This window comes from Pseudorca crassidens, chromosome 6 (assembly GCF_039906515.1).
Source record: "Pseudorca crassidens isolate mPseCra1 chromosome 6, mPseCra1.hap1, whole genome shotgun sequence".
NCBI lineage: Eukaryota > Metazoa > Chordata > Mammalia > Artiodactyla > Delphinidae > Pseudorca > Pseudorca crassidens.
Genome location: NC_090301.1, coordinates 23,796,461 through 24,084,818, shown reverse-complemented (window position 1 = coordinate 24,084,818; position 288,358 = coordinate 23,796,461). Strand labels below are relative to the sequence as shown.

The window sequence follows — 288,358 nt, the reverse complement described above, 5'->3', positions numbered from 1 at the left end:
CTCATTAAGATGACTTTTCTTTTCGTGCTGTAGAGCTAATATAATGATTGCTTAACAATGTGGTAGTGTTACTCTGCTTGGCTACTGTAACACTATACCAAAGACTGGATGATTTAAACAAGGGAAGTTTATTTTTCACAGTTCTCGAGACTGGGTAGTCCAAGCTCAAGGTGCTCACAGATTTGCTCCTGGTGAGAGCTCACTTCCTGGCTTGTGGATAGCTAACTTCTGGCAGTGTTCTCCTATGGCCTTTCCTCTGATGCAAGTTTCTGGAGAGAGCGAGAGAGAAAAGGGGGAGGGGGGAGATCTATCTTTCTCTTCTTACAAGAGCACTAATTTCATCATGAGGGCCTGACGCGCATGACCAAATCTAAACCTAATTATCTCCCAAAGGCCCCCACCTCCAACTATCATCGAATTGGGGGTTAGGGCTTCAATACCTGACATTCAGTCCAAAACAGTGGTTAAGAGGTTTGCAGTCAGCGTGACCTGGATTCAAATCTTGGTTGAGATAATTACTGGGTGCATTTAGGCAAATTACTCAACTTTTCTAAGCCTCAGTTTTTTAAATCTGTAAAATGGACCCTCAGCTACCTCACTGAAGTCCTACGGCAAATTCTGCCATCTCTATAGAGCAAATATTTAGATGGTAGCTGTCGTTATTATCTTTTAAATGCCTCCCTTTACCTTATGTAATCACTGAAAATATTTAGAGGAGTATTCTACTTATAATGATATATGGCAATTTTTATTTCTGACAATGCATTTTACATTTTAATACATATCTCCCCAGTGCAGAATAGCTTTATAGGTTCTTGAGCTCTTACTAAGCTGTCAATTTTCATATTATGTATGAAATGTATCAAGTATTATTTTACAATCATAAAATGAAAAGTATTAGATTGCAAAAATTTTACACTTCAATACTATAGCTTGCTTTTAATCTAATATGAATGTAGAAAGTAAATGTGTTCTGATAAATATGTACACATGTATATTTTATTTACATGAAGTACCTAGCTAAGTTCTAGGCATATAGTAGATGTTTAAGAAATGTTAACTTCCCTTCACCCCAATACCTACATAAAGTTTAACACAAGTTTTATATAGGAACCCATGACCAAAATGTTAGCATTTTAATTTTTTAAATGTTAGTTTCTATTTTAAACATTTTTTAATATTACCATTTTTTCATCTGCCTAACTTCCACAATTTCTAATGCAGGCAATAAGAGCTGTGAAAATTCTGTTGTCCAGACTGATCCCCTTAAATTGTTAATCATTGTTATGCCATTCTTTTGCTAAAATGTTCACTGCCAGATTCAGTCATTTATTAATTGAGCCAAAACTTATGAAGAGCCTGCTGTGTACCAGGCACTGCATTAAGCAATGGGTATATAGAGGTGAATAAGACAGGTAAGGTCTTTCCCCTGAAGCAAATTAAAGTCTAGTGAGGAATGACAGATAATAAGCAAACTTTAAGATTTTCAAGCATGCTAGAAAAAGCCAAAGAATAATGAACAAGGGTAGTATATTCCTTTCTATAGCTGGTCAGGGGAGGTCTCCTGGAGGTAGTACCATCTGAGCTGAAACCTGAAATTTGAAGTAACCAGCCAAGTAAAAAGCCAATGAAGAGCAATGCATTGAGAGGGGAAAGCAAACCCAAGGCCCCCAAGGCAGATAAGAGTTTAGCAACTTAAAAAACCAGTGAGTAGACCACTGCGAACATAACAAGTAAGTGAATCTGGAAGGAGATGATGGTGAAGTAGGCAGGGGCCAGATCAGATGATGTTATGCAGTACAAAGGAAAATGTTTAGATTTTATCCCGAATTCAATCAGAAGCCAAAGAAGGATTTTAAGGAGGGGAGTGACATAATTTTACTACATATGAAAATGACACACTTGGCAATTGTGAGCTGAATCCGCTGCAGAGGGGAACAAAAGTGAAGGCTAGGAGCCCAGGCTGGTGGCTATTTCCATAATCCAGGCTAGACGTAATGGTGGTTTAGATGAAGGTGGTGGTAGTAGAAAGAAGGAGTAAGGGAGAGATCAGACTCTTAGATTTTAAACTTGAGCACATGAGAAAAATTACTGGAGGGGGGAATCTCAGCACAGGGTTTGACAAGATGGGGAGTTTTCAGGAGTTCTGTTTTTGATATGTTAAACTTGACATGTTTATAATATACAAGTAGAAATGTCAAATGTTGTTGGCTATGGGTCAAGGATAAAGACATATATTTAGGAGCTGTTGGCATCTAGGTGGTATGTAAATTCACTGGGCTAGGAGAAAGTATAGCTAGAAAAGTAGGCACTTGATCAAGCTCCAACATTTAGAAGTCTCATAAGAAGGAAATAGGAAAGAAGAATAGAGACGGAGCACTCAGAAGTAGGAGAAAAAAACAACACAAGAATGTGTTGTTGAATAATATCAATTATTGCTAGTAATTCCTGTGCCAAATACTGTTTTAATTGCCTTAAAATAACTTAATCCTCATAATTTCAAGAGGTAGGTACTATTATTACCCCATTCTACAGGTACAAAAACCAAGGCACAGTGAGTTAACCAATTTGCCTGTTTACACAGCTCATAAGTGGCAGATCTCGGAGTCAAAGCTATCTAATTCCAAAGGCAATATTCTTAGTTAGGACCTGATATTAGCTCTCTAATTTGTAAATGAAAAGTTGCTTTTTTTTAATCCCCTTAAATACCAAATCTCCCTGAGACAAAATAAGATAACAGGAAAATATCCATTGGACTTGGAACATGGAGATAGATTGCTTCAATGGAGAAAACTTTTCAAGTGGAACATTGGTGATAGAAGACAGATGGGAGTTAACGAGTTAGCAGGAAGTAGGCAGTAGAAACCACAGTGTTAGATGGCTCTTGTGCAAAGTTCTGTTGCAGAATGAAACAAAGAAATGGGGCTGCAGCTAAAGAGGGATTTGGGACTCAAGGGAGGTGTGCTGGTTAGGTCATCTGAGAAGCAGACCATAATATGGAGATAGAAGTACAAGAGATTAATTGGGATAATGCCTTTCAAGGATAATGAAGAGGGAGCAGGAGTAGGCAGTGAAAGCCTTGAAATAATACAGAGGTTTGAGACCTGTGAAAGGAGAGGAGGAAGGGAAGGAGGATTAGGTCAGAACAGACTACTGTGCAGCTCTGAGAATGTCTCAGGGAGCTGTGTCAGAGATTGCCTGTAGAGGAGCCCTTCATGAGGCAGAATGGCCAGGATTTGGGAGCCTTGCCATGGTCAGTCATTGGCTAGGGTTATCTAGGAAAAACCTTGCCTTGGCTTAAATGCCACAGTGGATGCTAAAGGTGCTTAGCTCCTTGAAGCTGATCAGCAAGGCCTGTCTTAAGGCAGACCTGAGTGTTTGTCTCCAAAGCCATCCCAGGAGGGTTGTTTTGTATATTGGCTTTATACACTGATAAGAATCAAGGTAAAACAGAGAACACACTTACTTAAAATTCACAAAAGCTAGCACAGGACTTAACTTTGCCTCTAACACCATTTTAGGCAAAAAAATTTCCCATTTCCCATTAAGTGTTCATTTAATTGGTCCCAACAAAAGTATTATGTAAAAATCATTATCTTAGGAACTTATCTTATTGAATATCAAGTCTGGACACTTCAACTCCTACAACTCAATAGAATAAAAATCTCATTTTAAAAAACAGGCAAAGGACTTGAGTAGACATTTCTCCAAAGAGGACATAAATGGCCAACAGGTATATGAAAATGAGTTCAATATCACTAATCATCAGGGGCGTGCAAATCAAAACCACAATGAGGCATCACCTCATACCTGTTAGGATGGCTATTATCAAAAAATAAAAGATAAGTGTTGCTGAGGATATGGAGAAATTGTAACCCTTGTACACTGTTGGTGTACAAGAGTCAAGATGTAGAAACAAACTAAATGTCCATTAACAGATGAGTGGATAAAGAAAATTGTATGTGCATACCACAAGGAAAATTACTCAGCCTTAAAGAAGGAAATCAGGCCTTATGGGACAACACAGATGAACTCTGAGGATACAAAACAGGCCTCAACAAATTTAAGTGGGTGCTTAATTTTATCTAAAGAGCTCAGAACACTTGGTAAATGTCATTAAAACCGTTTTCTTACTGTTGAATATGTCTGTGAAATGGTGATATAAAGATACAATTGCAAAGTCTGAGTGATAAGGTACTAAGGTGAATTGTGTAAAAGATCACATGTTTAGTGACCTGAAAACTATATTTTTAAAAATCTAGAAACCCTTTTTGGTACTGAAATGATAAAGCAATCAACAAACATGAGTCAAAACTATTGGAAAACTTAACTATGCAAAACACTAGTCTTGTTGCCTTCTTAACTGGATACAAGGTCAACTGCATAGGTTGCAAAAACGTTAGGGATTCATGCTGTGTATGTTGTTTTCACTGGGCTGGAAGACTGAATGCCTTGATTGATGTTTTGAAAACACGCGCGTGCAGGCGCGCACGCGCGCACGCACACACACACACACTGCAAAATTTAAAAACCCTCACAGATTACCAAAAAACAGAAGATTTTTCTATACTAGATCAGAGTACATACTTTTTAAGTCAATACAGCACTTGTGGAACAATACTTTAATGTACTTTCCCTCAGAGTTAACAGGCTTCCTATTAGAAACAGAGTAATTCCTGAGATATCAGTTGCTTGGGGATTCTTGGTAAAATTACTCTAATAATCCGAGGCAGCATGAAGGCAATAATATAGTAGGCATATAAAAATATTCACAGCTACTCTCTGTTCCCTGGGAATTTAGATGGGTAATCCCACATGGTTAATAGTACTTGTTATGTATGGTTGAGAATGATTCCAAAACAATAGAAATCACCAAGGAATAATAAGAGGGAGTTAAAAATGAAGGGAACCTTGCCTTTCTGAAGAAAATAAAACTGCTGGCTATTTTGGCCAGTGGTTGCCAAGACCATGTCTTCTTCAAACCCACTTAGATGCTAATTTTGTTCAACAACAGACTATGGAAGAATTTAATTCATTCAACTACCTGTTTTGTAAAAAGACAGCAATGATCTCAGTGCAGACAACTGACTTCTTACTCTTGCTGGGCTGTAGATTGTTCAGCTACTCTAAGGCTATCTCTATGGGAATTACTATGAGTCGTTTTCACGGGGAGAGAGCAAGGATGAAAAATCCTGGAGTGTCATGGTTGCAGGCACATAACTGCTGCCCCCACACTCCTTAGAGAAAAACGACAGTGCACACAGCAGGAACAATATGTTCTCTCTACTGCTCTGTATTTGTGAGGGGATTTCCTTCCCGGAAGGGCAGGGTACTGGGCTTTATGTCAGCTCTAAGCAAGCCCATGAGGGCTTCCTTTACGTGAGGACTCAAGCAGTGAGATATAATAGGTCTCAGACTCATAAATTAGGAATAATAACTCTGCAGAGCAAAACTGACTTTGTGCACTCAGGCAATGGGATTAAGTTAATGCCACAAGCTCTACTCTTTGTGAAAGGTAAACTTCTGGCTGAAGAGAACAGCAATAATTATTCAAAATTCCTGAAGTAGGCCAACCATTTGTCCAGAGGGCAAAGAAATCCTGCTTAACTGGCTTCCACTCGAAACCAGTGTCAAGTTCCTAACCTTATGAACTCCCCAGAATGATATTAGGTGGCAAAGGAGGAGCCGTTCTCTTTAGCTTCTTTCTTCTTTTTCTCTCCTTTTCTAAAAATCAGAGCACGCAATGTGGTTATGTTTATATTGGCACGCACGTATTGTTTCTCAGAGGATTGTCATATTTGATAATGGACTCCCATCCTTTATAAGCTGGAAGATATTTTTCTTTCTTTCTTAAAATGATAGTGTTCCTTAAGGGAATTCTTTTCCTTCAAGTGGGTGGAGCTAGCAGATGAGCATGTACATTATTGTAGATGTACTGTCTCCCTTTAAGAAAACATTATTGTTAGTGATCTACTGCCTTTTTTTCTAAGTATTTTCTGAGTGGGGCTGGTGACAATTGGTCCAAGAACTGGAGAAAAGTGAGGAATGAGACGTGGCGGTCTAAAGTAGTGGCTCTTGGGGCTTCCCTGGTGGCGCAGTGGTTGAGAGTCTGCCTGCCGATGCAGGGGACACGGGTTCGTGCCCCAGTCCTGGAGGATCCCACATGCCGTGGAGCGACTGGGCCTGTGAGCCATGGCCGCTGGGCCTGTGCGTCCGGAGCCTGTGCTCCGCAATGGGAGAGGCCACAGCAGTGAGAGGCCTGTGTACCACAAAAAAAAAAAATAATAAATAAATAAATAAATATATATATATATATAAAGTAGTGGCTCTTAAAATGTGAGATGTCACAGATCTCCTTGAAAATCGGATAAAAATTAGGAAGGTACACTATTGGTTTCTATGCTCACAAAAAAAAAAGTTTCTATGCTCACAAAAATTTATATAGAATCTCAGGAATTTCAGAACCCTCCTGGCAGGCATCAATGAACTCTCAGCCCAAAGTTTATGAATATCAGCTGAGTCCTGTATAAAGAAGGGGTGGAAATGTTTACCCCTACCAAGTTGTAGAAGACTGTGAACACCCCACCATCCTTCAACTTAAGGCTGAAGTCTTTAGGTCATCCTAGTCAGCCCCACTGCTCTGAGCACTGCTATCAAGAAATACAGTTGGGTCATCATTGGCAATGACTGGATTCTTCATAAGTGCTGGATGTGAAACAAATGCTCTACCCTATCTTCCTCTAAATGTTGAGTTCTTAAAACTTTAACCACAAACAGTGTGTTGCAAAACTCACTTGGAGCACTCAGGAGTTCACTTATGAGAAGACACACATGGTTTCAGAACTGGCTCTAGCTGAGTGACTTTGTAGTTGCCTATATGAAATGATCCGTCCATTTTAGCTTTGATCTTAGGGAAAATAGCCACATCTTGATACATTCTTCATAATAAGCAGCTTGGATAATACTCCTACCTCTGAATTAAAGGTTAAAAGTATCTGGAGAAAGAACTAACCTTTTTCTTCTTGAGACATTCCCTCCAGGGCAGGCCGAAGGTGTACTAGCAAAGAAGGAAAGCTTATAATTTTTCTCTCCATAGTATCCTGAGCTGTCAATTCAGCAGCTTTCACAAGAACTAAACCTACTTTACAAAAAAAAAAAAAAAGGAGAGCTTGAAAGTGTTGTACCATTAGCTATTCTGATTCTAGTCCATGCCAGGAAGCAACGGTTCTTATACCATGTTCCATTTTTGATCTAATCCATTTCAACAGCCTGAAGTCTCAGCATGGTAATGCTGGGGGAATTCTTTGATGATAATTGGAAACTGCACTGCCTTGCCCCTTAAGTTATACAATCTGACTGTCACTAGGAGTGTCATTTGGGCTTTAAAGAGCCAGGGATAAGAAAAGTGGGCATCTGAAGTCTCCGTGGAAGGTACAGCAGCAAGTCAGAGTCTCTTGTGAAAGTTCTCCTGTTGGTTAGGTTGGGATATAGAAGGAAGATGTGTGTCCCTCCCCTGATATTTTAGAGCCTCAAGACAGCTCAGTATATCATCACTCAAATACCCAGACTGCACTACCTTTACTTTGGGGGCACACAGCCATGATATGGGATGAAAAGTCACACTACACAGCAGTTATTGATAACAGTTAAATATAACACCAGGCGTTAAAACCTGGTACCTTCTTGCCATGATAAAGATTGTAACAAGAACAGGAAATGGCACGGCACAAATCCGTTTTCATGATAATGATCTCATGAATGTAAAGATCATAGGAAATGGAACAAATGTAACCCATTCCATTACCACTTTCAAACGGTAACCTCCTTGTCCTAGTCACATGCCCTACTTATGGTCCTGATTAAATCACAAAGGAAATCAAAAGGCTGATTGTGACACCGGGGTAGCAACGCAGCCCCCATTTGTGTGTGTGCATATGTGTGTGTGCACACGTCTTTCCTTCTTTTGAACTCTGCTGCACTGTTACAGCTGATTCCCTAACTTTGACCTGAAGAAAGCAGGTCAGACACAGAAGGAACAAAGAAAACTAAAAACCAGGGAGTCAGCTGGGAATAGGCACTCTCCTTACCATCCTTTATCAAGATTAGGAAACCCTGACCTTCCCCTAAACAGAAGCTGTAAACAAAGAAGATGACTGGCTGCCTTTCTTCCTTCTAGCCCTCATAGCTCCTCAGCTTCTTAAGGAAAATGGAGCTTCTGTCTCATTATGTGTTCTCTTTGTCCTATCTAAAGAGGTTGCAACTTGATTAGGGCTCATCGAAAGTACAAAGAAAGGTCTCAGGAACACAAGGAAGCCAGAATTGGTTGAGGGCGATCAGGCCCATTCAGTGTTGCTGCTTCCATTCCTTCCTCTTTGACCTGGCCATGTTTCCCAGGAGGATCTGTTCTCCATGGAAAGCTCTTTAGGTAATGCAATGTGAAATCTATAATAAATCATCTCACCCCAAGATGACTGCTTCAGATATGAGGGGGTGTAGTGAGGAACGATGGCTGAGTTTGCCAAATAAATACTAGAGAAGATGAGAGCCAGATGGCCTGGAGTACTGTGCCCACACCCTTCCCCAACCAAATGTCACTCACTCCGCTCAGCTGGCTAGTAACTCCTTACATGGCATCCAAGTAGCTGCTTTATACATTTTCTTCCACTGGGGATTTGTCCAGGCAAGCAGGCCTGAATATGGTTTACATTTCAGGCATCCTGAATGTCTGTCCCTTCCAGATGATATCCCAGTTATCAAACGGCCCTGGTTGGTTAATGAGGAATGCAGTAGTGTTCCTTGCCCTGGTTATATGTCGCTTGTTAAGGGATGTTGGGAGATTCCCAGATGATTTCACATCTTAAGATAGCAATTGGTAACTGCCTTATCAGACATCATGCAAAAAATTTTCTGTGGGTGCAGCAGTTTCCTAAGTGTCCTATCTTGATTCCCAAAACTGATTACATTGGAATTATCTTTTCAAAGAAAAGGAAGCCCTAAGTTTCAAATGGTCTAAAATTTAAGAATGTTGTAAGCCCTGAAAAATAATCATTTGGGGACAGTACGGTGTCAGAAAAAGAATATATTGGAAAACTGCCTATGTAGTTTTGAATCTCTAATTCCTTCCTAGGAGGTATTAACTGATTGTATATGATTGTGGTGAGTCACAATAATGTGTCCTGTTTACTTAAAATCATTCTATAATACTCTATTAAAAAGTGATGTGATTGGAATAACTAGAATCTAGGTCAGTTTATTGAATAGGCTTCCATCCTCCAATTTTTTTTTAAATTTTATTTATTATTTTTGGCTATGTTGGGAGTTTCTCTAGTTGTGGCGAGTTGGGTCTTTGTTGCCTTGCGTGGCCTTCTCATTGTGCTGGCTTCTCTTGTTGCAGAGCACAGGCTGTAGATGCGTGCGCTTCAGTAGTTGTGGTGCATGGGCTCTAGGGCACAGGCTCAGTAGTTGTGGCGCACGGGCTTAGTTGCTCCGTAGCACGTAGGGTCTTCCCAGACCAGGGATAGAACCCGTGTCCCCTGCACTGACAGGTGGATTCTTAACCACTATGCCACCAGGGAAGTCCCCCCATTTTTTTTTTTTTTTTACTGTTTTTTTAAATTCTCTTTCACTATTCTATGGGAGACTTTGTGGTTGTTTACAAGGAGAACTGAAGTGATAGCAGGATGCGGAGGCAGATCTCACTAGCTGTATAGCCTGGGGATAATCCCTTGGTATTTCTGAGCCTCAGTTCTTTCATTGGTAAGATGAAGAAATGGGTCAACTTGGTACTGAAGGTCCCTTATATCTCTGAATTCAAAGAGACATTGGGTTTCTATGAAATTTAAACCAGTGACATACACATTCCCTGCATTTGTTGTTGATGTCGTTCTGTGAAGTTTCGATGAACATCACCTTGAGGAGGGTGTTATCTTCTCTTTCCATGAATTTTAAGTCTGTCGCCTATTTCTTGCCTATCATTCTTTATCTTTACCAGTGAGAGGTACTTTGTTGTTTCCAACAGTATTTGTCTCTTTGTTTCCACAGTATTTATTTTTAAGGAATAAAGACATGAGAATAGGAAACAAAATTATGAAGTGAGTTATATGCAAAGTTTGCAAGGCACAACATGGACCTATGATGGAGACAAGGAGGAGGAAGGGTTTTTTTAGTTAGGACACTGCATGTAAAATCTCCAAAGTAATGGAATTATATTTTAAAGAACTACGACTGACTAAATGAAGGAATGAGTTTGTATACATGAAGTTCTTGAGCTCTATTTGGTGAGAAGGAGACTTTTGACTTTTGCTAAACCCTCAGACCTCAGTTTTATTTTAAAAAAAAATTATCTGGATGTATAATTAGAAAGAGAATGTTAGAAGTAATTTTCCAAATCAGAAGTATGAGCCAGACCCAACTTTCCTACTATAGATTAATGCCATCATACATAACCCTGAAACATGCCTAACCAGAACTACTCAACTGGCAGAGCTGCCACTATCCTCTGCCATCCACTCTGTCCCATCACCCTCTTGGGTAACCCACGTCTGTTTCAAAGGCTTTCATGCTGTAGAACCAGAGATAAGAATTGTCTCAGGCTTGTGCAGACAATTAATCCTGACCACAGCAAGATGGCATTTCCCACCCCGGAAGTGGTATCCGCTGAAAAGGGAACTTTCTTTGATCTTATTCAGGGACTTCATGCCATTTGAAATTACCCCACTTGAGCATCCTATTTCCCAATTCCACAGTCATCTTGGTTGGCTGTTATTTGAACATTTGAGTTCACCTTACTTGAAATTACTTCACACCTAGGCTAACTTACCAGGGGTTCAAAGCACTCATCGTGTGGTGTGCAGAGGATATAGAGACGGCCTTGTGTGCAAAGACAAACTGGTAACAAGACGGCATCTGTCAGTAGCTTGTGACTAGCATGCCTCTCCGTGAATCAAGTGATATTTTCTAATAAGACTTTAGACTTGTGGTTTTATCCTAAGTTGGGCTCTGGTGCCAAGATGTCTATGGCCAAGCTAATAAACTGGTGATCAAGCAGATGTGACTTTGTTACCAAAGATTAGAAAGACTATGGAAAAAGTAAACCAAACACTACAAGTGATAATACTACTACCTAGTACAGAAGCAACAATAAAAGCAAACAAAAGAATACAGAAAAATGGGCTTCCCTGGTGACGTAGTGGTTGAGAGTCCGCCTGCCGATGCAGGGGACGCGGGTTCGTGCCCTGGTCTGGGAGGATCCCACATGCCGCGGAGCGGCTGGGCCCGTGAGCCATGGCCGCTGAGCCTGCGCGACCGGAGCCTGTGCTCCGCAGCGGGAGAGACCGCAACGGTGAGAGGCCCGTGTACCGCAAAAAAAAAAAAAAGAAGAAAGAATACAGAAAAACAATTCTTCCAAAGATTGCGTTTTCATTGCCCCCCTTGCCAATGCAGAGTGTCATATTCCTACACATCTGGTAATCCTTACCGGTCCTTTAGAAAGATGGGAGACAGAATTAATGAGGTAATTAGAGAGCTGTAGACAAATAAAAGAAGGCTAGTGTTTGAGATCTCAACTATAGATCTATGCACCTGGTTCTAGATCAACGTATGTTTTATTTATGAATCACCTAAAATATGTTTGAGAGTTTGTTGCTTATATCCATGCATTTGTGCTATGGAGAGGAGCCTAAGGTATGTGTTATACGGCAGTCTCTACACTTGAGATAATCTAATGAAAGAGGAGTCAAATACATGTGATCGTGTTCATGTGTTTGTATGTAACATATCTCTAAACTCACTTTAGGTAAGGAAAAGGGTGCACTGGTCAAGTTGGAACCAAGTGTGCAATGTTTCCTCTGAAAATGGCCCAAGGGCTTCATTTGCCTTTACTAAAATGAGAAAAGCTTATGAATAAAGTGGATTTTGAGCTGAGTATTGAAAGTTTAGAAATGAATGTAGATGAGAGTATGGCTAAAGGTTTATAGGCAGGTCATGAAGAAGCAAGTAGGAGAAACAGAAGTAGAGCAATAGCCAGGAATAATAATGGGAATGTTGACGGATGACCTCAAAACCCACTTCAGGCACTTAAGGGATTTTCAGAAAAGAACTATGTGATCCCAGCAATGGAAACCAAGACAGGAATAAAGACACAGACCTACTAGAGAATGGACTTGAGGTAGTAGCATTTAGATGAACATATCTGCAGGATAAAAGAGTCTTGAATATTAATGGTGGAGCAAGAAATGGTAGCTAAGACCAAAGATATTCAGAACCCAGATGAAAAATGCAACTAAAACAATATAGAATAACAAAATACAATACATAAAATAAACTGATATTATTAGGGAATTTGCTGGGGCCTGATATCCCTTAATTTTCTGGGAATAGGAAAAGACTGCTTAATTTTCTGGGAATAGGAAAAGAATTTCTAAAATTGTTAAGTGTAATTACCAAAAAAAAAAAAAAAAAGGGAAAAATCATCTACTCTAGCTATATGATCTTCTGCTGCTAGGGTTCAAAGCCTGGCTTAGTCTACTTAACTAAATGAAATGTTCTACCCTTCTTTTTCCTCTTCTCCCCTGCACCTTTGGAAATGGATTTTATGCTGATTTTGCATAAAGTATAACATAAAAATTTATTTGGAATATAATAATCTTGTCTGTTTCAAGAGGGATTTCAATTTCTTATAATGCCTTAAGTTTATTATTAAATATTTTGACAGGGATGAGTGGGGAGAGTATGGAAGAATAATGCTAAACAATTATTGGGTATCTTCAATTCTGGTTACTATGCAGTGGACTTTCCATATGTTTTCCTATATATTCAATTATTTTTCATTATAGTTATTTCAGTTCATATCTTTTTCTGTTTTACATAAACTTTACTGCACATTATATATAATATTGTTCATCAGCTTAATTATTTGATGGAAGGAATGATTTAGGGAAAAAACCAGTGTGAAGTAGCAGCCACATGAGAATGAAGGTCTTAAGTAAAATTAAGGAATTGAGGGTTTGGGGAACAAGTTTAAAATTAAGATATATAGTTAGATAGCTAGATAGCAATTTTACTTTAAAAAAGGAAGAGGAAGAAAAGGATCCAGGAAAGGCAGAGTCTCATTCTGTTAGAACTAGAAAGTTCTGGAGACATTCATGGTTGGACTTTAGGAGAAATACGAAGACAAAGAAGCTAATATTTTGCATTAGTTGCTATAGTTTTGAGGCATTACTGCAATAATTTTAATCTACTCCTGTTTCCATGGGGGCGATGAGCAAATTTTGTGGGTGATTAGGAATCTTGTGCAATATTAGCATAGATGCAAGATACTCTTAAGCAAGACTCATATTTCTGTACCTAATTGGAAAAGCTAGGCCTTTATCTTAAGATATCTTGACTGGGAGATTCATTAGTTATAAAAGAATTTTAACTTTGAATCCACAAACATGTATTGAGGAAATAGATGTTTAGGTCACTATGCACATTCCGAAAGGAGCATCATGTTGAAAGCCCTGAAGATGCATTTTCTTTAATATGTTTCCCATTAAGATTGAAGATAGTTACTCCAGAAGAGAAATGCCAATGCATTAATAGCACTATGTTCTTTTTGTGGGGTCTGTCTATATACATAGGATCAGATAAAACAGTAATTCCGAGTCACGTTAATCGGGTAAGAAATCTTTGCTGTCTTTCAAATAATAGAACCACTGCTGCCAAGCACTATTAGGTGTTGCAGCTGAAAAATATGTACTGAATATATAAACTTCTGCCAAATATTGCATTTTATTCTGTCTTAATAAGTAATAGAGTAAATTGGAATTTCTAAAATTGTTAAGTGTAATTACCAAAAAAAAAAAAGGGAAAAATCATCTACTCTAGCTATATGATCTTCTGGTATTGTATTACTATTTGTAGAGTAGGTTTTCTATGCTGCCATTTTATATAACAGAATGAATAATATGGTAAAAGGTGTGTAAGCAGGAAATTCCCCTAAGGGAAGGCTGCAGAGGGATAGGTGTTTACCAAAGTATTCTATATGTGTATAAGAATCAATGGGACAAAAATACAAGGAAACTTTGCAGTTATTTCCTGTAACATCAAATGATATACTGTGTTGAGAATTACAGGGCATATTTACAACAACCAATATAATTCAGCAAAAATAAATAGAAAACTTCTGAAAACTCCGATCAAGCATTATTAATGCTTAGCAGTTAGATGGACAGTCCTTTAAGTTTTTCTTTACTAAAATGCATCTTACCACCTTTTCCATGATATTTCCCATGGCACTTTCAAGTTTAACTGAGCTTAAATATACCAAATATAAGCATATAATTCATGATTTGGAAATGTAGAGAAACAGATGTTCACAATTTGTGGAGGGAATAGAGTATCACTTGGCATTTGAGAAATGTTCTCCTTCAGTATAGTTTCAAATCCATTACCTTGTTTGATTTTAACAACATTCCTATGATACAGTTAAATTTGGCCTTTAGAAGTATTCACATTTGACTGTAGAAAACGAGCTTGCTACCTGCCCAAGGAGAGTCATGGAATTTCTATTCAGACAACTCTATTGCCTTGGTGTTCTTTCCAATAAAGCTTGCTGCCTTTCAGGACTAGAAACAGGATGGACTTAACAAAAAGTTGGAAATGACCCTGAAAAGGAGGAATTATTTTTAAAAGAGAGACAGACAAGTGGCTTGCCACTTGTGAAGATTATGCAGTTTTATAATCCTTCAGGTTGGTTTGGTCAGCATTTGTAATCTAACCCCTTACTTATGCTTTGGAGAAATAACATTTCCTCTTACAGTATTTCTTATACATATTACATGCTTTCAAAACTGTTCTTTACCACACATCTCAAAGAGAAGCTTAAAAATATCTGAACTGCAATGGGTCATGATGCAAATTCCTACTGACCCCCATTCCTCATTCTTTTCCCCTAAAAGCACATTTTTTTTATCGCTTCCAACTTGGAGGTGTATAACATTTGACAAAACGAGGTGAGGTGACTCTATTTGTGATTATCTCCTGTTTCCTTCTTAGAAATATTGTCTATGTCTGCCATGACTTCTATGTGGCTGTGTCATGTGAACATATACCATCTTTTCTTAAAAAGTGATGGCCTTTATGCTAGTCAAGACAGATACTACTGTAAACTAGCCATTTTCTATGAAGCTAAAGTTCACTTTTGTTCTTATTTCTCTAGAGGAAAAAGACTTGTTTATTAATCAAAATTTAATCTAAAAGATTTGTGAGAAAGTGGTATGTCTTACCAATTTTTAAGAGATTTGTTCTATTTTTGGTTATGGGCACGTCAGCTCCTCTAGTGAGAGTTACAGTAAAATTTTCAGTTGGCAACACTTGTTAGTTGTTTATAAAATATCAACTCATTGTTTGAAGTTCTAAAAACTATTGCTTTTTACGTTGTTTAAAAAAAAAACAACAACAAATAACCCCAAGTTACTGCCTTACTGAATTTTTCTAAAATTTAAAGCAATCCAGACAAGTTAAAACTAAGCTAAACATAAACGAGTAAACTTTATAGTTGAGGTTCTAAACCTCCTTTCAAAATTGCTTCACGAGGGCTTCCCTGGTGGCACAGTGGTTGAGAGTCCTCCTGCCGATGCAGGGGACATGGGTTCGTGCCCCGGTCCGGGAAGGTCCCACATGCCACGGAGCGGCTAGGCCCGTGATGCATGGCTGTTGAGCCTGCGCGTCCGGAGCCTGTGCTCCGCAACGTGAGAGGCCACAACAGTGAGAGGCCCACATACTGCCAAAAAAAAAAAAAAAAAAATTGCTTCACATAGTAAGACTTTAAATACAGTTGGCCCTCCATATCCTTGGGCTCTGCATCCACGGATTCAACCGATAACAGCTCAAAAATATTCGGAAAAAAGAATCTAGAGAGTACCAACAAGCAAAACTTGAATTTGCTGTGTTCCAGCAACTATTTACAAAACATTTGCATGGTATTTACAACTACCTACATAGCATTTACATTGCATTAGGTATTATAACATATACGGGAGGATATGCCGTACGTTATATGCAAATACTATGCCATTTTATATAAGGGAATTGAGCATTGGATTTTGGTATTTGAGAGGGCTCCTGGAGCCAATACCCTGTGGCTACTGAGGGGTGACTGTACTTTAAGGATTAGTGGTGGTGATATTTTATATTTCTGTCACACCTCCAACATCATCTATTACAATTCTGGACAAATAATAGATGCTTTACAAATGTCTGATTGTTCAAAACAAATGCTTGTATCATCTGTCTCTTCCTTGCCCTTTTACTGATTTCAGCCAAAGCACACTGATAGGAAGTTATTTCAGTGTTTGTCAATTAGAACATTTAAAGATTAAACACTGAGTTTAATAGGGAAGGAGGATGCTAGACCTGGCCAATAGGAATAAGTGATTAATTCTGAAATAATGAAAGAGTGCAGGAGTAGCCGAAACAGTCAGTTTTATGCTTGCAAGGAAATGATGAGTGGGAAATTTGTGACACCTGACTAAAAATCAATGCTCGTGGAAGGTGATATAATAGCTTTAAGCTGGAAAAAAATAAGTACGGGGAAATCAAAGCTGACACGGTGAAACTGCACAGAAAGAAGTGGGTAGAATAATGACAATGTCAAGCAACTAATGGAGCTAATGAGGCATAACGCGATGGCACTAAAGATCTCATGTCCTCTAAAACAACTAGTTAATTTAGCTGACTAATTTCCTTACCTCTCCTACTAAATCTCTTAAGGACACCCTAGTGTGGTTCCCTTATATGATATTTTGTATCATTTCTCAGAATTTTCAAAACAATAATATTAGAAGGATACATTTCAAAAGAGGAAGTAAATGCTAAACATAAGCGTTTAACTTATTTATTAAAGTGGTGATTATCTAAATCCAAAACAAATCCCAAAGTTGTTTTTCTTTATGAGAGAACATGAAGGAAAGAGAAACGAAAGTAATATGTACACCTCCATTTTTTTCTGGCTCCAAGAGAAAAAAAGTTAAGATGAAATATTTGTGTTAAGAGAAGAAAGCTTAATACTAGATGTAAAAAGTCTATACTTATGCTACATTTACTTTATGTTAAATTATTCCCAATCTCCTGTTTGCTTCTAAGGAGACTAGTCAATAGCTTCCTGCACATTCCTCTGTCTTAGAAATAGTAAGAGAGGATTGTAGAAGTGGGCTAAAAGAGAACACTAATTAAAAGGGATTCCAGAGACATTTGGACTCAGCCGAGCAAACTCCTTAAAACTGTAGGAGAGATATTGTCTTCAAGGTAGCAGTCAGTGCCTTGCTCTGACTTAACTTGGCTGGGATAGGCTTCTCTGTTGGCGAGTGAAAGGGTCTCAAACAGCAAGAGATGTTTTATCTTGGTTAAGCTGATAATTTGTCCTACTTAAGCAAATGATGCAAATTTCCTTGCAAAGCTCATTGCTCATTAGCTCATAATTAGGGTAATAAATCTGTAATCACCAAACACATCCATGAAAACATCATAGTGCTGTAAAAGTGAAAGTGAGCTTATCCTGTCCTGAAGGAACTAGTAGAGAATTTGTGGAAACCTATTCAAATTCTGAATGCAAAGCTACATGAAATTGTTATAAATGTAACCCCTAGGAAGAAGAGAAGGAAACATTCTGGATGGTGTGAAATCACCTTAACAGTCCATGTGAAAACTGAAAGCTTTAATTGAATTTCTTAAAAATATTTTAGAATTATAAGTATTCTTTATGTTATGCATTATTTTTAAGTGGGTCTTTCACACACATTTTCATACACGAACATTTTTGCAAGTAAGCACTTACTCTGCTGCTGGTGGAAACCAGTGGCCTGAAGGTACCAAGCAATTAGTCAAAATTCACATAGTGAGTCAAAATATCAAGTCAAGAAAAAAGCCCAGTAGAGGACTCAGCAAAGCACAAAGCCCACACTCCACGCTTAATATACAGAATTCTGGGGTGGATGGATAACTTGAACTACTCCTGAGACAAGGGAGAATTGTGAAGGCACGAGAAATCAAGCAATGCTGCTTTCTTTTACGTTTAACAGAAAAATGCTAATTCTATGCTGGTTCCTTGTATACTTATAATACATCTTTCATTCTGCATTGCTTGCAAATTATTTACAACCGTCGGTTTGCAGTTTGTTTACAAATATGACCCCTCCTCCCTCAAAGCTCATATTAACTAATGTCAGTCTAGATCATGCCTGTACATGCTACGGATCTTCTGTTTACTTCTGAGCTCCACCCAACTTGTTCATTTTCCTCATCACTCAAGATTTAGAAAATGTTGATTCATGTCAGTACCATACCATGTAGACTGACTAAAACTAACTTCAGAATTAGGGTAGACGTGTCTTCTTTATAGAAGTACATGGAATTGCCCTCAGACTCCATGTGTTTGTCCTAATCCATGTGACACTTAAATTAACAGAACTGAATTTCTTTGTAGTTTATGTTACTACTGAGAATATGTTTCTTCTTGCTCAAAAAGTGGTATGTTGAGACCCTAAATTGTTCCAGTCTTAGCAGAGGAGAGGCAGGATGAATTTTCCCGTGGTCTATGTACTCCTCTGAAGGGGAAACGTTTCTTCAGCTATCCATTTGGATCTCTTTTAGGACTTTTAGCTAAGATGAAACTATTAGAAATTTAGAAATTAGAAATACATGTCCTTTATTTGAAAAGAAAAGACAACAAAAAAAGCCATATAAAGTGAATGTGACATCTATTTATATTTTATTCTTAGGAGGTAAGTTTCTGGAGACAAGACCACAGTGGAATCTTAGTGTATGCTAATAGGTAACCAGGAAGATGCTTATCATGTAACATTAGCTAAAAGACCAAATGTGCATGGTAGGCTCAAATATATTTTTATTTTGTATTTAACTCCTTAAAGGTCTTTAGTAGTCTGGCTGCAACTAAAAATATTTAGAATGATATACATAGGTATGAGAATTAAATCCAATCGTTGTGAATAAATCATATTGGAACTTAAATACTCCTCTAGGTTTTACCTTAAAAATTTAAATATTTCTTTTGCTCCCTTCCCCTTTAATTTATCAAAGACCTGCATATCCACTATCCTATCCCTATATGGGGTATTTAACACTAATTTACATTTCACCAATATATTCAAACTTTGCTCCTTGACCTTTTGGTGAAGTCAAAACTTGCTATAAAATATAAGACGTTCATCTACTGCCTAGAAGTCTCTCAGAAAAACTCCATTTAATTATCAGTTTTTCAAACTAGTAGAAGTACTCTGACATTTTCCAAAAAGCAGCTGCAAGCAGCATTTCTCCTGGCAGACCTACAGGCCCCATCCAGTGTAAGGGGCTTTAGTCCAGATCGTAGTCACCTCAACTAGAGTGTGAGGCACAACCAGTTTTTTCCAGAGCTAACATAAAGGAAGAGGGGAACTACCTTTAGATGCATTTAAATACTGAAGGCTGAATCATACAATAGAAACAAAAATAGAAAGGTGAGAGAAATGGTTGAGAATTTTTGTAGATTGCTAGCGGAAAAGAAAAGGATAACAGGAAGAAAGAAAAACAAAGGGCAAATACAGAAGACATCAGATATTCTGAAGCTTCTAACTTTAGCACTTCATCAACATTCCATTTTACCCTCTCCTGGAGAGACCAATTTTTCTTCTTGGTCCATCCTTCCCACGTCTCAGAAGAGCATCCCTGAATTCCAAGGCCACATTCTGACAATACTCGTCTCTCATCCCTGTGTGTTGTCAGCACTGCTGCTTGAACAAAATGAGGGGCTAAATCCTCCCATTCCCAAATATTCACCCCATCTCAAGTTTTTTTTCCCTATATTTTCCTATGATTTATTGTGTATCATAAAAGGAGTAGATCCTGGGTCTTTTTTTTTTTTTTTGGTACTAAATTTAGGTGTTTTACATTTATTGTGGGGAACCTGGACAATGAAGTAAAGAATAACCCCTTGGCTTCATGCAGATTCAATCAATGCCTCCTTTGGCTGCCTCTTTATTGTTATTTAAGACAGAAAATAGTAAATGCATGGAATCTTTTAGTTTATTAAACAAAAATAATTAAGTACACAAAACTTGTCTTTAGATGTCAACACCAATTCTGTCTTTTCTCCTTTTGGGATCTCCACTAGAAAACTCTCATCCCCCTCCTCCATTTACACATTTCTATGAGCTGAACTATCTGTGTTTCTTTCTTCAGGGGTATTTACATTTTAACCCTTGCATCTAATTCTGGAATGGAAAACTTTGTTCCTAAGACATTTCAGTTATTACACCATGTTTTTACCTAAGAGACAGGCTCTGAAAGTTAACTTCCCTCATTAAGTTTAAGATGGAGGAGGTGGTGGTGGTGAGTGATTTTTTGCTCTTATTCCATGTCCTCTTCTGCCCTGGAGGCCATGCAAGAGGCTGCAGCAATGGCAGCTGTTGCATACCATTTGCAGGAGACACAGATAATCGTGGAACTCGGAGCTGGGTTGAAATTCTTCTAGTCAAAACCAAGACATGGCAAATAAGCAGGTTTTATTCTGCTTCTAAACCAGGCCTCATGTCGCTTCTGTCCTTGTCATGGTGCCCATACTGCCCCATATACTGAGGTGGCTGGGATATGTAGAATATTCATGTGTCCTACAAGGCTGGTGAGACATAGTTCATAAGCTGGTGCAAGGCGGAGAATTGTCTGTTTTATTTAGACCAATTCAGGAAAAACTGTTTATAGTCCACTTAAAATTTCAACATAAGAATAGCTTCATTTGGTCTTTTGTGAGGGTACATATATTCACTCAAACTTAGATTACCCATTAAATGTCAGTGAAAAAAACTGGAACCACTTCTTATTTACTAACGTGTTAAGGATTGTCATAATACAGGACAGCATTCTAAACTGAATCCTAAACATAGGTCCTCTATCACTTGGAAAAGTCGGAAAGACTGAAAATCCGAGCCAGAAGTTGCTCATCACGGACCTGAAATCTAATCCTCTTTAGGTCATTCAAAAACCCAGAATAATTAATGTCAAAATTTCTATGAAGGAAGAATTAATTTCTTTGGTAGTGAGGACAGAGAGCCTCAAACTTGAGTCGTAAGAAAAGAGCAGGAATTGAGGATGTGAACCAAACACTTTTAACATGAGGGCAAATGTCATGATTATCTAATTCAACCTCCCAAATTTTACTGACAAGGAACCAGATCAATTACATAACTTTTCAAGGCATTTAGTGGGAGTCAGTCAACTTCGGTTTGATAACTGACTCCCTCATTTTTCACTTGTGGGACATTAAGTATGTAATTTTACCATAGTTTTCTGTCTACAGAATTGGGATGATTTGATAGTATTGCCTCATAAGGCTGTTGCAAGGAACAAATGGATCTGCTCATATATATACAGACCACCAAATCAGTATATGTAACCAGTCTGCACTCAATTATAAACTTTTCTCCATAACTCTCCTTTCACATGAGGGATTTTAATTTTTCCTCATAGCTTTCAGAATAATTTAAAGAATATAGAGAGATCTTCCATTTACACAAAACTTCTGGAAGAAATAGCATCCTTATGAATTTTAGAATTAAAATATAAAATATATTCAATTTTAGTTCTCATTTGAAATTTAAGTGGGTCTTTAACATGAACTTTGGCCAGACTTGAAAACATGTAACAATTCAACACGTCGGACAAGCATTTCAGGTCTGGCTAAGCCTTGAGGAATGGGAAAAAAGGGAGTGGAAGAGCCTCCCGCATTCAGAGGTAACACCTCCCCACCCTGCTTATAACTCAGACAGCTCTGTACTTTGAAGAGCAGAGGAATAAAAGGAAAAGATAAGAAAATTAAGACTTTCTTGCAGCTCTGTCTTTCTTAGAATTTCTCTTTCCATGAATGTCTTCCTTTCTCTTTCCAGCTCTCAGCCTATCATTCAAGTTCATGAAAATTTCCCAAGATACCCAGCCTACAGCCACCTCTTAGTCTCATAAACTTCTGATACTTATCATTCCATTAATTTGGGTATTAATCCCAAGCCACACTCTGATAACTCCTCTGCTGCTTTAATATTTCGCTATTACTTTTCTGGTGTTAATATTTTGTTTCCCAACTAGATTGTAAGTGACTTGAAGTTCCTGGAAGATATCTTTTTTTTTTTTTTTTTTAAATTGGTTGACCAAAGAAAGAAAAGGCAATGCAGAAAAAGAAAGTAAACACTGTAATTCAGAAGAATTTGCCAGAACAACTCAAATACCAGCTTTGCTCCACAAGCCCCACCTCAAAACTAAGCAGGACTGAAACAGCCAAAGCAAAGCCATAGCAAAGCTCAGTCAATATTTAGCTTGTATTGCGTATAGCAATAGATTGCTAACTAATCTTTTTGCCTTCAGTCTCTCCCGTCTAATCCATTCTTCACACGACTTCTTGAGTGATCTTACCTCTTACCTATGTTAGGCACTCAATAATCAGTTGTTTAACTGAATTTATTAAGCATATATTTTCTGCAAGGAAAAAATTACCTTGGTGGTTTGACCAACTGTATCAATGTTGTGCTGTAAGTGAAAAGACAAAACTTTGGCAATTTAAAGTGTAAGAAACTCAACTTAGAAAATAAGGTCTTGGTACAATGTATTCAGGTCCTTTCTAAATTCATAAGGACAGCTGCAAACTAGGGCCCATTTTTTGTTCACTGCTCTCTTAGCAACTATGGCAAAGTAATAACTCCTTAGCTACATCACTCTATACACAACATGCAATTTGACCATTAATGGTCTTACTGGAATAATACTGATGTTAGAAACCATAATTCAGGAAATCTTACACATTACATAGATTCATACATTCAATCAACAGGTAGATATTCAGTATCTACTACAATCCACACACCAAGACTGATAAAATTACCACACAGGTAAAACAAATACTGGGGTGTTATGAGAACCTTGTTTTATTTAACTATGACAAAATAAATGCATATAGGTAAGATCATACATTTTGAATCAGTAGGGCTGAAGCAGGAAACAGATGGCACATTCAAATTAAGAAAGCTTGAGAGAGTGTAATGTGAGCTTTCATGAGCTGGGTAGAAAGAAACTACAGGGCCAGTATCTGTTTGAAGGCAGGACTCTTCACAACCCTTGTCCTGAAGGAACGGTTGGGGGGAAGGGGTGGTGACAAGAACTGTAGACGGAATACTTGTGAGGAGGCAGCCGGGCAGAGCTGAAACCTTTGACACCCCACGGGGCTGGGGCCTGAGGTATACACACCCGCCCTCATTCTGGGCACTCCCCCCTATGCCTGTCTGAAGGTCAGAGAGCAAGGAGTCTCCCTGGTGGGGTCCACACGGTTCAGCCACCCAGGCCGCAGGGCAGTGCAGAGAACAGAGCACAGACCCAGAGATGATGTTATTCAGCACCCTTTAAAACTTTATCAGAAGTATGGATGCAGTCATTATGGGTTGGTTGAACAGCACCAAACCCTTAATGAATGAGTGATTTAAAGTAGTGCATTTTTAAAACAGCACAATAATATTCTACTGAGATCACTAAGGCAAGGTGTCAGAGCAGCTGTCATTACTGATACTTTTTATAGAAAATGGAAAATTAACAAAGCAAGAAGAAGAAAATCTATTCAAACTTGGTTTAGCTGTAGAGAACTACTAATTTCAACCATATATATTAATTGCTTACCATTTATGCCTAATTACCATGTAGGACAATAATGTGTATCATTACACATGTGTCATATTCATTTTACAATATTAACTTTGCAATGTTAACTTCACACAATTAGCTCAGTTTAAGTCTGGGCAGTTTTTGTAGTTTTTGACTCATGTAGGATGTTCTCTCTTTTAACTCAGAGAAAGTGATTTGCTTCATTGATACTCTGTCCAATCATATGGTCTCCAGAGACCCAGGAAATGAAAAAAAAATTGTAGCAGATCCTTTCAAGATAATATGACTTAATTTAATAGTGCTCAGAGCCAATCCAAAGCCCAGGATTGGGTTATCAACTCATTCCAGTCATGATATCATGAGCAGGGAAAAGCTCATGCCAGACCCTTTGTAACTCTTAAGTCATAAAACTCAGTATGCAGTGAACTGCCACTAGGAGGATCAAATGGGCAAGGGGTGTGCTATCTTTAGCAAGTATATCCTGGTCACTAAGACCACATTCCATTTTTGCACGTGAACTAATTCTTAACTGTAGCGTAAAACTGGAGACAAGATGACCTACCCTCCAACACCAATGATTAAGGTGATTATGATGTGTTAATACTACATATTTGCATTTTCAGTCATGATTCAGACATCTCATTACTGGGTTTGTGAGTTCATTCCAAGGATTTATCATAAAATTTTTCTTTGACCTTGATAAAGGGAGAATAGATTTAGTCCACAAAGTCTAGATCCTTTAAATTCTCAGAGAATGCCTGAAATATACTACAAGGTGTTCTGAAAAGGTTCAGTTTAACTATATCAAAAGCCATAATTCAGCAGTGGGTATAATACTATAATTAAAGTAGGTTCAAGGTACTATGTGGTATTCATTTAAAGGATTAATTTACTTTAAAGAGATGATCCTTTGATCCCAGTGAATAGTTGAGTTGCTTTGCCTCACATCTGGATGAGGATCTATACCCAGAAATGTAAAAGTGTGAGCATATGTTGGGGCATGGGCCGTATTTCACAGCCTTACAAAATACAAGAGTTTCAGCGATTCCACTCCTCCCTGGGGATTTATCTTCTAGGATCACAGGACCCTTCACAGTTACTGTCTCCTCATGTGTGGTAACAGGGGTGGATGGTTATATTAAGTCCCGCTATGCACCAAGAGAGAAAGCAACATGATGTGGGAAAAGGCCAATTGTTTGCATTTTCACGCCATCCTTGCCTGCTGATGTGTTATCTGACCTTTAGACACTTTGCCACCGTTGTACATAGAGGGCCGCTAAATTAACCACTTAAATGTCAACAGGAATGAATTGACCATCTGCGGTAAGCAAATGATGGAAATATGACAGCTGGGGATATTTTTTATGGGTTAAGAACACTTCCTACATAATCATATAGGAAGTATAGCTACCCTATATTGCTTGCCTCTTTTCTACTACATACTTAAATCCATCAGGATTTTAATTCTTTGATCAACCATGTGAGGTATACCATATACCTATACCCATTACGTAGATGAGGCAACAAGATGAATGGAAATAGAAATTTACCTATGGTCACAGAGCACATGTAAGAGGAGGAGCCTGGATTGAGACCAAGTCTGTCTCGTTCTAAAACTCATATCCTTCCCACTATTCGGTAAGTCTTAGCAATGCCTTTTAGCATTCCAGTTATGGTTGTTTTTTCTCCATGGAGATTTCCCAATTACCGTATACACAGAAACCCACAGCCTATCCCTGACTCTCCTCCCGTTCTCTGTTCCTTCTAAAACATCTGACTCAGAGTAACCTTCCTGAAGCAGCAAGATACTGAGACTAATGAAGCAGAAGTTACTATTATGTCATTTGGGACAACGACCTATGGGCTGTGGTCAGTAGATTACAGCCTGGAAAGGTCACATTTTGGGGGGTCAGAGGTGATGATTCATATGATATCTTCTTTTATCAAGATTAGTTTTAAGAAATGTCAGAATGTCCAGTCATCCAAGTTCTCTAAGAAATCTGCTGGTAAAATAATTGTTTTTTCTCAAAGTTTAAAAAAATCCACTAAGGTGTTCTATAACTCATCATTTTGGGAAGACTGTCAGGGGTTAACAATTACAGATTTCTCCTTCCCTAGGCTCACTCTGGCACCTGTGCCTTACATCCCATCCCTTCCAAATTCCTCAAGAAACTTGTTACCACATGTTTTGCCTTCATCTCTAGAATCTTCAGTTTCTGCTTCATTTCACATTTATTTTCTTCTGCCTTCATACTTCACCAAAAACTTTTAGTTTGCTCTGCTGTCCCCTCCAGCTACCATTACTCTCCTCGTCATTGCTGAGCTTTTTAAATAAGTGGTCTCAGTATGCCGCCATCATCTCTGCCTCATATAGCCTCCCTTCAGCTCCCACCCCACTACCCTTTCATGGACGTGCAGTGGTTTTTTTCTTTGCCAGATACATCAGACAGTCTTTATTCTTGGTATCTCTGTGTCACGTTAATTTAAACAGCTCACTCCTCCTTGAACCACTAGCTTCTTTCTTGGTTTCCTTTAGTCTCTTCCTACAAATTTCAGTAGCTTTTTCTCCCCTATTTTTCCTTTTGTATTTTTATTTACTTATTTTTCTATTTTAGGGTTTCTGTGTAGTGCTGATGTAATCTTTTTTATTAATCTTCGTTAGCAGCTTTATTGAGATATAATGGACATACAGTAAACAGAACATATTTAAAGTGTACAGCTTGATGTTTTGATATATTTATACACCCATGAAACCATCACTGCAAACAAGGTAACGAATATACCCATCACCCCAAAGTTTCTTCATGACCCTCTATATTCCACTCCTCTAACTGCCCCCCACTTCATCCCTAAGCAACCACTTATCTGGTTCCTGCCACTATATTTTTCATTTTCTAGAAGTTTTATAAATGGTATGATACAGTATTCACCCTCTTTTTTTGACCTGGCTTTTTTCAGTCAGCATAATGATTCTGAATTACTGTTGCACATATCAATAGTTCATTCTTTTTTATGGTTGACTTTGAATTCATTGTAAAAAATAGTATACTAGAATTGGTCCACTCATGTCAATTCTAACTACTCTTTGATGGACATGTGAATTATTTCCGGTTTTGGGTTATTACATAGAAATCTTCTATGAAAATGTATGTTCAGGTCTTCCTCTGAACATATGCTTTCAGTTCTATGGAGTAAAAAACTTAGAGTGAAATGCATAAATCATAGGTGGTATATTTACCTTTTAAAAAGCTGGTAAACGAATCTCCAAAGTGCTGTACAGTTTACATTCCCACCAGCAGTGTATGAGAGTGTAATTTCCTCTAAATCCTTCCTAACATTTAGTATGGTCCACATTTTAATTTCAGCTATTCTAATAGCTTTATTTCATTCTGTTGCTTTATTTGCTTGTTATTACAATATCAAAATGTCTTCATTACTGTAGCTTTATAATAAAATTTTAATATCTTCCTCACCTTATTTTTAAAATTCCCCAACTGTGGCTATTCCTGTTGGAACTGCCGCTGAACTTGAGCTTTCTCTCTAAACATGACTGGCCTTAGTGAATTCTGGAAACTTTCTCACAATTCCCATAGACACTTATTTTGCTAAAGGTGCTTTAAAAAAAAAAAAAAAAAAAAAAAAAAAGCAGAACCGCTAGCCCCAGCTTCTCCTTTTCCAAGCCTATAGCTCTGCCAATGTAAAGATGACTATAACTATACTTGGAAATCTCATTTCTTCAAGTTCTGAACTTTTCTGAAATTCTCATCTGACCCTCCCCATTAGTTCTCCCTTCCACTCCATTATGTCAGCACTACCACCATTCTCCTCTCTGTCTCTCAGACTTGAAACTTCATCTGTGACTTAGCTCTGTCCTACTTCCCCTAATCCAATAAATCACCATACCCTGGCCATTTTTTTCATTCAAAATAATTTTCATATAATGCTTCTTCTCTTTTCCCATTGTTCATTCATATTCTCACTTTTCTCATTCCTGAATGACTGAAAACCTAACAGACCATCCCATTTCCAGACTCTCCCTGCCCCAAGCCATTTTCTTGGATTTATCTTTCTAGAGTAAATTTGTTCTCAAGGCAAACCCCTTCCCAGAAGTTTTCCTTTCTAGCTTTGTTTTCTTCTAACTCTCTTTTAACTTGTTTCAGTCTAGCTGGTTTTTTACTTGCATTTACACGTGAAACTAGCTAGTTTTTAAACAAGTATTTTCTAAGTAGAACAGAATTTTAAGTAACATTTACTTAAAGACTTTGTGGAAAGTCTGTGAAATCCAGGAACCATCACAGAATTTGGTTCTCTGTCCTCTCTATTTAAATTATACCTTTAGAGTTTTCTATGAACCGAAAGGCATCCAATCATTTGAGATTGAATGATTTTATTTAAACTTGTCCCTTGTCCTATATTCATACAAGAGCCTACTATAGGTTAAAAGAACAACAAAAACAAAAATAGTCTAGAGTAAGTTCTCTCATGTCTCTAAGATACGAAGTAGACCAACTAGACTGGTGTTCTACAGTAAAGAGAACAAATTCCTGTGACTGTAGGTAACTAAAGGAGAATTTTCAGAAGTGACAGCTTACTAACTATCCCCTTTCTTCAATTAAAAGTTCAATGAGGGGCTTCCCTGGTGGCACAGTGGTTGAGAGTCCGCCTGCCGATGCAGGGGACGCGGGTTCGTGCCCCGGTCCGGGAAGATCCCACATGCCGCGGAGCGGCTGGGCCCGTGAGCCACGGCCGCTGAGCCTGCGCATCCGGAGCCTGTGCTCTGCAACGGGAGAGGCCACAGCAGTGAGAGGCCCGCGTACCGCAAAAAAAAAAAAAAAAAAAAAAAAAAAAAAAAACAAAGTTCAATGAATCTACTTAATTTCAACTTAGGTAAATGCCCAATTAATCTTTAGACTTGCCGGCCTAATTGAAAGTCATGGGCAGGTAACATTTGTCAAAATAGAAACAAACTATAAAAGTTTACTTGTGATATTTTGTAGAAGAGATAAGAAATAAAACATTTTCTAATAAGTATAATTGTTCAAGGGAAGTAATATTTGAAGATCAATTACTTGAGAATGGAAGAAAGATTAGAACCATATTTATACATACAGAAGGACATGAACTAGGAAATGTATCTTCTCCTGGTTTTCAAGAATGTGGTATCCTGAACATGGAATCATTAACATGATGAAAATGCCATAGTTAGGGTAAATATCATGGTTGGTTATTCTGGCATAAGATTATTAATTCTTTAAAGGCAGGTATTTATCTTTTCCCCATTAGCACCTGATAAAATGCCTTATACATAGTAAGCACATAAATATGTATTTAAAAATTGAGTTCAGTAATACTATTTTCCCAAAATTAATATCACTGACACAGTTAAACAACTGGCTTCAAAGGGTCAATTAGATTTTAATTTGCAGGAAGAAAATAAATGAAAAAAAGCAGTACAATTCCAGATTCAACTTTTTCTAAGCTAAGAAAATAAAATAGATGACCTGAATCAGAGCAGGGCACCGATGAGATAATTTTCTGATACATAATGTAGATTTATTTATAAATGCTGCTAAACAGTAAACATTAAGGAAAAAAAAATTAACGCAGCACATTGTATTAGTAGAAAGGCTTTTTTCCCCAAGGAGCGCAAGTTCTTTTGGAAACCTGCATGTTTTTAAGGATGTGCAAGTTCAGGTATATGCACTTGTGTGGGGTAAAGGTGTCATAATCAGAACACGGTGTTTAAAACCCAGGTGCCTGTGCACTCACACAGTTCAACTTCATTTCAAAGTCTAGGAGAATTGAGTTTCCTAGAATTCTCATGAGTAGAAGACAACTAGCTTATTTTTTTTTATCTTCCCACTTCATGTGTGAGGAATGAGCGGCAAAGAAGGGTAGTGGCACTGTTAACCTCACGCAGCAAGCTAGCCTGAGCATTGCCTGATTACCCAAGGTCTGTATTGCATTAACTTTCACCTGCTCAGGAAAGAGCAGGAAAGTGCAATGCTATGTTTGGATGAAAACACAGGAATCCAGGTAAGCCAAACCAAACAGCTTAGCCAAGAAGATGATTCAGCTTATTAGGACTTGGGCAGGCAAATGGGGGAAAAAAGGAGTGGGGGGAAGGGCGGACGCTCAGCTTTTCCTCAGCAAACCCAATCCCCTTCTCCCAAAAAATAACAGGAAACTTTAATTTTTTTTTTTTTTTTTTGGAAACTTTAATTTTTAGTAAAAGATGTATGTGATGATGCAAAGTAGGTAGAGCAACAGTTTGAAAAGAGACAGCAATAAATCAAATTTACATGTCGTACATGGAATGTGATTTCTGATAATTTTAGAAGGAGAATTTGAACATAGAAAGGTTTGAACAGACTTTAAAAGGCATGGAGAGGGAGGTAAGAGAGTGAACTTGTCCATTTAAGCATGTTTTTTCCCCAGTCCTTACTGCTCATCTGAAAACAAGAAGTAGAGCAGGTCAGGAAAGGGGTTATGGTTAACACTGCAAGATGAAAGATAAGCAGCCAGGCAGTTAGAAGCCAAAGCATTTTATCTAGAAGAGCAGGTCTGGCCTTGTTTCCATCTTGATAAGAATTTGATTGGAGAGCTTGTTTGTCTCTAGGCTAGGATGGGGTGGCAGGGCTGAAGAAAGGGGACAGGGAAGTTGGGGGCTTAGTTATGGAGCTGTGGCAAACCACTAATGTAGTGATAAGTCCTTCTTTTGTATTGTATGTCTACCTGAACTTTCAAATTGTTAGACTTGTCTGTTGAGATAACACGGCTGTGTTTCTTTCAAATGTGCAGACTTAAATATCCAGAGAATTTAAGTGACCTGAACAGGCTTATTATCCTAGTTTAAAATGTTAAAACAATGGCTAACTGGTTAAGCCACTGACTCAAAACTTGAAGGAAATGACATTGACTTTAACTCCTTTTAAATGGTATGTTTATCTTTTTTCTGAAGCATATGCACAACGTACACTGGATTACTTTTTAAAGTTATGTTCTTATTCCACTTCAAATCCTTTTCTTAAAAAAAGGAATACAATTATAGGACCTTCTACTTTCTGATGATATAACTGCTTCAGAAGTGGTTTTTTAAAATATAATTATTAAAATCAAAAACTTCTAGGGTCATCAAGTTCTGTTCTTGGTGTTCTTGGATAAGAGACATGGTTTCAGGTTTTCCTGGGGTTTTATTTACTATTACTTTAAGTATCTCAGTCTCTCATAGAACCAAGAAATCAAAAGTTCAAAATGAAATGAATTATTTTTTTAAAGTAGGCCTTTAAAATTATTTTAGCAGCTAATTGAAATGATTTTAATGTGGTGAATTTACTGCTCGTGCCATTAATTGCTCAAGTCGGGTTTATTGAATATGTCAGATGATTAGCAGAGGAGGAAGCATCCTAAGATGGATATAACCCATACATTTGCTGGGGTTTATAATCTATACTATCTGAGAGATCAAGTAGAACATTTGTAGCCCAAAAGGTTAGATCATAAATAAGTTTGTATAAATGACTGGTGGAAAGAAAGATCTTAAAACAACATATTCTTATCTTGGCTACTTTACACATTGTCTGGCACTTTGAGTCTTGTCTTCGCTGGTCCTGAGGCTGTCCCTATAGGTAAGTAGCTCTGGACACTGCCCTGACCACCAGGAAGAGTGTCCAGAACACCCTACGAAGAAAATTATCTTTCTAGAATGCTCCCAAATTAAAATTTTTCTTCTTTTACCTCTTGCCTTTGGCTATTCAGTAACGTTGTACTGGTACTGAAAGTCTGAGGCCAGAAGAAATTTAATGGTAATCGATAACAATTATGATAATATAATAATAATAATAGCATCCCTCATTTACGGGAAGCCTCCCAGGTGACGGGACTTTGTAAGACATTTTATATATGCTGTTTCTCCATTGGTTACAAATGTCTACCTACTAGGCCCTTACTCTATTTCCTTTCACAGACAAGTTTTGCCAAAAAAAATTATATATTTATTCTGTATCCTGACTTCCAGGATGCTTTTAATTTTTTTCTTATAAAACAATGCATGTGTATGTATATATACATATGCATATATATACAATTTAGAAATGTGTGCAAATTTAAAAGTGAAGTAAAACGCATAATCCAACTACCCAGCAATAAACACTTTGATATATATAGCTTTTTAGAAATTGTCCTATATACATATGTACACATTGTTTATTCATAAATGGAGTCATTGTATTCATTTGGTTTATAATTTTTTTCTAATAATAAACTATTAATGCCTTTCCGTAGTGTTCAATAGTTACCATTTTTCATGGTTGCGTGTTATCATAAAGCATGGATACTTTTTTAATCAATCTTACCATTAAATATTTTAATTTTTGTCTATATTAGTTTAACAAACACTCAATATAAATACTTTATAGTATTTATTCACTTAATTCTTGTAAGACTCAATTAGGCTGTAACAACCATTTCTGACAATGGTAATCCTTTTACTATTTTACAAATAAGGGAACTGAAACACAGAAAGGTTAAGTAAATGACCCAAGGTCACAGAACTAGTAAGTGGCAGATTTCAACTCAGGTTGTCTGGTTCTAGAATGAGTGCTCTTAACTACTGTGATATGGTTACTATCATAAATAATGCTGCAATGAATATCCTCTTTTTTTTTTTTTTTGAGAAAATCATTAGAATGAGAATGCTGGCTTTTCAAATGCATTGGCCATTGACCTTCAAAAAGTTGATACTTTTCTTTCCACAAGCTGTATATTTCCAGACCTTAGATAATACTGAGTGTTATAATTTAAAATTAAATCTCCTGCTGTTGTATTTCTCATTTCCCAATCCTCTTAATCTAGTGGACTTTTTTCAGTCATCTTTTAGCACTCTGTGGCATTGGGTAATTTTCCCTCATTCCCTTCTCATGCACCTCTTTCCTGCTTTGGTGTGATATCACCCTCTGCTACTCTCCTCTAACTTGTATTAACATTCCTTCTCTGTCTCCTTCACTGATACTTTTCTCTGACCTCTTTTTTAATTTTAGTGTTTCTTAGCTCTCCACTTGATTCTCTTCTCATGTTGCAGTCTCCCTGGGAAGTCTCATCCATCCCCATGACTTTAACAACAATTTAAATGCTAATGCCTCACTAACCTTTATCTCCTCCCAGACATTGCCCCTAAATTCTAGACTTATATATGTAACTATCTATTAGATATCTTCAGCAGGGATATTCTCCAGGCTTTAAAAAACAGAATATATTTAAAATTGAACTCAGTATTTCCCCCCTAAACCTGCTCTTCATCTTGTATTTACTATCTGAATTTGATGTTACCATCACACAACCAAACACCTAATGTGAGACTCACTCTAGGCTTGCACTACAGCATAGGGTAAGGATGAATAGCAATGATTTTGAATCAAGCAAATCTGGATTTAAACCTTACCTCTATGACTTAAAATCTGGATGACCCTGGAAAAGTTGTTTAAACTCTCTAAACTCCAGTTTTATTTTCTGTAAAATGAGGATAAAATTACCTACTCTGCAAGGCTATTGAGAAGATGAAATGGGATGGTGTATGTTACATATGTTCTTATTGGAGTTCCTGATATACTAAAACACTTAATAAAGAGTATTGCTATTTGAGGGATAATGTCTCACCTCTCACATCCAATTGGTTTCTAAATCCTGTTGTTTCTAACTCTGTAACTTCACTCCAACAATCCTTGCTCTTTACCATCACTGCTGACAATGCCTAGTTAGGATCTAGTCATCTCTACCTCAGTGATTGCAATTTTCTTTAACTCAGTGGTCCTCTCCATTTTTTCCTGACATCACACAGGGTGATATTCACATGCGTGATTCATTCCCTCAGTCATAGTCAGTGTCAAGTACAGTTCTAGAAGTTTAGGCTATAACTCTACTCCTTTCCTTCCCATGCCATGAGAAAACATACTAGAATAATAGTAAGAGTGGCACTATTAAAGAGGTTAATTTGAATCTGCTCCCATTTATTTCAGTCTGGTGCAAATTTGAGTACTATATTTTCAATAGCAAACTGCTTGCAGCACATATGTGTGCAACTACATCATGGTTGAAAGCTTTGTGTTAACCAGCTTCCTTTACCAGTTTTCTTACCCCACACTAATCCCATCCCCCTCAAGACTGTCAAAGTGAGCTAGTTTCTATTATGTAGATTTTACTACATGTTTTGCGTTTTCTGTGGTGTAAAATGCAACTCCCTTTGGTCTGGCACAAAAGGCCCCTCAGACCTGGCCCTTTTTAGCTTCTTCAGGCTTTTCTCTTTCTATACCTCACCTTGCATATGACTTTTGAAACAACAAAATAATGACATTCTCATCTCCCTTTCTTCATCCCCCCTCTCGGTCCTCATCCCACTGCAGTCTGCCTTAGGCTACAGGTGGTCCCTTGATTGTGCCCTTCATCCTGGGCACTCACGACCTGTGCACAACTGAGTATCTTCACTCAGCAGTAATGGACACTTGGAACACTCCCCTTCCTCCTGATTCTTTGGCTGCCCCTTTATTAATTGCATTTTTGGCTTTTTTTTTTTTCCTACCCATACTTCAATATTCTGCCCCCAGGACTCTTTCCTATGCAGTTTTCTTTTCTTTTCTGTTTTTCTGTTCTTTTTTTATATTCTACTATCTTTGGGAGATCCTCTACACTTCGTAGTTTCAACTACCATCTGTATGCAAATACCAACAAATCCTTTTTTGTTTTTTCCTCTTCTAAGCCTTACCTCTTTCCTGAACCCTATATACCCAATTGCTCATAGGACTTTACGACTTGATGGTCTTATAAGTGACATAATTATTCACAGTGTTTCCAGAAGGGACTTCATTATCCCCCTACCCTCCCAAACCAACCATTTTCTCATTCAAGTTGCACACTTCTATAAATGGAATCATTCACCCAGTTTCTAAGCCAGATATCTAGGAGAATCAGTACTTGACCTCTACAACTCTTTTGAACCCTACATTTCAACCAGTTATCATATCTTGATGATACCTCCCTAATACCTCTAAAACCCCACAACATATTTCCAAATCCACTGCTATGCCTTAATCCAGGCTGCCATCATCTCTTACTTAGATTAATTTATCTTTTTCCTTCAACTCTGCTGCTCACTAACCCATTATCCTCCACACTCAACCAGTTATTTTACCTCAATTCAAATCTGATAGTATAACCCTCAGGACTTAAAAGCCTTCAAGATAAGTTTCAAAGATTTAACATGATTGATATGGCTCTCCAAGACTTGGATCTGGCCCCTCCTTCCAGCCCAGACTACTTGCCATGTTCACTCTCATACCATACAGTCCAGCTATATTGAACTTTTTTCAGTTCCTCATGTGTTTTTTTTTTTTTTTTTTTTTGTCTCTGTTTTGCCTGCACGGCATACTCTCCTTATTCCTACTTCCTTCCTTTGCCTGGCTTTCTCCTACTTCAGAGCTCCTGTTCTCTAGGATTGATTGTCTTTCCACTGTAGATTTCTAAGGTCCCAGCATTTGCCATATCATTACATCACATTTCTTTACTAAAAATTTTCATCGCATATGACTGCTAATAAAGTAGATTCAAATTGGGGAACTATAAAAATGTTATCTACATACCTTAAATTATTTTTCAGCCTAATACTTTAAATGCACAATCACCACCAGCTTTTTGATGTAGGGCTATCACTTTTAATTTGGAGATGAGTACGTTGAATGAAAGCCATTGTCTTTCTTTACCACAGTGCACCATGTGTAAATTGTAGTTTCACTTTATTTAAAGTGCAGTGATAACTTAAAATAGGGTGAAAAGTTAAAGACATTGACCAACCAATCTGAATGTACAATTTTCTGGATTATTAAGACTTTTTTTCCTCAGTCTTTTCTGGTTTACATCCTTTACCTAATTTTGGTAGAAATGTTTTTAATGGTTCCCTTTTATTGAGTCTTTCCAAAATATTCAACTTAATTTTCAAAGAAACAACTCTTTCATTTTACAGTCTATATCACCAAATTATGCAACCAATGTTTAATTATATTACATGGTTACAATAATAAGCCAACTGTCGTAAATAGTTTGAGCATAAACACCGCTGATTCTTGGCAAGCATGCAACTCAACCAATGAGAGAAGTGTGTAGGCTTACTGGAGTGTAGCCTACTGTCTGAGAGCTTTCACTGAGCCCAGAATATTAATGAGTTTGTTTGCAAAGGCAATTGATAGTATTAGTTAGTTTGCCAAGTCAGTTAAGTGGAGGTCTGTTAAGAGTGCTCTGTTAACACAGTTGTCTCTCTTCCACATTGACTGTATGCACTGTGAGGACAGGAGAAGCATGCATGTCTTAGAAAGAAACCATCTCTTTTTTTTTCCACCATGATGTTCACCAACATGTGCTGGGCACACAATAAATATTTGCTGAAGAAATGAATATATTAATAAATAGGTGGAATACCTACTCTTCATAGCCTGTCTTTCCTCCAGAATAGCTCAAGTGTCAACATCTTAATTTATAGCCTGACTTCCCTGATTGATCTCTCTATCCTTCAAAGTAAAATGTGTAACTTCCCTCTTTGTCTCCACTGTATTCTAAACCTCTTTAAAATACTCTTACTAACATTTCATTTTGTTTCTATTTCCTTTTAATGTATTACAGATTTCTGGAAGTCAGGAAATTTTATTTTTATATCTTATGTTTAATATATAAATAGCACATGTAATATTTCTGAGAAAAATTAATAAATAAATGAATAAATAGCTCTACCATGTAGGTATACTTGTCACTGCTTTAGACGAAGAAACTGAGCCAGAAAGATTAAACAGTGTAAGCAATATTACAAAGCAAATAAATCTTGGGGTCTCCTTGGTCCATGGACCCCAAAGCTCATTCTCTCTTTCAACTCTATTATGTCTCCTTTAACCACCTAGTAAATTAAAACCTCTTCTAGGAATAGAAGTAAAGCATTTCCTGGTCTCGATCAATTTTTACTTTCCAGCTATCCGTGAATATTAATATTCTCTTTGCTTAATTTTTTTTATAGACTCATAGGTGAATAGCAAGGAGGAAGGGCAGATGATGAGTGCGCAGGAAAAACGATCCAAACCTGAGCAATGAGGTGGAGTATGTGGTCTGAATTAGAGGAATGTGGAAACTGAGGTGGGAAAGAGATTATATAAAGCAAACCAGACCCAAAGATATAGATTTGCCCTATGGCATTACTTATCCCATGGAATGAGAACATTTGTATAAATTATCCATGCCTCTGTTTCTCTCCATGGAGGATACTGTATTTCCCATATATGGTTTGGGAAGGTTTCCTGGAGTAGATTGATCCCAAGGGGGTATCTTGAATGACAGGAAAAAAGAAAATAGCTTCGTGTTTGGAACAAGGGATCTAATTTGCAGGCTGAAAAGCCAGTGTTATTGAAGGAGCTGACACAAATGAAAAAAGGCGAACCTGGATGATGAATAGAGTGAAGAAAGAGCCATTGCAATGTTGTAAGCAGTAGAGAATCTCTGCACACTCAAGGGAAGAAAGGAACAACATCTTTATATTAAGGATTTTCCTGAACCTCCAACTCCATACCACTGACTCTTGCATTCATCTCTGATTTTGTCCAGATCAGACTTGCCTAATGCTCATCTTAGTTCTTCAGACGTCATATCTAACGCAAAATCTCTTCGTTCTCAAACTCAAAGCTTCATATTTTAGAAAATTCAGACATAAAATCAATCCTCCAGTTTTCTAAACATTTATAACTGATTTACTTTCAGTATACTTAATAATGTAGCTGTTCAACAACTTTTTGTGTTTCACCACAAATTCTTTCATATAATCTGATTAAAACACATCCAGAATATACTACTACCTTTCCTACTCTACTCGTTTTCAGTTTTATTCAGCAAAGATATACATCCCTGTGGTCACTTTCTTCAATATCATTATCTTTGTAACATCATCTCATTTGTTTTTCTTTACTATTTATAAATTCTTAATCCACAAGCAAGGTGGGCGGGTCAAGTGGTCTCTCCCTTTCTACTTTTCGCTTCAATCACTTTTCCACACATTTACTTCCCCTAAAATCAAATCGGCTATCTTCACTGAAAATTAAAAGTACAGAATTATCTAAAATATAAAATATATTGAGATATATAATTATATTCATATTTGTATCCCTGGATTATCACAGGTTAACTCCATAGATTTAGGCAAGCCATTAAACTCTTAAGTCTCTCGTTACTCCAACTAGAAAATGGGGTGGACAGTAACATCTACGTCATATGATTCTTTTGAGGATGAAAAAAGAAAAACATGGAAATCACCACAGTGACTGTTACATAACTTAATAAAAGGTAGCTGTGGTCATTACTACAATACAGGATTATTTATACAATTGAGTTTAACTGTTAAGACAGATCAAAGATCTGCTACTGAGTCCTTGGAATGTGGCTAGTGAAATATGTCTAGTCCAAATCGAGATACACTGTAAATGTAAGATAAAAACTGGATTTCAAAGACCATGAAAAACGAAGGTAAAATATAAGATTTTTTATGCTAATATTAGGTATATTAGATATATTGGAATACAAAAACTATTAAATTTAATTTCACTTGCTTATTTTAAATGTGACTATTAGAAAAATTTTAAGTCACGTATGTAGTTTGTATTTGTGGCACATATTACATTTCTATCTCATAGCACCATGATACATAATAATCACAAACTCATGAGTGGGTTTAGTGTTACCTAGAAGTCCTGTCATAAACTTTCTATTTCAGATGAAATGTTGTCACCCATAATTAACTTTATTAATTTTTATAATATATATGTATAATAGAAGAGGCTCTCTCTTAAGATGATAGATTTTAAATAATCCATATATTATGATGTGAAATTCTTTCTATATTGTATTTGTAAAATGCCCTCCTACATAGCCGCGAAAATAATATTGGGCATCGTATATTTTATGTATCCAGTTAATTTATATCCGTGTGCATAGCTGAAGATTTGTATGATAATAAATGGGAAAACATAGTTAATTTTACTACAAAGCACGCAGGTTACCAGAAGACCAGTAACACATTGTGGTTAAAAAGTGGTTCCAGAGAAGCCTATGTAGGTAAAAGAGATTGTCTAAAAGCGCTGTCGGGCTACAGGGTTGTTCTATAACTGTACATCCTGCCTTAGTGTGACCTTGAACACCATCTGACTATGAAACCCCAGTTCCCAGTCATGTGATGAGTTGGTGGTGGAGAAAAAAGGCTTATGTAAATAGATTCACCAGAAGCCTCGTGGTGAGGACCCCTGTTTCTAGCTCTGTAAATTGAGACGAAACCTCTAGCTCAAAATAAGATGATAATGCATGGCACATTTAAATAACTGCAAACATACACCTATTTTTTTTACACATATATGCCACATCTATAAAAGAACAATTTTAAATGGTATTCTATTGCATACATCACAAAGAGAAACAAAAAACTGTTCAAACCTTCTTGAGAGAAGGAGACACATGACTGGACACCACCCACCACCCCAGCTGAGGTATATGGGGATTCACTCTCTGGCCAAGGGGCGGTCTGTGTCTGTGCCTGTTTGAGGTCTCTGGTTGTGCTCTGTGTTTATTTTAGACGCATTCAAATTCAGAGGAACTTAAAATTGAGGAAGCTTTCCCTTAAAATTCTTTTGTAACACAATTTCAACTTAGCTTTTTAGTTATCTTTCTGAGAACTTCCCAACAGAATTTTCAAAATCTCTCTTATTTATTTATTTTTTGGCTGCATTGGGTCTTCGTTGCTGTGCGCGGGCTTTCTCTATTTGTGGCGAGCAATGGCTACTACTCGTTGCGGTGCGCGGGCTTCTCTTGCTGCAGAGCATGGGCTCTAGGCACAAGGGCTTCAGTAGTTGTGGCACGTGGGCTCAGTAGTTGTGGCTCACGGGCTTAGTTGCTCTGCCACATGTGAGATATTCCCGGATCAGGGCTTGAACCCGTGTCCCCTGCATTGACAGGCACATTCTTAACCACTGTGCCACCAGGGAAGCCCCTCAAAATCTCTCTTAAATCCCACCTTTTCTATGAGGCTATTTCTGGCCCTAACACCTTCTCCTGGTACCTGTGTTTTGATTCTTGGTCACAACTTTTCTTTATAATCATTTCTGTACATCTCATTCCTTCTATTGTTTTATGCATTCCTTGATAAAACTCTTCTTGCACTTTACACTTTAATCCCTTGAGTTTAACTTTAAAGTTTGCTTTTTTGCTGTACACTCTCCCTAGATGATCTCATCCACTCTGTGATTTCATATTACCATATATATGTATGTGTCTATATATAGTATACATACCATATATTTTATATGTCATATTGTGTGAAATACCAGTATGACATCCAAGTGAAGTTTATGTGAACTTAAGCTCAGATCTCTCTCCTGATATTAACCTAGTATCTTCGATTTCCTACTAGACATCTCCATTTGGATGTCACACTGGTATTTCACACTCAACATGTTCAATATGTTCCTCCTCTTTCTACCCCTCAAATCTGTTTCTCCCCACTGTGATTTTGACATCAAAAAATGGCACCACTGTGTACTTACTTTTCTGACTCAGAAACTAGGGTATCATCCTCAATTTATCCTTCTTCTTCGCCACCTACATACAACAAATCACCAGTCCAGCACCTCTACCTTTTAAGTATCTTTGGAGTCTAAGCACATCTGTCCATTTCCAGACCACTCCCATAGCATCAGCCACCATGATCTTTTTCTAGGATTTACTGTAGCAACTTCTACTTCCTGTCTGGCATCCCTCCAACCTAGTCTCATACTGAAGCCCAAGCAATTTTGCAAATCTAACCATGTTACTCCCCAATAGAATCTTCATTGGTTCTTGTTTCCCTTGGTATAGATTCAAATTCCTTGAATTAAAAAAACAAAGCCCTAATATCTGACTCTACTTACTCACCTCTCCAGTTTTATCTCTTGCTATGTTTCTGTTCTCATCATACACTCCAGCCATATTGAGCATGCAATTTCCTGAAGGTAACCATTCATATTTATTCTCTTTCTGTCATCTCTTTGTGATTCTCCTTTGTCCTATTCCTCTTGTCCATCTGTCTGTTTCCTCTCTACCCTCCTCTCCAGGAGTTTGTAGATGTCTTCCCTCTGCATAGAACACACTTTCCATCTTCCTCTCTCAGTTTTCCACATTCATCAAATTTACTTCGATTTATCCTTCTGGACTCAGCTTAGATGTCAATTCTACCAGGATGTTTTTTCTTGCTCCAGTGCTAAATTAGGTTCCCCTTCTATTTATCTTCACAGCATTTTACTTTTACATTTATAGTAATGACTATCATGTTTTATTCCTAATTATTTGTTTTCTTCCTCAGTGTAAGATAATTTCTTTGAGTATACAGACTTTGTCATATTCAATATTATATCCTAAGCACCCAATCTGACACACTGGAAGTACTGAATAAAAGAATGAACTCCCTGTAGTACTTAGCAAAGTGGCTTGCCTGCAGTAGACATTCTAATCCCTTAAATTTTAGATGATTTTACTAGTGAATACTGTAACAGGAACCAAACATGCACAAAAAGAGGAGATGGTATAGAAAGGAAAGGGACAGAGCTTACGGTCTCCTCAAACTTTCAAAGTAGACTCAAAGTTAATTTTGGAAACAAAATCATCTGCACATTCTATCCTCTTAAAGCCTCATCCTACAGGCTAATTCTGTAGACATTTGCTTAAACTTCAAGGACTTAAAGTGACCTTGTCAAGAATCCCAGAATAAATAATGTTCACTGGGCCAGAATCCTAGAATGAAAGTGTGAATATGTTGCTTCATACTTGTTTTTTGTTCTTCTAGAGCTATTTACCAAGTAATTTCTTCAAGGTTCTCAAAAGAAAAAAAAACCTTTACATCTTCAAATAATTTACTCCCTTCACCTTGACAGAATCAGGTTTAAATCTAGATTTTAAAATGTGTACATGCTTTCATAACTGTATCTCCTAAATATTCTATGTTTAATATTAATAAAATGATCAAGGACTTAGACCCATATGTAGCCTAACTTTATACTTAGAGTAAAATATCAAAAGGCCTTGCTGTGTCATGAATTAGGTGTTACTCCATATAAATCAGGCCTGGGCTTCCCTGGTGGAGCAGTGGTTGAGAGCCCGCCTGCTGCTGCCGGGGACACGGGTTCGTGCCCTGGTCCGGGAAGATCCCACATGCCGCGGAGCGGCTGGCCGCTGAGCCTGCGCGTCCGGAGCCTGTGCTCCGCAACGGGAGGTGCCGCGACAGTGAGAGGCCCGCGTACCACACACACACACACACACACACACACACACACACACACACACACACACACACACACACACACACACACACACACACACACACACACACACACACACACACACACACACACACACAAAATCAGGCCTGTTTTGTACATAGTGATAAATGCAGTGGGGTAGGTCATTCACTCTTACTGTCATTCAGATGGCCAATGATATTGCTGTCCTTGTTTCTCCAAATTAGTTTTATTATGGAGTTCTGCCATAATAGCTGGACAAATGGGATGAATTTAGATCTCACAGACCAAAACAAATTTAGAAGCTAAAGCTCTTTTCCTTTTCCAGACTATTGCATTTGTAATTTACACAGGTTCAAAATAGTGAAAATAAGTCTTACTTAAAAATGAGAAAAGTAGAAAAAGTCTTTGCTTCTGAGAAATACAAGGGTTATTTATAACTCAGCCTCCAGAGAACTAAAGAACAAACAGCAGATGAATGGAACCCAGAAAGTTTACAAACTTAAAATGTAACAAGTGAACAAATTATACTAGTTGTACCTTAACCCTCTGCTGGTGTATTATAGGTGACACTGACTGTCCCAAAGCAGCAGCTGAGAGATCACCAATCCTGATGCTTGAATATGCTAGGTTACCATGGAACACTAGCATTACCCAAAGCTACTTATAAACCCCTATGTGGTGACTAATAATTGTAGTTGGGTTATACACACATGGGAAATGCGGCTGGCAAGGCATACGGACATTAATATGAGCCACATGATCACAGAAAAGAAAACACGTGCCCTCCATTTATCTTGGTCATTTGGGGAGGCTTTCTTTAAACTGGGATAATTGTGCCATGTTTTCTGAGTCACATACAGGAGTATAATATAACTGATCCAAGCATATCTAACATACTTCATCTTAAAAAAAAAACTACATCATTAAGATAATCTATATTGATAGAATGATATGTTAGCAAATTTTTACATGGCCTCAAAGTCACCACACAATATCAAGCTCTTCAGAGTTAAGTTTTCTATAGGTTAGAAACTATGCCCAGGATAAATTACTCTAAGAAGAGTTCAAAATATAGCACAAAGGAGAATGTTATTAACGCTGAAAAAGGTTATATTGAATATGGTGGCAGGTATCTCAAGAGGATGTTTAATAATTTTTAAAAAGCCCAAGCCACATTTTTATAATTAAGGCAGAGAGTGTTTTTCAGCATACTCTAGTTTAAATAGATAATATCGGTGTCTATTTTAGAGTTTCAATTTTAAAAAAGTGTAAGAGAGATAATAACATAGTGCTAATTCAAAAGAATTAGACAACAACTCATTTCATATCTCAAAGACCCAAGAAAGCTATTTAAATTCTTCTTGGCAAATAAAGTGCTGTTGTCCCTTTACCTGTGCCTGAAGCAGAGTTTTTCCCATGCTCATTATGTGATCAAGTGATCACATTCTTAGCTATAATCAGACTTGTCAAAACATTAAAGAAGAAAGCAGAAGACTCTGGGTTTATACTTGTAACTTGGAAAATATATTAGTGTAATACATTGGTATAGCCAAACTCTACTATTTGTTAGGATGACTACAAAGTAATTTGGCTAAGAGTTTGGAAAAACATGAGTCATTTGCTGTCCCAGTTTTTTTTTTTTCCTTGAGTGTTATCAAATGATAGTAATATATATACATGTCACAATCTGATGCAAATAAAACAAGAAGGGAGGTGGGGTGAGGTGGGGAGACAAAGGATAGAGTGTTTGAAGGCCAAAATATCAGGTTACTTACTTATACTGTAGAAGACAAGGGAACATGGTGGTAGGCGTAACTACAGCAACCATTCCTGAAGACTGGGGAACTTGTCAGGTCAAAGCCAAGAAATTCCAGATGGTTGTACATGTCTCAATCCTGAGGGTACACGATATCAGGTCGGATTTTATCATAAATATATCACTCACTTCATAATGGCTAGAGTTGGAACTGGAGTGAATCTTGGAAACTCCCTTAGGCTACAGAATTAACAAGGTGGTAAATTAGTAGATAGGTTTTAGCATCTAACAAGAATAAGCACAATATCTAGGCCACTTACAGAATTTGGAAGATACCATAAAGTGACAACTTATCATTGCAAACACTTGGATATCATGGCCAGTGCTTCCACTACAAATATCTTCATATTACTCATGACAAGTTAGCTCAAGAGTTTTAAATAGAAAGGAGTTGGAAAACAAGCGTAAATATTGGAAATTATATTCTGCAGTATGGAAAGAAAAGGAGTATGAGGATATGGATAGACTGATATGGATAGGCAAAGAATGCCATTAATTATGGAGGAAACTTGGTAAACAAAAGCCCACACTTATTTAAATCAAGCATGAAGGCAGTTTTCAGAAGACCATGTTTAGGATAATTTATCCATCTTTAAAATTTCTGCAGAAAAGTGTTAATTCCAGATTATTTTTGCCCTGCTACTTAATGCTGTTTCTTAGCCTTTCTGACTGTGTCAATGAGTTTATCTGGAACCATTCTGTTTAAAAATCACAATAAGCAAAACACTACTTATAAGGTATGACTGTTGAAACATTATTTTTTGTTATCACTACCTTATAATATTTGCTGTCTTTGTCCATTTGGGCTGATATAACAAAAGACCACACACTGAGTAGCTTATAGACAACAGAAATTTATTTCTCACAATTCTGGAGGCTGAAAGTCCAAGATCAAGGCACCAGTATGTTCGCATTCTGGTGAAGGTCCTCTTCCCGATTCATAGCTGGTGGCTTCTTGCTGTGTCCTCACATAGTGGAAGGCACTAGGGAGCTCTGTGAGGTCTCTTTTTTAAGGGAATTAATCCCATTCATGAGGGCTCCACTCTCATGACCTGATCACCTCCCAGAGACACCTCCTCCTAAGACCATCGAATTAACATTGCGATTTCACCATGTGAATTTTGGGTGGACACAAACATTCAGACTATAAATCTGTTATTCCCCTTTATTAGTGGGGCTTATCAATCAAATGCTGAATACACTTCTTTTGAAATGAAACACTGGACTAAGTATATATAGAATTAAGAGTCTAGTTTTAGCTTTTTCACTTATTGGGGGTGTTTATGAACAAAATCACAACAACCTGAACCTGTTATTAATAAAGTATCAGGTAGCCTACAATTTCCATGAGAACTTTGAGAGTAAATTAGATAAATCCAGTTAACAGCTGTGCTAATTTGTAAAGTCCTTGTAAAAAAGCATACTTAAAACTCATATTCTGGTTGCACTAAATTACTTATATTAAAAATGGCTGTATTTCAGATTAATCAGAATTGTGACAGGGTGAAGAAGAACAGATAGCAAATGGTGCAACCGGTTATGTTGAGAAGAGAGGGGAAAGAGAAAAGGTTGGTGCGGACACAGATGAGGAGGGCGGTGAGAAAGACGCTGGAAAGAGATGTAGATGAACTACATGACATCATGAGAAAAAACAGGGGAAGAAGGAAAAAAATAGGAAAGAAAATAAGGCCACTTACTCCCTAGACTGGGATATTCCGCTTCCAAGATACACATCCACTTTTATTGCTCTAATAGCCAAATGCCCTAGGTCTCCCCATCCCTACTTCTGAATGGGGAATGTTAGAAACTCCCCCATCATTTGCAAAAGTTGTGTGGGCCATAGTCTCTCAAGCTTTTATATCCACCAAACCAGAACCAATACGTGGGCCCAGCGCTTTGAGATAATAGGGACTTTATTCCCATTCCCTCTTAAATTCTCCTACTTCCCTATCAAGGGATTTCACAAAACCCTCCCAGTGGAGACAGCTGATTCTGATCCCAATCTCCATCAGCTGAGGTAAAATGACAATACTGCATGACTCTTGCCTCTTTAGGCATAGGCTTACCTAAGGCCCAGTAGTGCCCCACACATACACCCTTACCTTCATTTTTACCTTTGGTTTTTCCTGTGCATTTAAAAATCTTGCTTCTTTGCATATGTTCCAATGGGTCAGATGATCAGGTTCATGTAGCTCTTTTAAGGGCTTCTAGAACAACTCAACACTATATGTGCCTGACAACTCAACACTATATGTGCAGCAGCTGTTTTTACTGGTTTTTTTTTAATCTTTATTGGAGTATAATTGCTTTACAATGTTGTGTTAGTTTCTGCTATATAACAGAGTGAATCAGTTATACATATACATATATCCCCATATCCCCTCCTTCTTGCATCTCCCGCCCACCCTCCCTATCTCACTCCTCTAGGTGGTCACAAAGCACGGAGCTGATCTCCCTGTGCTACGTAGCTGCTTCCCACTAGCTATTTTACATTTGGTAGTGTATATACCAAATGTAATGTCAATGCTCTCTCACTTTGTCCCAGCTTACCCTTCCCCCTCCTTGTGTTTTGAGGGATTTGTCCTGTGCCTGACAAAACTTCAAGTTAGAAGTAGTTGGTCTGATCTAAGACATGTTTTGGGATTGTAGAGCAGCAGTAAGGACAAAAAGAAAAAAGCTAACATTTCTTTTTCTCAGATTGAGCATCTGTTTATTTTCTGGGATCTCCCTTTATTTTCCCCATTTTTATATGGAATTATGGGTACTTTATACTCTTTATCAATTCCTCCCCTCTGCCTGTTAGGCTAGTTTATGGAAGCACCTCCCTCAAGTTTTGTGCCAAACCAGAGAAGAGCAGCAAGATTCAGTTTTACCAGTTGTTATCCTTGTTGGTATCTCTAGTGAGAAGTTAAAAAAAAAAAAAAAAAAATCACATCGGGAACTGTTAGTAGGGCTATTAACGAAACATGAGGTTTTGTTGAATGTTTAATGGGTCCATCTTAGTACTCCCTAATAGCAAGAGGCAGAGTGGCAGAGTTGCTAAAATGCTAAAAATGAACTTCCTTCGCCAGGTGGCTCACACCCCAGGGAACCCTTGGGCTTGAGCATGTTGATAAAGTCTTACAGGCATATCAAGATTTCAATTATTTATCATTTCTCTGACTCTACTGTAATAGAGAAATCAAGAACATATGGCAGGCTTAAAAAATCTTTTTCATTTTGCTTCTGTCGATACTATAAGTCAGGAGAATTTGATATTTCTTGCTGATCTTGAAGGGATCCTTCATAAACTTAACACTTTTAAACCTTGCTACTTCATTTGTTTGCACTTTTCCCCCACAAGGTAGGTTAGTATTTTGGATTAAAGGCTGGTCAATGAAGTAACATTTCATTTGAATATGTGGCATTTTTCATTCTCTGTGGCATGTGGAAGTGAAATTATGGGGGAATGTGATAAATATTCATAAAATTCTAATACTTATGGATGAAGGAAAATTCTAACAGCCATCTCAAATGTGATGGTGGACTTTAACTTGGCATGGGGGGTAAAAGATAGCTAAAGCTCAATAAAATGAGTTTATAATCATATGTGTTCTTTTACGTTTCCAGTTATGGAGACATTTGTAACAACAAACCTTATGTTAAAACAAACCATATTTGTAAAATTTGAGGAGATTACGACTCACGTGGTGGTGGTATAACCTGAAGTGGTAGTATAACAGAAAACCCATTTTTGCCTATGTGATTGAACAATCTCTATGACTTAATCTAATCTTGGTCTGATTCCTAAGAAATGCTGGTTTCTAATATGGTGATTGACCATTACTTGGACGGCTTGTGTAATTTACTCTGTACTCTGGAGCAAGTCCCAACTTTCTTCCCTCATGTCTTACTTTTTTCTTCTATAAATAGGGGATAGGCTCTGACATACATACCTTTAAGATTCGTTTTAAGGGTAAAATAAGATATATATGAAAACTGCCTGAAGAGAAAAGAGAGGTCATCCTTAACAAAACATAGGTTACTTTGTTCTCTGCTTTGGTGGACTACATAGTAATGATGGAGGTTTCTGACCTCACATGTACCCAAATCTCTGGGTCAGAAAGCAAGACATGTATACACAATGGCAATGATAACTTAAGCCTGATATGATTCAATAGTTCAGTTTTCTGTATTTGAAAGATGTGTTTGTGTACAGAATTTTCGCCAGAAAGTTTTTATAGCAAACTTTTTATGTCAGAAGTTTATTTTATTGGTAAAATATTAAATAATATACAGAATTAAAAACTGCACTTACACTTCTGAGAAGAAATAAATCTTGGACAAATTATATGCTTGTTCCTGAGATTCCCTAAATTTATTCCAGTAGCTGTGCACTCAGACAGTACAAACCTTTATAATATAATCCTTTTCACAAAGTATTACAAAGTTTCTGCAGCTTCTTTAGTTGTACATACATACAGACACACACTCACACATGCATATACAACACTCATACACGTATACACAATACCCACATACATGCACAGAACATGTATGTGTGTGCATTAAAAACAAAGAAAATACAAGTCCCACATTTTAGTCTGCAGTGACAAAACTGTTAGTGGAGGTCTCCAAACTGGTATATAGCAGAGTGACTTGTCACACAGCTGCAAAGACTGTTTCAGTATTTCCGTAGTAAACCTCATTTTCTGAGGTATGGTATTCGAGCCTTAAAAGAACTACATTACACTGAGCAAACCTGACACACAAGGTCTGGAATTTTAATTTTACATATATATTTATATATATATATATATATATATATCTTTTTTAAACAATAGTTTTTATTTTCCCAAATTATTAGTTTGAAAAAAAATGAGGTTTACTGGTTTGACCTATTTTTTTTTCGCTTCTAAAACTTAAAATATCCTAGAAACTGTCAAGCAATTAGTTTTTAAAGTAGTCTAATTACCTTTGGTATTGTTAAAGAAAAAAAATCTAAAATGGCCAAGACATATACTGTACAAATGCAGTAACTGCCTTTAAAAGAAATGCCAAAGAAATGTTATCTTTTAAACGAAATATGTATTTACATTACAGCAGTTTTACTACAGGGACACAGGTATGTATAAAAAAAAGAAAATCAGAATACTACATATAAATATGTATGATATGAAAAATACCTCTTACTTAAGTTTGTATGAAAACAGGAGTGCTCCAAATATTTCTTAAAATTTTTCTCCAATAGGTGATAGGTAAGTGTTTAAAATTGAGCTAAGTGCTTTACTTTTATTTTAAAGTTCATTTCCAAAAGGAGAATAGAGAAATCAAAAAATACTAGGTTCTTAATTTAAAACACTGGGTAAGGGTCTAAGAAAAAAATTCAGTCTCTAAGAATTTCAACTTTAGGACACATTTCTCAGGCAAAAGATTACTAATTGCAAAGAAAATTTAGCCTAAATAGAGATACCATGAGATTAGACCAGTAGTTTCCACGTTCTCTAATCTTTTGACTGTGGAGTGTTTTTCTTTTTGCTTGTTGTGTCCTTTAACTAACATACCATAATTTTCAAGGGTTTCTTTTTGTCTTTAACTAAAGAAAGAAGGAGAAAAATAACCATAGGTTTTAAGACTTCAAGAAAAGTATTGCACTTGTACAGAAAGAAAAGAAAACATCTTTTAAACTACATAGCAGAAGCAATCATTCTGGGATTGCAAATAACACATGGTCTAAAAGGTCAACTATTAAGAGCAAAGGTGGAGCCTGGAGAGCCCACTCCAAACCTGGAATATTATTATAGTAATGTTAAAGCAATTTCTCCCAACTGGGAGATAGTTAAGACTTTTTGCTTCAGATTTTTAACATCTTTCTAAATTCTTGCAAAAAAATTGTTTAATCTCTCATAATACACATTTTAGGAAGAAAAGCGAATCAGAACACAAAATCCAGCAAAAAAGGAAGGCAAACATATCATGTTATTATGATTACATAATCTCTGAAGTCATATTTTAGATACCCAATATTTGAAAGTGAAAGTAACACAAGGGTTATATACCTTACTAGTTTTAATCCAACTACCTTTTTAAAAAAATTATAAAACTACACTTGAGTATAAAAAATATGTCAGCAGATTATACAGCCAACAAAAATCATACACAAAAAATTAAGACTTAAGAGACCTGTGAATTGGAAATAAGAGTTGACCTAATCCTCAAACTAGTAGGGGGAGAGAGAGGCAGAGATGTCCAGAGACAATGATGGAGGGAACGTGGACAGAGAAAAGAAAAGAGGTGGGGAGAGTAGACAAAATTTAAGAGATCACAAAGAACTTCACTACATAGAAGGGGAAGTGATTTATGTTAAAATCTGAGCGTGCTTGACAGTCAAAATGTTTTATCACAGTTTCAGAAATTGAACTACTTAAAAAAAAACAAACACAGAAGAATAAAACAACAAAAAACAAAACCCAGAGTCTTTCCCTTGTTACAGTGTATTCATTAAAAAAAAAAAAATCCATTTCCAGTAAATTAAGTAGAATCCTGATAAGTGCATAGTTGGGGATTCAGTGACCTCCACCCGTTCAAGAAGCTTTCCTTACTGTGTGTCACTTGAGGTAATTTGAAGGGCCCGATTAACTGCAAACTGGCTTATCTGTACCTATATGAAGTTTTATGCTGTACTTTATGTGGCTTAGCAGAGGGCCTCTAAATTTTATACTTTATTCACAATAAAAAGGACATCTTAGAAAACTAGTCATTCATGTACCACTCTCTGTATGGGATAAAGGTTAATTCACAACAAATTTATACAGAAAATATACAAATGCCATGTTACGGGAGAAAAACCCCATAAACAGAATTAGGAACTTATTTCTAAGAGTGTGTGTGAAAAATATCCACAAACTTACAGTACAGCAAGAGAAAACTGAAAGGCTAAAAATACAATGTTACATAAAAACCTTATGGAAATTCCAAAATTTTAGGTTTCTGCAATAAATGTAAAAATATTCAAGATGTCATTATTTGGCCTAGCAATACACTATGATAAAAAGAAACACTAGATTATCACAGCTTCTTGGTCATATGACATTTGCTTTGAATAACAAGCAGCTCATTTTTAAAAAAACTGTCATATTTTAACACATCCATTGCAAGTAATACACAACCATGGTAGGAAACCATTTGAGATTATGCTTTGGAGAACAGCAATGTGATATGACTGTTCAGTTTTGTTTTGTTCAAGGAGAATTAATTACCTGCTTCTCTACATCATTCCACAAAACATTAACAGGTTAGAAGACAGAAGTTCTAAGACTAGCAGAACACTAGTCTACAGGTGAAATTCCAAAACAATACTACATTTTATTGACCAAAAACTCCACTAATAAAGCCTTGTATGATATTAGAACTTATTCTTCCTTAAAAACAAAACAAAAACACATACCACAATGCAATTCACAGCTACAATTTCCCTCTACCTCATATTTTACCTGCATAATCTTGTAATGGTATTCAGAAATATTATCAAACTAAAAAGATATTAACATCTGGTTTCAAAGTTTCCTTTTACTTTAAGCAGATAAGCTGAAAGTCTCTGTATTGGAAATTCCTCTAACAGTTTTGACCTAGGAACGCAAAGAATTATATAGTAATCAATTTTAAGTGATTTTTAAAAATACATAATAAAAGTGTGGTAGAGCTACAACGGCTAACCAACACTCTCTCAATGCATTTTAAAAAGGCACCAATATAAATAAATTTTATAAGTATTTAATACATTAAATTCAGGATCTTAAGACCAGTTACTGTATATTTTCATTATTTTGCAGAAACTGGAGGTTTAAAAACATTTCTAAGATAACTTTCATATATACAGACTTTAATTTCACCCCCCCATTCTTCTTTACTTTTGCATTTGGGGAATTTTCTGTTTTAGAATAATTTTCACACAGATAGTACTTACTAAAATATATATAAAATATAACTAAAGATGACCACAAATGTAACTTATCCCTTTTTGTAAAATGAACAGTTCAAAGTTAAAAAATAATGTATCCAGTACCTCCTATAATCTAAGTTCTGTCTTGAAACCAGGAGCATATAGTTTTTTATTTGTATTTTTGCAGCCTTTTCTGTTCTTTTTCCACCATAAGGAATCACTTTAAAGATAACATTTGGGAAGTAAGTAAAACATCATTTTCATCTAAATGCCTTCACTGATGTAAGTTTTGTCAAACATTTATAAAATATCATAAAACTTCATGGTTCTGTGAGGTCTACAACTCAGACACAAAAACCATAAATCAAAACAATACCAAGCTCACTAAAACATTCTTGTCTTTCTCCATTTGTCAACAAGTAAAAGTTGAAAATTTTTCTGTATCTTCCTATTCAAAAGTAATTTGTGTTTCTTTCACTTTGGAGGTTATATCAAATCAACTTAAAGCCTTTTTTTTTTTGATTTGATTTGTTCTGTAAGTACACAGTAAAGCCTCACGGTTTGAGTCGAATAGTTGCAACTAGTCCTAAAGACACACTAGTAACTTTAATATTTCTCAGTACAATCTGGTAAAGTAAACCTACTAAGTTGCTCAGGTATTAACTATAATTTTAACTCTCTATAGGCTCTTGCAACACATCTGATCACTGTGCTTTTTTTCACGAATTTTCTTTAAAAGAATGTGTGTGTATGTGCACTATGATGCACGTATATAGCTGCTTGTATGTATGTAGGAGAGACAATCCCTACTTTTAGCCAAATCTGTATCCTAGTCTCTCGTTCTCCCATTTTGTCCCTCCAGAAAATTCTCAATGGCATGTTTCAACAACTCAAAATCTCTTCCAGTTTGCTTACTGGTCACTTTCACTATTTTAACAAGCCAGATTAGAATGGCTTTTTAAAAGTGATTGACCACTATCAGAGAGAGGTAACACCTTTCTCTAACAGGAGCTGGAGATAAAATTCTGGGCAAAATTAGGGCAAAGCAATGTGATGAATTTTTGCCAAACTGGAAAATACAGAAGCTAACCTATTTTCACGCCCCTCAAATAATCTGTAACGTGAAATCTCACCTAAATAAACTGGGCATATAACTGTTATGTAAAACTTGATTTATTTGGTGTCTGACTCTCATATCTATTTTTAGGTGCTACCACCTTGCATATTTCCTTTCATGAAGAAGCATGCAAATATAGCCATCCAGGGTTTCCCAGAAGCACTGTGTCCACAAAAATTCTGTCTAACCTACACATTCGAATTGATCTTGTCCTTATTTGTCCCTGCCATACCCTGAGCCATCTTTACCTCTTTTTGTTCCTTATATAAAGCTAAGAAAGTACAAGTACACACGTGTAGCAAATACACTCTCAAAAGTATTAAGTCCCTTCAATAAAAAAGATTCTCAGAAAGATGAAATCAGAAAAGGAGAGTGCATTAGTACTGTCCTCATGGGGGTACTATGGAACTCTGTAGGTCCACCTAAATTCAGTTTCATCCCAGGGCAGGTAGGTACATGATTGTTCATACACTGAAAATAAAAAATAGTAACCAGGAAAAAAATTCATAGATGATGCCAGCAGAAACTCACACATAACCAAAGTTATGAACATACTGACTGCCATCCAAATATTTCCTTGAATTGTAGTAAAACACAAAATCACTAGCCTTAAATTATTTCCCTTCCTCTAAAAGGAAAAAAAAATTAAATTCCAATTATTTATGAGGGGTTGGGCAGGTGGGTGAGGAAGTCTCAAAGACATGCTTCACCTTTGAACACACTGTATGTTCACGATGCAGTAATGTACCAAAGCATGCAGGAAAAGTGACAGTGGACGTTCTCTTTAAAACAGGTTGCATTTCTGTTTTGGTGCCTTCTCTCAGAGTTAAAGGAACAATTTGGACATTTCTCCAGAAATAATTACCACAGAGGGCTAGTAAAAGAGAGTTGCGTTGTAATCATTTTTGCCTAGCTCTAGCTGTGTCAGTGCTTAGAAGGTGCTTACATAAGCAGATGGTAAACTAGAAAACGAGTGAAGAACAGTACTGGGGCCAGATCTGCCTATCTGTCCACAGTTCTCTAGTCTTGCTAATTCTCACATCATTCTTGCATCATTAAGAAACACAGTTTCAGCATCCCATGTAATGACTTTTTTTTTTTTTTACAGCGGTTATCAGCTTAATGTAATTTTAGTATTCAGAAATGGTTATCAGATAATCCAGTCATGGTCAGGCCTGTCCTCCGTAAACACAAACAGTAAGTTCCCCCTCCAAGGGTGTCCCCCAAGATGAATTTAATCAGTTTCATTCAGTTCCTCCCCTCTAGTGCTGTTAGACTGCAAAGAAAAAGCAGAGGAGCACCCATATAAAAGAAATTAAAATCTGTACATGAAATATGGCAACGTATGTATGAATTGAAAGAAGAAAAATTCTGTAGTAAGGGATTGAGATTCATTTCTGACAAGAACTTATAAATAGTTGCATGTTTTTGAGACAGAAAAATGTGGACGTGGAGACTTAAGCTTGGAGGTTCAGTCACATTCTGGACTCCAAGAAAGGTAAAAATAAGTTTTGCTTTTCTGTCTTATCTATAGTTAATGTACCGGTTACAAAGACGTTCCCTTTTCCTTGTACCAAAAAGTGGTAAATATTATTATTGAAGAAATACTAGAATAAATAGCCCTAGTTCCGTAATCTTATGGGGTTCAAGTTACCACATTCAGGTCAAATTAGCAATTGCTCTGAGGAGATTTTGAAAGAAATAGCCTATGGCAAGATTTTTATAGACCTTCCACTAGAAGAGTAAAAGACGAACAGACTATGGACAAAACACTGGGTGGTCACAGCTTGAGAAAAACCAGTGAAAAGAGAAATACCAGAAAAGGGATTTCTGAGTGGATTTTTTTCCCCCCTACTGTTAGTCTAATTATATTTTTCTGCTGACTGGTTAACACTGATTAAATGCTGATAAAGTGACAATCGTAAGCATACTTTTAGAAACAGATACATATACTATGCTGCCATCACATTACAACTTTAAAAGAAAACTTCCCAAGCAAATTTAAGAAAAGCAGAGGTCCCTTCTGGAAACTACTGACTGCCTCTTAGCCGCTCTTAGACCATGTTATTCTGAAAACTAGATAAAAATACTATTCATTAAAGGTGTTAAAAGTAAGGCTGCCAGGGTGTCTATAAAATGCCAGTCATCAAAACTATGGAAAAACAGTGCTTACGTTTAGAAAAATAAGATCCTAGGACCTCACATGTATTTGTAGCTGTCCTTAACTACCTGTAGTTTAAAAATTTTGCTATATGGTACAGTGTACAACATACCGTATTATAAATTCCATAGGGGAAGTAAACATAGAACCCACAACAACAACTCATCCAAGGAGTTATCACTGAAAATAATGTGTTTGTGTTCCATGATCTCTAGAGGGAAGAAAAAAGTTTACATTTTGAAACAAATTCTTCTTTGAACAGTAAAATTACTTATCCCATTTTAAACTGTGAAAGTCCTACCCAGAAAACGCTAATCTTTCCTGCCTTCAATCATAATCCTGAACATCAGTGGCAAATTAGAATCCTTAGGTGTGAATCTTTACGAATCAAGTGATTATTTTTTTCTCAAAGCATGATATACCTTAACATCTATGCATGGCAGAAATGAACTGCTCTGTAATTCCCACAAAATAAACAAGCCAAGTTGTCAAGAAACAATATCCCATCCCTTCTCTCTTCTGTTTCTTCCTTCCTTATTGTAATTAGGCAGAGCAAATGACACTGCGTCCACAAAATAAGAATTAATGACAGTAATAATATTAAAAAAAAAAAAGGTATGTCAACATCTGAAGAAGGTGGGATTGTAAGTGCAGTATTTCTTCATGTGCAGTTCATTACTTCATAGGGGTCCCCTTTGGAATGAAAAGGCCTAGTGGAATGTGTGCTCCCCTCGAACAATGTGTGATGAAAACTCATAACGGTCCTGGCTTCTGTAGCCACAGATGTTGCATTCCAGTGGGTCCCGGTAGCCATGGCAACCCATGTGAATGGTGTACATGACATGGTCTAGGAAAAGGACTCGACAGTGCTCACACTTGAAGGCCCTAATCTGTTCTCCTTCTCCATTAAAGACCTTGTAGATGTCCTTCAGCGAGCCCTTAGGAGCCTTGGTGGTATCCAAAGCCTTGACATCCTCCTTCATGTAAGCTGGGCTTTGTTTCCTCTTGGGATTTAAGGCTGGGTTTCCTTGGTAGGACTGGTGGTCATCATGGCTGCTTTCTGAGTCAGTAGAATCTAGGCAGCTATTGCTGGGAGAGGCCTCTCTTTCCTGGGGTCGACTCTTTGGTCTGATGAGAGAGATAGGGCCATCCATGTTGTTTTCATGACTATCGGAGGTTTCCCTGCTAATGGGTCTTTCTATCCTATTTGGATGATAGACCTGAGAATAAGCTGAGCTTATAACTGGGGCCACCTCAGCGATTGTGCTTGGTGGGTGCTGCATCAGAGGGTGAAGGGCCTCAGCTCCAAGGTAGGTGATTGCATTGTTGATGGCTTGGTCCATCATATGAGACTGCATCAGCTCAGCCTCCTTCTCATATGTTAAGTTCATATCAAAGTGAATGTCTGGGTAGCTGAATCGCATGAGCTTTTCCCCTGAAAGACAGAGGGGGAGAAAAGTAAAAAAGAAAAAAAAGAACACAACAAAATAAGTGGTTGGACTAAAAATATAAAAGTACAAAGTTAACTCATCACTTCCATTTTCCATAATATGGTATCTCTTATTCTTTAGATCAAGTATTTAAGCTCTTTAATTCTGCTGAGACTCACAAATACTCTTCACCTACAAAAAGGATTAGTAATAAAAATTTCACAAGCCATTTGCACTTGTTCTAATGCCACCACGAAAATGCATCTAGCCTAAAAGTTATCATTGTGTGTTATCTTATTTTCATTCTCTATTAAAATGTCCACTTGTCTAGAGCTCAGCCACTATAGGAGAAAGAAGAAATACCAGGTGAAAGTAAGTCAGAGATTATACTTGTTTTTGCATACTTTAAACATCAGTGACCAAGCTTCAAAGATCATAAAAGCGAGAGTGATCTGGTTATAACACTTGTTATCTCACAATTGTGTAGGCTTAATTTGGTTGATATAGGTGCTATATTAGAGAAAGATTATAGATCCAATACATGTCATTATGGAAAATTTTAAAATGCCACAATTAAAGTACTGTTAAAAGCTGATATCGTCTGATAAACTGAATGAAATTTAGGGCTATATAAAAATAGAATATTTCCCAAAGCACTTACTTATAAACTTGGAAAATACTATGTTTCATTGTTTTGCTTCTTGAAATGGATAATTATTCATTTTTGCATCAACCCTTTCTTATTTAGACACATGTGCAATGGTGCTGGTATGTATGTATACCCATTGTTAGTTTTCTATACATTTTCTTGACTGAAGGATATTTGTAGTTTTCCCTTTAACATTTACTTCAACTAATTTAATTTTACTTCAGTATTTTACTTCAACATAATATCTAATATTAACTATAAAAGAGTCTGGTGCATGAAATAGTAGTTTAAATTTTTCTCCTTCAAATATTGCCAGCTTTGGACAGAATATTTTATCTTTGAAAACTTCTGCCACTAAAACAGTGGGTTCTCCTACTAATACTTAGTTACTTTGATAGGTAAATCTCACAGATAAATGCTTCTTTAAAATATATGTGAAGTTCTTAGAAACGTTTAGTATGCTGTTGTAGGTGCCTTACATGTGACGCTGATCCATAGAACTGCATTCTGGAAAAATACTTTCATGTGGCTAGTATTATTACAGGTTTGAAGAAATGTCCCCCAAATGAGATGAAGGTAATGGTCGGAGTAATGAAAATGGAAGAAAAAATATGATGAGTAATTATCTTGTAGCATACAATTAAGATATTGCAACGTCAAGAGTTTAAAAGTTAAGCTAGACAAACCTAATCTATATTCTCAAAGAGTGTACAGTTTAGAGGGAGTGACAACAATTTAGGGATCATTTATAATACAGTGTGATATGTGGTATGGGGTCAAATAAGAGGAATACATAACTCATAGTAAAAGAAAACTTCTTGAAGAAAGTGACATCAGAGAGAAGAATGTGATGACAAATATTAGCCAAGTAAAGGAATGGTGGGGGTTGGAGCAGCTGGTAGGAAGGCTCAGAGGCTAGAGGGCATGACACATTCTAGGGATTACTTACACTTTGCATATGGCTGCGAATGGAAATAGATGAGAAAGTTGGCATCAGATAATATAAGGCTCATTCAACAATTAAGGAGTTTGAATTTTATCCTGAGAGCAGTAAGAACTGAAAGGGTTAAACAGGGAAGTGACTTAACTAGATATTTATTTAGCAAGATGGTTTAGGAAGTTCTTGCTGTAGAGGTGTAGAGATCATGGTGGCTTCAACTAGTAGAGTGGCAGTGGAAATGGAGAAAATTCGATGGAATGGAGAGAATTTTAGAAAATGTTGCTAGAACTTGGTGATTATCTAGACACAGAGAATGAGAAAAAGAGGTTAAGTATGGAGCCCAGGTTTCTGGACTGGGGAACTTAATGGATAGCAATGGGATAGAAAAGATGGTGAATTCAGATTGGGGAATACTATGAGTAATAAGTCATGTCTAATAAGTACTGAGATATAGTCTCAAACTCAGGAGAGAGATCTGGGCTTGAGATATAGATATGAGAGTCATCAGTTGATTGAAAGTAACTTCTGAAGCCATGGGAATAGATGATATCACCCAGGCATAGGTAAAGTGTGAAAAAGAGAAGGTCAAAAATAGAACCTGGAAGAACATCAAGATTTTTATGCCTGCCCATAAATTAGGGCAAGTGGGATTTGAGCCCCATGCTTAGAGAGCCCTGGGCCGTGCTGCTCATGGAATAAGGAGCGTACAGGGACAAGGGAATGTGCTTACCTGGAGCTTACACCCTAGACCATACTCTGGGCACCCAGGACCCCAGAATTCCTTCTCCAAATGGCTGGGAGCTTGCACCAAGTGTCGCACAGTCCTCTTCATAGGGTCCATTGTCCTGAGTACCAACTGTGCTGCCGATATGTACACTCTTAGGCTTGAAGAATGGTCAATACACTACTCTTGTGTGCTGTGTTTGGGGTGCGATATGAAAAGAACTTGGATGTGCAGACTAAAGTCTACACATAGGTACATAAGACCCCTTTTTGCTACTGGAAAGAATCAGGAGTGGGTTTAAAAGAAGGGCCTGGCTGCAGGTCAGGGAGTGGTGGCTCGGCTCATGCCTCCAAGGTCTGATGTGGAACTCCACGGAATCTGAGAATTCTATATTTATTTGAACTCAGTCTTCCAGATTAGGAGGTTAGAACACAATAGTTTTTAAGCCTGATTGACAATATTAAAATATTTAGGCATATGAATTGAGGCCTCCATTACTACTGTTGTCCCATTTGCATAACTGTTGGGGTAAATCCATACAAAAGACTGAGAAGGAGTGGTCAGAGAAGCTGGAAGAAATGCAAGAGAGATCAATGTCATAGAAACCAAGGAAAGAGAGTGTTTCCAAAGGAACTAACTATTCAGCAGTGCAAATGCTCTCTAGGTTTAAGATGGTCTAAAAAGGTTCCTCTGGACTTGACACTCTGAAGCTCGTGGACACCTCAGTGAGAATAATTTCAGCAGAGCACAAGGAAGAAAACCAGGTTGTACAGACTGGGGAATGAGTAGAAAGAAAGAACTTATAGAAAGCAAGTATAGGGAACTCTTTCAACAACTACATCCTTGAAGAGAAGGAGAAAGTAGGCAGCTGGAAAGAGACCTGGGTTTGGGGTTAGATTTTTTTTTTTAATCATGAGAGTTTATCACATTGAATGCAAAAAGAAAAATGCCAATAGAAGGGAGAGGTTAAAAATATATGTGAGAGGGCTTCCCTGGTGGCGCAGTGGTTGAGAGTCCGCCTGCTGACGCAGGGGACACGGGTTCGTGCCCCGGTCTGGGAAGATCCCACATGCCACGGAGCGGCTGGGCCCGTGAGCCATGGCCACTGGGCCTGCGCATCTGGAGCCTGTGCTCCGCAACGGGAGAGGCCACAACAGTGAGAGGACTGCATACCGCAAAAAAAAAAAAAAAAAAAAAAAAAAAAAATATATATATATATATGTAAGAAAGGGGGGAAATAATAGTGTAAGTTATCTGGGGGCTGGGATAGGAGAATTCCAGAGTGCAAGAAGAGGAATTAATCAGAAGGAAGGATGCTTCCTTCATCAATGAAAGAAAGTATTCATGTGAATGCACGTGATCCTACAGGATTAGTGATATTATACTGAAATCATTTCAACTGATTTTATTTCCTATGAATCTAGATGTAATATCACCAAGGAGTGAGATACCATGTTTTGGGAGAGTAGAGAAAGGTCGAAATGCCCGAAGTGGCGAGTAGGAGAGAAAGCTATTCAGGGATGAATTAAAGGAAGGCTGCTATATAGTAGGGATGGGACAACCGGTATTTGAGATCAGTTACTCAAATTTTCTCTAAAATTACTAGCAGCTATGTAGATGTGGAAAAGAGGCTCAATTGGCTCCATTAGAGAGTGGGGTTTTACTAGGAGAAAGGTAGAAGGACAACAAGACAACAGAGTCATAGAATCTAAACTGAATAAGAAAAGAGAGGAGGAAACATATACAGAAAGTTCAAGGATCACTGGCCTGGAGGGCTTGATAAAATCAAAAAACAATATTTAACTGAGGGACATGATAAAAAGAAATTTACAGTAAGTGTGGAATGATGAAATTTCTCACTTCAAAAGACATCATAAAAACAGTTACTATGCAATTGTTTGTTATTCAGTTGACCCTTGAACAACATGGGTTTGAACTGCACTGGTCCACTTGTAGGAGGACTTTTTCACCAGTAAATACTGTTGAATCCATGGATGCAGAATAGTGGATATGGAGGAACTGTGTATAAGGAGGGCCAACTGTAAATTATATGCAACTTTTCTACTGTATGAGGGTCACCGCCCCTAACCCCTATGTTGTTCAAAGGTCAACTGTGTATTACCACTAGGATAGAATCCAAATAAAGAAAAAATACCATCAAATTCTAATAAAAATCTAATGTCCTTATTTTAGAATCAAAATGTACTTTAAAAAAACTACCCTTTTCTAAGGAATTTAATCAAATCGAGAGTAGCATCTCTAAGTCAAAGGAAACATGGAAATATTACAAAGAGGAGAACTAAGTAAATTCAGAAAATAGAATAGCAATAAATTTCATATTTTTCCAACTATACTAATCTCTAGTTGAGACATAGACATTTAATGGACAGCCATCAAATTAATTTTAAAAACAGATGAATGATATTTTTAAAAAGTTATTTATAAACAGGAAGAAAGAGACACAGAGAAATAAAAGTAACTTAGGGCCCAAGGCAGATCTGAGTATACTCTCAGAGGCTAGTTTTAAACTGACCTAGTATAAACTATGATCCTTGGGGCTACCCTTCAGCATTCCTTCAATGAACTTTGTCAGTTAATCTCTCCAGCTTGTCTTAAACTCATATTTTGGTGATTTGTTAGTTCTTTAATTTTAGATTGAAAAGAAATCTTCTCTAAGTGTTTATTGGAGTAGGACAATTGTATCACCCTTTCCTCCCTGAAATAACCAAAGAAAAGATTTTCTCTCAGTCACTACTCAACCCTCACAAGGTGTTCTATAATGCGTTTTGACACTAGAATGTGAGAATCTGTTTATTTTTATCTTTTCTAATTTTTACTCTATGTAAGTCTATAAGAATATATATTACATATATAGTGATAATTCTTTATATTGAATCTGTTATTCATTCATTTTTTTTAAAAAAACTAGATGCTTCTGTATCCTCAGAGATACTTTACAACTTACACTCAGAGTTGGCATCATTCTGTATACTGTATCAAAGAATATCTGAGGGCTTGGAAATGAAAAAGGAAAGTCTAACACATCACATTTAATCTTTTCAGTTCAAAACTGTAGGCTACATGAAAACAAAGATCAAAATATGAACTATAGATCCAAATATGAAACATCTTGAATGTAGGCTGCTGCATTATATATTTTAGTGCAGAATTAAAAAAAAAGATTTCTTCATTCTAGATTAAATACTAAAAGCATTAACATTGTGTAAAGAAAACAGCTTAAAAACCTGGCGCTAATGCAAATTTAAAAAGATTACAAAACTGGCTAGTAGGCTACATCATTTCCCTTAAGTATTGTTATTTGTTATTTCACTTTATATAATATTTCATTTTGAGAAAGTAATTGATTACTATCACTCTTTCCTTCATTTCTCTTTCTTAGGCCCATATGCCTAAGGGTGTGTAGTGTGTGTGTGTGTGTGTGTGTGTGTGTGTGTGTGTGTGTGTGTATAAATGCGGTACACACGGAGTGGCATAATGGAGTAAAGAGATGGGCATTTACTTCATGAACTGAAATACACCAATATATATTTCTAGCACATGGGGACATGCCTTTGCTCATTAAAATCAATTTTTACAGAAATAAAACCCTTTGTAATGCTTACCCACAAACTTTTGTGGAGTGGAGCTTTTACGTTTTCCCATATTCCCTGTGAGCTTCTCTATGACAGCAGGTCTCTCAAAAGGCACCAGAGAAATATTGTTGTCCATAATAGGCTCTTGTTCCTTACAATCTTCCATAGGAGGTACTATATAAAACCATACAAAAAATGTAATCTGATAATTTCTTCAACATTTAAAAAGATACAAAGCTGGAATTGCCATCTCAATATGTGTTATACAAACATAAGCTAGTATGCTTGAATAAAAGTTAAGTAGAAAGAATAACCTCTAGTGTTAAAGTATACTTTTAACACTAGTGTGTGTATACTCACACACACACACACACAGAGGATTTGTTTTTATCCGAGTCTCTCTCAGATCAATGACATAAACTGTTGCCACTATTGGTGGCCAACATGTTCTTCTTGTGTCTCATCTTAGTCCTCTGAAAGTGTTTTTAGCATTGATTAAAATCAATACTACTTTAAGACTGCACTGTTCTCAAGGCTTCTGGAGTTTATTTTTCTAAAACAATTTAAGTAAGTCAATTTGTTTTGGAGGAAACCTTACACAGACACACAGAAGAGCAGTATAATATTTAATCAGTTTTTTTTCACCCACGTATTTTCCTGTAACAGATTTTCTACTTGATGAGCTGAGTGAGCTGTGAGCCCTATTGGCAGTAGCTACATACCTGCACAAAGCAGTCTTCATGAAGGAGATCCAGTTCTAAACATGTCCATGCACAGTAAACGGTGACAGCTTTATGATTGTAATTTATTTTAAAAAGAGCTCTTCAGCAGGACAACATAATCCATTTCTAAACTGGCATATTTGCTTACTAAACTACTGCTCTAATTCATTTGACATAAACTCTCCAGTCTAAGTTGCTGTGGGCTAATATATTAATTCATAGATATTGACATTACATATTGACATTTATGGTGTAGACACAGAACTTATAAAAGTTGTTTTTGAATAAAAATACTGTCAAAGGACATTTAAGTAAAGATAGAGGAATATCAGAGACAGACCAGATCAGTTGATTAAAACCAATATTCACAGGAAGGACCATAACTTATTATTTCTTGATTACTGTTGCTTTCTCCAATCGTACTTGTGTCAGCACTGTTTGGAAATCTAAAGGTTTCATATCTTAGGATATCTTTACTTGTTCATCATGCACTGTAAAATGATTTATTCTGCTCCTTTCTTTTGTAAAGGGATAGCCCCACTGTGTGAAACACAATGTATTATCCTTTATAAGGGCAGACACTAAGAGTGAGAAAGCAAGAGATGAAAGTTAAGAAAATCCAGTGCACAATTCAGGTGACCTATTTAATAACCAATACAGGTTGCTGATTTTGAAGAAATGAAAAACGGCATCAGAAAATGTTTTTGTAATTCAAGCATGTTTAAAGACATCGATATTCAACCTAAGTTTTGGGTTAACCTAGTATAGCCAGGTGGATGGGCCAGAAAAATTCAATCTTCAATCTCTATTTTAATGGCAAGGGATTCTGTAATTACTGGATGTTAATTTGGGAAAAAATTCCAAGAGGAGACTTAGATACAAAGAAACACATAAGTCACTTTCTATACAGGTATAATTCATGATATACAACTGCAAAAAGATGTCCCCAGATATTACACACAACATCATGTCCTCTCTTAGCAACAAGTAAAATAAGAAAAAAAAAAAAAACTTAAAAAGAAAAGCAAAGAAAGAATGACCACAGAATTCAAATAAGGGGGGCCAGGAGGATGGAATGGCAGTGGTGATGTGGAGGGGGGCCATGCAATTAGATACAGATTATTGTCAAAATTTTAACTTTTGTTTTAGGTGTTGAATTCACGGGCACTTACTACATTATTAAAAAATAACTATATAACTGAAAAACTGGCCATGAATGGACCAAAGATGAAAATATGTCATGAGCCAAGATCCGAAACGAAAGAAGGAAAGAGAAAAAAGTTTGTTGTTGTCAATCTTGCTAAAAAACAGCAAAACTGGTTAATAGGGTTTGCCCCCAAATTGAATATACTAATTAGTTTTGAAATGAATAGTCTAAAACTTGGCAGTTTTGCTCTAAGTCTCACCTTGAATTTTCATATTTGCACACATTTAACACTCAAAACGAAACCTGGGTGTGGGAACTGTCCCACACCACCTCCACCTCAATTCAAGTGATTTGTCCCAAGTTCAATGAAGCTCATATGAACTGAAAACAATGACTTTGGCAGAGCTCTGATCTAACTTCTACTTCACAACCAACAGTCCTTTACATATCAAACATTAGTCTTGTTTCTACCATATCAGCAATAATAATAACAACAACAGACTCACCCTATGTGCTAAGTACTGTTTGAAGGCTTTCCATCTGATAATTTATTTAAGCTTTCAACAACCCACTGAGATAGGTACAATTACCATCTCTTTTATACAGATGGGGAAACAAAGACCCAAAGATGTAATTTTCTCAGCGTGCTTTTTTAAAAATTGAAGCATAGTTGATTTACAATGCGTTTTTTTTTTTTCAATTTTTTTTTACTGAAGTATTTTCTCAGTGTTTATATCTAGTTAACAGGGAATATACGAGTAGAACCCAGGTGCTGTGACTCCAGAGCCTGGGCTCTTAGCCACTATTTGAGTGTTGACTTTGTATAAACAAGTTTGAAATATTTTTAAGGTCTCCACTGAGAAAAGATCTGACACATTTTATATATTACATAACTAATCTAAATTATTTGCTTTCATGTGTCTGGGTGCAACTCATCAAAGTGCTTCTAGATATACATTGCTTGAAACACAAAACAAGTTGTCTAGTTAACTCAATAATGCATTAATCGCATTGTGAGACATTCAACTAGGCTAAGAAAATACCAATATGCAAACTCCACTTCTTAGAACAAACTTCATAACCAAATATCTTCCTTATTTTTGAAGTTATAACCATGATAAAAATATTTATCCTTGCATTATTTCATTATCTCACCACACTGATTAATCATAAGGATAGAACCATACAAGTGTTCCCAACATAGCTATTTTGCCAAACAATCCACTCAAATTTCAAATTCCAAGAAGACACAGTCTGAGGGACCTAGATTAGGTCACATGTCCACCCCCCACCAGAAGAGGGCAGGGCACCTAGACTGACAGTCCTGCCATGGCTTCAGCCGATTAGAGAGGACAGCTCTCTAAAGGAAAAGAGAAGTCTTGTTAACTGTAGGAGGATGAGGGCATGTATGACATGTATGACAGGCAAACAAAACAGATGTCTTCTATTTTGTCACAAACTTTCTCCATGTTGTAGAACATAAAAGAAGCTTTTACCTAAATTATATTCTTGACAACATTGGGCAGTGCCCACACTTGAAATCACTCTTTCCATTTTCCCATCCTCTGGTCTTACTCAGCTTCATTGCTCTTTTCTTCCCCTTCCTAATGTGTTCTTGGTCTTGTAGATGTCTTACTCTATGCTCTATATAAGGTTGTACCCATATAACCTTATAAAATCTCTTACTTTAGACTACTACCTATATAGTGATGGCTCCCACATCTTTATTGCCTACTGAGACTTCTCTCAAGAGCTCGAGATCTATATATTCAACTTCCTTCTAAATAGTTTCACTTGGCTGTCTCTCACAGGTGCCTAAAAGATAATGTGTTCAAAAACTGAAATCTGTATTTCCCTCCCCAAGCTTTCTCTTCTTTTCCTAATTTCCATCTCAGTGAATGACACTACCATCTACCTGGTCATCCATGCTAGACATGTTGGGCAAATCCTAGATTTCTTCCCTTTCACCCAGTCTTCTACCCCTCCTCCCTATCACCTCTCCTTATATATACGCATAGAGGTACTATGTGTCTTAGATTCTACATCTATAGTTGCTCTCAAATAACTTCTGCATATTGCCGGCTACTAAGTCCAACTCAACCAATCAGGAGACTGTTGCAATGGACTACTTGGCCCTATCTTGACTCTTCTGATCTATCTCCCACATTTCTAGCAATAAAATGTAAATGTAATAATACTTTTTAGGGTGAAGTACAAAATTCTTTGCTTAGCACAACAGGTCTTTGATGCCCTGTTCATTGCCTCTCTTTCAGGTCTTATCACCTTCCAATTTCTCTCGCCTTTACCAACTGGGCTCTAGTTATACATAAGTACTGGTAGGTCCTTAACCCACCATGCTCTTTTAGACTTCTGTTTCTTCACACATGCTGTTGTTCTCTCCACATGAAACACCCTTTTCCATTTATTCAGCTGGCTATTCTGCCTTTCAAAACCCCACTCAAAATTTTCCCTAGAAATTCCTCTTGGACACCCACTGTGATTTAGATATCTGTCCTCTGTGCTTATCATCTGATGCTTATCACTCAGTGCTGTAACTGTTGGTTTACTGGTCTATTTCTTCCAATAGCTGGTAAGTGACCTTAGGTAGGGACTGAATTTTATTTGACTCTGTGTCTTTAGTACCCTTTACGATGTGAGACAAATGTAATAGTCAATGGATGTTCACTAAACATCTTAATGAAGGAAATGTTGTCACCCATTGGAAATAGGTTGAACAAGCTTACTAGGAAGTTTATAGGTTCCCAATTGTCTCCATCCTTGCAATAAAGAAATTCCCTTTACCAAATAATTCAAAACATAAACATAAGAATATATATTCTTGCTTTAAAGTTGGCTGTCTTTCTGGGTCACACTTTCATTTTTGTCTTCAGGCAAGGAGGAAAAGCTAATTACATACTTTGCTTTTTAAAGCTTTTACTTGAAGCTGAGAAGACTTGAAAAATGAGCATAAAATAACTTTCAAATAAGATAATCTGCCATAAAACCCAATTCATCATTATCTTTATTTCCAAAACTACAAGTCATCAAGTTCCTCCTTTTCCATCAAACTTGAGGACTTTTGATTCTAACTTGTAAATATGTCTTCAGTGTTTCATCCTTTTCTCCTGCTGCTTCTCTTCATCTTTTCCTTGGCATTCTCAGGCCTAGTCTCTCCTCACACTCCAGTCAGGCATCTATCCTTTATTCTACATTGGTGACACTGTTCTTTAGAAGACAGGAATTTGATTACCCCAATGAAATTCAAACACTGGATTAGCATGTAAAGCTCTATCGTTGCATCACAGCCTACTGTTTTAGTCTCATTTCCTACCACCCCTTTAACTCCCAACTATGTTCTACATCTAGAAACTTGTTAATGTTCTTTTATACCTCCAAGTCTTAGCCTATGGAAACTTCTCTCCCTGGAATGTGTTTCTGTGAATCTATCAGATCTATGCAATTTTTCTCATCCTCGTGTATGGATCAAACACTTCATTTAAGAAGCTTTTCCAAAAACAAACAAAAAAACCCAAACAAACAAAAAAAGAAGCTTTTCCTTGACTTCTCCAATCAGTTAGGTCACTTCTGCATCTGTGCTTCTGGGGAAGTGTATATGCCTTTATTAGAGCGTTTGCTTCATTTTATTGATCTTTTATGTATTTCCTACCAGACTACAAATATAAGAACAAAATTGTATCCATTTGTCTTTATATTCCCAGAACATTCCTTAGAGCTTGGCACATAGCAAGCCCTCGATGTATGTTTCCTGAATGAAGTGAAAGAAAGTCTCTTTGACTTCAGATGCTTCCTCACTAGAAGGAGCCAACGTGGGAACATGTTTTGGGAAAGAAAGGTCTAGGAAATATAACAGTGTCAGATATGAAAAAGAAAGAATAGTAATTAATTTCAAAGAGCTAATGGGTGACCACAATAATGGCAACCCCCCTACCTACTCTGAAAGAAAAGACAGAATAACAGATACGATGTAACAGGATACTAAGAGAGGGAAGGTGTAAATATGAATTTCACTGTGGCTCTGTCAAAAACGAGTCACATGCCAAGCCATGTATGTGAGACAAGGTTAATGATGAACTGTAGTAGCATTTTATCCATATTGTCTCTCTTATGGCATTTATCGACTCCTACCTCATAGGGTCAATTCTCTATTAAGCATGTTAACAAAAGGAAGCAGAGATTAAGGATAATCTCAATTTATTATTAACACCACACCTAGAAAAAGTACAGCATGAAATAGTAGTAATATAAACTTATGTGGTTAAAACTCCATCCATTATTGAAGAACAAATATTTGGGTCTATAAATGATATCAAAACCTACCTGCCCCCTCCCGTGCACGCACACACTCCATCTTGGCTTTGTCCCCTGCTCTACCCAGTACCTGAGTGTCTTTCCCACTTTCCTCACTTCCAGTTTCAGAGCCATCTGTAAAGACCTTCGCCTGTCAATGGCTAAGCGATCTGGGGAATGGGGGTTGATGCTGAGGCTGTAGTTGTTTAGAAGTCTTTTTACCCCAAAATACACCTGTTGAAACTTTTTGGCACCACTTATTCTACAGCTGATTAATCTCTCAACAGATAGTTACATGTTGACTATAATTATTTATGTATGCCTTACCTCACTATAACAACATAAGGTCTTTTAGGAGAGATTCTATTTTTCGTATTCACATGTGTTTGCAACACAGTTTCATAAATAACTGTGAATGGAAAAATTAGTTAATAAAACTAATAATCCAGTCAAATGTCAAAATTGCAATGAGAGAATATTATACAGAAAAACTAGTAGTAGTGCCATACGGTGTCTTTGGAAAACTCTGGCATGCCCCATGCCTCCATCAGCTACCCTGCCTCAAGCCACCTCTAAAAGCAGCAATTTGAACAGAAACAATGTGCTCAGTAAGTAAATGAAACCTCAAATGCCTAAGTTAACACTGGTAAGTAACATAACTTTATAGGGGATGCAATATTTATTATTTCTTAATATTTAATGCCCTGAAATAGTAAAAAGAACTTTTTTTTTTTTTTTGTACATCCAATCACTTTTAATTCAAACCAAGCCTATGAGTGACAAACTCAGACATCACATATCTGGACCAGAGTTGTTGGACTCCTAGGTCCACCATTTTAACCTCGATGCTCTGGATCCTATACTACTGTCATAGGCCCCAGCAATGCAAGCTTGCAGTACCAAATTTACAAAGACTTAAAACATGGACAGGGTTTTTAAAATGTTAGTTGATAATAATAATATAAAAACAAATAGACTCAACTCACAACAATGATAGAATTAAATCTGATTCTTTAGATTATATAACCTATCCTCAATACAAAGAAATGCTTCAATTATTCAGGATAACAAAATAAAAGATTCCCAGTTCAACAACAAGTAATCATTAGCTGTCCAATAAACATAGTTCCACAGTACATACTATATAAAACAAACAAAAACCTCACAGATAATTCTTGAGCTGCCTATAAATACAAAACGAATATTTATATTTTAAAAGTGACTACAGGATTTCCCAACTGTACTATTTAATACTGGGCAAATCTTTTTTAAATGAAAGATATAAATGTATCAGTAAGTTAACATTTCTGTATATATTTGTATGAATAATAAAATCAATCAGTATAAAAATATAGTAGGACCAAAGAGATGCCCCAAATCTAAAGAATTAAAATTCATAACTCTCCTTAAAAAGGATGATTTACTAACATTAACTTTTTAGTTATAGATAATTACTAATTGATAAACCTTAGGGACTGCTTTCCTACCCGCTATTGTAGGAGATCAGGATGTTTTGTTTGGGTTTTTATTTTTGTGGAGGGAAGTGGCACCTAATTTTGGTCTAGATTGTTCCCCATACTTGTAGAAAGCTAAATCAGTAACTTCCAAGATAAATCACAAGACAGATTGGAGACATTTTCAATTATATCACTGATCACTTACCTAAGAGAAATGAAAATACACAAATGAACGATTACTTCTTTTAGAAAAACCTATAGACTTATGCGAAGCCATCTCAAACTCTTTGGTGCAGCCAATGTAAAAGAAGAGTAAAGAGTACCTTACTTTGGTGTATTCAAGGCCAGGTGCCATTATGATGGCAATTCAAACAAATGCTATCAGGAATAATTTGGGTGTATCACAAAAACTCAATATAGCTTGTTTGCAAAGTGTCCCAAAGCTCAACTCATTTAAAGTACTTAAGATAATCCCATACAAAGTGAATGTGACCTGAAATTGCTCTAAAATAGACTATAATGTTACCTTCATGCTGAAGGGTAGAGAGAACTATTTAACCCATAACAAATGACAAAAACAGTAGGGGAGAATGAAAATGGTGAATGCCATTGCTACCCACCATGGTGACTCATGACCTGCCCGGCAGCCTCCATGCTGACATTCTGGAGATAGTTGTGGCAGCGTTCCTTGTGCTCCTCCAGTGAACTGCGCTGCTTGTAGCTTCGTCCACAGTAGTTGCACTTGTGAGGTTTACCCACTGTGAAGAGAACTCAAGGTTAGTGTGCTGTCAAGTCTCATCCAAAGCAAAATTACCAGCTAACTTTTGATAGTCTGGAGGAAGCATTTATATGCTTTTCAGACTTAAATCTCTTCCTCCACCACACTCCCGTTGAGACAATTAAAGATAATAAACTTCTACCAAGATTAAAAGACAGCAAGAAAAGGCAGATCGTACCTTTGGTGATAGGGGAAATAATGAATCAAATCATGCTCTGACTGTACCCTAGATCATGAGAGGCTGATGATTGATCTTCAAATTATCTGACTCTTAACACTAACATTTACTCTTACACAGTTCTCTCAGCTCTGACTCATTCAAAAGACAAATCAGGAGTGTCCTAGATACAGGATGAGAATTATTTTTATTTATTGGGAGGGGGCTAAGCATAGAGAATTTTACTGAAGGAAACTAAAATCCAACAACTTGAAATGTCATTGTCTAATGAAAAGATTATTCATGGGTACCAAGAAGACTAGAAAGAATTCAGGTGATGAGAAAAAGCACAGATAAAGGCAGAGAGTTTCTCTTTTCTTTCCACCTTGGTAAGAACTATTCACACATGCAAAACTTTGCGGCAGATCAGCCTATTCTCCTACATCAGTCAGCACTGTTCTTATATTACCAAGAATTATTAACCTACTAGGTGCTTTGAGTCAGGATTATTAACAATAATCACCAAAGCCCTAACATATTTAGTTATACAACGATAGTGATACTTAATTACATATTTCACATTCAGGAAATGAATTATTTTCTAATAGCCACATCTCATTATACCTGGTAAAATACTTCAATGCTCACACTAAAAAAAAAAACTTTAAAAAATTAAAAGAAAAAAAACACATTTAGGGAAAGAGGTGTGTTTTAATGTAAGACTATTCACAAGGGTATCACAGAGCACTTTGATTCTTGGTGTTGAACGGATACAGAAAACCATAAAGCATCAGGTGGTCTGTTGCCAAAGCCCTCAGTTAAGCACATTGTGAATCAGGTCAGCTGCTCTCATTTGACTCCCTTAGGAATCATTTTGTTTTGCCTAGAGGACAAATAGACAACTCTTTTTCATGGTCAAAGATAGCATCCTCAACTCCAGGTCCCTTACAAACCCATGCTAGGATAATGGTCATAAATGAAATTGAAATACTTTAACAAGACAAGGTATTCACACCTGCATAAAGATTTCACTACATCGATTAAAAAACCCAAACAAACCTTTAGATTGTATTTGAGGTGCATATAAATTCAAATCAGTTATTTTGACAGTCACAATTTTTTTGTAAACCGTCTTAAAAAACAAAAGCTATCTAAGGCAGGATCAGTCATTTCTAAAAATACGAGGCAAAGTAACTTCTATTTTTCAGAACCAAGAATTTCTGGGAAGTAAAAACTAGGTAGCTTTTTATATTGTGAAGACTCTTACAGCATTGTGTGAGAGCATAAAAAATACAAGAAAATATTCTTTTAGTCAAAAATATTAATGTAAATAGTATAAATATATTTATATATAATTGCATTCCAAGATATGGGGCTACATATGACAAAAAGCCTTTTATGAATTTTCTCTCAACAAGTCTATTAAGCAGCTAATACTTGTTAAGCATATACATTGTAGTTAACAGCCCACTATAAACTAGTTCCATCATCTCTGTCTTCCCCTTCTTAAGTCCTGTTGCACTGTGTCCTGTGATACCTATGTTTTACTGTGAACATAATATCCTCCTATACTTCTTCCCCTTATTTCTCTAAGCAATTGACACCTTTTTAACTTAATTAAAATATAGTTCTTGTCCACTTCCCTTGGCTCACAACGCTCTATAAACTCCCAACTCCCCAGGTAAGGAAGAAAAGACAGGATACTTTCTACTCCCCTCATTTTAGAATTCAACCCCATCTGCTTTACTTCAGCCTCTCCCATTTTGTCATCTATTTGTTTAAAACGTCACTCTTCCTCTCTTCATCCCATCCTTGTTCTCTGTGAGTATAACAGATATTGGAGTAAATTGCTCTAAAAGTATAACCTCAATTTCCCCAAATCTTCATCTGTATTCTATTCCAGGAATCCACATACTGGGTGACATGCTGGACTCTGACATCTCATAACTATTCTATGTCCAAGAAATTTGCTCTGGAAGTGTTCCACCTTACCCTTCTACATGTCTCATTTAATACATCTTTACTGAAAGCCTACTAGGTACCAACACTGGGACAAGGCTGGAATGTAAAGTGGAGAGCAAATTCTCATGGTGCCTATCCTCATGCAACCAACAGTCTGTTGAGGAAGACAGACATTTAACAAATATACAAGCAATACATTACAAATTGTAAATTCTACAGAGCTAAAGAATGGTAAGCTAGTATAACATGGGGACCCCAATTTAGTGTGAGAAGGTTGGACAGGAAGGTCTACCTGAGGTATGAACATTTAGGCTGATAACTGAAGAAAAAGTAGAAGTTCGTCAGATAATGGGGATGTGGGGGAGGGTGGAGGAGAGACAGTGTTTCCGGGAACTGCCGTCATCTCTTTCTATTTACTCTCAAGTTCTTAGCTCCTTCGAATTCTAGATCATGCCCTTGCTACTCTTTGGAAAATTATTTTCAAGCATCATCAACAGTCCCTTCCAAATCCAATGGCTCTACTACCCCTACAAGACCATTTCCTGTCAGTTCTTTGATATTTCTTTTTTTCTTCCTCCAGTTTTATTGAGATATAATTGACATAAGCACTGTATAAGTTTAAAGGGTACAGTAGAATGATTTGACTTACATACATCATGAAATGATTACTACAGTAATTTTAATGGACATCTATTTTTCCTAAAAATCAAGGTCATGAAAATATTGTTTATATTTACTCCCTATATATGATGAGTTTAACTGTATAATAGGTATCAACTATATGAGTTAATATGTATAACATATGTATATATATTCACAGAAAAGGACCAGTCTTTTGCTACTTTTCTTTTTACAAATGTTATTATTTACACAGTCTCACTATCTGAAACACCTTCATTCTGCTACCCCTCCTCAAAGCTCCCTTAACTCCCCAGTGCCATCTTCTCCAGGCTCCGGGTCTCCATGATGTAGTACCTTCAACACAGGGACCTTCTATCGCCCTTCCCCTAATAAAGTTCTATATTGAGGGTTAAAAAAAAAAAAAATTAAAAAAAGTCATCGATAGTCTCTGAAGTGCTAAATCCGGTAGACTTTAATCAGTCCAAAATGTTCCTAATTCCTTGCCCCTATCAAACTTTCAGGAGTCTTGAATCTCCTGTTTTAGCTTCTGGGATCAGATTCTGCATCCTCACTCCCTGGCTTCTCAATCTTTTCCTACCTGGTAAATATATATGTACCTCCAGGTTTTGCTCTCAGTACAGTAGTCTCCCCCTTTTCCCTCTAGATTAAGCCCTCATTTCTATGAAATGTCCAAATCATGCCTGGAATAATTTCCCATGTTTGGAAGCTCCTATTTGTCACAAACATTTAAAAAGTGATCATGGTGAACCCAAGGACACAGTTTCCTCCCTCTGTGCTCTCACAGCGCTCTGTCCATATTCTGTTGATGCATTACTTACGATAATTGCATTGTAATTACCCATCTGATCTCTGTTTCCCTTGTCCTAAACAACGAGTTCTGTCATGAGGACAGAGGTCATGTTTTATTCAATTTGGAATTGATAGTGCTTACTGTAGTTATTAAACATAGGAGGTACTTAATATGTATTTGCTGAATGACTGTACTTCAACCTCATACTTCCAAATGCCTTTGGAGTATTGCGTTATGCATATTCCTCTGAAATCTAAAATCTAAAATTCAACATATCCAAAATTATCTTCCTCTACAAAACTACTTCTTTATTCTGACTGCTCTTTTGTGCGTTACCACTGTTTTAATAAACTAGACTCGTGATAAGGCAACCACTATTGTTGCCTCCTACCTCATTTCTCACATCCAAATAACTGCTCAAGTTTATCCCTCCTTCTCACTCCCAGAACCAATTTCCTAGTTCAAATGTTCATTACCATGAACCTGGGCAAGCTTAGTATACTTCAAACCAGGTGTTCTCTTCCCTTGTGTAATTATTTTACTCCTCTCCTCAACAACCTTCAATGACTTTTCACTTCTACTGAACAAAGTCCAAATCCCTGTACTTGGCATTCAGCATCCTACACTGTCTGGTCCCAAGGGATACATCCCATCTTCTACCCCAGGATTCAGCCAGGATTACCTTCCGCTTTTACACTTCTGAGTCTTAGTTCTTTCTGGAATGGCTTCACACAATTTCTGCCCCTTGAAATCCTACGCATCCTTCCAATCTCCCTAACCATGTTCCATCCAAAAGTGATCTTTCCTACTAAAGAACTGTAACTGTATTGGTCCTCACACTTAGGAAACTTGTAACATTCTGTCTCTTGAGTTATTTGTGAATACATCTGACCCATGAACAACTTGGGTTTGTACTGCATGGATCCACTTATAATGTGAATATTTTTCGACAAATACATACTACAGTACTGCATGATCTGCAGTTGGTTGAATCCACTAATGTGGAACCGTGGATGTGGAGGGCTGACTGTGAAGTTATATGTGGATTTTCCACTGCAAGGGAGGGGGTGTTGGTGCCCCTAACCCCTGTGTTGTTCAAGAATCAACTGTATGTATACATTCATTTTGATCTCCCATGTTAGATTATGAGCTTCTTGAGAGACTGAAATAATGTCTTATATATCTTTGTAACCTCAAAGAGTTTAGCATGGTGATTTGTTCACAGCAAGAACTAATAAGTGGTGTTTTCATGAATGACATCATTTCCTAACTCTTTAAATATTTTCCTTTCACTGGTTTTCCCTGAATCTTTTACAAACTTTAAAAGCAATGCATACATATAGAAAATTTTTTAATTCACCAAAAATTATTTATAATTATATCATTTAGAGATAAGTATCTTTAACATTTTTATCTCATGTATTTTTTCTATGCATGAAAAGATCTATTTTGTTATGAAATTGGGTCATTTTTTATGCTGTATTTTATAATCTGCTTATTTTACTGAACAATATATCTTGAAATTTCCCCATGATATAAAATAATAGTTTTGTTGCTGCTGTTAGGTAACAATTTTTTCCTGAATTCTAAAATTATGATATGCTGAATTAGTTTGCCTTAGCATTCTTAGTCCTTTTCTTATTTACTTTAATAATTATTTTTCTTTTTTACCATAGTTACTATGCCCATACTTGAAAAAGAAAAAATCAAATAGCCCTAAAGGGCACTTAATGAAATAGTCTTCCCCTCACCCCATGCGCATCTAAACATAATCTATTTCTCTGTCCTCTCTTTTTGGAATTTCTATTAGTTTGATGTTAGACCTTCCAGATTGAGTCTTGAAATTTTTTTCCCTCATATTAATTATCCTTTTACCCTGTTTACTTATAGAAAAATTCCTCACCTTTTTCTTTGAATCTTTCTGTGAAATATTTTCTGGTAAATATAAATTTCTCTGATCTCTTTCCTTTTTCTTAAAAATAGTATTCTGTTTTTTCATAGGTACAATAACATTTATCTGGGCATAATTTTTTCTTTTTAAAAAAGTTCTTTTTATATTGTCTTCTCTGGCTTTTTTTCTTTTTTACATTGGTGTCTGTATTGGAGGCTTTCCTTAAATGCCTGGTGCCTGAATATTTATTGTCCATTTATATTTAACAGTAAGGCACTAAAAAGCTAATTGGAAGTTCAGGAAACACAGGTGAGGTTTGTGAACTACTGGTGAACTACTGCAGAGTGACCAGGTAATGAAGCAACCTTTTCATTGTCAGACCCCCAAATATAAATATACATGTCTTTTCTCTAGGACCTCTCAATTCCCTTAGAAAAGATACCTCCAATTTCCAGCCCTGGGGGTATGGGGGAATATGAAGCTAGATATTAGTATTCCGGAAGTAAGGCAAGATACGGGGCCAGAAATCTAAATGTTCAGCTGTAGTCTTTTATATACTGTCCCTGCTTTAAGTCCTTTGTTTTCCCCCTACTCTCTACTTTTCCTGGAGTCTCTAAGCTAGAACCTTTCCAATTCAGTATCGCCAGAGAATAAATGTTATTTTCCTGTAGTTGGTTGGCTGTAGTGAGAGTGGTTCTGTGGCCTGTTTTGTATTCAGATTTTGAAATCCTTTTATATTCAATCCAGAATTTCATCCCTACCATCAACAGTCATGTTTCTTCCAAGTCCAGAGACTTTTCAGGATTCTCTAGGGCCAAATGGCTTTGCTACTCATCCTTTATTCCCTTCTATAATCACTATAAGTTCCCGAGTCTTCTGTTTTGGGAAGTCTATTACCACCCCTCCCTCTATCTTCTTTCCATCTTCCTCTTGCTGCTATTCTGTCCTTTCCCATTGTCTTTGATCTTAAAGCGTTTATACTTCTATAAACGTCTACTGCGATTTTAGTGTAGTTTTAAAGAGTAGAGACAGATGTAGCTTTTCATTTCATCATGTTTAGACAGCAACAGACAGCATCACTTTTAATGTTGGTATGCTATGGCTCTGGAAGGGTGTACCATAACTCTGTATTTAGATAAACAGGAGCATGACATGTTAGTAAAGATTAGCCACCAAAAAAGGAATCACATATTTGTAAGACAAGGGGAATTTGTGGAAATGTAAAACTAAATATTTCCTCTATTCTACTCTAATCTGCTAATACAACATTCCTACCTATATTCAAATATGTTTTAGTGTAACCATTTGCAGTGGTTCTCAAAATATGAGCTGCATGCCTCCTATGTTAGAATTACCTGGAGTGCTCTTAAAATGCAGATTTTTGGGCACCATGCTAGGGCCTAGAATTTCTGAGAGAGGTACTCTGATCTCCCCATGTTTAACAAGCCTGCCAGGTAGTTGCTTATGTACTGAAGTTGAAAAACAATGGTCTATAGAAGCTCATAAATCATCATGTTCTCTAAGTCTGGTATTGAGTTAAAATTTCTTATCAAAGTGAAGAATACTTTTCTTAACTCCACCATAATGATCTTAGTTATATTATTGAAGGAGTTAAAATTAATTTTCTTTTACAAGAAATGTTGGGACGAAAATCTGAAAAGCCTATGAGTGAAGTATCATTTATTATTGGTAAAAAATTTTTAAAAATATTTATTTTGGTATGGGAGTTTACTCCTGTATGTTGATAACATCTTTTGAGGACAGTGATCCACTTTAAACTTTACATCAATTCTACTTCAAACTGACCTGTGTGTCTGGATTTTAAAATTCAAGTGGATCAGAGTCAGTTTGGGGCCATCCCGACTGGTTAGGAGAAACCCTAGAAGTTACCCCTTGCTCCTGGGAGACCCCAGTGGGGTCCAAATGCTGGGTGAGCCCAACATGTCCACAGTAGGTTCCCGAGGATACAGACCCAAGCCTGGAGATAGTGTGTGAGATGCCACCCACAGCATCGCCATCTGGGAGAACAGGAGGGGAGAGAAGACTCTAACAATCTGCCATTACCCCAAAGAGGCCTCACTTAGCCGGAAGTTACCATTTTACCCTGGAATTGTGTGTTACAACTGGAAGAAAAGGAATAATGTTAATGGACCCGTTTACTTCCCAATTCTACTGATGGTGCAAACTTGAGCCACACATTACTTGAATTATATGGTCAAGAAAGGAGCCACAGTTTCACGAAACGCATGGGTTCATGTTTGTTTCATTAAAAATTTGGGCCGCACCAGAAAGACAAGATCCAGCCTCATCCACCAGAACACAGGCACTAGTCCCCTCCACCAGGAAGCCTACACAATCCACTGAACCAACCTTAGCCACGGGGGGCAGACATCAAAAACAACGGGAACTACGAACCTGCAGCCTACGAAAAGGAGACCCCAAACACAGTAAGTTAAGCAAAATGAGAAGACAGAAAAACACACAGCAGATGAAGGAGCAAGGTAAAAACACACCAGACCAAACAAATGAAGAGGAAATAGGAAGTCTGCCTGAAAAAGACTTCAGAGTAATGATAGTAAAGATGATCCAAAATCTAGGAAATAGAATGGAGAAAATACAAGAAGCGTTTAACAAGGAACTAGAAGAACTAAAGAGCAAACAAACAATGATGAACAACACAATAAATGAAATTAAAAATTCTCCAGAAGGAATCAATAGCAGAATAAATGAGGCAGAAGAAAGGATAAGTGACCTGGAAGATAAAGTAGTGGAAATAACTACTGCAGAGCAGATAAAGAAAAAAGAATGAAAAGAATTGAGGACAGTCTCAGAGACCTCTGGGACAACATTAAATGCACCAACATTCAAATTATAAGGATCCCAGAAAAAGAGAAAAAGAAAGGGACTGAGAAAATATTTGAAGAGATTATAGTTGAAAACTTCCCTAATATGGGAAAGGAAATAGCAAATCAAGTCCAGGAAGTGCAGAGTTTCCCATACAGGATAAATCCAAGGAGAAACACACCAAGACACATATTAATCAAACTATCAAAAATTAAATACAAAAAAAAAATACTAAAAGCAGCAAGAGTAAAAAAACAAATAACATGCAAGGGAGTCCCCATAAGGTTAACAGCTGATCAATCAGCAGAAACTCTGCAAGCCAGAAGGGAGGGGCAGGACATATGTAAAGTGATGAAAGGGAAAAACCTACAAACAAGCTTACTCTACCCAGCAAGGATCTCATTCAGATTCAATGGAAAAATTAAAACCTTTACAGAGAAGCAAAAAGTAAGAGAATTCAGCACCATCAAACCAGCTTTACAACAAATGCTAAAGGAACTTCTCTAGGCAGGAAACACAAGAGAAAGAAAAGACCTACAGTAACAAACCCAAAGCAATTAAGAAAAAGGTAATAGAAACATACATATTGATAACTACCTTAAATGGAAATGGATTAAATGCTCCCACCAAAAGATATAGACTGGCTGAATGGATACAAAAACAAGACCTGTATATATGCTGTCTACAAGAGACCCACTTCAGACTTAGGGACACATACAGACTGAAAGTGAGGGAATGGAAAAAGATATTCCATGAAAATGGAAAGCAAAAGAAAGCTGGAGTAGCAATTCTCATAACAGACAAAATAGACTTTAAAATAAAGACTATTACAAGAGACAAAGAAGGACACTACATAATGATCAAGGGATCAATCCAAGAAGAAGATATAACAATTGTAAATATTTATGCACCCAACATAGGAGCACCTTAATACATAAGGCAAATGCTAATAGCCATAAAAGGGAAACCAACAGTAACACAATCATAGTAGGGGACTTTAACACTCCACTTTCACCAATGGACAGATCATCCAAAATGAAAATAAATAAGGAAACACAAGCTTTAAATGACACATTAAACAAGATGGACTTAATTGATATTTATAGGACATTCCACGCAAAAACAGCAGAATATGCTTTCTTCTCAAGTGCTCATGGAACATACTCTAGGATAGATCATATCTTGGGTCACAAATCAAGCCTTGGTAAATTTAAGAAAACTGAAATCATATCAAGTATCTTTTCCGACCACAATGCTATGAGACTAGATATCAATTACAGGAAAAAATCTGTAAAAAATACAAACACATAGAGGCTAAGTAATACACTACTTAATAACCAAGAGATCACTGAAAAAATCAAAGAGGAAATCAAAAAACACCAAGAAACAAATGACAATGAAAACACGATGACCCAAAACCTATGGTATGCTGCAAAAGCAGTTCTAAGAGGGAAGTTTATAGCACTACGATCCTACCTCAAGAAACAAGGAACATCTCAAATAAACAACCTAACCTTACAACTAAAGCAATTAGATAAAGAAGAACAAAAAAACCCCGAAGTTAGCAGAAGGAAAGAAATCATAAAGATCAGATCAGAAATAAATGAAAAAGAAATGAAGGAAATGATAGATCAATAAAACTATAAGCTGTTTTTTTGAGAAGATAAACAAAATTGATAAACCATTAGCCAGACTCATCAAGAAAAAAATGGGAGAAGATGCAAATCAATACAGTTAGAAATGAAAAAGGAGAAGTAACAACTGACACTGCAGAAATCCGAAGGATCATGAGAGGTTACTACAAGCAACTGTATGCCAATAAAATGGACAACCTGGAAGAAATGGACACATTCTTAGAAAAGCCCAACCTTCCTAGACTGGACCAGGAGGAAATAGAAAATATACACAGACCAATCACAAGCACTGAAATTGAGACTGTGATCAAAAATCTTCCAACAAACAAAAGCCCAGGACCAGATGGATTCATAGGTGAATTCTAACATTTAGAGAAGAGCTAACACCTATCATTCTCAAACTCTTCCAGAGTACAGCAGAGGGAGGGACACTCCCAAACTCATTCAATGAGGCCACCATCACCCTGATACCAAAACCAGACAAAGATGTCACAAAAAAAGAAAACTACAGAACAATATCACTGATGAACATACATGCAAAAATCCTCAACAAAATACTAGCAAACAGAATCCAACAGCACATTAAAGGATCATACACCATGATCAAGTGGGGTTTATCCCAGGAATGCAAGGATTCTTCAATATATGCAAATCAATCAATGTGATAAGCCATATTAAAAAAATTGAAGGAGAAAAACCATATGACTATCTCAATAGATGCAGAAAAAGCTTTTGACAAAATTCAACACCCATTTATGATAAAACCCTCCAGAAAGTAGGCATAGAGGGAACTTACCTCAACATAATAAAGGACATATATGACCAATCCAAGCTAACATCGTTCTCAATGGTGAAAAACTGAAAACATTTCCTCTAAGATCAGGAACAAGACAAGGATGTCCCCTCTCACCACTATTATTCAACATAATTTTGGAAGTTTTAGCCACAGCAATCAGAGAAGAAAAAGAAATAAAAGGAATCCAAATTGGAAAAGAAGTAAAGCTGTCACTGTTTGCAGATGATATGATACTATACATAGAGAATCCTAAATATGCTACCAGAAAACTACTAGAGGTAATCAATGAATTTGGTGAAGTAGCAGGATAGAAAATTTATGCACAGAAATCTCTTGCATTCCTGCACACTAATGATGAAAAATCTGAAAGAGAAATTAAGGAAACATTCCCATTTTCCATTGCAACAAAAAGAATAAAATACCTCGGAATATGCCTACCTAAGGAGACTAAAAGACCTGCATGCAGAAAACTATAAGACACTGATAAAAGAAATTAAAGATTATACCAACAGATGGAGAGATATACCATGATCTTGGATTGGAAGAATCAACATTGCGAAAATGACTCTACTACGCAAAGCAATCTACAGATTCAATGCAATCCCTATCAAACTACCACTGGCATTTTTCACAGAACTAGAACAAAAAATTTCACAATTTGCATGGAAACACAAAAGAACCCGAATAGCCAAAGCAGTCTTGAGGAAGAAAAACGGAGCTGGAGGAATCAGGCTCCCTGACTTCAGACTATACTACAAAGCTACAGTGATCAAGACAGAATGGTACTGGCACAAAAACAGAAATGCAGATCAATGGAACAGGGTAGAAAGCCCAGAGATAAAGCGACGCACTTATGGTCACCTTATTTTTGATAAAGGAGGCAAGAATATACAATGGGGAAAAGACAGCTTCTTTATTAAGTGGTGCTGGGAAAACTGGACAGCTACATGTAAAAGAATGAAATTAGAACATTCCCTAACACCATACACAAAAATAAACCCCAAATGCTTTAAAGACCTAAATGTAAGGGCCAACACTATATGACTCTTAGAGGAAAACATAGGCAGAACACTCTGTGACATAAATCACAGCAAGTTCCTTTTTGACCCACCTCCTAGAGAAATGGAAATAAAATAAAAAATAAACAAATGGGACCTAATGAAACCTAAAAGCTTTTGCAAGCAAAGGAAACCGTAACAAGATGAAAAGACAGCCCTCAGAATGGGAGAGAATATTTGCAAAAGAAGCAACTGATAAAGGACTAATCTCCAAAATATGCAAGCAGCTCATACAGCTCAGTATCAGAAAAAAACAAACAACCCAATCCAAAAATGGGCAGAAAACCTAAATAGACATTTCTCCAAAGACGATATACAAATTGCCAATAAACACATGAAAGGATGCTCAATATCAGTAATCATTAGAGAAATGCAAATCAAAACTACAATGAGGTATCACCTCACACCAGTCAGAGTGGCCATCATCAAAAAATCTACAAACAATAAATGCTAGAGAGGATGTGGAGAAAAGGGAACTCTCTTGCACTGCTGTAGGAATGTAAAGTGATACAGCCACTATGGAGAACAGTATGGAGGTTCCTTAAAAGACTAAAAATAGAACTACCATATTACCCAGCCATCCCACTACTGGGCATATACCCTGAGAAAACCATAATTCATATACCACAATGTTCATTGCAGCTCTATTTACAATAGCCAGGAAATGGAAGCAACCTATCAGTGTCCACTGACATATGAATGCATAAAGAAGATGTGGCACATATACACAATGGAATATTACTCAGCCATAAAAAGAAAGGAAATTGATTTATTTGTAGTGAGGTGGTTGGACCTACAGTCTGTCACACAGAGTGAAGTAAGTCAGAAAGAGAAAAACAAATACCGTATGCTAACACATATATATGGAACCAAAAAAAAAAAAAAAGGTTCTGAAGACCCTAGGGTCAGGACAGGAATAAACACACAGACGTAGAGAATGGACTTGAGGAGACAGGGAGGAGGAAGGGTAAGCTGGGATGAAGTGAGAGTGTGGCATGCACATATATACACTACCAAATGTAAAATAGATAGCTAGTGGGAAGCAGCTGCATAGCAGAGGGAGATCAGCTTGGTGCTTTGTGACCACTAGAGGGGTGGGATAGGGAGGGTGGGAGGGAGATGCAAGAAGGAGGAGATATGGGGACATATCTGATTCATATTCATAACAAAGCTTATTCACTTTGTTATAAAGCAGAAACTAACACCGTTGTAAAGCAATTATACTCCAGTAAAGGTGTAAAAACAAAATTCAAGTGGAAAAACGTACATTGACCAATTTCTCTTACATTGCTGGTTGTGCTGTTGCAGTCTTTTAAGAGGGCTATATAGTGTTATTTCACATAAGAAAGGACAGCATGGAAATTAATCCTTTCCACTAGCAAAAGATAAATGGTTTGCCCGGGTGTTGATTGTGGGAGTCTATCTTTACCACTTCCCACAACACCACGTTAAAAGCCAACTGGAATATGTTGTCAGAACATAGCTAAAGCCTTTAAGTCATTTATTTTTCAACAAAATTACTTTGAGAACTCATGGGGAAAACGATAAAAGTAGAGGTTGGGAAGAGAGAACCATTTTAGAGTTGCCAATTTCCTTACTTGATAAGCTAAAGTAGGGTTCATTCACATGATCATAGCTTTACATAGGCACTTCCAACCGTCTTCCTCAAATATCTGTTGCCTCTGAAATCTGAGTTATAGTACATATAGATTTTTACTTTGTTAAATCAGTTTTATTGAGGTATAATTTACATTAAATAAAATCCACTCACTTTAAGTATATAATTCAAGGAATTCTGAAGTGTATATGGTTGTGTAACCACCATCACAATTACAATATTTTAATTTCCATCACCTTAAACCAAAGTTTGGGACTGACATGTACACACTGCTATATTTAAAAATAGATAACCAACAGGACCTACTGTAAAAAATAAATAGATAGATAAATAAATAGAAACTTGGAAAAACTGAAATGTATGAAGAATACAAATTAAAATCATCTGCAATAAACATTATTATAAATCTAAAAGAAGTAGGTCTTACTAATAGAGTTAGTCTTTAAATTGGGTAGTGTAAGTCATCCAATCTTGATTTTTCAAAATTATTTTGGCTATTTTAGGTGTTTTGTATTTCCAAAGAAATCTGCAATCAGTTTGTCAATTTCTATAAAAAAATCCTGCTAAGATATTGATTGGGATTGTATTGAATTGATAGGCTAAATTTCAGGAGAATTAACATCTTAACAATACTGAATTGTTCAAAATATGATCATACTATCTCCATTTACTTAGGTCTTCTTTAATATCTCTTGGCAGTGTTTTATAATATTTCTTGCACATAATTACATAAACCTAAGTATTTCACATTAAATTTATCTCTTTTTCATATATTTTGGATGCTATAATAAATGGCATTGCTTTCTAATTTTCAGTTTCCAATTGTCCATTGCTAGCATGTAGAAATAAACTTGATTTCTTTTTATTAACTTTGCATCTTACAACCTTAATGAAATCACACATTAATTTTAGTTGTTTGGTAAATTCCTTGTTATTTTCTATGCTATAGGTGATCATGTCACCTAAAACAAAACATAGTTTTATTTATTCATTTCCAATTTGTATTCTTTCCCTTGCCATACTGCATTGACAAGACTCCCAAGAAAAGAAGTACAGAGAGCATACATTCTTGCCTTGTTCCTACTCTTAAGGGTAAACTTTCATTCATTTATTGTTAGTGTGATGTTAGTTGAAAGTCTTTCAAGGATGGTTTTTATCCTGTTGATAAAGTACCTTTCTATTCTATTGCTGAGAATTGATAAACCCCACTTTGTCATGATATATTATCCTTTTTTATATATTTCTGGATTCTACTTGCTAAAATTTTGTTAAGGATTTTTGCATTTATGTTAAGGAGGGATATTGCTATACAGTTTTCTCATGTTATAATGTCTTTGGTTTTGGCATCAGGGTAATGCTGAACTCATACAATTAATTTGGAAGTATCACTCCCCCTTCTATTCTCTGGAAGAATTTTCTCCTTACATTATTTCTACCTTAAATGTTTGACAGAGTTTAAAAGTGAAGTCATCTGGCATTTTCTTTGTGGGAATGTTTTTAAATATTGGGTGGGCCAAAAAGTGCCTTTGGTTTTTTAAATAAAAATAAAAGACATTTTTCAATTTCACCAAGAACTTTATTGAACAATGTATTCACCCTTTTGTTCCACTACCTTCTGCCATTTTTCAGGCAACTTCATATTCCATCTTCCCAAAACTTTTTATTTTTTTGAGCAAAGAACTGTTTCAGGTGCCTTTTACAGTCTTCCAGGGAACTGACATTTTTTCCAGTAAGAGAAGTTTGTAAAGACCGAAATAAATGGAAATCCGAAGGTGCAATGCCTGGCGGATGAATCAGAACTTCCCAGCCAAGCTGTTAACAGTTTTTGCCTGGTCATTGAAGAAACATGCGGTCTTGCGTTACCCTGATGGAAGATTATATGTTTTCTATTGACTAATTCTGGACACTTTTCATTGAGTGCCACTTTCACTTGGTCTAATTGGGAGCAGTACTTGTTGGAATTTAATTGTTTGGTTTTCCAGAAGGAGCTCATAATAGAGGACTCCCTTCCAATCCCACCATATATACAACATCACCTTCTTTGGATGAAGACTGGCCTTTGGTGTGGTTGGTGGTGGTTCATTTCACTTGCCTCAGGATCCTTCCGGTCCACGTTGTTGTACAGTATACACTTTTCATTGTCCATCACAATTTGTTTTAAAACGGAACGATGTTTTCATTACGTTTAAGTAGAGAATTGCATGGGGAAATATGGTCAAGAAGGTTTTTTTCGCTTAACTTACATGGAACCCAGCAAAGCAATTCACATAACCAAACTGGTGCAAATTATTTTCAACGCTTGATTTGGATATTTTGAGTATGTCAGCTATTGCCCACGTGGTATAACGTTGATTGTTCTCAGTTAATGTCTCAATTTGATCGCTATCAACTTCAAATGATCTACTCGACCATGGAGCATTGTCCAAAGAGAAATCTCCAGCACGAAACTTCACAAACCACTTTTGACACATTTGATCAGTCACAGCACCTTCTCCATATACTGCACAAATCTTTTTGTGTGTTTCAGTTGTGTTTTTACCTTTCTTGAAATAATAAGGCATAATATGCCAAAAAGTTTGCTTTCTTCTTCCATCTTCAGTATTAAAATGGGTACATAAAAATTGACCAATTTTGATGTCTTTTTTTTAAATGCATGCTGTTATGACAGCTGTCACATACAATCTAACAAAACTGTTTCAAATAAAGTTAGAGACAACTAAGTGCTACTAGAGCCATCTTACGGAAAAAACCAAACGAACCTTTTGGCCCATCCAATATAATTTCAATTCCTGGAAAGAATATTAAGTTATTAAGAATATCTATTTCTTCTTGAGTGAGCTTCAATAATTTCTATGTTTCAAGAAATTTATTTCATCTGCTCGAATTTGTTTATTTCAAGTTTACTGACATAAACTTGTTCATAATATTTCCATATTGTATTTCCAATGGCTATAGGAGTTTTAGTGATGTATCATTTTCATTTCTGATGTTGGTAAATTGAATATTCACTCTTTGTACTGGTTGATCTTGGCTAGAGGCTTACGCATTTTATTAATCTCTTCACAGAATCAGCCTTTGATTTCATTGGTTTTTCTCTATTATTTGTCTGTTTTCTCTTTCATTATTATTTCCCTACTTTAGATACTCTAGATTTAATTTACTCCTCTCTCATAATCTCTTTAGAAGCAAGCTTAATTGGTTTGAGACCTTTCTTCTTTCCTAATACAAGCACTTAATTATATACGTTTTCCTCCAAGTACCACTTTCATTCTCATCATGTTCATGTTTCCTTTATATTCTTGAACATAAGGAACATATTTATTATAACTGTTTAATCAACCCTATCTGCTAATTCCACCATTTGATCATTTCCGGGTCTCTTTCTACCGACTGATTTTTCTACTGATTGTGGGTAATCCTTTCCACCTTCTCTGCATATCTGTTAATTTTTTAATAGGTGCTGGCTATTGTGAATTTTACATTAGTGGGTCCTAGATTTTGTTGCATTTCTTTGAAGTATGGGTTACTTGTTCTGCTACGCAGTTATATTACTTGGAATCAGTTCAATCCTTCTGGTATTTGCTTTTATGCTTTAAGGCAGATCCAGAGAACATTTTAATCTCAAGGCTTATTTAGCCCCAGTACTATAGCAATACCACTGAGGTCTTAACTCAATGCCCTGCATATGACAAAGTCTTTCTATACTGGTTTGTGAGAATGAACTCTTCCCAGCCCTAAATGAGCTCCAGGAATTGTTTGGCCTTCTGCTTTCTGGTGTTCTTTCTGCAGCTTCAGGTAGTTTCCTCATACATGTAAAGAGATCACTAACCAAAGAGTAAAGAAGGCCCTCTGAAAAACTTGAGGTTTTTCTGTGCAGTTTCCTCCTATCTGATACTCTGCCTTGCATATCCCTGGACTCTGATCTCTGTCTCCTCACAGTGAGACTGCCTGGCTCTGTTTGGGTTTGCTGTCCCTGCACTGTGGGCTGGAAACTGCTTCTAGGAAGTAAGCTGGGGTAATCATAGACCTCACTGCCTTTGTTCTCTTCTCTCAGGGATCTTGTCCTACAGTGCCTCTTGTTCAATGTCTAAAAGCCATCTAATATTTTGTCTGGTATTCTAGTTGTTCAAGGTGGGAGGGTAAATCTAGTCCCTAATACTTCATCATGATTGGAAGCAAAAGTTATGTTAGTAATTGGGTTAAATACCAAGAAATTAAATACCACTAACTTTGGAGGTTTTACTATCAATACAATTCAGGTAACTGAAATAAAGTTTCTTTTAAATATAATTCTAAGAATATTCATTATAATACCAAGAGTCCTAAAACACAGAAGATAGCTGTGTCAGTGTTCCCAAACACTCGAGAGTTAACAACTAGTCTCTTCTTTGGCATACTGTCCCTCATAAAAATCCTACACTAACCAAAAAAGGGAAGAATTATCAGTATAATCTGTCAGAGATATAGATAGAGACTACTGACCTGAACAATAAACTACAAATTGAAGATGCAGTAAAGAAAACTTGACAATCCTGACAACTATTCAATTACTAGAAAATTCTAGCAAATTTTTTTGTTTTCTCCATCTGTCATTATGAGGAATTAGAAATAAGAAATACCTGCACCTATACTTCTAAGAATCCCACATACCTACCCAGAAGTAAGAGCAAATCAAATAGCCATAAAGAATTGTGAAGTAGAAATGTTTACCATAAATTCATAGGGTGTTATGAAGTTATATAGCACAACCAGGACCTGTTCACTTATATTTTCTTGAAATATGTCACTTCAAGAGTTATCCTAGTGAAACCTATAAAACCAATTACAATAGCACTAATTCACGTGGTAAATGTTTTATTCTTTATATAGATATATGTTTGTTTGCACATACAGAAACACGCAAAGAAGTATTTATATACAGAAAATATATTTGTCATGACACATATAAAATCAGGAACAGAGCATTATGCATATATCACATTCATTTTTCCTTAATGAAATTAAATACACCCACTTTCCTATAAATATATAAATAAATGCACAAATTTGATATCTGATTTTCTTAGTGATTGCTTAAAGAATTATAAATTAATCTGAAGAAAGATTAGCCCTGAAATATGGCACAACTGTCATTATTTCTGTAATTATATTACTAATTGGGTTAAATACCAAGTTATACTTTATCTGAATTAGTGATTGGTTTTATTGTATCAACCCTGTACATAAAAAAATTCTAATATTCTTGATCCCTAGTGCTATATTGCTGCATCAAAGAAGGTTTTGCCAATTCATATTCAGACTAGTAGTATATAAGACAGCCATTTCACAATACTCTCAACAATGAGTACTCTCATTAAAATAATAAATTCTCCACTATTGTGCTAGGCCTGGTGACCCTCCAGTTGTAGCAAGGCACTCTGGGGACACAGAAGCACACTCTTGGGCAGGATATTTTAAAGCAAGATAAGCACAGGATATTTTAAAATTTGAGGGAAATAATAAAACTACACCCCTCAGGTGCCATGTGAACTACCTGCTCACAGTTTCAACATTACAACACAATACATTCCTTTAAATGATGTCATCTTTGTGAAGCTAGGTTTCAGCAGTTGCTGCAACACAAGGCAAGTACCTTGTGAAAATCAGTGTAGAACAGGAAATGAGAGGGACGGTGTCCAATCTGATTCCCGAGTTGGGGAAGTTGTGCAGTTCCCAACAGGGTGTACAATCCCATTAGTAAGTATGACTGTTTTAAGAATGAAATGAAAACATTTTTTGTATTTCAATTTAGGTATACTATTTTTCAAATGGCTATGAAGTGGTTGGGACAGAGATACTTAAGTCGTTTAGACTTGACTACTTAATAAATGAAACTGTTAGGTATATTTCTTTTAGGTCTAAAGGCACTGGAAAAACTTACTGAGACACCAAGGGCACTGTGAACCAAGAAAGTTTGGGAATCTCTGTGCTAAACAAAATATAATCATATTTCTTTTTATCTCTGTATCTATTAAGGCTAATAAACCTTTGACATCTCATAAATACTTAATTTATGGCTTTTTGATGTTTAGATGTTTTGAATTTTCATGGAGTTAAAACTGTTGGTAATTTTCCTCTTTGTGATTTATTTTACTGTTCTAAGTTTCAAAATTCTGCCTGATACAGAATTTCTGAGAAATATCTACATCTATTTTTTTCCCTAAATCTTTAGAAGTCTTAATGACTAGTTGTTGTTTTTTTTTTTTTTGATTAAGTAGAAAGAGTATTTTAGAAAGAAAACAAATTCTTACCTGAAAGTGAGCTATTTTTCAAACAGAACCTCTGTTATGCTAAATTATTTCAGTATAATTAGGTGTCTGTAAAAAATTATTACAGTAAAATAACTTTTATCTCTCTAGGCAGAGTTTATCAATGGCAAGGAAGGAGAATGTTAAATGTTCAAATATGTCTGTGAGCTAGGACAGTTAGGTGGATTTCAGAGAGAGTCACAATGTACATGAGCATACCAGGGTTCTTTTTGATGTTTAGATTCAATAACAAAACAAGCAAATAAAATCTGTTTAACCCAATGTTTTCCCCAAATTATTTTAAATATAAAAGTATTTTATAACAAGTATTAATTTCCTAAGTAACTATTTTTCTATGGATGTACACTGAAAAAACTGAACTATGATAATAAAATAGGTACACACTGCCAGCTTTAATGTACTTTACTGTTTGTTCTTTATAGGATTTGCTAAGTGTTCAGCAAGGCCATATAATACTTTTATCACTCATTTAACATACATTTATTGAGAGTCTTCAAGTGCAGTGGATACAAACCTGAACAAGACAGACATTAGCATTGAATTCACAGAGCTGACATTATTTTTTTTTTAGTTTTATTGTTTTGAATTTTATTTATTCTTTTATACAGCAGGTTCTTATTAGGTATCCATTTTATACATATTTTGTATACATGTCAATCCCAATCTCCAAATTCATCACACCACCACCCCCCCCCACCCCCCCGCCGCTTTGCCCCCTTGGTGTCCATATGTCTGTTGTCTACATCTGTGTCTCAATTTCTGCCCTGCAAACCAGTTCATCTGTACCATTTATCTAGGTTCCACATATATACGTTAATATATGATACTTGTTTTTCTCTGACTTACTTCACTCTATATGATAGACTCTACATCCATCCACATCTCTAATGACCCAATTTCATTCCATTTTATGGCTGAGTAATATTCCATTGTATATATGTACCACATCTTCTTTATCCATTCATCTGTCAATGGGCATTTAGGTTGCTTCCATAACCTGGCTATTGTAAACAGTGCTGCGATGAACATTGGGGTGCATGTGTCTTTTTGAATTATGGTTTTCTCTGGGTGTATGCCCAGTAGTGGGATTGCTGGGTCATATGGTAATTCTATTTTTAGTTTTTTAAGGAACCTCCATACTGTTCTCCATAGTGGCTGTATCAATTTACATTCCCACCAACAGTGCAAGAGGGTTCTCTCTTCTCCACACACTCTCCAGCATTTGTTGTTTGTAGATTTTCTGATGATGGCCATTCTGACTGGTGTGAGGTGATACCTCATTGTAGTTTTGATTTGCATTTCTCTAATAATTAGTGATGTTAAGCAGCTTTTCGTGTGCTTCTTGGCCATCTGTATGTCTTCTTTGGAGAAATATCTATTTAGATCTTCTGTCCATATTTGGATTGGGTTGTTTGTTTTTTTAATATTGAGCTGCATGAGATGTTTATATATTTTGGAGACTAAACCTTTGTCCGTTGATTTGTTTGCAAATACTGTCTCCCATTCTGAGGGTTGTCTTTTCGTCTTGTTTTGGTTTCTTTTGCTTTGCAAAAGCTTTTGTTTCATTAGGTCCCATTTGTTTATTTTTGTTTTTATTTCCAATACTCTAGGAGGTGGATCAAAAAAGATCTTGTTTTGATTTATGTCATAGAGTGTTCTTCCTATGTTTCCCTGTAAGAGTTTTATACTGTCCAATCTTACATGTAGGTCTCTAATCCATTTTGAGTTAATTTTTGTGTATGGTGTTAGGGAGTGTTGTAATTTCATTCTTTTACATGTAGCTGTACAGTTTTCCCAGCACCACTTATTGAAGAGACTGTCTTTTCTCCACTGTATATCCATGCCTCCTTTGTCATAGATTAGTTGACCATAGGTGTGTGGGTTTATCTCTGGGCTTTCTATCCTATTCCATTGATCTATATTTGTTTTTGTGCCAGTACCATAGTCTTGATTAATGTAGTTTTGTAATATAGTCTGAAGTCAGGGAGTCTGATTCCTCCAGCTCTGTTTTTTTCCCTCAAGACTGCTTTGGCTATTCAGGGTCTTTTGTGTCTCCATACAAATTTTAAGATTTTTTGTTCTAGTTCTGTAAAAAAATGCCATTGGTAATTTGATAGAGATTGCATTGACTCTGTAGATTGCTTTGGGTAGTATAGTCATTTTCACAATGTTGATTCTTCCAATCCAAGAACATGGTGTATCTCTCCATCTGTTTGTATCATCTTTAATTTTTTTCATCAGTGTCTTATAGTTTTCTGCACACAGATCTTTTGTCTCCCTAGGTAGCTTTATTCCTAGCTATTTTATTCTGTTTGTTGCAATGGTAAATGGGAGTGTTTCCTTAATTTCTCTTTCAGAGTTTTCATCATTAGTGTATAGGAATGCAAGAGATTTCTGTGCATTAATTTTGTATCCTGCAACTTTACCAAAATCATTGATTAGCTCTAGTCATTTTCTGGTGGCATCTTTATGATTCTCTATGTATAGTATATGTCATCTGCAAATGGTGACAGTTTTTCTTCTTCTTTTCTAATTTATATTCCTTTTATTTCTTTTTCTTCTCTGATTGCCATGGCTAGGACTTCCAAAACTATGTTGAATAATAGTGGCGAGAGTTGACATCCTTGTCTTGTTCCTGATCTTAGAGGAAATGCTTTCAGTTTTTCACCATTGAGAATGATGTTTGCTGTGGGTTTGTTGTATATGGCCTTTATTATGTTGAGGTAGGTCCCCTCTATGCCCACTTTCTGGAGAGGTTTTATCATAAATGGGTGTTGAATTTTGTCAAAAGCTTTTTCTGCATCTATTGAAAATGATCATATGGTTTTTATTCTTCAGTTTGTTAATATGGTATATCACATTGATTGATTTGCATATATTGAAGAATCCTTGCATCCCTGGGATAAATCGCACTTGATCATGGTTTATGATCCTTTTAATGTGTTGTTGGATTCTGTTTGCTAGTATGTTGTTGAGGAATTTTGCATCTATATTCATCAGTGATATTGGTCTGTAATTTTCTTTCTTTGTTGTATCTTTGTCTGGTTTTGGTATCAGGGTGATGGTGGCCTCACTGAATGAGTTTGGGAGTGTTCTTTCCTCTGCAGTGTTTTGGAAGAGTTTGGGAAGGTTGGGTGTTAGCTCTTCTCTAAATGTCTGATGGAATTCACCTGTGTAGCCCTCTGGTCCTGGACTTTTGTTTGTTGGAAGATTTTTAATCACAGTTTCAATTTCATTACTTGTGGTTGGTCTGTTCATATTTTCTATTTCTTCCTTGTTCAGTCTTGGAAGGTTATAACTTTCTAAGAATTTGTCCATTTCTTCCAGGTTGTCCATTTTATTGGCATAGAGTTGCTTGTAGTAGTCTCTTAGGATGCTTTGTATTTCTGTGGTGTCTGTTGTAACTTCTCCTTTTTCATTTCTAATTTTATTGATTTGAATCCTCCCCCTCTTTTTCTTAAAGAGTCTGGCTAATGGTTTATAAATTTTGTTTATCTTCTCAAAGAACCAGCTTTTCATTTTATTGATTTTTGCTAGTTTTCTTTGTTTCTATTTCATTTATTTCTGCTCTGAACTTTATGATTTCTTTCCTTCTACTAACTTTGGGTTTTGTTTGTTCTACTTTCTCTAGCTGCTTTAGGTGTAAGTTTAGATTGTTTATTTGAGATTTTTCTTGTTTCTTGAGGTAGACTTGTATAGCTATAAACTTCCCTCTTAGAATTGCTTTTGCTGCATCCCACAGGTTTTGGATCATCATGTTTTCATTGTAATTTTTCTCTAGGTATTTTTTTATTTCCTCTTTGATTTCTTCAGTGATCTCTTGATTATTTAGTAACGTATTGTTTAGCCTCCATGTGTTTGTGTTTTTTACGTGTTTTTCCTTGTAATTGATTTCTAATCTCATAGCATTGTGGTCGGAAAAGATGCTCGATATGATTTCAATTTTCTTAAATTTACTGAGGCTTGATTTGTGACCCAAGATGTGATCTATCCTGGAGAACGTTCCATGAGCACTTGAGAAGAAAGTGTAATCTGCTGTTTTTGGATGGCATGTCCTATAAATATTAATTAAATCTATCTGGTCTATTGTGTCATTTAAAGCTTGTGTTTCCTTATTAATTTTCTGTTTGGATGATCTTTCCATTGGTGTAAGTGAAGTGTTAAAGTCCTCCATTATTACTGTGTTACTGTCGATTTCCTCTTTTATAGCTGTTAGCAGTTGCCTTATGTATTGAGGTGCTCCTATGTTGGGTGCATAAATATTTACAATTGTTATATCTTCTTCGTGGATTGATCCCTTGATCATTATGTAGTGTCCTTCTTTGTCTCTTGTAATAGTCTTTATTTTAAAGTCTATTTTATCTGATATGAGTATTGCTACTCCAGCTTTCTTTTGCTTTCCATTTTCATGGAATATCTTTTTCCATTCCCTCACTTTCAGTTTGTATGTGTCCCTGGGTCTGAAGCGGGTCTCTCATAGTAGACAGCATATATATGGGTCTTGTTTTTGTATCCATTCAGAAAGCCTGTATCTTTTGGTTGGAGCATTTAATCCATTCACGTTTAAGGTAATTTTCGATATATATGTTCCTAATACCATTTTCTTAATTGTTATGGGTTTGTTTTTGTAGGTCCTTTTCTTCTCTTGTGTTTCCCACTTAGAGAAGTTCCTTTAACATTTGTTGTAGAGCCGGTTTGGTGGTACTGAATTCTCTTAGCTTTTGCTTGTCTCTAAAGCTTGTGATTTCTCTGTCAAATCTGAATGAGATCCTTGCGGTGTAGAGTAATCTTGGTTGTAGGTTCTTCCCTTTCATCACTTTAAATATATCATGCCACTCCCTTCTGGCTTGTAGAGTTTCTGCTGAGAAATCAGCTGTTAGCCTTATGGGAGTTCCCTTGTATGTTATTTGTCATTTTTCCCTTGTTGCTTTCCATAAATTTTCTTTGTCTTTAATTTTTGTCAATTTGATTACTATGTGTCTTGGTGTGTTTCTCCTTGAGTTTATCCTACCTGGGACTCTCTGTGCTTCCTGGACTTGGGTGGCTATTTCTTTTCCCATGTTAGCGAAGTTTTCAACTATAATCTCTTCAAATATTTTCTCAGGTCCTTTCTCTCTCTCTTCGCCTTCTGGGACCCCTGTAATGCAAATGTTGTTGCGTTTAATGTTGTCCCTGAGGTCTCTTATGCTGTCTTCAATTCTTTCCATTCTTTTTTCTTTATTCTGTTCCCCAGCAGTGAATTCCACCATTCTGTCTTCCAGGTCACTTATCCATTCTTCTGCCTCAATTATTCTGCTATTGATTCCTTCTAGTGTATTTTTCATTTCAGTTATTTTAGTGTTCATCTCTGTTTGTTTGTTCTTTAATTCTTCTAGGCATTTGTTCTTTAATTCTTCTAGGTCTTTGTTAAACATGTCTTGCATCTTCTCGATCTTTGCCTCCATTCTTTTTCCGAGGTCCTGGATCATCTTCACTGTCATTATTCTGAATTCTTTTTCTGGAAGGTTGCCTATCTCCAGTTCATTTAGTTGTTTTTCTGGGGTTTTGTCTTGTTCCTTCATCTGGTACATAGCCCTCTGCCTTTTCATGTTGTCTATCTTTCTGTGAATGTGGTTTTTGTTCCGGAGGCTGCATGACTGTAGTTCTTCTTGCTTCTGCTGTCTGCCCTCTGGTAGAGGTGGCTATATAATAGGCTTGTGTAAGTTTCCTGATGCGAGGGACTGCTGGTGGGTAGAGCTGGGTGTTGCTGTGGTGGGCAGAGCTCACTACAACTTTAATCCACTTGTCTGAAGATGGGTGGGGCTGGGTTCCCTCCCTGTTGGTTGTTTGGCCTGAGGTGACCGAACCAGGCTCTTTGGTGGGGCTAATGGTGGACTCTGGGAGGACTCACGCCAAGGAGTACTTTCCAGAACTTCTGCTGCCAGTGTCCTTGTCCTCATGGTGAGCCACAGCCACCCTCCACCTCTGAGGAGACTCTCCAACACTAGTAGGTAGGTCTGGTTCAGTCTCCTATGGGGGTCACTGCTCCTTCCCCTGGGTCCCGATGCGCACACTACTTTGTGTGTGTCCTCCAAGAGTGGAGTCTCTGTTTCCCCCAGTCCTGTGAAGTCCTACAATCAAATCCCACTAGGCTTCAAAGTCTGATTCTCTAGGAATTCCTCCTCCTGTTGCCAGACCACCCAGGTTTGGAAGCCTGATGTGGGGTCAGAACCTTCACTCCAGTGGGTGGACTTCTGTGGTATAAGTGTTCTCCAGTTTGTGAGTCACCCACCTAGCAGTTATGGGATTTGATTTTGTTGTGATCACACCCTTCCTACCATCTCATTGTGGCTTCTCCTTTGTCTTTGGATGTGGGGTATCTTTTTTGGTGAGTTCCAGTATCTTCCTGTCGATGATTGTTCAGCAGTTAGTTGTGATTCTGGTGCTCTCGCAAGAGAGAGTGAGCGTACGTCCTTCTACTCTGCCATCTTGAACCAGTCTCTGAGCTGACATTACTTAACCATTCAAATATTTCCATTTGCTTTATAATGTAGAATGATTAATTTTTGAATTAAATTAAAAACTTAGTATAAAGACACAAACACCAGGAAAAACAGTACATAAGTGTGGATGAGCATTTTAAATGAAAACTATCACAGACGATTGAAAGCAAAAGAATCTACTTTTTATTTTTAGCTCAGTGTGGAAAAAAATAGGCACAGTTGTAAAAAGAAGAAGTCTCATGCAAGATTACTTTCATAAGAATGTATATTGTTGACATCTACTTTTCTATCATTCTCTTTAAGTAACAAGTTTCACAAGATTTCTTCAACTGAACACCTGAAAAAAGGAAGCTAAATGCAACTGAATGAAATACACATTGTAAAATATTTTGGCAGTGTAACAATTATGCTTTCCAGGATCTTCTTTATCATAGAGAGTGTAATTATTTCTTCTTTCTATATTTGTCTATAAATTAATTACTTAAAAAACAAAGATGCTGAAATCTCAGAATTTTTGCAGCTGTTAAAAGTATATACAAGTCAGTTGTTTTTCATACCACAGATATTTACCAACTACCTCAAGTGTGGTATGTATAATCATAATAAACATAATATTCATAAACCATTGAACTTAGAGGTATGCCCACCTCTCTCATAGCAAATGTAACAATAATTATTTAACTGATTGATTGCTGAATATAAGAAAAGGAGTCACTGAAATTACAAATGTGAAAAAAATTTATAATACAGCAAGGAGATGGTGAAGTAGAAATCTAAGACACAAGACAAACAGATGTATTTGATACTGTTTCATTATTATAAATGTGCAAAATATTTATCATGGGGAATAAAAAGTATAAAGTCAAGGAAGAACTTTCTAGGCTTATAGAATAAATAAATTAATAATCCCATCACAGAAATTTTCCTTTTTGATATGATTTCTATTCTTGCTTTAAACTACTTTTCTCATCTGACTTTCCAATGTTATAATAACTCAGGGAAGTAAGCAAGGCTTTCAGATATTGTAACAATGCAAGTAAGAAAGAAATTTGGATATCAAAGGGGTCCAAGTAAATTGAAAGTAGATAATCTCTAATTTATGGAGTATTCACATAAGGTAAAGAATGATATATATACATATATCCATACTACGGTTTCATACTTAGTTTTCAAATAAGAGCCCTAACACTTACTGTCTATGTATGAACCCTAGGTTAAGTTAAATAAGGAACTATTTATACCTAACTCATAGGATTTTTGTGAGAAATATAAAAATATGCACATAGAAAACTTAACAAGGTACTTGACACAGTAAATTCTCAATAAATGGCAACTTTTTTCCTGCCTGTAGTAAATGCTCAATAAATGGCAACTTTTTTCCTGCCTGTAGCTTTCATCACCTAACACATTATATAGTTGACTTATTTATTACATTTACTGTTGGTTGCCTCTCTCTTTTCATTAAAATGTTAAGTTACATAGGGCAAGATCTTTTTTCTTCACTGCTGTATCTCAAGTGCTAGAAAAATGCCTGGCACATAGCTAAGAAATATGTGTTGAGTGAATAAATGTGGTTTCATTATTAGAGCTTTTTAAAGCTTCTTCACATAACACAAAGGATTTTCAACTGAAAGAGGCCATCGCTCATGTGTGTTATGTTTACTATCCAGGAGTGAGTAAAAAGAGCACTCTTGAGCTACATCTAATTTCACAAGAAAAAATCTAAATGTATATACACTGAAAAACATTAAAAATATGCATTAGCTGACTCTACAGAAATTAGAATAGGTCAGTGTTTTCTTCCCTTTTTTTTTTTTTTTTTTTTTTTGCGGTACGCGGGCCTCTCACTGTTGTGGCCTCTCCCGTTGCAGAGCACAGGCTCCGGACGCGCAGGCTCAGCAGCCATGGCTCACGGGTCCAGCCGCTCCACAGCATGTGGGATCTTCCCGGACTGGGGCACGAACCAGTGTCCCCTGCATCGGCAGGCGGACTCTCAACCACTGCGCCGCCAGGGAAGCCCTCCCTTTCCTTTTTATGGGGATTTTTTTTAGAACAAGTACATTATACCATAAGGCCCTCATCATTCAATTAATCAACAAGTACTTTTTGATCACCTATTATGTGCCGAGCACCATTCAGGGAGCTGGGAATACCTTAATAAATAAGGCAGAGGAGACAGACAGTCTCACAAACTTACATTCAGCTGGAGGGAGACAGGTAACATATGCATAAACAAACAAAAAAGATAACCACAGATTCTGGTTCAAGCTTTATAAGACTTTATGATAGAGACAGCAAGATAGAGAGGACCTAGGAGGATGCTTTAGATAGGGTGCTTATAGAAGGGCATTATCTCCAAGGAGATGACATTGAAGCAAATATCTGAAGGATAATGAAGCAACCATGTCAAGAACTGGGGAAAAAGCTGAAGGTAGAGACTTCTAGGATCATTAGTGCAAAATCCAAAAGGGTAGGGAAAAACTTAAGGAACCTCACATGGCAAAGAACACAGCATGAGGGGTAGAGTGGTATATGCTCAAACAGAAGAGGTGGGCAGAACTTCCGCTGGCCATGATTAACAGTTTAATTTTATTATAAGAACAATGGAAAGCCATTAAAAGATTTTAAGTAGAGGAATAGCATGATTTAAACTAGTTTTTAAAATAATGTTCTGGCTGCTATATGAAGAGCAGATTGGAAAATAGGAGTGTGGTAGCTGAGAGCATGGGCTCTGGAGTCAGGAAAAGCAGTTTATATCCCAGCTTTTCCTGAATATATTGGAAATTGTACGAAATATGCATATGTAGTTATAATGGTAAGATTTTGACTATATCATAGCATAATTTTGAAAAGCACTCTCACATAGATGAGTTATTCTATTCTTAGATTTATTTATTTTATTCTAAATTTTTATATGTCCTCAAGCATTATGGAACATTTTTGTTTATTTAAGCATGATATGTTTCTTTAGTTTCATTATGTCAAACACTTTTGTGTGCTTGTGTGTATGTTTAAAATCTAATCCAAATAATACATTGTTGGCAAAATATAAATTTAAAATATAAGGTAAAAGAACAATAACCTTAATAAGATAAAGCTTGACATAAGGACCATACACATAATATTCAAAACTATAGATTGTGGGGATATTAGCGTCTCTCTCTCTCTCTCTAATTTTGACTCTACTTATCTGTAAAATAAGGCATTTAAAATAGCGCTTGTCACAAAATAAGAGCCCGTTAAATGTTAGCCATTAACTTTAATTTTTACAATGGACTGACATTTATCATCTGCTAGGAAACACATATAACCACAACTGATCTCCAGTAATCTTAAAAAACTAACTTTCTAGTTAATGTAAGAATGTTCAACTGAAAGCATCCATAGATTCTTTCATTCATTCAATCGATACAGTATAAGGGATACAGATGCAAAGGAGAATATAGTAAGATCTTTTATTTTGAGATGCAGAATTTAGGATCTTTCGTTTTTATCTATATGCTTATTATATTTTTGTACAATTTAGAGAGAAACCACACTGACTGATGATTTATGATAAATTTTAATTATATCCTAAGTATATTTTATATGCTTATAATGAATGGTACTGGGTTTTATTTACCTCATTTGTATGGTTTTCTAACATTTGGGAGTTTTCTTACAAGATTGGCAAGACAGTACAGGCTGTGGATGAACAGGTTTCTTTGACTCACATGCACGGATCAAGTAGGAAAAATCAAAGGAGAGGGTGGAGGTTAGCTTACAAAAAAAAAAACCCTCAACAAAACAAAACAGAAAACAGTGTGATGTTCATTTTTGGACACTGGGTAAGTAAAGAAGTTGGCATGCTGCCCTCCTGTTTCTGCCATGGAGTTCCAAACATGCCAGGCCTGCAGACTCAGCACTGTGGAAAGGAAAATGTGAAACAGCCACAAGCTCAGGCTGTCCACAGTAACATCCAGGTAGGAGGCAAAACTGTACTACTCAACTTGTCTACAGAAAACTGAGAAGAATAAGAAATACGTCCATGGTTCCTGCTTATTTCTTTAGAACTCCTGAGAATAGAAAAAGGTAAGGAGGAAAGGTTCCAGAAGTAAACTAATCTGATTTGGTCTTTGAGCCAACGTGGAGAGCAACATCAGATGAGTATGTGTTAGAGAAGAAAGACTGCTTTTCCATTACTCCTTCTAGAAATAAGTGTCAAAAATTTAAAGAATCATGAATACCACTATTTGAAACAGATGAGACCGTATATGCTATTAAAAACTTAATTTCTTTTATAAGGCCCATATAAGGTAGAGTATATAATGATTATTTGTGTTCTACTGGGTAGAAATCACATGGATGGTCACAGCAGCTGGCCTGACTGAAAGTGGCTTTCCCTCCTGGTCAGCTTTCAATGGGCAGGGCCTTGCATGTGTGTTGTGTGTGTCTGAGTCAGGAATGAAGACACTAATCCCATCCCCTCTCTTCAGTGTTTATTGCAAAGCATACAGAGAGGCACCACGGGCATAAGTGTCAGGACTTGATAGGTGAAATCAGCACAGCACAGTTATGCAAATCACATGTGCAACTGACACTGCTTGTGTAATTATCAATGTAATCCTCCTCTATCTACCACCTCCAGGAAGGAAAGGAGGGGTGAAGGGTGGGCAAAGTTCACACTTGGGAGATCACCCAGAGAGTGGGCCAGGTGCCAGGTCTACAATCAGGTGAAAACAGTTCCTTCTCAAGGGAAGTCTGCAGGGCAAATTATACTACATTAAATGCACCATCACTGCTATGAATGAGCTACACTAAATTCAATTTCTGTAACCAGCATCATTTAATCCAATATGTCTATCATTATACTGGTCTATGGCTTAGTATTGTTTGAATGGATCTCTTTAGCAAATCTGTTAGAAAAGTCATGGTGATCTGGTTTTAAAATAATGTCAATATGGAAATAACTGATAATGATAATCTTTTAGCCACATACCTAATTTTCAGACATTTTAAACTCTTATTTCACAAAATAATCAGTACTATTAATATCCAAAGGTCTATAACCTATAGCAAATCCATGTTATAAAAAGATTTCATATGTAATAGAAACTTAAGGTACTTATTTATGTACTTTTTGTTTACCTCAGAAAAATAAAGCAAAGTAGTATTGAAGCAAACATTGAAGGATTAGGGGGAAAACAGCCTATGAGAAAAACAAAGAGTAGAAGGCAGAAGGAGAGACAAGAACAGGAAGATAACTTAAATGAAACAAGATGAAAAGGGTGTATTAGACAAGAAAGTTAGTGATTACAAATGCCACATGTGCTTTGAAGTACCTTTTAGTTTATGGAATTCCTGAACAGTCAATAATTTAAGGAAATGATGCGACAGTAGTAGTGAGTCCCTTAGTAAGAAATGACAGTAAATCTGAGGGCATATCATCCTCATGGCAAAGTAACAGACTGTCCCATATGAGAAGACTTAAAACTAGAGCATTTGACATGAACTTGTTTCTTTAACAGTATGGTTAAAGGTTAGCATTATCTCAAACCAAGTCAGATGCTCCTTTTCAACTTTATTTTCAAGAAATCTGAAGAGGAGGAAAAAACTATCTTTTCTTACCAGCTTCTCTAAGAGCATGTAGTTTATACCTTGAAAATGCCTGTTAGCTGGTTTAATAGTCCACTAAATGTGAACATCCAAATATATTCAAAAGCAGGGTGAGTCATAATATTCTATAGGTATATCTCATGATAGTTAAAGGAATAACTGAACAAAATATAAAATAGAGTTAAAAATAAAAGGCAAACTTTTGAGTTTGCAGCACTACACTACTGAACTGATACTGATTTTTTTAAAAAATTAGTATTAGGAAAACTAATACAAGTATTCCATATTTCTGAGCTATTTTTATGGATAAAATATAGTACATGGAATTATAGGGTCTTAAAAAAACAAAAAGACAGTCCTTATATAAAAGAACTAAAAATGTACAATGAGGCGGATGTTGTTTTAACAGATGGATATTATATGGTACATCTGGTCCAGTTGCTTTTTATAGGACAAAATAGCTTTAACTTGACAACCAGACATAAAGAAAAAACTTCTTAAGTGAAATTTGTCAAACATTGAATAGATTACAAAATCATGTTGTAAAAATTAACATAACTGAGGTGTTTGGAAATAAACTAGACATTTGCTCAGAATAATGTAGGCTTATTGATCCTAAGTCAAAAGACTATGAAACTGGAAGGTTTCTCAAATAGATATATTCTAGGGTTATATGCTATAGATATATCACATAAACTAATTTTAAAAAGTGTTTATTTTTAGGTGCTATATCCAAATAATTATATAATAAATACTGATTTAACTGAAAGCTAATAAGGTTTTCCTCTGACTTTTATAACAGGTCTTACTAAAAACACAAAGTAATTCTTATTTTCTTAAAATGAGATGAACAAAAAAAAATCAGAAAAAATTCCTACACTTATCTGCTTATTCAAGGATATTTTATTTATATATCTCTGAACAGTACCTTAATGTTATAATAAGTAATGTAAAAATACAGTAGTGTTAAGGAATACAAGAGACAGTGGATAAGTTTCCTTGGGACATAGGATTGTTCATTTTCAAGTGAAAAGATTCCATTTTTAAGCAAAGAATATTTTTTTGTAAGAATGTAAGTCCAGTACAATTCCATGGCCAAAACTGAATTTTACATATGGCATAAAAACATTTGAGACTGCGCAAGAGGCATTCTTACTTACTTTTTTCTCTTTACAATTTATACAAAGGAATGTATAATGCATATATATCACATGTTTCCATACATTAAAAATACATACTCTTCTATTGTGTTTTAAATATTTGGGCACTGCATTAGAGTATGTGAGAAATATACCTGAAGTGCTAATTAGGAAAAAATATGTAATTCTAGTTCCTCCTAGATTTAAAAAATAACAAGTATGCTAAGTATTGTTTTGATTAATAGGGGTTCAGGGCTTAATTGTAACACTATTTCCCCAGTGTACTGGCTATAATAAAGACAATTAAAAGGAGTAACACTTAACGTATGAAGCATACTAATCAAATTTCTAAGAATGAAAGGACTATAATCACTTGCTAAACTAAAAATCTGACAAAACTAATAAAACATTTTTTATAGCAGGAGCACTGATTCAGCACAAAAAACGGACATAAATACTATGTTATGTTATAAATTTACATAAAGGAAATTAGATGATTTGTGTGGTAAATCTCAGATTAATGGATAGAGTTTAAAATACAAACCAGTATCTTTTATTTTCCTACAACCTTATATATTAATATAAGGTTGGGATATGTTTATAAAGTGTAGTTTACTTTCTCAATGGACTAGAAATTTGACTGTGGTCTCCAGCTGATATATTGTTGATGATACAATTCTTTATTTCTCTCTCCTTTCCTTCTCGTCATTTAAATTTCACATGTAAAAGGATCTGGGTTTTTTTTTTTCCTTCCTCAGTCATTCTTTCTTTTTGAGTGTTCCAAAGAGGCAAAAGTAGAAAGAGGGTTGCAATTGCTAGATGTCTTAAATTTAGCCAACATACTGCAATAAAATAAAGCAATTCTAATGAAATATCCAGCATCAATATCAGCAGAATAGCTCTAACCCATAATACATGAAAATAGTTTTAAAAAAATTAAACACTGATGACTGTTGTACAAACAAAACTTAGATTGTATTATTTCACTTTTTTTTTCCTAAATGGACAATATTTCACAAATAGGATATAGCACTGCCATAACAAAAGTAAGAAAGGTTCTGATTTCTCCTGTTATTATCTTAAGAAGTTGGGAATAAAATCTAAGAGTTGTTGACAGGAATTATCTGCTATTGAAAAAAGATGATCATATTAATCTATTTCCAGAAATAATATTATACTGTTTAAAATTATTGTTAGAGGGCTTCCCTGGTGGCGCAGTGGTTGAGAGTCCGCCTGCCGATGCAGGGGATATGGGTTTGTGCCCTGGTCCGGGAAGATCCCACATGCCGTGGAGCGGCTGAGCCCATGAGCCATGGCCGCTGAGCCTGCGCGTCCAGAGCCTGTGCTCCGCAATGGGAGAGGCCACAACAGTGAGAGGGCCGCGTACCACAAAAAATAAATAAATTAAAAAAAAGAAAATTATTGTTAGAAAACAAACTTTTCCATAGCAAATACTGGCAAACACTACCAAAATATTTTTGCTCTTTAAGGAGCCCTGATTTATTAATTATTTATAAAATTGGGCATCCTTTCAAAATTAAAAAAATGTTATCAAGGACTGTAATCAAAATTTAAAACATGCAATCAAATGTGTGACTGCATCTTCCATCCCAGTGTGAAAAATATCATTCAAGTACTAAGTGGCAAAGGTGGGAGAGGGAAAAGTCAACATTGTTTCACACTTCTGCTGGCATTCAGCAACGCAGAGCTTTTTCAAAAATATTCTTTAAAAGGGAATGCATTTTAAATGAACAAACTATATCTGGAACTAGAAGTGCAAAATCAGAAACTGTCTATATCAAGGTTCTGAGATTTACGTTAGCAGATGGTAGCAGAGAAGTAATGTTGGTGCCATGAAGGTCATCTGAAAATCTTAAGACCTATTCCATTTTATGCAAGTCTGTTTTGAAAGTTAAAACAAACAATAGAAAACTAAAAAAAAAAAAAACTGGGGAGTGGGGACTACCCTTTTACTCTTTAAGGTTTGATCTTAGTGACTGATGGGCAGCAAAATCCCAGGAGAAAAGATAACAGATTGTTATTAGCATCACATAATGTGAACAGCTTAAGATTAAAAGATTAAATTAAGTGATCTGACAAAGTCACACAGCTAATTTGCAATGAGCCCATTCGAAAACCCATTTGTCTTGACCTCTTGACTTCCAGACAGTACTCTTTTTTGCTTTATCATTGAGTTAAAAGAGTTCAGCAAGACAGAGGATGCAATAAACATATGGGGCTGTATCATTTATTCCGTAGCATGTAGTACGGATTTAGGAGTTTGACTGTCTTGGTTTGAATTCAGGCTCCGCCCGTGTGACCTCTCTGTGCCTCAGTCTCCTCACCTGTAAACTAGGAATAATATTAGCGAGAGGCTTTCTGTCTCTCCATTCCCTTTGAAAAGCATACTGAAATTCTGGTGCTCCCAGGCCCTTCTTTGGTATGCCGACATAAACACTTCTAGCAGTTGAACTGGATACTCACGTTCAGTCAGTTATGATTCTAGCCAAACCTATTTATGCCAGCTGTACCTGTTATCATAATTAAGTAAATTATTCAAATATACATATTCCAATAAAATAAGTACAGAAAGAAAGTTCTTTCTATAAAAACTAATTTTACCCCTCTGGAAAAATTCAATAAAGGTGAGTTTAAAAAAACTACTAATGAATTGGAGGTAGGCAAAGGTAATCTTAAAAATTAATGAGAAAAATCTTTTTTTTTTTTTTTTTTTGCGGTACACGGGCCTCTCACTGTTGTGGCCTCTCCCATTGTGGAGCACAGGCTCCGAACGCACAGGCTCAGCGTCCATGGCTCATGGGCCCAGCCGCTCCGCAGCATGTGGGACCTTCCCGGACCGGGGCACGAACCCGTGTCCCCTGCATCGGCAGGCGGACTCTCAACCACTGAGCCACCAGGGCAGCCCAAGAAAAATCTTTAAAAACTTTAATAGAAGTCTGATTGCTTCACAAGGTCTTTAAGTTCTTAAAGAAACTGAAAATGGAATTAGAGATGATGTGATATGAGTGTGGTTTAGGCCAGGAAAATTACTTGGAATTCCATAACTAAATTCCTCACTGAAAGGAAAGGGCCTGGCCTTATATATATATATTAAAAAAAAAGATTAAATGCATATTTTATATTGGGTTGGCCAATAACATACATCTGACGGAAAAACCCGAACAAACTTTTGGCCACCCCAATGTTTATATTTTTAAATGTTAAGGACCTTTTTATGAAAAGAATTTCCCATATTGCTAGACGTACTGTTTTTAATTGATAAACTACCTGATTTTGCTCATGTCAGGTAAAGGAGTGTTAATTAAATGAATAATCCATAGGAAGTGCTTAGCACAGTGCCTCATGCCTATGGAGAGTTCAAGAAATGCCAGACATTACCTGTCAATAACCTAACTATTGGGGCTATGCAACCAAAATCAAGACACTACCCGGTGTCCTCTAGAGTATGCAAGAGAGTTCCAAATAGAAACTTTCAGCTTATATGGGATCTTACAAGGGAGGGAAGGAAGAAAGAAAGAAAGAAGGAAAGAAAGAGCGAGCTAGCATTTATTGAATGTATACTGTATTCCAGATATTTTTCTTAAACTGATTGATAGATATAAAATCTCACAGAAATATGTAAGTGCACATCAATACTGGGCTCATTGTTACCAACCTACTACATGGAAAATTTTCAAATCTAAAACACAGGAAGCAAAGATGCAGTATTAATACTGTAGAACACAATAGCTAACTAGATAAAATAAAACAATGAGCACTCATTACCCAAAGTAGGGGTTGGGATGGAAGAGAAGGAAGCAAGATACTTCATATTAATAATAGTATTTATAAAAAAACAGAAATTAGAATTAAAAATCATTACATTACACTTAATACCCTATACTAGTAAGTTTAAGCACTAGTTCTTAAATTTAATCAATCTGTGGCATATTTTCTTTCACCTCTACAGCCATTTTCACTCTGCTCTACTCCTGCAGAAAGCTAATTTCTATTGGCTTCATCAATAGGCTCCTTTTTCCTCTGGCTTCTGGTTATGCTCATTTAATGTAAGGCATCAGCAAGACAGGAGGGGTGGAAAGAGTGAGGCCAAGGTGTTTATTCCTCAGTCACAGGTTAGCAGGGGTACATTCCTCTACTGAAGGTCAGTTTCAAGACTGTCTCCTACATCTCCTAATTCCAGTGACCTCTTCAGACATGGGATTGCAACCATCCCCTGTTGGTTTTCTTTATGCCTACCCCTTCTCTTGTAAATATTAGTGCTTTCATGAATGTCTCCACATTTTCCCCATTTGAGTGTCTTACTGCTTTCCTATCAGGGCTCTGATTGATAGTTATTGGTAGCACGAGTGGCCCAAGGCCTCAGACAAAATGGCATTCTGGCATTGAGTTTCTCATGTTTGAATAGAATAGCATGGCCTCCTTATCAGGAAGTTAGTGAAATCCTGGTAATTCTAGACATGTGCTAGCAACATGATTATTCAAATTGTCACTGATGGTAGTATGAAGTGCAGATGCAAGGCAAAGCTTTAGGAGTTGTGGTCTTTACTTGCTGAAGGAACAATGGTGGTGTCTAATGTGAAGACTGTAGTGTTACATGGCTACTTCTGATGGCCTGAAGGATTATACAAAGGAGAAAGGACAAATCGAAGGTCCTGAATGCTCAAGTCAGAACAGCAGTAAAATATCAAAGTTCTCTGTTAGCTTTAAGAGAGTCCTTATTTACTTACGGCTCAGGGCAAATAAGGCTGAAGACCAACTCCAGAATCTGATTTGAAGGGTTATGAAATTGCCATATTAAATAAAATGGGCAAAGCCAATACCATTTGGTCTTGGTAACAGGGTAATGATAGGGAAAGAGTGAAACAAGGGTTGTTATGATCTAATCAAATACTGAGGTTCAGAATGTTGAACCCCTAAACCCTCCCGAACCATCCTTGCCAGAAGACACATTTGTCTTCACTCCCCACCATTCCATTTAAGGAAACCAACAGTCCCGTAAATCAGCCTTTCCATATAGTAAGAGGACTTCCAACTGCTTCAGCTGAGGCGGGAACCCAATCAGAGAATGGTGATTCTTTTCAGGACTCATTTCTGTTACCACTCATGGCCCTCCAGGCTCATACCAAGTTAGATATTAATATAGCCAAAATCGAGGGATATTTAGGAGGTGACAGCCTGTACACTGAAAGAATTGCAAAACTTTACCAATTTGTATCAGTAAGGAGTCCAGATAGCATGTAAGGAAATGGATTGATTCTAAGGGTTTTATACCAAGAAGATGAATTAAAATGCTAGCTCAGGCCAAATTTATCAATATAGGTGCATTCATCTGGAATTTGGGATTTAATATATTGCTTTGAGCAGGTGGGAGTGACTGGTTTATTGAATCCTTGATTGAATGATGGCTTACACAGTGAAAAGTTGAAAGGGCAGAATTTTCTTGGCACACCAAAGTAGAAGTCCAAAAGCTCAAGTAAGAATATTGGAAAAGGGCTTCCCTGGTGGCACAGTGGTTGAGAGTCTGCCTGCCGATGCAGGGGACATGGGTTCATGCCCTGGTCCGGGAAGATCCCACATGCCGCGAAGCGGCTGGGCCCATGAGCCATGGCCACTGAGCCTGCGCGTCCGGAGCCTGTGCTCCGCAACGGGAGAGGCCACGACAGTGAGAGGCCCGCGTACTGCAAAAAAAAAAAACAACAAAAACAAACAACAACAGAAAAAGAATATTGGAAAGGATCTATTATGAATGACCCCGTTCAGTCCTCCCCTAACCATACCCTTGGAAGGGCCTCACCAAAGAATTACATTGGTGAGGAAAGAACCAGTGTGTTTGGAAAGCTTCCTGGTAACTGTCTTCTCTAGCCTGGAGAGAACAATGATAGATGTTACCAACAGATCTGGGCTCCCTAATTTAAATGTATCCAATGTGATCTTCTGAGATGGCAGAGGCTTTGTGGTAGAAATTAATTTCAGGAAGTGCAGTTATCTTAATAAGCCACGGGGACGGGATAACAATGTGTTTTGCGCCACAGGGTTCTATGGAAATGGCTAATGGATTACAGATCCTCCAAGAATGAAAACGATGGTTAGACTGCCAAGCTGCTAACTATCTTACATGGACAGAAAAAGTCTAGGTCTTGTGGGCAAAAACCCAACTTTAGTCGCCGTAGTGGGGTTCATGATCTCTTATCCACTGCCCAGACCTAAGTCTATTCACATATCCAGAGTCACATAATTTTAGGTAGAGCCAGAGTCCCTTTCAGAAGGGCCCTGAAACCTGGCCACCGCTGTATGCTATGAATTTTCCTCTAAGCCATTCCAGAATCACCTGTGGCCATTTATGAGGGTGACTGTGAATTGGGAGAAGGAAAATACCAAATCCTTCTGCAGGTTATTAGACAATTGTATTAGATTAGCTCTGAATTGACATTAATCCCTGGAACCCAAAATACCACTGTGGCCTACCAGTCAAACTGGGAGCTTATGGAGGTCAAGATATATATGGAGACTTCACCCAAGTCCATCTTATAGTATCATAGGAATAAATGCATTTAGTAATGGGAAGAACCCTTACACTGGTTCCCTGACCCATGGCAGGAGGTCTATTATAAAAAGCCAAGAACAGTGCTGTCCAATGAAAATATGAAACACATATATAATTTAAACTTTTCTAATAGCCACATTTTAAACAGGTGGAATTAATTTTCGTAATATATTTAATAAATATAATTTCAACATGTGGCATTAACCATATGAAGGTACTTAACAGCCACATGTGACTAGTGGCTACCATATAGGAGATTGCAGCCCTAGAACTATCATTTCTTCCAAGATAATAAACTAAAACTGAAGGATGCTAGGGTGGTCACTCCTACTACATACCCGTTTAAGCTGTTTGTTAGGCTAATGCAAGACCTAGATGGTTCTATGGATGAATGACAGTTTAATCACATAATGCCAACTACAGAAGCAGTTCTAGTAGTAGTATCTCTGCTGGAGCATATTAACATAGTACCTGATACCATGTATGGAGCTACTGACTTAATTTCTTTTAAAAGTAATTCCTTATCAACAAAGATAATCAGAGGCAGTTTGTCTTCACAATGCAGGGTCAACATACTTTCACTATCTTACCTTAAGGCTAGGTCAACTCTTCTCTCTTTGTCATAATATAGTCCAAAGAAATCTTGTTCATCTTGACATCTCACATAACATCAAGCTGGAACATTACATTCATAGTATCATACTAATTGGATTTGGTGATGGGTCAGGAAGTAGTAAACACTTAAGATGCCTCAGTAAGACATATATTAGGGCATAGGAGATAATCTCTATGAAAAGTTGAGATTTGCAGGATTGGTGAAATTTTAGGGGCCTAGCGATGTAGGCATGTTGAAATAAGAGCCTCTGTAGTAAATGATAAGTTGTTGCACCTTGTACCTTTCATTATGAAGAAGGAGACAGAAAATGTGGTGTCCTCTTTGAATTTTAGAAGCAAGATATACCACGTTTGGGTGTTCTGCTCTGATGCATGTACTAGATAATCAACAAGGCTGCCAACATTGAGAGGGGACTGGGGCAAGAAATGAATCTGCAGTGTACCTCTGCTGTAGTGAAAGCTGCTATTTAGACCTTTGGTTCTAAGATCCAGAAATGTAATGATTTTTGGAAATATCTGTGGTAAGCAAAGATGGTGTATGACATCTGCCACTGAAGCATCAGAATGCAAATCCCTAGTGGAGTAAAGATATGTGATCTTCTCAGTAATGATTTGCCATTTGAAAAGCAGCTCTTAATTTGTTATTGGACTCTTGTTAAGACTGAGTATTAGGCCATGCGACTCCAAAAGACTACGTGGCCCAAACTAGACAAAATGAACTATGTGTTAATCCGATTCAACATATCATACAATAAGACGTGCACAAGAGCATTTCATTATTAAATGAAACTTGGATCACACAGGTTTGGGAAGCCCAAGTACACATCATGAGCAAGTAGCTCACGTGTTTCTTATACCTGCTACTACTGCTTCACAGTCTCTCACAATCTGGCCTCATGGGGTGTTCTCAATGACCAATTAATGTAGGATAAAACCACATGAACCCAGCTTGTAAATGGATTGTATGGTATTTAGTATTAGCTGCAACTACTGTGTTATAGGCCCAATGAAGGGGGCTGCCCCTGGAATATAGTAGTGAAAGATAACCCCCTAGCAGAATTTCAGATTGTACGGTTTGCATGGAAGAAGAGATAGCTGAGGTAATGATACATGGCATGGCCATATGGTCAAGGACTTGGAAGAACAAGACTGGAAGATTGGAGATTGAAGGTTTGGGAGAGTTATGCAGATGTGCCTCTCAGAATTGGTACAAAGTGTGACAACATGGTTACTACGTGAATTCCCTCTGGAGGGCTTCCATTGTGGAGAACCCTCTTAGTAATCTGGGCAAGATTATGTGATGGGTGACCCAAGCCAATAACACAATCTGTTTTATGGATGACAGATTCTTTATCTAGCTACCCTGGTGCTTGCTCAAGTGGCCCATGTACAAAGTGACAATGGGAACAAGGGTGGAAACTATGTATGGCTTCAACAACATAGATTTCCCCCTCTCTATGGCTGATTTAACTACCACAACTGCTGAGTTCACCACTTTCCAATGCTGAGACACTGATACAGCATTATTCTCCAAGGTGATCGACCAGTCAATTAATTAATGGCTGGCAGGTTACAATGAACTTCTTTCAACCTGAAGGAGGGAGAAATTTATTCTCATAGGAATTGATAGATATTTGGTATATAGATTTACCTCCCCTTCCTTCAGTACTTTTGGATGTGCCTCTACGCCTGGATTTAACAGAATGCCTTAACAATTATCATAGTATTCCTTAAAATATTGACTTTAACCAGGAAATTCTTTTCACGGCAAAGGAAATATAGAAATGGGCTCAAACCTATAGATTTCGCTGGCCATACCTCATGCCACGACATCCAGAATCATTTGGCCAAATAGAGTGGTGAAGTGGCCTACCAGTGGAGTGGTTCATGTATAGTTGCTAGCTGGGAGAAGTTTGGGTGTGTTCTATAGGATGTGATAAATGCCAAAAGTCATCTATCTCCTCCATTGCCAGAATGCATAAGTTTGAGAACAAAGAGGTTAAGGTAGTAGTGGACACAACACAAATACCTCAAATAACTCATTTAAGGGATTTTCACTTCCTGTGCTGAAATCTTGGGATTGGTGGTTTTGGAGATCTCAGTGCCCAAAGGAAGAATGTTTCCACCAGGGATCAGAGTTCTGTTACCATTGTGTTGGAAGCTGAGACTACTCCCTGGCTATTTGGGGCATTTTAAGCTGCTGAATTAACAGGAAGAGAAGTGGGCTATTGGCTGGTAATTTTTCCAGATTACCAAAATGATCTGGGATTGTTGTTATATGATATGGGCAAGGCCAACTATGTTTGAAACTCAGGAGATTTAGTGGGGCATCTCTAACAAAAACTTCTCCAATAATGCTGGTTATTGAAAAACTACAGTAATCCAAGGAAGGAAGGGCCACCAAATACTCAATGTTGTAGGAATTCAGGATCACCCATAAAGAACCCTGTCCAGACCAGGGGCTAAAAAGAGGGTGAAAGTAAGGGGAAGATGAAATTGGCAGTGGAAGAAGAAAGCCATATATATTGTGAAAAGCATTGGTGATGGTGAGTGTTGGAAGTAGGCCTGAACTGACTTCACCCCTTGATGATGCAGTAAGTGGATGATACCCCTCTCCCCCTCTCATCCCTCCATTAAACTCCCCTTATTAGCCAATTTGAGCATATCTGTTTATATATCTGCAAAAGTCATGACTTAGTATACCAAAGTGCAAAATCAGCATAATAGCAGTTAAAGGGACCATGTCTTTTTTTTTGAACCTCAAAGTAGAAATGTATTTATTTACAAAATTTACAGTTTCATAGAAACAGCTTTGCTTTATGCACATAAACTTTATAATTATATAGAACCATGTAAATTATAGGGTCCGGCCTTGCAAAGCCAGTGGAAGGGGCTTACTTTGGGTGACATCTTTCCCTCCCCTCATTCCACTAGCCACCAACCGGGAGCCCCTATATGGGCCATGCCTAATCTGCATAACGAAACCAATTGTAGCCGTCCAGCTTAGTCTAACACAAAAACCAAGGTGTCTTGACTTCTTAGACACTACCCACAGGGATAAATCTCTTGAAAGAACAAAAAGGAAATCAAGGAAACAAATTTAGATGACTGTCAAATGCCTTCCAGAGGTGTCAACAGGCAGTGAACCTTCTAAGAGCAATCTAGCAATCACCAGGCAAAATTACATGCATACACTAAACCGTGATAGTAAAAACACCACAGTTTTGTAAATTTTGTGACCAGTGGAAATAGATGTTTAAAGTTATATTTCTGCCTCAACTTCATCCTCATGAAAAGCTATGTTTTATATAATCCTTGGTCAACTGAATAATACTTTAATAAGCCAGAGTGCATGGCTACCTAAAGGAAATAACTGTCAGGTCTTAAAAATATCTTTCAATAAAGAATACTTTTTATAATAAAACAATACCACTTTAAGATATAATTTTCACAGCATAATTTTTAAATAAAATATAATGTGTGATAGTTGGAAATGAGTGAACTGCTTTAAGTCAGGGATGAATATAAAATATATACTTAAAACAGTTTAATATTTGCTTTAATTTCATTTTTCTGTAACAGCCCCAAATTTAAGAGTTAATGTCTAGAATAGTTTTACATTATTTCACATTCACGTTAAAAACTGTGTAAAGCCTTAAGGATTAACAGGAAACATGTAAAGAAAGATAGTATGAGCATTACCTCACAACCCACAGCACTCTCTAATATAATTTGTCAATGTAGATGAAGATATCACTTCCATCATATCTTCATATTAAAATTAAATTTTAATATGTCATTATGAACAGAAGGAGCATATAAAACTGGCTTGAAGAGTATTCTATATTAATGTTCCACCTTTAACTTCTTAGTTATGGCAATTCATGCTAAAGCCAAATGAAATTCATTCGGTATCTAATCATTCTTTTGCTTGTATGCACTATATTCTGGCATTTAAAATAAAATCAAACTTATTCTAGATTTTTAAATGATGATTTATGAAGCAGAGAAGAGTTTCAGAGAGCATCCAATGACTATAGTTTGAGAGTTAAAGAAACAAGGAGGGTTAAAATTAAACATAAAACACTCTCACCGCCAATTTTCTAATGAGCATAATATTTTCAAGTTTAAAAATAGTGATATTTGACTTCCCACTGAGGTCCCAGCCCAGGTACCATATCAGTCAGAATAATATCACAGCTTTCCTCTCCTCTATGGTAACAACAGCACGTAACGATGATATTTTACTAGATTTTCCGTTATTCTGGATTAACCATAATTACTGCATTAATAATTGTAAAATTTAAAAATCATAGAAAATTTATGTAACAGCTGTTTTCTTCAATGGCTTGAAACTCTTCAGTTGACAGTACTCCTTTCTGCCAAGTCTGTAAGCCTAAAAAAGAAGGGCCATATGCATCCTGCAAGATTTGTCAGTTATTCAGTGTACACAAATAAAAATACTGTCTAGCTCATTCCCAGCTACGCACCAAAGTTAGAAGTTACTTTGTGTTATGCTATAGCAGTCTCCTGAGTTCTCATATTTTACTTTCTACTCAAAGAGTTGGTGGCACTTACCAGAGTGGGTCCTGAGGTGTCCTGTGAGGGCGTCCCTCCTTCTACAGGCATAGCTACAGAAAGGACATTTGAACGGCTTCTCTCCAGAGTGTAACTTTATGTGTCTCAAAAGGTTGCCCTTCTGAGTAAAAGAAGCTCCACACTGGTTACAATGGAAGGGACGTTCACCTGCAGAAGGGGAAAGAGGTGGGGACGATCAAGTAGGTTACGTGCAAGTGACTAATTTGCTGTACAATGTTAACTACAGCCAGTTCTCTGTGCTGAGAATGTCCATCTCCCTCCTAAGTCTTCCAAACCTTTATCTTCCTAGAATTTGCTTTGCTAATACCAAAGTCCCAAACTTTAGGTCAAGTGCCGTTTCAGCTCTTCATGTAAATTTTACAGGATTCCTGTCATTGACTGCAAAGAGTAACAATCATAGCATTGACCACTGGTTGAACAACTAGGTGCCATCACTTTACTGACTTTACTGGTTGCTTTACATACAATATTTCAAACCTCACGATGGCATTACTAATTTGGTATTAATAATTTCAATTTACAAATGAAGGAATGGAAGTTCAAGTATCAAAGTTTCTGATTATAGTCACAGCTAATAGGTAATTGAGCTGATCATGACTCTTGGTCAATTTGACTACAAAATCTTGCTCTCTTTATTGTACCATGTTATCTCTTAAAATAAATCACAGAAACTTTGAGCTGAAAGGGACCTTTAGTCTAACTCTCCAATTTAGCTGATAATTTTGTTATCAGGGAGCCAAAGAGGTTCAATGAATGAACTAGGTTGCAAAGCTCATTACCACAAAATCTCAAAATATAGCCCAGGTCTCTGGATTCTCCTAGTTACTAACAATAAAACCTGTGGCAAAATTTCCTGATATAATCAGAGAAAATCAAAAGAAAATTATTCATCCAGACATTTCCTGTACATATATTCTCTGTTTCTTGTGAAAATCATTTATTTGATAGGAACCTTTTCTCCTACTACTCATATTGCCCTAAAATTGTTTAAGCCAGAATTATCTGCTGTCTGTTGCCATCAACTGGCTGTTGACAATGTTACTGAAGGTAAAAACGTAGTCTGATGAGGGAGTAAAATTGGCAAGTAGGATCATACGGATAACATCATTAAACCATGATGAAATACTCCCTTTAAACATGTCTATCTCTAAAGATAGACATAAAATATAAATTAATATATAAATAATACAAATATATTAAAACTCAACATTAGGATAAAAATTAAATGAAAAAACAATTCCCTTTTGGTTGAACTGGACCATTTCTGTACTTGAGGTTAGATAATGACTGTAATTTTAATAGTTTTCAAAAAATTTTACACTGAATTGTCATGTTTCATATCTTTAACTGAAACATTCATAATAATAGTGAATAATGAAACCACACTGTATTGGGGGGGCCTTTAAAATAATGCAAACTCAGTGATTCTTTTTATTAAAGAAAGCTAGGAGGCATAAATAAGATAAACTTTGGTCACCTTCTGGCAGCTACCACTGCACATTCTATCATATAGATTATAAAGCCCAAGGAAATTGAAAAACTGACAGATCAGGTGTGTCTTGAATTCTGTAGTTCTTGCTCATTTTGGAACTTAATGAGATATATACCAAAAAAGAGTAATCTGTGTGTGTGTAGCAAGGGTTAAGGTTTTTTTCTTAAGAAATTTGGAGAGGAAACTTAGGACCTAAGTTTACAAAAAGTCCTAAATTGATGGTTGAAAAAGAATTATTCATAATGTTAAAGTTACCTTAAGTTTTATCTAATTTAACTTGGTTGATTCATTTGGTAAAACTGACAAATCAATACTAAATACAGCTTAAAAAAGAGGCACAACCTAAAACCTCTCATATGATATCTTATAAAATAATCAAAGTTTAAAAATAAACCTAATTTTGGTAAATTTTTTTTTAATCTTACGCACACAGACACACACACATATACAACTTAATTCTTTTACTTGTTTCAATGGAACAGCAGTCTAAAACTTTAAAATCAGAATTTTCTTCTCCCCACCTGTGTCATGAAATTAGTAATAAAAAGGCAGGAGGATTTTATTAATGAAATTTTCTTACTCTCTAAAAAGTTAATAGCAAATGTAAATTACACATTTTACTAAAAACATTTGATTTTACTTTTGAAATCCATGTAGGGTTTCCCAGGCAATAACAAATTAGTACTCAATAACTTAAAAACAAATTAATATGGTGAACAAAAATATTTGAAATCATGTTTTGCCTTTGGAAAATACTCCTGTAGCATGCTAACTTTGATTTTCTTTAAGCCTCCTAAAATCTTTGAGCTGAAATATTTAAAAATTCCTAATTTAGGTTACTGAATTCATCATTCAGAATAATGCTAATCTAAAAAAATTATAATAAGGATCATTTAAAAAAAATAATTTTTAATTTACTTAATTGAGTTTTATGAGACTAATGACAGGGTAATTTAGTTGTTAGGTTACATTTATAAAATATTCCAGATATCCTCAAATATTTTTTAATAAGAATTACTTCTGAATTTATATGATCATCTTTAAAGGGGTAGGAGAAATGTCTAGTTATATCCAGAGACACTGCCGTGTTGCTGAGTGACTAAGTCTTAGTGTGAAGGCGTTTGCTAATTCTGTTCCCATGGCCATGGGAAGTAAAGAAAGAAGCATGATGAAGGTAATCAGTCATGTGCCCATTTTTGATAAGAGGAAAGGGACTATGATAATAATGCACTTTGATTTCAATCAGATGAAGCTTTAAGAAATACTGATTTTCCTGGCCTATTAATTTCAGAGGTATGTGTAAAATCTGATAACTAACTGAAAGGTACAGTTGACTACCCATAATGTCTATGTAACTTGAAACAACACATCTTGGCTATTTCTTTTATAATAATTTGTTTTTTCTTTAATAAATAGACTGAATCAATTGGTCCTTTTCAGGTTGGTTTAGACCTTGTCTAAAATATATATATATATATATATATTAATCACTTTCTTCAGATGTAAATAAAAGCAAATTTCAGGAGAAACCCACAAATTTACTAAATACATTAGTGACATTAAAGAGTAAGTCCAATTCAGAAACATCAAGTAGGCTATTGTATCTGTGATAACTAATCCTCCCATGGGTGGGCACCAAAGTCTGGATTAACAACTCTGGATCCAGGAGAACAATTAAGATGTAGTCACGTAGCCATGCTATTCTTTATTTCCATTCTCAATCTGTTTTTTTTTAAATCTTCTAATCTACTCAAGGACCGTTTTATTCACTGGGTGAAGTTATCTACCTATTATGGAATAAATTATATTTCAATATTTTATATACTTTCATAAACATATTTGTACATCTGTGTTTATTCAACTGAAATGCAAGTATACATGCATCAATTTGCTTTGGTGAATCAAAGACAGAGGGTGTGCCTGTGTTGCATGGAACAACCACCTACAAATATGAAAAATCCCAACCATGTGTAGAGAGGGCCTTAGAGCAAGAGAATGGCTCTACAAAGCTGCAATGGACAAAATATTATGCTGAAAATTTAGTTACAAAGATAACAGTACTCTACCCCAAAGAGATGCAAAATTAAGTATATTCTACATTTATAGTGTTTGTATCAATTTGTGTTTATGCATGAATTGATTTACTACCCCTATTTCTTTTCTTCTCCCTGTATTCCCAGTGAAGAGTGCCTGGAGTATCCGATGACAATATTACCTGATTACCTACTAAAGTAGCAATACCAAAGAAATAGCACCAAGCCATTAAAAAAGACGCTGGAATTGGCACTTTAGTAGAGTATGAAAGAGAAAGAAGAAGAAGTGAATTAGATATGATACTCCATGTCAGTTTAGTGAATGGGTGGTTATGTATCTTTTTCCACTATCAATTTTATATTAGACATTCCATGAGCTAAACGCTCATAGAAACAAGCATATGTTTCTCAAAGGCTTTTAAGGATTTAAGACAAAGTCTTTTATACTAGCAAGGTATAAATAGTTGGTGAGAGGGGGAAGTTCTAAAATGAAGACAGTTCATCAAATTAAGGAGAAAACATTTGGTTAATGACTATATTCTGACTATATATATATATTTTCCAATCTATAGAAATACAAGTAGACTTTCTATTCTCATATTGCTAAAATGGAGTTGAAAATGTCATGACCCACTCAGATGTATAAACTGGTCATCAGAAATACATATAAAAATGGCTAATTTAAAGACACATCATCACAATTTCACGGTTAACAATGTATGGCAGGTATCCCAAGCTCCTCTACGAATGGCTAGTAACTTTAAGAAAAACCTCCCAGATCTGAGGAAAGTGTAATAATTTTGCCAGTACTCTAATAAATATTTATTAACAATAAAAGTTCATAGAGTTCCAAGAGTACTTTAAATAGTTGTTCAGTCTATTTTCCTTGCCTTTACTAGCTGAGTGAATCCCATACTCCTAGGACTTGTGGAAATCTGTATAACTATTTAGAAACACTTTCCATGTTAGTTAGATGGTTTTCAACTCTACTAGAGTAAAAAATATGAAGTGGACAGTACAGTAGGTATGCAATTATTAACTGTGTTTACAAACCAACAATCCTCATGAAAATCACTGCAGTTACAGTAAAACATCAATTAACCTAAATTTTCAACAGAGTATATTCAGATTCTTTGAATATTCTTAACTCAGACCATAAAAGGTTTATTAAATATCTTACAAAATTTTTTAAAATATATTTTTCAGACTTATGAACACTATATGCAATTCAACTGAAAAGTCATTAGACTAATTTTGTTTAGTTTCTACATTGCTAGATGGGAGAAGTTAGACATCTGAGTGTTATCTTCCTCAATATAATCACTCTGAGATGATGAATACATCGTAACTTTGTGGAACTCTTCTTTTAGAACTGCAGTTGGAATTACTTCATGAGCATAGAAGAAAAGTAGCCTCACTACTTTACAGCCTTTTCCTTTTTTTCTTATCAAATATGGTACCAAGCTTGATCTTTTAATTTTTCCATGAGACATTTTTAAAAATTAAAAAAAAATTTTCATTAGTAATACAAATATTACTATAAACTTAAAAATATTTTAAAATCATGATGCTATTTAAAAAGGAAATTCAAAACAAAAAAGTAAAAATGTAACTGACTATATGGTTGGATAAGAGTGTAAGCCCTAAAGCTGATGATTTTGTTTAAGATAACACTGATTTTAATGTGTAATTTCTCACTATAATTAAAATATCAGCCTTATAGTAATACCTCATCATAAAATATTGATATATTGATATACCAAGCATAGAAAATTGGAACAAAACCACTCTGGACATCAGGAAACCTTGATCCTAGCCTCACAATTCCCTTAACCACATAAGGGATCATGGATAAATCACTTGACTGCTTTGGGCTTCAGTTTCTTGATGTGTAAATGAGAGGTTTGGACTAAGAAGACATCAATGTCCCTGGTATCTCTCATGTTTTAAGCATCTACTTATGAAATTGATTATCTAGAAGTCAATCTTTTAAATCAATGTCTTTACTGTGATTTCTCTCTCTTCCAAAAGAGTGTCATATTTTAAAACTCTGAGTGTATGAGTTATTACTATTTTGCTGTATAATACTACTCTGCATTATAGTTTAAGCTATCATTACCTTTAAATCGAATTTCATATAAATTTGAATTTTTCTGGGTCAATGATCTGCCTACCTTGCCACAATCTCATTTCTTGTGTTTTACATTAAAAAGAAATTTTAAAAAAATTTTACCAAAGGATTTGAAGAGGTTTAAATAAGGCCTGCTCACTGAGTTGGTTTTTCACATTACTCAAAGGTCTAAAAGTGTATATTAAATTAACCTGAGGTCTCTTTCCTCACCTGATTCTGTGATTTCACATTCCTACCACCCTTTGCTGTATTCTACCCTACGTATCTCCTTGCAGGAGTTATAGTTAAAAATTACAGGAAGATGGTGACATCCTGGAACTGGGGGAGATAAATATCTGCCTCCTACAGAGACCCATGGTAGGCAAAGATTGATTGGAAATTGTATTCCAAGAAGTTAACTAGACAAGATGAAAATGATCAACCCTTACATAAATGCATGAGTACCATGTTATAGCAAACTCTATTACCTGCCCATGGGTATGGTAAAATATGTATAGGAATACAAAAAGATCAAGTTACACAATGAAATTCTCCTATACCTTTTGAACCCTTATCATATTTTTGCTATATTAAGAACTGTGGAAACTGAATCCCAAACTTCTTTTTGATATGCTATTCAGATTTGAAGGCTGGAAGTCAAGACCCAGGCTACTCTCTGCTTTTCAGCAATCCAATACTAGCAGAATTCTGAAAAGGTAGTTTCACCATTGCCACCCCTGAATAAAAAGGAAAGAGAATAGATGTCAGGTAATATCAACATCAGATGTCACAGGCAGTCATCAGGTTATTCTTTCAGCTGCTTACCAGTGTGACTCCTTTTATGTACCATAAGCACATTGGGCCCAATGCAAACCATGCCACAGACGTCACATTTCAGTTTACCATTCGGAAGCCGGATTCCTCCCTCGCCTTGAAGCTCCTGGACTTTCCTGTTGTCTGCCACCTCGCTGCTTTCAATTAGGGGTTCTTCTAGGCTGCTACCCTCATCATGGCCCCTGATCTCGTCTTCGCGGCTCAGGGGTTTCCTGTCACACTCTTCGTCACTCTGCATTTCTAGCTTTACTGAATTTGCTGTAATTTAAAAAGAAGAAAGGAAGACATTTTAAATGCATGTTATGTGTTGTCACCTACATCTCTTTTCCACCCACTGCCATTCTATTAACATGGTTGAGAATGCTATACTAAGTAGAATATAGTCCATCCCCCATGCAATGTTAGTACATACTGTGTTCTATGATATTTCCGTGAAGCTCTGGCATGAAAGTGAAGATGGCTTAGGAAAGCTCAGTATCAACTGGTATTGTTATACTTTTGAGTTTGTCACTAAGGCTACTAGACTGAGGTAGGATTATGAAAAAGACAAGATTAGATACCACTTAACCCATTGAGCTACACCTCTTCTGAATGTAACAATCATTATATATACACTTCATAGTCTCTGTTTTCCATTAGGGTACTTGCATAAACCTGTTTTTTTTTTTCTTTAACATCTTTATTCGAGTATAATTGCTTTACAGCGTTGTGTTAGTTTCTGCTGTATAACAAAGTGAATCAGCTATCTGTATACATATATCCCCATATCCCCTCCCTCTTGCCTCTCCCTCCCACCCTCCCTATTCCACCCCTCTAGGTGGTCACAAAGCACTGAGCTGATCTCCCTGTGTGATGCAGCTGCTTCCCACTAGCTATCTATTTTACATTTGGTAGTGTATATATGTCAACGCTCCTCTCTCACTTCGTCCCAGCTTACCCTACCCCCTCTCTGTGTCCTCAAGTCCATTCTCTATGTCTGCGTCTTTATTCCTATCCTGTCCCTAGGTTCATCAGAACCATATTTTCTTTTTATTCTATCAAGAGAAACAACTCGGGATCTTAATCCAGCAAATAGCTTAGACGTATGAAGGCACACTGTCAAGGCAAATATCCTAAAATCAGACTAAACACATACATTCAGTTGAGAGCTGTATAAATGAAGGGCAGAATGCACAGACCTCACGTGCTCTTAAGCTACTCTTTTTTTTCCTATGTGAAAAAAGTTCTCTATGGAACATATTAGTCTGCAAATCAAAGTATTCCAACTTTAATCTATGCACACCAAAAAGCAGTGAATGACAGGAATGGCATAGCATGCATGCACGCACTTGTGACTGTTAAGAAATTCAATGCCTTCTGTTTGCTGTTTTTGGATCATCCCACAGAAAAGTTGGAATTTTGTTAGCACAGCCCTCATTATGGATTGCTGACAGAGTCCTTTCACAAGAGAAACAAGCTTTAAATGAATACCAGTTTTTTATCCAGTGATCTTGAAAATGCCTCCAGAAACCATATCAAAGTTACTAAGCAAAACAAATTATTTGGTATTTCTTGAACAGAGGAACTATTTTCATAAAAAGGAAGTAAGTTCTTTTTACTGCAATTGTTTTCTTAGAGAAACCACCCCTTCTGTGATTTGTTGTTAGTACTCATGATAGGTAGTATATATTATCAAAATGACTCTTCCCTTTCTCCCTCTTTGGAACTCCCCTGTGAACTACAGGCAGTGTGGTACAATGTGGGGATCACTGGATTTAGTCAGGAGAACTGGCTTTGACATTTACTGCAGTATAATCTTGAACTAAGTATTTAACCTCTGAATCTTATGTCTTTCATTTGTGGAGATGAATTCAGATTACAGAATAAAGTTTAAGCAGAATAGTTTAGCTATTAAGAGTGAAGATCCTAGCAGTGGCACTTAGTAAGCAGTGTCACCTTCTGCAAGTTACTTAAGTAAGTTCTCTATGTCCTCTACAACACTGGGACGATAACGGTACCCACTTCCTAGGGCAGATGTAAGCATTAAATGAGTAAATATAAAAAATGGGCTTACTATTATTTTTCTTTGGATATACAGTGCTCTTTTTATTCCATAAGGTTTTTGTAAAGATCAATTAACTTACAGCATGTAAACTATCCCAAGATCTGCAAAGGGATAGACAGTCTTCTTGCCTGATCTCTAATAAAATATCTACTCCCTTGAGTTTCACCCTATGTACAAATTAGGACTGCTTTACTGGGTTTTGAGAAGAGTAAAGACAATATTTTTCCATCTTAATATCCCCAGTATGCTACAGAAATCTGTGGCATATAGGAGGTATTTCAGGCAGTATTCCCTGAGGTATTTTACTTGATTTAGAATCTTCTTTCTTTAAGCTTTTTAAAAATATGTTTAAAGTATCCATTAACATAGCAACGAAAAATTAATCGTCATAAAGGATAAAAAGTGAAAATTAAGTCCTTTTCTACCCAAAGTTCACCCATTCTTCAGTTCTGGTCTCAAAAACAACCCCTATCCTTGTCTTCTCTTTAGAACTGTGTGTGTGTATATGTATGTGTGTACATGTGTGTATATATAGTCTCTCTTTTTACACAAATTGGACTGTACAATTTATCTGACTTTAACTTTCCTTTCTTCAATTAACATCTGTTCAATATTTTCCATACATAGGAATCTACACTGTTCTTTCTAATACCTGCATAAAATCGACTTTACAAATATAACTCATTCATCCAGGCTTTTAAGATTACTTCTTGTTTAGTGCTATTATAGACACTATTGTATAATACCACACAGAACTGTTAATCTGATAAACACTGGTTATTGTACTTCAGATTTTTAATATGAATTTTTTTATTGTGAATGAAGTTGGGCATCTTTTTCTATGTTTAAATGTGTGTGGTTTTTTTTTTTTGTAGAACTGCCTATCAAAGTTCTTTGCCCATTTTTCTACTAGGTTGTCAGCCTTTCTCACTGAATTTAAATGCTTGATATACTAAGGAACTTAGCGCTGTGATATGTTTTGCAAAAATTTCGGTTTATCTTTTTACTCTAGGGTATTTTTTGGCATGTATGCTAATTTTAAATTTTGAATTTTTAACATTTTCAATTATGGCTTCTGGATTCTGTGTCTTGCTTCAATAGATTTTTCCATATTCCAAGAAATTTTTCCATATTTTTTCGGAGAAGGAAAATTTTTCTAATTAATGTAAAATACTATTGGTTACCCTATGTAGTCCCACATTTCATCCACAATTGTCAGTCATTTAAAAGAAATATTAAGAAGAAAACAAATGAAAAGTATGACTTTATGCGGCATGACTTCATATACCAGCCTGTGAGCAAATTTTCCCACACATTTAAGTGATGTCCTAAAGATCACAAACTTTGCAGCAATGCCATCATTTACATTCCTGAACTAGTCAATATCTGATAAGCTACCTTTAATGAGTATAAGGTCTACTAAGATTTCATTTCGAGAACTGAAGAAATGTATACCTAAAAGAGTGGGTTTTGGGTCTGAAACTATAGGCCTCTTAAATTTCAAAACTACCAAATTATGAAGGATATGACTTGATATTACACTAAAGTATCATCTTTTCCCTAGTGAGAATATTATAATATGGACATCAAAACATAGTCTCAAACATGGGTAAATATGTCATTTAACAATGTATTGGATATTAAAATTATACTTAGAGTTTCTATCCACAGAAGAATATACTTGAAATGAATATCCAAAAAAAAAAAATGTTTATTAGCACTGAAATACAGAAAAAGTGGAAAATTATAGTCATCTTTTCTCTAACAATATTATACTCTAAGGAATTATATGTTTGCCATGTATGGATGTGTACACACTATTACTGTAGTAAACAGTATATTTATTGATATAGTAAATCAATAAAATGAAATACATTTTAATACATACATAGCATAGATTAAGTTTTGCATTAATATGATGGCCTATGTACAAACAAAATTCCATTCTAATTAATTTTTAACCCATCCTACTAAAATTAAGTTGAAATTCTAGGACAAAAAGTGATTACTTAAAGTGGTCTGAATTTTAACTGTTAAATAGAAAAAATTTCTCTACTCAAAGAACATAAAAGAAATTCTCCTATGATTTATTTTTACTGTTTAGGATGTTTCTAATTAACACAGAGCACCTAATATTTTAACTCATTAATGATTAAATTAAAATGTCTGGTAAATTTATACTCTATAATTTATATATTAATAAATGACTTATATCATAATTATTTGTAGTTACAATATATAAAGCTATTATAATTATTAATCATTGTATAATAATCATAGTACATAAGTTACCAAATCTTTGAATTTTAACTCCTCATATAATACTTCTTTTACAATTTGGTTAACAGAAAGGCATCCTCATAAATGGCTAATTTCTATGAAGATAAGAACTTGCTAGTGTGAGTGAAAAGAAATCTTGTTATTATAAATCTCAATACCAACAATTATTTTTCAAGCTTATTTTCTTGCTACGAAATGAAGAATGTAAAATTTAAACATATCTGTGGGAATTTACATATACTTTTATATACTGACAAGCAGTAACAGTTTAATAAAAACAATATTTTGTCAGAATGAATGATTAGCAACGAAAAGATGTGAAATAAGATTTTAATTGATCAATCTTTTCTTTGTTATTTGATATTGTAGTCACAAATAACTATAATATATAGATATTTGAATATTTTTAATAAATAAATATGCTTAACATAGGTATCTTTTTTTCTCAAAGGAGATGATATAGTTCACAGTTTAAAACAAAGAAAAGTCAAATTTTAAAGCATCAAGAAAAAGTTAATTGTTATAGTGATTTTTTTTTTTAGTAGACTTGGAGGTTTGTGAACATGGTTCAAGGATAACAACATTTAATCAAAAAGACTTTCATAATCAATTTTACATAGACAAAGCTTTGAATATATTTCATGTTAAAACATTCCACATATATATTTATGCAAAAAATTGCTTCATAATGCAAATATGTTTATGAATTAAAGCTTTATCCCCCTCTTCTTTATGCTTTCAAACTACTGTTTTTGAACTTTAGGATATAGTTTATAGATGCTATAAAAACGCATGGTGGGAGCTTCCCTGGTGGCGCAGTGGTTGGGGGTCTGCCGGCCGATGCAGGGGACACGGGTTCGTGCCCCGGTCCGGGAGGATCCCACGTGCCGCGGAGGGGCTGGGCCCGTGAGCCATGGCCTCTGGGCCTGCGCGTCCGGAGCCTGTGCTCCGCAGCGGGAGGGGCCGCGACAGTGAGAGGCCCGCGTACCGCAAAAAAAAAAAAAAAAAAAACCGCATGGTTTAATCACCTCCCATTTACATGTAATCATCCCAATGCTGAGAAGTAAAGAGACTCACACAAGAGCTCGTATAAATGACTCCCAGGCCAAACAAATTTCAATTGTAGAAGTTTCTTCAGTAACCATACTGTGCTCTCTACACTCAAAGCCTTCATAATTATCACTGTTTCGAGATACATAATACTGAGTGGATAAAGTTACACTAGACTTGCCTTAAATTCAGTAACATGGTATTAAATAAAAGGATAACTGAATAAGGGTATTTACACAGCTAAACATATATAGATGACTGTTTTTTTTTTTAAAAAAAAGGCAGAAAACCAAATGGGGAAAAAATTATGTTATTTTGTGAAGCTGTTAAAACAACATTATTTTGGTTGTCTATTTCATACTGAAATTTTCTTTACTACTCATTATACTTCGAAAATTAAAGACAATTCAAAACCCAAATGTATACCACTTAAAAATAAAATGGAAAATGAAATGTACAATGTTGTTACATACACTAATAGACCTCACAAAATAGATCTCACCCACCTCAACCAATAAGACACAAGGACCAAAATGGAATTCTCTCTAAAACTCATTGAACCAGCAAATATTTATTGCTTGCCTAATACTTTGCTAAAAGTGATTCATTATGAAGATTTAAGACTAAAAGCTGAAGAATATTTTTCACTTAAATAAGAAACCTATATTAGCAGGATGGTATATACCCAGGTCATGAAAGAGTTTATGAGTAAAAGTACAGGAAATATTTTACTAACCTGTAATTTGAATTTATTGAACAATACATAAATGTGAAGAAGCTTTTCCTTAGAAACTGGACATTTCCTATTTTTTACACCCTAACTTCACCAAATTACCCACTTATGCAAGGTGGCATATGATTTTGCAATGTCTGGCACCTGATGGCTTCAAATAATACAAAATTCTCAATTTTTAAAATTTGGGGGAAAAGATCATTTTTTACACATATGGTGAAGTATATCCAGTTAATTTTGAATTACCAAATTGAAGGAATAAATTCTATCCTCATCCTTAGAATGAGGTTTTCACAGATAATCCTATCTTTTTTAAAATGTCAAGTTTTGAAAAATCATAGTAACCAGAACCTAAAATATCATTATTAAAATATTTTTTAAAATCTAAATTAAACTTTATACAACTTAAAACTTTATTATTAGTATGAGTTGATTCTACTAATCCACGAACAGATTATTGAAATTCCCTAGCCAGGAAAATAATCCAAAGGGATTATGATTTATTTGCTGTATTTGAAAGGATATAATATTTATTGTGATTTATTCTGTTTAATTTCCAAATTATATTGTTCAACTCTTAATTTTTAAAGGAAGCAAAGACTACGGGAGTTAAATATTTCTTTCACAGGGCTAATAATAAAAGAGAGCTAAAATGCCATTCTTATCAAACTGGGAAAAAAAATCTCAGGTGTGATGTATAAGTGGACTTTCATATGCCTGGTTTCTGTTGTGTGAACATTCAAGAGGACACTTAAGAGGTGTTATTACTTATAAGCATTAATTTCTCCAGGGCTATGCCAGATACTTGAAACGGTGTTATACACACTAATTGAATCAATATGTCTATCTAATAATCTGTTGAAGTTGCTTCTGAGCTAATACAACTCTCTCTCATTTAAACTTTCAAAAAAGAAACACCAAACATGATTAAATCCATGTTAACAGCCCAGCAGCTGTTTAAATAATGTGTTGAAAAAACAAACTGCTTTCAAAACTCTGATGTAAAGCACAATTATTTACTAATGAACTTACAACCGTCTAAACAATGAAAGTAAAATCCTCACAACAAAAATTATATTAAGGTATGTGCAATCATTTTTCAACAAATTTCCTCAACAAAATTTCACACAATATAAAAACTTTGTTCCTTTTAACTGTGAGTAAATAAATGCATAAGTCTTGCAAAACAGCTGCCTCATAACATCCTTAAAGTATTCGTTTTAGAAAAGGTTGGACAAGTCTAGACACTGGTGTCAGTGAACTGCAGCTGAGCCATTTGTAGGTAGCATTCTGTCTGCACATCACATCACCTCATTTTCTCGTCCTCCCCCCACTCTCTCCTTTCCCCAATATAGTTAGACTATGTATTTCTTAAACCTAGTAGGGTAATAGATCAAGACAGTGCTGGTTTCTGAAATATGACTACTATTCTAAAAACAGTGTGGAAGAAAGTTACTCTGCACCTGATTGCAGGAAATCAGGGTCTTTACCTCCCTTTCTGCCACTTAACTAGTTCTGGGACCTTTTGGGAATTTTTTTTTATTTTGACTCAGCCACCTGCGTCACCTGAAATATGGGAAAAATAACACTTGATACTCCTGAAAACAGCAGGCTAGATAAAATAGTCTCTTTACACTAAGGGTTTAGAATCCTTTTAATAATAATAATAATAGAAAAATAACAACATTATAATTCTTCATGATTTAAAAAATTCATATTGTCTCATTTGATACTCAGAACCACAGTGGATTGTACGTAGGGCAAACGCAGATAAACAAATGGAGGCATGGTTGTTAAATAACCTTCCCAAGGATGCAAAGGTAGTAAATGTGAGCCTGATATCAACTCAAGATCTTCTGTCTCTTAGCTTCGCATCTTCCTATGACATGATACTGCCTCTCCAATTAAACAAGCAACTAATATTAGTATTATATTTAGGACAAATACCAGTCCTAGGCAAATAGATCTTTCAGATGTTGTAAAATTGTGTCCATCAGTTAAAGAGGATACCAGGAATTCAAGACCACATCAGTCAGATAAAATAAAAAGAAGTTTCCACAAACTGAACTACAGAATTAATACTTTCTAGCAAGTCTGGGATGCATATGCCCACTCAAAAGAACTACTTTCTAATTTTTAGATTTGTTTTGGTCTTAAGGCAGGGGTAGGTCCATGTAGTACAACTAATTCCTGAAGAATCTGCCAATATTCAATCATTTTCCTGATCCTTGCTTTTTCTATATTCCTTGTCATGCTATGACTTATCAGTGGTAGGTAAAGACAGCCATTTGAGAAAAAAATCAATATAATCAACTTTAATCTCTAAACCAACAGTTACGGAGGATGGCATTTTAGGACTTCCTTTGCCACATTTTGACAGTCTTGTGTCAATGTTTTTTACCAAGATAAATCATACCTATGAGTAGCTCATGCAGTATTTCATTTACATTTAAAGAGATCTTCACAACAAAATAAATACCAAAAAAGTATCCTCTCTACCTCCTTGGAAAAAAAAGTAAAACTAAGGAGCCTAGACATCTCACTCCCTAATGGTCTCCCACAGTGCATGCAACCATAAACAGCATGCCCATCATCAGACTACCCATCTTTATTGACCAGCACAGTGGCACCACTGTAGCCCAAGGGTGAAGTTTCTGTTTTCTGGCAGACAACTAGTTCATGAGATGTACAACGTGGAGAAAATAAGCCTAGTTTAAATAGAAATGCCACAGACAAACAACAGTCTATCCCTTTATCCATGCTTTAAATGAATGATTGCATTTGCCAAGTCCTAGAGATTCAATATGTGCCATGTCTTGCATATCCAACTCCTTTTTGTGCATTTTCGTGGGCAACACAGAGCTTCTTTAAGATTCCCCATGCCTTCTCACCTGGAACAATTTCAACAACTTTCTAGCTGGGTCTCTTTTCAGTTTTTTGCCACACTCTACTCCCCCAATTCATCGTATGTTCAGTTTTTAGATTAATTTTCCTAAAGCAGAGCTCATATTGCTCTTCTAAATGTCTTCCATGACTGCTCACTGCCTACAAATTAAATACAAAGGTACTGGTATGGACTTTAAGGACCACCACAGCATAGTTCCATCATTGCTCTTGGCCATATGTCCTATTAGTCCCTTAGTTATTCATACTTTTTCCAGTCATTTTCTAGTCATTCTTCCTGGAACTTATCCTATACATCTCTACTTATTCCCCCCCCCCCCGGCCCCTATTATTATTTTCTGGAATCTTTCCCCTACTTCTGTCAATATCAGCATACCTTCGAAGCTGACTTATCTTCCACCCTTTTTCATGAAGTGTTTCCTGAGCACAAAGACACATTACAGTGATTTCATTAGTATATTTGCCTTAACTCTATGCTCCCTATGGTGTGAGATTTTTGAAAAGAAATGCTGTCTTTATTCACAATTGTAAAACCATCTTCCCCTTACACGTACCAGGCATTCAATAAATGTTTGTTGAACTGCTGTTGCTGATTTACCTATCATACTTCTTTTTTAAGTTACATAGGCTATGCATAAATTAACCACAAGTGACAAATAATTATCATAGAATTAGGTTTTAAACACAAAACATCATCAACATAACATTAAACTGAAGGATCACTGTATAAAAGGAAAGACTTTCAGTGCATTACATGCATCACCTGATATTAATCATGACAGCTGCTCTGTGAAGTATACAATATTACCCTCATTTTACAGATGAGAAAACTAAAGCTCAGAATGGGTGAGGTAACATGTCCAAGTCACACATCTATTCAGAGCCAGATCTGAAATTAGAACCAAGAACTGATGACCAAATTCTTGCTATGTCCCCTATGTCACCAAAAGCAAAACAGTTACTAGTTACCAGTAAAGAAAAAAGGATGTCAGTATGTTAAAGAAGAGTAACTTTGAACCGATGTGTGCCATCTGACATTTTCTTTACTGCATGTTGAATACAGGTGTAGTAGTTTGCCAGCTTTGAGTAAAGAGAAATTTGTCTGAAAGCCTGTTTTGGAGGAAGACCAGCTTCCACTGCCAGATTTTCTGAGCATGGATTTTATTTCATATAGGAGCAATCTAGTTTGAACTGGTGTTTGGCAACCATCTGCTTAACATAACTGTGGGAGGTTTGTGAAGCAAATTACATTGTGAAATTCTCTCTTTAATAAGGGGAGTACAAAATTGTTAACCAAACTTCTGTAAGAAGTAAAATCGTTACTATAAAATCCAGCTGAGTGGGCATATTCCCGAAGGGACCCAAACATTAGATTGCCAGAGGTCACTGAGGACGTTTAAACCAGGTCAGAAGGCAGTGCTGCCGGCTCGCTAAAGAGAAAGAGATAAGAAATGGAGCAGGGTTTCTATTACGGAGCAAGGGCAACAGAGGGAAGAACCAAAGCCAGGCGATGCACTTCAACAGCTTTACTGAGCCTCTGAACTGAAGTGACAGAGGAACCCAACAGCTTTCCATACCCTGGGTTCAAATATCCCTGGTTGCCAAAATCTGGAACAAACATCAAGGCTACAGAAGTTCTTTCCCCGATGTTCTTCCATAAACCCTTCACTATTTGTGTGAAATAAAGAGAGTCAACATTTGGCCCCAAGATGCAGGATTGTTTGGTTAAAAATGTATAATCAAGAAAGCGTATCAAGTAGTAGCAAAAAAGAGAAAATTTGTAGTTGTGATTAAGAAAAATGAATCTAAACAACCACCCAGCAAATTTTATTTTCTGCAATGTAGCAGCGGCAATTTTTTTTGCAATGTTCATACCTGTTTCCTACCCCTAATGAATAGTCAGTCATATAGAATGCATTTGTTAAAAGGTAAAAAAAATAATTACAAAGCAACGTAGGAGGTACTAGGTGAATAATGGAAATGCTGGATTAGAATACCTGTGTTTAAGTACTTTACATATGTGGACATTAAGAAGTAATTTAACACGCCCCTGTTTCCTACCATGTAAACTGGGGATAATATCCTCTATATAAAAGTCATAAAATTGGGGAAGCATAGTCAGTTAGTGCAAGCAGTTAGAGCCTATGGCTAAGAGACTCAGTACCCTCGGGTTTAAGGCCAGGCCCTTTCATTTATTAGCCACATGACCTTAAGAAGACTCTCTCAGTCTCATTTTTCTCATCTATAAAATCAAGAAAATGATCACCTGTCTCCTAGGGCTGTTCTGAGTATTAAGTACAATTGTATATACAACACCCTTACAGCTATTTTACTTCTTATTAATAGAGCTACCATATGAAAGCATATCATAAAATGTAGGACATCAAACAAATGTAACTGGGGGGGGGGTGTATGTTTACTCCAGGGAAGCACGGGGATGACAGAGAAGGCTTCACGAAGTGGCATTTAAGATAGTACTTACAGGTTGGATATGCTTTATATAATAAAGAGAAGACAGATGGCACTCAAAAGGGGGGCGAGCATGAAGAGAAAAGAAAGATGCATGAATACATGTTGGTTTTGAGTGACACCGTTTTTTTCTGGAATGCATATATTCAATGGGTAACATAAATAGAAAATATTTTAAAATCAAAGTTTAAAATAGAGTAAGGCACAAGGGAATTAATGCTTGTAGGTAGTAATTTCAAAGATGAGTGCTGTCAACTTATTAACAGACTGTTTCAACAACCACAGTACAGAAGAGGGATCTCCTTAGAATTTATTCGTTCATCCATTCAAAATTACTTACTGAGCACCTGCTCTGTGCCAGGTACCACAACACAGCAGTGAATAGGACAGATATGGTCCCTGCTTTCATGGCACTTGTGAAATTTATGCATATATGTATCTATGTATGTATATGTATTTTTCTGCGTTTATATATGGGCAACCGTGCACAGTAAAATATTATGATGTGAAATACAATGACTTGAAAGCCCTTCCCCCAGCATATGCTACTACTATAAAATCTCAGTGCAAAATGCAGAGCATAAGTAATCAAGAAATACTCTCACAAGATCACTATTTCAAAAAGACAGCCTTTTCTGAATTGTAAGTAGTTACTTTAAGCAGTCATCGATCTGTGAAACAAAGTTTTGATTATTCAATGCGTTGTCTTTCTCCATTTCTAGAACATCCTTTAACCAGCTTTCTAAAGCTCATAGTTCAAGTATATGAAACATAATTAAAATGATGACATAGTTCTATGTATCATAGGAAGCAAATTAAACAGATATGTCTGATATCATTAAGGGGCATACAAATAGCTTGTCTTAGCTTGTAAAAGTAAGCTAATACACTTATTAGATGCAAAGGAGCCCCTTACTCATTTAAAAAATACTTTCTTTAAAATACTTGATATTTTCTAATCATATCATAAGTAGACTAAAACTTATACAAACTGAGTTTTATTTCTCCTTAAGTTATGATTTTGTGCTGATCTCACATCTCTGTCACCTGTAATTGGATGGGTTACCTTCTAAGAGACTTAGTTTCCTCATCTGTGAAACCTAGATAATGCTACTTATTTGTGCAGCTAAAATAATTAAAAGCCTACCTGCCTGAGGCCATGATTCTTGAGGTCCCTTCAGTCTGTGGTATATGTGATTCCAGGATACAAGCAAACTATACTTGAAATTTTATATAAAAAACGATTTGTGTAATCAGTAATAATAATCAGCTACTTAGTATCTAAATATAATTTTCTTTATACAAAAAATCATTGCCAAAACTGATGTCAAAGAACTTACCCCCAATGTTTTCTTTTAGGAATTTTACAGTTTGAGGTTTTAAATTTAAGTCTGTAATCCATTTTGAATGCATTTCTGTACAGGGAGTAAGACAGTGGTCCAGCTTCATTCTTTTGCATGTGGCTGTCCAGTTTTCCTTATTGAAGAGACTATCTTTGACCTACCTGTCTGTTCTTGGCTCCTCTGTTGTAAATTAACTGACCATATATGAATGGGCTTTTTTTTGGACTATTTTACTTTCATCTGTGTCTATTTTTATGTTAATATCATACTGTTTGGATCACTATAGCTTTGTAATATAGTTTGAAATCAGGAATTGTAATGTCTCCAACTTTGCTGTTCTTTCTCAAAGATTGCTTTAGCTATTCAGGGTCTTTTGTGGCTCAATACAAATTTTAGGATCTGTTTTCTCTTTCTGTGAAAAGTGTCATTGGAATTTTGATAGGGATTGAATTGAATCTGTAGAATCCTTTGGGTTGTATGAATATTTTAACAATATTATTCTTCCAATCCATGAACACAAAATATCTTTCCATTTATTTGTGTCTTCTTCAATTTCTTTCATCAGTGTTTTATAGTTTTCAGCGTACAGATCTTTCACCTCCTTGGTTAAATTTATTCCTAAGTATTTCCTTTTTCTGATGTTGTTATAAATGGTATTGTTTTCTTAACTTCTCTAATAGTTCATTGTTAGTGTATACAAATCCAACTGATTCTTATATACTGATTTTGTACCCTGCAACTTTACGAAATTTGTTTGTTAGTTCTAACAGTTTTTAGGTGAGTCTTTAGGGTGTTCTATATATAATATCATGTCATCTGCAAATAGAGACAATTTTACTTCTTTCTTTCTGATTTGGATGCCTTTTACTTCTTTCTCTGGCACAATAGCCAAGATATGGAAACAACTTAAGGTTTCAATGAATGAATGGATAAAGAAGACATGGAATATAAATACAACGGAATATTATTCAGCTATAATAAAGAAGAAAATCCTATGTTTGTGACAACATGGATGAACCTTGAGGGCTTTATGCTAAATGAAATAAGCCAGAAAGAGAACAACAAATACTGCATGGTATCACTTATATGTGGAATCTAAAATAAGTCAAACTCATAGAAATAGAGAGTAGAAATGTGTGTTGCCAGGGGCTGGAAGGAGGGGAAAATAGGGAAAGGTTAGTAAAAGGGTACAAACTTTCAGCTATAAGATAAATAAGGTCTGAGCATCTAATGTGTAACATAGTAACTATAGTTGATAACACCGTTTTGTTTAATTAAATTTTTCAAAGAGTGTAGAACTTAAATGTTCTCACACACTCACAGAATGATAAATATATGAGGCATGGACTGTTTATTAACTACATGGAAGGAATCCTTTCACAATGTATACATATATCAATTCATCACAATGTATACTTTAAATATCTTACAGTTTTGTCAATTATATTTCAATAAAGCTGAAAGAAATTCAGGAAGCTTTTAAAAATAAATAAATTTCTTTATACAAAATACGTTCCTAGGTTTGGGGTTCATACAAAAATCTTACTTTTAGATCACATATTTAAAACCTCTGGGTTTAAAACAGCATCCCTAAATCTACCCATTAATGAATTTCTGAAGGTCACAGGTAAGAGTATGTTGAAATGTGAATATACGTATTTATACATATACATAGTATATATACTGAAAACCTTGTTGGTATGTGTGCAGGATGTTCTTTATTCAGCAATAAATGTTAGCTACTTAAGCAGAAGATAGTGCAATGTGATGCGTGTGCCATCCCCATGTGTTTCCTTCAGGTGAATACTTGGCTGGCATCCAGAAGGGGAAAAAAAAGCAAAACAAACACAACATATTCAAAACTTTTAAAAAAAGAGTGCTACAACCTTCACAGAAAGCATGAGGTCCTTGATTCAAATAATGCTATAAAGACTCTTGAAATTTTCCTCTTTTCTACCGCGTCCCTGTCAGGATGTGAACCCTGCCATTATGTATGGCTTGCGGCTATTTGCAAGTTTCCTCCCCAACTGGGACTAAGGGGGAAATGTGTGACAGTAGGGATCGCCTCAGCACTTCACAGGGACTGTACAAGCACAGTGAGACCAGCTACCTTGGCTCCCTGTGACAACCGGCCACCAGGTTTCATAGGTTAAATTTCTGAAAGTAATACAAGTTGTTAGTTTTAGAAGCCTAGAGTTTTTCTTTGCTTGAAACATTACAAGGCATTTTACCTCTTTTCCACCTTCAAAATGGGTGAAATTATTTCAGGGGCACAAGATTACCCAAATCTATGATTTCTGTCACATGCATCTCACAGCTTACTGTCCTCTTCCACATTCCTAGTAGGCTGCCTCTGTGTAAGGCAGCACATGCTTACCAAAAGCACCTCATTCTGTGGAAGCTGTCAGCAATTACTGCGATGAACTTTAAATCTTTTTCCTCTAACTACTGGAGTATTCCAGAAATAATGACACAACTTCTCCCTGTTTTAAAATGTCAAGCTGACCACTCAGAAATTCAAGCTACGTTTCTCCAGGAAGGCCCAAATGATAAGACATTTTATGAGCCTTCCGTTTCATCTCCTGTTCCATTACTACGCTGCCTTAACACCTTCATGGTGTAGCAACACCTTCTGAGACAAGCTGAAACTCAAACAAACCACAAAAGCTGACACCTGAACAAAGTTAACAATATGTGCCTGGCAAGTATAAGTTATATATATATTTTTCCTTTCCTTGATCTGATACTATCATTTGAATTAATTTTATTTTCTTCCTTTAGTGCTATCTCTAACAGTTTGAATCTGTTGCATGATTAATTTAATTGTGCAATAATATTTAAAAATATATATACCCAGTATACTCTGTTATTTTCATGTATTTCAGGATCAAATGTATTTTTAAATGTCTGGTTCAACATTCACACTCAGAGAGAAAAAAAATCTCTCCAAAATTTGAACTACCTTCCTTGAACTCATGAAGCTTTAAACTCCCAGCTGACACCAGAATTAGAGATTTTCAAGGTTAATGGGAATGCAATAAAATCTTGATGTAGTTTTTCAGATAATATAGAAAGCATATGACTTATAATTTTAACTATGCTCAATTTTGGCAAAGAGAGGTACATTATTAAGTAAGAGATATATAAAGATCAAGTAAGGTTTAAATGGCATATCTTTAACCATACAAAGGAAACACAAATTAAGGTATAGGATCCTGATGAATAGCTTTTACAGACAATATACTTCTCTCTTCAGATATTAAAAATCTTGTTATTGCTGACATCTTATATAAAGTGTGTGTTTGGGAAGGCACTGGCTTGTATTCCAAGATCAGGGAATTCACGGGCTTTCCTGATGCTGCCTTCACATCATCCCTTTCCCATAAAAATAAATAAGCAAACCCCTTCATTCATTCAGTGCATATTTATAGAGTGCAATCTATACACTAGACACTGCTAAGTATTGGAGATACAAGGGCAAACAAGACAAGCATGGCTTATAATACGATTGAGACAGAGACGATCGCAACAATGTAGGTTGTCCTCTGAGAGGAACAGAGTGCCAGGGGAATACAGGTCTCAGTGACAAGATACAGAATTTGAGAGGAGGAAAAGGAAGACAGGAGAGCCAATGATGGTGTCCAGGTCGCTCAAAACATTACTACTGAAAAAGAAAAATACAAGGATCTCTAAGGTTAAATCTAGTTCCAGTGGCGCCATACGAATTCATTCATTATGTGGGCCAGTTTGAAATGGCTACTAGCAATGGAAGGAGTAGGTGAAAAGACAGGGAGAAGTACTAACATTTAGAGAAGGCCCATTTTGTTGCATGTCCTTCAACATTAGCCATTTAATTCTCAAACTTTGTGGTAGTTATTAGCTTCATTTTATAGAAAAGGAAGCTGACGATCAGGACCACATCATAAGGCTGAAAAATACTGTGTCTCTGAAACCAGCCAAATACCCTCATGATGTATTTCACTGGGTACAAAGGGAACCAAATGGGGGGAGGTACCCAACGTCCACAGATACAGGAACCAAATGGGGGAAAAAACCAACTTCCACAAATATGGGAATTCAAGGTTCATTCTCTATTGATACTGCCATCTTAAGACGTATTTTACTGAGTACTATACAGACACATGTTTGTTAGTAACTGACCTTAGAAGAGTACAGAATAAAGATATACAACACTAAGCAAAACACAAACTCATTTACTGAGTAACATGCATATGAATGAAATGCAACAAACATAAAAGTGCAAAGAATTTGCAGAGAAAAGAAACTGAATGCAATGAATGGGTCTAAGAATTGGAATTTTATGCCTGATTTTAAGGTGGCAAGAGTGTGAGTGTTCATTTACTCTGCAGGTATGTCTGGGTATAACTTTTCCACCAGGTACTCTGCTAAGCACTAAAGACAGAGTGACAAAATCAGAGATAGTCTTTGCCTTCATATTCTGCTCATATCAGGTGGAGGCAAAGGAAGACAGCAATCATTCAAGAGTTTGTTTGGAGGAAGGGAGTTAGTATAAAGGCAAAGAATTTGGAACAAGAAAGGCTCAGAGCAATTCACTAAAATTCCTGGAACTGAGGACTTGCAGCCCTACCATATACACCTTTATCAGAAATAACTTCACTTCATTACTGTTTTAATGATGTGAAGTTTTGTTTTCAGTATGTAAACAACTAACAAAGCAGAATATTTACCATTGAAAATATATATTTAAGTATCAGTTGGCAGGTCTCAATAATTCCTAGAGTTCCTTTACCACATATACAAACAAATTATCAAATTGCCTTTTCCCATTTCCCACCATGAAGGTAGCCCCACAATTTGAGCAAACCCTAAAAAACTAAAGCGCACACACACACACACACACACACACACACGATTTGAATGAAAACCTAAAATAAAACGTCTTCAACCCATTATACTAACCATCATTAGATACAAGATCGCTCTGACATGTAATAGAACATTTGGTCAAAAAGTAATAGCTGGGCTAAAATATCTACATGCTGATAAGAGTTGCAAGCTTTCACTATGCTGCCATATTATCAGTCTTAATGAAATTCACTTGTCAGTTCCATTCTGAAACAGTGAATTCTGGCCTTGCATGACAAGGGTAAAATTAAAATCTCTTTTCTTTTCCTAATCAAATCAGCTAAAAATGAAAAAGAAGAAACTCCTCTCACTAATTGGTCAAAAAAAGATTAGTTTTGAGATTCCTTTCCTTTGCTTTATTTCTGCTTCCACTGTTGAACTTTTCAAATAGTACCATCAGCTGCTTTTTTTAAAAAACTCACTCTGTTGCCAACAAGTATATTGAGTAAAACTAGCCAAAATATGTGGTACTATAAGGAATAATGGGGTAGATAGTCTAGAATTTACTTCTACACCAGCTGCAGGCTTTATTATCATTATCTTTTACTGGGTATTGAACCCATCCTATCGTGGAATATGTCACAAAGCAGCTCAATCTAAAACAGAGAAAGCAAAGAAACCTGTCTACTTATCTTGACTTTAATTACAAACTTCTATAAAACCTTAGTGAATTTCAGCACTCTTAAAAGTAAGCCTGATAAGAGAAGGGGTCATATTTATTTATCTTTTTATCCCTATTTACAGAGCACCTTTTCAAGCCTAGTGTATTAGACACATTAGACTTCATTTTCTCTTGTTATTATTTTGTGCTTTTGTTTAAGTGTTAAGCATGGCCACCCAATAAAAATTAAGTATGGCCTAGAAGATGATATGAAAATTCAACTCAAATGACACATGAACCTGATAAAGTCTAATGCAATTAGTCTAATGTAATTAGACTAAAAACGAATGTAGTTATTATGGTACTAGGTAATGATATACAATAAACCTACCACAGAACTAGAAGTAGATTCTACTCCTACTTGTTAGTGAGGGACTTCAGTGAGTAAAAATGAAGGTAAACATTTTGTATCTCAGTTTCCCAATGAGTCAATGGAAATAAACTAACTCCATATTTCCCACAGAAGAACTTTACAAAAGTCAAACAGAAAACACTTCCAGGGAAGTATTCTACAGATGTTTTCTCATAATCATAAAAATGTCTTACAGTTGTGGCAAGAGAATTATTCAATGCTTGATGGGCAAATTGATATAGAGCATATTACACCTCTGAAGGATGTACCTCTTGTACCACAAGAAAATCAGCAGAAAACCAACATACACGTTTACCTTTCCAAACTGCAAAGCTGATATTAAATACATAATATTCAAATCAGGAAACTGAGAACCACATTGACATCTAAAGAGCCAGACGTATGCACAAATTTATAAATAATGTAAGTTATTCAGAATGATGTGAAGAACTGTCTCTAAAACAAACAAAATCTAGAGGCTGAGAAAAAGTGAATTTTAATTACACTTATTAATCCCGAGAGTAGAGAAACACAACTATTTAATCCAGTTTCTATAATCATATTTCTCCAGTTCCGTAATTGTTTTTTAACATCCTCTCAAACTTAAAAAATAACAGTAATTTTCATAATTTTGTTGCAAATGTCCAGAGCACTGATCTAAATATCAGACTAATTAACAGTATAATAAAAGAGCAAAAAGTAAGAAAAAAAGAACTTTGATGAGGTAGATCAATCTCTTACTAAAAACATGAACAAAATAAGTAGTATTTGTTTCCCAAGCTTTCCCTTCACTAGTAACCTAATATAAAACTAAATACAAAGAAATAAAATTATTCTGACATGTTTATAAGTATTATATACAAATATTTATATCAAAGATTAAAGTCCAGACAGAACATTAGTTAGAATTTACAAAAACACAACAAAACTCTTAAATCCAATTGACTGGAGATGTTTACTTTTTTTTTTTTTTTAAGACTAACATAGCATTAATTACTGCATAGAAGTTATGGTTTAAATTTCACATGGAATCTAGACTCTGTGCTGTATTTCAATATTTACCAAGTTTTGCTAGAGTAATAATATATCAAATTTTCATAAATGATTCCAATTAGAAAGAAATCCTTTCCTTACATATTCTGTAAAAATTTTACTCATCAAGGTTTTTAGCATATTAATGTGGTAATATAGAAAATCATTATTACAATTTTATTTAAAGGTTCACAAAATGTACTCAGGCCAGAGAGACAGGCATGGATCCTCATCATAAAACAGCAGTGTGTTTTCTTAAAACTAACTTTTAGGGATTTCAGATCTGAACTATTTGTATACTTTTCTAGGAAACAATTCTAAAATGGCATACAAATTGTTTCTCAGCCATCTTCCATACTGATGCCCTATTATTAACATGATTGAGATAGTCTCACCTAAAGAGAAATGCTGAAATCCACTGCCTTATTTTGCTCAGTTTAAAAAGTTTTATTTTGTTCTTCTGGTTTAAAACAGCCTTATCAGTATTTTAATGTACGTTTAATTCCCATTCATTAACATTAAATATAAAATAGTAGATCTCACTGGGAAAAGTTTCCTAAAAGTTATGCCACGTATTAGTGAAATAATCCATTGGAACATGCTATATATGTTTATGTTCATTAGCAAAATGTTCATTTAAATACTTAAAATTAGCATATCAGCAGTAATATTTAAAATTAACCAAGAAATAAGTAAAAAGGCCACTCAGTAGAAAATAAATATCTTTTATGCCCTATGTGACTTCAAATGTAGGTAGATGTTCTGATAATGTCATTAGTAGAAGTTTATTATTTTTTTTAACATGACACCCAATTTGCTCTGGATTTCACCTAAATATATATTATTTATCAACTGCCATTTGAGAATCCTAGTACAAATACTGCTTTTCTGAGGTAGTATAAAAACCTTCTTTAAAAATGAAACTAGTATCCTCAAAGGAAATATTTGATTAATTTTTCATTAACTGATATATATTGACATAACCATTAGGTAGTTTATATTAAAAACTGTAAACATATTTTAATCATCCTCACTTGGGTAAAAAATACAGATAAGGGCTTCCCTGGTGGCGCAGTGGTTGAGAGTCCTCCTGCCGATGCAGGGGACATGGGTTCGTGCCCCGGGCCGGGAAGATCCCACATGCCGCGGAGCGGCTGGGCCCGTGAGCCATGGCCGCTGAGCCTGCGCATCCGGAGCCTGTGCTCCGCAACGGGAGAGGCCACAACAGTGAGAGGCCCGCGTACCGCAAAAAAAAAATACAGATAAAACGTTTTCATGTGACCTCTATCTTGGTATAATTCAAGCACTGAAATACAACCTGAAGAATATGGAAAGAAAATTTATGATCCTTCTTCACCTGGGATGAAAACTGTCAAATGACTCATGGGCATAAAATAATTAAAAGCAAACCCTAAATATACACCACCATCCAGGCACGGGACTTTACCAAATTTTGGTAAAAAACACAGCAAAAAGCAAAGGGGATGTGGCATCACAGCCATTCATATACATATATTAACCCACATAGAGACACAAAAACTATGTTTTTAAAATTGCTATTTGTAAAAAATAATACAGATTTTTTCCCCAAACCTTTTCTACAAATGAAAATATTAAAACTAAATTTTTATAAACAGGGAGAAAAAAATGAATTAAGCTTCAAAAAACCCTACTACAAAACTTACAAATCTGCCAGGGATGAAGGTTCAGTTGTATAGAAAAACCCATTTGCATATGTTCTATATGTTCCAAAACACAGAAACATGAAAGGGTTCCAACTATATAATGTCATTTCTAAAATAATATTAATAGAATTCCTAAATATAAGATATACATAAGACATAAATGAGACACAGAACTATTTGGAGACAGTGTGTATTAAGCATATAATGCTAATATGAAAATTAAATATGACAGCTTGCAATTTAGTTTCACTGACATAGCATCTACCAATCTATTCAGCACTTGTACACTACAGCCTTTTTTTTTTTTTTTTTTTGCAGTATGCGGACCTCTCACTGCTGTGGCCTCTCCTGTTGCAGAGTACAGGCTCCGGACGCGCAGGCTCAGCAGCCATGGCTCACAGGCCCAGCAGCTCCGCGGCACGTGGGATCTTCCTGAACCGGGGCACGAACCCGTGTCCCCTGTATCGGTAGGCAGAGTCTCAACCACTGCGCCACCAGGGAAGCCCCAGCCTTTTAATTAAATCAAATGAGATAATGTATGTGAAGTGCTTTTCAGCTCTAAAGACAAATGTATTAACTAGTTATTACAATTTTTGTAATTAAATATTTAATATATAATTGGGGAGAAATAGAATACTATCATTTCCTTTCCTCAATACTAAGGAATGGTTATTCATTTTCAAATGTTCAGAAAAATTTCTATATGTTATTTTAAATTAGGAAAAGCCTGAGATATGGCTCACTTCCACATCCAAATTCTACAATTCACTATAAAAAATCAAGTGTATGAATTTACAAAACCAGGAGGCATATAACTAAAATAAAAATCATTTCAAGGAAAATTCTGGTTACCTTAGACTAAAAGATGGTTACATATTGGCAGGAATTTACCAAAAGGACTGTGGAATATCTTTATGTAGGTTACTTAATAATGGTAGAAATATCCATCTTACATGATGTGAGATTCACCAAATCTGGTATAGAGAAGGCTTATTTTAATAACATCCTAGTGATATAATTCTCCATTTCCAGAATTCTAACACCAAATGAACACCAGAATGGAGGACTAATATGTATACTAATTTGTCATTTGTTTGTATTAGTAGTTCTTAAAAGGTACTCTTGAAAACCATAAGTGTTTCATATGCTAATTTGCAGTACTGCATTGTTAAAGTAAAATAATACTGGTCTTTTCCCATCACAAAAAGTCAATTTCTAGAACTTGCCAAATTTAAATTTTTTGTAAGAATTTATATTAAATCACTGTTACTACCTCCCTCTTAGAATACTGAATGCTGGCAAACAACAAAATGAATGAAAATAGCAAATGAATATGAATGACAAAAATGGAAAACAGTCTAACATCTTTAGTTTGTCAGTTTATTTTAACTAACCCTTGGGGTTCTAGTTGTGACTTTATTCTGTGTATTTATATTAAAAAAATCATGTTCACAGCTGGTTTGAGTGATGAAATTATATCTTTATTTCTCTTTGAAATCTAGATTTTGCTTTTGTTTTAAAATCTGTAACACCAGTGGGTTAGGTTAGGAGATCTTATATTCCTTTCCAGCTCTAAAGCTTTATGATCCTATTAGGGATCCCCCTGATAAATCTACATATTCTAATCCTCAAATCTTCAACTGTAAACAGATTACCCATGTGTCCTTTGAAAAGACAATTCATAAATACATGAACTTATGTTTAGTTATGTGGATTTTACAAGGGTAAAAAACAAACTGAAATTGTTAAGGAAATTTGAAAATATGCATAGCAATATTCTAATTTCTGTTTAAAATGTTTAAAGAAAAATACACAATTTTTTAAAAAGGGGGAATTTTCCCCCTTTATGTTACATTAGTTCTTTGGTCCATATAAAGAATTAAGTTATTTTCAGAAACAAAATCTGTCTTATACAGATTATGAGACTATTTTGTCTGTTTATATTGTAACGGAACTTATACTTAGTTCCATATAGTTCACAGAAATTTTCAAATCTGCCATCTCATTAGATCTCACACTACAATATGAGGTATAAATATTTCCAAAATACATAAAAAGAAACTGAATCCCGGGCTTCCCTGGTGGCACAGTGGTTGAGAGTCCGCCTGCCGATGCAGGGGACGTAGGTTCGTGCCCCGGTCCAGGAGGATTCCACATGCCGTGGAGTGGCTGGGCCCGTGAGCCATGGCCGCTGAGCCTGCGTGCCCGGAGCCTGTGCTCCGCAATGGGAGAGGCCACAGCAGTGAGAGGCCCGTGTACCACACACACACAAAAAAAGACACTGAATCCCACAAAATTCAATTGATTTTAGTAAAATCACAAAGTAAGTTGAAGATCCATGGCTTAAATTTTATTAGTTGTTTGTTTGTTTTTGATCCAAATACTGTGCTTTATCTTCCCTTTGAAAAGTAACGCCAGAAAGGAAATTTTACATTTTGGTGAAATAAAGTGAGTTGCTACCTACTTTTGACCATTAAGTCAATTATCTGCCTCATAAAAGTAAAAATTAATAAAGGAAACCTCAACTAAAATTAAAGTCAGGAAGACCTGCAGAGAGAGCTCTCAAGCCCTATCACTCATCATCAATTACCCCAACAGGAAGAGGTAGAATCCAAAGATCTCTTGCATCTCTAACAGGAAGGTGCCTCTACTTTACTTGCATCTCTAACAGGAAGGTGCCTCTACTACCCCAGCAGGAGGAAGGAAGATTTTCTTCTTGGCCAGTAACAAGCCCAACCAATGGAAAATGCCACAGCTCAGCCAATAAGAAACCATCACCACCCTGAACTCTTACTTTATCCCACGGAACTTAAATTTAGAACAGCCCCTGCCAAGTCCCTCTTTTCCTTATAAAAGCAAGCTCCCCTCCCTTGTTCTCCGGATTTCCTGTGGTCCACCACAGCTTCCATTTCTCAAGTTGCAATTCCTCTGGCCATTCTCAAAAAAAATTCATTTTGCTAGTGAGATAACTGGCTATCTTAAAGTTGACATTACTTGGTGTCAAAAGTGGGATGGGAAAGCAGTGACCACCCCCCACCCCACCCAAGGGATAATGATCCCCAAACTGAGCAAGGTATGCACATTGAGCCATCTGTGTTCATCGTTTGCATGAGTAAATGCCTACTTTCAGTTTGGTAAGTCTTCTCTTGGATTCCAAGCTCCACTCACTGCATTTTGAGCTCTCCAACTTTATTCAGGATTATGAAAGAGTTGGCCCTTGGTGTCAAGACTTCATCCTTGGTGAATATTGATTATTTTCCTTTCAAAAGCACACTAGTGCATTGGCACAGTTCCTCTTGGAATTGAGCTAGCTAGGAAGTTTCTTTTGTTCTTGGGAAAATTTGAGAAGTGGGATCCCAATCACCTGAATGCTCTAAGGGCAACCCTCCTTCAGGGGCCCTGGCCAAGTTTATGTTTGGCCAAGTTTATGTTTAAGAACTATGGGCCCTCCATGTGCACATTTTAGCTAAATGGAGCAACCTGACCAAGGGTAATCTAGAACACCATTGGCCATTATGGGGAACTTTTCACCTCACCAAACTTGGGTTTCTTAGGACTAAATTAGAAAGCCATGGTTCTTAAATAAAACAAACTAAAACGGAATCTCTATTTTAATTGCTGCCTGGAGGCTTCCAAACGTATCCAAGACCCCAAAATCACCTCTTAGAAAAATAGAATTTCTAAGTTAACCAAGACAAACAAACAATTGAAGGAAGACAAAATGGCTCCTGAGTCTTTCTTTTCCCTTCACCCATCTTCTTTGTCCCTGGGTAGGTGACAGCTACCTGTACTCAGGTTCTGCCCCTGGTGCCATATTCCTCTCTTCTCCTCTGCAAAAACTTCCCCCTTTAAAATCAAACCCTCTGAGAATTCAAGTTCTAAACCCCTAATTACTGTTTCTAAGTTAACTGGAGCAAAGAAACAACTAGAAGGAAAAATTTAAATAGCCATTGCCCTAAATTTTTGATAATAGACAAATATACTCCAAAATTCCTAGGAGAAAACTTGCTTCTTGTTACTGTCTCTTTGTTGAAGTTCCTTGATAAATCACTCACCTCATTCAAAATGGGGAAACTTTGTTTTAAGAAAGTCCACCTTAAAGAGCACCATTAAAGAGAAGTTTCCAAATCTCTCTGGAGACAATGAAATGCATTCTTTGATTTATATGCAGAAGTCTCTCAAGAAGACAAATTGGCTCCAAAAGTATCCTCTAAGGGGATACTTACAGTATGCAAAAAATAAAATCTTTAATTAAAAAAAAAACAAACTTTGGACAACTGAGCAAGTAACCTTAACTTAGTCCATCGGCCAGGAACACACTTTGGATCCGACTATTCTACTGAGTTTTATACCTGAGACAAGGCTAAAATTTAAAACAAAACTATAAGGTCTCTGGTCTGCATCTGTCTGTATTTTCATGTGTGTCTATATATATGTGTATATATGTGTTGTAGATGTGTGGTATTTTTTTCCCCTTTTCTGAATGGTACTTCTGAATGGTGCTGCTAGAATTAATTTGTAAAAGGACTCTATTTAACTACCTTAAAAATGAACACATGCCTTATATGAACTAAAATATAACAGAGACTGGCCCAAATGCTTTTTGTGTTTACATGATCTGGGATAAATTTTAGTAAGTGAAAGCTAGCTTAAGGCTGTTCGTTTAATTAACATGCATGTTTTCATTTAGAGTTATCCATGCTGAAAATGAAGACATTTAACTTTCATTCTACCTGAATTTATTGGTCAGATGAGTTCATGTTACGTCCATTACAAAATCTGTCAGCAAGAAAAATCACTTGGTGTGATAAAACTTTCATAAGTAATCTAAACATAATTGTTGAAAAGAAGAACATTAAGGGGATGCAAATGAGATAGTAGCTTCCCCAAATCTTTCTGGTAACCTAAAACCTTACAGTTTTGCTAACTTAAAATAACTGATGGTTAGTCATTAAATATCTAGATCATTTCCAAATAAGATAAAATACTGAAACATTACTAAAAATAGGTTCATCCACGTTTGGCTCCCTTTTCAAATAAACTATAGATATTTGGTTCTATTGGTAAACATGTTTTGTGTCACATTAGAAAATTTACTATGAGGAAAATATATATTTAGAAATTATGAAATGTATTCATAAAATTTGCCAGTAACAAACCATTCACAATTGTTTAAAGCTAGAAATAATAAGGGAAACAATTCTGTATGCAAAGAAAGCAGGATGTGTGTTTTTGGTAAGAAAAGATATAAAGAATGGAAATGCATCTTTTGTTGAGGGAAAAGAAAGTAATTTTGTTCTAAAGTGAGGCTGGTTGTTTCAGAATAGGAAAGAGAAAAACAAACAAACAAGCAAACAACAACAACAACAAAGACAGGACAAAGGCTAAATGAAAACAGTAAGTTGTAGAATGTTTGTGAAAAAGTAATCTTTAAAAAAGTAACTATTTGTGTGGTCAAGCTGGGTAAAACTGAATTATTACAAGAGGTTTAAAATTAAGAGGTTTAAAATACACTACTGATTTTATTAAAAGTAAAATGCAATTTTCTTTCATTTGCTAAAAGGACAAGGTTTACTGAACTTTTGGTCTGTGCCTGATAAGAGATTGTGAAAGGTTTTTCCTTCCTTACCTTGAAATATTTGCTTAGAAAACAAGATTTGTATTTTATCAAAATTATTTCCCATGCTTCACGATGTCTTAATCAGGTCTCTAATTATTTAAGAAATTTGAGTCTTCTCAATATTAAAAGAACTAAGTTTTGCTTACCACTATGTAATCTGTGTATTTGTCTTTGAAATCTTTTACTGTTACTTTGGTCATATAGATAATTAACTATGATTTCATAAGAATCTGAAATACTATTTGGTCATAGGTCCGAAATCTTTTGATATTTTTTGACAAAATTCCCAAAAATCAGATTCTAAATGAAGTCTTTTTGACCTTGAACTAACTTTGAGCTCTTCCAGAGGGCGCCTGAAAAATCTCAAAGGATTTGTCTCACCTGGTAAATTTCTAAACTAATCAGGCTTACTTGATATGCTAAATTACATGGGAAGCTTGTCAAATAAGAAGGAATACTAAACTTTTAACTTTGTATCTGTTAATTAACACATGTTAATATGTGTCTCAAAACTGCATGAAACTCCTGAAATTCTGCAATATCCTGATATGTGTTATCAAGTCGTAATTTTAACATGTATGTCACAGAAATAAGCAGATCCTCTTGTCAATTCCATTATAATGAACTCTCATCAGATCTTTAATAATGGGCATTTAAAATCTTTTTTTTTTTCATTTACAAACAGTTATGCTTTACTCTGATACTTTTGCAAATGTGTTTCCTCTTCAGAGAAATTCAGGAAAATACTTTGATAGGTACTCTAGAATACAGGGTTTTGTTACATTTAAGATCTTAATAACAAACTGGGTAAGAATTTCTTAAACTCTAACAGAAAACCAATTGCTTTAATGTTTTGTTTTCCAGATTTAAAGGGCTCCTTTTTCTCCTCTCCCTTAAGCTATCTATAACTTAGCGCAATTTGGTAAAATGTATCTTCACGACAAACGTTGAAGCATTAATCCTTTTCTCCCTCCATGATCCCTCAAAGGTTCTGAAACTCTTATTAAATGTTCTTGTTTTTCAGGACAGTATGTATTTGCATAGGTCCGATGGGAATCTGTTCCCCTGGTAACAGGATGCCTAATGCACCTGGTTTCTGCTTCCTGTGACACACGGCTGAAAAAAGGGGTATAGAATTCAATATTGTAAAGACCTAATTGCTTCTATTAAAAATAACCACACTTCAGTGGAACAATCCTGCTCACAGTGTATTCCCGGAAGATGAAGACCCCAAACACCACACTCTGCAACCTGGAGATTTGTTTACTGGAAAAGACACCTCCAAAAGGACTCTCTCCAGCTTTGCTGGAAGAGCCCCCTATCACGTACTGCTAACTAAGCCTTGTGCCACCAAACTCCAGAGAATGGATTCTTGGATTCACATATCACACCTAAAGTAAACACAAGACCCCAACTGGACCTGTACGTCAATTGATGACCTGAAAGTAAAGACTTCCAGGAACTGAAGCAGATGACACCTGACAGAGACAGCTTTCCCAAGATGTCTGGCCCAGGCCTGTAAATCTTTTCACCTCTGCTCGCTCTTGCTCCTTCTCCCTCTCTCTTGGCAAGACAATGCCCTTATTTGCATCTCTCAACCTATTGAGAAAGGGGGAACCCCTCCAATGGTTGGATCCATCATCAGAAACCTAGATCTGTCCAAGACAGTAATGATCCTATGAGTAATTCCCTGGAATTTTAAATGCCACTGTATGCTTGAATTGTTCCCCAGGCCCATTTTAGAAAGTGAGGGTACTAAGCCCACTAACCTCATTCCTCCCTTGCTTCAATCTAACCCAACCTTGGGATGGGAAAATAAGAGCTCTCAAATATCTACATAAAAACTCTGTGGAACGGCCAATGTAAATTGGGCCATTTGTAAGCTTGCTGACATACCCATATGTTTAGACAGCCTTTTGATATGTAATAATATAATGTCTGAGCCTTGGCTAAATGATGCTAATGTCTCTATACCAGTGAATGGGTCCAGAGACACTGTCAGTTTTGCAAACCTCCTGGCTACATCTTTAAATGTGGAGGTTTTGGTAATGGCCTTTATGCTTAGGCAACTCACTGCCTTGACAGCAGGAGGAAAAAAGGACAGTGTGCCTTGCTGTATTTATTGTCCTATTCTCTCTCCATAACAAAATAGAAACTTCCCACTGGTCCCTCTCATTAAACCTCTATAATCAAATCACCCTAAAGGAGAACTTCCAAGAAGTATATGTGGTTCTGTGTCTGCCACCATAGCTAGAGCTTTCTTTGCATAGATGGGAGTATGTGCCAATGGAATAAATGATCAGAAATCTCTCCCTAACATTAGGAAAGCTGGTCAGTTCCACAGCCAAAGCAGTTTTAGCTCAGCAAAGACTGTTTGACTCAATGGCTAAAATACTTTTGGATAATCATATAGTGCTTGATTATCTACTTGCTGAGCAAGAAAGTGTCTGTGTGATAGCCAACACCTCCTGTTGCACATGGATAAATGCCTCTTGAGAGGTAAAAACACAATAAAATTAGGAAACAAGCACATTGGCTACAATAAAGTTCACCTACCAATTCATGTTCTTTTGATCTATTTAGCTTGTTACCTTCAGATCTGGGCTCCTGGTTTAGAACCATCATGCAAACTACGTTTGCTATATTGTTTTTAATTCTGCTCTGCATACTTGTTAAGTTCTGTACCTGCTGTTTGATGAACCTTTGTAAAAATGACATACCTAATAAGGTGATGCTAGTTTAGCACTTTGAGATGATTCAACACTTATGACCTTGACGAAATATAGACTGGATAAGAAATGCCTCAGAGTTCTCCCAACTTGTTACTCAAATGTGGCCTCAAGCGGTTTCCAGTCCGTGTACATTACCTCCGATGTGGGACAGGACAAGCAGGAAAGGCTGTTTCTGGGACAAAGGGACAAACCACTAGATGTAGAGAACCTGACACTTGATCAGCAATGCTTTCAATAAAAGTTCTTGATCAAAAGGGGGAAATGTGAAAATAATAAAGGCAATCTCAACTAAAATTAGAGGAATACCTGTAGAGGGAGCTCTCATTCCCTACTACTTGTCATCAGTTACTCCAAACAGGAAGAGTTGTACCTTGTATCTCCAACAGGAAGGTGCCTCTACTTTACTACCCCAGCAGGAGGAAAGAAAATTTTCTTCTTGTCCAGAAACAAGCCCAGCCAATGGAAAATGCCATATCTCAGCCAATGAGAGGCCATCACCATGCTGAACTCTTGCTTTCCTCCAAAGAACTTTTATTTAGAACATGCCTCCAACTCCCCCGCCCACATTTCCTTATAAAGGCAAGCTCCCCTCCTTTGTTCTCTGCATTTGCCTATGGCCCACCATAGCTTGCATTTCCTGAACTGCAATTCCTATGGCTATTTCTGAATAAACTCATTTTTCTGGTGAGATAACTGGCTATCTTATGTTTTCAAAGTTGACATAAGCATGGGCCAGAGAGAAAACCCACCAAACAGAATGGGACTCTATTGTAATTTCCTGCTATACCAAGGTCATCCTTCTCTCCCATGTCAACCTCACAGCCAAACTGTATTCTCTAAGAGTTTTCTGTTTTCTGTATCCCAATCTATGAAGGACAGCAGCTGCATGGTGGGTACTAACTTATGAAATATCAGGTTGATAAAAAAGGACTAGTCCATCATCATGAGGTTAAGTCTATTGAAAAACTGAAACTATTGCATTTGTTGGTTTTTGTTTTCTTTGATTTCCTTTATTTGAAGGGTGAGGTGAAGGAATATCTATGAGCAACAGGCTCCATCCATAAACCTCCATCATAAATTTCTTGCACGTTACCAAGAGAGGATGTTCATACTGTCCCACCAATTGGGCAGGATATGTTTGCCAGTCCCACTAAAACTGTGTAAAATATGAGTGAAATAGCCAGAGTCTTTTTCCTTTGGCAGTTACTTCCATTTTCCCCCAAATACTAGGGCCTTTAAAGCACCTAATTAATGCGCATATGTTTATCCACTCTCCACTCTGATGTGCACTTTGTCCTTTCCACACACATCCTAAATGAACAAGATTCTGTATATGGTTTCCCATCACCTGCCCCAATCAAAATTCACCTATCATTGCTTCTATTCCCTGGAATCCTGCCAAAAGCTTTTACGAAACCAATTACCTAATCTGATAAACTGATGAGCTATTTCTAGCAAAAAAATTGATTAATACTTAAAAACCACTTGTGCCCCAATTTCACTTCCTATAACTTTCAACTAGAAAGTTCAAAGGAACAAAAGGAATAAAGATACTCTTAAGAGAGGAAAAAAGCACCAAGCTTCAGCTACTCTATACCCTGAAGTATCTATAAAGCGTAAGTATAAATATATCTGGTATGTTCAGTTCTGATGTGGTAACAGGTAAAGAAGAGTCTTTTTTGCTTACCCAGTAATTTACAAACATTTTATTAGTGAACTTCCAAAGAAGTTGAAGATTTACTTTAATTTGTGGAATAGCTGAAAAAAAGACTAACTATGAATTGATAACTATTGAAGCTAGGTGATGAATGCAAGAAGGTTCATTAAACATCTACTTCTCTATATATTCAAATTTTCCATATTAAAAGTAAAGAGAAAATAGGTAAGAAAATCAATCAGTTGATCAATCAGTCCAGGAGCAACAGTTATAAAAATACAGCAAGCAAATTTAATTCAGAAAGAATCTTGAAAATTGTTGTGATCAAAAAGAAGAAAACTTTAACAACGTATGACAATAAGAGATATGGGTAAAATACAAGTGATTAAAACTATATGTAAAATAAGTGAGAACTACTAAGTGTTTAGAAAATACTTTCAAATAATTTCTTAAATCTAGTAAAATTTCATAAACCTGATAAATACTTTTAAAAGCCCAACTTAATTAACTTTCAGAACAGTGACAAATCTAAGATAAAGTATCTGAGTTAGCCATGGTAAGAAATGGTTTGATGGTAATTTAACAAAAACTATATGCTGTATATCACTGACTCAAAATCCTAGCTAATTCTGACCACCTTGATAATTGCAACACACATGGGGGGAAAATAAGACCATTTACTAAGTTCTGTCTAGAATCCTAAATTTAATCGAAGATGGAATGTTTGGCATAGTCTTGACCTATTCTTAAATTAGTCCTAATCATTAAAAATCCCTTTTATAAAGCGTTTTTTTTTAGTGTTAGGCTGGATTTTTTAAATGTAAATTTATTAAAACTGATAAAAAGGAATTAGAGCTCTTATTCATTTGTCCAACATTTATTAAGTTAGGTAGAGTCGTAAGCCCAGAGACTAGAAAGATGAATGAGGCAGAACCACTGCCCACAAACTCAAGAGCAGACGTATCAGGCCTGGGAAAAGCATAAGAGGTAGTTCAGGAAGACTCACAACACAGTGTTATCCTAGCAATCAACAAACTGGAACATGGCCCAAAGGTACACTGAAATCAAGATATTAGCCAGAATAGAAGGAAAAAATAACAATTCTATGAGTGTATCATTATTAGATTCAATTCCACTCCAGTATCCATAATACCCATGAAGCAGATGCAAAGCAGGTGACTGGCAATGATCCCAAATGAAGTAGCAGAAGTCATTCATTCTTTTAAATATTTACTGAACTACAATGAGCTCAAAGTCTAGTAGAGACAGAAAGTCAACAAATAATGAGAATATGGTGTGATGATTGCAAATAGATGAGTGGACTTGGGTATAGAAGGAAGTGTAAAGGAAGGGATGACCAAGGAAGTGTGGGTGGGTTAAGGAAGGCTTCCCAAAGAATATGACAAAACTTCATCTTATAACATGAAGTCTGCCAAACTGTGGGAGGACACCCAGGCACAGGGAATAATGTGTATGAATGCAGTAGAGTACGGAAAAATGGAGTGCAAACAATTGGTGGTCTGCAACTAGCCATGGGGAAGGTGGGGTTTAAGGCCAAGAAAATCAAAACCCTGGAAGCAAACCACAAACTCAGGCCCTAAGGAACTGAGGTACCAAGGTCAGACCAGGACTAACAAATATAATTCTGCATTCAGTTAGTGGGCCACCACACAGCTCCTAATGTCCTCCCTGTTAGGGTCCAGAATCTGAGTCTATTAAGGATATTCAGCTGTTAAGGTCAGAGGTCAGGCTGAAAAGTCAGGCAGATCATTAAATATACTTTAATAAGAACTAAACTAGAGCTAAACCATAGACCTAATAAGGCCTCTAAAGAAGTAGTGGAACACCAGATCAAGTTAAATGTAAGTGAAGCTGACTGCAAGTTATCCAGTAATTATGAAAAATCTACGATTTTTAGTAACATGTCCAATGGAGATTCATTTTTCTAGTTTTGTTCTACTCAGTGTTGTGCACTACATGTTGAAACAATTTGCCATGAACTCCAGCAGCAATTAATATATACGTTATTGCGCTAAGTTCGAGTAATAAAAGTAATGATAAAGAATGATCCTTATACTCAGGAATCTTATAGCCAAATTAACGAAATAAAACAGCTACCTAAATATATGAACAAATATACAAAGTACAAGTGTCAGATCAGGGCTTTCTTTTATTTACCATTGTACTTTTTTCACTAGCTTATCCTGTAATGTTATATTCATGCCAGAAGTGAAGAGATTATAATAAGAAGAAAACTGATAAAAGTAGCAAAAGCCCACTATGGTATCAGTGCCAATGATGGCAATGAAGCAAATCCTTGGACCAAGTCAATTCTAAAACTCTAAGGCTATAGGGTTTGGCTCTTATATTCATAGTCAGTATTCCAGATTATTCGAAGTACTCAAAGCCCTCAATAGGTGAAGGAATATTTAGATCACATAAATTTACCTCTTATGAGGCAAGAGTTAAAAATGTCCTTTTTCAAAATTTGGTGAGTATGTGAACAAGAAATATCTGCTGTCACCTTTACACAAATACTAAAAGGACTCATACATTTTAGTGACAATTGTTTTGGATGGGATTTTCAGCAAAGTAACTTACTATATTCATAAAAGCTGGGGACATCTTCACTACCTTTGACTGTTCAAGAATTCCTTTTTCATTCTGAAATATGTTTGCAAAATATACTTTCAAAGGAGAGGTTTTGCTTTGCAGAGTTAGCAAGTCATTTAAGTCTCCCCAAACCATTTTATATTTATTTTCCTTCATGTGTCTGTTTATCTGATGGTAATTTTATACTTTTGATACAAAATAATACATTTTCAAACCCTCAGTTAAAATGAGTCATATAAGTGAAACAATATCAAAAACTATAGCAAAGAAAGCAAGAAATATTAAAATTAAGTATTGAAAACACTCTACTTTTACAATACTTGAAGTTTAAGTAACCTGCACAAGCTCTAGTGGAAAGAGCAGATTTTGAAGTAAGTCAGGCCTTGGTTTAAATACCAAAACTGATGCTTATCATTTACCAATTATTCAAATACCCCTGTCTAAGCCATGGTAAACTGAGAACATGCGGTGGAATCAAACCGTCTTGATTTCAAATCCCAAAGCTGTCACTTACCAGCTGTGTATCATAGAGCAAGTTAGTTCACCTGTTTCTCTCCCCTAGAATGTTTCACTGATTTAAAAAAATTGAAATAATGACAGCTACTTCTCAGAGATACTTTCAGGATTAAATGGTATAAAGTATATGAAATCATCTCACATAGGGCCTTACACACAATCGTACTCAGTAAATGTTAGTTCTCTGTTCCTCTCCTTCTCCAAAGCATTCCCCTAAACTTCCATTTGCTCACCCATTATTAGTTTGGTTCCTATAGTCAGTGTTAGAAAAGTATTTAGTAATTATTTTTTTATAGCTTGGTACACGAAAATGAACATATATGAGATCTTGTAGAAGTAACAAAGTAAACAAAAATATTTTGAAACTATCTTAAAATGATAAAATATATGAATAAAAAACCATCTCTCACTCTAAAACAGAAGTATACTTGAGAAGAGAAAAATCGTGACTTCCCCCAACCTTAAAGTTCTATGATGGCAGGTATCACATCTATCTTAGTCACCTGATGTTTTCTCAACACCAAGGACAGTACTAGGTATACAGCAGATAGTCCATTAACATTGTTGTACATATAAATGAATGAATGAACGAATGTGTAAATGACATAGGTTTGAAAACCTCTGCAGTCTATAGCATTTGAGAAAAACAGGTCCCCTCACCATCTCTTCTTTAAGTATTTTCTAAGTTGCCACAAAGCCCCAAGATTTTGTTGGGATGGGCATTACTTGAATGCCTTTCATACATGAAGAAACATCGGTACGACTTCTCTAAACTGAAAAATAGTAATAACATGAACCTTTGTGGAAGTCATATTTTGCAACTTTTGCAGCTCCTCCCTGTTTCCCCACCACACACTGGTACAACGCTCTTTGCTAACGTAGTATTCTTTTTCATTGGATGTCCTTGTTTGTCCTCATTTTCCTGCTTTCATCATTCCAGGTACAGCCCCAATTTTATTTCCTGAGAGAATATCCCTTTCTGATGAATTCTGGCAAAATTAATGGCTGCTATCAGAATAGTGAATCTATACCCCGACTGTAAGGGGAGTGATATGATTTGACTGTCTCTTCTATTAAACTCTGACCTGAGAACAATCTTATTCACCTCTGCATTCCAGACACTTAACACAGTGGCTGACACATACTAACATGCAGAAAATGCTTCCTGAATCAAATTGAATCCTTTCCCAACTTATCTTTCTGATTTGTTATAGTAACACTTAGAAACAGGTGATAAAAGCAATTTTAAGAAGCATTTTTTAAAAGAAGAAGTTTAACTCCTTTTATTAAAAGGTGCTAAAGAACAACTAAATATTTTCTGGATTACATATATTATCAAATAGAAAGGCTTTTGGACACATAACTCATGTTACCAGCCAAATCTGCCGACGAGGTAAGTGACACCACTGATATCTTAGAGGATGAATGGCATGTATATTAACATATTTACATCAAATATTAACATATTTCAGTGTGATTTCATTTAAGTGAGGCTTAGTTTTAAAAAAAAAAGATTAAGGACTTTATTCACCATAATCTGATTCTAGAAACTATTTTTAAGTCTTATTTACAAAAGCCAGTTAAACTGGAGTTTATTCATCAACCCATGAGAGTTTTAGCGTGCTGGTTTCACTGTGGTGTAATAAAAGAATGAGAGAGTGGATATCTACTCTGTAAAGGTGTTGCAGCATTAATGATAGGGAAACTGACCTGAGAAAAACATTTGAAACCCACAACATAATCTGTAGAATGAAAGAGGCAAGATGATGTAGGGTTAGCCTGCTGGTCAATACAATGCACTCTGTTTAAAAATTATCTTATCCTGATGTATAACCTCTATGTTTTGCTGTGTATACAGAAGAGCAGGTCTCTATTCTCAATTATCCTGAAGGAGGTTGCACCTTGTTAATGATAGGTGTCAAGATCTCCAAAAGAGATGGACTTTACTCACTGGAAAATGTTGAGACTTTCCGGGATCACTCTGGCCAAGCTCTTAAACTTGAGAAGGTGGTGATTAAAAGTTAGCAAGTAGCTCTGTAGTGGTGAGATGTGGAGTAAAGAATAATTGCTAAGCCAAACTGCAAGCAACACCAAATATTAACTTCACTGAATTGTAGACCTCAAGACTGATTAGTATAGGCATCATCACCCCATTAAGAACAGGAATTACCTGGACTTAGAAAAAACTTTTGAATTTTCACCTAAACACTATACTAATAAATCTTATGTTCTTCAATATTCAGCAATACTTCTCAGTGTTTAAATATAACTCTGAATGTAAGCATGTAGAATCCAGGGAAAGAATCTCTGGAATGCTGTAACTGTTTGAATAGTTCCTATCCTGCAAATACCTGCGTCCAAACAGAAAAAAAAGGCTGGAAGAAAGCTGCAAATGTTACTAATTTAGTAGTACTAAACTCTCTGAAAATACTGTTTTGAACAGTGCAAAATAATATAGGACATGAGGTACGATTCACAAAAAAAATAGACTAAAACAGCTCTAATTTTCCATAGACACGAATGTCACCTGTGGCTGCCGGGAAGCAGAAGTGATCTCTGTGTGGTATTAAGCTAGTTCACGTGAGTGACAGGAGTCTGCTTATTTTTCACACAAAACACTAGCCACAGCAGGGGCAGCTCACCTTTCCTCCATATCCTTACAGATGTTTGGAGACTTCTGGACTTCCTCAGCAGGAACTACAGGGACTAACAACTCTTTCAGAGAGACACCCTCCACCCCTTATACTATCAGGCACCGGTCCAGCAGCCCCTGGCTGTGCTGGAGCAAAGAATTTTAGGAATGGGGAAAGGAATGGCATATTCCTTAGAGAGGTTAGCCTGGAATGGGGGTGGAGGAGGGAGGAAAAGAGGGCACCCTTCACATCCCTGTCAGTCAATTATTATTAACTATTATGCTGATGGAATGGAATCTAACATTATACTGGCCATGTCTGGCTCTCTTCCATGTTCAAGATGATTGCCAAAGAAGGGGCTGTGGTTTTATTAAGTGATCTAGCCTTTGCTAGATCCTTAAAGATCTCTCTGTTAATGTAATAGGAAGAGTTTCAACATAATATTCTCTAGTATACATTTACTCTGTTCTGAAAAAAGTTTCCATAATCTAGTACACTTAAAATAGTAATCTGAGGTTTAAAACAAAGGTTAGAGGCAGTCAAATGAATGGAAAACCTAAGCACATCAAAGGTCTTGATACACAACGTACGGTGAGATTAACTGTAGAGCAGTGAAAAAATTGTGATCTAAATACTGCCTGCTGCTGTATTTGACTCATTATTTCTGTGGGAATTTGATTTGCATAAATGTATGCCAGACTATATGAGGCAACAAATACCAACTTACATCACTGACCATATTTCCAATTCAGAAACCACCCCCCCATGTGCTTACAAAATTCAAAATACTGATTTTAACACTTTGCAGTTCTAGGAGGTACAAAAACACAACTAATTTAAATAAGAAAAGACCACTTTCAATCTATATATGTGCAATAAACACCCATCATTATTTGTTCATTCATACCTTAGCTCATTCCAAAATATTTAAAATCAGTTTAAAAAATAATATTGCTTTTGTCCAAAATAATAACAATAACTGAAGATATTTATATCTACTAATTCATTCCAGGCACTGTACTAAGACTTCTGCAAACACTATCTAATGTAGTCATCAAAACAACCCAGTCAAATAAGTATTATCCCCATTTATAGATGAGGACACCATGTCTTAAAAAACTAAATAACAGGCGTATCTTATAATTAGTCAGCAGCAAAATCTTTGGATAAGACCCTTTGTTCAAGAGTCAAGGCTTCTATCTTCACGTCTCATAGAAATGAAGCTCAAACTTCCCCTGTTCAAAACAGAGCTCTTCACTTCAGTCCCCAAACCCAACCCTCCTCCCAGCCTTCCTGTACCAGTAAATGACATCACTATTCACCAGTTGCTTAGGTCAAAACTAGCAGTCACTCCTGACACCTCCTTTCCCCCCACATACCACCTCCAATCCATCAGCAAGTCTGAAAGCTTCTACTTACACAACACATCTGACATTTCCCACCATCTCCACTGCTCCTGCTTGAGTTGGTCCACCACCATCTTGCACAAAGATCACTTCCCCCCAGGCCTCCTTAAGGTTGCCTTGCTTGCACTACTGCTCCCTTTGTCCACTCTCCACAGAGTATCCAGAATGGTCTTTTGGAAATATTTATCACCCGCTACTTTCCTTCTCCTCATTTACACCATTATATCCTCACTGGTCTTGCTGTTCCTCAAATACACAAAATATGCAAAGTTTTATAATTCCCAACAATAATCCTAATGCATCTTCATTTAGTAAATCTAATGCTTTATGTAATAGAACATTTTTGGCTGACAGATCTGGGGGCCAAAAAGTAATCTCTACTCTCTCGCCCCAATTCTGTCTATAACCATTCATGGGCATGAACACTTCATCCCATAAAGGAAAGAAGAGGGAGGAAACTGAATTAAGGGTTAGTAACAGAGAAGTACCGAGGACAAAGTACAGCCTCATATCTCTTCTCCGTGGGACTCCTTGCCTGAGAGTAAATGCTTATAGTAGAAGAATAAGGGCCAAAAAAATGATAGAACTTTGTTCCATGAGAAATGAAATTCGGAAAAGAGATTATGACCAGAAACCAATCAAGAGGCACTTCGTGATATTCTGGATACTAGCAGCATTTGTTGAAGGCCAGATGACATAGTAGGGCACAGAGTTAGGGAGAGGGCTCCTACAAACAAATCTCAGAAGCCACCTATGGCATCCTTGATATAAGCACTGGCTTTGTCCTCATGACAGCAAAGGGTCTTTGTCAATGAACTTCTTGTGTTTTGGATGTACACCTTTGAGAGTCAGAGGAGAGATGGCAGGAAGTCTATGGTAGTGACAGCTGAGAGAATGATTTCCAGCCATCTGTGAAGTGATAGTTGACTCCTGGAAGTAACTGGTAACTAAGAACACTATGAAGAAGGTTAATTTCCACGAACCAGGCGAGTGGGGCTGGCATTGGGAACCCCAAGCCACCTTAATCTGCTCACTAAAGTATACGTGTCTCTATGTGGAAGTCACGGGCTGGTGATATCTGTAACATTTAGATTCTGCCTATAGGTGAAGCACAATTTTTTTCTTTTCTTTTTAAAGCTTTCTAATGGAGAGTAAACAAACATGGTCTTTTGTGTCACTAGCTCCAGGCTCGTTTTCGTTGGCATTCACACTTTTATTTGATGTCCTGGCCATACACAGAATTATACAATGAAATGTTTTTATATCGTACTTCACTTTCACCAAGAAATAAACCAATTTTAAAATTCAAGATTTTTAAAAATTACAGATGTAATTGGTTAAGATGAAGTACTGATATGACTAGGATCCTTAGAAAGAGGGGAAATTTGAATACATGTGCATGTAGGGAGAATGCCATGTAAAAACAAAGGCAAAAATAGGGGTGATGTATCTACAAGCCAAGGAAAGCCAAAGATTTCCAGCAAACCACCAGGAGCTAGGAGAGCGGCGTGGAACAGATTCTGTCTCACAGCCCTCAAAAGGAATCAGCACTGCTAATATACTTTGATCTCAGACTTCTAGCCTGCAGACTGTGAAACACTAGATTTCCACTATTTAAGCCACCCAGTTTGTGGTACGGTACTTTGTTACAGCAGCCTTAGAAGATTAATACAAGCTCAGATGAGGTCAAGGAAATGCAGAAGTGATCAAGAAACTACTGCAAAAATCTTCTGAAAGATTCTAGAGAAGAGGAAAGATGCCAAAGCACCACAGGTGGGGTAATTTTATAACTTTTAAAGGCAAAGGACATGAATTCTGCAAATCAGATAAGCTTATGATGAACCCATTAAAATTAGTAGGCAAATGTTTGTGTAACAACTTTTAAAAAGTTCCAATATGGGTTCACTAAGAACAACACTTTTATTTTGATTCACTTATTATGCTGGTAGATTAAAATGTGTGGACTTTGTTCATCCTGAACTTACACATCTGAAGAAACCTCTCTCAATATTCTTAAGGTCAAAATGGAGAAATATGCAGGAAATAACATGAGAGTTAGGTACTTTCATAACAGGTTGAACAACCACACCCAAAAAGTGTTGATTAATGAAAAGATGTTAACTTGAAGAGAAGTCTCAAGTTGTATGCCATGGGGCTACTTTAACCTGATTGAAAAGAAATATGCAAAGCATGTTTGTCAAACCTGTGGATGACACGAAGCTGACAAGGATACCTGATCCTCTGAATGGCTGAGTCTGGATTCCAGAAACCTAACTGAGGAATCACTGAAGGAACTAGAGATGTTTAACCAAGAGATAAGGAACAAGGGAAGGTAGATATGAAAGCTCAAGGGTAGAAATATGTAAGATGTAGGAGCAATGAAGTTCTTGCAGGAAAAATTTGACATCTTAATGAAAGAAAGAATATTTCACTTCTCTCTACCGCTATCACTCTAGTTCTAATTAATATATTTTACTTAACTATTATTGCTGGTTTCCTCATATCCACTATTTTTCCCATTTCTTCTCTTGCATTTTCCAATTTTCTCAAAAACTAGTTAAGCCATCTCTTATAAACTGTCACCAAAACGACCTTCTGTACCATTTCAAGGTATGATTATGGTCATACTTAAATTTTTACTTTAAATATAACAGGCTAGGGCTCTCGCTTGCCTTAGAAGTGCAGTCTACATGCCATACTGCAAGGAGGAGTAGGAAGTATTAATCAGTTTGCTACTCTCAAGACTACTGGTCTTTTATCACCCATCAATGCTGGTCTCATCTGTCATGGCATCCATCATCCTGGCTCCCTATTCAAGCCACAGTGGCTTGATGATCTGGTTTCACTTGCTGACCAGCTCAGCCATGATTTACACTTACCATAATTGGCTGCTCTTCCTCAGCATACGAACTACCCTGATGACATCTACACAACTTTTCAGCATCAGCCCCATGAGCTCAAAAGCTCTTCTCAGTGTTGGTCCCCAGCCTGTGTTCTTCCTTTCTGTCCTCAAGTAAATTTTTCCTCAAGGTAATTTTATATCACGATTTTCACTGCCCTTTCCTGAGACTGGGTTTTCGTCAGGGCCATACAGCTCCATCCCAACAGAGACCAGGTATTAGTTCTTTCTCTTCCAGAAAGCCCTGAGCATCTTATGTAAATTGACCGCCTCCTCTCCAGGAACCAGCTTTACAGAGCAGAACACACCTGTATTCTCAGGGAGTGGTGGCCTTTTATTAATGAAGTCAGAAAGCTTTCTGTTCTAAGACAATGGCTGTGTTCTTGCTCTACATTCATTTAACTAAAAAAGTCATTTAAGTAATACAGAAAATCAGCCTTTCTAAATTTAAATACTTGCTACTCCCCCCGCAAAATCTATAAATCAAATCCTGCCAACTCAGTGTTCAAAATCTTTCAATAGCTGCTCATTTGCATTAGAAGAAAAATCCACACTTCCTCCCATGATCTACAAGAAAGTATTTATCATATGGGTCCTTCCTACCTCTCCAGCCACAACATGTCTCATCCTTCATCTCGCTCACAAATACTAGTTCCAACTGCGTTCTTTCATTGCTTTGATGAACAAAAACATTATCTCCCTCCTTAGGGCCTTGCACACATATATACTCCACTGCTCTGTGAGGATCCCCTCCTTACCTACTCTTTAGGTAAAATTTTCACCTCTTCTAAATATTTAATATAAACTAAAGCCCTAATGCTCTTTTTCACAGGCCTCTTATACTTTTTTTTTCATATCACCTATCATAAACCATCATTAGGTATTTCTGTGTATGCTTACATTTTTGATGTAAGGCCAGAGCCATGTTTGTTCTGTTCATTACTAGAGAATAAGTTCAGTGCCTGGCACATAGAAAACAGCAGGAAATATTGTATTAAATAACTAAATAATAACTAGAAGTGGCCCAAAACAGAACCACCAGTTTTGCAATCTTGGAAAACATCTTCATTGCATATCAAAGGTTTTGCAGAAAGGATTGCTGAGTTAGAAATCAACTACGTGAACGCTAACTTTCTAGTTCTGGAATTAATGCTTTATAAGACGTAGGCTGATACGGATTATAAGACATGAAGGTCATTATAAATCTGAGAAGTAAGTAAAACTTTCAAAGAGGAATTACCTGAGATAGGACTAAGATAGAACTTAAAGGAAATGTTTGACTTGGAATAGCACAAGATAGAGAATTTCCGAGGTGTGAAAAAGAACACAGGGGAACATAAAAAGGGAAATGAGAACATCTTGTGTTAAAAGATCAATCTGACTTCTTTTAAGAGAGGCATGAAATAACAAGTTAAGCAGAAATGGTAAGGTCAGTTGATAAAGGGTTTGAACTGAGTTCTAATTTCCACCTCTTGGTCAGAGGAGTGATGAAATTAGGAAGAGTCATCTGCCTATAATTAATATGTTAGAGGGGAAAGTAGCTAAAGGTAAAGGGCCACTAAGAGGCTACTAACCTACCATAATACTTATGAAGTAAAGACCAGAGTGATAGTCTCGATATCTAGCAATTACATACATTGGTACACTGCAGAGAGGCTGCAGTTCCCACAAGCATCAGCAGGAGAGAACTGGCAAGGGACTATCATAGCTTCAGGAGTCCACATGGGTACTTGGCGTTTGCTAGGAGTGGCGGGTGGATTACCAGCACTGCCACCACAGGTACCATCTTTTTTGAGGCAGTCTGTGCCCCCACTGGCCTGGGAGAGGAGTTTCATAGGAAGACGGAAGATGCTATACATAAGCTGAGACAGGCCGGCTGGCTAGCTGATAGCATGTTAGTCAACAGGGTACTCATGAAGCTTTCTTCATGGATAGAATCTAGATACTCATGGAACTTGGGGCTAAAAGCTATTCATCAAACCTGCACAAAAGCATTTTAGTATTTTAGCAACCAGCATAACTGTACCTGCAAGTGCTTGCTGAATGTCAGCCCCAGGTAAAGAAAGCTTAGAATGAGAGAAGGAGAAGTAGGATGAGAAAGGTCAGGATCAAACCAAGACATATCTTACAGGAAAAGAATAAGAAACTAGAGGACAGGCTAAGTATGAGAAACAACATTTAGTAATCAGTGATTCCAAGATTTCAAGCCTAAAGAACCATATGGAGCACAGGGCTATACTAATGACAGATAAGATATTTTGGAAAGAGAATTTGAGTGAAGTGGTATATAAGAATTCTGAGTTTTTAGTATTTTGAGCTTAAAATGTTATTTATAGTTATTTCTAAATATCCTAAATATAGCTAGAAATATTCATCTTAAGTTCAGACCTGAACTCAAAGTTTCAGACTTTGGGAAAAGCTAAGGAAAACTAAGGATAAATGTGATAATTGTAGATAAGCTCTTTAAGTACTGAACACTACAAAGAATGATTGATAGAGAAATAGCTTTTAGAATAAAATAAATTAAAATCAACCAAAATATACCATTAAATTAAAAATTATGGTGTTACACAAGTACTGAATAAATCATTCAGTAAACCCAACATTCATTCAAAACAGTGATACTTAATCCAGGAGGCACACCAGAATCATGTGGGTAAATCATTTAAATACACTGATTGCTATGGACTAAATTGTATCCACCACCCCCCTCCAAATTCATATGATGAAGTTCTAACCCTCAATTTCATGATACTTAGAAATGGGGCCTTTGTAAGATCATTAGGTTTAGATGAGGTCATGAGGGTGGGGCCCTCATAATGGGGTCAGTGTCCTTTTAAGAAGAGATACCAGAGGGTTTTCCCTCTCCTTCTCCCTCTCTCTCTGCCACATGACGACACAGTGAGATGGCCGCTATGGGCAAGTTGGGAAGATTCCCTCACCACTAGACCCAACAGACCCAACTATGCTGGTATCCTGATCTCAGACTTCCAGCCTCCAGAAATGTGAGAAAATAAATTTCTGTTGTTTAAGGCACCCAGCCTAAAGTATTTTGTTATGGCAGCCTGAGCAGACTAATATACTGATATTTGACCAATTAAATGAGAATCACTGACTTAAATCATATTCAAAGATTACAGAAATAACTATATCTAATTTAGTCACCCAACTAATTTAACTGAAATATTTTAGTAGGAAGATCTGTGACCTAGCAGAAAAGTATCCAGCACACAGTTAGCACTCTAGAAATGCTTGTTACATGAACAGATATATGAATGAATGAGAAATGCATACATGCATGACTAAATAAAATGATCTTGTGAGAGAACATATATAAAGTAAAATATCACAAGCTGAAAAATTATAGAAAATTCTTATAATTCTATAGAATTATAGAAAATTCTTCAATGAAGAGATATACAGCAATAAAGATTTATCTGATAATGAAAACAGTTTTAAACACTGAGGAGTCAGAAATTTAAAACCATGTATATATTACTCATTTTAATTATACAACAACCTCTTTAATTATTCAATGATACACAATAAACATTTTAAAGATTAATTCTTTAAAAGTATTTTTTATTAAAATTAGCATAATCTTGAGATTGCTTTTTATCTAGTTTTGCTGAAGTTTCTTACGGTGGAAAAGTCTGACATTTCAATTTGGGCTAAGCAGCACACTTTGCTGTTTCACTAAACCTAAATAAAAATAAGTTATAGCATGTATTTCAGCAGAAGCAAAACTCAGGAAAAATTCTTAATTTAGTATTTCTAGCTCATCTAAGGATATTGTTTCCATTTACTAAAGGGAGAATTATAGATATTTAAAGTAAAATGTAAATACTATGCCTTGGAGTATAAGAATCCCATTTGCAGTTTCCTTAGTATCAACTGATATTCATAAGTAACCCATCTCTGAGTTACAATGACTACTAAATATAATGCAGCCTACGGGAGGATAACCTGGAACATATGCCCAGAATTGTCCAGAAAAGGTACTGGAGAAGAAGGTATAGCTGAAATTTCAAAAAACAGCACCCATTCTCTGAGGACGAGGCGCTTGATCAAGAGAGCATTATACGCCAAACTTGATGTAAATTTCACAAACTCAATTGCCAAAATATTGACCATAAAAACACTTAAGAATATCTAAAAACGTCTCTAAGAATTGTGACTCAAGCCTGGGCCCCCCAAATAAAACTGCTGATAATTACATGTAAACTACGATTTTTTTTCTCATTGATTATCAAAGCAACAAGTTCTCATTATATAAAATCAGTATATACAGAGATAGATAAGCCAGCATCCACAAATCTACCCCTACTTTTAACATTTTATCATATCTCTTTTTGTTGCTTCTTCTCAAAGAAAGTTGAGAGCACAAATGGATAGATAAATAAATTATGTATTATTATTCTTTTCAAGGAGTTGAGACTATATGTAAATTATATACATATGTAATATGCATTATATATTATTTACTCCTCTGAAATGGTCTAATCATTTCCCATTTCATTAAGAAAATCATCACATAATTTTCTAATGTTGCATAATACTTCGCTTTATGTAGCAACTATAATTTACTAAGCATTGTTTCCAAAAATAATGCTTCAGTGACCATATCTATGCATAAACTTCTGTCTGTACTTCTGATTAGTTTCTTAATATTAGAATATTAAAAGAGGCATTAGTAGATCAAAAACCAGTGAGGACATTATAAGGGTCCTGATATATACTACAAAATTTCCTTCCAAAATGAAGCACCAATTTATATTCCTACGAGTATTGTGTGAAAACTACAATGTTACCAATAATGTTGTCAATCAAACCAACACAACATTAGCAATGTAAAATAATCTCAGTAATTTTAATCTTCTTTTAATATCCTGGGTGAAGCATGATCTTTCACTTTTTAATGTGTATTTCATGCTCACAAATAGGGACGAACATTTTTTTTCTTCTTGTAATTTTTAAAACATTATAAAGATGAGTTTGTCATACAAGCTATTAACTCCTAAGATTAAAAAATTTTTGACAACTGCCAACTTAATGTCAGTCACTGAACGGCTGAATTATTATTGTCTTTATATTTTAAGACTGAGATAATACAGTGAATATGTAGTAAAATCAAGGTTGATGGTATACTTTATAATAAGATGGTTTATTTTGCTGATTTAATACAACTGTGGAATCATTTTAGATGTTCAAGTTAAATATGGGGGTTCTAGAAATATTCAGTAGTTGGAAATAATCAGACTTGTAATATAAATTGACATGCAACATTTTAAAACATTTTATTAGTGAATAATCATATCTAAAAAATTAAAGTTCCATCTCTGCTATAATTACCAAATAGATAAGAAAAAAATTAAACTCTGCACAGTTAAGCAAATAGTTATACTGTATAATATATATAATACCAATTCTCTTTCTCAGGACTTTTTTAATCACAATTACTTTTGCTGACAAATATTTTAAATCCCAAGGTTCATAACTGATTTAATATTTTTCAAGTACCCAGAAACCTCCACATTTAGCCTTTCTGTGCAGCACATGAGTTACTTCGGTGACTTTTATGAGCAATCATATCCATGAGATTCTATGACTTAATAAGATATAATTAAATTTAATTAACAAACTCTCCCATCCTTATTTCTTCGGGTATAAGGGGAAATAGTGATTCTTATACTAGAGAGTAGTGTATTCTGGACCTGGCACATAGAGCACAGAGATGCTCAATAAATGTTAATCCCTTCCCTTCACTCCTTGCTCTCCCACCCTTCCCTCTCTATCAGTATATACTTGCTGACAAATCAATTATTTACATTTAATTAAATGTGTGATAAAATATGATATAATTACACGATACATCACCAAGTATCTTTATACCCTATTAATGTTAGATACAATCTGCCAAAGTACAGGATCATATCAAAGGACACTTTTCTGACTCAATATTGAAAAACGAAAGATGCTGTGACTTATACATTTTTGCAGTTAACATGTAGTAATTAACCTCAGAAAATCCCAGAAGTTAGGTCAGCTATATCATACTGTATTGTTGGTTCTAGACCTTCACTGTGCATCAGAATTATCCAGGGAAATTAAAGGATCATTACAGATGCCTGAACCCACCCCTGAAGATTTTGATTAAATTGGTCTGGGGTACGGCCAAGCATTAGTATTTTTTAAATATCCCCAGATGATTCTAATGTTCAGCCACTGATCTCAAGGCAAAAGGAGATAAGCTACAGAGGAGTAAAGTGACTTGCAAAGGAAGCCAGTGAAGAAGCTGAGCCTAAGAATCCAAATCGTCACTTTTAGGAACACTAAGAAAAATCTCACTCTAGAGTTAAAAGGGGTTTGAGTCTGATGTTACATAACCTGAAAAGGTTTCAACACATACAGGCAGGTACCACATTTAATCCGCATTTAACCTTAAACAAAATGCTGATGGTCAACAGTCATCCTTGCTGTTGTCGCAAATAGTCTTCCCATCACACTACCTTAATTACATAACTAATATTCCCTTTGCATCTTAAAGAAAAAAAAAACTTTAAAGACTAACATAAAAATGAGCGCTTTTTGCTACGTAAGAAGAAATGTCTTCACAACTAATCTACTCTATACAAAAATGAACAGTAAAATATGGCAGAATCACTCCAAAGCAAAGCGCTCTCTCACTCTGTCCTGGTTAAAACCTGTTTGTCTGGGGATTGGCTCAGCTGCTCTAGTTCCAGCTTCCCAGCCTTCCAAGGCACTGACGTGACCTCAGTCATCTCTTTGCTGCAGCTGTATCCAACTAACAAAATCCAACACATGCAGGCACTTGTTTCTCCATTATCCAGTGCCTTCAAGGGCAGCAGAGAATCAGGAGCCAGTCACCCCTTCTAGCCTTGCCCTAGATAGTTTTTATCCTCAATATTTAAACACTCTCCAAAGGTGATCAGGCAGATAGACACACAAATGATCAGTAGTAGAATGACCAAATGGAGACAAACAAAATATAATATTAGCTAGTTGGATTATAGAGTTTTAGGGAAGAAAAGCATCTGGAAAACCAACTGAGTTTACCTATCACTGATGAAGGTCCAGAGGCTTATTTGGTTGGGGATTCTACATACGGAAAGTCACCTTTCCTCCCTCTCTCCCACCCTCTCTCCCTCCCTCCCTCCACTCTTTCTTTCTTTTCATTTGCAAAGATAAAGAGAAAATAGATTACTAAAGAGGTTGGAGAAGGAGAAAAATACTTTAAGTGCTACTTTATGAGATGCAAATATTATATACATGCTTCTTGAGAGCTGGGTAACTGTGTCCACATGAAGAGTTGGGATGCCTTTCAAAAATCCCATCTCATCTCCTTTTTGAGAAGAGGGACCCTACCTTATGAACAGTATCAACTATAATCTGAACACATTATCCCTAAAATTTTGCATTTATCAATAACTGGTAGTAACAGACTCTGAGGTCAACATGTATGATGAATACTCATCTTACTGTGCTGTACCAACTTACCACTGGAGGAAACGCTTGAGTTTTCCTTTTCTACCTCTAACTAGCTCCTGATTTTAGAGCACGACACACACACAAAAAAGCTACTAAAACTAACATGATCTCTTTCCTCCATTGCTAAAAAAAAGAATGTCCTAAAAATCTGGGATATAAATTAGAAAACACCATCTCCTAACCTAACATACAAAATGTATGTGTTTAACAATCCCTCCCCCAACCAGTACTCATCTTTAAAATGAGGGTAACATGAAACCCACCCCACTGTGATTTTATAGCATTAAATGAGTTAAAGCAAACCCTTTGTACTTGGCACATTGTAAGCCCTTAATAAATGATACTTATCAGGCATATAGTAAAAGCTCTGCTCCTTTAAATGCAATGAAGAGTTGGCTTTCATTTTCATTTTTGTTTCATTTATAAAAATTATGTGGTATTCTACTTAGTAATCTAGGTTGGTTTAGGGTATATTTATATTTTAATGCATAGCATTCAAGGTAACTGACACAGAGCACATAGGTGACTCTCCTTATGTTATGTCCTCTAAAGTAATGCTTCTCAAAGGACCTGTGAAGGATCACCTTTTTTAAAAATTCCCAATTTGTCACAGACAAATACCTTTGTTTAATACAATAAAAGTAAAAGTTGAAAAATACAAGCTCCAAATTTTTATTACTCTGTCAATTTTTTCCAAAAGTTTTAAACACTTAACTTCTATGTTTATCTCAAGGCCAACTAGTAACAAACACTTCCTGGTCCATAGACTGCACATTAAGTAGAACTGCTATAAAGAATATCTGATGTTAGGAATGATGGATAGGGACTGTTTTATAATAAAACCAACTAAAATTAAAAAATAAAAATCCTTCTCTTACTGATGATGTTTCATTTACATGGACCACAATAATTCAAATGAGATATTAAAAAAACAATAAAGTAGCCAGTATACCATTTTGAGCCCTTCGTAAAAACATCTTTAATCTACTACCTTGAAAGGCTATTGAATGAAGGAACTGGATTTTAACTTAATATTGATTTAGTACAGAGCAGTATAGAATAACACCTATACTGTAGAATTGTCACTAAATAAACTATGATAAACAACCAGTAAGAGTAACCTCACGAGTTTACATTTAAATTATTAAATGAAGTCCCTCATACTAATCTAACTACAATATATTTTGGAACATTTGGCGACTTTAACAGAACCTGTTGCTCCTCCAGACAGTACTAAAAAAAAGTGCTATGTACCCGTATAGAGTTAAAGAGAAACCCCAACGGTATAAAGACAATAAAGTCAATAATATATTAAGATTTTTAGTTTTTCTTATAGAATATATAATGTTTATTATGCCTTGTCTTTTCTCTTCTTTTATGGTTTCAACACAACCTCTTACCAGTTTTGGCATTAATGCAAATAACAGTATAGACTCTACCTACACAATTGAACTTTATTAGGGCTGTCCTTCTATACACATATATATATTTTACATATATTTAAATACATTTATATATTTTTATATGTGTATAAAGGGATGTATATATCCCTTTATTAACGAAAAAAATCTCCTATATCCCTCTCTCTAAGAAGACAATAATACAATGAAACAATGCGAGGCGGAGAAAGAACATTCTTGTGTCTATAATGATGAAGTTTGGTTTAATCAGTAAATCACTTCATACCTTTCAAGCCTATCTAAAAAAAATCTCAGAAACCATGAAATGTTTTCAATGGTTGTTTAGAAGTCCAACACGCTATCCACTGAGCAACAGAGCCACCTTTGCTGGTTATTTAAAACACCATATAGTGCTTGGGATTGGAAAGGAAGGTAAGAGATAGTCTCTAAACCAGCATTACTGGGACTTCCCTGGTGGTCCAGTGGCTACGACTCAGCACTTCCACTGGAGGCGCAGTTTTGATCTAAGGGGAACTAAGATGCCACATGCCATGGCATGGCCAAAAATAAATAAATAAATAAGTAAATAAATAAATAAAACAGCATTACTCATTATTTCTCCCATCCAAAAGAGCTTTTCTCTTTGGACAAAATTCAACACCCACTTATGATAAAAAACCCTCCAGAAAGTAGGCATAGAGGGAACTTAACCTCAACATAATAAAGTCCATATATGACAAACCCACAGCCAACATCTTTTTCAAAGGTGAAAAACTGAAACCATTTCCTCTAAGATCAGGAACAAGACAAGGTTGCCCACTCTCACCACTATTATTCAACATAGTTTTGGAAGTTTTAGCCACAGCAATCAGAGAAGAAAAGGAAATAAAAGGAATCCAAATCGGAAAAGATGTAAAACTATCACTGTTTGCAGATGACATGATACTATACATAGAGAATCCTAAAGATGCTACCAGAAAACTACTAGAGCTAATCAATGAATTTGGTAAAGTAGCAGGATACAAAATTAATGCACAGAAATCTCTGGCATTCCTATACACTAAGGATGAAAAATCTGAAAGTGAAATCAAGAAAACACTCCCATTTACCATTGCAACAAAAAGAATAAAATACCTAGGAATAAACCTACATAAGGAGACAAAAGAACTGTATGCAGAAAACTATAAGACACTGATGAAAGAAATTAAAGATGATACAAACAGATGGAGAGATATACCATGTTCTTGGATTGGAAGAATCAACATTGTGAAAATGACTCTACTACCCAAAGCAATCTACAGATTCAGTGCAATCCCTATCAAACTACCACTGGCATTTTTCACAGAACTAGAACCAAAAATTTCATAATTTGTATGGAAACACAAAAGACCCCGAATAGCCAAAATAATCTTGAGAAAGTAAAACAGAGCTGGAGGAATCAGCCACCCAGACTTCAGAATATACTACAAAGATACAGTAATCAAGACAGTACGGTACTGGCACAAAAACAGAAATACAGATCACTGGATCAGGATAGAAAGCCCAGAGATAAACCCACGCACCTATGGTCACTTATTTTTGATAAAGGAGGCAAGAATATACAATGGAGAAAAGACACGTCTTCAATAAGTGGTGCTGGGAAAACTGGACAGCTACATGTAAAAGAATGAAATTAGAGCACTCCCTAACACCATACACAAAAATAAACTCAAAATGGATTAAACACCTAAATGTAAGGCCAGACACTATAAAACTCTTAGAGGAAAACATAGACAGAACACTCTATGACATAAATCACAGCAAGATCCTTTTTGACCCACCTCCTAGAGAAATGGAAACTAAAAAAAAAAATAAACAAATGGGATCTAATGAAACTTAAAAGCTTTTGCGCAGCAAAGGAAACCATAAACAAGATGAAAAGACAACCCTCAGGATGGGAGAAAATACTTGCAAAGGAAGCAACTGACAAAGGATTAATTTTGAAAATTTACAAGCAGCTCATGCAGCTCAATATCAAAAAAACAAACAACCCAATCCAAAAATGGGCAGACGACCTAAATAGACATTTCTCCAAAGAAGACATACAGATTGCCAACAAACATATGAAAGGATGCTCAACATCACTAATCATTATAGAAATGCAAATCAAAACTACAATGAGGTATCACCTCACACCAGTCAGAATGGCCATCATCAAAAAATCTAGAAACAATAAATGCTGGAGAGGGTGCGGAGAAAAGGAAACCCTCTTGCACTATTGGTGGAAATGTAAATTGATACAGCCACTATGGAGAACAGTATGGAGTTTCCTTAGAAGACTAAAAATAGAACTACCATGTGACACAGCAATCCCACTACTGGGCATATACCCTTAGAAAACCATAATTCAAAAAGAGTCATGCACCACAATGTTCATTGCAGCTCTGTTTACAACAGCCAGGACATGGAAGCAACCTCAGTGTCCATCGACAGATGAATGGATAAAGAAGATGTGGGACATATATACAATGGAATATTACTCAACCATAAAAAGAAATGAAATTGAGTTATTTCTAGAGAAGTCGATGGACCTAGAGTCTGTCATACAGAGTGAAGTAAGTCAGAAAGAGAAAAACAAACACCGTATGCTAACACATATATGGAATCTAAAAAAAAAAAAAAAAAAAATGATTCCAAAGAATCTAGGGGCAGGACAGGAATAAAGACACAGATGTAGAGAATGGACTTGAGAACACGGTGAGGGGAAAGGGTAAGCTGGGATGAAGTGAGAGAGTGGCATGGACATATATACACTACCGAATGTAAAATAGATAGCTAGTGGGAAGCAGCTGCATAGCACAGGGAGATCAGCTCGGTGCTTTGTGACCACCTAGAGGGGTGGGATAAGGAGGATGGGAGGGAGATGCAAGAGGGAGGAGCTATGGGGATATATGTATATGTATAGCTGATTCACTTTGTTATAAAGCGGAAACTTAACACATCATTGTAAAGCAATTATACTCCAATAAAGATGTTTAAAAAAAGAGATTTTCTTCTTCCAGATGTCAAATTAAAAGCTTCCTTACCTAAAGTAGTCCAGAAAAGACATCAGAAATGAAATGGAATAGATACCTTCACTCCAATCTGCCTTAAGAATGCCCTAGGAAAAGGACTTATACTAGCTTTCTTCACCGTGAGGTTTTTCTGGTGACTGACACTACCTACTCTGAAGATGATTCTGAGGTTACAAAAACAAATGAGTTTCAAATGGAGAAGAGCCTTCCCTAGGTCCAAATTTAATTTATATTTCATTTCAGGAAGCAATGATTAAAAATGTTTAACATCCGCAAATGAAAGTAACTTTAAGACCCCAGTGTATAAGCTCACAGTCAGCTATCAAAAAATAACCCAGTGCCTTTCAAAGTACTTTTAATCAGTCTCTGTATTCCACCATACATGGAATAGAGTACAGCTTGTTCCATGTTTGGTCCAAGATGCTAATGATAGTAGCTGTGGCAATCAAATCAGTAGCACAAATGATAGCACATTAACACCTAAAGTGCAAAGGAACATTCTTACCACTTTATTCTCACTTTAGTTCTGTCCAAAGGACAGGAAATAATGTCATTCCTCCCTTAACAAATGAACCTACCATTTCAGATAACTGATCCATAACCAGTTACCAGTATTCAAAATTGGCACTTAGAAGAACACTGTCACCATGGAAGCCAACAGGAAGTGAATTCCGGGCTGTAAACCTGAATCTGCTACATAGATTTTTCATATTTTTGGTAAAACCAAGATAGAAGCACATATAATGCGTAGTTTTAGGGGCTTCCCCGGTGGCGCAGTGGTTAAGAATCCACCTGCCAATGCAGGGGACACGGGTTCAAGCCCTGGTCCGGGAAGATCCCACATGCCACGGAGCAACTAAGCCCGTGCGCCACAACTACTGAGCCTGCGCTCTAGAGCCCGTGAGCCACAACTACTGAAGCCTGCACGCCTAGAGCCCATGCTCCGCAACAAGAGAAGCCACTGCAATGAGAAGCCCTCACACCGCAACAAAGAGTAGCCCCCACTTGCCGCAACTAGAGAAATGCAGCAATGAAGCCCAACGCAGCCAAAAATAATAAATAAATAAAATAAATATAATGCACAGTTTTAAAGTTGTGGCAATTTTCATTTTTTCAATTATATTATAATTTGTGACTGGCATCTTTCAGATGGCACAGATGTACTATCCTAGAAATAACTGACTATTTTCTGTACCCAGGAAAGCCAAGACATGATTAGAAGCTGTCAAGGTATCTGTTTGCCCAACTTTTCTCCAGCTGGAGCAAAGGTAATAAGCTCTTGAAGAATACAGAGAAAGTGGAGAAAGAAAAAATTTTCAGATTGAATCTTCAATGCTGAATTAAAATGCACAGTGCAGTACAGTACTTGACCATAAAATGCAGTTCAAACAAAAATAAACCAGAGCACTTCACAATTCACCAAGACAAGTCTGGAGGTTGTTTTTGAACCTCTTCTTTGTTTCCAACATAAAAGCATTATGGCATTTTAAACAGAAATAAGATGTCAATCTCTGAAGATACCAATAACTCATTATCAGAAATTAACAAAAAGTATACATAAAGACCCACAGCATAGAGCTAAAAGTTTTGATAGGACCATATATATTATTTAAAAGAAGGAGGCCTCAGTTATATTGAGTTTGTAGAAAAATATACTGTTGACTTTACTAATAATGAAGTATTCCACTCTTTCTGTCACATTCCCAGTTGTACCAGAGGAAGAAAAAAAAAGCAGTGCTTCCTCAGAATTCCTGTTACTCGACAACAGCATGCATGAAGGCACCAGGATGGAAGCAAGTATGATCAACAGGGCAGCTGAAAACAGATTTTTTTTCTACTCTAGAATATTGTGGAGTAGGCAGTAATGGAAAAATACGAGAGTAAGACAGCAGGGAGGCAAGAAAATAATTGGAGGCTCAAGCCCATAGAGTAGTCATGCTAATGAGAATATAAACAATAACAATAATAAGTAACTGAGCTCCTATACTATTCCAAATACTATAGAGGAGGCTTCATTACATACCTCATCTAATTCTGACAAAGTCAACAAATGTAAGTATTATCGCTTGTCCTTATATAGGTATATCAACTGAAACTCAGAGGTATTAATTTATTCACACAAGGTCACTTAGTAGCTAGCAAGTTTTTGGAGTAAATGATGATAGATTGTGATCAATGATGATAGACAGACAGACATGTATACATGTTTATCACAGCTAACAGAGACACTTGGACTTTAACCTATGACTGACTGTCTCCAGAGCCTGGACTGCCTATAAAAATATCTTATTAACGCTTACAAAAGGTAAACTGATTTATCAAGTCAACACACTAAAAACGAGAGGCTTAATATAAGTTTAGCAGGCACCTGATGAACGTACATTGAATGAAAGAATAAATGAAGGAGTGCGTGAGGACAAAAGATGAATAGGCGTTTTTTTTTTAAGGAAAGAGTAGGAACTCTCTTTAAACTTTCTTATTGTTACCTTCATTCCCTGAAAGAAAAGGTCTTCTTAAAACTACAACTTGATCTTCAATAAATGTTTGTTTTATAAACTTTGGATAATTAATACAATATTTGAAGGGAAGTTAACAAATAACTATTATAAAGTGTATATAGATTTCTAACATGTTGTTATAACTTAGAACAATTATTACAGAAAACACACTGTAAATTTTTTTAATAATCACAAATAAAGTCATCAGATTTATAAGGAAAATGTTAAAATTATAAAAAGAATAGTATATTTTGAAATGTACTGAATAAAAGGAATGCTAATTATGTCCTATAAAGGGCACATTCAGAATATGTATATATTTTCTGCATAAAACTGTGTTTTGTTTCCTTTATTTTAGTTCTCACTTCAGATTCTATTTGCACTATAGGTGAAGTATAGGAGTAAAATATAGGAGAAAAAGAGGGTTAACTATTCCATGCCCTGCAAAAACCCTCAGGAGAAAAAAAATTATCTTGGTGGTGTGATGAATTGGGAGATTGGGATTGACATATATACACTAATGTGTATAAAATGGATAACTAATAAGAACCTGCTGTATAAAAAAATAAAATAAAATTCAAAAAAACATAAAATTCAATTTAAAATAATTAAAAAAATAAAATAAAATATTCTAAATCAATTTTTTAAAAAATTCTCAGCATGGTTAAAACAGAACCTGTTAGTCTATCTCTTAGGCTACCCCACAAGTGTTTTAAAGTTTTGTTTTGCTGTGGTTTTGAACCTTATTGTAATCTCTCTACCTCTGCTTCCAACAGACAAAAAAACAAAGCGTTAAAAGGCAAATACAACAGTAAACCACGGGGCAGAGATAGAGCTCTCTCAGCCCATTCCTTAACAAACTTGTTGCCAGGCCTGTCCGCACCATCCTAACTCCTATGTTTCTCTGGCCTTGAGCCAAGAGTATCATTTTACTCCGAGTGAAGAAAAAGAGTTTCATTCTTCCAATCTTGTACTACTTTCACCCCGACCTTGTAATCTTGTTTTTCCACATTTTCTAACTACTCAAACAAAAGCCTTCCCCCTTAAAATATGCACAAAGCATAGGGAAAAGAAGAGAAGGAGAAGGAAGTGTTCTCTCGATAGATAGTACTCATAGTACTGGGTGCTATTTTAAACACTGATAAGAACAAGCATGGAAGCAGGGACTCTGCCTACACCCAGTGAATTCAGGTAATGTATCCATTGTTCCACGTTGCTATGGTCTGGTGACAGGAATCACAACTAGAACAAGCTTGCCCAGCATTTTCCTTTGCATTTAGATGCCAACTTTGATAAGGTCACACCTTAAAAGATCCACATAGCATGCAACACACAGATAGCAATAAAGCCTTCAGCCATTCCCAGACTCAGATAAGATGGTAAAAAGAAGAGGAAATCAGAACAACATTCACAAACGCAAACAGATTTACACAGCCAACCAATTTGTAACTACCACTCTCTAGATCCTTCCTCACACCAGGCATCTAAGTGGAGCCAACAACAAAAGTAGTGGAGAGATTTCAATCCTCCCCCCCTCCCTGCTTCTATCCCAGGATTTTCTCAGAGGAGCTCACTGCCTTCCCTCACTGGTCTCCTTTGAGGAGAATCCAAAAGAAGTCCTTCATGGCTGTGTTTCTTTCAATTCCAATGACTCCCTGAAGTGAGTCATTCCTGACCCTTTATTCCCCTGAACCTCCCTGAAGACCTGGCGCCTCTCCTAGAGCAGAGCTCTCCTCCATAAGCTACCCATAGAAAGCAATTCCCCAACTGCCTTCCCTCCCAATCATTCCCCGAAGATCCAATCCTCTCCTCCCCTGCTGTTTTCCTTTCCAACCGCTCTCTTAAAGAACCTGACATCACTATTAGTGAAAATACACAAGAGGTTTGGGAAGGAAGGGGTAGAATACCACTGAAGTGAGGGAAAACACGTGCGTGCGGGTGCGCACACACACACACACACACACACACACAATGAAGGAATATTCTAATTTCTGAACTGTTTTTTTTTCTTACCTGAAAGTTTTGTTCATACATAATACATTATATCACCTCTGATATACTCAAACTTTCCCAAATCACTTGATGAAATGATTTTATCTAAAACATTTCAATAAGTGTAATACATGTGTGTGTATTTCCCTAACAAAAACAACACAATTTACAGAAAGCTTAGCAACTTATAAAATTGTGACCGAAATCCAAAGACAGAAGTGCAAAGATCCTTTTTTACCTCCTATCAAGCACTGAAAATCAGAATTCTGGGGGAAAAAGAAACTTCTTCAGTAAAAACTACTGATAGATTGGCACCATGCTCAAAATCTCTGTAGTTAAACTGCTGAACTGCTGTGCTGTAGCTTACAGTTTAACCAAACTCTATCACAAAACTCTATTTCATTGTAATGTTGGCACTAAGATTTAAGAGTTTTGAAACAACTTCTTTTACACTATTTAACTTTTGCCTGTTTCAGATAATATAACATCTCTGGGGCAAAAGATAAATGTATAATCTGTTTGAGAACATTTTCTCCAATCTATATATTTTCATAATCAGAAATATAGTGATAAGAATTAAGTGATTCTATTTTTTTCCTTTTAAAGGTATAAATTTACCTAAACTTACTTTATTTAAATTGTTAAACTTCATCATTGACCACTTCTTTTTAAAAACAGCGTACTACTATAATGACTGATGATAATAAATCAAATAATTAGTATTTAAATATTTTAACATTGATCCTATTTTAAAATTTTCTTCTGTAGTTTCTAAAATAGTAATTTATGGAAAGAGGGAGCCAAACTCTTTTTCTAAATGAAAAGGTGGTCTAACCACTCTTAAGGAAATATGTTTGTTTTTAGTAGGTTTTCCATTCTGATACCAAATATCTAAAAGCCCTTTGCCACTTGGAAAATCTAAAAGTAAAGTATCTTAAGTCTCACTGTCACATATCTTGTTCATATTCAGTACTATGAGAACACATTTAATAATCCATGTATTTAATATGTGGTTAATATATAATACTTGCGTAATAGTGCTAAAAAGTATCTAATTTTTAAATACTTTTCAGCTAAAAGGTTTTTCTAAATTATAATGTAATTTTCATTTGAAATATCTCCGTCATTGCACTCATCAGGTCATAAGGTAAAGAAGAGATATATCATGTGGTTGATAAATGGGAAAAAATTATGAATTTAGAAATAATTATATCATATGGGGGGGCCAAATTAGCCTGCTCAGATTCAGAAACACTTTAGGGTTCTCTCAGATACATATGGAAAGGGGGTCATCACAAAGCACTTGGACTGTTAGTAAAAGACAACCAAAATAATGGTCCTCTGAAGATACTTTGTAATCCCTTGCCCTTGAGAACTTTAAGGCTTAGCAGAGCAAGAACATGAAGAATTACTTCTTACTTGGGTGCGATTCACTATATTTATGTCAAGAGATGATAATTATAAGGTCTCATGGCTTCAAGGCTGTAGATTTTGAGAGAGGGGAATCTTTGAATCCAAATATATTTCATGCTTCATTTTAAGTATGAATGCATACATGCATTTATCCAGTTTCCATTAGAATCTCAAAATTCTAATTGTAGAATTGTCTCTATTTCTCTCACTATAGAAAGAGCAGATTTGGTCATCTGTTGTGAGACTCTGACTAGAACTTAATAGGTACATAAGTGAATTGTGAATCAAGTTCAGTTATTATGAGAACTATATTCCTACTTTCATGTGCCAGAGTTTTCAGGTTTTCAGTGATAATTTGGATAATTTTCCATGAGATATATATATATATATATCTTTCTCAGGAATATTTATGGGAGGAAAAACAATTAAACATACATCACACATACATATTTCTATACTCCTATGCCTTTCTTGACAATATTTTTGAGAATTTTCAAAAATAACTGGAATATGGTAGAGCATACTACAGCCTGAATTAGAAGTCAGAAGACTTAAAGTTTATCTGTTTACTAACTACAGCCTTGGACAATTCCCTAACTTTTCTAGGTCTCAGTTTTTACACTTCTAAAATGAAGGGGGTTGAAATATGTCTCAAAAGCTATGATTAAATGAAATGAAAAGATTCAGGGGCATGATCCTCAATTAGGCAAAAGGTAACATAAAGACAACAGGGACACCAACTTGAACTGTCAGAAGGATGAAGTGAATATAAATTGAGGAAAAATGATTGAAATTACTAAATAGAAACCCACAAGATATCCCTTTTCAGTGTGTAGCTCACTGAATATTCCCCGAAGTATTCATAATGAGTATTATGTCTGATGCCAACTAGAACAACACTAGCTGCTAAGAAATTAAATAATGAAGACTATATAAGATGTGAAATTATTCCATTGGAAAGTAGGGGATTTGTTTAAATTCAGCAGAATGCTGGCAGAACTTTACATATTTCTTTTAAATTTTACCTGCATTTACATAGCACAAAATAACTTTCCTTACATTAGCTTAATGTACTACATTTACCATCCCCAATGTCCTGTGATCCGTATTTGGTCTCCATAAGCAGATTTAGATGCATGAAAAGACATAGGGATCACCTTCTAAAAACACTTAGTGTGGCCCACAATTTCAGAGAGCTGAGCTACATGCTGAGCTACTGAACTGATGTGACCTGAGATCTGATCCCACTTCAGTAGTCATCAGGCTACAGTGCTAGTGTTACTTTACCAAAATAAACCCCTCCTCAATAAGAAAACGTGCCAAGAGTGCTTCCAGGTGCCAACTTCTACTCTTCTGGAATAAGATTCCACTAACAAAGTTAATAAAAGCTTTGAACTGTTTTTCTTTAGGAGGTATGTGATTAGATTCTACTCATCCTGAAATTAAGTCTCAAAGTAGATGTAAAAACACACTGCTTTTTAAATATTATACGTATATGCAATACATGTTTATTGTGTAAAATTCAGAAATCTAGAAAAGAATATAAAACAAACAAATATCACAATTCCAATACTCAAAGATAACCATTATTAACATTTGATGTATATTCTTCCTATTTTTAAGAAGTATACATACACTTATATATAAGTGGGGTTTTATTTACAAATTTGAGATCCTGCTAAACTTGTGCAGGCTTTTAAATTTCTGTATTTTGAAGAATTCCTATGCCATAATTATCTTTATAGCACATTATTTTAATAGATGTATCTTATTCTCTCCAGTGGATATGCTGTTTTTTAAAACAATCAACCATTATTTAAAATCTTTCAAAGAATTTAAATGGAACAGCTAATTCTCCATATGAAATATTCTATTTGAGGAAATGATTTTAAAAGTGATTTTAATAATTGATCCTATCAAACTTTCAGTAAATGAAGAATGAATTTAAACCAAACTTACAACAGTAAAAATTTTTGTAATCAACTTCCCTTTTTCATTCAAATAAATCAAATATTATAGGTAGGGGCAAACTGTGCATACTGCCTTATTAAAATTCATCTTGGAATTTTAGGGTTGCATATCATGATTAATATAACCACAAAACTAATAAATGCTTATAGTCAGCAGTCTTTTTCGAAGACATTCACTCTAATCTTGACCACAACCCTATGAGGCAAGTATATATTGGTACCTTTTTTACAAATTAAGAAACCAGCTTTCTGAAAGGTTAAATAATTCTCACAGCTAATAAATGAATCCTACTAAAACGTTAAGATGTAGCTCTTGAATCCCATGTTGAATAATGTTCGATGTTCTCATTTATATTTATGTCTTGTAAATTCACATTTATTAACTGAATTTTAACCCTAATGAAAACAAACTCCTAACACTAGCACTATTACCATCATGTTACAGCATGGCAATTTGACAATGTTATACTTCAAGGAGATAAGCATAATAAGGTAAAATATATTCAGAGATTTTTAATAATATTATAATTTTCAGAGTTGCATGTTGTATAGTAACGTCCAGGAATTTTTAAGATGAATTCCAGTCCTGATTTTTGTTTAACTGGTTTTTTAAACTACCACTTACACATATTTTTGGATAATAATTGCTTGATGGTTTTAAAGTGTGGAAGCCAAGACAAAATGCAATTAAAAATTTTGAATATATACAATAAATAAAACTATCAACAAATGATTTGAGTGTGAGGAATTTAAATCTATGCTGGGGGGAGGGAAAGCAAATGGATGGATTATGCTAGTCTCTTACAGTTACACTTGCATGGAACCATGGGGATGACATTTTTTTTTTTTTTTTTTTTTTTTTTGGTGGTACGCGGGCCTCTCCCGTTGCGGGACGCGCAGGCTCAGCGGCCATGGCTCACGGGCCTAGTCGCTCCGCGGCATGTGGGATCTTCCCGGACCGAGGCACGAACCCGTGTCTCCTGCATCGGCAGGCGGACTCTCAACCACTGCGCCACCAGGGAAGCCCCGGGATGACATTTTTAGTCCCACTTCCGAGGAAAATTACTGAGTAATAAGTTTTTTTTTAAATTTTCAGTGCTTATTTTTTCTTTTTTTTTTTTGTTGACTACACACACACACACACACACACATATATAATGTAATATATATTTGCAGGGCTCTAAAAAAGTTTTAAGGTATATATATACAGTGAAAAGTCTTGCTTTAACAAAGTATATAGTGAAGAGTCTTACTTCCAATCCATTCCTCTATCTGCTCAGCTCTCAACCCTTAACCCTCTACCAAAATACCCTCAAAACACATTTTTTGGCTTTCTTACACATCTTTTCCAATATTTTTAATATAGTGATCAGCAATTTATCTCTTTTTTTGTACAAATGTAGCTTATATTTTCTGTCCTTGCTTTTTTTTTTAACTTAGCAATATATTTTGGAAATCTTTCCATATTCATAATATTCCTCATTTTACACACCACATAATACCCCCTTGTTGAGGTACCTAATTTATTTAACCAGTACTCTACTGATGGACATTATTTGCAAACTGTTTCCCATTTTTACTATTAAAAACAATGCTGCAATGAATAAATCTGTACATTTAACATTTTACAAATATATTGTTAGATAAATTTATAGAAATAGGAATACTAAATCAAAACTTATATGCATTTGTTCTAACTTATATTCATACCAACTTATACTCTCATCAACAATGTATGAGTCCTATTTCCTGATAGCCTTGCCAATAGAGTATGCTATTACACATTTGGATTTTTGCTAATATACTGGATTATAAATGCTGTCAAGTGTAGTGATAGATTTTTTTCTATTTTGAAACTCTTTATATGTATAAAAGTCACTGGTATTTTCCTTTGAACTATGTGTTAGGATAATTTGACCAGATGTCCATTAGGTGTTGTCAATTATTAGGTTTTGTTATATAGTAGGGAGATCAGATCTTTATTCATAATGAGTTGCAATTTTTACCTTCAACTTGTTATTTATGGTTTTGCTGATTTTTTTGCCATGTTGAAGTTTTAAATTTTTATAAATTCAAACATATTAATCTCTTTAATTGACTTTTAGATTTTGAATTTTATTAAAAAGGCCTTCTCCATACTAAGACCATAAGAAATTTATATTTTCTTATACTGCTTTTATGGTTTCATCTTTCAAATTTAAATCTTTGTTCCAAATCAGAGCTTATCCTGATGTTCAGTATGAGATATGGATGCGCTGTATGTTCAGTATGAGATACAGACTATATGATGTACCAGTCAAAGAATACAGTAGTTCTTCCCATTTTTAAGTATTCTTTTTCATGTTATTTAATATAAATATTATGCCATTAAATAACAGGTATATTAATTTTGAACTTCCCTATTACGGAGTTATTGTTTGTGATCATTTTTCAACTGATTCTCTGAGGTTTGTGAGCATAAAATCTTATAATCTGTAAATAGTGATTATTTTACCTCTTCCTTGCACCGTTTTATAACCGCTTTTCTTTCTTTTATCTAACTGCATTGGCAGTTTCCTCCAGCACAATATTAAATAATGGTAAAGAGAGTGAACCAAATTTTTCCTTGCTTCCGATGTTAGTAAGCATGCCTCATGTGTTCCTATCAATCATGACTTTTGGGCTGAAATATTTTATCACATTGACGAAGTCTCCTTTCAATCCTATTTTACTGAGTATGAAGAATGGTCATTAATTGTCAATTTTTTTCATATGTCTTTTCAGTGTCTATAGAGATACATGCATATGATTTTTCTCCTTAGTTTAATATGATAAATAGATTTCCTGGCATTGAAATATTCTTGCATTGCTGAAATAAACCCCTCTTGTTGACAATATTATTACTTTAATGGAACCTAGACTGCTGTGATTTTTTAGGAACCGCCACTTATTTTGGACCATTTTATTTGACAGCATTAAAGTATGAGGCCAAGTCTTAAAGTAATAAAAAATTACCAACCAGAAAGATTTAGGGAAAAGGACTTGAATTTAGATTTGGGACTGGATATAAATTAATTGATTACACTAGACTGTTACAGGTCCATTGGTTAGGAACTCTAGGACTAACATTTTCAGTTCTACTCCTCAGGGGAATTATAGGCTCAGCAGAAGCCTTTTAGCCTAATATTGTGTATGGGTTTTTAAAAATGTAATAATACATTAATTTAACTTTATAAAGATTTACTGAACGCCTACTTCTTTTTTCAAGGCATTGACTGGCTCTATAGTGTAGTTCAGTGGCTTGCAGTTTTTGACCTAGATACACAATAAGAAATACATTTTTTATTGTAACTCAATATATATGCATACCTATGTGTGTCTAAATATATATGCATGTTTATGAAAAATGGTTTCATAAAACAATATTTATACCTACTACATATAATGTACATTTACTACACACAAATATATCTTATATTCTTATCTTTTTTATTCCATATCATTTTTATTAAACTGCTAGTTGTAAAACACTATACTGATTTTGCAACCCATTAATAAATTGCAATCTGTAGTTTTGGAAATATTGTCATACTAGCTAAGAACATGGATTCTGGAGCAAGACAAACTAGGTTTGTATCACAGTTATACCTGTTGATGGCTTTTAACTGTAGCTATGTATCTCATCTTTAAGATGAGGGCAACAGTATCTACCTATGAAGATTAAAAGAGCTAATACTTGTAAATGCATGTTTCAATAATATATTTGACTGGTTTGATAAAATATTTCCCTTAACCCTACAGTTGCCAAAAGAAAAACATCATCCATAATATAGAAACTGAGGAAAAATCATTCAAAATACAGACTTCCTAAGATCTATTAGAAACAATGATGAACAGCAAATATGATCTAAACATCTCATCTGGACTGTGTCTTTCCTTCCAAGGCCTTGGATATAATCAATAAATATTTGCTGAATTAAATAAGCATTACGGTCTCCTTTTTATTCTCCCTTTTATATACAGATACACATAAGTCCTTTTTAAGGACTTTATAAACCAGTAACCATGCTAAGTAATTATAATTTACCAGTACACTATAAAGAAGTTACCATACATTGTGACTCAAATATATATTTTTGACTATTTCATAGAACCATACTAATATCTCTAGTAGATGTAGTCTTTTACTCCAGATTTTCAAATCTGTAAACTTGATAAAGAAACACTTCTATGCTATGTTTCTTAAAGATACTTATGAGAACATTCTGGCTTATTGTCTATCCCCTAACTCCTTACTACTTCTGATTGAGTAGTAAAAGAGGTAACAAGACCCTCGACATAATTACAGGTATTCATAAGGAACTCGGTGACCTAGTTCCTAAAATACATGGGTTCAATGTCTCTTACCCAAAACTCCTACTGGAGAAGTTGGTGGCACTAAAAGAGGTGGTAGGAACAAATATCCTTCTTTCTTCAGATTTACATGCTAATCCTTAGGGGAGTCAAAACGAAATGGAAATAAGCATATAGTAAACATCTGTATGAAAGTATGTAGGTATCTAGTGGTCATTCTCAGAATAACAGAAAAATGTGAGTCTTTCTATTTTATCCAGCAAGACTAATAATGCACACCCATGCTGGCTCTTGGCACGGCTGTAGCAAGGGACAATCCAGGAGACATACAATGGTGTAACTCTAACTCAGTCTGAAATGGTAGGCCAAAAGTAACCTAATTTTTACAGTATTTAGGTATAAAAACACCTTAAATCCAGCCTGGAGGAAAGTTACCATATTTCCTCCTCAACTCCCAGCATTCCAGGGCCTCTCCAGAGTGAACTTTGAAGGCAATGGATAAAAGGTATTTATTAGACAAAATTTCGTATTTCCATCAACTTGCTGGAATTTGACCACTATACATATCAAGTGATATTAATAGTTAGGCTACCTCTGGTAAATATGCTACATTAATTTCAAGTACAATCTCAAGAAACCCTTTAACTATACAAGTGTCTGTTTCTCAACAAAAGAAAGCCATGTTTGAAAGTCAATTAATATATTTTTAATAAATTTATTTATTTTATTTATTTATTTTTGGCTGCATTGGGTCTTCATTGCCGCACACGGGCTTTCTCTAGTTGCGGTGGGCTTCTCGTTGAAGTGTTCTCTCCTGTTGCGGAGCACAGGCTCTAGGCACGCGGGCTTCAGTAGTTGTGGCACACAGGCTCAGTAGTTGTGGCTCACGGGCTCCAGAGTGCAGGCTCAGTAGTTGTGGCACACAGGCTTAGCTGCTCCATGGCATGTGGGATCTTCCTGGACCAGGGCTCGAACCCATGTCCCTTACACTGGCAGGTGGACCCCCAACCATTGCACCACCAGGGAAGCCCATAAAGTCAATTACCTTTTGAAGTAAAAAGTTTTGTTTTTTCTATTCTCTCTCTCTCTCTTTTTTTTTTCCAGTTGTAACTCTGGATATTTTGGAACATTTTTTCCTAATTGGGTGAAGGGGTGAAGGGAGGTATTTGTTTTATTTAGTTTTAGCACGTTCCTAAATCTGACTGGGATTGTGTTCTTAAATTGGGCATCTGTTTGACAAGGAGGGGCAAGGGGTAACCAAGTTTGAAAGAAATAAAGGTAAATGGATATTTTTACACTTATCACAAGGACGGCAAGCACTAGCCGGCTGGCAGAACCCCAGTCTCTCACTGAAACTGCAGCACCGCCTTCTCCCTAATACACCTATAACAATCAGTCCTGCCTAATACATCCGCTGGAGACATGCTCTCTATCCTTCAATGTCTTCTTGAATTCCTTCAACATTGATACTCAACTCCAAAATTCAGGTTCAAATAACAGCTGACTGAAATTTTTCAACATATTTTCAGTGCTCCTATTTGCTAATGATAACAATAGGTTTTATTGAAAAAATGGCATCTTCTTCAGAGAAATCTAAAATTTAATCTGCCCCTAAAATAAAAGGGTGTACCTATGTGTGTGTGTTGTAGGGAAATAGGATTTTTTTTTTACTCTGCCAAGAACTCTGATCATTTTAATTTGATAGATCCTAAACGTAAACTGCGATAGAAAAATTAAATAGCATTTTGATTAAATAAAATATTAAGTAAGAAAGACCTATTTTTTTCTTTGCCTTTCATGTTTTACCCCTTGATTTACTGTTACATGGACTTGAGAGATGTAATTATTAGTGATCATATTAATTGACTATGTGATATACAACATCGTATGAACCAAATGTATGAACTGTCACAAAATAAAGTATATGAAAAAGAATGTGAAAATCAAATTATAAGATTCCTTAAAAAGTCTCCTGAAAGGTGTAAAGATTTGATTTTCCACAGTGTCTGATTTAATATGACTTTGATCAAAGAATAAACCTCTGAAGAGGTTTATAAACAAAAGCATAAACCCTCTTAGGGAAAGCTTTTTAGAATTAAAGCAAAAACATATTAACTCTTAAAAGTTGCAAAACAGTAGATTCAATTGAGCACTAAGAAGGCAAAATCACAGCTAAATTAGGTAATGCCAGGGCATGGTAGCTATGAAAAAGCTGGAGGATAAATATATACAATCACATATACTATTATAAATCATATTTCACCTTGCTACATAGTTCTTAAATTAATTTCATTCATTCATTATTCAGTAAGTTTACTGAACTTTTAGTTTATGCAAGGCACTGGCCTAAGAAAATAAAATTATACATTTGTATGCCTTACAGATGAACTGGTCTTAATTTGAGGTAGGAAGAAGGGAAACAGTGACTGGAGAGGAAAATAAGACATTAGCCCTCTCGTGAATAAACACGCTATCCTATTAGTTAGATGCAATTCTATAGGCTTGAAACAATGAAGGAATTAAACCTTGGATGGAATATTTCCTTTTATTTCTCCGCCACCTTGGGAAAATGTCTGTTTTCATAGTGAGGTCTCTCAAAATGATAGCAGGCTCATCGGCACAGGTTCTTGAGATAATGGAAGCTCGCCTGGCTAAGCAGGCAGCCTGCCCATCAACTTCAGATCCACATATCTCCCGAATTACAATCAGAGACTGGTGTTCACACCCTGAAACCAATCCATTACTCTCATCTCCTGCCTTAAAAATAAATTAAACGGATAGGTGAAGGCATTGCATAACTCAAACTATGTGGATCTCAACAAATATGTCCCATTAACTACCACGGAATAGTCATATTAGCATTAGACCAAGTGTTTCCTTATCAAAACCAAAAGATAACAGAAATGTTACCTGCCAAATGTGAGTAAACCCAGAAAGTCTAATTACTTACATGGCATAATAAATACTTAGGTCTTATTTAAATTTACAACATTTTAGAAATGAATAGCTATCTCAGAATCACAATGCTTGGGTGTATGACAGAAAAAAATACCTGTGTAACAACAGAGCTTTCTCACTTTGTACACAAAAAATAGGGTGAAACTCTCAGATATACCAGAATACCACCTGAACCTCTTTTAATAAGAATAATAGATGATACTTCGTTGACTTTCTGGTAAACACTTACAGTAGGAAAAACAAAGTCATATTATCAACATCTTAAGTGGTAAACTTTCCCTTGGTTACAGGAGCACAAAAATGATGTACTAGTAGGTTCATTACCACAGCATGAAATACTCAGTAGCTGTTAAAAATCATGAGATATATATATATATGCTTAATAACATGAAAACAGTGTTTAAAATGCATACTGTTAAGGGAAAAACAATCATACAATAAGCAATTTTTATTATATGATCCTAGCCATTTCTATGTTTACAAAGGCATAGAAAATGACCTGGATATACTTTAAGTTGTTAAATAAATTACATACAAAGCAATTAGAACAGTGCCTAATACACAGTAAATGCTATATAAGAATTTCTGCTATTATTATTTTGCAGCAATTGTGAGATTATGAGTGCTTCACCCCTTTTTTTACTTACACATATTTCCTTTTTCTCCTTATTAAACTATACTCATTCTATAATATACATTTACAATAAAATGCATATCATTAAAATATATGTAATTAAAACCAGGATTTTCACATCTAATAATCACAATCCAGGAAAACTAACCCATATTATAAATCCTCCACAGAACTGGTATACCTAATAATTTTTGCTCAGTGGCGTTTAAAGTTCAGTATGAAAAAAGCTCAGAATTAAAGGTATATAGGAAAGAGAAGAAACAAACATCACAATTTTAGACATCTGAGTATTCTGTGCTGTACTAAGAAAGAAATTAATTTCACAAAAGCTCCTGACCTCAATCAACAAGCCTACACGTAAAGGAGCCGTCATTATTCAACACCACCTCCCCAACTCAGAAAGCCACAGGAGCCACTGCCATTCATCCAACAGTTATTTAATAATAGCGTTTCACATTCACAGGATCACTTTCTAGGTGCCACAAATGCTGCTAACGTTTCATGCATCATCTCACGTAATCCTCCCAACGGCCTCATAATAGAAGTGTAGGGCACAGGGCAATGAAGCCCAGAGAGGTTAAGTAACTTATCCGTGGTTGCACAGCTCATAAGTGGAGCCACGATTTCAACCGAGGCAGAAGCTAGGCCCCAGCATCTAGTCACTAGTTCAGCATCTGCTATGAGCAAAATGTTAGGCATATCAACACCCTTGCCCTGCTAAGGCCAGGGTCTTGAACAATTACTCTGTCAATCCTCTTTCAACTCTCAATCCGAACCCCTACCTCTAGCACCACAGTCACTGTAAGTGCATTTATCACCACTATCACCAGAACTCCTGACTATATGGGGAGAAATGTATCCCTCAAGTTCTGATTTGTGATTTGAAAAGTATTTCCTCAGAAATGGCTAGCCTGCATAATTCTATTGATAAGATAAATGTCACATTAACTAAGCTTTTTCATTGGTTATTCTGGAAATTTAACACCATTTTACCATGTTTTCAAATGAAAAGTGCATTCTTTTATTCCAACATTTTACTTTTAAATTATCAAACAAAAAAATTTTTTACAACATGTATTGATTCATAATCAAAACCACCATAATTAGGATATGGAGCAAAAAAGACATTTTAAGTAAAAAAGAAAAGCGACTTATAAACAGACAAAGACAATCCCTGTTATATCTCGTTCTGTGTCTGCCAACTAACTGACTAGGTTTTCCCTCCTTCCTAGGGAAAACGCATTGGATACCAAAATAGAAAAGTTCTGTATACTTTTGCAAAATATATGTTTATACCTATGGCATTTTTATCTTTATGGATATTTATTTAAAAGCTGTAGTTTTACGGAGGCTTTACCAAAACAGTTGCAATTCTTTTCCATGGCAGTGTTTTGACAAGTGTGGAAATTATTAAATCAAGCACACCTTTTCCACACCACACATGACAGAGCACTGCTTATCCATAAGGAAGGGTCTCTGGTGTAAGATTATCAAGTGTATATTTATGCAGTATTCAAAGACATTTGTAAATGTGTCCTGAATTTATCAAACTATAACCAGAAGTTCCTTATGTTGAAACAAAACAAACAAAAGTAAATTATACCAAGTCCAACAAACTGACAAAGGTAGTTTCAAATCTTACTATTAGCTCAAGGTCTCATCGGCCTTATAGATATCACCTGAGACCTCCTCACCCACAAAAATTATTTGGCACAGGGTGAAAAGAATGGCCAAGGAGTCACTTCCAGATCCTAATATTCTCCAACTTTTTTAACCACAAAGTTAGTCTTTATTGCTGATATTCTGCACTCATGAAACAAAAAGTCTCAACACAGGTCAAATACCACTTTGGAGCTGGAAAAAGTTACTTCAATGTTATTAATTTGATCGAAAACAAAAGGAAAATATTCATGGGCCCCAAACATTTCCTCCATACCTTCCCATATGATCTGGTGCCTGAAATTCCCATTATTAAAACTGTATTACAGGGCTTCCCTGGTGGCGCAGTGGTTGAGAGTTCGCCTGCCGATGCAGGGGACACGGGTTCATGCCCCAGTCCGGTAAGATCCCACATGCCGCAGAGCGGCTGGGCCCGTGAGCCATGGCCGCTGAGCCTGCGCGTCTGGAGCCTGTGCTCCGCAATGCGAGAGGCCACAACAGTGAGAGGCCCGTGTACCGCAAAAAAAAAAAAACTGTATTACAACAACTTGAGACCGAATTTCTAGAAAAGCCTCTACTAAAGCACACAGGCTATTCTAATACAACTGTAATCTATTAAACTAAGTCACTCTCTAAAATCTCGGCTTGAATGACTTTACCCAATTGTTCTATGACAGGACAGAAAGCTGAGAAAAGCATTCCTACTGCCATAGACAGGTTCTGATTTGGATAGAGAGGGATTGTGGAGACCAGTATCAGCATCATGCAACCCTGCAAGGAAGGCAGTGGGGCAGTGAAGCAACAAGAAAGTACCACAAGGGAAGTGGGTTTCTAAAAGGAGTGCTAAGAAAGAAGAAAGAATAGCAAAAGGCCCAAAGACAATTCATATGCTTCACTAAAACTAGCCTGATCTACATAACCTTTGCTGGGGCACCCGTGGCATGCCCCTTCCTGCAGCGTTCTAAGTACTCTTCCCACCACAACCTCATTTATTTTTTAATGAAATAGGTCAGCTTGACAAAGGGCAAATGCCTGAGCTGAAACAAATTTCCCTAGGGTTAGTCAGAGGAAGTTTCATTACAAGTCTAAAACTATGAGCCAGCACAAACAGGACAGATGCAAGTGTGGGAGAGAAGAAATATGAGAGGGACAAAGAATAAAGGGTGTACCACTGTTATTATTGTTACAGATGACACATAGAAGGAAGTCCATAGGAATTTTGCTTATTAATACTCTAGCCTACTGTGAGGCCCAGCAACAGACGTATCCATACTCGCTACCTCCAAACTACAAGAATAAGCAGGAAGCAAGGCCTGAAGAGGTTTGAGTGCTGAGGGCAAGACTATCCATACAGATCTGGGTTCGGAGGTCACCATCCTTTATGGATTCCTACTGTATCCTGTTCACATAAGGAGAGGTGGAGTCAGATCAAAATTGGCCTTTACTACTTGATTCCCACCCCCAGCTAAAGGGGATTCCATCTGTCTTCCCCTAAGGGCAGTCCCCGCTACAGCCCACTTCATGAAAGCCCATTCACTCTCCCTTAGTCATTGGTTCACAAAACATTGGAGAGGGGTGCACCTATTCTGTACCTGGTGCAGTTGCAAGATCACAGGTACAGAGATGAACAAGACATAGTCTATGCAGCAGAGGATCTCAAAGGCTAATATGGGAGACAGACGTAAAACAGTAACAATAGAATGCGATAGATACTATAATAGAAATATGTACACACTCAATGCTACAGGATTACAGGGGAATAATTAAGCTTTAAAGAAGCAGTAACATACATCTGCTCTTTAAGGACTGGGAGTTTCTTGGGAGTCAAAAAAAGGGACAGAAATTCAAGGAAAAGGGAAGGGCTCAGGCAAAGATAAGGTAATTTGAAAGAAGTTGTTATGTTCAACACAAATGTGGCAAGTGTCTGTGGTTGAATCATGGTATATGTGAACGGGAATTTCAGGAAATGAAGATTAATAGATTATGTTGTTTAACAAAGGGTGTAGTATAAAATACAAAAGAGCTTATTAGTTCTTTATAGGTAATATAGCTCTTTTTAACTCCCTGTAGGTAAGGGGAGTCATGAAGGTTTTAAGGCAGGGGAATGATAAACAGATTTGTACTACAGAAAGAAATGTGACAAGGCCAGAGAAAGAAAATGATTAATTTTATGAATCGAACTAGAATTGCAGACAACCTCCAATTCTTCCCAAAAAATCACTGGATCCTTTTCCTTAATTATATGGATATAATTGGGAAACTGTTACGCTTGCTGTCTCAAACTCACATCTAAAATATTCAACTGACATTTAATTTTTTACTTATTTATGATTTCTATCTGTGAAATTTCATTTTTTAAAGTAAGAATGAATTCTTCTCTGTTCAATTACCATTTTTCATAAAGCATTCAATAAGTACTCGCTGATTATGGGGCATAATAACCTATAGGATCTATTCTATAAATAAATTTTATGCTTTCTGATTCTGTTTCTATCTTTTCCATTATTTCTATCCATTCTCTTATGTTCTCTGATTCTATTTCTAGTGTATTGCTACAGGCTATTAGAGAAATATAAGGTCAAGTAGGTAAATATTCACACAAGTGCATTTAAAGCATGCCTCTCCTCTTTCCTTCTGGCTGCAGCTCATGGGGATATGGCTCCCTATCTTACGCACATCAGTACTTGGGTGCCACAGTGATACCATTAGGTATATTTCTTACATTCAGTAGTAACTCAGTGTGGAAGTTGGAGTCTCTGTGAAACTGTTTAGCAGATCATATAGGATATTACTGGAATTCCATCAGTATTTTTTCTAACATTCAGAGTTGCTGTAAGTGAAAGGACCCTAATGAAATTTTTGCGATTAGCCTTGGAAGAACTGCTCTTAACAGACTAGTCAGCTTCTTTGAGGTACAATAAAGGAAAATATCATTGTAGCAAAGGCCTTTTATAACCACAGCATTGCTTTAAAAAGACCATTATTATATTTTCCTACAGACAACTAAGTAGCAAAATGGAAACATTCTTAAGAGTTCCTTCTCAGTTTGGTTAGAAACTGGGCAGTGCTAATCAGCTGTTGAAATCTAAACTGATTATTTCTGAAGTGTCAACAGATGCACAAGCTCCAGAGCTGAAACAGGAACATGTGTCTGGTTTTTTGTAAACAGGCTGAAGGAATACAACTGACAGAAGTATTGTCTCTTCTCTAAAGAGAGAAAATATTGTCTCAGAAAATGCAGTGTGAAAATGTTGCACATGGTTTTATTAAATGTCCCAAACAAAGTAACCTAGAAGGCCAAGAAAAAGGGAAGTGACCAAAGGCAGGTGGAGAACAGGAAAAGACAAGAGAAAAAGAGTAAAGACATTCTACCTGCTGCAATAATACAATGTAATATATCTTTACATTTTTAGCATTTTCTTGAAAAGGGCAACCTCCACCCCCTGAAAACCCTAAGGACGCAGTCAGGCATATTCTTCTTGTACCATCACAGAAAAGTAAGGGACATTTTAGTGTTTGATAGTAACATGCTGTAATCCTCTGGCTCCTTGGAGCAACCAGTGTCTTCAAAGCAGTCCTTTCCAATTTCCTGCATAGATATTATTTGATAGCATTTCTGAAACTTGCCTGACATGGGTTCCTTCCTTGCTGATTCTGATTCAGTACACCTGGAGTGAAGTGTAGGCCTCTAGTTTTATAAGCATCCCAGATGATTCTTATGATCAAACAAGTTTGGGAAACAGGCTGCATAACACAACTATTTTTAAAACAACTTGGGTATGAGGATTATCCCTCCCCCAGAATTTCACAATATTCCTTGAAATGAAGGGAGACCCAACAGTGCTATGTGAACTTGCTGAAGCACTCTTACCAAATCGGCAGTGGCATAATTAAATGGGCTAACAAATTTCCTAAACATATACCCAATCGTATTTCAGCTAGGGAATCCCCTAATCAGATAATTCTCCAAAATAAAGGAAAGATGTGTCTGACAAAGCCTCGCCTGGTTAATCAAGAGAAATTCCCATGGCTAGATTTTGCCACAGGTGATCTGGAGCACTGCTATGTCTCCGAAGCTAGGGTCAGCTCCTCCCCAAATGTTCACACACAGACAAAGCCAGCTAATTTCCCTGTTAACTGTGAGTGAGTCACCATCCTAACAATTTAGATTGCTAAGGTGCACATATTGAAATATATGCTTCCCGGCACAATTCCATATCCAATTACCATAGTAAATCCAATAAAGGCACAGTAAAACTGCCACTCAGCCAGGGGAGAAATACGAAGTCATAAGCCAATTCAAATATTGCTAATGCCCGTGGAGGAACAACTGTGGATGCCTAGAACCCCTGTCAGGAAACCCCGTCTTATCTTTTTCACCTAGGAATTTTTCATAATAAATTTCAGCTGGAAAATTTTGGTAAGTTTCTACATCCTAAGCTAAATGAATGCCTGAAAGAGATTCCCATTTTTTATTTGAGTTTTACAACATCTCTCTATATGCCTCTTCCCTTTTAAGTCTTAGAGCAACAAGCTTTCAGGTAAATATAACTGCTAAAACATCTATGTATGAAGTCAAAATTTTGCATTCCCTTTGAAATGGAAACATAATCAGTGAATTTGTGTCTTCAAAATATGTCCAGTTTTCAGGCAAAATATCATCTTAAATATAATTTAATCTGAACTGTCAAAAGACTTAAAAGTTATTTAAGGTTTAAAAGAGAAATTCCTTAAATTTATTTAAATAACTTAAAAGTTATTTATAGTTTTATTAAGAGGTAACTTACTGAAAATAAAGTCAGGGTTTTTTATTTTGTTTTGTTTTTGTTTGTCACTTAACCATACTTAGATGGTTTACTTGTAGCTGTCTGGGCAAAGATGGAAAGAGACAGGACATACATATGCTAACTATGGCATTATTTCTCAGAATAAATTATGACAGTCTTTTAAACACAGGGCCAATGCAAAACTCTAAAAATGTACATGAAAACCTAGGACTACAAGCACTAATACAGAACAAAGCATCTAAAATTCCCCTGAGATATTTAGTTTGTGTCTTAGTAAAAGGCAGTAACATTCCAGAGAGGCAGATGAAGGCTCAGCATAAAGGACTTTCTAAGAATCAGAGCTGACCAACAATACAACAGCTTCTCTCGCACAGAAGTGGTCAAGGAAAATCCCAGAGACCACCTGTCACACGTGCTGCCAAGAACATTCTTGCTTTGTTTAGGAAGTTGTTCTAAATGACCTCTGGGGTCACTTCCAAGTAAGTGTTTGATTCATCAAGGTTATTTTCAGTGGTGAAATAAATGACACGAGTGTACACACAAACACACACACACACACACACACACACACACTTGCAGTCCCAGAAGAGAACGTAGAAGCCTGATATTTTTAAATGTGATTTTATAGGCAAAAAGCAGAGATTGAATCAGCTACATCCTCAAACCACCATTCTGCAGAAGGGAATAAGGTACAAATTTGTTCTACCACAGCATGCTCTTTGAGTCAAAGAACAAGCCCAGGTCCCTAGTGGCCTCTAGCATATTCTTTAACAGGCTGCCATCAATCTAGTTCTTGGGACAGACTGGGAGCTACAAAACTACAGAACACATTTGGATGTATAATTGTATAAAAAAACACAGATGTCATGAAATGAACTTTCTCTGCTCTCCAGCATATTTCAGTTTCCCGTGCGAGAAAAACCTAGTAGTTTCCTGAAAAAGCGCACCAGAAAGTAAACAAACAAAAGGAGTACTAGACTTCAGTCTTTTTCAGGAGTAGGCTTAGCCTGTGAGTTCTGAGACAAATCAACTTGCTTATGAACTGAAAGCCTTGGAGAGCTCCATTAGTCTTGAAATAGGAAAGAAGGAGAAATCGGGTCCTATGGAGACAGCTCTTTATCCCCTTGCATAACCTCATGAAAACCATCCCCCTTATTCAAAAACTAGAGACTCCAATGTAATTAATCAAATAGTTTTTAAGTAACACCTTATTTTTCTTTCTGTATCCTCTGCTTGCTACTTCTACTTTTTAGATATGCACTCTTTCCTCCTAAAAGAATTGCTGCTACACAGATAGCCAGGTTCCATGGTATAACAATTAAGATTTTGTTAACCTTAGAACTTTATTGAAGCGCTATGCTAAATACCTTGGAAGAGTTTCTTATGTGATTTACCAAGATGAACCAATGAAAGGAAAGCAGAAACAGGAATAAAAGCTACATTTTCTGCCATATTTAACTTTTGGAAGTTTTTGTTTAACATCAAACAATCAGTATCTTCCCATTAAATCTGCCTTGAGACATGGACCCCAAATAAAACCTTTTTCCTCCTTTCTCCTAGTTCTTAATAGAGTTTTTAATTATAGTTTCTTCTGGATGCTAAAGTAGAAATGTTCTTCATGGACAGAAATTAAACACAGACATTCCAACCAACAAACATACAAAATACTGTTTAAGTAACCATAATTAAGAAATGTCAAATAACCTTAGATAGTATTTTCCCCTATCACATTAACCAACATTGATAAAATTCAGTGCTGTCAAAGGTGACAAAACAAGGACCCAAAGACTACTTGTAGTGTAAATTGGTAACCTTTTCACAGGGCAATCTGCCCATGCTTTATCCACCAAAATGGTCATTGCACATACTTCATGACAGTAATTCTGCGGCCAAGTTATCCTAAGGACACTGTGCAAAGGTAAATGGATGGACAGGCCATTCACTGTAACACTGTTTATGTAATAGCAAACACCTAGAAACAAACTAAATGCTCATCGTTGAAGGACTATCTAAGTAAATCACAGTGTATCCTCAGGGTATAACGTATAATGGAATTATATGCACCCAAGAACAGAAAAAAAGTCCAAAAAAAAATTCCTAAATGCAAAATCAAGTCATAAGTCAGTATGCACAGTGTAATCCTACCGGTAGTAAAAAAAAAAAAAAAAAAGAAAAATATATAGATGTGGTAGTCTATATTCTAGCTGAACTAGCACTAGACTTAACACGCTAGAATATACCAAAACTTATGGAAGGATAATTAAGAAATTAGTAACATGAGAAACGGAGGGCTGGGATTACCTGTGCAGTCGGGCTTTTACTTTTCATTTTATATCTTTCTCTACTGTTTTAACTTCCTACTCTGTCCCTATGTCACTTTTATTTAGAATCTTTATTTAGACTACTCTTCAGTCCCAGACCATGGCAGAATTTTGTAACGCTGGCCACATCCCCTGTGGGATGCAGCTCACTACCCACACCCCATCATCCCCAGCACTATCATACCATAACACCAAAGTTCCAGTTCGGAACTTACGTAATGAATGGTTTCAGAGCTGACATTTCCCCCACCACTTTTCTTCTTTCTTCACATCCTTATGTTATTTGTGCTGATTTTGGCCTCCCTTTCTCTAAAATGTAAGCTTGTCTGAGAGCAAGGTCAATGTTGTTTTAATCCTTGCTTCCGCCAAAAGCATCTAGCACAGTACTTAACAGGTATGAGTAATAAATAAATGTTAGGTTTGCTTTTTATGAGATTATAGCCTTGAGGTTAAAATTTTATTTTAAAGGGAAGAAACTACCACACTTTCCTGATCATGTATGTTTGCTAATAAATCACCTCCACATTACAAAAAGAAACACTGAGGTACTTTAAACTTAGATTTGCCATTATTAAACAATTAAGTAAAAGATGGAGAAAAGGAGACCGAAACATTAAAAGAGGTCTAAATATATTTTGTAAATGGTATGAAAATATGCAGTCTTTCATTAGGTATGCCATATGGGGCAAGAGAACACAGGCAAAGAAAAAGGAACTGATTGAAGAAAAAAGTGTTATAATAATCCCCTCATTTCCAACAGCATCAACTACAATTTCAAAAAAAAAAGGCACTGGTTTCAGCTCCAAGTACACATTTATAACAGTGAATAGGAACTACCCATCAGAATGGAATGATTATTGATTTCTTAATGGATTACTGCTGTACAAATTCATACTCACCAAAAAACCATCAATCTTTGTGTAATAATTATAAACCTATCACAGTACATACAGCATTCTGACTGAATTGAAACTTACTGCTATCTGCCAGGAAATGACCAGTTTTCTATTTCTCCAGCTCCAACCACAATACAGAATGGCGAGCAGATACTTACATCAAATGTTATTACAGGACATGGCTTTGTGACAGCCACAACATGCACCATCTGTAAATGGCTATTAGAGAGGTAAACAGTCAGGTCCTGGTGAACGTTTTCTTATTATTCATTAGCTATGAAAACTGTAAATAAAATGAGCATTAGGTAGTTACACTTGTCAAATGCCTATCATTACTGCCAGGTAGTGGAGAAGGGGTCAAGGGCAAACAGTACATTAGCTGAAGTCATGCTGTTCTGATTTTATATCCTAATTTCAAACCTCTCCCCAAATCTGCATCAGAAGTGCCAAACCACTAAGCTACAGAGGTTAGGTCTCTGTCTAAACCCTAAGTGTATTCTTAGTGAACTGCATTTTTACTAAATACGAAGTGGAACACCATTATAATTCAAATATTATTTTCCAAAAAGAAAGCCCCATTATGTCAGTTCCACCAAGCAGTCTTTAATCATTGGATAATTATGTGATCCAGCATTAATCAAATAATTTCTAATTCTTGTATTTTCCAGCTGTAGGTTTTAGATAACACCACTTCCTTCCAGATAGTTAATCCCATTCTGAACACCTTATTGATCTATAGTATGCACATATAGTCATAGAATGAAGATAGTTAATCCAACCTAAATAAAAGTAATTTGCAATCAATGGTATATTGTCATTTTCTCTTTAGCTTCTAATCTATTGAATATTATCAGAATTTTTGGTTAGATATATCAATTTTCTTTTCTGAAAATTATAACATGTAATTTTTCCACCCAATTAACTCACTTTAAAAAATGTATTTCCAAAACATCCTAGGAAATAAAGAAATGAGATTTGATTGTTTTTATAAAGGATTCCCTTTCCTAAGTACTAAGAGACTATTAAATTATCATGATAATCAACCGTAATAATTAAAATACTATTAAGTATAATATAAAATCAAATAGAAAAGCTAAATAAAGTTACCATAATAAAGTAAAATAAATTTGTGAAACACCACAATGGATTTGTGAAACAGTGGAATTTGTGGATGGCAAACTTGTCTGTTTTTTTAATGGAAAAGAATATTCTAAACGTTATAACAATCAAGTAAGAAAAATACTCATATTCTCTAGAAGGCAAGAGATGACTTTAGACTGAGTTGATACTACTTATAGTTCAAGTAATATCTTAGGAACCATATCTAATAAGTATAAAAATAATATGCAAATATTTATAAACTACAAAGAATAACAGTTAATTGCACCAGAAAATGAGCTACATGCTTTATGTAAGTTAATGCATTTATTTCTTAAAACCTTATGACAGGTATTATTATTTACAGCTGAAGGAAATGAATGTAGAATATCCAAGAAACACTCCCAAGGTCACATAGTAGAACAATCAAATATCGGCAATTCCCCACATTTACCTTAAAGTAAGGAGCAGAGCAAGGACTTGACCCCAGGTCTATGTTACTTGAAAATCTTAACCACTTCCATTGGGCCCCACCCCAAAGCATAACAACAGCTGCACCCACAGAAACTGCTATGTTCCAGAGCAAACAGGTACCCAATATTTATTGTGAATGAAGCAAATGAACACATGAATGAAAAGAAGGAAAGAGCAAATTATGTAAGGGAAGCAACACCAGGCCAAGAGCAAGAACATAAGGCTTTAAATCACTCTTCTACTCTTTCCCCATGTGGGCCTCAATGTGCAGGTTTCTAAAGTACAGGTTTTGGAATAGATATTACAGTATAAAATACTGTGTTTAACATACTGGTGCATGTGCACGCACAGGCATGCATGCACACACACACACATAAACACACGCATGCAGAATTCTATTTATGGAAGGGAAAGGACAGTCATTTAGTGAGACCTTGAGCCCATATGTATCATCTACTATGTTTTCCTGGCCCAATTCTGAGTGTTGGGGTTACATCAGTGACCAAGACAAATGTTCTTCAAGCGTGTGTTGAGAGAAGAGACAAATAAATAAACTAGATAATTTCAGATACTATTAAGTACCACAAAATATAATAGGGTAATGTCATAGAATGCCTGAGAGGGGCTTATTTATCTAGGGTGCTCAGGAAAAGCCTCTCCAAAGGGGCAACAGTTGAGTGACAGCAGAAAAGAAGGAGGCTTCATTCAAAGTTATGATGGAAGAGTGTTCCAAACCCTCAGATGGGAATGAACTTGCCCTGTCCAAGGAGAAGAAAGAGGGGAGATATTTTGAGAGTTTAGTGAAGAAGAAGAATGGAGGAGGACTCAGACAGAGGCAGGAGCCACATGTCCTACAGGATCTTGCAGACTGTGGAAAGGAATTTCAACTCTATTCTGTTTTTAATAGAAAAGTTTTGTGTTTAAAGCAATGGATGGTTATTATCTGGTTTCAGTTTTAGAAAGTGCAGGTCTGACTATTGGGTGGATTATGGGGCAAAGAGGAAAAAGAATGGAGGCAGAAAGACCAGCTACAAATTTTTGTAATATTTTAGGTTTAGAAGACTAGGAAATGATGGCAGCTCAGACTAGAGATGTAGGAGTGAACGTTATGTAAATTCAAGATATATTTTGGGGGACTTCCCTGGTGGCACAGTGGTTAAGAATCTGCCTGTCCATTCAGGGGACACGGGTTTGAGCCCTGGTCCGGGAAGATCCCACATGCCGCGGAGCAACGAAGTCCGTGCGCCACAACTACTGAGCCTGCACTCTAGACCCCGTGTGCCACAACTACTAAGCCCACGCACTGCAACTACTGAAACCCTAGAGCCCGTGCTCCACAACAAGAGAAGCCACCGCAATGAGAAGCCCACGCACTGCAACGAAGAGTAGTCCCCTCTCACCGCAACTAGAGAACGCCCAGGTGCAGCAGCGAAGACCCAACGCAGCCAAAAATAATAAATTTTTTAAAAAATTTTTTAAAAAGATATATTTTCGAAGTGAAGCCAACTATTTCTGATGGACTACATGTAGAGTTTGAGGAAAGGACCAGTACCAGATACAGATTGGAAAGTCAAAGCATTGCAGTATTTAAAAAAAGAAACTGAGAAAGAGACAATGACCTGCAGATGGAAACATAAGGGCTGCTAATAGATGTAGGTGAATACCAGATGTTTTCTGTTCACTGAGTAATTGGCAGCCACTGATTATGACACTTCTAATGAAGCCACTCCCTCTCTGTTTCTTTCTCTCAGACAGGGGCAGCACATTTTTCTCACTTTTCTATCGAAAGCTTCTAGCTTGGGCTTCCCTAGTGGCCCAGTGGTTGAGGGTCCACCTGCCGATGCAGGGGACACGGGTTCGTGCCCCGGTCCGGGAAGATCCCACATGCCGCGGAGCAGCTAGGCCCGTGAGCCATGGCCGCTAGGCCTGCGCGTCCGGAGCCTGTGCTCCGCAACGGGAGAGGCCACAACAGTGAGAGGCCGCATACCGCAAAAAAAAAAAAAAAAAGCTTCTAGCTTTCTGATTGCAACTAACTGGACCATTTCCTTTATCTCAATAGTCAGTAACCTAGAAAATCAAAACACATGGTAAAAGTAGAAACTTGGAAATAAGTACTAATGACCAAGCCCAGGGTCTCTCAGGGGAAGCAAAGAAGTAAAACACCAAATTCAAAGCATGAGTGCACTTTAAAGCAAAAAAAACAAAAAAAGGCTTTATTATAAAGTGATAAATACAACTTAATAGGCCTTAATCACCAGAGGTGTGCGCATCCAGATACATGATTCTGAAAATATATCAGTATCCAAAATGTATCCAAGAACTCCACACTTGCAAAGCAAGCATTTGGGGGAGTGCTGAAGTTCCCCACCATCCTGAAGAGCCACCCAAGTAGGTAACAATGCACTTTAATTTATTAAAAACAACTTGCTAGCAGCAAAAGTATTTTACAGTAATTCAACTCCAACTGCTCACACAATAGAGAAAAAGATGGCGGGCTTCCCTGGTGGCGCAGTGGTTGAGAGTCCGCCTGCCGATGCAGGGGACACAGGTTCGTGCCCCGGTCCGGGAAAATCCCACATGCCGCGGAGCGTCTGGGCCCGTGAGCCATGGCTGCTGAGCCTGCGCGTCCAGAGCCTGTGCTCCGCAACAGGAGAGGCCACAACAATGAGAGGCCCGCGTAACGCAAAAAAAAAGAAGAAAAAAAAAATGGCAAACAAAATTACGGATTTATTACCACAAAGGGTTCTTTTCAGCATAAAAATGCAGATGACCTGTTATCATTAAATTGCTACCGTAGAGATATAAGCACTTTCAGTTCAGTTAGGATTAAGTACATTGCTTTCCAATATATGCCAGTTAAATATTATAGGCTTAATTTACAGAACCTATACCAAGCAAACTACATTTCATGAACTTCCAAATAACATACAATTTTGTTGTAACAATAAAGAAAGGAAAAAGAAAAGAAAAAGAAAAAACAAAGCTAGAGAAGCAATAAAATGATTAGTTCTTAAGAAGATGTTACAATGTAAACAATGAGAAGACTTGGCATTCTCCAAGCTATTAAATACACCACCTGATTTTTTGTAGCTATAGGCATGATTACAGATGTCTGTAAAACTAGGTAACGATTGGTTGCTCTTTTAAAATTGCTCAGACACATTTAACCAACTATTTCAAGAAAGGATTCAGATAAAAACTGGAAAAAGAAACTTTCCTAAAGGTTGGGTATCTGATCCTAGGTACTGTTATAACAATTATATCATGGACAAAGGTGATAAGTATCACGATTGCTCTAAGAAAATTAAGGTCTGGCCTCACAATCTAGCATAAGCAGAAATGTGTACAGTTTCAAGGAAGAGGCATTTGATTCATGGGTTTTTTTGGTTTTGGGGGGGTTTTTTTGCAGTACGCGGGCCTCTCACTGCTGTGGCCTGCCCCGCCGCGGAGCACAGGCCCCGGACGCGCAGGCCCAGCGGCCATGGCTCACGGGCCCAGCCGCTCCGCGGCATGCTGGATCCTCCCGGACCGGGGCACGAACCCACCTCCCCTGCATCGGCAGGCGGACCCTCAACCACTGCGCCACCAGGGAAGCCCGATTCATGGGTTTTTAAACGATCTTTGGGATTTAGCTACTGGGTAAGAGTTCCCTAAAAAAAGCAGCAGTATTACTCCCATTTTCATGTGTGTCTACTAAATGGCTAGGTTATGATTTGAGAGATCTTGGATCGTGGAAATTAGAAACCTTCATTAGACAAAATAATAATAATAACTTTATTTTTTTATTGAAGTATAGTTGATTTACAATGTTGTGTTAATTTCTCCTGTACAGCAAAGTGATTCAGAAATATGTGTGTATACATATATATATATATGTATATCAACACACACGTACACATTCTTTCCAAAATTCTTTTCCATTATGGCTTATCACAGGATATTGAATAATAATAACTTTAAAACTATAAACTTTCTCAACAATCTCTCTTACTTCACACTTCTTAAAAACAAATAACCAAAATGTCTTGGGGTGAATTTATATATATGTATATAAAGATTGTCTACAGATCTTCTAGAATCTTTATAAAATCTATCTCTGTACTGTAGAGCAACATTGGCCTAAAAAGATGCATTTTATGAAGTCATGTGAGGCCTCTAAGCACTTGAAGCTTTTAGTCTAACACAGTATTTTGCTTGAGTGAGTGTTGCAAAGAGAGTTCAAGAGCCTAAGCTAGTGTTAACTTGAGACCATTTATTTTAAAACTGCCTTGTGGGTAAAAAGACTAGCTGGGTGATGTATCCTTAGTACACACAGTGCTGAAGTGACCAAACCTGTGGGGTTAATCTGACTAATAACTTATAGAAATAACTGAGTTACATCTCTAAGGTGTCTAGCCAAATAAGCAATTCATATTAACTCATAATGTAGTTAAAAATTAATAGGCAGCCTTCCTGATGGAGACACATACGTATAAGGCAACATGCTAGCTAACTTCTGTGGAAAAGAGAAACTAATATTTCTTGAAATGTGTTAGGCACTGTGATAGAAGCTTTACTGAAGTGTTTTATTAATCCTCACAACAACCCCAAGAGACAAGCACTAACTTTGCCTATTTGACAAAGGAGGAATTGGAGATTAACACACAGCACAGCCCAAGTCATAAACCCAAGTCTGATCAGCACTGAAGTCAGGCTCTGACGGCTACCCTCAGGCTGTAGAGATTATAGTCATTTTGCCTGCGCTCAAGGAGACTCCAGTCTTACAGGGGCGATAAGATGTACACAAGCAATGGAGTAATGGTAAAACAAGATAGGAAGTGATAAAGGCTTCCTAGTTTTGAGAGAGGAAACTATTCCTGGATAAAAGGATCATTTTGTTTTAAGGACTGACTGCACTGACACTATGCTCATAGTAACCCAGACCCAGGAAAAGTTACACTTCAGACATGAAGAGCAAAATGTGTAACTTTAAATGATCTCATTGGGATTTACAAAGATTTCTGCATCTTTTAACCAATGACCTATGAGTAGCCTGTTTATTATGTATTCTGCTATAAAATCTTCTCAAAAGAATATCCACTTTTCTTCTTGATTGTTCACAGAGGAAAAAAATGGACATTACTGGGGACTGATATATAGTTCTGAGAATTCCAGATATGCAACAGAGAGATGGGTAATGATGTAGGACACACAGCTCCATGAGTATGGAAATTCATGGAATTTCAGAACCATACTTGGAATTCACTCACCAACATATCTAGTAAATAAGTAAACAAGACCCCTCTCTGGGCCAGGTCAGGAGGGAGTCACACTGTGCAGTCAAATCCTGCCACCAAACACGTCTTCTGAACTGCCATCTTCAAATGAAGTGCATTCCTACCGCATAATTACCATTTCAATTACATCCCTCACAAACAGAGCAGGTTTATTTGTGATTCGCATTAATTAGGTAATTTTAGCTTCATTTCTTTAGTAATTGATTTGAATACAACAGAATTAATAATTGCCTTATATCTGCACACACATTTCTTTTCAAACAAGGACGATCTGACAGCACTCAGACAGATGAAGAGCAAAAATATCCACTCAGGGATGCAGATATCTTGAGTTTTATCAGCAATGCTTTGGACTACTTTTTTTTTTTTAATTGTTGTTGCTTAAAAGCAGAGTAAAAGCACATCCTTTCTAGAAGACTAGTTGATACCACATGTATGTGGGATCTTTTTCTCGGTTATTTGATTCAAGTTTTTTCTCATACTCTTTTCATCTAACAATAAAATAATAGCTACCATTCTGGTTAACTTACACCATGCCAGTCACCATTCTGGAGCCTTTACATGTATTATTTCTAACACTTGCCACTCTGACAAAGCAGATTATTAATATCCCTGTTTTACAAACTGAGATTCTAAGAGATGAAATATCTGTCTAGAGGTCTCACATTTGATATATATCAGGGCTCACTTTTTTTTTTACCACATAGGGAGGGGAAGAGGAAAATTCATTCAGTTCTGTATTTTTTAAAAATATATGTTTATTATTTTCTAGTAACAAATAAAAGGCTTAAGTAATGCCAGGAAGAACAGATTCCTCTGAGACTGCTTAAATAAATATTAAGATCAAGTTTTAATGAGCACATTGTATGTTAGATGTGAAAGCATTTCGAATAGTCTAAAATATTTTACAAATAAAATATATGACTTTTAATAGGCTTAAAAACTGTTTTTTCTTAAGCCAGTTAAACATATACCCTGATCTTGTTTTTATTATTTATGGGCTTAGTAAACCTTCCCTTCAACAATAATACATGTGTAAACTTCATCTCACGTCTGATAAATTTTTATTGCAGTATTATCACAAGGTTAATTTTAGAAGAGTATTCCAGTAGGTAACAGCCAACCTGGGAATTCTAAATCTCTGACAGGGTATGATCTGAAGAAAGTCTTTTGAAACACTCAGTGCTTGTGTCTTAGATACTTCAGGAGGAAAATGGAAAAACAAGAGATCAGAGAACAAAAACTGGATGCAAAACCCCATCTCATCTGCTCAATATCAAGTTCCTTCTTCATTGCCGCCTCCCATGAGGGAAAAAAAAAAAAAAGAAAGAAAGCAGAGAAAGTTCTTACTGTTTCTGGCAGGCTTATGGTCTCCCTAACTCCCCAACGGCCTTTCCCACTGAAATGAAGTAAAAAGGCAATTGAGGGACAAGATCAAAGTTGACTGCATCCGTTATAATTTAGGAACACAACCAATTAGGATACCTCTCAGACACAGCACATATTTCAGTCACTTTTGCAAAAGATAAAAGCAATAGGTGAGTCCAAGATGGCCATCAGTAACACCACTGGGTTATGACAGCAAACAATCTATTTTATACTACCGACTTCTACTGCTTCAATCTTCCAATCTTTCTAGGCTGAAACCCTTAGGACTCCAGTTCTTCTAACCAGTCAACCCCCATCTTTCACTCCCTGGCTTTCAGATATCTGAAAAAGTACACTTCTTTCTATTGACTATCAATATTTATCATTTATCTTCTACCAGAAACCACTTTAATCTTATGGCCACATTCTTCATCACTCAAGCAGGAGGTAACTTCTTTAATTAACTTATAAATTCAGATATTTATTTATGCTTTCTGAAAGAAGAAAAAAGGAAGGGAAAGATCCTATTTTTCATTTGCCTATTCCTCTCTCCAGTAGATCTGCTAACTCAAGTGGGTTCTGTGGCTTATCCCTCACTTCTGGATTCGCCATTTGTTTCTCTCTTCTTGAGCTAGCTCTCTTCTCTGTTCTCTATACTCCATACCTCTACTCTTTCCTTTCAATGAGCAACATTCAATGGAATTTTAAATTGATGAACATGAAAAAGAGACTAAGCGTCTTTTAAAAAAGTAAACTTGGGCTTCCCTGGTGGCGCAGTGGTTGAGAGTCCGCCTGCCGATGCAGGGGACGGGTTCGTGCCCTGGTCCGGGAGGATCCCACATGCCGCGGAGCGGCTAGGCCCGTGAGCCACGGCCGCTGGGCCTCTGCGTCCAGAGCCTGTGCTCCGCAACGGGAGAGGCCACAACAGTGAGAGGCCTGCGTACCGCAAAAAAAAAAAAAAAAAAAAAAAAAAGTAAACTTTATTATCATATACAAGGTAGAACGGAAAACCTAAGGATAAGTTTTAACTTATTCTACTCAGATTTCTTTTGGCATCGGAATGCTACATGTCTCCTTACCATTGCCAGAAGTACACTTATATGAACATTATTTACTTTACAGCATCTCATGCTATGAATCAATATCACTCAAAAAATTTTCCAGAGTATGTAACTTTATTTGGAAATTCCACTGTATTACAGCCATTAAGAAAACACCTTATATTCAGAATAAATTTAAAATAATATTCAATGAGTCTGTTGACAGCATTTGTATATGAGAATACCCGACTTCAGTATTTATCATCAACGGCAGTAGTCCAATTTCACGAGTCTATTATATCACTGAAATTTCAAGGTTAGACCTTTCTTATCAGCGATATCATTGTCTCTCTTACAAAACAGCTCCGTGCTTTGAGAAGATGGTTCACTGAATTCGTTTTTTTTTAATTATACAAGTAAAAGATCTTTTATAAAAGATCCAAATAATGCAGAACTATTTAGAATAAATGATAAAACACCCTATTTACCTTCACATAAGCCAAAGTGAACACTACCAATAGTCTGGTCTTTCCTTCCTTCTTTCCTTCCTTATTCTTTGCTTTCACTCTCTCTCTCTCTCTCTCTCTCACACACACACACACACACACACTTTTAAAACATAAATGGCACTCTCTTGTACATACAGTTGTATGAAAGCAATTGTTTAGTTAACTATAATTTCTCTGATTTGCTTAAAAAATAACAGATCTTTAAATCTGTTACCAGTTATTGTACTCAAACTGTGGGACCAACTAAAACTACCCAAATTCATCAAAAGATAGCCTTATTGTTAGCACAATATATGTAAAAATAATTTATTTTAAATTGTTTTCTTGGGGAGCAGGGATGTTTCTTTTTGTTCCCAAAAAACTGAATCCAAAAACTGTAATTAGGTCATTAATCTGTCATAGTTCAGACAGATGGCAGTGTGTAATTCATATTTTGAGTAAAAAACAGAAGACTTACAGAAAAATATCTCGTATTTCTTTTTCTAGTTCTCAATTATGTTCAAACAAAATCTATTACCACTTTCAAATATTTTGCAACATTCAGCAATAGAATTTGTTTTATATTTCAAAATACTATATTAGAATCAGTGTTCTTAAAGTACTTATAATTTTAAAACAGTCTAAAAATGATTAAGTACTACTTACCTATTTTCAATACCTAAAAATTCTTAAACAGCCCAATGTCCAAGCTCTAAGTGATATATGAATAATCTAAGCAATCATTTCTAGTAAAAATAAATGAACCTACTTCAATCAGGAGTTAAATGTAAATCCTCAGCTCGAAAAGGTATACAAATGCTACTTTTCCATCAAGAAGGTAACAAATGTAATGAAAATAATGCAATCTACCTCAGACCATCTGGATAATAAAGATACTGACATAAGTCTGATTAAAAGGCTTGAAAGACATGTCTTACAAAAGAAATATATTTCCATATGTAAATACTACTTGCTAAAATGTTTGTTTTGAACAACAAGGCTCTTCATGAAAATGACATAACAGGAAATGTTTTATATAGTTGCAGAAGGAATAATTCCTCTTTAGAACTCAGCCAGAAATTCTTAGTTAATTCAACAGAAACAGAGCAATGCAGCTTCCCAGCACTTCAAAATATGGCCAAGCCCTGCATACTGATGTCTTAGTAAGTAGTAGGTAAAGTTGACACCGTCAGGTGTAAGGAGAGCTACAGCTTCCATGATAATAAGAGAGCAATGACAAAAATGTCAAAGGTGTAGACACCAGAATGTTAATTTATTAGAACGTGACTTTACACTGATTAATTATATGCTCCTCAAAATATCTGGAGAGCATAAGAAAAGTTAATTGAAGCATTCCATTTTGTACATGCAGTTTTAAATAAGTGATAGAAAAACTGATTTTAAAATTATGCGTGGTGTGAAATCTGTAAACACTAAATGTGTCATATAAAGATATTAGTAATGAAGACGATGATGATGACTATAACATATTCACTGAAACATTTACACTAACTTGAATTCCACTGACTATGTTAGTATGGAATCAGAAAACTAAAGAGACGTTTAGAATCTTGAAGATCATCTGTTTGGGGCTGATCTGAAGATTACAAAATCCTTTTGAGACTGAGACATGGTTGAAATAAATACATACCCTAACAAAGAAAATCACAAGTAAAATGGGATTTCAGAATTATTTCAACATCTAAGAAATCAACTTTCCAAATTTCCTCAAATAGATCAGAAATACATTATTTAAATACACATATGCAATATGTGAATATAAGCAAGTTCCTTAATTCAATAAATAATTACTGGGCTCCTACAATGACCCAGTATGATACTGTATACTGGGAACGAAGAAATATTCTGTAACATCTTAAGGAAAAACCCGAACTTTGGGGCCAACCCAATAGATAAGGCATAGCCATTTTCTTCAAAGATTCACATCTGGAAAATCTCTAATTTCTTTATAATCAACATGTGGCCCCAAAATAAAGCTGTGTGCTTTGAAAAAATAGTTTTAAATTCACACTCAGTAATTAAGATAGCCTTCCCTATTAACTAACCTAAAATACTATACTTGTCTATAAAGTCTCATTTGCTGTGGCCGGACTACTTCAGAGATTTCATGAAACTAGTGTGATGTTTATTCCTCCTGACCTATTAATTAGAAGCTCTCCTAGATCCCCAGCTAACGTAAGGTGCCTTTCTCAGTTGGCAGTGCTATTTTCCATCTTCATCTAAAATAGATACTAAGACCTCTTAAACTGCTGGCCACATCACCCATCAACATTTCTGCGAATGGAAGTTTGAATTTATGGTAATAGTAGTTGGGGTATCCTTTATAGGTATTATAAGATAGCTTTCATAGAGTTAGGCTATAAAATCAACACTTAACAAATCTAAGCAGAAATGTAAAATTACATTAAAGAAAATGAATGGATCCTAGGCTGACAAGAATTGGTTATAACCTGATTACATGTATAAGTTAAAAACTGAATCTGCGGGATTTAGCCAAGGAAGCCAAGGAAAAAAAAAATGACTCTCAGAAGTATTTTGGCTGAGGCTATATCTAGGGAATCTAAATCCATGTCCATTCAGGGAAGAAGGAATTGGACAAAAGACTTCAACCATACTGATGCAAATGGCACTGCTATTTCTATTGTGATGCTGAACATATTAGGGTCTCTTAGTCTGATGCCATTAAACATTTGAATTATGTAACTAACTCCCTTTGTTTGTATTCCTTGCTAACCAGATGACCTTTGTTGCTTTACCCATATAGGTCAGTACACACACAAAAACAGATCTGGTCAAGCCAACTGAGGTGATCCAGATCCTATGTTAGTTGGTTCAGGTTTTGTTCGTTTGTTTTATTTTTAATGAAAGTACAGACATAAATTGGTATTCCAACTTTAAACATCAATTTTGTAAACTTGTTTAATGCGAGTCAACCTTGAGATACGGTGCCGCTCTGTGCATGCTGCCAATCAAGTTTCGGAACTTGTAAGGCTGAGAACAAAATCCTACATTATAGAAAATTTCTTGGGGAAATGTTCTCCTGTGGGAACCTATTTTAGAAGCTGGCTGTATTTTTGTCTCTGTTTCATTGTGTGTCTTCAAATTTATACACTTTTGAAGAATTCTCAGAGGTAAAAGGTGAGAAGCAGTTCATTTCTCTACAATGGATATAAACTATGGTGAGCACAACACACTTATTTCCTTCTAAATGCAACGGGATTATTAATATCTCAAATAAAATATGAATTCTCTTGGACCTTGAAAGATAACATCCACTCCAAAAAAAAATCCCTAACACAGTTTTTGTGCCCCAGCATCAGCAGTGCATCACACAAAGAAAATGCTTAATAAATGTTTGCTGGATCAGTGATTAAAAGATAAAAATATCTCCACAGCAAGTTCTGAATCTCCACATACAGGAAATCTCAGATGAAGTTATTTTCATCATTAACATTCATTTGAAATTTCATGGTGTCTTGGGTAATCAGGGCTTAATTTCTAAGATGGTGTTCTATAATATATGTTTTAAGGAAATAGATTAAGATGTTTTCTAGACCACACTTTTCCCCTTACATTATTTTATCCCAAGGGGCACAATATTATAAACTTAAAAAAAAATTATGTACCGAATAATTTCCAAATGATATATATCATGTTGTATATTTATCACAAAGTTTTCAAAAAGGCTCTGCATAAAATTATTAAATTCTTTGGCTATTAATGTAGCAGAACTGGCTAGTACTTAGTTAACCAATGATTCCTCATATGTTTTAAGCTATGTATTTATAGATGAGAAATAGGTTACAGAATAAAGACAAATCATTACAGTAGAGGTCTTGGAGTGTATGGCATATGATTTTTTTTTAATATGTAACCATCAAAGTTATGATATTAAATAGACCACAAAATTTTAAGGAGAGGGCTAGCATGTTTTGTTTAAAAATCAGTGAGTCAATCACATCAACTAATCCAACTTCTGAGACTAGCATAAAAGGACTCCATTAAGCAAAAAGAGTTCATTAAAACCTGTGATCGTACATTTCCATATAGAATTTTGATTCAATGGGGGCAGTTGGGGAAATATGGTCACTGATCAAATGCTGAGAATTACTTAGGGAAGAATTTTTTAAAGAAATACTAAACTATTGTTAAAGTAATACAGGAGGGAAAGTAACAAAACCACAAGCTACATATTAGATTTCACTAATTAGGAAAATTCACACTTAGTCTAAACTATCCTCCTGCCTGATTGCTATCCTCTCCCAAATTCCACAGGTGCTTCAAACTCTCTGTATACAGAATTAAACTAAACTAAATCTTTTCCTGGAAACCTGCTCCAGTATTTCCTATCTTCCCTGATGGAACCTATTGCCATCTATCCAATAATCTAATAATCATCATGAACTTTCTCCTATCCTTAACCCTACGATCCAAGTCCTGTCCACTTTAAGCTATTATTTCCCAAATCCTTCTCTTCCTTATTATCTTCACTACCACTGGCTCTCATGACTTTTCACTCTGTCATTGCAACAGCCTGTTAAAGAACCCCCTGCCCCTAGAGTGTTCCCCAGCCACAATCATTTTACTCCTATTGTAGCTGGTATGATTCATGTCAATAAAAAGACTGAAGTAATCTTATTTGTTAAAATCCTGTGCTCCCTTGAAAATGAAATCCAAGTTTCCTCTTATAAAAGATATTCCATTATCTTGCCCTGGTTAATTCTCCAGAGTCATCTCTGGCTTCAAATTCTAAGACTCCAACTTTGCACTCCAGAAATACCAATCTGTTTGTATTTCCCAGAACATATCATATTATTTCTCAGCTCCCACTGTGGGTTTGTTTGGTGAACAAGCCTTCTGCTTCTCCTAAATCCTATTCATTTAATAAGTCTCAGCTTAAGCAGCATCTCCCTCCAGGAAGTCTTCTCAAACTAGTACCACCCCTCACTCCCCATAATAATAAGAACACTGAGGTTATCATAGTATAATGCCCTGTTCAGATGTCTCTTTCAAACCAGAGCATGAGCTACAGGAGGACCAGAGCATGAGCTACCAGAGGACAAAAATAGTGTACTATTCACCTTTGGATTCACCTTACTGTGCCTGACACATAAAAGAGAGCCTACAAATATTTGTTGAATTAATCAACTAGAACAATATAGCAACATGTCAAATGCTTGTGATAATTTTATTTTAAGTTTACTTCAAATTTAAAACACCTAAACTATTACCGCCAAAATGCATAATTAGCAACAATCAGGCCTACAACTTGATTAAGTATCATCAAATGAGAACTGACAGTACTACCAGAAGCAACAAATACGGTGAAATTTTAGATACAGATTTTCAAAGAAAGAATTGATTCTAGATATGGCTAGGTTACTCTACTAAGAGGACTTTTTCCATTCTTAAAGACTGGTAGCTTTAGAGCACCAATGATAAGCAATGATTTTCTTTACATGTAACCAAAAATATAAAACTTAGCTCAGGAACACTGAAACCCAATAAAAAGAATCTCTGGCACATAGACAAACTCTACTTCTTTCTTAACCAAAATCTTCACATATGCTTTAAATAATAGAGGGGGGTTTTCTTTCACTTTTGCCCTAAATTATTAGAAATGCCTATCTCCATTCCATGGACCTATGTAGTAAAGTGGAAAGAGCAAAAGATCTGAATTTCAAACAGATATTGATTTGAAAAAAAAAAAGAAAACATTCTTATGAATCATGGTTTGGTGCAAAAGAAACTTACCTACTCTGAGTGATAGCAGCAGTGATTATTTATTGGACCTTAGCATGTGTCAGGAACTGCGCTAAGTATTTTGCATAATATTGCCTCATTTAAACCTCACAACATGGACTTCCCTGGTGGTCCAGTGGTTAAGACTCTGCACTTCCACTGCAGGGGGCACGGGTTCCATCCCTGGCCTAGGAACTAACATCCCACGTGTCACGCAGCAGAGTGAAAAAGAAGAAAAATAAAGATAAAAAAATAAACCTCACAACAGCCCACTGACTTAGGTATTGCTTATCCCAATTCTACAGATAAGAATACTGGAGCTCAGAGATGTGAAGTAACATGACTAAGATCATACAGCAAGCTAGTGGCAAAGCAAGAATTCTAACACAGGCCTGTATAACTCCAAAGCCCATATTTTTAACCACCTGCAATCTACTGCTTCTGAGCCTCAGTTTTCTGTAGTATAAACAGAGTAACTTCACAGAGCTGTTGTGGAGACTAAGTGAAATAATATGGATCACTTAGTATAGTGTTGGGCATCCTATATATATTCAATAAATTATGCCCCCCTTCTTTCTCTCACTCCAGTTGTGATTACACATTTATAATAAGGGAAAATAGTTCCTAAATACTCTTTACCTATTTTAGCAGAGATATCCTGAGTCTTGATTAATTCACAAAAGGAAAATACTAACAGGTCAATAAATATATATTATATAAACAGATATAAAGGAAAAAAGCAAAGAAAAACAACATAGCCTACCTCATCTTAGGACTGTGACCCTGCTATTGATCTTTCAGAACATCATAAAATCAAAATGTACCGATATTCAAAGTCAGGAGAGAAGAGGATGGGACCCAGGGATCTCAATTCCTTACGGCTCAGAGGAAGACTCCCAAAAGAACCTAACCAATCACATTACATCATTTTTAATGTATTTCCAGTGGGGAAGACAAATTTGGACAAAGATAGAGGCAATATAAACAACACTTCTACAGTAAGCTGTTTTGTTTCTCCAAGACAGACATTTATTCTTACTTCAAAGCAGACTTAAAAGATGGGGGGTGGGGGGTGGGTGCGGAATGAGCTGCAAAGTAAAAAATACAGAAATTTTGCTGTTAATTCCCTGCTCATACGTACTTCCTTTAGTTCCTTTTTTTTTTTTTTTCCTTTTGGTACATGTCCATGACGCTTACCTCTGATGGGTGTAAAGAAATCAAGTCAAACTTATATTTTTTAACTTCCCGACAAGTAAAAACTAAATGTAAGGTATGTTGGGTATATATACAAAACTAAGTACTACAACTGAAAACAGAGCAAGCTTTTACATCAAGTCCATCTGGTGTTATATTAGGGTGTGTCCTATGGAAATCCAGCCAAGGGTGACTGCCAAATTAAGATACAGAAGACAACTCAGAAAGCTGGTGAGTCCCAAAACATAAGCTATATTTTTAAAAGTGCAGTAGAGCATCTGCTTAACAAGATTATCTGTTATCATTCCACCCTCATAATAACCCTATTCTACTTCTGTAATACTGTTTTTGTCACTAAAACATGGGTCAGTACTGGACATGGTGGGCACCCTGAGATAATGACATTTTCAAGAGTTATCAATAAAGTGATCTAACTAACCCACAAGGTAATATCAGTTTTACATCCCAATCCTGACAACTTTATCCTTCTGCTAAGGGACCTAAGAGGCCAACTGGTTTCTTCAAACCTCCATTTCCTCACAAGAAAAATAGAAATCATACTATACTTATGCTTCACTAGGTTCTAAAAATGGAAACTAGCTAAGAAAAAAAATGAATGTGAAGCACTCTAAAAAGAATAAACTAGATTCCCTGACCTGATTATTGGTCAGAGTCTTGTAAAACTAGAATTACTACTTCTTCCAATTCCATACATGCCACCTGGCCATCAAACTGACTGATAAATGGTATTGACTGCAAAGTTGATCCATGTAAAGGTTTTAAAGTAATAGAAACAAAATTTATGTCACAATGTATTTTCACACCATTAGCTCTCTCCAAAGAAAATTTACTTGTTAGCATTATAAAAGTAAATGATAGAGAAAAATAAGATTAATGACAATTTTTTGAACCTTAAAAATCTTTCAAAATACTCAGCAGCAGGTATAGCACAGTTTGAAACCGATACTGAAGCAACTATATAAGAATTGGGAATGAGCTAACCCAGAAACATAAGGAATCACAAAGTAAGTCTCATCTGATGGACCGAAATACAATATGGATTATTTTTGTATTGTTCTGTCTGAGTTGTCTGTCTCAGATCCTTAACTTCCAGATTCTATTTTTAAAATCACTTAACACTGTGTATTTCCAGTAGCCATCAAGGCATATACTGTCATCCCTGACACCAAAGATTGTCAGCAGACTCAATATGTACACTAATGATCTTGGGCAACAATGCCCATCTTCTTATCAAAGAGATCCTTATTCTAGAAGAAAAAGTCTAAATTTCTCTAAGGAAATCCACTCGAAAATATAGGATGTAGTCATTACAAAATGTTAAGTTCACTAATACCTCTTACTTCTTTTTATCTTACATGCTGAATTTTAAAACCAAAGACTGCCAGGCACTGTAACATTTTTAGTTCTCTCCCAAGTCACCGATGCTCTCTTCTAGCACTGTCAAATAATGATAGCTACTGTCATTATTTTTTATACAATAGCTGGCAGCAAGTTATACAGACACCCTTCATCTTAGAATAGTCATCGAGTAACCTAAACAAATGACTATGACCTTAGAATAAAACTGACCACTTTCCTAAAGCCAAAATAAGTGGGCTATCACATGGTAGTGTTACTTTACTGCTAGAACGTCAGTTATTTCATAAAATCAAAGGCTTTATTCCTTTTATTTCTTTTCTAACTGTTTTAAAATAACTTTTTTACCTCTTACACATATACGCTTGTCCTCCTTGCTGCTATGGAACCTATCTTATTCTATCATAAAGGTTTTCACATTTACTTTCAGCTCTGATACTTTCAACCAAAACTGCAATTCTGTTTTTGGAAGTCACAGCCCTTTAGGAATATTATTTGAAGACATTAAAAAATGTGGGAAATAAATAAGTTCTTTTCATATAATAAAGTCAGCAATGCATATAAAGGGATTTAGAAAAACCAGTAATCTCAGACCCAAGTGATTTGACAAGTCACACACGCACAAAAAATTATTCCAAGTCATAGAAAAACATCTGAGCGACCGATTGTAGGTCTCTTATTCTAATTAACAGACAAGAGTCCCTCTCTAGCACTATTTGCTTTGGCAATCTAAAATGCTGATATTCTCCTAGATCTAACAGAGAGGAAAAATGGGTATCTTCTCCATCTAACACCTAAGTGGGTAACCTAGATACTGTAAATAGAGGCTACGTAAAGGATGCAACAGACAGCTCTGAAGTGAGAGCCAAAATATTTAACCTGCAACTCTTTGGAAAAGAACATGAAAACACATGCAGCTTAGCTAAAAACTATACTAACATGGAATTGCCACAGGCTAGTAAGTTAAAAAAAAGAAACAAGAACAAAACCTCTTTACCAAACATAATTTTACTGCTGTTGGGTGAGAAAAACTCAAATATCAAAAGCACAGTTCTTATTTGTCCAAACTGATCATGCCCATACTCTGCAATGTTTATTTAAAATAAATGAGTGAACTGCCTTTTAGAAAGGACTACTTGCAAAACCAAAATCAAATTCACAAATAGAGGAGCTAATTAACCAATTACCAAGTATTTTCCAGCTGATATTCTAGCAGTGGCTGGGGGATGACAGTCAAAGTCTGATTACCCAATATTACGTACCCCTTATATTCAATGTTTCTAAAGACAATAGCTAAATATTAAGCTAACAGAAATTGTATATCAATCTATCTTTACTCTTTAGGAAATTAAATGAAAATTATCTGAAAAATAAAATATCTATCCTGCCAAGGACCTAGTAATGTTAAAATGTAAAAATTGTACTCCCTACATTGCAATAGTAGTATAACTTTTATCAAATCAATAGCCAACTAGCAGAAAAATTAAATTAATCCTACAAGATCCATTACAAGAGATTAGCACTATAATTTAATATACATTCCATCACTATTAATTTTCTTCCTACATGATAAAGGAATTTCAATGACTGCTTCTAGAATGAAGTCTTCCTAGGAAGTGCTTCCCATTAATAAAAATAAAGAAAACTTTTAAATAAGTAAAGTAAGTTCACATAGTTCAGTCGAAATTTCAAGTCAATAACTAGAACCACTTAAAGTTAACAAATTGCAAAATGTATTCAATAGTATTCTATATACTCTTGCTTATAATTCAGAAGTCTTAACTACTTATGAAGCTAGTAGTTTCACAATAACATCAAGTTTTGAAACTGTAAGAGGGAAGTGGAAAGAAAATTTGTTCTCTCAGGATAATCAGAATTAATATATTAAGAATATGCTCATAATTCATTCGATGATTCAGTTTTCTTTAGTTATTAAATCTTCATTTAAAAAGGAAAGAAAATGCTTTTCCTTCACATGTCACCCAAATAGAAAGCTTTTAAATTAAATTATATTTACATGTAAATCAGATGGCCTTTCTGTATAAGAATATAACACATATCAAAAGTATAAACACACGATTTCAAATTAAGTTTAAGTAGGAGTAACAGAGCATTTGCACTTGATAACTTATGAAACATTATAATTAAGAGAAAATAAACCAAATTCTTAATAAAGTATTTTGTCTTCTGTCACTGACAGCATGTAAGTTGCTTTTCTATTACACAAAAACAATGTTTCGTATATCAATGAATGACCCTTTATCAAAAACAGTAGCCAAAACTGTCTATTCCTGCAAGTTCAAAACATCCTTCCAAATTTTCTCAATTCTTCTCTGGACAGTCTAAAACAAAATGCTTTCACTTTGTCAGAGAAATGGATGTAAATGAGTTCCACAAATTTTCAATTACATTTCACTTCCAATGCTTTGGACACGAAACTTTCACACGTTTAAAAAAAAAAAAAAGCAACTAACACTGCAATTCTACCACTGATGGATTAGCTTTGTGCCAAGGTAATAGAAAATAATTTCTTTTCCTTTTTTTTACTTCGAAGAGTCCTTTGGAAATAACGTGTTTCCATACTTTTTTACCCAGCAACAAAAACAAAACTAAAACCTGGCAAGACAAAAGAATAACCAGAAAAGCCTAACATTTCTTACCTGATACAGGTAAGCACCAGCTCCCAAATGCCACCTTGGGATAGTTCAGACTAGTAAGCAGGCTCATGTTTTACGATACCAAAATGAACAGGGATAAATCTGTGTTGTTCTTTCTTTAACAAAATCTATAGCAGCAGCTACACCACAATGTGAGAGGACCCTACAGACCTAACAAATTCAAGTCTATCGCTAGAGAAATAGGAAAAAAAAAAAAACATAAAATGAAGACTTACTGCTTGTCATGTGACTTGGTGAGGCATGCTGTCCATTGGGTGTGCTTGAGGTGAGGTCAATTGCCATACTGGAGTGTTCCCTTTCAGGTGAAAGCTCATTGTCACCTGTTTTCACAAAATAAAATCTTTTGGTCTCTGTTCATTGTCATCTAAAATCTAATTACCAACTTTGTAATCATATATGCAGGGGTATGCATATATGATTTTAATGAAATACATTTTTCCCTTAAAAAGAAACTATAAGGAAATGTTATTTAGAAATACATAATAAATGAACGAAATGACGAAAAGCAACAACCAGCCCACGATTAAAAAATTACAAAATTTCATTATCACATTCATCTAAACTGTAAAATAATGGAGACTGGAATAGTTGATTTCTAAAGTATCTTCTAGTTGAAAAAACTGTTTTCTTTTAACATCTAATTTAATCCTTAAGCACACAGTATTTTTAATGAGCATTTCCAAAATGCTGGCTATCAGAGAGTTAGATGTTTGAAAGGAGAGTTTGCTAAAAAAAAATGTCAACTTGAGTGAGCTAATTCTCTTTCACATTATGTGTCTGAAAAATAGGTTACAGAGTACTAAGTATTTAGTACATGCCATATTAGTAGACATATATGTAACCCGACCTATTCTAGACTTAAAGTAAATGAAAAAACAATAAAGTAGTAAATTGTTGATCTGCTAAGCTACTATTCTTAATATAGCAGGTATATATCTATAGTTCCTTCTTATTTCACTTCAGTGGTATTTTCTCAAACTCATTTACAAGGTGAAATTGTGAACAGATAGGAGGTAAGAGTTTACAGTTCTTGACAAAAACTTCCAATTCAGAAATTACGATACAGGTAGCAAACATAATTTTATTACCAATAACAGATTAATGAAAATGAATACTTACACGTTATATAGCCATCAATAGCCTCTGTTTCCATAGTCAAAGTGCAGTGCTGCAATACAAAAGATTATACCCTTAACAATGATTCCTTTCAGTATCTGCCATTAAATGCTTAACTTATTTGAAGCTCCAAGCAGTTAGCCCATGTTGCTGCTGCTGCAACCTGTGCCCAAGAAACATACTACAGTGTACTGTATGTGCTCATTTGCAAGTCACTGAACTCTTTCTGCAAATGATCTGATTCCTGCTGGAGATAGGATAGGAAAGATAAGTGTGCTATGAGATGGGCTGCAGCAAGAAATGAATGACTCTTTTAATCAGAATTTACTCGGTTTAGAGAAAAAAATAGGAAGGGGGTACACCTCCAAAGTGCCAGCTTTAACTGGGATTGAAGTATTTTACCATTCACTACTTCCTACAATCAAGCTGCAGTTTGAGGACTTCCCGAGTATACAGATAGCTCTATTCACAATTGTTGCAAGTTGGTTCATCATGTTCTAATAGGGAGGGGGGAGGACAAACAAACAGAAGAAATACAAAACAAAACAAAAAAACTTCGTGCCCAAGTATGTCTTGAAGGTTTCTGCAGCAGTTACCCAACTGCCAGGCTTGTATTGACATTTTAGCCAACCCCAAGTTCTGTGTAAGCACCTGTTCAATGTAACCTTAATTTCCTGCCAGACCATGGTTGGATACCATGCCGAGCCTACTTAATACACTCCAATTTTGAAAAATTCATACACTTTTTGAAGAGGGTAAGGGGATCACTTTTTCAAAGTTTGGGGAATTATTTTCGTGCACCAATGACACAAAACAGGAACTTAATTCTCAGAAACAAAAGTAAATTGTATGAGATGACACCCCCTAGCTTTGATTTCACATAACGAAAAGATCGATAAGCTAACTGTATACTTTGAAGAAAAAAGTTTAAAGAATTGACATGTCCTGAGAAGATTTTTACTTATTTTTTTTTCCTTTGGCCCTAGTCCTTTTTGCCTTTAGTTTCAAAACTCTCACTGCACCAGCAGCTAAATTATTCACAATGAGCCATTTCTGTATTGATCGCCAAGTATATTTAGCCCTGGCTCCTGGAATTTCTCCATTACTTACTGGAAAACAGGCAGCTTCACTTCTTGTCTCCAAAACCACTTCCCTTCTCCCTCCCCTCCCCTTCTTCACCACCACCCTCCCTACCCCCCCCCCAAAAAAAACTTTTCTTTCTTCCTTTATGGAATAATCAGATCAAATTCCCAACTCAGTCACTACATAACACTTAAATTTCAACCTGCTGTACTGTTATCAAATTCTTTCAAATTATGATTACATAAGGCTTTAAAGAAAGGCATCCGTAAAGTTTAAAGGGGAGCAATTTCTTCGGATATTTTACAAATGAGTTTATCTCTTTAAAAATGTACACATTTAACACACACATATTAAGAAAGAAACGTCAGGGAGAAGCGAAAGAAGTCTGCCCCATCAATGAAATGGTTATTAACCCTCAGAGAAGGAAAGAAAGAAAAGGAGAAAGAGAAACGAAATGTACATACAAAAGAAATTGTCCTTTGATTAAAAAAGATTCATCACCATTTCCAGCTCTGTCGGGAGATCTCAGCTTCTTCTAACCCCTCAAAGAGGAGGTGACAATGTCGGGCTGAAGATAAACGGAGAGAGAAAGAAAGAAGTTTTTTGTGTTTCCCCCTTCTCTTTCCCTCCCTTGCCCCTTCCAAGCCAAGCCCCCTGCAGAGTTCAAGGCAAGGAGGAAGGAAAAGCACTTTACAGGTGGGTCATTCCGAGCCCAAATCCAGCAAACAGATCGGCTGATAAACAAAACCAAGAAATGAGAGAGAAGGAACACCCCCCTTCTCCTCCTCCTTCTACCCCTCCCCCTCGTCCCTTTGGGATGGTCTAGTAGGAAAAGTCACTCAGGAATGGCACCACGTACTTTCAGGAAAGAGGAAAAAAAAAAAAGAGAGAGAGAGAGGTCAGTCAGTGCTACAGCAATGCGATTAACAAGAAGAGAAAAAACTTGATCCACCGGTTCCTTAAGAATCGACCAAAAGCTAAGACAAGAAAACTGAAAGAAAAGGCGGGGGGTGGGGGGGGGGTGGAGGGGTGTTGAGAGGGGAGGGACAGTCAGGGAGAACCCGGCAAAGAACCTAGGCCAACTTCACAGGACTGCTTTTCGCCCTTGGCAAAAAAAAATGATAATAATAATAAATTAAATCTTAATTCCATCTCTTTTGCCCATACCAGAACCTGTCAAAGTGATTTAACGGCTGCCTTTTTACATGTCATACCAGGTTGTTGTTGTTTAATTCCAACAGGATCTGGATATTACCTTCTATCTGGACAGCTGTAATTTATTCCAGGCTACCCAACCTTTCTTGGAATTCAAGTTAAAACAAAGCAAAACAAGTCCAAATCCATGACAGCTATAGAGATGAGAACTGATTAATCGATTAACATCCCAGAAACAGATTACAAGGAGGGGACGATAAATTAAGGCAGAAGACATCATCTTCAACCCGATTCCCTGAGCGTCCTTTACAGAAATCATTACCCTAATCATAACCACAATCCATCCCTCCCAGAGAAAAATATCTATAGTATTATTATTATTACTGGTTAATAGCAACAAGTCATTTGATAACATAACAGTGCAAAACGAGATACTATATAATTACACTTAACTTTGAAAACACTCCCCCCCTTTGCAAATCAGATACACATATTTATATATAACCTATGAATCAGAAGACAAAACAAGAGCTGTTCTTCACCACGCAAAAGGCAAGCGGAGATTTACCTCAGCAGTGCATGCAGTAAAATAATCCCATCACCCTTTTGTTTGTGTTTACTGTTAGTGTGTCCTCTCTCTTTCTTTCTTTCCTGTGCCTAACGTGTGTTTGTGCACTGCAGTTGGTGGTGGAAACTAAGGCAGTGGATCTGTAGCTAAGGGTAATCCTGTTTTTACTTCCTCCATCTTCAGCGAGGAGCAGGGTTAGCCCGGGACAGCTGGTCAAACCCCGAGAAACCGATCCGCCGGAGCCCGAGCACATCTCCCCCGCCGGCCGGGCTCGCGCAGACGCCCGCGGGCGGAGGGCCGGCTGGCGGCGGCGGCGGATGGCGGGCGGCGGGGCCCGGGGCGCGGGCGGGAGGACGTGCGTGCGCGCGCGCGCGTGTGCGGGCCCTGGGCTCCTGTGCGTGTGTGCGTGTGTGTGTATGTGTGTGCGCGCGAGCTGGCGAGGGCGCGTGTGCGCGTGTCTGCGCGCTGCGCCGCTCGGCGCGCTCGGCAATCGATTACAGGACAAGTGCTGCCCCGGCGGCTCCGCGACGCGCGCCCTCCCTCGCGCCCACCCGCGCCGCCCCTGACCCGGTGCCCCCAGACGGCGGACCCCGCCCCCAAAGGGGGGGGTACCAGGTAACCCGCTTCCGAGAGTGCTTCGGCAGCCCCCATCCAGTCCCCAAGTGTCGTAGTAAATCTCACGTTTTCTGTCGGCTCGGAAGGAAGAATTGCAACGGCGAGGGGAGGTTCATTTCGGCCTCGAGAAGTTTTCTTTCAAACTGGGATTTGTGGTGAGGCCGGACGAAGGGAGCGGGACCGCGATCCAGGCGCGCGACGCGGAGCTTTGGGATCGGCGTCCTGGCCGGAGTCTGGGTGTGCGCGTGGACCCACCCACTCAGCTTCGCAATAAACTGTGCTTTGCGATTTCAGAAAACGGCCCCCGATAGACCAGGACACGAATAAGCAGAGAGGGGTCCTGGGGAATGGATTGAGAAGGAAAGTCAGGTCTGAAATGAAGCTCAACTATTACTATTTTGAAAGTGCTTTACAGTGCAAGTTTAAAATTAGAGTGTCTACTTGTTTTATCTACACCGGGCACGTGGCACATCCACCAAAGTCAAAGGAACGGGGGAGAGTCCAAAAAATTATTAGGAGTAAAGTGTTGTCCATCAATATCATCAGTTAGTTATAGCACAGCTTTTGTATTTGGGAAGAACTTATGTGGATCGTCATGAGAAAAACAAATGCACGTTCCTTCTACAAACAGTCGCATTTAGCATCTTTCTTGACCGCATTTGCAAAAAGAGGGAAGAGAGACTTCTATAATTAAAGGGAAAAGGAAAATGAAAGGAGCTGAAAATACTGCACTGTGTAGTCTGGGTGGCTTAAGTTTGAAAACACATGAAATTATCAGGACTGCCAAACAGCATTTCTGAGAAACCATATCACAGATTGTGAAGAAAATCAATGCTGAAAGAGTAGGAGCAGTCACTGTACTCCTTTCAAGAATCCCAGAAATAGTTGCTGAGGTTTTTTTTCTGCTGAGGAAAGGGAAATGATACGTTGACAATAAAATCATCCCCTATATCTTAAGCATCACTCTGTATATCTGGGAAATTTTGGATAATGTCTTTAGATTTCGGGACTGGGAAGGAATTTATTCACGCTAATAGACACTAAATCATGAACATCATGTGACTTGTGTAATCCTGTATTTAAATTTTTTAATGAATTATTTTTTAAAGGTTTACTTCCTATGTTGGATTTATTAAACAACAGTTGTACCAATAGGTTTGTTTTTTAAATTATGGAAAATGATAGTTGGTGCCGTGCTGCAAACAAGATTAACCAACTTTCATTGGAGAGCAAATCATTTGGGCTCAGGCTAGCAACAATTTTATGACGATTTTAAGAACACCTGTGAGTTACACGTTAGTAAAGCAGGGGTTGTTTTTTAACCTGTCAATTATCCAAATAAAAGTAATTTTCTTAAAGTCATATTTGGGAAAAACCAAACATAGAACTCCACAAATCATTCTAATCATCCCAATAGATAGCAAAGATTTTAATCTTAAATTACTATAGAAAATTGGAATGTTCATAATATATAATTTCCCAATATACAAAGGGTAACATAACTTCTCTAAATTGCCACAAATCCCCCTAAAAAGTAAGCCAAAGTGTTTAAGTATCTGCAAAGTTATGGAGGCTCTTAGAAAAGATGAATTAAAACATATGCAAATTTAAGATGAAGTATCTGATAGTTTAAGCAATTTAATTCTTTAGTAGAAGTGGATCCATTGTGAAGTCTTAAGGAATCATCAAGTTCCCGAAAGCTAGCACAGCTGATAGTCTTTGCCCCTAGCTGATTAGAGCTTAATTTAGCTCCCTTGAAAGCCTATCCTTTTCATGAGTTACTTTCATTGGCTCCCTAATCACCAAAGGTACACTCTCTCCCTCTAGTGGCTAAGTGTTCAGACACTTGACATTTGGTGGCCCTGTCTCCCCCAAAATGGGGGACTTGGGCAGGGAGCAATGGTGCCCAGATTTTAGAATGGCGAAGATCTCATGACTACTTGTGAGAATTAGACCATTTGGGGAAACTTTTCCCTCTTCTTAACATCCTATGTTCCTTTCTAATTTGCAGATCATGGTATATCCAATTTACCCCAAAGAAGTCAAGATTATGTTTACATACAAAGACTGGGGGTTCTGTTTCATCCTCTGTGGTCAAATAATCCTGGCTCTGAAACTCACAATTCCACTTTGGGGAAGGAACCTTTGTATAAACTGTAGAAATTCACTTTGCTAACAGTTTTTCTCAACAGTATTTTTATAGTGGTCAGAGCATATCTGTACTTCCAGCCTTTGCCATAACTGTCCACACTTTTATAGTTATACTATGCATAAAAAAATATATCCCCAGCAAGTGCAGTAGCATATCCTTTGGCTACTATATGCAGTTGGAGAGTTAAATTTTCACTTTGGGGGCTGGGTGAGGAGGCAGGGAGAAAACGTACCCCACCCCCACCATTTGTCATATCACTGGTTCTTCCTCCCCCTTTCTGTCCCACCCTACAGAAACCGTTCTTTCCCAGCACCAACCCCTACCTTAGCACTTGCACATTTCCTTCATTATGCAGTGTGTAAATATGTTATTCATTTGTTGAGTTTTTAAAAGAAAATCTGTCTCCCTCACTAGAATGTCATCTTTTTTAAGGACAGAGATTATGTCTGCTAACTGTTGTTTTCTCAGAACTGGCACAGTATTTGGCAGGAGTTGGTACTCAGTAAACATTTTACTGAATGGAGGAATATGGAGCAAGTCCCATACTCACCTAGCTTCCATGTGTCAAAACTATTTTCCAGGGCCAAAAAGTATAGGACATCCAAGATACACTCTAATTCCGTAAAGAATTTGGTCAAATCTTGGCTCATAAGTCATGTTACAAATAACCTTAACAGGTCAACTCTGTCTTATGATCCATGTGAAGAACATGAATGCCTTGGTAGATAATATAAAGTTTTATAAGTATGAATAGTAAAAGTGGGTAAAATAATTTTGAGTAAAATACACTTATGTGACCCCTCTGTTTCATAAACAGATTATTTCATGTTAATACCTGATAGTTCATGAACCAGACTATCAAAGAATGCAACAGATTTAATTCTATAACTACTAAGTGCAATTAGCAAAAGAACATTTTTAAAAGGCAGTGTAGCTGAAAGATATAAGGTATTAGTCTTGTTTTTTCCGGATACTTTATCTGTTTTAGATTTAAAAGCCCTAGTACCCTTTAAAAGAATTTGAATAAAAGTTCCTTTTTTTTATTCAAGCAATTAATTTTATGTTTTTAAGTTTGGGTTTTGTTTTTAGCAGAGGGTAGGAAGGGACAGTTTGTAACATTGTAGTACTTTCCTAATATCAAAGAAGAAATTTTTGGAAACTGATTATGTACTTATTATTTAGATGGCTTTATTGTGCTAGATATAGACCATAATTAACCAGAGTAGGTGCCCTAAAATAACGTGAATCCCTGAAAAAGTTAAGTTTACCAAGCACACATAGGCACAGTGTTTTAAAACTGATTACTTGTTTTATTTTTGTCAGGTGGTGGTGTTCTCTTTGAAGTGGTGTTCTCTTTTTAAGCAGGATATGGAACAATGGTCTCACTTTCTCCTGGCGACCTAGATTGGCACTATGAAGAAGCAAGGAAGTCATAAATGGAACCATAGTTTCAAAAAAAGCATTCTAAGATACCCCATCCATTTCATAAGTAAGGTGTATTAATACCTCCTAACTATGCCTCCGTGACTACATTGATAGTCTGGGGTCTGTCCAGCTGGCATTCGAGTCCCACGTGGTAGGGGTCTTCTCATTCCATCCACCTTGAACAATAGTTTCTTTTAACAGTTCTTAAGAGTGTCACTTTGCAATTATATAAGGCTCTTGTGCAAATACCCATGTCCCTAGAAAAGGTAACATTATGACTTAAATTCACACTTTGAAAGAATAATATCACATTTCTTCTAGAAAGCACGTTTTGATATAGAGCAGATGATAAGCTATCTCTATCCCAAATGAGAATTATAAGTTGTGGGAGTTAGACTGAAGGGGTGAGGACTGGAGAGATTTCTGGAAAAAAAATGAAAGCACATATTTTTAAAGATGTCATTGAAATCTTTCATAGTTGCTTTAAAATGCAGATGTGTTCAGCATTTGAGGAAATGAGTGCTATTAGTGCAAAAATGAAGGAACTTTGAGTTGGGTCAAGTGCAGATAGATGATGCTCGAAAAACAACTCTAAAAGGCATGGGGAAGAAGATTCTTCTAGGAAATCCTGAAATCATCAAACACAAAAAGTATAATGAGGTTATTGGAAAGTGTTAGTACAAGAAAAAAAAAGATTCAAATTTTTGAAGACACAGCTCACAAATAGAGGATAACAGTAAAAGGAGAACACGTTAACTGGTGAGCATTAGTTTAGGTACAGAATAATAAACACTCTCTGGGAGTAGAAGGAAAATCAAAAGTGATCATTTGACTTTGGAACTGGGAGGTGAACATAGGGCCAACTAGCTTAAAGATCTATAACACCGATGGTTGGATTCTGCTGAAGATGTCCATAGTCTAAAGCAGAGTGATGGCAGGTTGCATCTCAAGAGAAGTATTTGGTAGTCAAACCAGTGCCAACAGGCATGTGATCCTGATTTTTTTTTAGCCTGTGAAAAGCTCATGGAATTACATGCCCAGTGTTTGTGAGAAGCCTCAACTCTTTGTAAACCAAAATTCTTTCACAGTCCAGCAAAGGCTAATCACATATTTAAACAATCCTATATAGACTGAAGAAAATAGAACTCATTAACAACAGAAAGCGAAGGAAAGAATCCAGGGATTCAACTTTCCTCTTTTTTATAGCCAGATGGTGGCAACGTAGGGAATTAAAAGCCATACAGGGATAGAAATGGGGAGCCCTTTCCTGCTTGATGACTCTAAAAGAGGGCATGAGGTGTGGAAGGAGGGAAATGAATCAAAGAAAGGTCATTTACAGGTAGTCAAGTCAAAGGTCAACTCTCCTAATTTTCATGACTTGTGATTTAAAGAAAGGTTAGCTTAAAATAGAGGTTAGTTTGGCATTCTGAGCTGTCCCAAGATATGATATGTGAAGATGAGAATAACACTAACAGTATCTCTCCCCCAGCAGCTATGTTCAAGCTTCATAAAGGTACTGAAAACTTGACATCATGGAGAAGTACTGAACACCAAGGGAAGTCCCACTTAGTAGACTAAGGATATCATCAAAAGTCCTATAAACCATATTCCAGAAACTGCTTCATTGGAAGACTGTGTCTTTCAAGTGTACTCTTTTTGAGAAGCAAATCCTCATGCATAATCTACAGCACTTTAATTTTTTTATTATAAATGTTTTTATTTATATTCTACCTTGTTCTAGACTGGTTTAAGTTACCTTATAAGCATATGTATTTACATTTATATAATTATTATATATAGTATTAAATTACATTTACATATATGGTATTAAATTAAATTTAGAGGTGCAAGAAGAAAGCAAAACATAAATGAAAACATGAAATGAGAATAGTACTAAAACTACATATCACGATTCCCACCTAAACATTTCTTTAAGTCAGGCCACAAAATTTGTAGCTTTCTAGCAGCCAACCCAAAACCAAAACAAAACAAAACAAAGCAAACAAGTAAACCCTACTCAGGTACATTCTCCACGGCACCCATAAGATAAAAACTGAGCAGTAATTCAATAGCAATACAATTCTTTTAGGTTCTAATAAAAAGAATGCTGTGTAATGTAATGCGGCACTTTAGATTGATGATACAACTAACTTCAACAAAGTTGAGATATCGGTGGGATTAGGAAAGCCGTATGTACTGTTATTATCATCACTATACGCATTTATTTTATGTCAGGCATCATAACCCGCACAGTCATTTTTAAAGAGAGGTAATATTTGCCCCAACTTTCACATGAAGAAATTGAAGGTTGGAGACATTATTATCTAGTCCAGAGTCCCACAATGTCAGAGCTGGATTTAAAGATGTGTTTTAAGTTGTAGAAACCCTATGGTAATTACCACTAAACTATACTGTCTCCTTAATAACCAAATATGTTTATCAATCATACAAGCCTGTTGCTGTAGTTAAATCCAGCCCTTTTAGTGACATACCGTCTGATATTGAAACACTTGAAAGGAAAACCGAATGTCCACAGTGTTCTCAGGAGGTTATTCAAATGTGGTATCAGCGTAGGAGTCTACCAAATCCAGTGCCTATTTGTGTATGAAACTCGACCTGTTGGACATCTAATACTTTAACATCAGATATTCATCTGTACCTACCTTGAGCCCTTCTGAACAAGCGAATGACAAGAGAACCACTGAAGGTGAATTAAAAGATAACTGCCCTCTAAAGAATTAAGTAAAGAGATATAGACAAGAACTTTAAATTCTGGATCACCAAGCGTATTTGCACATTTTGTTTCAAAGGGGATCATTTCTGATATATTGCTCTAAGAAACATAAGCGTCAAACTCCTCCCTTTCGTAGACTTTTGTACTTCACCTATATGTGCAAAGAATGAATGACTGACTTTCTGTTGTGAACATTGTGATTTTCAATAGTTATGGTATTCTTAAATGACATTTTGTATTTCAAGAAACAGGTTTTATTTTAGCAGAGAGCAGCTCTCAGTTTATAGTAAAGGTCAGTTTGGACATTTTGCTAGGACTCATTAAGTGAAGCCTGTGAGATTAGAATTTTTGTCTCAGTTTTAATTTACAAATACAGTGATTATTGGAGTAGACGAATAAAACTATATTAATTAGTTTTTTCCATCCCAGTTTGCTAATAGGTGTAGAAGTTGCATATTTGTTCTCCCAATAGCAGGGGTTTTTTTTTTTCCAAAAAAAAAAAGAAAGAATACTTTTATTGGTGGAAATTTGCTTTAGGCCATTTTGAATAACCTGCTCTAATCCAGAAGAGCTTCCCCAAACATTATGGAATAGCCAACAAATGAGATGAACAAGGGGTCTGGTATATTCATAATATATGCTTAAAAATAATTTAACATTTCCTAGTATTTATTTTAGAGAATGAATGCTTAACAGAAAACTAGTTAAATATTTAAACAGGAATCATCTTTCTTCACAATGTAATATGAATTAGAGAGGGGTACCCCACTCTCAAGTCTTTGGGAATATTGCCTTCAGAGATCATTCCTGATGTGGAGGTGAACACTGCAGGCTCTGAGACCTGGTACCATTAGGCAGATTAGCATACACAGAACCCTTGATCAATTCCAAACCCAACATTAGCAACTTTGTAATATTTTCACTCTCCATGTCGTTTTTTGTGTGGGGAAGGAATAGACTTGGCAATTATGTTTTTGTTTACAAATAAATGATGTTTTTGGGATTTGTATAGCCATGTCTTATGAGTTTAGACATTTTCAGTTATTCTTTCTAAGAACAATAGTGCACCTATGAATTTGAATTTCTGCAATCCCACATGGCTAAAGGCCAGACCCTGAAGAGTGAAGCTCCCTAAGGTCTTGTTATTGTGCACATGACCCTTATCCTCTGACCAGACTTCTCTCCTGACCCTTCAGAACATTATGGACTCACCTTTTTGCCTGCTTTAGGACCTCAGTGGATATTTAGCCTCAAACAGGCCAACTTGCTTATGGAGATTCATGAGGGACAGCAGCATTTTTGAGATAAGCTGTCTAAATGAAACCATTCAGAGATCTGAGAGGGAAACCAGGAGACCTAAGAAAGAGAGAATGAAATTAACCACAACAAATGCTGCCTGTAGTGATGACAATAAAAAACAGATGAGCACTGAGAGAATAAGAAGTGAGGGAGGAGAGGCTGTGAGTATGGAGCAAAAATGTCCATGAGTTTGGCTATAAAAGGAAAGGCAGAGGCTAGTAGCTGGAGGAGAATGCGGAGATGAGGGAAGTTTTGTTTTGTTTTGTTTTATTTTGTTCTTTATGTAAGACTTAGGCATTCCTCAATGCTGATGAGAAACTGTCAATAGCAATTTAGAGACTGAAGATAGAAGCAAACTGGAGAAGTGAGGTCCCTGAGGGGATAGGAAAAAATATCTAGAGCACAAGTGAAATAATTAGCTCCAGAGAGGAAAGAGATAACCCCTTGTACTTAAGAGAAGCAAGAAAGGATGGATGCAGGTGCAAGTAAGTTGGTTAGTTGACATGATGGGAAGTTGGGGAGGGTTTGAAGAAGATATCAATGCTATTTACTGAGAGTGAAAGAAAAAGTGACTGGATTCAAAGTTTAAAAAGAGTGAATAAGCTTGAAATAGTTGCTATGAAGGATATGGGAGAGGCTAACTAAAAAAGTATGGAAAATTGATGGGCAGAATAGAGGAACCAGTTGAGGCTGGTGACCACAAATAAGCCAGCAATATGCTCCATGCTGTAACTACAGCTGGGCTCACAGCCCAGGTATAATATGGAAACAAAATGAACCACAGACATATCCAGTGTAGAAATTTCACCAAGTAGGGAGCTGGAAGACACTGGATCAAAGAAGTTGAATTTAATTAAAAGAAATAGATTGAAGCAATGAATGACTGAGTAAGCTATACAGAGAAGGATACTAATAGATTGGGTACTGACCAATAGGGCAAAGTAGAGTGATACACGGACCTAGGATTCCAGTGGGGTTGAATAACTTGTATAAGAGGGAATACTGAGTGAGACATATATAAGTACAGAAGACTGTGAAGAGAAATTTGATATCTCTGATGGAGAACAAGATACCAGGATCCAGACTGGAGGTTGAGAAGTCCTGGCCTTTAGGGGTTGGATTATCAGAAAAGTGATAGGATAATCAGGAGATTATCTTGGGTTTTGGGAGAATAGAGCAAGATTCTGAACTAGGTGCTGAAGTCTTTGAAGACTGAGTCACTGAGAGGCGGCTGATGAATAACAACAAGAAGGAAAGGCAGTGAAGTGGTAGCAGGAAAGAAGGAGCATCAGAGGAAATGCAGTTTCATACAGAAGTGTAAATATTCTTTAAAAATGGCTTTGGATTGTATGCAGGATGCTGACCCCATTTTCTAATCCTGACCTAGGTAGATAATAGGAAAATGAGTGGCCTTCACTTGAGAGGACTATGGTTAGGGTGACCATATCATCTGGTTTGCCAGTAACAACCCTAATTTACACCTGTGGTCCTGACACAATTATTAATAGTGCCATCTTTTACTCTTTTAAAAGTGGCCTGGTTTCTATGTTAAGTAGCATGTTCACCCTGCCTTAAAGAGGAGTAGTGGCCCCAAGGAAAAGCTCCTTCATTTAGGAAATAAATTATTTTTAAATAAGTGAGAAAATATAGTATGGATTTGCTTATTTGTTTGTTTTTTGTTTTGTTTTGCTTGAGAGAAGAGTTCCAAGGGCCATAATAAGAAAAGTTTGGGAGGGGATGGGGCAGTGGGATATTGAATCAGAGGACAGGAGATACCAAGTAGTATTTGAACTGAGAATACAAAAGAGGAGTTGATCATGGGAGCTCTCATCTCCATTTAAATTTTCTCATCAACTTTCTGACTCCTTTAATCAGGAGTCACATGAACAATCAGGCCTTCAGAAGTTAAATATGCCTGTTATTATTTATATCTTTACTTTGTGGCCAGAGATTGTAGCATTTATTGTATTACAGATGAAAGATTGGAGTAACAGGCCTTTACAAACATTTAACATTGTGCAAGTTTCCTACAGATTATTGCCATAAGATGGCTCTTAATTGGGATGATAGCTCCTGACAATTGCTTCCCCTTGCACTTACATTTTGAGCATTCTTTCCTCTGAACTTTGACAGATTCAGCTTTCTCTCTGCCAACTGAACTCCATTACTTCCTTCAAAATCAGGGTAAGAAAACAAGGCAGCTCAAGGTCTCTGGAACATATGAAGCCTGGTTTATTCATCAAAGTCACTAGGTTTTGCCAAGCATTATACACTGAGAGCTGATGGTGAAAGAATTAGAGAACTTAAGTCAGATGACAATACCAAAAAGCAAATAGAAATTAACAACCTTGCTAAAAGCAAAATATTCTGGTGTCTCTAGGCTAAAATGCACCTTCAAAGACCAATGTAAGGTGTAACCAAAATAGAATTGAAGATTCTTTTTTTAAAACAAAGGAAATGGTCCCACTTTCACTAAACACAGAAATCCCCATAACAGCATCTTCATAGGAGACCTTTAAGTCAATGAGGTCGTTTGCATTTAAGTCTACAAGTAATATATGGTAATACAACTGATGCATAAAGATTGTCAATGTAGCTTATGGAAATATAGATAAAGCTATTTCCCTGAGCTGTAGACATTCTTCAATGGTCATGATAAATAAATACGTAAGTTAAAATGAGTGGGTTTTTTTCACTTTCTAAAAATATTCATTCCAATTTACAAATAGACTCTCCATAGGAATCCTTAAAGTAGAAAGCTTACAGCATTGATTTAAAATATGAATCATTTATTTAAAAGTCTATGCACAGTTTTTCAGAATTACCTCATGTTAAGATATCAGTCTCACTGTCTAAAACTGTGACTCACAAACTTTTTTCTGTTTCTAAGCAATCCACACGTTTAATATATTCCTATTTAGTTACGTCTTTTCATTGTGTAAGAAAACTCTAACCTGTACCCACCCCACCCCCTTAGCTTCCCACTCCATTCTAGAGGAATATCAGAGTATTGGAAGTGTTGTAGCAGGTTGAAAAATATTTCCTATAACAGTGTCTTTCAGATGTCAGGTTGTAACCTATTAGTGGGCCGTATATTTAGAGTGTTATAACCACCAATTTTTAAAAAATGAAATAGAGTGGAATAGAGTAACCAAAGCTGCTTCTAGTGCTACTGAAAGAATGAATGCTTTGAAAAGGCCAAAATTAACTAAATCTGTGTGCTTTTCTCATTAAATACTAAAAGCAGTTAAAGTGACTGGTTTCAGGTGAAATTTCAGTTTAGTTTAGCCACACCTTATCTTAAAAGATTCGTAGTAGCCACCGCTGGTCTTCTATAGTTTTTTGTTTTATCAATTGGAAGGCAGTTCTGTTCAAGACTGATTTCTGGTTACTGTTAGAAGTAGATTATTGATTGATCCCCCAATACTTCCTAAAAGAATTTGAACTCAAAGTAAATCCAGAGAACAATAAGATGAAAACCTATATATAACATAAAAGAAATCAAAGGGGAAAGAAAAAGTATCAAGATATGCTGGTTCCAAAATGTTGCAATTGAACACAAAGCTTACTTCTGAATTCATGGTAATCAGGCAAAAGAGGAAACACACTATAGGTTACATAGCCCTAATTATCTAGGAAGCTGTGAGATTATCAGCCCAAACACACAGAATTTCCCAGCTCAGAGCCCCAAAATGAATTTGACCCAGCTGATGCCGACAAAAGTGCCATTGGTGGTACAATGATCAAGAAGGCCTAGGGTCAAATCCCAACTCTGTCACTTATTGTGTTACTTAACAGTTGGACATGTTTCTTTATCTCTATTTCCTCATCTGTTAAAAGTGGATAGTAATAATATAACTTAACTCTTGTTTTGTTTTGTTTTGTTTTAAATAAGGATTAAATGAGGTAATATTTGTAAATGATCAAATCAAGGCTGAGACTGGTTCTGCTACCGGTAAGGGTTATATTGTGTTTCTTTACTTAATTAAGCAAGCAAATATTCTGAATGGCAGTTTTGCAAAGGACATTCTTAAATCAGTGTGATTGCAGTTAGTGCAGTTAATTATTGTAGCGATACGAAAGCCAATCATTGCTTTATATCTTATGTTTCTATTGATTTCCTTCCCAATATTTTTATCTTTCAATTTTTTTTAAGAAAATCAGAAAAATAAACATATTCTACGCCACATGGGTCAGAATACCCATATCTCATGCTTCTTCTTCAAAACGTCATCCTCCTAATAAAATATGTCTGGTTCAGATTTTTTTGTGCAGACCTCAGTCAACTGAAAATTAGAGCATCTGTGTCATTGCGTAGAAAAACCTCACCTAGCAACAAGCAGCTAAACTCACCCATACTCATGTGAGGGATGACAAATTTACAATTTGCAAATTATCTCTTGCAAAGACTAAAAACTGTCCAGTTTTTGTTCGTTTTCCCTTGTTGGGGGGTCTTTCAAATGAAAAATTTTGACTTAAGCATTTTTAATGAAATCAAAGTTACAAAAAACTCTATAGACAAAAAATTTTGTATATGAAAAGACAATGAATTCAATCGCACCTTATTCATAAGCCACTTTAGTTATACTGAATCATTAAATCAAGTTTTTTATTTGTGCCCCTGATCTATGTTACCATAGATAATACATTACATACATTAAAAATACATGCTTTGTAATTTCACTTAGGTTAACTTACTTAGCATCTACACTCCACTATTGACATCAATAATGTTATCATTTAACTCATAATAAAATATATTTTTTCATGCATGAGTATCCTATCTCCCTTACTATATTAGAGCAATTTTAGAGAAAGACTGGATCATTTTTTTCTAACATCCTTACTTCTTAATACCGTGATTTACACAGTTTGCTACTATCTTTGTTAAAAAAAACTATCATAGAGATGGAATCCTTCATCAATAAAGTAGTATAAAATACTCCAATGCTTCCCAGTCATTTGTTCATTAAAAAGCACTTTTAATGCAGCTTCCTTTTTCTTTTTCTATTTTCAAATATCTATGCCTTTTTAAAAATTTAGGCCTTTGAACTTTGGCTAAATCAACCAAGCTATTATTGCCTTTTGCAGTTATTACATAAACATCTCTTTGGTTTCTCCTAAATCTTTGCAGAGTTTATAAAAAGCCTCTTAAGTGTTTTTAGTCCTCTTTTTTAGAAGTTATATGATCATATTATTTCAGTTCTCACTAGTCCTCTTTTTTAGGGGTTATATTATCACAGTATTTCAGTTAACACTGTACACCTCAAACATTGGTGTTGATTTAGAGTACTGTATTCATATTATATACTTTTTAAAAAGTGAACTTATGGCTTAAAATAGTGCATGACTTCACTATGACCACAGAACTAAAACTAGGATTAAAGTCTAGCTTTCAGAAACACCTGTTACTTATTCTCAATTTCTTTTAACTCAGGCTAGAGAACATGGTGAACTTTCAATTTTTAATCTTTAATTTTTATTTATTTTTCTTTTATGTAGTTCTAGTATTTTTATCTCTCAATAAAATTGACACATTTAATTTTCATTTTAATGAAAATAAAAAGTTACTTTGGACATTAAACTGAAAGTAAAATTTACTGTATATGCTACTACTTAATAGTAATGCAGATTTGTAGCTCAGTGTATCTTAGTCTTATCTTTTATGTTTTCATTTAAAAGATTGTTTTACAGTAGATTTATTTAGGAGCAATATATTTTAGGAATTATCAAAATTGTTAGTTTTTCTCCTTTCCACTCAGCTCATATCTCATTTAGCTATATAAGAATTAAAATTTTTATTGGCAAATCCATGTTGCAAGTTGGATGGGGAGTTTATTTTATTGCAAGAAGTGAGAACTTTATCATAATTAATTCATTTTTATTTTTTCAACTTTGATTAATTCTAAGAAGTATTTGAGGTCACTGTGGGAGTCTGATTTGAGAATCTGAAGAATTAACTTGGGAGGGTCTCAATGCCTACCAAGGTACAGGATTAAATTCAAAGTGACATAATGAAAGCAGTGTAATATATTTTGACACAACTCATTCATTTGATATATTATTTATCCTATCTATGTATTTTAGGAGGTCATAGCCATAAACTTTGAATATCCTTTTTAAAAATCTCTAATAATTGAAATGAAATTAATTGTGATGTGAAATAATAAAATTATAAAAATTACTATAGCCTGCAGATTATTGTTACTGAGTTTTGATTCTTTACTAAAAGTTGATATGTTCCTACCCATCTCCATAGACAGAATAATGTGTCTTAGAAAAATTATTCAATGTATCTTATAATAAGAGCCAGAAGATCTTTTCAATAGAACTAATAAATATTGCTTAGTTTTATTTTTAACAAAGCAATTTTTATCAAGAATTATCTGGCTAAGTACAATAACAACAATAGGGGGAAAATCAGAATCTCCCTCATTACCTGCTTCTGTAATTGTGCATGCGTAAAGTATGCTTGAAGGCTTTGAAAGGAGAGATTGTGCAACTTGAATACTAATTTTGTGAGTACTGTAATTTCACGTCTGCTATCCATGTTCAAGCTGGTTGTGCTTTGAGGAGCAGCTGAAGCTTTATGAAAACTTTGTAAAACATTCTATTTAGAAGCAATTCTTTTCCTTTGCATTATGCACTCTGGGTATTTTTCTTCCTTTGTGTTTTATTTTAAGAACATTTGTATGAAAACAAGATCTTTGTTTCTTACAAGCACATCTGCTCTTGCTGCTTGTAGATTATGAGAAGTCATCATCCTCTGTGACATCATAAGTATTTCCATGGCAACCCATTGGGCTTACTTTTTTTTTTTAATATAATAAAAAGTTACAGACTGTCAGCAGCAGCAAAGTGTTTATCTCAAAACAGATACATAATAACTTCCCAGTTTTCTGCACCCACTGCCTGTGGCCTATTCATTGCAAACACCAAAGCTTTAGCTTACTGCATTTAATTCCCTTAAAGTCCATGAGACTGTCAATTCTGATTATCCACAATCTAGTGAAAGAATAGGATGCTTGAAGAAACAAATTCTAAGTGATTAACTGTATTGTACATGGCTTGGCTGGTATTAGTTCAATGAGGGAGGAAATATATGACACCTTGTGTTTTATGTTCTATAGTAAATAATGATATAGATTTTTTTTTTTTTTTGAGGTACGCGGGCCTCTCACTGTTGTGGCCTCTCCCATTGCGGAGTGCAGGCTCCGGACGCGCAGGCTCAGCGGCCATGGCTCACGGGCCCAGCCGCCCCGCGGCATGTGGGATCTTCCCGGACCGGGGCACGAACCCGTGTCCCCTGCACTGGCAGGCGGACTCTCAACCACTGCGCCACCAAGAAAGCCCTATGATATAGATTTGAATAACAGCTGGAAGGATCTTGAAGCCCTTTACTTGAAATGATTTTATGAACAGTCTCTACATCCACTCAGCCACTTCAGTGCTGTCGCTACTGTGATGAAATGTGGCAATGAGAGACCTCAGAACATAATCGTTTGGATAGCGAGCCAAGGCTACTAAAGAGGACTGGGACCAGGAACTGATTGTGGCACGTTCTACTACATCAATATCAGTCAAAATCATGAAGTTTTAGTCACAATAACCAAGGAATCCATAAGAAAATATTTATCAAGGACTTGCTATGTGCATAGCACACTTGTGCATAGCACATTTAAGGTAGTACATACACAATCCCTGACCTCCCAAGCCCTTCTTTAAGATTGTCAGATTAAAAGTATCAACATTTTTTCCCAGCACTACTTAGTTTTGAATTAAATCGTTTCCCCTTTTATTTAAACTGTCCCATTTTATTTTAAAAAGTGTACACGTTTGACATGAACCACATTAGTTCAGGATATTTGGTGAGCTAAGCCCGAATAAGCTGTTCTGTGTTGAATGCTAAGGGAAATTTAGAGAAAGAGGGCTCAGAGGCAGCTGCTGTCTGGGAGCTCTTGGATTCAGAATGGCAGCAATAAGATACATGATCCTGGGTCTAAAGCAAGTGTCAGTTATACTGGTAGCAAACACACAAAATCGTGAGTCTGAAGATAGGTCAGGAATGAGAAGATGGGTACAAGTACTAAGGACAAAGCAACCAAATCAAGGGAAGAAGGCCTAGGGGATCTATCTAAGCAGAGGCAGGGCAGGTGTTGGGCAAAGGTCATAACGGCAGGCAAATGGTAGAGGTCTAAGCAGTGAGGTGGGCAATATTGTAGAGGCCCAAGAGCATGAATCAGGGACCCAGTCAAGCAAGACTGAGCTCAGACACAGGAGAGCCGTTCACCGTGGTACCAGGGGACAGGGCAGGAACCAAGTGAAAAGGGTCTAAAGTCCCAATTAAATGTCCCAATGAGTGAGTATTGTTGTGACATATATTCGTATAATTATTTGTTTATTCACTGGTTCAGTGATAAACACTCTATTAGACACAGGAATTAATAAAATTGACAAAGTTGACCTTATGAAACACATACTGGATGAAACAGACAATGAAGAATTCAGTAAATAAATGTATAATTAAAATCTGTATTACATGTCATGAAGGAAATAAACAGGTGTCAAAGTAAGAATTAAACTGGGGGTAGAGAGGTGCTACTTAGGTATCACTGAAGGCCTCTCAGAAAATATATATAACATGGATTTTTAAAAAAATCTTCTTAACCCTACCCCTCATCCCCCTCCACCCTGGCCTACCAGCTTTAAAAGGATAACTATTTAACATGCACATCCGTGGTTAGTTCTATTCCCAGATTTTGTAATCAGCCAGTGGCTTCCTGCACCCAGTGATTCCACACCATCAAAATCTCCTTCACATCCCTGAATTGACCCATGTATCTATGCAGACTCCAAGGTCAGCTGACAACCTGATTTCTCTTATTGCCACTTAAACCTCCATGATGATAAGTCCCTGTTAAAAATAGCTTATGATAAGGGTAGAAGTTTCTTCTATTCAGAAGAGGCTAACATAATGAACAAGCCCAAATATCTCAGAGGCTTAACACGTTATAAGTTCATCTGTTGTTCAAAGCATTTGGTGAGATTCAGGACCTTTCCAAATTTGCTCAATCATCCCCTTGGGTGATTGGAGGCCTCTGCTGACTCCTCTGCTTTTCCCTAGCAACCAAGGGAAGGAAGAGAGCAGAGGATCGTGAGAAAGTTTCTATGGGCCAGGCACAGAACTGTTGGGCATCTCTGCATCCCCCTGCCTACATTCCATTGGACAGATCTCAAGTATTCAACGGTACACCTAACTATAAGGGAGGCTAGGAAATGTAGTCTAACTGTGTGCCCTGAAGGAAAAAAGAAATGGGTTTTGTTGAGTACAATAGTGTATCTCTTTATTTAACAAAAAATTCATTTCCCTCTTTTCCCCACACAAAGAGTTTACTCATCCTCTCCCTAAGTGAGTTCACTGAAGGCCCCAACCAGTCACTAAGAGACCATGCTTTGACTGAACCAATAACTTGCTTTGAGCACAGAAAGGAGGCAACGTATTTTAAGAAATACGAAAGACCAAGGAACATTATTAGTATATCCTTTTGTGCTATTTCCCCCTATATTAGCCAACCACTTATACAAAAATGATGTCATAGAAGGAAAGGGAAAGATGGAACAAACCACAGTTCCTTCTTTCATTCCTTCCTTACTCACCAGTAAGCCAAAGGTAGAGAGTATTGAAAGAATGTGCACATGTGGATAAGCAACATAAAAACAGTTGAATTCGTAGTGTGAAGCATTTCCACTGTTCCAGCAAGAACAAAATGCATATGCATGTTAACGCTGCAAAACAAGAGTTGTGTAATTTCAGTAATTCCACATGAGTTAAATGTTCTCATATTTGCATTTAAAATTGGCATTGTACAATATAGAGATGAATAGTAAAATGAAATTAAATACTTATTTAGAATGACATTAAGGAGCAAATACAAAATACCATAAGTTAAAACATGCTGTAAAAGAAAGGATAAGGATTTTTTTTAAATTAATTAATTTATTTGGCTGTGTTGGGTCTTCATTGCTGCGCGCAGGCCTTTCTCTAGTTGCAGCGAGTGTCATTGCGGTGCATGGGCTTCTCAGTGCGGTGGCTTCTCTTGTTGTGGAGCACGGGCTGTAGGCACGCGGGCTTCAGTAGTTGTGGCACGTGGTCTCAGGAGTTGTGGCTCACGGGATCTAGAGCGCAGGCTCAGTAGTTGTGGTGCACGGGCTTAGTTGCTCCGCAGCATGTGGGATCCTCCCGGACCAGGGCTTGAACCCGTGTCCCCGGCATTGGCAGGCGGATTCTTAACCACTGTGCCACCAGGGAAGTCCCAAGGATAAGGTTTTATATTTTAGTACCCTTGATAGCAACTTTTCCCTGTGACTCCATATTTTTATTTTGCACTGGACTCTGCAAATTATGTAGCCTTCCCTGGGTCCAGTGAGCTATGTCCTTGCCCCAGTGTAACTGCAATTAAAGCTTCCAGTCAGAAAAGGGAGGAATAGGATACACACAGCAGTCAATGACCCATAGAAGTGATTCATCCTTCTGGGTAGGCACTGTGAAGGGGGACTGCCCAAGATGCAGATAGTTTCTTGTTCTGTCCCTGATTCTGCTTTCCATGGCCCTTGGCTCCTGTCTCTAAGAGCTTCTTCCTTAACCATCATCCTCCTCAGAAATATCTGAGATGGCTGTTGAGGAATGTCCCCTCCTCGTCCATTGTGGGGCTTTCATATCTCTCTTCTTGTCTAAGGGTGGTTTTAAAGACTTTTTTTCAGCCCTAGCTCAAAGTTTCCTTGTTCTACAATTTCTACAAAAAAATTTTTTTGGTAAGTTTCCGATCTATTTGCTTCCAGTTAGTTCCATGTGCCAAGTGTTTTTTTTTTTATTCGACATAGTTATTAAACTTGCCTTATTCTTGGTTTCCTGGTTCCCAGTTTTTCCTTCAGTTTAAGGGCAGGTACCTCGAGGCAATCAGCAGCAATATGCTATGGTGGAAAAGACCCTCTCTTAATCTGATATTTACTGAAGGGCTGAGTTGTTTGCAAAATCTCTCTGGCCCTTGGTCATTCAGGGTCATTTTTTACTTCAGGTCCCAATGCTATCAGCTTTTCAACCATGGAAGGCCCTTGATCCCCGAACTTTCTACTCCTGCCATTCTCTGCCTGAAAATCAGCCCAAACTCACCTGAGTGCACGTCTTTCTTGCTTAGATAATTGGCCAACACAGTACTGCTTTGAAAGTTCCAACCACTTTCCCTACAGTCTCAGTAATTTGTGGTCAGCCTTCCAAGTTCTCCCATGACAGCCTTATTGAAAATGTGCTGAGGCATGGCAGAACTCTCCAGACATCCAGCCTACTATAGTATATCTTCACTTTCTGCTGGCCAGTCACTAAATCAATGCCACTTATTTTGGGGTATTGTTACAACAGCAGCACAGGTCAAAGTACCAATTTCCGTTCTTATCTAGATAGGATAGCTGCTGTAACTAACACTAAAATCTCAGTGCCTTAATATACTAAAGCTTATTTTTGTTCATGTAACACATCACTGTAGGTTTATGAGGAGTGACATACCACACAGTGATTAAGAGAACTAGGTTCCTTCCATCTTAAATTATTTTATATTGTATTACCCAAACTTACATTTTTGAAAATCTTGGTTTAAAACTTATTGTCGAAGCAATTAAAAGGTCTGTTTAGAAGTTCAGTTTATTTTAATACTTATGTTTAATGTCTATCACATCTGAAAAAGACCCCTCACAATCAGCGGTAGAGCCAAAAGGAAGAAATATACATTTGCCTGCACTAAAAAAATTATGATACTCAGTTTTCAATTTTGTTCACAAATTCACACAAGGATTTTGTTGAAATTTGACTCCTAAATTTAAATTTCCATCTTCCCTGATGTCAGTTAGTGGTTCTTACAAAACAATCAAAAGACTAATTATTCTAATTTTGACAAATGCACTTCAAACTCACTGAAATATTTTTAAGCAAGTCAGAAAATTCTATTTTTAAATTTTCTAGGTATGAGGATATGAGAAGTATTTTTAAAGATGACAGATTTATTTACATTATTTAAACTACAAAAAAAATTATGGTAGAAATCATTCCAAAAATTCCTTTACAAAATGTGCCCTCTGTAGCATGAGCTTTTTTGAAAACGTAATTACGATTTTGTTCATTGTTAAAACACTACCTGTACCATGAAGGAACGGGTGATTTATATTTTTGCAAGTGTCTATGGGGCAGTAGAGCCACTGGTTATCACAGAAAATGTCACCAACCAGAAGCTGAGCATCAAAGGAGTCCTTGGGTGTAGCCCATTGAAGTCAGTCTTTCAGGGCACAAAGGAGAGTGTGAAGGGGTGAAAAGAATAGATCTGGAGGAGCCAATGAAGACTGGGGCAGGCCTCCCCAGAAGAGAAGACCACTAAGGTAACACTGACAGCATCGGGTCGGAGGGGTGGAGAGACTAAGAATTTGCCTAAGAAAGTACCTTTTGATAGAAGCAAGTTGTGAAGAAACAATGTTCCCCTCTACCGAAGATCGCTTGAAAAGATCTAGTGAGATGCCAGTGTCAACGCATATATATTAAATATCAGTAAATTTTAATGGATTTCTTTTTAGATAAAAATACATACAAGTTCTATTGTTTTCTTCCTTTAACTCCAAGAAATTTTTCTGCAGACCCCTAAGGGTGCGCACACACCACTTTTGAAACCACTGGATTAAAGACTACTCTGTTGGACCACAGTTGGCACACTTAGTCCCAGCTCACTTCCTGGTAAACATTCTGGCCAAAGGCAGGAAGAATTTCATACCTTGTGCTTAGTTTGCCTCATACTATTTTGACTCTCATCTAGATGTACCAGAATCAGGTTTAGCCCCAGTCCCACTCACAGCCAAGCTTCAGGCCCATCTTCCACTGAACGTGTTGTCTGGCTCTTTGTGGAGAGCTCAGCATCAGCCTGTCACCACCGCTCAGCTCTAAGCTGAGTGCTATTGGCAGAATGTCAGGCTTATGATTATATATGAGGGACAACACATTATGTCAATGCACTTAAGTCTTTCTTTAATCTGGTATGAAAGTTAGAATGACTTTTTTGTATCTGCTTGACTCTTGGCAAATCAAGCAAGAGGTTTTAAAAAGAAAAAGATGAAACATAATGCAGTTTATACAATGAACAGGATTTTAGGTTCCAACCCAATGACTTCATAGTAAGGAAAGGATCCAAAGCAACAAAAAAACTAAAAAGGGAGACAAATGACATCTGCAACTTTCTTCTATCTTTTTTGACAGGAACCATTTTTTAAAGAAACTTTTAATTTAAGAACAGTTTTAGATTTATGGAAAAATAGTTGCAAAGATAATATAAAAAGTGGACTGTATAATTTCTCACCCAGTCCCAAACCCATTTAAAATTTTTTTTTGCTCGTTTATTTGGTTAGATTGGTTTGCTTTTTATTTTTTGAAATCATATGCATTTAATGTTGCTTCAACAGATCAGGGCAATAATTCCAATGTTTGTGTAAGGAGATACCACTGCTATATTCCAGGGATTTAGGGTAATAAAAACACCCTCCTTAGTTAGAATTCAGAGCTGTGACCTCTGGCCTTCTTAAGTAGATTTAGGAGAGTTTAAAACTGCCCCTCTGGGCAAATATTTTAGGAGCTGATGAGCATTCAACTTCACTTAAGATACAGCTTGTCATCAATACACCCAAGAGACTGACAATTTCTATTTATCGCTTAATGATAGTGAACCTGGCGTTCCTCGTTAGCCCCAGGACAAGAAAGCAGAGTCGTTCTGAGGAGTAGACCAATCTTTGAAAGACTAGGAAGGTCACCAGTCTTTCGAAGAGTTTGCAGAAGCTTAGAAGCTTGCTGCCCAATAGCCCAAAGAGGAGACTGAATAAACTCAAAATGAGGGACTGTGATTGCCCCTTTGCCACTCAAACCTCATGCCTTTAAAATATAAACTACTAAAATATATATATATATATATACACACACATAAACTACTTGGGGGCAGAGGTCCTTATTCTCCATGTAGAAATTGTGCCTGACACATAGTGGCACTCAGTAGATATTTGCTGATTGACTCACTCTGAAGAAACTTGGTGATACCTACTCTGTGTAAAGAGTAAGAAGAGGCTACTGAATTGTCAACGTAAGAGAGAAGCCTTAGGAGGAAGAAATTCATGACTTTGCACCCTATTTTTAAACCTTGGGATTCTGTAGGAAAAATGCACACGTGTTCCAAGAAGCAAACAATATTCAATAGCCCCTACATAGAACAAAGAAACCATTTCTTACTGAAATCTATTCAAATGTTGAGGTATAGTTGAGAATGGCCACTGACTAAGAGGAGATTGTACACAGAAAGGCTTGTCAGTAGAGGTCAGTGGTGCTGATTACATGTGGCAATAGCAGGGAGCTATCATCTCCACAGAAGATTCTCGTGGCTTAGGCAGCTACTTGTTGTGGGACATGAAACTTGGTGTAAAAAAGATGCTTCTTTGGACAGTTTTCATTGTTTTACATCATGAGCCTTTAGGTCTTTGCAAGCAACCTGTTGCAAAACATATATGTTGATATTTCATGTAATAATGATGGGCATGTTTTAGGTTCAGTATGCACCAGGGGAGAGTATTTTTCAGTTTTTAGGTAGCCACCACATAGTCACATAGTAATCCCTTAGAGTAATAGTTCCCCTTTATATTATGGATATCTGCTAATAATATTAATATGTACTATTTATTGAACACTTTCTAAGTGCTCAGCAGCATATTAAATATTTTGCTCTAATCTTAAAAAAAAATCCATATAGTTGGTAGTATTACAATCCCCATTTTAAAGGTGAGGAACCGAGTCTTAGAGAAAAGTTAAGAACCTTGCACATATACACACATCTAACAAGTTTGGACTGAAACCCAGATTTTGTTGATTCTAGATCCTGCAAGCTTGATCACTACGTTAAATTCATAGAAAGCTTAATAAAATGAACTGTGTGCTTTCTTTTTACATTGTTCCATTATTCCGTCACTAAACAATGTAGTTTAAATCAAATGTATTATAGCCGTAAGAACTAGGGTTTGCTGCCTTAGAACCAAGTTATTCTTCATTTGCTTCATTTAACAGTTCTGTGTTGTGCCCTTCTATGGTCTTAGCACTGTATGGAAGATACAAAGAAACATAAAACACAGAGCCTGCCCTCAGGGATATTATGTTCTTGAGAATAAGAGCAAATTAAATAATCATAAAATCAATATGATAAGTTCCCGAAGTGAGTTGTACAGGCATGTGCCACAGGAGTTCAGAAGAGAGAGGGACCATTATGCACTTGAGTGGACAGGGATCATCTTGTGGAAGTTGAATGATTCCTTAGAGAGTGAGAAGGATTTGGGTAAATACAGAAGTAGGAATAAACTACTTCTATACCTACTTCTTCCTACAGGAAAGAGGGTGGACACAGATTACAAAGTAAAAATAATCACTCAAGTGTCCATGGCATAGTAATTAACAGTTTAACTAGAAAGTATAATTTGTACTGGGGAACAGTAAGAGAAGAAAATGAAAATTAGAAACATGTAAGAAAAGCCTTGAAGGGCCAGTCAAAGCTTTACTCTGTGGGACAGGGGAAGGAACCTGGGACTTAGAAGGTAGTAGCAAGAAGGGTTGGCTGGATTGGGTGAAGTGGAAGGGATCAAATAACTAAGCTCTGGGTGGAGGGAAAATAAATAGTAGGTACAGTGGGAGAGGGACAGATGAGACTTCCGGTCAAAGAGGGAGAGAATGAAGACCGAAATCTTGGTATGTCTGGACCCTATGAAAATGCTTTCTGCAAAGAGTAGGTCATGTTGGTAGCGTGCCATTACAGAGAAGACATACAGCTTAATGGATTTAAAGAAAGCAAAGAGGGCTTCCCTGGTGGCGCAGTGGTTGAGAGTCTGCCTGCCGATGCAGGGGACACTGGTTCGTGCCCCGGTCCGGGAGGATCCCACATGCCACGGAGCTGCTGGGCCCGTGAGCCATGGCCGCTGAGCCTGCGGGTCTGGAGCCTGTGCTTCGCAACGGGAGAGGCCACAACAGTGAGAGGCCCGCGTAACGCAAAAAAAAAAAAAAAGCAAAGAATTTAAAATTCATTATATAATGTGAGCATTCAACAAATAGTTCGAAATTGTTGATGATGGTACACAGTTTTAAATACAAAGAGAAAAATGTGAGCCCAACTCTGAAATTCTAAATATAAAAGAGAAGAGTCAGGGTTTCTTGGGTCGAGGGGGAGGCAGAGAAAAAAAAGGAAGTGCAGAAAGGTTAAAAAATGATACATCTGCATGTTCTAAATATTAAAGGAAGAAAAATTGAATGATAAGTGTGAGTTAAGAATCTGGAGACCCAAGGACCGGTCAATTTCCCTTTTCTACACTGAATGATATGAGAAGGGCAAACAAGGGTGTAATCTTCAAAATATAGGCTGTGATATTTTCTAAAAAAATCGACTCTTGCTTAAGGGGAATGGGTGATGAAATAAGATCAGAAAATGATTACTTTTCAATGACAGTTATACATACGGAACTGTGCAAAGGGAGTTTAAATAAGTGAAGTAGAAGTTTTATAAGGCACAGTAGAAAGAATGGACTCACTGTGGGAAATGGAAACAGAATGATAGAATCAAATTTGAGAGTTGGGAAGATATAGAGGGGGAGTTTTGGACCTTAGATAGCTAGTGTGAGTAATAGGAATTAGGGTAAGAAGTTAGTTCAGAACCTTCTGAAGAACATCACAGACATTTCCAGGGACAGGATGTCAGAAGAGGCAAGCCTCTCTACAAACATGGACACACTAGGGTCAGTTTCAATATATTGAAGAGAATGTTTCAATTTTGGAAACTGACTTTGGGAGGTTCCTTGGGCAAGTGGGGAATGAGGGGGAGATTCTTTAAGAGATGTGGGAGCCAAAACAGCTCTGTCTCTAGGAACACCATTCTCTATTATGAAACTAAATGACTGTCTGGGGGATGTGAATAACTGATACTTCATTGCTCCTTCACTCCAGTAAATTGAATATAATGATGTCCTTAACTTACTAAAAGGTTTAGAAGTGCCCCTTGAAATCATCAAGAAAAGAATGGATTGGTGTATTTATTTCTTATTCTTCAGTGGTCACCATGAGTGCTATTTCTTCCAAGAAGGCTTTTGTATGGAAATGAGGGCGTGTATGGATGCATGGAGTGAACTGTAGTAGACGTAGTTGGCTGCCCCCTCATACTCTTTCTATATTACCCTCATTGTCTAGAAGCCACATGTTTTGAGTGAAATTAGGCTAGTCCAGCTCCTTGAAGATTGTACTCTGATTAGCTGATTCCAATCTGAGTGTTACAGTCATGGAACCCCTTATAGTAGATTGGTTCATGGATAATGGGTCATGTGAATCATGACCTAAGCCAACTTAATACATGGAATTCCCCTGATTGGTTAAGAGTCAGTAGAGAACTTAAGTGGTTCAATTAGAAGGAAATTCAAGACTTCAGTTACTGTTTGCAGTAAGAAATTTAGTCAATCAATCATTCTCTCCCCTTTCTTTCTCTCACTCCCACCCTCTTACTGTGGTTATTGGTAATTTTGTAACCACAAGATTAACTAGCCTTGGAATAAACTTGCCACACTAAAAAGAAAACTGGAGAAAGAAACAAACTGCTCCTTGGTGAATACCATAGAGCTGCTGGATCCAACCTTGGCTGCAACTTATACTATAAGTGATATTTTGAGTTTGTGAGTCAATACATTGCCTTTATTGTCAAGGCTAGTTAAGTATTATAACTGGGACACCTTTCTGAATTATATTTATACTCATCTACTGAAATATTTTATTTTTCCCATTTACTTGAATCTCAACACATGCTGTCTTGCACTGAATTTATTCGCCTATTTTTCCAATCTTTCTGCACAGTTTTTGAGCTCCTTGAGGTCAAGGACTGAAATTTACATATTTCTATGTTTCTCCTAGCTTTCAGAATACTACTTTGCATATAGTAGTGCTTAATAGATATTTCTAAAATGAATAAATCAAATTTATGAAAATGTGCATTTGATCTCATTAGCATCATACTGCAGTTAACACATTAATAATTCTAAAACTTAAATAAACGGAGTATGAAAACATCATTCTTTTAATGTTTCATATTTTACTTGTTTGCTTGTTTCTCTTCCTTGCTATAGGAAAGGCTGTGATAGTGATTTCTGTTTTTCACTTTCTTCCACACAAACCACAAAAATTTCTAAGATATTATGACAGTTTATCTAAAGTTCTAAAGATTAACAAGCATTAATCAGTGTTATCAGTTCTGTTGATGTAATTCTAACCCAAAGCTGAGTATCTTGCCATTTTAGTTAGCTAATGTAGTCTTATATTAGGTAAAGGAAAGATTTACATTAGGATTTGGATACATTGAAGATAGCCAAAGGCCAAAAGGAAAAGCTACCTTGCTTTTAAAAGCTACCTTAAGAGCTACCTTGCTTTTAATTCAAGCCTTGACTCTTACTAGATATTTGACCATGGCAGAATTATTTCTCTTGGTCTCAGTTTTCTCATCTATAAAATGGAGATATTTATACTATCAATCTTATAGGATTCTGATAAGGATCAAATGAGTTCATAAAAGCAAAGCACTTAATTTTAACAAATACTTAATGAGTACTGTTTTTCTTCTTTTCCTTCTTCCTCTCTTCCTTCTCCTTCTTCTTTTCCTGCTCCTCTTCTACCTCCTTCTCCTTCTTATTGTTCTACAGTATTGTTTTGATGTTATTACCATCCAAGTTGGGAAACAATTATAGTTTTCTCCATGTAAAAATTACTTTTTCTACTTTCAGTTTCAATAAAACATTGTATTTGCTGCTTCAAGATAAAAATATAATCTTCCCACCTACCTGGTAAAGATAAAGCCTGGCTGGTCACTTTTTCAGTCACATGCCCATGCAACAAATAAGTCTACCTATGAGAATATTAACAAATGAAAGGGCCCTAGAAGACAGTACCAAAGTTACAAAAATAAAATAATTATATAAACATAAGGTACTTTTTCAATAAAGTAAACACAGTGGCCTTTAAAATATATTTAATACATGAAAAATGTTTAATTCATGAAAAGTAGGTTTTTAAAAAACTAATTTGATTTTTATTTTACTTCAGTGTTTAATACAGTTAATTTAAATTATGTAATTACATTTCATTGAAATTTTCATTGCGATAATTATATACTCACATACAGTTATAAGAAATAATGCAGGGGCTTCCCTGGTGGCGCAGTGGTTGAGAGTCTGCCTGCTGATGCAGGGGACACTGGTTCGTGCCCCGGTCCGGGAGGATCCCACATGTCACGGAGCTGCTGGGCCCGTGAGCCATGGCCGCTGAGCCTGCGGGTCTGGAGCCTGTGCTTCACAACGGGAGAGGCCACAACAGTGAGAGGCCCGCGTAACGCAAAAAAAAAGAGAAAGAAAAAAATAATAGAGATCCCTTACACACTTTGTTCAGTTTCTCCTTATGGTACCATTTTGCAAAACTATAGTATAATATAATATCACAACCAGGATATTGACATTGATTCAATCCAGCCATTTTATTCAGATTCCCAAGGTTACTTGTCCTCATTTGTGAGTGTGAGTACATGGTTTGGAGTTCTTTACGATTTTCTCACCTGTGTTCATTCCTGTATTCATCACCACAGTCAAGACACTGAACAGTTCCAACACTGTTCCAACCTCCCTCCAGTCCTTCCTGTACTTACTTTCTGAACAAACCAACCAACCTTATGAATTAAGCCCCCCAAGTCATGTTAGTTCTATCGCTAGATTAAGGACAAGGTTCATTTGCAAACGGTCATGTGCTTCTGATATAAATCTCCCTGAGCAACACTCATTAACAGGCACATCTGACTATGTATTTTTGCGAATGTACTTACTTTCCTCTAGTATCTCTCTACATAGGTATCTCATTATCTAGAATAGAACTGAAAATACAAGGATTCATTCATTTATTTACTCCACACTCAACTCTCATTTATTTTAATTACAGGGATCTAGTCAATATTTTAACATCAAACCAGGGAGGGACTTTGCTATCTGGCATAATCACCACAAACTCTTATCTTACCTTTTATGTATAGAATTTTACCTATATTTATCAGATGTACATGACATTAAAGTCCAGTTATGGAAAATATTAAAATTAAATATATACTTAATTTTGTTTGTATTTTAAGTAGAAATTTATTTAAATGTATTTTTCATATAAGATATTAAAAATATAATATACCTAGATTATCAATATCCTCTAGGAATAAAATTATAGTCAGAAATGCCTATCAGCCAGTGAATACATTGATCAAGGTATGAGAAATTACAGAAAACCTGAAATTTATGGCAGCTAAAGGGAAATATAGGAAGACGAGCTTAAGGTGTGCTATGAATCCTTTAAATGATTTCAGTGCAGAGAGACTAGGCATTCAGGAACTACTTTGGAGAATACTTGCCTAGATGTGTTTCCTTCCCAGTCATCGGTTCTGTCAACTGAGGATATCTCTTGAGGTTTTCTCACCAGGAAATGGAAATAAGTCCATTATTTGTAAGAGATTAAATATTGATCACAATTTTATATTATTTCATATTAAAATCTATATGTAAGTGCTTCATTATTGAGTTCAGTTTCTGTGTGATTGTTCAGGTTCAAACAGCAACACAAGAAAATTTGCTTCTACTGTCAACATAAAAAAATTAATACTGCATCATATAAAATGATGGAGATGACATTCAGTGTCATTTTGTGAGGTATGGTGTTTGAGATTCAGCGCTCACCAAAAAATAAATGTTGACGAATGGCCAACATGATAAAATACTGAGGCAAAATAACCCAAAAGGGAAATGAACATGGTACTGTAGTCAGACTGTAAGAGTTCCTTGCTGTGCCACTGAACAAGCAAAACACTCGAACTCCCTGTGCTTCAGCTTCTTCATTTGTAAAATAGCAAAATAATAATAATAATAAAATCTACTTTATAATATTGTGCAGGTTAAATTAGTTGATACATGTATAGCACTTAAAAGACTCCCAAATGTGTACTGGTTGCTCAATAAATGTGAACTGTTACTAAACAAGACATAATTTTAAAAGTAATCTCAGCCTTTATCCTGAGTATCTCAGTAATGTAAAATTATGCTGAGAAATGACAATTGTTCAAAGAGCAATCTCAGAGATCTCGCAATAGTTCTCTGAAACAGTCATTGAAAATTAGTTGATTTGCTATTAGAATCACTACCTCTTTATCATAAGAATTAACAGTGAGCAACACAACTCTGTATACCATAGAGTTACAGAGAAACCCACATAAAAGTTTGCCAACTAACTCCCTCTCCCCACATATGCTGATAAGGAGCAATCTCCAGAGATTTCGAAGTGTTGCACAATGACAAGTAAATTGCGTATCGTGGAAAGATTGAGGTAGAATAGGTATATAGGCTGTTAGCCTTGGTGTGATATTTCATTTCCCTTTCTTTTATTTCCTCTGTCATCATTTCTCTACACAATATTTCCCAGCACCTTGATATCCATTATTGCTTATTTATCCCATACCATATTTAATACCAAGCATGATATTGTATTGATCAACCCATTATTGTCTTTCCAGCCTGTCCATCTCCTCTGTTCTGATGGTTTTACACATTAGCTTTTTTGAATGGTGGCATAATTTGATTTAGAGTCTCCTGGTACGCACTATTTCTTGAGAATATATTAGACACTTCAGTATGCTGCTTTAGTTCTTTCTGGGCAAACAGCAATACCTTTTGCTTTTACCTGCTGACCAATCCCTCTTATTCTCCTTTGCAAGCTTTTCTTCCTCTGCCTGTCTTTTGCATGTTTTTCTTCATATTTTTATCCTAAATTCTCTTCAATTTCTTATCTTTATGGTGTGCTTGAATGATCTCCTCTTCAACAGCTCCAAATATAATCTGTATAATAAATGACTCCAAAATCTAAACCCCTAAGCTAGACCTCTCTATTACTAGCCTTATGACAACTTCATGTGGTTGTCCTACTGTCCTCTAAACTCAGCATGACCACACTGAACTAATTATCCCCCAAGTCAACCTCCTGTAGAGAATGACACCCGTAACTATGTATATTATCCTTAGCCCCTCACTTCACTTACCTCCTACAGCCAATCAGTCACCAGTCCCTGACAAATCCATCTTTTAAAAAAGCTTTCTAATTGGTCCTTTTTTCTCCATCTCTATCTCCAGAACATTATTCCAAGCCACAAGTATCTCTTGCTGAGATTATTGCAAATCTTCCTAAGTGGTTTCCTTCCACCCCAAATATTCTCCAAGGATGCTGTCAAAGTAAGCTTCTTAAATGTGAATCTAGTTGTGTCACTCTTCCATTTAAAAACCTTTCAATAACTTCTTGCTCTCAGAATAGAATTGCAACTTTTTGTTTTAACTCCTAAGGCCCTTCATGACCTGGCACCTTCTAGGAGTGAAGCTGTTTCATGGTGAAAGCATAAACTTTGGGATTACATGTCTGGATTTAGATCTTAACTGTTTATTCATCCATCCATCCATCCATCCATCCATTATTGAGCAACCACTGTGTGCCTGGCACTGTTCTTGCCTCTGGATAGAGCAGTGAAGAAAACAGACAAAGCCTGCCCTTCTGGGGCTTTCATTGTAGAGGCATGAGACAAACAATTAACAAGAGAACACATACAGTATGGATAATGATAGGGTGCTCCAGGGCAGTGGTCACGATGAGATTGATGTGCATATTTGGTGTCCATCAGAGTAATGAAACAAAGAAGGCAAATCTCTGAGGTAGAAGAGTATTGAAATGCCTCCCCCCGCCCTGCACCCCCAGCTGAAATCACCTTGGGGCTAAATGTCTCTGGGACACTTTAATTTTTTTTTTTTTTTAGTATCTAAAAGAATCTCTATCTGCTGCCTGGAGAAGGAGAAGAGGCTATGAGGAAACAAGAGTGGAAACAGGATGACGATTAAGAGGCTATTTGCAATTGTCCAGGACACAGATACAGTTAGAGCAGTAATGATGGACATGATGAGGAGTGGTCCGACTCTGAGAATATTTCTAAAGTAAAACCCAGAGGACTTGCTGATGGGAAAGCATCAGGACTCCCTGAAGATTTTGACTTGAGAACTACAAGTGGTGGAGCCATTCACTAAGATGGGAAAGAATGTGGGAAGATCCTATTTGGACTTTAGAGGGAGAATCAAGGATCCAGAATGTGTTATGTTTGAGATGCCTCATACATGTCTAAGTGGAGATGTTAAACAGGTAGCTGGGTATGATAATGTGGAGTTCAGCTGAGTAGTTTGGATGGGGATATAACATGGGCTGTCATTAGTATATCATGATTTTAAAGCCTTGGGACTGAAATGAGGATACTGAGGAATGAGAGTGCTAATAAATATTAATGAGTGGCTCTGTATAAAAGATGTATATAATATGTACATTTTTACATACTACCCCTTTAGACAGGACTTGCTCTCTCTAATTTACCACAGTACCCACTACCCGCTAGGCTACACATGTGTACTTACACAGGCCCTAGTCAGTCACTTATACTACCTGTCTGGCCATTCTGACATTGGTTTGTTAAACAGGAGTAGTTTTTCTTTCTGGGTCCTTTTCATTTTGTTTATTTACTTTATGCTGCCTTTCATGCTGAGAATTTTGTATACTATATGTAGCTGCTGGGGTGTGGGTGGCTTAAGAGTTGTCTTTCCAAGAGAAATTACCAGGTTGCCTTGAAATGACCAAGTTGAGCAGGTTTCAGGTATTGTCTTGGGGAGGACAATTTTGGTGTGTAAAGAATATCAATATATTAACTTTGATCAGTCTTCAGAATTAAGACTACCAGGTTTAAAAAGATTAAAAAAAATCCTTTTCCAAATATGGATGGCTCATTTTACCTTAATTTTTTTAAGTAAAGCAATAATTTCAGGTATAATAAAAAGAGCCACAAAAGTATCAATAATTTATTATGGAAATGATTCAGTGTAGAAAAATTATATTCCAAATAGTCATGAACCAGATTTGTCATCAAGTGAATGTAAGGATCACAGAGTTACAGTTGGGTGCTAAACACTGAGTTAATTGCCCTCTCACTGAGGGCAAAAGGTTAGCTTTCAGCCATATGCCATAATTTTTTAAGTGATTTTTTTCTTGTCTGGAAAACGTATGAAATATAATGAGGAAGCAATGGAAAATACTTCACATGAAAACCAGAAGGATGACTTTCTAGCTAAATAGAGGTCATAATTTTTTCTCTTTTTGAATTTTTATCTCCTTTCTGTTCTCTTTGTTCTCTCTTTCTGCTCCATCTGCCTTTCCTTTCATGGGTTTACATGTCTTATATATTTTTTTCTTTTTCCCGCAGAGCATAGATATAATTTCCTGTGTGGCACTCAATATCTCCAAGACCTAGGATACTCCTTGAGAGGTATGGTACTATTTTGAGGTAAGTTATAGCATAAAACTGCATTAGCTACCTCATTTGTGAAAATTATACCAAATTCCCAGATATGTAGAAAGCAGTTGCTGGTAAAAACACAATCCTAATGGTTTTCATAATTGATGTTTTCAAAACCAGAAATAATTCTGATGATGTTTCATCCCCCTTTCAGGACTTTAGTGGTGAGAAAGGATTCTGTGTTTTATGAGATCTAGTAGTATTATATTTAGACTATTTTACTGCTGTATTTCTGTAGCAGAGAGACTTAAGAAGCTTTTCTTATACTAGTTTCTGAAACACTAATGGAACATATATATACATTTTTTCTACTTTTATTAACAGAACCACAGGAATGCATTTTTGTGGCAGATGATTCCACATGGAGTATGAACATTTTTCAGCTAGTAGTTTCTACCTTTAAAAGAAGACATTGTTACACTGTTCTGTTTACCTTTTTCAATAAAATGTAAGATTCACTGAGGGCTCTCCCAGTTAAGTTTTAAATTATTTTGTCCTACTCTAGAGTAGCTTTTCAAATTAAACTTTCTGCCGTGCTTATTGGTCTACACATTAATTATAAACTGCTTGACCTTAATCAATTTCTCTTCTATCTATTAGTCCAAATGTGAACTCAGTGTTTAAATAACTTAAGGTACGTGATCTGACTCATGCAAACTTCCATTGACTTTTACTCGAGTCGGTGAAATTTTGTCAGACATCCAGGATCTAATTTGTTCCTACATCCTAGAATACAAACTATAAATGAGAAACTGGTGAACTTTGTGCCATATAGCAGGTTAATGTTCTTTTAATGTTTTTTCCTGGTCTCGATGGGATTTTTTGATAAATCCATAGCATTTATAATGACATTTAGATTCCTGGTAGATAAGTATTAATTTATAATCTATACAAATACTTAATGAGTTTATGATATAAAATATTAACATTACCATTTATTATTATCATTATTGTTATTCTTCTTTAACATTAGTTTCTAGGTGCCTTAGTTAAATGGAGTCTGTGTCCAGAAACAATTCGTTCTTGCTGATTGTTCATTCCTAAAATATTTAGGCATAGTTCGAATGATGATATTGGGTAGCTGAAAAATATTTCTCATGTAGTTAGAAATGAATAAAAGATTATCTAAAGTAGGATGAATCACAAGGAAGCTAACAGATCCAGCAGGATGGCAGCATAAAGATGTACACTCTACCCCCAACCAAAAAAGTACCTCTTTGATCAAAGTAAAGCAACCACAGTGATAAGGTGAAGTGAAATGGGGCAGAGGATGCTTATTATGTGGATGCAGACCACAGATGTCCAAAATTTTCTTTCAAATAGAGTTGAGAAGAAAATTAAAGGAAAATGCCATTTTTTGGAGAGTATAACAGTCTTACAGGAAATAAAGGAAATTCTGGCAGGAATCAGAGGGACAAAGAATGGAGCTGCAGGCGGGCTCAGAAAGGATGGGGCCTTGGAGCCTCTTTCCCACCGTAGTTCAACAACATTCCAAGGCCCTGCTGGCATCCCTGGAATGTAAAGTGAGCACCCAGCCCCTCCTCACTTTGTTTTTCTGATCCAGCTTTTTGATAGTTGCCTGAGTTCCTTCAGATGAAGGAGGGAATACCCATCCTGTGAAGGGGTAGGTCTGAAATGGAGAGGAACAGAAGTAAGGAGACCAGAGGAGGTGGAGAAGAAAATAACGACCACAGCAACAAATTAAAAATGGAGGAGACAACATAAAGCATGGAAAACTGAAACTAAGATGACAGAAATAAGCTTGCTCTGCAGTCAGTTACCCTGGGTCCCAATCCTGGATCACTGATTATTGTTAGGTGTGTGCTATTGAACACATCTCTTAACCTGTTTGTGCCTCAGTTTTCTCATCTATCACATGAGGATAATAAACACCCTATGTGTGAGGACTAAATGATAATATGTCACTTATATAAAAAGGGATTATGACAGTACCTAGCACTTACTGTGTTCCATAAATGGTGATTGCTTTTATTACATTAAATAATTTAATACATTTAGTTAAAATTATTAAATTAAATACTACTATTATTAAATCTAAATGAACGTGGGCTTAAACAACTCATTTATTTAAAAGGTGAACCCTCAAGTTAAGTCGAAAACAGTCTTTATGGTGTATAAAAGAAAGACAGCTGAAACAAAATGACTCAAAAATTAAAAGAAAATGGACAGTACAGTAGAAAAGCTGATTGCTATTACCTAGGAATATTTAGTCCATGTTATATTATCCCAACCACAGGATAAAGGTCATGGTCTTCATCCCTTGACCCTGGCCTGTCCCTGGCTACAGCTGATGGAATGAGAGATGGACACCTAACCTCGGACCATCAAGCCATGGTCTAGCTAGTGGCCTGTGCTTTGTGTCTTGGCTGAAAAAGGCTTTGGAGAAGATCAGATTTATCTCTTAAAATTGGGGAATTAAGTGAACGGAGTGGAAGAGTGTTGTTGAAGTGAATTGGTAACTCCTTGTAGCCTTAAATGAAGTATAGCATGAAAAGAAGCACATGGAAGGAAGCTTGTCCTGGGCTACCTGGTGGGAGACAAACAGGGAAATTCATGGATATAGTCTAACCCTGTAGCAGGAAGTGGTTTCTGCCCCTGCTTCCTGCTCAGAGACCACTAAGTGACAGCAGCAGAGTCCTCTATTGAGTCACGTTTCTTTCGTTAAGATCAGGACCCTGACAGAAAATAATGTTATACGGGAGAACGGGGAGGTGGGGGGACTGTAAATTCTTGGAACCCTGGTCTCTCTGAGGTACTTTCCTGTACAGTTTCCCTCCCATGCGTGATGAGACTTCTCTTTATAAATTCATCCTGTGACCAAAGCTTGGAATGCAGAATGGGCTTGTGGAAATAAGCAAAAGCAGATTAAGGAAGAAAGGCCCTTTACCAGGAGTTCTAACTGATGTTTCCCTTCAGGGCCCTGAGGCTTAAGCCTTTATTTCTAGAAGAATGGGGAGAGGAGGAGTTAGTCCCATTTGTTGCTAAGCAACCAAAGCTTTGCAGGCCTGTTCTGAGGTCACGTTTGCAGCTATTGAGAATCAGTGACAAGGTGGATGTAGCAATGCAGGGAGAAGCCACTTCTTTCAAAATTTCTGGTTCTGTGTTTTAAATGATGGAGCTCTCCAGAACAAAATTGATTGGAAGCCTATCAAAGTTCTTCAAAAATGGTATTTTGAGAAGTAAGCCAGGCCTGAGAAGGAGGGGTAAATTTCAGACTCAAACCAACAAAACAGAGCATCTTATCTCCCATACAAAGTCCAGGACCAATACAAAGGATGCCAAGAATAAACTTAGTGGGAAATATACCAAATCTGTGTGAAGACAAAGCAGAAACCAACCAACTAAATGAAGGCAATAAAAAGATATCAGAATAAATGGAGAGATATTGCATGTCCTTGATGGGAGGACAGATATTGTAAGGGTGTGAATTTTCTACAAATTTATTTGTAAATAAGTATACCACATAGATCCCTTCTGTTTGTTTTTGGTTTGTTTGTTTTGTTTTTTGCATGACAACACAATCCTCATTTATTTGGCAGAGTAAATGTGTGGGATTATTTAGAAACATTCTGAGAAAGAAGAGAAATGAGTAGGAATTTATCAAAGACATATTAAACCATATTGTTAAGATGTGACAATTGAAACAGTGTGATATTGTGTAATAATAGCATTGGAATAAATAGGCAAATCAATGGAAGAGATTAAAGAGTCCAGAATCAGACACAAGTGGGAATTTAGCAAGTATTATAGGTGACAATTCAAATCAATGTATTGAATGGATTTTCCAAAAAATGTTTTGGAACAAATGACGTAGCATTTGCAAAAATATAAAGTTGAAACTCTACTTCCCATTTACCCCAAAAATAAATCCTAACTTTAAAATTAAAAGATTGAAATTGAGATTGAAATTGAAAAAAATAAGATCATAAAGTACCAGAAGAAAATTTAGATTAATAATTTTACATTTCCTAATACAGGGAAATGTGTTAGTCTGCTCGGGCTGCGGGAACACAATACCACAGACTGGGTGGCTTAAACCACAGAAATTTATTTCTCACAATTCTGGAGGCCGGAAGTCCAAGATCAAGGGGCAAGCAGGGTTGGTTTCTTCTGAGGCTTTACTCTTTGGCTTGCAGATAGCCACCTTTTCACTGCATCCTCAAAATTTGTTTGTTGAAGCCTGAAGCCTTAACGTGACTGTATTTGGAGACAGGGCCTCTAAAGAGATATTTAAGGGAATGGGGTCATAAGGATGGGGCCCTAACTCAATCTGACTGCTGTCCCTATAAGAAGAGGAAGAGACACCAGGGATGCATGTACACATAAAAATTGCCATATGAGGAATAAACAGGAAATATTTTCTAAGTATTACCTCCAAGACAGAAAACAGTCATTAATTTCACTAGAAATAAAAGGAATTCAAATAAAATAATGAAAATCTCATTTTTCATTGATTTGATTTTTTTTTTTAAACTGTAAAGTCCCACCCTTGGTGACAATATGGGGTTGCAAGTATGCACAAGTACTGTCTCACACTGTTGGGGAGAGAGTAGGCCAGTATAAATACTGTGCAGGGAAATGTGGCAATTTGTGACATATTAAAAAAAGCATGTGTATGTTTTCCTATTTATTAGATTTTATCCTAAAGAAATAGCCCAATAGGTGAAAAAAGTGTATGTACAATCATGTAAGATAGTTTCAGATAATAAAAATAGAAAGCAAATTAAATGTTAATAAATAAGCGATTGGATGAACCAGTTAAGATGCTGGTTATACAGTGATATACTCTTCAGTCATTAAGAGAGATACAGTAGATCAGTTCTCTGGATATGGACATGGAATCTCTAAGATGAAAAGTTAAGTGAAAAAAGCAGGTTAGCGTAAGTTCCCATTTTTGTAAAAAATATAAAGAGAAGTAAATATGTTGCAAAGGGGTTATATATAGTCTGAATTGTTTACGTTAAACATACAATATTTTGCTAATCAGAAAGAAAGCTATTTTCACTTAAAAAAATTTGTAGAAACAAAAAGCATATTCTATATACAGAAACTATATTTAAAATATACAGAAAGCCAACCTATGACCCAGCAATACCACTCTGAGTTATTTACCCTAAGTAATGAAACATATGTCCACAAAATGACATATAAACATCTTCACAGCAATTTTATGCATAGTAGCAAAACATTAGAACCAACTCAAAAGTCTACCTTCAGGATGACCAAATTGTGGTATATTCATACAATGGAATACTAGTGAGTGATAAAAAAGGAGCAAACTATGGATCTATAGAGTAAAATCTGTAAAAACATTATGCTGAGTTGAGAGAAGAAACGCATAAAAGAACACATACTCTGTGGTTCCATTTTTATGGCCTTCTAGAACAGGTGAAATAATCTAAGGTGAAAGAAATCACAACCTGGGTGGTCTCTGGTGGGAGATGTTGACTGGAAAGGGGCCGAAGGGAAGTATCTGAGGTGATGGAAAAGTTCTATATTTTGATTTCAGTAGTGCTTACATGGGTACACTTCGTTGCCAAACTCCTTTGACTCTACCCCTGAAGTCCATGCATTTTATATCATGGAAATTATATATCAACAACAACAACAGCAACATTAAACATTGCCACCTGACTATGAAAAACAAAGTTATACAGAAAGCATGTTTTTTAAATGACAGAAAATAAAGGTAGACAGAAGACTTTTGCCTGAGGAACCTCAAAAAATAGGAGAAAAGGCCTTATAAGGTCTGTGGGTTTAAACATTTGGGGAACATGAACTTAGAGCTTTCCTGTGAAGGTTGTATGCTAACTATAGTTGGAATGTTGTAACTAAGAAAGGTCCCTTGACACTGATGAGAAAGAGCTTGAGAAATACAGTTAGATGATGGAGGAGAGGCATCCTGCCACCAGCCAAGAATTTGTCCGTTTAAGTGTATCTTTTGAGGTAGAGGTTTATTCCTAATGTGAAGACGTGTACATCAGATTTTCAAAACTGGTAACACCAGTTATTAAGAGTAAAGAAAGTTTTGGAGGACTTCCCTGGTGGTCCAATGGTTAAGACTCAGGCTTCCACTGCAGGGGGCACAGGTTCGATCCCTGGTTGGGGAACTAAGATCCCGCATGCTGTGTGGTGCAGCCAAAAAAAAAAAAAAAAAGAGTAAAGAAAGTTTTAAATAATTTCTCTCTTTCTTACTCCATGAGGTGTTGTTTCTTTGCTTGCTCTCTGAAGTATTGCTCACTAAGCAAGTTTTTAAGCTCAGTTATATATATATATATATTTTAAGGAACATATTTGTTTTTTAAAAGATAAAAAGTGTCCATATTATATATAGTATAGGAACCTCTTTGTTGGAAATCTGTATTATGCCTTATATTATGTGACTTTCGTCAATTTTATTTTTTTAATCTTTTTTTTTTTTTTGCTTCCTAACAAGTAAAAAGTATATTTAAAAATATGTAAAGTTCACTTTTTATGAACTCGATACTCAGTCTGTTGTGTTGATCCCACAACATACCCATGATGCTAAAAATTCCATGCTGGCATTTCAAACGGGAGTGAAGCAGCATACTAAACTACTTTCAGCAAGCCTAGTGCCAAATGATGAAAAAATATTTATTTAATTTATCATGAGTCCATTGAAGTACGAACATGTCTGACTTTTACATTTAGTATTGAAGTAATTGAAGTAATTTAGTATTGAAGTATTGAAGTATTTAGTATCCCCCATCCTCTCAGTCAGTTGAGGGTCATTCTACCTGGGCCTGTGGTGAGATGCTGTCAGGTTGCACTTGTCTGAAACTGATCAATGCCCTTGAATTGTCTAGAATATGAGGCTGAGAGGACCTGATGTAGTGCATAGGAGACATCCAACGAGGTCCATCTCTTGCAACACTGAGGTCGGCTTGTGTCTTCCATTACATACATCTCCCCTACTATGATATGGGGGCTTCATTTTTGGCGAGGATAAGTTGCCCTCCCTTCTTCTCTGAAAGAGGAGAAATACAAGTTAAATTTGCCAGAAACCCCTGCAAAGTGAAGGACAGCTGCAGTCTCTCCAAAGACTTAATAAAAGAAGATGAGTGAAAAATGAGCAAACAAAAGCAAAACAAAAGTAAAACACCTTAGGATCTCCACTGCTGCTGCTGGTCCTGAGATTGTGATTGCTATTTATCATTTCCCTTCTTCACTACCGGTTCAAAATTTCCCTAATCCATAGCCAGCACTTGGCTCTCAGAGTGGAAAGAGATCTAATGTCATCAACCTGCCAAAAACTGGTTGGCTTATCTCCTCAAGGAATGATGCTATATCACCTGTTGATCTTTGCTGCTGGCAGCTTGGTCATTCAGCAGTGGTGCAGTGAGGTCAATGCTGATGAAAGGGAGGCTGTTTTGTTGGGTTCACACAGAGTCTCTGCCCCTATAGTTACTGTATTCCTAAGCACTAGCACAGCTTAGGAGGGAGTCAAGTTGATATCCACAGCATAAGTCACCCTATTCTTTATGGTAGATGTGCTATGTAGGGCACTGATGTCAGACACATATCCCCCTGCTTTGTGTCCAGTGTGATAGATCCAATCATATGCCTCTTTCACAGATTTACTTGTCGTCAATTTTCTAAACTTGTTCCTCTTAGATCACTGAAAAACCAGCCTAGCCATTTGCCACTGCCTAGGGCTCCATATATGTCCTTACCTTAGGTCACTTTTCCTTCCATTAGAATTGAACAGCCAAGTGTACTTCTCATAGTCTTCCCACTGGGAGAATTTTCCTGCACCAGTGTCATTTAGGCTATCACTCAGTGGTGCTATAACACAGCACGTGTTCATTTTTAGCTAACATCAAAATATTGTACTGACCTATCTGTGAACTGGTCTCAATTACTTTCCTCCTCCTCTTGTATAGTTGGTCTATAGAGAAGACCCTCCACACCCTTGAGGCAATAGGTTTGAAACGATAAAGAGGTATAGGTGCAACAGAGTGGTTGACATAGGGCCACATGTTCATATCTTTACTTGAAGAGGATATCCTAACATGCCCCAGATCAATAAGCCCCTACAAAATTTATGGATGTAGCAGGGTCTTGAATTTTTGTGGGTTTTATCATCCAACCCTGGACAGCCATGGATCTTTCTAGGGAATCAGCTCCTCCCTAAATTCAATTAGTGTGATGGTGTGTATATAGTAGATTAACTAGTAACCTAACCTCAGAAATCTTGTAGTGTCAATTCAGCTGCATTCTATTCATAGAAGAAGTCTCAAGCCTGCCTAGATTCAAACTCCCACCTCTTGATAGGAGAGGGCCAAGTTTCTATAACAACATGTGGGATAAGAGATAACATTTTCGTCATCTTTGGAAAATATAATCCGTTATATGTAATCTCTGGACTCACATGATAAATACATTTTTTCTATTTCCTCCTCTATGAATGACTTTTGACTACTTTATTAATACCATTCCAAGGAAATTCTGGCAAATATAGCCATCTCATTTCCTTTAGGATAAGTGTCAAGGAGCCATCCCAGGAGATTATTAAGACCAGCTCCAGATATACCTGACAAGACTTGTAATTCTGAGTTATGGATTATGGATGTGTATCCTTATGTCAAAAATTCTCCCCAGACCAGACTTTTATTTCAACAACTCTATTATCCAGGCTTATAAGCCATTTCTACATGTTGTCCTGAATTCTGCTAATATATATTATTCAGGTCCTGCAATTTCTTGGTGTTTAAGCTATTTATCCCAAGATCAGGAACTGTACATGATAGCCACTCAGAGATTTGGCCCTGGTTATTGTCCTGTAGGCAATGAAGCATTTCAAGGGCAGGTCTTGCATCATCTCCTAATGCCCCAGCCTCAGGTGAGATCATTGCAGGTTCTCCCTGCGAGGGAAGTCTGCTCTTCTGGCTGTTTTAGCAAAATAGCAGGTTTAGGAGAATATGAGGTTTTGTGATTCTCTGGCATTTCCATCCAGATGTTCTCATTTTAGTTCTCAGCTCCAACCCTTAACCTATATGGGCTCTGATTCTGCTATAGAAGATTTGTCTAGATGCTGCCTCATAGTCTTATTTAAACTCTGCCACCCTTACAATTGTATCCTGAGCCTGACTTTTAGCCAAGAGGACCCTGTAGCTGAAGGAGATGAAACTCTCCTGCAAAGCTGCCATCTCTGAGTTTCACAGTTTGCTAGAGTGATGATTGGCTATAATGAGGCTTCATGTTTTTGAAGGTTTCTAGCATAGTTAACAAAAACTAGCCTATTCCACAATCCTTATATTTATAATAGCCATAGTTATAATTGTCCCCTTCTATTCAGTTGTTTCACCTTCTACCTATACCTCATCTCAATCAACCAAAGGAGAAAGCCTTAGTAATTGTGATGCTATTACATAACAGGGATTCTATCAACTCTGTGTGTGTGTGTGTGTGTGTGTGTGTGTGTGTGTGTGTGTGTGCTCAGTAAGGTCTGAGCAATGAATAATCCAACTCCAAAATCCTATTGTGAAGATCTGATTTCTAAGGTCATTCCTGATACCATCTTTCTTTCTTTCTTTTTTTTTTTTTTAAGATTTTTTCATGTGGACCATTTTTAAAGTCTTTATTGAATTTGTTACATTATTACTTGTTTCATGTTTTGGTTTTTTGGCCCCAAGGCATGTGGGATCTTAGCTCCCTGACCAGGGATCGAACCCGCATCCCCTGCATTGGAAAGCGAAATCTTAACCACTGGACCACCAGGGAAGTCCCCCTGATACCATCTTTCTTGATTTGTTTTCTTCACAGAGCAAAACCGAAAACAAAGGCTTATGTATACGTGCTTTATTTGGAAACGTTTGGATAAGAGAAGTAAAAAAGAGAAAGAGGAAAATCACTATGGACAGCTGGTTGCTAAATCCTGTAGGACCATCTGAGAAACCTTATGAAATTCATATTAGGTCTGTCCATCCTGGGACAGAAAAGTGATATGCATATATCCACAAGTTTTCATTCCTATTGGTTAAAATTTCATCCCAGGAGGTGTGGGCACCAAGGTGTTCCTTGGAATCCTATGACTTAGAGTCAATGGAGAGTTCCTGGGATGGGACATGAAAGGTTCATCACAGATAACCAAGGCAAGATGCTATCTTGTTGCATCTGTATGAAGCTGGTCAGAGTCTGTACCAGAGTGGTTGTCTCAGAAGTGTCTGAAGTAAAGACAGGTAAGAATGAAAGGATCTAAAGGAGTGTTTAAGAGGTGTCCAAGATTATAATCATAAGAACATTTATCACATCATTAAACAAGTGAAAGAATGTGAATTCCCATCAAGTTAGGATTTGTTAAATAAACTGTGGTGTATCAGGCGGAGTCAAGACAGCAGTGTGGGAAGACACAGAGTGGGGGACGCTGCTGGCTGCTGGTGGGGGACTCTGACGCCCAAGGAGACAGGAGGAGCCCCAAAGTGAGCCAGTAGGATGTAGGGGGACTGAGGGGGGAGCAGAAGTGGAGGCCAGGCAGGATTGTCACCCTTGAGGCTGGGGAGATCAGGAAAGGAGGGACTCTGCAAGGGACTCTCTGGGAAGAGCGGAAGAGGAGCAGAGGGCGATTGTCTGTCCCACTCAGGCAGGGGAGCCTGCTGAGCTCCCAGGCCGGTATCCCCACTCCAAAGCCCACATGGGTGCTGGGGGCATAGGAGGGAGGCCAAGGAGATCAGGACTGGCAGGTGGGAGGGGCCCTCTGGGAGGAGCAGGAGAGGACCAAGGGTGATTGCCCTGCCCACTTGGGACTGAGGAGCCTGCTGAGCTCCCAGGCCAATCCCCTGCCCTCCAAAGCCCCCTCCAGGTCACATCGGTCCTTGGGGGCATAGGAAGGAGGCTGAGGGGGAGAACAGGAGGGGCAGGAGAGAGGAGCCATCCAGGAGGAGCGAGGGAGTGGAGAGCATTTGCCCCACCCACTCAGGCACAGGGAAGCTGCTGGGGTCCCAGGCCAATCCCCTGCCCTCCAGAGCCCCCTCCAGGCTGTGTGGGTTATTGGGGGCATAGTAGAGAGGCTGGGGAGATCGGGAGAGGTGGGGAGAGTGGGGCCCTCCCAGACCAGAGGAGCAGGAGAGGAGAGGAGGGCGTTTGCCCCACCCACTTGAGCCCAGGAAGCCTGCTGGGCTCCCAGGTGAGGTCCCCTGCCCTCTGAGACCAGGGGTGAGGGGCACAACTGGGCCCCTTCTGTTCCTTAAGCCTAAGCCCTACTCCCACCCCCCACAGACCCCAGGGCCTTTTTCAGCCCTGTGGGTCCTGAGCATTGGCCCCACTCACTACCCAAAACTCACCCTTGCTTAGGCCCCACCCTCCAGAGCCAAGGCCTTTCCCCCCCTCCTTTTTTTTTTTTCCCTTCTCCCTCCTCCTCTTTTTTACTATTGTGGTACTGATGTACCTCCTGGTTGTTGATTCATCTATATTTTTATTTTTACATTCTTTCTAACATATCTATTAGTTTCCTAGTCTAATTTTATTTTTTACTTTGTTATTGTTCTTTCTTTCTTTTTTTTTTTTTTTTTGCTACCCCATGTGGCTTTTTGGATCTTGGTTCTCGAGCCCAGGTCAGGCCAAAGCTCCAGCAGTGGGAGTTCCAAGTCTGAACCACTGGACTAACAGAGAACCTCAGACCCCAGGGAATATTCACCAGAATGAGGTCTCACGGAGTTCCTCATCTCAGCACCAAGACCCAGCTCTACCCAATAGCCTACAAACTCCAGTGTTGTAAGCCTCAGGCCAAACAACCAGTAAGACAGGAACACAATCCCACTCATAAAAAAAAAAGAGAGATGGCAAAAAAGAAAAATGTCACAGATGAAGGAAGAAGGTAAAACCTATAAGACCAAATAAATGAAGAGGAAATAGGCAATCTACCTGAAAAAGAATTCAGAGTAATGATAGTAAAGATGATCCAGAATCTCGGAAATAGAATGGAAGCACAGATTGAGAAACTACAAGAAATGATTAACAAAGATCTAGAAGAACTAAAGAACAAACAAACAGAGATGAACAACACAATAACTGAAATGAAAAATACACTAGAAGGAATCAGTAACAGAATAACTGAAGCAGAAGAACGAATAAGTGAGCTGGAAGACAAAATGGTGGAAATAACTGCTGAGGAGCAGAATAAAGAAAAAAGAATGAAAAGAATTGAAGACAATCTCAGAAACCTCTGCGACAACACTAAATACACCAACATTCAAATTATAGGGGTTGCAGAAGAAGAGAAAAAGAAAGGGTCTGAGAAGATTATAGTTGAAAATTTCCCTAACATGGGAAAGGAAATAGTCACCCAATTCCAGGAAGCACAGAAAGTCCCATAGAGGATAAACCCTATAAAAAACATACCAAGACCACATTAATCAAACTAACAAAAATTAAATTCAAAGAAAAAATATTAAAAGCAGCAAGGGAAAAACAAAAAATTACATACAAAGGAATTCTCATAAGGTTATCAGCTGATTTTTCGGTGGAAACTCTGCAGTCCAGAAGGGAGTGGCGGGACATATTTAAAGTGATGAAAGGGAAAAACCTACAACCAAGATTACTCTACCCAGCAAGGATCTCATTCAGATTCAATGGAGAAGTCAAAAGCTTTTCAGACAAGCAAAAGCTAAGAGAATTCAGCACCACCAAACTAGCTTTACAACAAATGCTAAGAAACTTCTCTAAGTGGGAAACACAAGAGAAGAAAAAGACCCACGGGGGCAGAGTCAAGATGGCGTACTAGGAGGACATGGAATTCGTGTCTCTGCACAACTAGGGCACCTACCAAGCACTGGTGGGGGACCATGGACACCTAAGGGGATGGGAGGAACACCCAGTGACCAGGTAGGATGTGGGGCATGAGGGGAGTGATGGGGAAGGATAAGTGGAGGTGGGACAGGACTGGCGCCCTTGAGGGGCACCTGGGGGAGGGGGAGGGATCCCAACACCCAAAGGGGGAAATTGGGGAAGCATTGGGAGGGCAGAGGATCAAAGGGGAGCATGACCACGTTTCCCCTGCCCACTTTGGCCACAGGAACCTGCTGAGATCCTGGGCCTGATTCTCTGCCCACCGAGGCACCCTCCAGCCACGCAAGTCTTGAGGGAGTGGGAGGGAGGGAAGGGAGAGCAAAAGTAAAGGTCTGATCTCCAGGACTACCACCCCTGAGGGGTGGCTGGGGGAAGGTAGGAGTTCCTACACCCAGCGGGACCCACCCATGTTAGGGGTCCAGCAGGGATGGGAGAGACCTTGGGGGAGACAGTGTTGGGGGGTGTGAAGGAACAGAAGGGGATGTGGCCAGTGACTTCACTGTCCAGTTAGGCACCAGAGAGCCTGTTGGGCTCCTAGGCCTAATCCTCTGCCCTCAGAGCCTTGCTCCAGTCACGCAGAGCCCAAACCGTGCACCTACACCCCCACCCAGGGTCCTACCTCTACACTCGGAGAACCCCTCCAATGTGCTGAGCCTAAACCCCACCCACACACCCTCACCCAGAGCCCTACCTCCAAACTCCGGAACTCCATACTCCAGAAGCCCTCCTTTGGACGTGCTACCTCTCTGCTTCCATGCAGGTCCTAAGAAGAGGCCCCGCCCCACACTTGAATGTTGCCCTGCCTAGGCCCTGCCACCAGGGCCTTTTCCGGTTATGTGGGTCCTTAGCCTAGACCCCACCCCATGCTCAAACATCACCCTCCCCACCTGCCTAGGTCCCGTCCCACAATAAACCCACCCGTGCCTAAGTTCCATCCCCCCACTTAAACTCTGCCCCCATAGCAAAGGCTTTTTGTTTTCTTTGTTCCTCTTTTAGATTGGAGTTCTGTTTTACCTTGTTGATTCGTTATTGTTGATTCTTTTATATTTTTATTTTGCCTAATAAATCTTTTATTTTTCTAATTTTATTTTATTTTATTTTTTATACTTTGCTATTGTTCTCTCCTTTTGGCTTGTTTCCCACTTTTTTTTTCTTTATTCTGTTGGGGTTTTATTTTACCTTGTTGCAGTTGTTTCAATTATAGTTTCATTTTTCCTAATATATATTTTATCCTTCTAATTTATTTTGTTTTTTATTGTCTGATATTGTACTGCTCTTTTTTTTCTTTCTTTCTTTTTAAAAAATTATTATTAGATTTTTTAACCACACCACGAAGCTTGAGGGATCTTGGTTCCCAGATCAGAGGTTGGACCTGAGCTCCTGTGGTGGGAACTCTGAGTCCAAACCACTGGATTAAAAGAGAATCTCATCCCCAGGAGATATATATATATATATATATATATATATATATATATATATATATATATATTTTTATTTTTTTGTGGTACATGGGCCTCTCACTGTTGTGGCCTCTCCCGTTGCGGCTCCGGACACGCAGGCTCAGCAGCCATGGCTCACGGGCCTAGCCACTCCGCGGCATGTGGGATCTTTCCGGACCAGGGCACGAACCCATGTACCCTGCATTGGCAGGCAGACTCTCAACCACTGCGCCACCAGGGAAGCCCTGCAGGAAATATTAAATGGAGTAAGGCCTCCCAGAGGTCCTCATCTCAGCACCAAGACCCAGCTCTATGCAAACGCCTGCAAACTCCAGTGCTGGATGTCTCAGACCAAATAACCAGTAAGACAAGAGTAAAGCAGCACTCATCAAAAAAGAAAAAAAAAATTGAAATGACAAAAAAAATGTTACAGATGAAGGGGCAAGGTACAAACCTACAAGACCAAATAAATGAAGATGAAATACGCAAACTAACTGAAAAAATATTCAGAGTAATGATAGTAAAGATGATCCAAAATCTCAGAAACAGAATGGAGAAAATACAAGAAACATTTAAAAAGGATCTAGAAGAACTAAAGAGCAAATAAACAGTGATGAAAAACACAATTACAGAAATTAAAAATACTCTACAAGGAATCAGTTGTAGAATAACTGAGGCAGAAGAATGGATAAGTGAGCTGGAAGATAAAATGGTGGAAATAACTGCCCGGGAACAGAATAAAGAAAAAAGAATGAAAAGAATTGAGAACAGTCTCAGAGACCCCGGGGACAACATTAAACACACCAACATTCAAATTATAAGGGTCGCAGAAGAAGAAGAGAAAAAGAAAGGGTCTGAGAAAATATTTCAAGAGATTATGGTTGAAAACTTCCCTAGCAGGGGAAAGGAAATAGTCAATCAAGTACAGGAAGTGCAGAGAGTACCACACATGATAAACCCAAAGAAAACACACCAAGACACATATTAATCAAACTATCAAAAATTAAATACAAAGAAAAAATATTAAAAGCAGCAAGGGGAAAACAACAAATTACACAAAAGGGAATCCCCATAAGGTTAACGGCTGATCTTTCAGCAGAAATTCTGCAGGCCAGAGCGAGTGGCAGGACATATTTATAGTGATGAAAGGGAAAAACTATAACCAAGATTACTCTACCCAGCAAGGATCTCATTCAGATTCGACAGAGAAATTAAAACCTTTACAGACAAGCAAAAGTTAACAAATTTCAGCACCCCAAAATCACCTTTACAACAAATGCTAAAGGAACTTCTTGAGGCAGGAAACACAAGAGAAGGAAAAGACCTACAAAAACAAACCCAAAACAATTTAAAAAATGGTAATAGGAACATATATATTGATAATTACCATAAATGTAAATGGATTAAATGCTCCTACCAAACGAAAAAGACTGGCTGAATGGATACAAAAACAAGACTGGTATATATGCTGTCTACAAGACCTAGGAACTTCACTGTCCACTTCAGACCTAGGAACACGTACAGACTGAAAGTGAGGGGATGGGAAAAGATATTCCATGCAAATGGAAATCAAAAGAAAACTGGAGTAGCAATACTCGTATCAGACAAAAGAGACTTTAATAGTAATAGTCTTATTGCAAGAGACAAAGAAGGACACTACATAATGATCAAGGGATCAATCCAAGAAGAAGATATAACAGCTACAAATATTTATGTACCCCACATAGGAGCACCTCAATACATAAGGCAAATGCTAACAGCCATAAAAGGGGAAAGTGACAGTAACACAATCATACTAGGGGACTTTAACAACCCACTTTCACCACTGGACAGACCATCCAAAATGAAAATAAATAAGGTAACACATGCTTTAAATGCCACATTAAACAAGATGGACTTAAATGATATTTATAGAACATTCCATCCAAAAACAACAGAATATACTTTCTTCTTGAGTACTCATGAACATACTCAAGGATAGATCATACCTTGTGACTTGGGTCACAAATCAAGCCTTGGTAAATTTAGAGAAAACGGAAATTATATCAAGTATCTTTACCGATGACATTGCTATGAGACTAGATATCAATTACAGGAAAAAAACTGTAAAAAATACAAACACATGGAGGGTAAACAATGCACTACTAAATAACGAAGAGATCACTGAAGAAATCGAAGAGGAAATAAAAAAATTCCTAGAAACAAATGACAATGAAAACACAATGGCCCAAAACCTATGGGATGCAGCAAAAGCAGTCTAAGAGGGAAGTTTATAGCAATACAGTCCTACCTTAAGAAACAAGAAACATCTCAAATAAACAACCTAAACTTACATAAAAGCAATTAGAGACAGAAGAACAAAGAAACCCAAAGTTAGCAGAAGGAAAGAAATCACAAAGATCAGATCAGAAATAAATGAAAAAGAAATGAAGGAAACAATAGGAAAGATCAATACAACTAAAAGCTCGTTTTTTGAGAAGATAAACAAAACGGATAAACCATTAGCCAGACTCATCAATAAAAAAAAGGGAGAACACTCAACAGAATTAAAACTGAAAAAAGAGAAGTAACAACTGACACTTCAGAAATACAAAGGATCATGAGAGGTTACTACAAGCAACTGTATGCCAATAAAATGGACAACCTGGAAGAAATGGACACATTCTTAGAAAAGCACAACCTCCCAAAACTGAACCAGGAAGAAATAAAAAATATAAACAGACCAATCACAAGCACTGAAATTGAAGCTGTGATTAGAAATCTTCTAACAAACAAAAGCCCAGGACCAGATGGCTTCACAGGCGAATTCTATCAAACATTTAGAGAAGAGCTAACACCTATCCTTCTCAAACTCTTCCAAAATATAGCAGAGGGAGGAACACTCCCAAACTGATTCTACAAGGCCACCATCACCCTGATACCAAAACCAGGAAAAGATATCACAAAATAAGAAAATTATAGACCAATATCACTGATGAACATACATGCAAAAATCCTGAACAAAATACTAGCAAACAGAATCCAACAACACATTAAAAGGATCATACAGCATGATCAAGTGGGGTTAATCCCAGAAACGTAAGGATTCTTCAATATACACCAATCAATCAATGTGATACACCACATTAACAAATTAAGGAATAAAAACCATATGATCATCTCAATAGATGCAGAAAAATCTTTTGACAAAATCCAACACCCATTTATTATAAAAACTCTCCAGAAAGTAGGCATAGAAGGAACCTACCTCAACAAAATAAAGGCCATTTATGACAAACCCACAGCCAACATCATTCTCAATGGTGAAAAACTGAAACCATTTCATCTAAGATCAGGAAAAAGACAAAGTTGTCCACTCTCACCACTATTATTCAAAAAAGTTTTGGAAGTTTTAGCCATGGCAATCAGAGAGAGAAAGAAAAAAAAAAAAAAAACGGAATCCAAAACAGAAAAGAAGTAAAACTGTTTGCAGATAACATGATACTATACATAGAGAATCCTAGAGATCCTACCAGAAAACTACTAGAGCAAATCATTGAATTTGGTAAAGTAGCAGGATACAAAATTAGTGCACAGAAATCTCTTGCATTCCTATACACCAATGATGAAAAATCTGAAGGAGAAATTAAGGAGACACTCCCATTTACCATTGCAACAAAAAGAATAAAATACCTAGGAATAAACCTACCTAAGGAGACAAAAAGACCTGTATGCAGAAAACTATAAGACACTGATGAAAGAAATTAAAGATGATACCAACAGATGAAGAAATATACCGTGTTCTTGGATTGGAAGAATCAACATTGTGAAAATGACTATACTACCCAAAGCAATCTACAGATTCAATGACATCCCAATCAAACTACCACTGGCATTTTTCACAGAACTAGAACAAAAAATTTCACAATTTGTATGGAAACACAAAAGTCCCCAAATAGCTAAAGCAATCTTGAGAAAGGAAAACGTAGTTGGAGGAATCAGCCTCCCCGACTTCAAACTATACCACAAAGCTACAGTAATCGAGGCAGTACGGTACTGGCACCAAAACAGAATTATGGATCAATGGTACAGGATAGAATCAGAAATAAAACCACACACATATGGGCACCTAATTTATGACTAAGGGGGTAAAAACATACAATGGAGAGAACACAGCCTCTTCAATAAATGGTGCTGGGAAAACTGGGCAGCTACATGTAAAAGAATGAAGTTAGAACACTTCCTAACACCCTACAGAAAATAAACTCCAAATGGATTAAAGTCTTAAATATAAGACCAGACACTATAAAACTCTTAGAGGAAAACATAGGAAAAACACTCTTTGACATAAATCACAGCAAGATCTTTTTTGACCCACCTCCTAGAGTAAAAGAAATAAAAACAAAAATAAAGAAATTGACTTTAATTGAACTTGAAAGCTTTTACACAGCAAAGGAAACCATAAACAAGACAAAATACAACCTTCAGAATGGGAGGAAATATTTTCAAATGAAACAACAGACAAAGGATTAATCTCCAAAATATACAAACAGCTCATGGAGCTCAATATCAAAAAAACAAACAATACAGTTAAAAAATTGGTGGAAGACCTAAATCGACATTTCACCAAGGAAGACATACAGATGGCCAAGAGGCAGATGAAAAGATGCTCAACATCAACAATTATTAGGGAAATGCAAATGATAACCACATGCAGTATCACCTCATTCCAGTCAGAATGGCCATCATCAAAAAATCCAGAAACAATAAATGCTGGAAAGGGTTTGGTGAAATGGGAACCCTCCTACACTGTTGGTGGGAATGTAAATTGATACAACCACTATGGAAAACAGTATGGAGATTCCTCAGAAAACTAAAAATAGAACTACTAGTTGACCCAGCAATCCCACCACTGGGAGTATACCCTGAGAAAACCATAATTCAAAAAGAGTCATGTACCACAGTGTTCATTGCAGCACTATTTACAATAACCAGGTCATGGAAGCAACCTAAGTGTGCACTGACGTATGAATGGATAAAGAAGATGTGGCACATATATACAATGGAATATTACTCAGCCACAAAAAGAAATGAAATTGAGTTATTTGTAGTGAGGTGGACGGACCTAGAGTCTGTCATACTGAGTGAAGTAAGTCAGAAAGAGAAAAACAAATACCGTATGCTAACACATTTATATGGAATGTAAAAAAAGAAAATGGTACTGATGATCCTAGTTGCAGGGCAGGAATAAAGAGGTGCACATAGAGAATGGACTTGAGGGCAGGGGTTGGAGGGCAAAGCTGGGGTGAAGTGGGAGTAGCATCAACATATGTACACTACTGGATATAAAATATGTGGCTGGTGGGAAGCAGCAGCATAGCACACAGAGATTGGCTCGGTGCTTTGTGATGACCTAGAGGGGTGGGATAGGGAGGATGGGAGGGAGGCTCAAGAGGGAGGGGATATGGGGACGTGTGTATGCATATGGCTGATTCGCTTTGTTGTGCAACAGAAACTAACACAATATTGTGAAGCATTTATACTCCAATAAAGAGCTATTTAAATAAATTGTGGTATGTCCATTCAGTGAAACACTGTGAATCCCTGAGAAAAACACAATAATAAAAGGCTGCATCATGATATAAAAATATCCACAATACATTTTAAGTTGGAAAATCTGGCTATAACAGCAATGTATGAACATGTTTTATAATATAAATTCTGTTTTGTCTAAATCAATAATTTCTCATTCTTTGGAATGACTAAGATTTATATACTTCTTTTATCCTTTCCTTTTTCCTATGTATCTTGCTATATTCTACTGGGTTCTACTCAGGCTGAAAAACACGTTACTTCCTCTCTAGAAATTATTTCTAACTTTCTATCAATAGAGAATTATTATTATTATTATTATCTTCCTTCTGCTTCTTCTCATTCTTCTTGTTCTGCTTGTTCTTGTCCTTCTTCATAGATATTGCACCAGAATATTAGAGGATGATAAAGTAATGTTTCTTTTGGGTAAAAGCCTGTTTTTCTAAAATTTCTTATCAATTACCTTGTTGTATCAGTCAGTTTGGGCTGCCATAACAAACAACTGGATAGCTTTAACAATAGAAATTTCTTGATGGTAGCTTAAACAATAGGAATTTATTTCTCCTAGTTCTGGAAGCTGAGAAGTCCAAGATCAAGGAGCTGTTCACTTAGATTCTGCACTGAGGGCTCTCTTCCTGGTTTGCAGATGGCCGCCTTGCCTTCTTGCTGTTTCCTCAAATGATCAAGAGAGAAAGAGAGAGAGAGAGAGAGGAAGCAAGCTCTCTGGTGCCTCTTCTTACAAGGGCACTAATCTCATCATGAAGGCCCTACCCTCACAACCTCATCTAAACCTTGTTACCTCTCAAAGGGCCCCCTGTCCCATCTCCAAATACCATCATATTGGGGGTTATAGCTTCAACATATAAATTTTGGAAAGACACAGTTTAGTCCATGACACCTATTATGATTGATTTTATAGAATCATAGACTCTTACACCAGGATGAAATTTAGAGGGAATCCAACTCAAACTTTCACTCAAAAGTAGCGATCCTGGCTATAAGATTCCTGAGAAATGATGGTGGTACTTTATATTTAACTTATTAATATTTGGTCATAGGAAGTTTACTAGCCAAGAAGAATCTTTTCAAATAGTATATTAGTCTCTTGGGATGAGAACAATTCTGAGGACAAAGTAATTTTAAAATCTTAATAATAACAGTAACAGTGAGTATTTATTTTGCTCTTACCATGTGCCGGGCATAATACAAGCACTTTTCAAGTGTTAACACATTTAATCTTCACTCTAATCATATAAGTGTTATTAGTGTCCTTATTTTACAGACAAAGAAACTGAGGCACAGAGACTTTAAATAACTTGCTCAAGTTCCTATGGTTAGTAAGTGCTGGAACTGGGGTTTGAAATCTAGCCATCTGGCTCCAGAGTCTGTATTCTTAAACAGTAGATCAAGAGAATAATTTCCTGAGCTTCCGCTTTTATTTCCTTCATTCTCATTTGCCATTGCTTCTTTATTTTTCATAAGGTTTCTATGATCTCTAGGCCAAATGAGATTCCAAAAATAACAATTTTAATTTTCAAATCGAGGGCATGATTTCTAAATGGACCAAGTTATTTTTGCGAACCCTACATAAAATTCAGGAACAGAACTTTGGGAAGGAACTTCCAGATGGCAGTAAATCTTCACAGTTCAGTAATTAAGCCTTTTGAGAATGTTACTCTGTTATGGAACCACTGCCTGATTAACTGTACAATATCAATTATATCAAATGGCACTACTTTAATTCTGTCAAAATTTAGGGAAATCTGACATGCTGACACGAGACTCTATGAAGTGTGGTAATGAGCTGCCAGATGTCATAAAGTGCCACGGGGGGGAAAACACCCTTGCTTTCAGACTAAAGATGTTTTTTCTTTTATTCATCTTACAGTATGTTTTATTAAACACCATGAACATTCAGACACACATGCTTGCCCATTTTGAAGTAAATAATCTAATCTTTTTTTTAGTTTTTATGAATGAAGTTCAAGTGATAATAGTCAAAATCATAGAAGGAAATACTTACAGCATATATTTTTGGTTGAGAAAGATTATATACCTAGGAAATTAGGCCCTTATACCTTTTGTTCCCTCATTTCTGTGAAGAATGATTCTCAGAAAGTTAACTGTAACTTTGCAAAAGTTTAAAGTTTGACTTGCCTAATTTTACAGTGACAGACACTTGTCTGGTCATTAAGGACGAATCCAGGCTTTTTAAATAGCAAACTGGAGTTATTAAGTGACAGGATCTTTCAACAAAGTTTGGTTTCTCAAAAAGAAATGCTCTTTTCATACAAAATAGAAGGAACTTTATTATAAATACAATAGCTATCATCAAACGTGAGAGCTTAGGGTTTCATCAATGAAGTAATAAGAATAGTTAAAAGGCACTGGCCACTCTGTTTTGATTTTTGCATCATTACTTTAATGCAGTATTTAAATATTTTAATTTTCCCCTTGCATCCTGAGGTAGACAAAAGGAACCCTGCATGATGACTTAGAGAGATGGATCAATGTCTTTAATGAGCTCCTTACCATGGAAAATTCATTCCTTTTCATATATTCAGTGATTATCTCTTTCTGAACCATGAACATATCCATACTCCTTGAACTTCTTTTTACCTTCTTTCATGCATTTCCAGTTACATCCTGGATATTTCCATTTGGAAATCCCAGACCTCCCTGGAATTCAAGTGTCGAACCCACCAGTTTTTCTAGTACCCTCCTCACTGATCCTCTCCCTCCCTTTCCTTTGGTGTAGAGAATCATTGTTTTCCAAGTCTGCCACAGTTGAAACCTCAGTCGTCTTTATTTTTTCTTTGGCTGAATCACTTTCAGCATTCTATGGATTTATAACCTATTTATTGAATTTTTTGACTTCAATAATACGTAAGCACAAAAAAGTTTTATTTTTCTTGAATCACTACTTACAATTAACAATCAAAATTTTGCCATCCCTTAATGACATTTGTAGAAGATTCCATTCTCCTGGAGCTCCCTGCACCAACATTGGTCAGGTTTTTCCTTTTCCAGAACACTTCAGCTCCTGTAATTATCCTCCATGGCTACAATCTGCTGGTCTCCTCACCTGGAAGACCTTCTCTTCTTACCTACCAGCAAACCTTTCATTGGTGTTTACTGGCTCATAGGAAATTTAGGCAGCCCTGCAATGATAAACTGTAGAAGACTTGGCTGTTACCTTACCTTCTTGTCTTTGTCCTATTATCATTTTCCAGTTATTTTTTCTTGGCTCTGGTAGGCTGAAGAGAAAACAACAAATCCATTGGCTGAACTGGATGAGAATAGATGTCACTCTCCATTTTTGGCAGGCACTTTCAAATTTTTATGAATGATTTTCTTGGAGTTCCTCTCTTATTGGTCTTTGGGAAAGGAAGCGCTCCTCCTAGACCATTGTCTTATACCACCTATGGATAAAGGGAGAGTTAATAAAAACCATAGCACTTCACTCCACCTGTGTTTTCTATTATATAGACAATAAGGCGGGTTGCAGCTGGGATGATACTTGTGGGGAGAAAATTGCTGGTTCAGCTGCCTCTTATATCCAGAATGGCTCCTACTAGCCATTCAACTATTTGTTACTTAAGTTAGGGAGTAAGCTTACCTGAGGATTCTTTTTCTTGAACTTTGAAGTCTTTGTAACCAGTTCTGGGGCAACAGAAAGAGTCCTACTTAAGATGCTATTAAAGTCACCAAGTTGTCTTGATATTTCCTTCAAAGTATTTTTCACATTCATAATAGGGGCAAGAATGTTATCTTAAGAGATTGCACCAGACATTTTTGTGCAAATGTATATATGTGTGTGTGTAGGGGGGAGTCATGGGGAATCCTGTCTTGTTTAAGAAAACTGTCAGTTGTCTCAAAGTAGAATATACATTTCAAATAAGAGATATGGCCAGCCTATACCTCTGCTATCTACTAGGTAATTGTACACGCCTAGCTTTAGCACTTCAAGATCCCATAACACCCTCTGAAATCAGGAAGTGCATTTCAGTGATGACTTTTCTCACCATCTTCCCTGGCCTACAGTGGTCAGATTTTACAGTGCTATTCAAGAATGCTGGTGGCTTCTTATGCATTTCATAATGACTAAAAGAAGGGAGTACACTGTGAGCCCTCCTGAGAGACATAATGGGAAGGTGGGTGTGTAGGACACATATGATATATCCACTCTCACATTCTCATCTTCTTTAAGCTTCTGGATTTTTTCCTCTACATTATCTAAAGGAAATTCTGTACTCTCACCCACATTAGACATAATACATCACTGAGTTCAGGTTTCAGTTAAGCAAACAAACTAACATTTAGATTCAGCTGTTGAAACTTATACATTAAACTAATAACCTCTGACAAGTACATCATATTGATAACTTTGGTCTGAGTCAATGTTTATTCCATTCCACTTGATCTAACCTTGTTAGAATCCATATTCCTCAGAAATTTGTCAATATAAATTAGAAAAATCTCACAGTTCATTAGGTATGGTCAGACTTTGTACTTTTCTCTGAGACATGCCTGGATTTGACTGTGCTTATAGGTCTAGAGGCAATGAAGGCTGTTGGAGGGTATTGAGAAGAATAGGGTTTACTTTGCAAGGTAACTGTGTTACTGAGCTTATTACAGGATCTTCAAACAAGGAAATGGTTGTCTGCTCATATGATAGAGGAATGATTGCTTCTGCTGGCAAGAGATGTTCAGGGAGATTTGACAACTCCAACCCTCACTGTTGTCTGATTACACTCAGATGTGGTCATTCCATGTTTTAAGGTCCATTCATTCATCATCAAACTCTAAATTTCATAAAAAATATTTGGCAGGACTGTTAATCCAAGTTATATTTTCATACTGTAAAATATTCATTTAATTGTTGAGTTTAAGTTCCAGCCATTTCTGCATTATAGCTAGCTAGCATTCAAGATCTATTTCTAGGGCTGGTGGCGCAGTGGTTGAGAATCTGCCTGCCAATGCAGGGGACACGGGTTCGAGTCCTGGTCTGGGAAGATCCCACATGCTGCGGAGCGACTGGGCCCGTGAGCCACAATTACTGAGCCTGCGCGTCTGGAGCCTGTGCTCCGCAACGAGAGAGGCTGCGACAGTGAGAGGCCCGCGCACCGCGATGAAGCGTGGTCCCCGCTCGCCGCAACTAAAGAAAGCCCTCGTGCAGAAAAGAAGACCCAGCACAGCCAAAAATAAATAAATAAATTTAAAAAAAAAGATATATTTCTAAACAAATAAAATGAAAGTCTACCATTCAAGGACTCTTGCTGAAATAACTATGTACTAAGAGAGAAATTGAACTAAGTAGAAGGAATGAAATGCAAGTAGAAATGTTGGGCAAAGAAATTGAATAAATAAACTTCTAAACCAGTTAAGGGAAAAAAAGAAGAAAGAAAAATCATCCACACATTAGAAGGCAGGAAAAGTGGAAAAAAGAAGCAAATAAACAGCACAGTAAATGGAAAGTTCGAATAAAATGGTTGAAACAAATCTAAATACACTGGGTAACATTATCATAATGTATATTAGTAAAACTTGCTAGTTAAAAGAAAAAGATTCCCAAACAAATTGTTTTGGAAGCTCAGCTATATGTTGTTTACAAGAGATTCATTTAAAACATGATTGCATAAAACATTCCCTTAAAACATGATTGAATGTATAGTGATAGAAAAAGGAATATCACAAAATAATCATCAAAAGTAATCTGGGGACTTCCCTGGTAGCGCAGATGTTGACTCCTCACTCCCAGGGCAGGGGGCCTGGGTTTGATCCCTGGTCCGGACACTAGATCCCACATGCATGCTGCAACTAAGAGTTTGCATGCCACAACTAAGGAGCCAGTGAGCTGCAACTAAGGAGTCTGCCTGCCATAACTAAGGAGCCCACTTGCCGCAACTAAGAAGCCTGCCTGCTGCAACTAAGACACAACCAAATAAATAGATAATAAATAAATATTTTTAAAAAATGTAATTTGGCATAGGTATTAACACAAGAGAAAATAGACCTTAAGATAAAAATTATTAGTGTTAATAGGGTACATGTTTAATTATAAAGTTTCAATTCACCAGAAAGATAAAACATTTCTGAGTTTAAAGGCATATAACAACATTGCCTCAAAATATACAAAGTAAAAATGAATAGAATCGTAAGAAGAAATTAACAAATCCACCATTATAATTGGATAATTTAATACCTTCTCCAACGTCAATAAATTCAAGCTAAGCAAAAAATGGTAATGGTAAAGAAAATTTGAATAACATTTAAAAACTCAATCTATTGGTCAATTATACACTCTCAAAACAAATAGAGAATACACATTCTTCTCAATCATATATAGATTATTTATAAAAATAATCCACCTAGTAAGTTCAGAGGAAATTTCTATAAATAACAAGAAATTTATGTAATGTAAAATGCATTTTCAGACCAAAATGCAATTAATTTATAAAACAAATAAGGAAAGAAGGCTCTTAGGCCTATCTTGGCAAACTAAAATTCTAAAAATTGTGGTCAAAACATAAATAATAATGTAAATTGTGGCATTTAGAACTGGATATCAGTGAATGCATTATATTAGAAATTTGTGGGACCCAGTTATATGAGAGGTATTTTTAGCTCTTTATATATATACACACACACATACATACCTAAGAGAAAACAGGAAAGATAGAAAAAAATAATGAAATAAGCATTGAGTGAGGGAGTTAGACCAAGAACAACAAAATAAAAGCAAGAAAGTAGAAAATAATAAGGAAATGCACAGATTAATTAAATATAAACAAGATTGATAAAATAAAAACTAGTTGAGACTGGCAAATTTTATTAAGAACAAAAAGAAAAGGTACAAGTAAACAGTATTAGGAATAAATATGGGGATATAACTAGAACAAATTAATGATGTATATTTGTTGGTCTATATGAAGGTACAGTTGAAAAATAATCCTATGTCTTCTACGAGTTCTTCTATGCTGTTCATTTGATTCATGCTTGTTTTGAAGCTATGAAGATCTGTCAGATTCTCTTTAAATGGCACTGCATCAGTGCCCTTGGCTAACTATTGTAGAGGCTTTTTGGACACACACATTACTGCTGTGTTGGTATACCTTCAAATACAACTTTAATGTAGTGTAGCCAGGATTCTGTACTGACCTAGTACAATTATGGAAGGATTGAATTTTGGGGTTATGTGCAGGAGATCTTACTTTTTCTTTTCCTTTTAGGGTCTATATAATCTTTCATGATGCCATTTTTCCAGTGTTGAAAGACTAGTCCATTGACAGCCATACTCAGTCAGTTCTCAATTTCTTCCTCCATTTACCAAAGATTTATCTCAAAGAATTACACAGTTAGAAATAAACCAATAAGTTCCTCATAACTCATCATAGTTAATATAATAACTCTTCTAATATTATTTGCATATAAATGAGCTAATGGTTTTAAATCAGATAAATTATGTTTTCATGGAATGACAGGCACCAAACATAGTGAAATGGGAAAAGTATTTTTAAATGTATGAGGGTTTTAAGTACTCAGAAACATGAAAGTTTTTAAATTTGAGACTGGAATTGCAAAACTGATGTCATGAAGTTCTAATGCAGTGTTTCTAACTTACACCAGTCCAGGTTTTATTACATAAAAATACATAGAATTTGTTCTTAGAAGAAATGTTCTTGAAACATTAATGAGTACAAATCCATCTACATAACTAAAAAAGTAAGAGGTTTAGTCCATATTAGAAATCAAGACCAGCTTACTTTGGATAATCTTTTGTCTGGCTAACACAGAACAAGGAATAGCTAGAACCAGTTTGGGCAAGTCCAGCTGCTAAGTGAGTCACCAGAAGCTACAATGCAAATCTTTTTTTGAGGTAACTGACTGTTTTCCATTCAGGTTTGTTCCAGGGTCAAATAGAGTTTCAGCATTCCAAGAAGGAACATGGAACTACCTCCACGTTGTAGAACATTTTGTCTTCACGTCACAAATATTGATGCATGTATTTAACTAACTGCTATTTCCTGACAAGAATGTGTTTCAATACTGTTTTCTCTATTTACATTTCACATGAAGAAAAGAGTACTGTCCGTTGAGAAAGCTATTTCTTCATTAGGGCAGGTTCCATATCTGATCATTTTGTAAGATCTGAAGGTAAAGAACAAGACTAATTATGAAGCAATTTTTGTGAAGTAAAAAAAAAAAAACTATCAAAAATTTCATTAGGAGCCCATGACAGAAATAAAATTAGAACTTGAGTACCTACATATATGGAATATTCCATAGCTTGAGGATCAGATCCCCTAATTTTTTCCTAGCCTATAGTACATTGCTGTTACCTCTGTGTTAACTAAGAAATCTTATCAATATGTAATTGTTTAAAATGGAAGACTACAAATGCATGCTTTCTAGTTATAGGTAACTTTTTTTGAGTATTTAGTATCTCCCAGCCACTGAAAACACATCGTCTCAGTTAGTCCACATATAACTATTATCATTGTCTCCATGTTACAGATGAGGGAAACGAGGCTTAAAGAGGTTGGAGGACAGAACTTCCAAAATGACAAGAATGAGAACGTTCTCCAGGAAAAAAAAATTTAACTGGTGAAAATTATAAAAAGCACTCATTTAAAACTCTGGAAACTGTCCTAAGGGCACTTAAGCAAATGGGGAAGCATTTGTTCAAGAAAATCTTCTAAATCTCAGAACAATGAGTCTGTAGCCCTTGAACCATGACTCACTCTATTATTCAGTTTGGCGTTGTGAGAACTCTATCCCAGTGTGTGCATCTAAAAGGGGGCTGCCGGGGGGAGCTTCAAAGTGGCAGAAGAGTAAGATGTGGAGATCACCTTCCTCCCCACAAATACATCAGAAATACAACTACACGTGGAACAACTCCTACAGAACACCTGCTGAACGCTGGCAGAAGACGTCAGACCTCCCAAAAGGCAAGAAACTCCCCACGTACCTGAGTAGGGCAAAAGAAAAAAGAAAAAACAGAGACAAAAGAATAGGGACGGGCCCTGCAGCAGTGGGAGGGAGCTGTGAAGGAGGAAATGTTCCCACACACTAGGAACCCCCTTCGCGGGCGGAGACTGTGGGTGGCGGAGGGGAAAGTTTCGGAGCCACAGAGGAGAGCCCAGCAACAGGGGTGCGGAGGGCAAAGCGGAGAGATTCCCGCACACAGGATCGGTGCCGACCGGCACTCACCAGCCCGAGAGGCTTCTCTGCTCACCCACCGGGATGGGCGGGGCTGGGAGCTGAGGCTCGGGCTTCGGTCAGAGCGCAGGGAGAGGACTGGGGTTGGCGGCGTGAACACAGCCTGCAGGGGGCTAGTGCGCCACAGCTAGCCGGGAGGGAGGCGGGGGGAAAAGTCTGGGCCTGCCGAAGAGACAAGAGACTTTTTCTTGCCTCTTTGTTTCCTGGTGCATGAGGAGGGGATTAAGAGCGCCTTAAAGGAGCTCCAGAGAGAGGTGCGAGCCGCGGCTATCAGCGCGTACCCCAGAGACAGGCATGAGACGCTAAGGCTGCTGCTGCCACCACCAAGGAGCCTGTGTGCGAGCACAGGTTACTCTCCACATCTCCCCCGCGGGATCCTGTGCAGCCCACCACTGCCAGGGTCCCGGGATCCAGGGATAACATCCCCAGGAGAATACATGGCGCGCCTCAGGCTGGTGCAACGTCATGCTGGCCTCTGTAGCCGCAGGCTCGCCCCGCATCTGTACCCCTCCCTCCCCCCGGCCTGAGTGAGCCAGAGCCCCCGAATCAGCGACTCCTTTAACCCCGTCCTGTCTGAGCGGGAACAGACGCCCTCAGGCGACCTACACGCAGAGGCGGGTCCAATACAAAGCTGAATCCCGGGAGCTGTGCGAATAAAGAAGAGAAAGGGAAATCTCCCCCAGCAGCAGATTAAATCTCCACAATCAACTTGATGTACCCTGCATCTGTGGCATACATGAATAGACAACGAATCATCCACAAATTGAGGAGGTGGACTTTGGGGGCAAAAATATGTATATATTTTCCCCTTTTCCTCTTTTTGTGAGTGTGTATGCTTCTGTGTGTGACTTCATCTGTGTAGCTTCGCTTTTACCATTTGTCCTAGGGTTCTATCTGTCCTTTTTTTTTTTTAGTTTAGTTTTTAGCACTTGCTATCATTGGTGGATTTCTTTTTTGCCTTGGTTGCTCTCTTCTTTCTTTTTTTATTATTTAAA

General features: G+C 36.5%; 1 protein-coding gene across 11 annotated transcripts; it reads right to left on the bottom strand.

The window, feature by feature from the left end:
• Window positions 1-50,284: 50,284 nt before the first annotated feature.
• IKZF2 (IKAROS family zinc finger 2) lies at window positions 50,285-226,547 on the bottom strand. Of its 11 annotated transcripts, none has more exons than XM_067740703.1 (9): window positions 226,230-226,547; window positions 224,290-224,393; window positions 222,746-222,794; window positions 221,842-221,946; window positions 121,924-122,190; window positions 115,443-115,610; window positions 70,611-70,748; window positions 62,387-62,530; window positions 50,285-56,455 (listed from the first exon to the last, which is right to left on the bottom strand). In XM_067740703.1, the coding sequence occupies exons 3-9, from the start codon at window positions 222,777-222,779 to the stop codon at window positions 55,731-55,733; spliced, it is 1,581 nt and encodes a 526-aa protein (XP_067596804.1). In that variant the 5' UTR covers window positions 222,780-222,794; window positions 224,290-224,393; window positions 226,230-226,547; the 3' UTR covers window positions 50,285-55,730. The 11 variants fall into 11 exon arrangements, with proteins under 11 accessions (XP_067596804.1, XP_067596800.1, XP_067596803.1 ...); XM_067740699.1 differs by having other exon boundaries at window positions 224,327-224,393; XM_067740702.1 differs by lacking the exon at window positions 226,230-226,547 and adding an exon at window positions 225,549-225,810.
• Window positions 226,548-288,358: the final 61,811 nt, after the last annotated feature.

Coding starts and splice junctions, on each gene's coding strand:
- IKZF2 (XM_067740699.1), bottom strand. Junction 115,611..121,923: donor ACATAAAAGGAGTCACACTG/GTAAGCAGCTGA, acceptor CCCCTTCTGCAG/GTGAACGTCCCTTCCATTGT. Junction 56,456..62,386: donor CACTCCACAAAAGTTTGTGG/GTAAGCATTACA, acceptor TCTGTCTTTCAG/GGGAAAAGCTCATGCGATTC.